Here is a 241,144-nt window from a genome sequence, read left to right on the forward strand (position 1 = left end):
ATAATATAACTGTTTTCCCAGCTTCATTTTCCAAAAATGATAACTTTTTTAAAAAGATTTTTTTCTTTTTGTCAACTTTATGAAACTAAAATTACATTTTTTTTTTGTCGTGATGTGTTGTCGCTCTGCTGCCGCCTGCTGTCTGTCTGTTGTAGCGCACGCTGCCTTGATGAGGCGGGGCTGGCGTCACACGCACACGTTAGCCATCATCCGCTGATGACCTACCTGCTCTCAAGGTGTGTGAAGGCAGCACTCCGGTGCCAGATTGTTCTCTGCTCTACGCCTGCAACCTGCGCCAAACCCGCCTTCCTGTTTCGCTGCTTGCCTTCTGTTTTCGCTCTACTCGTTGGTTGTGAGCAGTTTTGATTTTGTCATTCAGCGTTATCCTCCGCTGGTCGTCCAGTAGGCTGCTAGCCGTTCTCCTGCGTTTGTTTCGGCAGCGTTTTCCGTTCTTTAGTGTACGTTTTTCCCCTGCAGCAGCTTTTTGCTGGCAGTGATTTTTAGTTTGTATTTTTGTGGCTTTGCCTCTGTTGTCTGTTTTTCGGACTCTACTACTTTTGTTGTACTGCACGTTCACACGAAAAAGACAAAAAAAAATAAAGTCGAAAATAAAGAATAAAGTCGTACATTTTTACGAGAAAAATGACGTAAATTTATGAGAAAAAAGTCATAATATGAGAATAAAGTCGTAATATTAAGAGAAAGTCGAAAGTTCACAAGGAAAACAATCTTAAATTTATGAGAAAAAAGTTGTAAATTTACGAGAAAAAATGTAACTTTTTGAGAAAAATGCATGCATTGGAGAGAAAAGTTGTAAATTTACAAGAAAAAAGTCGTAATACGAGAAAAAAGTAATACTTTTACGAGAAAAAAGTTGTAAATTTACGAGAGAAAAAGTCGGAAATTTATGAAAAAAATAAAACACAAGATAAAAAGTCATAAATTTACAAGAAAAAAATTTGTAATATTAACTTTGCCTAAGGCCAAAGGTCACATAAAAAAAGTCGTAATACGAGAAAAAAGTAATACTTTTATGAGAAAAAAGTTGTAAATTTACGAGAGAAAAAGTCGGAAATTTATGAAAAAAATAAAACACAAGGTAAAAAGTCATAAATTTACAAGAAAAAAATTTGTAATATTAACTTTGCCTAAGGCCAAAGGTCACATAAATCCTCTCTTGTCATAGCTGTCCCAGGTAATGCCTGTTACACGGATTATTAAAATCTGAGATTTCGACAAAAAGTCATAATATTATGGAAATAAAGTCGTAAATTTACCCCGCCCCCTCCACACGCCCAACGCAAAGGTCACATAAGTCCCCCCCTTTTCACAGCTGCCTCAGGCAACTTTTTTTCAGTTATGAGTAATATTACGAATTTTTTCTCATAATTTAATGACTTTTTTCTTGTAAATTTTTGACTTTTTCTCTCATAAATTTACAACTTTTTTCTCGTAATATTATGACTTTTTTCTTGTAAATTTACAAATTTATTTTCGTAAATTTGCAACTTTATTCTCATAAATGTACAACTTGTTTTCTCATAAATTTACTTTTTTTTTTGTAAATTTACACGTTTTTTTCTCATAAATTTGCGACTTTTTTTCTCTTAAATGTACAAGTTTTTTCTTGTAAATGTACAACTTTATTCTCAAAATCTCCGATTTTGTTCCCGTGTGTGGCCCCAATACTCCGTCATATTGATTCATCTATGACAGCAGTATGACCAGTGTGTTTTATGAAGTGAGTACTTTCATTTTCTTATTGTTTTTTTCTCACTTTTCTTGGTGTCATGAGCACTTTAAAATGGTTAGCATCGATTCTCGGAACGAGAAGGAGAAGAAGCCTCCATCAGCTGTGAGTGGATCCAAGAAAGCCTTAAAAAAAAATCACATTTGAATGAAATTGCAGTTTTGTGGTTTGCTCTGCTTAAGTTAACATTTGGAGCGGCGGCTTCTTCATCTGCTGGATGCTTTTAATCACAACCAAGCGTTCTGTACTGGAGGCATGACGTCATGCGGCAATCAGCTTTGCAGTGGACGCGCTTGGACACATGCTAACACTTTTGTCCCTGAACATGCTTCGTCAGCGACACCTGCACCAATACAAAATAACAACTCTACACTACTCATCTTTGATTGACACTGCCAGAGAGCAGTCGTTGAACGTATCTTCACCGATCACATGCTTCATAAGGAGCTGTGAAAAGTGACCAAATGTGCCTCCAAAGAGCTTAAGTGACGAAATTCACAGCGTCTACCTTACAGGTCAGAAATATATCTTCCTTGATGGATGCGGCCCCCGGAGTGTGCAGCTCCTCTCAGGTCCCAGCGTCGGACGGCACAGAGGGGGCTCACGTGGACCACATCTGGACCCCATCAAGCCGTGAAGGGGAAGGGGATGGGGGGTGTGGGGGCGTGAAAGAGCCTTGCACGAATCACAAGGAGGAAATGAAGGCAGCGAAGGTGTGACACCTGGATAAGACAGCATCGCTTCGCCTCCCACTTCATTTACTATTTAACCTCATCCAGATGAGAGCTCCGCTAACTGTGGGAAATGACATCCACGGCACGGAAGTCCATTTTCCTGTACTTCATATCATACTAGAACATTTCTTTCGGGGGTCTTCAGACCCCCTGCACGTTTACACTTTAACAAACAGTTGCAGGCAGAAAAAACATGTCCCGTGGGCAGTAGGCAGTAGGAATCAATCACACAATAAATGAAAATGAAGAGGATAATCAATATATTGCTATGTGCGTGCGCGTCTGTTTTCCTCGTCTCTCGCCTCCAAACAGGCAGGAAGAGGGTTCACTCTGTGCATTGCTTTCAGCACCTTGGCACATTTGTTCCATAGAACAACGGCGAGAACGGAGTGAGCCCTTTTGTCAGTCATACAGTCTCCTTGTCTCGGTGGGTGGAGGCGGGGCTAATGGCATGCACACAGAGTGCAGAACAGTGTAACGTTGTAGAAATTAAGTGAGTAGATTGCAATATACTGTATTGTCATATACTGTACTTTGATATTTTTTCATTGCATTTTTCTTTAAAGTTAAAATCTTGTCTCATGGCCCAAAATTGATACACATTTACATAAAATTTGATGTAGTTATTTAAAAAAAAAAATTGTAATGCCTTTTTTAAATCATTGCGCCTGAAAGTTTCCTGCAAACTGCTAGTTGGGGAACTCCGGGCTAGAGTGGGAAAAATAGGCATTTTTAGGGCTTTGTGTGGGTGCGCTCATTATTCCCATTTTTTTTGCCACTTGTGGGGGGTCGTGGAAGATGAGGTGAATACAATATTGAAAAAAAAAAAGTTTTTAGAATGATTTACACAATAATAACATAATATTAACATGAATAAGACTAATCATCCTCATATTACACGCTGCACGAAACACACGCACACACTCATAGAACTTTATTTATTTATTTATTTGTATTAATGTCTCTTCTGTTGTTGTTGCTTAATTTATTGGTATTTATGTTTCTTATGTTCTTATTCTTTCTTGTGTTTTCTTTCTTTCTTGGGAGAATGAACAGAATAAGAATTTCATTGCATGGTATAACTGCTGTTTTACTGTGCACATGACAACAAAACTCTTGAATCTCTTGAATCTTGAATATTAACACTGGCTCCTGTTGTGGCCGAACGACAGCTCCGAATTTGCGTTGTCACTTCCTGTCAACGCGTCTGGATTTTCCGGAAGACATTTATTGAAACACACACGAGCACGAGTCTTGTTTATGTGTTAAATGGCTTATTTTCTCTGCTGATGTCTACTATACTGCGTAGTACACATGTAAAGGTGACTCGACATGAAATAGCAACCCTGATGATAGTAACAACTGTACTTAGAAAGTCATAAACAGGTTTTCTATGACCGTCACTACGACAATATTCTGTTGATTAACCCTGAATCCTACTTGGCAGAAATTCACTTATGGCATCCGGGTGTGGAACCAATTAACCGCCATAAACGAGGGGTGAGTGTACATGTTATGTATGTAATATTTTATAATAATGTAATATATAAAATATATATATATATATATATATATATATATATATATATGGAGGATAATTGCAGTATTACAAGAAGTAAAAGGTACTTTTATTGAGAAAAAAAAGTAAAATTGGAAGAATTAAATTGTACGTTTTTATTTGAAAAAAGATGTGATATTTGTGAATATTGTGAATATTTTTTTAAATCAAGAAATAACTGTAATATTACAAGCATTCAACTATATTTTTTGGAGGGAAATTCATAATATTTTACTTTTTTGAGAAAAAAACTACAAAAATTAAACAAATTAAAAGTCGTAATATTACGAGAATTAAATTGCGCTTTTTTTTAGGAAAAAGTTGCAATCTCACAAAAAATAAAATCGTTTTGTTATTGAGAAAAAATGTTTAATATTGCAAGAATTAAAAGGCATTTTAAAGAAATAAGAGAAAGAAAGCCGAAATATTCAGAATTCAACTGTGCTTTTTTGAGGGAAAACGTAAAACTACGGGATTTCAATTGCACTTTATTTAAAAATATTCTTTTTGAATCGAGGAGCAAAAACTGTAACATGTTCTGTATGTTCCTCATTTTTCAATGTGTCCCTATGATACAAGGAGCCCCCCCGACACACACACAAGAAAAGATGATTGAAAGCAGCCCCCGTCGAGAGCCGTGAGTCCACGTCCAGCCTGACAAAGTCCACAGCTTCTTTCACTTAGTCTCAGGTCATTTAATACTTCCTGCAGTGGAGGCTGAGCTTGTCGGTGGAGGCAAAGGCAAAGGATGCTGTCACCGACACTCAGTGCGCTTCATACATTACATCTCCCCGCTATCATCTCCTTTTCATGTCGCCCTCGCCGCCGTGCTGCGTTGCGTAAGGCCGTTCAGGTCTGCTGGCCGTTAAACCGAAAATTAGCAGCGTGAAATGTTGACGGCCGAGGGCTGCTAGTCAACGATACAAGCACGGACTCTGGAAGGTTAAGCGCGTAAGTCAGGTTGATGCTGCTTCACATTTCATGCAATTACCTGGAAATACATTTCTGCTCTTGCACCTTTAATCGGTTGAAGGAAAGCGCTTCTCTTTTGTTTTCTCTTCCTGTGTAGCTCCAACTTCCTCCCAGCCATAATAGACCTGAGGGCGGAGCATTTTCAACGTTAATGAAGCCAGGCTGGGCTGCAAGGGATCTTTTTTGTAGGGGCCATGTCATGCAACTCTGCAGGAGAGCTGCACTAAGAGGGTCATCATGCTCGTTAAACGTTAAGTCGCTGCAGGAGCCAGGCTGCTGTTAAAGACAAACGCACGGGCCTCACTTACGACCGCCATGTTGATGCAAACGCGGCGGGACGGCACCTCTGCAAACGTCATCTGATTTCGTTCTGTCTGCATTATGACATTCACCCTAACCGTCCACGCAAACTCGCTCTGCTTTTGGTCTCACAATATTGAGCCAAATATAAACCAGTTTAGGGAAAGTATTTTAACGAGTGATGCTCCGATTCCGATCATCATCCAGTAGTGAAATCGACTGATACCGATATCGTGGATGAATTATACATGTCTCAATTTATTCACAATGAGTGCTATTGGCCAGGAGTGCCGTATAAAGGGGAAACGTCTGGGCAATTCCAAGATCAATTGACTGCCATTAGATGCAAAAAATAGGTCATTACTAATAAAAATTTGTAATTAATTAATAAAGGGTGGGGGGGCAAAGTGATTTTTTTTTTCATGGGACACATAATTCCTGGCTGAACCCCTGCTGCTACTATATGATATGAAAAAAAGAACTATAAAATCACCCTCATTTAGACAAAAACATATTCGACTTACTTTCTGAAGAAAACATAAACAGTATCACGGAATATAAAGTGATACTGACACGCCTTCTTTAAAGGGGACCTATTATGCTGCTGAGTTCCATTGACATCAATGCAACCCGAACTTCCTTATATGGGCATGCCCAGCACCACCGCTCTGCTCACAGTGTTAGCACGGCGAGCAATGGCTCCACGTGTTCAGGTGTGCCTAAAGAGGCGAGCATCAGGCAGAAGTGGTTGGAGTTGCTGATTCCCGGCCAGCAAGGGAAAAATCTGCTCATCTGCTCAACGGCACTTGGGATTTTTTTGTGAACATGAGCCAATACGAAGATGGACTATCCGCCAAACTGTGGCTGAAGTCCGATGCCTTTCCAACGTCACTTGGCCGTGTTGAAGAGTCAGAAAAGCAGGCTTAAGTAACAATTTGTCAGTGTCCTAACTGCGTTTATTTTGTGTAAATAATCGGACAAAAGGGGTTCGGCAGCTGTCCGAAAGTCTTCGAGAGCGTAGAGTAAATTACACAGACCGTTTGGGCGGAGGTGGGAAAACCAAGGAAACACTGCAGGAAGAGGTGCAGAGTCTGGAAGATCTAGAAAGCGTTCTGTGCGGGTTATTGTGTGTAGCTGCTCTATAGGAGTCCAGAACTCAATGCAAAAGCCCGAAAATGTGTATAACAGGTCCCCTTTAGGAGACTTTGGATGTCTCGGCACTCGGCAAACTCTGTGTCTTCCACTGCTAAGCAAGGTTGCTCATCTCGTCTGATGAATTAGATTATTTTTGGGGTCATTAGCTTAGCCTTCTGACTGTCACGCACATACGCGCGGGTGTTAGCCACATGGCTGCGTTGGCTGCCATCTGAATGATGATCACACCGTGAACCTCGAAAACTCACCATCCTCCAAAAATGCCGTTTTAAGGCTTTTTCCGTGCTACCCCGCAAGATAGTTTCCGTGGCATGTGTTGGCAGTTCAGGTCCGCACTGCACTGCAATGAGAGAATTCTTTTTATTCATGAAAATGCTTTTTTTTTTAAACAAAACTGTACTTTTATGAGAAAATTTATTACTTTTTTCTAGTAAATTTACGACTTTATTCTCAAAATCTCAGATTATTATTTTTCAATGTGGCCCTAATACTTTGTCGTATCCAAAGAGGTTCAAAACTTTATTTATTTTATTTTATTTATTTATTTTTTGCTGATGTGTTGAAAATCTTACTAGCGCGCCTGCCACTATTTACATCCATTCTCGTCTTCAGCTGTGCTTCTCCAGCAGCCCGGGCTCTCGCTTACCACAGACCCCCGTGGCGTCACACGGCTGCTCGGAGCGTGTGCCCGAATACAGTGCACTTTGCTGGGCCACAGCAGGTGGCTCCCTCCCCTCTATACTCTGGTTCTCCTGATAGTAGTGATGTGGTCGTACATCCAAAAAATCCAATCCAGGCACTAAAAATGCCGACTTTAGACCTTCAGCTGTAGTTGATGTGGTGATGTGAGCTTTCTATGCAATATTTCTTTATCAGACGTGGAAATGAGGTGTCTGTTTGAAATACGGCGCTCTTCTTTCCTGTTATGCTTTCATACAAACATCTCCAGTATTGGCGCAGAAAGCAGGCAGGAAATGAGTGACTGGGAGCCGCATTCACATCTGGAAGTGGGCCGCCTGCCTGATGAGGAGCGCATACAGCTGTCATCGAGAAAAGTCTGCCTGCATTGTTGGACGCGTGTTTAAGAATGTGCGTGTGTGCGTTTGAGCATGTGCACGAACATGCCTGTGTATACACTGTGCAGCCGATGTGTTGATGTAGCAGGAATGCACTGTACTGCATGTTGGTGGTCCTGCACTTTACATGCAGCAACGTCACCTGACGCATTACAAGGCGTTTAATTAGGCTGACAACGTGATTTATGTCACAGCGACACAACTCAACGCCAGGAGAACCACTCACCGTGACTTGTTGACATCAAATTCCACTTTGGGTTGAAAGCAGTTCAGGGTGAAATGGGCCTCGAGGTCATTCAATGTGTTTGAACGGACAACATATCGCACACGCACACACACACACACACACACACGCACACACACACGCGCGCACAGACATTCAATTAAATTTCTTTTTAATAAAAAAATAAAATTGACCACAGACTGAATTTTATTTATTGAGAAAAAAGCTGAAATATTAAGAGAATTCAAGTGTACTTTTTAAAAGGAAAACATACACTTATGCCAATTCCATTGCACTTTTTATTTATTAAAAAAAGTTTAAATATTTAAATATTAACAAAATTGTATTTTATTATTTTTAATTGATAAAAAAAACTGTAACATTACCAGAATTGTTAACTACGTAATTACGTTCAAATTGAGGAAAATTGCAGTATTGCAGTATTGATGTCAAATTGCAGTATTACAAGAATTAAAAAGTACTTTTACTGAGAAAAAAAACTGAAATTTCGCGAATTAAATTGCACTTTTTATTGTAATATTACAAATATTCAATTCAAAAAATTGGGGAGGGAAATTTGTAATATTTTAATTTTTTGAGAAAAAAAACTGTAAACTTAACTGTAAAACTATAAGAATGAAACAGTAATTCTTTTTTTAACAGAAAAATTAAATTGTGCTTTTTTGGAGAAGCGTAGCAATATTACAAAAAATAAAACTACATTGTTATTGAGAATTGTTTTGTAATATTCCGAGGATCAAAAGGCATTTTTACTGAGAAAAAAGCTATAAGATTACGAGAATTCACTGTAAATTTTTTGATGTAAAGTTGTGATATTCTGCGGATTAAAATGTTACTTTTTTAAGAAAAAAAGCTGTAATTTGACGAGAATTCAACTGTACTTTTTGAGATAAAACGTAAAATTACGGGAGTTCAATTGCACTTTTTAAAATATTTAAATAAGTTTAAATATTAACAGATTTTTAAAACATTTTTTAATTGAGATAAAAAAACTGTAACATTACCAGAATTTAACAGTTTTAACTGTTTTGGGGAAAAAAGTAATATTTTAGTTTCTGAGAAAAATGCAACACTCCGAGAATTAAATTGTCCTTTTTTTGGTTGTTTTTTTTTTATAAAAAAAGTTGCAATATTAGAAGCATTAAAATTGTACTGGTATTGAGGAAAATTGCTGTATTACAAGAATTAAAAGGCAAAAAAATGGTAAAATTACAAGAATTAAATTGCATGTTTTTATTTGAAAAAAGATGTGATATTAACTGAATTTTACTTCATTATTTTTTTTAAAATCAAGAAACAACTGTAATAATATTACAAGAATTCAACTATATTTTTAAAATTTTTATATTTTACGTCTTTGAGGAAAAAACCTTGTAAAACTATAAACTGAAATGTTTTACAGAAAAAAAAGTTGTAATATTACAAGAATTAGATTGTGCTTTTTTTAGATTGTGGAAAAATAAGTTGCAATATTAAAAAAATAAAATTGCACTGTTATTGAAGAAAAAAATCAAAAGGCATTTTTGAAAGAAAAAAGCTGTAAGATTCCGAGAATTCGACTGCACTTTTATTGTGGAAAAAGCTGTGATATTCTGAGAATTGAAACCGTACTTTGGCTGAGAAAGAAAGTTACAATTTTACGAGCAGGAAATCACGGTTTGAATATCAGTCCTTCACTCTATTGTGCTTTTTCAAAAAACAATGAATGAATAAATGATTGCTGCTTGGTGGTCTATTATTAGTCCAAATATACTGAAAGACAGGTTGTATGAAGTATTGTGGTCACTAGGTGTCAGTCATGTTACGTTGATGCGACATTAGCTTACATGACATTACCTTCACACTGCATGAAGCCATGAAGTCAGCCATGACATGTCCCACATGATAGAGTGAAAAAGGTCTCTCATTCCGTGTGGAAGTGGTAAGTATTTGTCTTCGTACTTTGTCTTTCTTCCCCACTCTGTTTGAAACACTTTCTTAAGATTAGAATATATAAATTGGAAGCTAATTAGTTAGCTCGGTAGCATGCGACGCTTAAAGCGGCATCCGTCACTTGTGTCCCTGCAGAGATCCTGTAGCCTGCGCAGTAATGTTGGCAATGTGCTAAACAAAGAATAACAGGAGAGTAAAGGTGAATACAGGGGTGTTATTTCATGCCTAGAGGGCTCTAATAATGTTAAAAACCGTATTTAGAAAGTCATAACAAGGTTTTGCTCCGTGAAAATATTCCGTTTAAGAATAATGAATCCCACTTTGTGAAAAAACACTTATCGCGGTCGGGCCTGGAACCAATTAACCGCCATAAACAAGGGACAACTGTAATATTATGAGAATTACCTGATTTATGTTCACAACAAAACAACTCAACGTTATGAAAATGATTTGCTGTGACTTGTTGACATGAAATTCAACTTTGGGTTTGAAGCTTCGAAATGGAAACTAATGTGAGCTGAAATGGGCCTCTCGGCCATTCGATGTGTTTGAAAGACAATATCAAACACACACACACACCTACACACACACACACACACACACACACACACACACAGACACACACACACACACACACACACACACAGTGATCTGATGTCATCAAAGTGACGGGGAGCTGATGTGTTGTTCAGTCAAGTGGCCGTTGACAGCACTTCCATTCATTGTTCCTGTCATGATTGTCATGATTGTGCTGCCGTGATGAGGTCTCAACAATGCCAAGCATGCTCATAAATAATAAACCAAGTACTAGAGTGGCTCCAAACCCTGAGTCAGATGGTTAGGAGAGACCACCGAATGAAGCGAAAAGGCCTCTCAACCACACTAATAGCATCCTGAGCAGGATGCCCCCCTTTAGCTTCAGGCTTTGCATTTGAAATATGTGATCGTTTCTCTTGAGGGGATATCTCTTGTGGCCAAATTCCTCTTCAGTCCTAATCCTCATCTGAAGTGACTCTTCAAGGATCTTAGAACTTCTCGGCTGGACAAGAAAACAGCTTTGAAACCAACTAAAGGGAAATGGCTTTAATTGTGAGAGACCATTCAGTTGCAAGCGACTCCCTAAACGAATTGATCTGAAAAAAATTTTTCCTGAGAAAAAAAAGTCTAAAAACGACAAGGTCATCCAGAGCAGGGGTCCCACACTCCCGACATGACATGGATATTTTCGTAGTTAGCGCTTGTTTATGACTTCCTAAATATGGGTTTTCACATTATTGGATCCCCGTAGACAAGAAATAACACACCTATGGTCACCTTTACACTCTGACTATTCTTTGTTTACACCACATTGCAAGTCGTATGCTGCTGGGGCTCAAGACGGCCACGAGCTGGCAAGCTAGCGAGCTAACAAGCTTGCGAGTTAACCAGTTAGCTTTACATTTATTTCTTCTAAACTTAAGAAGCCAAAAACGTACCACTTCCACAATGGGAATGGGAGAACTTTTTTCACTCTACCTTGTGGGACATGCCATGGCTGACTTCATGACTTCATGCATTGTTAAGGTAATGTCATGTAAGGTAACGTCTCATCAATGTTTTGTGGCATTACCGCCGCCTAGAGACCAGAATACTCCATATCTCTTGTAATTACATATTTTTGGACTAATAATAGACCATAGTCTTCCACCGAACAGCCATCATTTATTAATCAATTCATTTCCGAAAAAATGCAGTATAGCGAGGCAGCGATAATCGAACCTCGATATTGCGAGGGGACGAAGCTTTATGACGGCGACCCTGGAACAGCTGATTTTGAAACGCGTTCGTTGTTTTATTTGACCGGATCAGACACTGACCCGACCCCCAAGAGGGAGTGAAAAACATGCTCTTAATAAAGCCTGCAGTGCTCGCATCTTTACAAACAAGCACATTAACTGGACGTTCACACAAGCACGTCATATCGATCCCCACATGCACGATATGGATGATGGATTCGAGGCAAACTGACATCGCTCAGAGAGGAAGCCAGCTCATCGTTTTCTCAAATGCAACAAGAGCAGAAACCTCAACATGCAACTCAATTAAGCAATTAATAATTCATGCTGGCAGCCGAGGCTCAGGAAAAGTAGAGTGCTCAGGGGTTCGAATTGCTCATATTTTTTTTTAGAATACTACGACAAGCTTTTCAGCTTGCTGAGTATTCTAAAAAATATACTAAAATAAGTAAATATGAGTACTGACATTTTACACCCATTATTATATTATGGAGGAAACATTTGTTCCTCAATTTTAGACGTAAACATTCCTGACACCCGATGGGATTTGTGCAAAATCTTCTGCTCCGCAACCACTGCACACAAAAGAGTGAAAATATGCCAAAACACGCCCCCCTGCTGTGTCGCTCGTACTATTATTTGCATAACAAATAAACCACATGGTGGCGCTGCTACTGAAGCACAAAGTAAGTCGGGTTGATTTTAAATGCGCTCTACAAAGCAACCTCTTGTAACTTTATGGTGTTTAGACGATTCAGCACGAAATTTGGTGCACTCCTTTAGGGGACAGACATTGGTTGGAAAACATGGCTGCCTTTAAGAAAAAGGTCTTTGCTGGGACACGGACGGGACTTAGGAACTAATTGTCCATAAATCATTTACCATTTGTCTAATGATTATAAAACCTTGAGGATATCTGTATTACATGTATGCTAGCATATCTTACAAAGAATGTTTAACCACAATTGTCATAACTGGAAATCAGCTCAGAAAGGGTCTTAATCGGTGAATCCCAGCCCAAGTGGCGTCTCATTACAGCCGCTAAAGGGAACTCCCTGCTCCAAAAGTGTCGTTGATGGTGTCCCCCGAGGCCCTCATTAGCAGAGCAGCAATGAATGAACGCAAATGAAAGCTGTGTGATAGAGGTCCACCCTGGGCCCCCGTGAAGGGTGACCATGCCAGTGGGTTTATCTGGCCAGGAGGACAGGGCAGTGCACTTGAAAGAGCAAAGGAAATGGCGAGCGCAAACAACCTCTCAAGCGGCCCTTTTAGTCCGGATCAGGTGTCAACACCGCATGCCGGAGTTTATATAGCACCAGGCAACAAGTTGTGAGGAAATTCGAGCCTTTCAGAAGCAACGCGTTGGCTTTCCTCGCACTCTGGCTGGAAACCAAGCCCCGGTTTCCCCACTACCCTGGGTGTGTGTTACCTCCTCAATAGTGTTAAACCATCCCTCCGTCACCTCTTGCCCCCCCTGTGATGTCTGTCCAGCTGTTCTCCAGTTTCACAGGCGCCGCCGCAAGAGTCCACTGACGACAGTCCGGTCAGACGAGTTTATGAAGCGCGCCAAAGGATTGCCTAACGCAGACCACTCCCTGGAATCGACGTTTGTGGAATGACCGGGGGGAAAGAGAGGAGGACATTGGCACTTCTAAGAGGACGCCGCCGCTACTTCTGACACTCTGCATGTCTCACAATCCTTGAGGGCTCAAGCAAGAGTAGGGTTCTTTAGTCCGAGCTGATGCCACCCTTCAGACTCCTTCCTACAAGAGGCTGGAAGGTCAGAATTGAATAGAGAATTTGCCTCAAAGAGTTTCCACTAGAGATGTACAATACTGTATCTATTTTTACAACTGATACCAATAACTGTGCTTCTCAAGACTGATATGGTACCGATAACCCATGACTTTTCTACTACATCTATATCTACTTTTTAAATTCAGATTTAAGTGTAGTGTGTGCACACCAGGAGGTAACATACTCCTGGAGGTAAGAAGGACTGGAACAAATTAGGATGTGACCAACCGTACCTGTTGATGTGTCCTAATCCAATATCATGACATTACTACTACCACACCACTACTATCAGTAGAACCAGAGTATAGAGCGGGAGGAGCCACCTGCTGCGGCCCAGCAAGGTGCACTGTATTCGAACACATGCTCTGGGCAGCCAGTGTGATGCCACGGAGGTCTCTGGTAAACCTTTTGCACTTTTCAAATGCCGCATTGCTGGCATTTCAGGTGGCTGATAAGGTTTTTTGTGTGCTTGATGGGTTTTTTCCCCTCACCGCGGAACATTTGGTACAACTACCACGCAAAATATCTGCCCTGGAAAGTGAATGTGTACTTACAAGTGAGCTCAGGTTATGACAGGACGTTAACTTCACAGGCAGGAGAAAAAAAGAGCGCTTGATTTTCTCACCTGCACGGTATGGGTAGTCTTGCCTCATTGGAGCGTTTTTTTTTTTTATTATGGGTTATCTGAGCTATTTTTAGTGTTATCGGATTGATTGGTATGACATCGTAATTCCCTCATATCAGCCTGATAATTATCATGCACCCCTAGTTTCCACTACGCAGGTACATTCAACATTGACATCGACAATACGGCTGGCAGAGGCAACATTGAACCTTCACATTCACCTGCTGGTTATGGCTGCTGGTGAGGCCAGTGACCCAACAGAGCTTGCAGTAGGTTCTGTTCAAGGGTTCTCCCTAGAGAGTGGGACTATTACTGTTGTTGATATGACTGTTGTTAGGTCCGTTGTTTCCTCGTCCCTTCCCTTCCCCGGTTGCTCAACCCCTCCGTCCTGTTTTTCCTTGCCACCGTCGCCAAGTGCATGGTCATGTGGGGTTGAGTTGATTCTCTTTAAAGTTTGAGGAGCTCCATGTGTGAAGTACCTTGAGGTAACGTGTGTTGTGAATTGGCACTATAGAAATAAAATTGACTTGACTTGACTTTACAATGCCACAGTAAGTGTTGGAATTTATGTTTCCACTCGTTGAACCGCAATTCCCTCGGGCCTCAAGGTTCGAGGTCTTCCCTATCGCCACTGTGCTGGACACAAGTATCCTGCTATTCACGCGTGATGCATGCTATTTAGACAATAATGGCTTGACTGATTTTACTGTAGTTTTCCATGACTGTACTGTTTCCCTCAATGAACCGCAGCTCCCTAGCGCCTTGAGCACTCATGCAAACCCAGAACATGATGCTACCACCACTGTGCTGGACTTATGATGCATGCTATTTAGACAATAATGGCTTGACTTATTTTACTGTAGTTTTCCATGACTGTACTGTTTCCCTCAATGAACCGCAGCTCCCTAGCGCCTTGAGCACTCATGCAAACCCAGAACATGATGCTACCACCACTGTGCTGGACTTGTGATGCATGCTATTTAGACAATAATGGCTGTGTGTTGACTTATTTTACTATGGTTTTGTTTCGTTTCCCTCAGTGAACCGCAGCTCCCCAGTGCCTGCAGTATTCAACGCTACCACTACCATGCCAGCCACGATGATCCTGCTACTCACGTTTGTTGCCAGCTATTTAGACAATAAAGCTTGTGTTGACTTATTCCCAGAGCTGTACACTAACGACTGCATTGTAGATTCAAGTTTACTCTCAATAGTATCTCCAGTCCAAATATGGTGATCAAGACTAAAAGGTAATGCAACAAAGGGGATAAACAAGGCATGGAACGTCACCATGGTGACAAACGCAAGAGACACCGCCAAGGTGGGACAAGCGTGACAGCGGCGGGATGATAACCTGCAACGCTAGCGTGTCAGTCTCGTCTCTCTCCGGACAGGTACGTCTTGCGGCTGGATTCCACCCAACTAGCCGGCAGATAAGCAGTCTTGAGCGAATCAAAACAAACCCCAGATCAGATCGTCCTCTTTCGCTTTAACAGAATAGCCGCCGATAAGGACGGTCCATCATGCAAGGAAAGGGCGATGTTGCTGGGCTGTCCTGTCACTTTCTGTCCAACCAGTAAAGACTTAAAGTCTCACTCAGACTATTTGTGCCTCTACTGTCAATAAAAATGAAGTATATTCATGTTACTTAGCAATGCTGACGTCAGAGTGTGAACTTTTCCTCTCAAACTTTCACAAAAATAACAGCCACATCAACATCCCAGCATCCTTAGCATAAAAGGGCGTCGCGTGAAACAAAATCTGGGTGCTTCCAATGCTATCCAGCAGATCTAACTCAAATACCCCCATCACCTCCATGTAACAACAAAGACATGCTCCGCTGATTATCTCTATTCCGTGCAATGGCAGAGGAAGGAAGGACTACGAGCGAGTCAAAAGCAGCCGGAGCATCTTTTTAACAATGTTTTCAGGGGAGGGGGGCAGGCGAGGGGTCTGCCCTGTTGTTTGAAGTGGAAGATAAGGGATGATGAGAAAGAATGAGAGTCCAGCGACACCCCGTGAAGCAAGATAGCGTGCAAAGACAGGCGATGACATCACAAGTGATGGAGGCTGTATCCACAAATGACGACTTGAGATAAAGTCAGCCATATTGTATTGTGTGAGTGTTCTGAGCCAAGGACAGGTGAATAACAAGGTCCTGCTGTCACTGCAACGGAATGGGCATCACTATCAATGCAAGACAGGCCAACACATCGGGGCTGATTCCCTTTTCATAGGTCACGACTGTAAATGAGATTAGTGGCGCCCGCTATGAATTGTGTTCAATATGCTTTGGAAGACATGCTAGCATACATGGACTACAGGCGTCCTCAAAGTTTTAGAATCATTAGACAAATGCTCAGTGACTAAAAGATGATGGGCGACACGGTGGCCTAGTGGTTAGCATGTTGGCCACACAGTCTGGGTTTGTATTACCGCTCGGACATCTGTGTGTGGAGTTTGCATGTTCTGCCCGTGCGTGCGTTGGGTTTTCTCTGGATACTCCGGCTTTCTCCCACATTCCCAAAATATGCAAGTTGGGTTAATTGGAGACTCTAGACTGTGTCCATAGGTATGAATGTGAGTATGAATGGTTGTTTGTCTATATGTGTCCTGCTGGTCGCCAAGGGGGTGCACCCCGCCTCCCACCTGAAGTCAGCTTCACCACACACTCGTTTAAAACGCCGCAGGCCACTAGCGAAAGGTAACGCTACATAGTGGAGCTGCGCAACTGCTGCTGGGTTTTTCTTTTTGAGTTTGGAAAAGTTAACGCTAGGTGTAGCGTTCCTTTCAGCCAGGAAGGAAGGAATTTCCGCTGTTTTTATATCTTTACAACGCACAGAAAAGAGAAAGACGTTCATGCCTCACATAAGGATTGTGGATGATGGGCAACATTCCCAAAAAAAGCGCACTTTTCCTGTGTGTTGTGTTAATGCAGTGCTTCTCAAATAGTGGGGCGGGCCCCCCCGAGGGGAGCGCGGTGAACTGTCAGGGGGGTGTGGGAGGTGGGGAGGACTTTCAATATTAGTGCAGGCCTGCCAACATGTATGAATTTGTTGTAATCAGCATGCAATTTGACTCTTGAATACGCTCGTATGCTTCACTGCTCTCCATTTGGTTGCAGTATGTACAGTACAGATAAATAAATACATATTATCAGTTTCTCAATAGTACTTCAAATTGGGTGGTGTGTTGGGGGGGGGGCATTTTTGTCCACCAGTGGGGGCATGACAGAAAATAATTGAGAATACTGTGTTAATGTTACACTGGCTAAAGTGTCTACAGTGTCTACAGTCACAGCCTTGCTATGATACAAAACCAACATAGCTTCTATGCTAAACTGTCATGACCATATAAGGCACTGAAACCATCCCCTTCTGCATTCAAATACAAACAAAAGTGCAATACTTTCCCTGCAGTCCCTGAGCTAATTGTGTTTTGGCTAAACACATGGATGTCAAACAACTGCAGTCAGTCTTGGCTTGGCTTTGCGGTTTCACAGGCTCAACACACAATCGCATACGAAAACACCGAGCCAGCGAGGAACACATTTAGAATCAGACAGTCATTGTTAGTGTTTCTCATTGTTCAATTTCTTCATGCCGAGAAACACACAAAAGCCAAGGGAAGAACCACGCAAGCGTGCATCAACTAACGCTTTGTGCCCTCTTTGCATTGCATGCCTGGCACTCCAACTATCTGTCTGCTTCGACTGTTGTTTCTCTGCAGGCTCACGCTCGGCAGATAAGGACCAGGAGAGGAATCAAGATAAGGCAGAGGCCCAGACACACCGCCCTGCTAATCCCGAGAGAGCCAACACGGTGATAGACTCATTCCAACCCGGATTTTGTGACTCTGACACTCCATAATTACCCCTGTAATTACACACACAATCACAATCTCTATCACAATCACAATCTACTGTATATCAATGAGCAATGAGTGTGGACTGAACTGAGGGCTCCCCTGAGATGCCAATGCAGAAGATGGCAGTACATTTATTTCCTATATAACAACTTTTTATTGTCTTTTCCTGCTCAAAGTCGCTCTAACCAACCACAAATGTCCCTTTTACACTGCACAGCACCTACTGGCTCTAACTGTTGAAGTGTTCCATTGTAAAAAGTGGGGACTGTAGTAGCATGCTAAATCAATAGCATATGGATGACGTGAACCACTGCTAATCAATACTCTAACATTTGAGGACCCACAGCTAGAAATAACAAAAAATGAACACAAAGCTAACTTGAGCTTACTGTGCCTCGTAGGGGTGTTCCGAGACACCTGCACTTTAATTAATTAATTGGCAATTGTCCATAAGTGTGAGTGTGAATGGTTGTTTGTCCATACGTGCCCTGTCATTGGCTGGCCACCAGTCCAGGGTCTACCCCACCTCTCAACCAAAGCCAGCTGGGATAGGCTCCAGCATACCCTCACAACTCTATTTCTCATATTATGACTTAAAAAAAACCATCCTTCTTTTTAATATTTCAGTTTTATGCTTCCAAAATAATTTTTTGTCCTCATAAAATTATGACTTTATTGTTGTAAAATTATTATTTTTTTTAGGTTACCACCTTTTTTTTGGAATATTATAAATTCATTTTTCAATTTTATTTATTTTTTTATTGTTCTAATATTTCGCCTGTTCTTGTAAAGTTACTATTATTTTCTTCCATGTTTTCTGCTTTTTAACGTTTTCCTCTTTAATTGTATTTTTTGATTGTGCTGAGGGCCATGAAAAAAACGCTGTTTGGTGACAGAGTGAGGCTGGAAGAGATTTATGATCTATATATACAAGTATATACATATATACTGTGTATATACACACACACTACTCTATATTGTTTGGAGCCTCCATCCTTTCATTTACTGCTTCCAGAACCCGTCTGCAAGTTTTAATGACCTTCATAGAGTGTTTTTATGACCTTTGACAGCTGCATTTTTCTTCCAACCATGCATCCCAGTGGAGAAGAAAGGCCTGCGTGTTAGTCTACCACCCGCTGTCCTCCAAGTCCTAGCCTTTCGCTGTCTCGTCAGTGGTGTCCTCTGACCCCAAAAGCCTTCCTTTTCCTCCAACTCGTCCAAGAAACAGACATAATGAAATACAGTAAGTGTGTTTACTGCTGATTTAACATTGCATTGTGTTCTCCCCTCAAGTATCTTCAGCTAAATAGACAGAAGGGTGCTCCAAGATGGCAACTAACATTACTCTTTTAATGCAATTGTCCATAATTTCATTTTGGTAGAGAGGAAAAAGTATGTGGGGGTCTTGTGAACCGGCGTAGATCTCCCACGATTATTTTAGGGGCTCCTGCAGATAACAAACGGGTGAGAGGCCGATCCAGTAGAACATCAAGCTTACTTGGAGGCTGGAAAGTGTTGACATTCCCTGGAATCATCCCCTCTTCCCCCACGAGCAGCGTGCCTGAAAATAAAGTGGTGGTCAAGAGTCTTATGTAATCACACTCCAACGTGGCAAAACAATCATATCTGAGCGCACCAGGGGGGTCAAAGTTCAAAAGAGACATGTTATTCATTTTGAGAGAATACTCCAGGGTCTTCTGAGCGGCTTTGTTGGACATTTGTTTTTTTTTTTGTTTGTTTTTTTAGAGTACAAGTGACCTGACATGACGGATGTTGTGATCCGTCATAGCAGACGTGTGCGTATCCTTTTTGGGGGCTGAGTTGTGTTATTGAGTGACAAATCAGCATCATTTCTGCAAAGTAAATGGTATTAATTGACCTGAATGACTCAATTCAACTTTGAATCTCTGTTGGGCATCTCCGCGTACTCCGCGTCCCTCTCCCACTCCAAAAACACGCATGTTAGGTGAACTGGCGCCTTGAAATTGTCCATCGGTATGAATGTGAATGAGTGTATGAATATGAATGAGTGTGAATGCTTGTTTGTCTACATGTGCCCTGCGATTGACTGGCGACCAGTCCAGGTTGTACCGCGCCTCTCGCCCAAAGTCAGCTGGGATAGGCTCCAGCATACCTGTGACCCTAGTGAGGATAAGCGTCATAGATTGATGGATTCAATTCAACTTTATTTATATAGCACCAAACACAACAGCAATGTCTAGGATCCTTTAAATGTTTACAAAGACCTCAAGAAATCCCCCCAAAAGAGTTCACACTGTAAATTGTTTGTGGAATAAAACAATGGTCCTTATTTCCAAAAATCATACAGTATCTATTTACATAAAATGTGATGCAGTTATGTACAAATTTATTTTTAAAAATGTGTTTTTTCCACCAGTGTAGATTTATTGATGTGAATTGGGCAAAAGGAAATAATGGTGATTGTGTTTTGGCGCAAAAAGCAAAATAAAACTCATGTTCAGGTACTCTTGGCTGAGTTTGACCTTTGACCGGGTGCTGCTGCGTGAGACCATGATGACGCGGCAACAGCTGAGGCTGTTATTCTTCTCAGCTCACAGTCACTGTGTGCGTGAATCAGGCTCGGGGCCGCTGGAGGAAGCACGGACAGTATGCCAAGGGTAAGTGAAGGGCTGTGTAATTAGAGACCCTCGCTGGGGGAGAAGTCATTTACTTGCGTAGTAAACACTTCAGGAGAATACCCCCCACCCTCGCTTCCTTCAGACTCCAGCTAGCGTGTGTTAAAAGTGCTCCAGTAAAGCGCTTAAACTGCACATCCGTTATTCCTGTTTATGCCCAATGTTCCCATTTTAAGGCTCCTACCTCACACATCATCGCTCTCACCCACCAGGACTTACCTTTAAAGCAAAAGCTATTTGTTTGCTTTGGGTGCATGTGCAGATTTATGTGCGCTGGGTCCCGGGTGCGAGTCAGAGAGCTTGATTAATCCTGACACGGGATGACAGTTCTCTTGCAGCCCTGATGTATTTTACCACACATGTTCAGGGGCCTTGGAGAGCATTTAAAGCGGTCACCTTTCTGCTGGGAGAGTATCCTTTTAGCTTGACGGCTGTGAAACACTCCCGTCTCTACCTATTAGCCGCTAGAACGGCTGAACAGATTGGAGCCGTCTGACCAGGCCTCTGATAAATAAATGGCGGCACGAAAGGAGGTGTTCATGTGGAGGCAAGTCACACATTTTATGATACTTTTGGTAAAGGTAAGCATGTGGTAATCAACTCAAACTCTACAAAAACCCACTTTCAGAGTATTAGGACCACTCTGAAAAAACCCACCATACTGACCAGAATATAAGACAACCAAATGTTATTTGATAACTCTACATCATTGATCACCATTATCTGTTATTTGCTAACTTGCTAACAACCTTGGAGACACTTTGTCCCAGCGGGTCTGTGGGTCTCTCCAGGTCCACCGGTGTGTGTGAGTGACAGGAAGAAAGGCTTTGACTCTTTTAGGTAGACGTTTTTTTATGTAGCAGCACCACCTGTTGATTTGCATGTACTGTACACATTTCATGTATACATCGAATATAAGACAACCTGTCCCTTTTCAGGCTTTTTTTCTATGGAAATATACACTCTTATATTTGGATCAATACAGTAATACCACTGGAACAAAAATATGGAATTATGAAAATAAAGTTTAAATATGAATAGAATGAAAACTAAACATTAATAATGATACACATATTTTTTGTAGATATTTTTTCTAGGTACCCGAAGCATGTAGTATAAGTTCAAAGGTTAAAAAATGACGTGTGAAGGAGGTAAAGAAGGCAGAAAGGTGTAAAATGATATTTTTAATATAAATATATAAGGAAAAAACTTCTACGAGAACAAAGTTGCAAAACTAGACTGTTTAGGTTTGTTTATCATAAATTTCCAAACTTTATTCTGGTAACATTACAGCCTTTTTATTTTAGTGTGGCCCTATGTTTTTATGCACAATAATTTTGTGGGATTTTGCACAGAAAGCTGTGAATTTTACTTAGTAAAAAACAACCACTACTATTTTAAGCTGGATTTAAAAAAAAAATAATTCAATAAATAGAGTTTAATATTATAACCCCAACTACTTGGAACTGTGTCGAAATTAGGGCTGCACGATGAATTAATGGGCGGGCTAATATGATGTAATTATGATGTGATACCGATAAATCTGATAAATAAAAATAGCTCAGATAAACGATAATTAAAAAAAAAAAACTCCAATCAGGGGAGATTACAATATAATAGCAAACCCCTCCCGCTCTACACTCTGGTTCTCCTGATAGTAGTGATGTGGTCGTAGTGATGTCATGATATTTGATTAGGACACATCAACAGGTACAGTTGGTCACATCCTAATTTATTCCAGTCCTTCTTACCTGCAGGTGTGCACAAACTACACTTCAATCTAAAATTATAAAGTACATAAAGAAAAGTTACTGGTTATTGGTTCCATGTCGGCGTTGAGAAGCAGAAAGTTTGGTGCAGCTCTAATCAAAGTATGACCCTTTTATGGTCAAATATAGCCGATAGCAGCGTATTGTGTTTGTGGAGTGCCCTGGAAGGACTTTTTGTTTTTTGAGTGGGGCTTTTTCCCCCCCACTTTTTGTACGATTTCTTACTAAATTCTTTTGAGAGCATGCTGATGCAAGTGACAAACAGAGCAAAAAGTGAAACAATCCCTGCGGTGATCTTCTTAAAGACACGAGGCAGCTCAGCACATGTTGATTTATGTTTTTTTTTCTCTCTTTGCAAGGGAGGAGGGTTGCAGATGTGCAGCGACAGCTTCTTTAATGAGTCAACGTGCTGTGTGGCATCTCCAAAGGGCCTCCATGCACTGACTTGGTGGCACGGAGAGGAAAATATATTTTATTTCACCGCATTGTGGAAAAACATGGTGATTTTACTTAAAAATAATCCAAGTAGAAACACTGGTAAACTTGTCTCGTCATCCACACGCACACAATAGTCAACATATTTTTGGAGCAAACACCAGAAAAAGAACGCTGACAAGCTCCAGTATGCATCCCCCCCGTCTGTGTTGACCAATCCGTTGGGATTACGCGATGCGAGGAAGAGCAAATAATACGGCGTCATGTTGACAGCCACGTTAAGCTTCCGACATCTCCTTACGTGGCAGCGGATGGCCGTACATATCACACGTGGGGCAGCAATTGCTCACGCAGAATGGTGAGCATTCGGAAGGAAACTCATACATAAACATGATAATCTGCACTGCTGTAGGTTTTATACTGCACAGCAAATGTAAAATAATTGGGATTATTGTCACGAAAGCGAGTTCATTTCGGCAATTATTTCATCATATCTTCTAAAGGGCCAATACCGTAAACTTGGATATACTTTAGAGTAGTCAGTGTACAGCTTGTACAGCAGCATAGACTTGCTATCAACACACAGCCATTGTTGTGTAAATGTGCAAGATGTCCATATTGTGTGAATATTTAGTGTGGGCACCATTGTTATCAAGCACTGCCTTAATCCTCTTGGACATGGAATTGAGCAGAGCTGCACGGGTTGTTACTGGAATCCTCTTCCACTCCTCCGTGAAGACATCGCTGTTCGACACCTCGCACTCCTCCACCTTCTTTCCTTCATTCTGAATTGGGTTCAGCTGTGGAGGAGACATACTTGGCTACTCCATCAACTCCACCTTCCTCAGCAAGCCACCTGCCATCTTGGAGGTGTGGGCTCGTTATTATATTATATTATTATATAGGTCAACTTCCATGCGGCCCAGTTTCAGTACATGTTTGAATTTATGTTTCCTTCAATGAATCGCAGAGCCCCAGTGCCGGCAGCACTCGTGCAGCCCCAGACCATGGCGCTACTGCATGCTTGACAGTGGACAAGACACAATTATCTTGGTACTCACTTGTGCTGCTAGTGTTTAAACAATAATGTTGGCTGTGATGGAAGGAGCCTGCGACAAAAGTAAGGTGAGTCACAAGCTCTGCAAGCTGAACAGTATACTCTAAAGTAGATCTTAATCTATCTAGTATTGTGCAGAAGATATACTGTAAGAAAATTGGGTTGCTGAAATTTGAGGGGTGGACTCACTTTTCTGAATACTGCATATACAGTAACATACAGTCGTCCCTTTTTATCGCGGTTAATTGGTTCCGGATCCGGCTGTGATAAGTGAATTTCTGCGAAGTAGGATTCAATATTAATAAATGGAATATTTTGGTAGCTAGAGCATAGCAAACTTGTTTATGACTTTCTAAATATAGCCCTGTAGACATGAAATAACACTCTTATAGTCACTTTTACGCTCCTATTATTCATTGTTTACAGCACATTGCTCAACTGCAGGCTGCGGGATCACTGCAGGGACACAAGAGATGGCCGCCGCTTTCAGCGTAGCATGCTACCGAGCTAACTAGTTAGCCTCCAATTTGTTTATCCTAAACTTCAGAAAGGGTTTAAAAACGGAGTGGAAGACAAAGTAAGAAGACAAAAACTTAACCATGAAGTAGGATTTCTTATTTATAAATCAAATATTTTCAAAGTTACAGCACAGAAAACTTGTTTACCACCTTCTAAATACAGTTTTTAATGATCAAAGCCTTTAGGCGGGAAATAACACCCCGAAATAATGGATTTGATTTTATGTAGCGCTTTACAGCGAAGTGAAGCCATTTTTCATTCACTCCTCAGTCACACACTGGTGGTTGTTAACTACATCTGTAGACCAGCTGCCCTGGGGTGCACCGACGGAAATACGCACCTACGAGCTATCCAAACTACCACCAAGTATTCATTCCCATTCATACACCAGTCTGGGCAGCACTGGAGGTGAAGGTGGGTGAAGTGTCTCCCCCAGGGACTCGGTGGAGGGAGCAAGGATCAAACCGCCAACCTTCCAGTTTCTGGATGCCAGCCTTCCAGTTTCTGGACAACCTGCTCTACCTCCTGAGGCGCTGCCACCCCCCCATAGATGCCTTGAACTTGTATTTCCCAACATAGTAGACATAATAAGAGAAAATAAGGCAAAATAAGACATGAATAAGACTTTTTTTAAAAGAATTTTTGAATAACCGTGATAGAGTGAAGCGGCGAAATTCAAAGCACAATTCAAAGTGGCGAGGGTTTACTGTCATACAATACCGAGGCCTGCGGGGTGCATTAGTAACATCCGCATATGTTATCGATATGATTTCACGCTTTTTGTTCTGCTTGATTTTTCCATGCATCCTTCCATTTAATGACAAGTCAAACATCAGATGTAGGTGAGGTCAGCTGACCACTCTTGTGACTCACCTTACTTTTGTCGCAGTCTCCTTCCACCACAGCCAAACAACAACACGTCACACAGAGCGGACGACGGGCCGTTTAGGAGGTGGAAATCTGCGCACAGGCGTCACACTTGAAGCATGCGGAATGCACGCATGCCGCCGGCCTGGAGGCTGCTCCACACTCTCCTCAGCAGATGGACTTCCTTTGAGGTGCAAAAGGCCACAGAGTTTATGGAGCACAAATCCTCTGGGTGTCTAAGGGGGAAGTTGAACACACGCACACACACACACACACACACAAACATGCACGCGCACACATGCACACACATTAATACTAACAGATTTTTTCCAAACAGAACAGTTTTCAGTGATGTTGCATGGATGGGCTGAGTGTCATTCCAGTGTGGTCCTTCACAGATGGCAGAGCTCATGTTGGCCGCAGGACTTCATCTGCTTGGAGGTCTTAGATGACTTGACCTGGTTTCAGCGCTGGAGGAAGGTGTGGAATGGAGAAAACAGCCTCTCTGACAATATGCAGCTGCAAAAAAAGGGCAGAGCAGAGCTAATTAAAATGTGCGACCACACTAATGTGAAACACACTTTGCTGGCCAAAGACTAATCATAACGTGAGCTGTTACTGTTGCAGATGAATTTGAAGATGAAGCAAAGAAAAAAAGACAAAGAATTAAGAATGTTCCACATCTATCTTGACATGTTTCTATTGTAAACTTTGAAAGCAGCTTGAACCTATTCTTTAAAATGAAAGATGTCCTCTAACGCAGTAGTAGTCTACTGACCCTTAGGCTGCATACACACTTGTGGTTCGGTACTATCGGCTGAACGAGGCATGGGCCGGTATGAGATTCTGACGATATGACAACCTTGGGCAAAATATCACGGTTTGATGGTCACAGTACAGCCAACTTTATTTGTATACAATTATGTATGTTTTAAGGCTGTAAAAGCCCTCACAATACACTTTATACACTTTTCTCAGGCAGACATTAACATTTTCTCACATTTCTCTCTTGTTTAAACACATAAAACGGAGCACCGATAGATCGCTCCAATACACCACAAGGATGCAGAACACAATGTGCATTCATACGCTGCACTTTAAAAAATCTGCAAAACAGCGAAGCCGTGAAAGTGAACCGCAATGTAGCGAGGGAACACTGTGCTCTAATGGCAGCTCTAAAATGTTTTGAAAACATGAAATTAGCTTCCACTTCACTTGTCCTCTGTCACGACTTCATGAAGCTGCGCTCTCGGCATCATGGGAAGTGTAGTTTTTAGCCATAATTAGCCGCATCACTGCACAAGCCGCAAGGTTTTAAGCATGCGTTTTTAAAATGTTTGGTTCAGACCAGAGTACGGAACCACAAGTGTGAACGGAGCCTAAAAGTGACCCACTTGCAGACTGTGTACTGTGCGGCTTCAGTGAACCAGTTTGAAAGCAGGTCATCGATCAACACTTCATCACAGTTACTGTCCTCCTTATAGCCTCCAGTCGCAGTTAGGTGAACATCTGTTTGTTGCGTCTTTTTAACACAGCCCTCACGTCAACACTGCTGGGTGGCAAACTGGTGTCCTTGCCCTTGTCACAGCATCAACAATACAATGTGGGATTTACTGCCATGATTACAAAACATGTGACGCAGTTGTTGCCATATGATGTTTCAATGTAGATAATCTGACCAATAAATAATGCCTGTCATGGTGGATGGTAATGTGGTTATTGTCATTTCTCTCTCTCTCTCTATATATATATACAGTATACTGTATATATACCGTATATATATACATACACGTATATGTGTATATATATATATATATATATATATGTGTGTATATATATATATATATATATATATATATATATATATATATATATATATATATATATATATATACCCTATATATCCATGTGGTGACTTCAGTTGTCTGCAGGCTGAAGGCTGCACGTGAAATATATGAATACCTAATTTCTTCTAGATAGATAGATAGATAGATACTATTAATCTCCAAGAGAAATTCACGTTTTGAGCAGCTCTCCAAAAATCATAATAAAGTCATAATAAACAATCAAGGCAAGACATGCAAGATAAGAAGAAAAAATAAGAAAATAGTTAAATAGTTAAAATAATTCTAATAGTGCCATCTACTCTATAGTAGAGACCACGCCTCAATTAATCACTCGTTTCCTCATCCGGGGGAAAGAGGGGGGGCTTGCAAATCCAAGATAATACAAGGTAACGGTCTAGAAGTTGGGGGGGGGACAAAGATGCTTGCAAAGCCAAATGCCACAGCCTCTGAGTGGGAATATTAATAATGAGACAGGTGAGCCTAAAGCAGAGCCTTCGCTGTGACAGTCAGCACTCACTGAGATGTTTGGTCGGCAAAGTAAATACAAACAGAACAATGCAATATGGTGTGCGTTCACAGAAAGTCATGGCAAAAGAAATGCTGCTCTTTAATACAGTTGAAAAGCCCGCAGTCCAAGAAACGCTGCAAACATTTGACAGACTGTACAAATTGCATTTTTCTTATACATTATTATTTACTATCATAGCAGTGGTTTATTTGCTCTCGACAATATAATATCGTTTAGCGTCGATTTGTTGCACAGTAAACATTTCAAAACGCTCCTGTATTGTATTGTGACTCGGTTAAATCAAAGTTTTTTTGTCGAGTCATATTTTTTCATTGTACTTTTCTTAAAATTAATGTAAAAATCTCGACTCTAATGTAAAAATCTCGTGGACCCAATGTCACGCATTGTCTCGTCTTGTGAGTTGGGTGTCTCGTGACACCCCTAATGATAATAACAATGCGATGTGCTTCTTGCTGTCACCTGCACCTCGTTAAAACCTACCCTCACTGTGTGTCAGCACACACATTACCTAATTATTGGTGCTGCGTCTCCATGGAAACACCAAACAGGGTGTTATGACAAGTTACCATGTGCACGTATGGAAGATTAACTTATTTTAGAATTAAACTAAGAAGAAAGTTTCACGTGCACCTTTTTTCAATATTTTATAGCATATTTTTGCAATAGTGGCATGTATAGGAGGCCATATATGAAAAAAGTGCATTTATGGTAAAACATATGAATAGAGAATGTGCACCGAAGAGATGATGTATTTGGGTCATGTTAGTGCAGGATTATCAAAATAACTCAATAAGCATGTTCACACGCACCCTGGGAGCGGATTGGTGACACTCGCTGATGCCACGGAAAAGTGGAAAAGTCAAAGAAGTACCAGTGAAGAGCGCCTGGAAAATCCTACCAATATCATAACACCATAATAAAGACATGCTTGGATGTGAAGGTATGATGAGGCAATCTAAAATGTCCCCCCAGGCATTTCCTCTTGTGCCACAACAGGAGGAATGAATCCCTGTGTGAACGACCTTGTTACCACAACACATTGTGTGTTGTTAGTGCACAAGAGAGGAAACAACCAGAGGGTGGTCTGCGGCGGCTGGAGTGGGTGCAGGGATAACCCCAATTCAGAGCGTGACCACTTTAATATGTAGGGCAGCCTTAATGTCATGCGTATGGTTTGGAGGGGAAAAAGAAGGCATGGCATGCTGACCGACTCATGTGTAGGGAGGGTGGGTTCATAGGTCAACATGCTAGTTGCGTGTGGGAAAGACTGTTGCAAAGCAGCAATGCAGCAAGAGTGTGTGTGGCACCTGCAGGTCTGCAGCAATGAGAAACAATTCAACGTGCCATTTTTTTGTTCAAATCAGGTTTTACCAAGTGGAGAGGTTTAGTGTTTACTTTGGTGGTTGTAGTGGTGGAGACCCGCAATGGTGGAGAACTGGAATGCATCGTATTGACTTTTTGGTTAGCACATGATGGGGTCAAAATATTACACCCAGCTTTCAGTATGATGCAACACAACTGTAATATTAACAATAATAATAATAATAATTAAAGCTCAAGCAGTGTTGAACAGGCATGGTCATTTCCTATTGCCACTGGGTGGTGCTGTGACAAATTCAGGAAGTGACATATATAAAGCTCAAGGGGTCGTCTTCATCATACGTGGCAATTATGATGAAGATCTGACCTTGTGGAACTGAGTTATTAACGTTTACAGTTTAGCAGTGAGTTGTCTAATTGATGATAAAGTTTGTTTCTTATGGAACAGCCTAAAATCCTTTGCAATATAACATCACCCATCTGTCTCCTATTCGTGATTTTAATTTGGGCTCATTTGGTTAAAGTGCCTTGGACTAGCTGGTTGAAATACAACCCGTAGTTGGCGCAGGTGTGCAGTGACATGAACAAGCACAGGTGTATCTAATATAATGGTACACTTACAAAACAAGCATGCCGTAGCGTATTGGAGAGTTTGCATTGCCATGACAACAGAAGTCAGATAGGAGTGATCGTTGACATTAGAGTAGATGAACCCTGCGGTACATGTTAGCACCCATCAGGGCCCACGGGGGCTCCGATGCTGTGACACGCAGGCCTGCTGCTGACACACATGCAGGCTTGATGAGGCTGAAGGATATTAGCGTGTCAGTACACTTCCACGCTCCATGCTGGGCTGCGAGAGCGAGCGTCAGGCTGGAACATGCAGAGGCTTCATTAATATTCACAAATATCTCAGCCCAGCAGCAGGTAGTGAGCTGTGCCTGTGGGGTGTGTGTGTGTTTGTGTGTGGGTGGGTCCATGCAGGGAGCTCCTTCAAAGCATGAGTGGAGAAGAAGAGCTCCTAAGAGGCTGAGAGACCATCTGGAAATCATCCAAAAGGCTAAATATTTAGGTTAAGAATTTAAACGACAATCTAACTGGGATAAATAAAACATATCCCACTGGAGATCACTTACCTAATGATGCACTATATGGGCAAAAGTATTGGGACTTGTGACCTTTACATAAGGGTTGTTTTTGTGTCCCGCTATATAACAAGGTCAAAAGTGAGTACACCCCTCACATTTTAATCCAGAATATCCTGTCAAGGGACAGGACGACAGAAAGTAAACTTGGACATCGGTCAGTCTTCTGAAAGGGTGCCATCACTTGGAGGGCATGACGTTCAGACTACACTGATTTGCAGCTAGAACCAAATAATGAAATAAAAAATAAAAATATACTGCAAACACATTGAATGGTGTGGAATATTTTCTTTGGGTTTCTTGTGTATAAAACACCATCTGATGCCAATTTCAGCAAAAAAAAAGTAAAGGCCATGAAAAAAACTTTATTAATTGTCAATGCATTGTTAGTTAGCACGCTTCACCTTAAAACACCTTGAAACATGATGTAAAACAATAGTTCCCCAAAGTGTACTGTTTAGAAAAAATGGATCAGTAAACAAACGAAACTTAACACATATCATGCACACTATGCTGTATTTCTGATTTTTAATCACTGTCACTTTCATTATTGTCTGAATATTGACAAAAAAAACCCTGGAAATACTGCAAAGTTGACACAAGTCCGATAACGTTAAAATGAGGTCAGATACCCGATAATTAAAAAAAAACGTTCCAGTGGGGCAAGACTAAAATGACAATTATTACAATTTGTTGATCTAGTACATTTTCAAACAGCCAAAATTATGCATAAAGCAAACAATAACCTGCTACCCAAAAACGCAATATGATTCTTCGACAACAAGAGAGAAGTACGACCTGAGAGAAAAATGAAACTTAAAACACTCGTATGCAAGAACAACGCTAAAACCCTTCAGCATTTCAGAATGCAGAATCAAATTATGGAAGTCAAACAATGCACTAAAATGAGGGATTTCAAGAAAGAGTACCAGCAGTTGATGTTGATAATGATGATGATAAAGTACAAGCAAGAAGAGTCCTGAACCACTGCGCACACACAATGCCATGTCCAACCATTATACACTTATTTGAGTACATTGCCTGTACTGACTCATTATCAACCCTTTCATCAGTTATTATTTTATAGTTATTATTATGACTGTTATATAATTTATTTCACAAAAACAAGAACCTTGCCTCCTATTTTATGTACTTAATATATCCGAATATATGTACTTTAACCTAGCAAGAAGTACATTTGGAACACGGGAAGTGAACAAATGTATTGCAATTACAATTACAAATTAATGTTATGTTATTACGAAGTAAGGTATTGCAATTGATGTGGAACGGAGGGGGGTTAGGATTAAATAAGTTGGCTTCTTCCTACTCCTTTTTCAACGTGTACACCTGTGAATTGTACTATGTGATATTATGTGAAACCAGTAAATCATTTTTTCTCCTGCCTGTGACGTAACGGCCTGTCGTAACTTCCCCTGAGCTCACTCGTAGACAAACATTCACTTTTCAAGGAAGACATTTTGTGTTGTAATTGTACCAAATGCTATGCGATGAGGGGGAAAAAAAACCATCCAGCACACAAAAAAACCTTATCAGACACCTGAAACGCCGGTGCTGTGGCATTTGAAAAGTGCAAAAAGTTTGCCACAGACCTCCGTGGCGTCACACCGGCTGCTCGGAGCGTGTGTCACATTATATAGTGTACTTTGCTGGGTCACAGCAGGTGGCTCCTTCCGCTCTATACTCTGGTTCTCCTGATAGTAGTGATGTGGTAGTAGTAATGTCATGATATTTGATTAGGACACATCAACAGGTACAGTTGGTCACATCCTAATTTGTTCCAGTCCTTCTTACCTGCAGGTGTGCACAAACTACGCTTAAATGTAAATGTAAAATAAGTAGATATAAAAAGTTGGACACAATCTGGAGGTGTACCAGCTATTTAGACAATAATGGCTGAGTTGAGCACAGTAAATCTATACTGCTATACGAGCTGTACATTGACGACTCTAAAATAATCAATGTTTCCTTAGTACAGCCTTGTCCCTTGACAGGATATAATAAAATGCTGAAATGTGAGGGCTGTACTCACTTTTGCAATTGACGTCTCACCTGCAGTCTCTGTGCAGTGTTATCATGGTTGACGGGTGGTTGCAGAGCCAAAGACGACTCACAGTGAGTGACAGTCAAGTGCAATTAAGGCAACAACACGAGCGAGATGGGAGCTTAATGACTCGATGGCGGCTGCCTGCTGTCGTCCCAGCAATTCCTAATGAGCAAAAAGACATGCACATATAAAAATTGCAGGCAATTATCATACCATTTCATTTTATAACGCATGCTGGGAGAAAATCATTAAAAAAACGCCTCTCTAGGTATGAGGAGCTATTCATTGACGTATAGCTTTGGGTATTTATTATAGTGTGATATATATATGCACACTATATTTGTGGATGACATTTAAGCAGCTGCACCATTGTGTGGAAAACTTTCATAACATTATATGCACATATCCACGCCTGCACATAAATCAGCATGTAACATGAGCATCACTGCACCTGCGCTGGCTTTCTTTGCAACACAAATGGCAGACACGCTGCAAATAATGTTATATTTTCATAAGAATAGAAAGAATCGGGACACTTTTTGTGCGTTACTGAGGCATGCATGCGTATTTCTAAGCAAAGTGTTTACAGATGGGGGGTTACGCTGTATGTTTTTCCTTGTCGCATCGTGGTGTGCCTCGTGTGGCTCCTCAGGCATCTCAACCACAAATTGTGCAAATAATCCTCTCCTACACAAAAACCATCAAACGTCATGTTCCCGTGCCACTTAACATTTCCCAAACGTATCGCTTTACAAAGCACTGGCATGGCAGCAAAGTAATGTAGAGGTGTGTGTGTGTGTGTGTGTGTGTGTATGGGGCGGGGGTAAGGAAGTCCCACTAAGGCACACTGGGGTAGTTCATGTTGCAAAGACGACAAAAAGTCAGTAAAAGAGGGCAGATATCATGATATCAGTCTTTATGTTTACCCTCTTTATCAACGACATTTCTAAAATGCAAAGGATGTACTAAATAGATTTTGATAGCAAAACAAAAGTGAAATTAACGAAAGTCTTAATGTATGAAAAAAAATAAAAATCAGGAAAATCACAGTAAAGAAAATTTGTGACTTAATAGAAATGTCATAAATAGAATTACAACAATCATTTGAGAAGAATATACTCTATTACGGCCGCATGGTGGCCTAGTGGTTAGCACGTTGGCCAATACAGAACAGCCTGGAGATCGGGAAGATCTGGGTTCGATTCTCCCCTGGGCATTTCTGTGTGGAGTTTGCATGTTCTCCCCGTGTGCGTGTTTTCTCCGGGCACTCCGGTTTCCTCCCACATTCCCAAAAACATGCAGGTGAGGTTAATTGGCGACTCTAAATTGTCCATAGGTATGAATGTGAGTGTGAATGCTTGTTTGTCTATATGTGCCCTGCCATTGGCTGGCGACCAGTCCAGGGTGTACCCCCGCCTGTCGCCCGAAGTCAGCTGGGATAGGCTCCAGCATGCCCCCGCGACCCTAATGAGGATGAAGCGGTATAGAAAATGGATGGATACTCTATTACAAAAATAAAGTTTATCAGTAAAGTTCATGAGGAAACAGTTCTGCTATTATGAGAATAAATTTCTACCATTAAGAGAAAAAAAATATGTAATTTTATGAAAATAGGGCTGTATGAACTTTGGGTTGCGGGATGGGACGTGATGGCAGGTACAAGCGGTGGAAATGAGTTTTCTCCGTAGGGTGGCTGGGCTCTCCCTTCAAGATAAGGTGAGAAGCTCTGTCATCCGGGAGAAACTCGGAGTAGAACCTCTACTCCTCTACATTGAGAGGAGCCAGATGAGGTAGCTCAGGTTTCTGGTCAGGATGCCTCACGGACGCCTCCCTGGGGAGGTGTTCAGGGCACGTCTGACAGGTAGGAGGCCTCGGGGAAGACCCAGGATATGATGGAGAGACAATGTCTCTCAAATGGCCTGGGAACGCCTTGTGATCCGAAGGGAGGAGCTGGACGAATTAGCCGGGGAGAGGGAAGTCTGGGCTTCCCTGCTTAGGCTGCTACCCCCGCGACCCAATCTCGGATAAGCGGTAGAAGATGGACGGATGCAAAAAATATTAATTATTTGTAATTCTTTTCTCAAAACTGTAGGTTTTTTAAATTATAATTGTTTTTATTCACTTGATACAATAATTAACCTTTATAAATCTCATCATAAATCAATAATATTATCATATACGAGAGAATAATAATAAATAACAACTCGGTCAGCAATTCCGATGTCTGGCTTGAACTTGCCTCACTGGTTGGATAGAAAAGAGAAACACAATCCTTGACACAAAGAAAAGGCTGGCTGCCACTCGCATTTCAACCCAGCAGGTGGGCGGGGTAATGGCGATGGGGTTTGGGCAAAGGTGTTCTCGTTTGTTTCCGCCACTGGCCAGCGAGGGAGGTGAGAGGTTGGACTCTGCCCTGAACGCCCCTTTGGTATGGAGGCTGGCTCTCAAGGGGCAGAGCTTCAGTCTGGGCTGATCTCGCTGGCAGATGACTGACGTCTGGCTGTCCATCAAAGCGTGACCTGGGGCGTACTTTTAATGAGATCCATTCCACATGACAGGCGCCACCTCTCCCTGGGCTGTCTAATGCCATTGCGCCAGTCATGTTGCCGTCTACATGTGTTGCTGCTTTGGAGCGTTTCTTCGGCTGGGCGGCATAATGCTGTACAGACCTCCGAGAAAACTACAACTACCATGTCAAACACACATGAGGTCTTGCTTTGTTCACCATTCCTTAGTTAGGAGTATTATGCCATTACATATATGTGGTTTTCATGAAACTTAATTACTTACTCAAATTAAATATGGATACTTTTCATACTTCAGTCATTTGAGGTCATTTTTGTCACAAATGTTTGTCTGCTGAAAGGATGACTGATCGTAAACGGAACCATGTGTGAATTGTAAATGAAGTTTTCATTCTTAAAGTGTTTTTTAATAATTAATCATTTATTTTAATGGTTTTATTATTTTCCTTTTTTTATTGCTTAAAATACTATTTTCAAATACTTTACATGATTTCGCTCTCTCTTTAGCTTGGCTATATCGTAAATCACCCTTCAGGGTTTAAAATAAATGAATAAATAACTTACATTAATTATTAAATTGTAAATGTATTTAATTGAATAATTGATTTAAATTAATAAATGAATAAAAATGTATTGTTATCTTCATACTATAATATGAAATACATTACTTTTGTAAAGTTTACTAGATACATTGAATGTGCACAAAGTATAGATATCGGCTTGGTATCGCGATACCAGCCGTGAACAACCTATGCACAGTCGTCCCTCGTTTGCCGCGGTTAATTGGTTCCAGACCTGACCGCGATAAGTGAATTTCCATAAAGTAGGATTCAATATGAATCAATGGAATATTTTCGTAGAGCATAGAAAACCTGCTTATGACTTTCTAAATACAGATTTTAACATTGTTAGAGCCCTCCGGACATGAAACACCCCTATAGTCACCTACACATTTGTATTACCCAATATAGTAGACATAATAATAGAAAATAAGCCATCTTAGATATAAATAAGATAAAAATAGACTCCAACATTAGCATTGACAGCATACTTCCTGGTGGCTATTGTCTCATCAATATAATGTTACTGACCCCTAGAGACCAGTGTAGAATACTGCTGCTGTTTATGGTTAAGGACTCACGATGAACTTCAATGGCTATATTAACAAGCAGAGAAATTTTTATGCTTGAAAATGCTTAAAAAATACTTCATGCTTTCTTTCTTTACTAGTAATAGACCATATTCAACCACAAAGCAGCGACCCATTTATTGATTATTTACTTTTTGAAAAATTTGAGCGAGGGCGCTATGTTTGAACCGTGATGTGTTGAGGGGACGACTGTATAGCCAAAAATATATGGCCTTCCATCATTTTTTTCCGCACCCCAGAATCAAAACTGGTACAATCCTATTGCCTTACAGTACCTACCAGTACCAGGAAGTGGCCTCCTAGCATAGAAATTTGTTAACAGTTGAATCTGGGTGGAAGTGTGTACTTTACTGAATGCTATCCTAGTTCCTGTTTAAAAGCTTCAGCATGCGATGACAGGTATAGCGCAAACAAACCAAAGATGCTGATCATCTACATTGTGCAACAGTAAGGGAAACGTGGGTCTGCGTTCGTGGCGGCGGCGAGAGTATCTATTTAACAATTCAATCTGTCAAGCTGGCTATGGAGCACGAGTCATGGCGTGGAACATTTTGCGCACGGGCCAACATCCAGCAAGCATCCTGAACAAAACCGCAGTAGCATCCAAGATTTGGCTGTGTTGCCTCGACCGGATGGTTTGCATCAGAAACCGAGCTGGGGCTTGTGCAACCCCTGTCACGCATCTTTAGAAGTCTTCCAAATAAAAGACACTGTTGTAGAAACAATCAGACACGCTAACAGATTAAGGGGATTCTGGTTCCTTTGCTATTGCACAAAAAAATCAGCAGAGGAACCCCCCAAACAGTATTGACTGGCCTCAGTTTAGTAACCATGAGAGAAATTGGCGCACTTTTAGGTACAGCCCAATGAAATGTCTTTAATTTATTGTATATTTTTTTTCCAAATTCTGCTTTTTCTGTTTAAAATTTTTAGTCCAGTCGTTTCTCGCAATATCGCGGTTCCATTATCACTCCCTCGCTATATCGAGGTTTTTCAGAAATGAATGAATGAATAAATGATGGCTGTTTGGTGGTAGAGTATGGTCTATTATTAGTCAAAACATATATAAATACAAATATGTAGTATTCTGTTTACTCTGTGGCAGTGATGACACAAAACATTGATGAGACATAGCTTACATGACATTACCTTAGCACTGAATGACATCATGAAGTTAGCCATGATATGTCCCACATGATAGAGTGAAAAAAAGTTATCCTCCTATTCCGTGTGGAAGTGGTAAGTTTTTGGCTTCTTAAGTTTAGAAGACATAAATTCGAGGCTAACTGGTTAGCTCGCCAGCCCGAGTCCCTGCAGCATAAGAGTTGCAATGTGGTATAAACAAAGAATAATAGGAGTGTAAAGGTGACCGGGGTGGCCGTGGCTCAGGAGGTAGAGCAGGTTCAATCCTCGCTCTCTCCACTCAGTCAAGACACTTCATCTAAAACCAGCTCCAAATTGTAACCCTCCGCATACCATTGGGCCAAGCTGGCGAGGCCGAGAGGAGGGCCATGTTGAATGGGTAGCACACGGTCTCCTTACACTATGCCCAGGCTTGCGCCCTGCCCCAGTGTGCTACCTTTGCCGTTTGCCTACTAAAGGTGACTATAGGGGTGTTAGTTCATGTCTAGAGGGTTGCAATAATGTTAAAAACCATATTTAGAAAGTCACAAACAGGTTTTCTATGCTCTATATACGAAAACATTCCATTTATTAAGAATGAAATTAATTTAAGGGTCTAGAACCAATTAACCACTATAAACGAGGAATTACTGTATTCCATTTTTTATCTTTTACACTTATTTTACCAGCGTATTGCGAGTGTGTACTTTTATGACTGTAAATAAAATATCCATTAATCAAATGCATAAATTCTTACATTTATTGATGCAATACTTCATTGGCCAAGTTTTCCCAGTAATTGAGAAATGGATGTAGCCAGGCTAACTTTTCTAATTGGATGTAAGCCTCTGCTCCCATTGCTACATAATCCTCAACAAACTGTAATACACGTGCTTGTGATTAAGGAAGACGTAGTTACGGATGCAATTCCAATTGCGTTATTAATGTTAAGATATTTTTATGACACCCTTATTTTGTTTACACAATTAGACAGAATGTGGTGAACAGTGCTCTTATTTTGAAGGCCGGAAGTGTGTTGTGTGTGTTGAGAATGTCTGTTGACGGTTAAGGCGAGCTGCGAGCAAGAATAAACCGTGCCTCTCGTCTTTTTTCACTCAGAACTTGCTCGTTTACAATAACAAGCAGTAAAACACAACACAGTGAAATTATACTCATACAGCCTGAGCAACGCACACACAGCTGCACTAGCATGCTCTGCTAAACTAAGCTAACCCAGCAAGCTTCCATTCACGCGCCGTAAAAGATGTTGTCAAGCTGTCAAACTGAAACCATTGAGGTTTTACAGACGAGTGTCGATTCTTGTGGCAATAAGGGACAAAGTGTGCCTCTTGTCAGCTCAATACGGGTGTTGGCAACCCTGCGTGTCACAGCACACAAGTAGGGTTTGCCGCCACACACTGGTCAGTTTTTGTGATCGCCTTTGAAAGGCATTTATCAGCATATGCCGATCACATGTTTTTATGGAAAATTTGCCAATACTAATTGGTGGCGGATCGATCGGAGCTTCCCTAGCTTCCTTCCGCCTTTACCAACTGATGATGCAGCATCAGGCACTCAGTAGGAGTTCAGTATCTTGTTGCATACTTGAAGCATACTTCAACAGGGGAGGGCTGGGGATCAAACCTATCATGTTTTTTTTGGTCAAGTGTGAACACGACCATCCCAACGCTGATGTGCACCAAATTTGGTCCACTTCCAAATGAGCGCTGGTGTGTTCGGTTCATTTGAACCAAGCACTTATCCAATCGAGTCTTTATTTTATGTACACTAGGTCCCCAACTTACGAACACCTGACTAGCGAACATTCGCGGATACAGTACAAACACAAGCCGACTGGTCTATATTTTATTTTATTTTGCCTTGTAGTCGCTCAATCAGTATTTATACTGCTACAGTACATGCTTGACCAGTAGAGGGCACTGTGACACTGCTAATGGGACCAAAAGAGGAAGTGTTAGGGGTGGGGAGATAAAGCTAAATGGAAAGCTAAATTATACAACCCGGACAGAGAGTGTGATTAAAGTTTATGAAGAGTTAATAGGCCTGCTTGATTGTACACCACCCATAGAACACAACCTCTTTTAGAAGAGTCTAACGACGACAACGATTTGTCCTTTTTTTCAATAACTCCTCCTCCTCCACCACGACGTATGCTCGACCACTTCTTTTCAAAGGTAAATAACATTTATCATTACGTATTATTACATCACTTTTATTATTGTTTTTTTCATTAATTATCCTCGTTTAATATTACTACTGCATGCAAACTCATATTTACATACATACACATATACTGTATATGTATACACGTACATGTAATACCTATATCATTGGTAACATTACCTTTTCCCCTACTTAAGAACAATTCGACATAAGAACGGTCGTCTGGAACCAATTGTGTTCGTAAGTTGGGGACCTAGTGTATATGTTCCTTACTGCCCATCCAAAAAAAAGTATTTTTTAAATTTTTTATTTCCGGTCCGGACCAGAGTACCAAACCACAAGTGTGAACACAGCCTTGGTACATTTTTACTGCTGTCATTATGTGCAAACACAGATTCCACCGACTCTTAAGATGCAGATTGGACTTGACATATTTAAACTGTCCACTGCAAGATTACATACCTGTACTCTCTAGTGGTCTTGCAAGGTTAACAGTCCCCGGCGACCAACCATAAACTTGTCAACATGTGAGGTTGTAATGCTTGTAATAGGATACCCACAACATTTTTTTTAACTGCAACCGCTTAACAAGTGACCATGTTGTGGTCAATTTAAAAGGCATCATTGGCCATATATAAAGAACCGACAGTGATACAACAGAAGAGGACAGACTGTACAGAATATTTGCCAAATGTGCAAAAAACAGGGTTTGTTGTCTCATGTTGTGGGCGGGGGGGCGTGGTGGGAAAACAGACGGCAATAAGGCTGAAGGACTGACCACTGGGATTGATGGGGGACAGTTGTGACACCCTTTTAAACACACTTCAAAAAAACGTTAATTCAATTGACAACTAAGCCACAGAGAGAGACACCGACTGCTGGGAATTGTGGGAACAGATGTCCGAGCAGATTTGAGTCTCTTTCTGGCCAGCGTTGGTGTTTAATGAACATTATTTATGTAAGATAGAACGTGTTTTCTTCTTGTCACAATAGCAGCTTTGGCTGTACGGTGAAAAGCCACATTCAAAAGCCGCATGACTACCATCTCTGGATGCTCTGTGCGCGTCATGTGCGTTTCAAGATGGATTTTATTACTTTTAATGTGATTTATTTGTGTGGCTGGCAGCAGATCAGGAGTCTGAGCAGGAGTTGGTAATTGCAGAAAATAACTCTGAGGTAATTCAAAGAGAAACGTGTCAGAGAGCCAATCAAGAAAAGTGACGTTTGTGTTAGTGGTTTTATTGTCGAGGTGGTATTGCCTTTTCTTCTGTTGTCATGCATGCTCAGTTTTCTCTCTCTGTCTGGCACAGACACACACACGCACACACACATGCACACACACGCACACACACCCACACACTGTTATGTGTCTCCTATCTCTCCTATGTCATTTTACATTCTTGAGCCACCTGTTTCACAGCCTCATCAGAGCAAGTGATGACAGGAGGATGAGATGGAGAGGGGAGGGGGAGGGTGAAGGACAAGGTAGACTTCATAGTCCCGTTCAGTTACATTTAAAAAAAAAAAAAAATGGAATATGGATCATTACACTTCCAGGAAAACAACTGTAAACTCTGTAAAGTATGAAAATATTTTTTCGTGATTATGTTATTGCATGGCCATTTGTTGCTAGGTAGAATTATAGGGCTCAATCATGACTGCCCCACAGGCCAATACAAAAATTGTAGGCCACACGCATGAGAGACAGTCAAAGTCAGACTAACACATACTAAGGAAGTGTTTGGGGTCCACAGATTTATACATGGAAACAAACAGTGGGAACACAAGGAGCTCTCACTGAGCGAGTCAGAGCCTTTCTTCCTGTCACTCACACACACACACACACACACACACACATGCCGGATGCCCTTCGAACCTGCGCCCTCTGCCATGAAATTAAAAAATTCCAAAAACAGATCTTAAAGAAAAAGTACTTTTTTTTTTATTTTGTCCACCGTCTATTCTCCTTATGTGAACACACGTCTTTCTCTTTTCTTTCTGTTTTCCAAAGATATAAAAACAGGTCAAAAGAGGCAGGTAATTAAGATTCAAGATTCAAGATCGAAGAGTTTTATTGTCATATGCATAGTAAAACAGGAAGTTATACTATGCATATGAAATTCTTATTCTGTTCATTCTCCCAAGAAAGAAAACACAAGAAAAAGAATAAGAACATAAGAAACATATATACCAATAAATTAAGCAACAACAGAAGAGACATTAATACAGATTAATTCATGCACGTAATGGGACACACCTATTCCACCTAGAAAGGCCACTATTAAAACACCTCCGAAAAGCTCCAACAAGGTTTTATGGTTTTATATCCATGCTGTGAGCATGTAGTAACAAGTACATTCATGATAACATGGAATACTTACAGTATTTTGCTCATTTGAAGCATTAGCGGAACTTCCTTGCTGGGTGCATTGATTTCACATAGCAACATAGAAAGGAACGCTACACCTAGCGTTAACTTTTCCAAACTCAAAAACAAAAACACAGCAGCAGTGGCAGCAGCTCCAATATGTAGCGTTACCTTTCGCTAGCAGCCTGAGGCATTGTGAGCGAGTGTGTGGTGAAGTGAGTCGCCAGCCAGCTAGTAGCTAGCCGGTGTGGTGTGGCGAGGTGTCACTATGCCAGTAACGTAGTTCTTGAGCGTAACAATATTAATAACAATAATAATAACAATGTCGCTGTAGCTTGGTTAATATGCCGGTCACATTATTTAAATGGAGCGTTGTTGGCGCGTTTTGGAGGGTTTTTTTCAAAAAGCTTTATAAACGGATTATAGGTGCGTCCCATTACATGCATTCTCAGCTGCCTCTTTTTAACGGTTTTTAAATCTTTAGAACGCACAGAAAAGAGAAAAACGTGTGTTCATGTCTCACATAAGGATTGCGGATGATGGGCAAAATTCCCCAAAATTTGCACTTTTCCTTTACAAAAAAAAAAAGAGTAGTTGATATTCTGGTATTTGTACTTTGTACTTCTTCACAGAGGTACCCAGTTTTTTCACTTTAGCTTCAACACATGTCCATATAAGAGAAGAGTTCTATACAAAGGTACCCCTTCCTGTCCAGCCAGCCCAGTTTAAACAAAAAGCAAAGCCATTTCCTCTCTCTGTCTTCAGTCAGGAACCTGCGGTCCAACGCTCATGAAGAATGACACTGACAGATCGCTGCCTCAGGAGGCCCCATGTCAACAAGGCTGCATGGGAAAACTGTTAAGCATCATGGCACCTTCAAGCCACAAAGTCATGCACTGCTGTTATTGCTCAAGGAATGTGCAGTAATAAGCGTGTTTCTTTTTCTTTAAAAGAAGCTGATATAACAAGAAACACCGTCTCCCTGTTTTGATCACGGTGGAGAAAATCCAGCCGACGAGCCGAAGGAGGGATCAGACCCTGTGGAGCCTGTTAGGAAAGGCTTTAATTCATACCAACTCATCCCAGCACAGCTGCCATCCTCCCTGAGCTCGCAGGCAGGAGACATGTGAAGCAGATTCAAAGAGACAAACTTGTGTCATTACAAAAAAAAAAAGGAAGAAAGAAAGGGGCGAGAGGCAGCTGTCCCATTTTTAACTATGCAAAGCTCCAGCTGAGTCATAGTCAGCGTCGGTGACAAAAGAGCAAGGAACAAATAGGAACAGAAACATGACGATCTGACAGGGAAGGAAGATGCACAAAGAGCAGCTAGTGTCTGGGGAACGTCTCAATCATGTTTTTCTGCATGGAAACCCTTTCTATGATCTCTGGAAAGCAAAATACACAGTCTACACTGAATATTCCTTACAAATTCACACTCTCTGGGGGGCGTGCCAGGGACACCCAAAATATGGATATTTTCACCAGGATACACATATTCAGAAAATTTGGTGAATATTCAAGTATGTTAGAAAAAAAGTAGATTTGTTTCTGGAATAATGGTAAATAAGAAAACTGTCAGTCATTAAAGAAAACTGCACATTTTTAAAAATGTTGCCCATCATCCACAATCCTTATGTGAGACGTGGACACACGTCTTTCCCTTTTCTGTCCGTTTTAAAAACCAGCTTGCACGAGGCAGCTGACAATGCACGTAATGGGATTCACTTATTACGCCTTTAATTTGGGGAAAAAAAGTGACAGGCATGCAAGTGTCAGAAACGTTTGTCAGTCTCGGGTCATGTCAATCTAGGCCGTAGCTATCGTCGTTACATTGGCATTAGTGCAGTGTTGTTTTCTTTTCATGACGAAAACGAGCTGAACATGGCTCTTTCATGACTAAAACATGCCGAGTTGTGTGTGAGTTTTCGTTGACGAGATGAGACTGGGTGAAAACGTTAGTGGGTGGTTTATCAGAGTGGTCCCCAACCTTTGTTCAACGGTCATGTTCAAACAACTCTCCGACGGAACAGGGGTGGGGTATCTAATGTATCTTATTTATTATGTATTGTGTAAAACTTAGACATGAACAACATCACATTAAAAGCACAAAATGACTGCAGACCCACCATCCACCAGTACCAGCCTGGAATTTGTTTTTCAGAAAGAAGATTATTATGTGGCTGTTTGATGTGTGTGGTAAAAGGCAGTGTGCTAGCATGAATTAACTTGAGGTTGTGCAACAACAAATATGCACATTCGCACTCAAAAAGGTCATCAAATCCTACCGTTATGCAGGGTAAAAAAAAGGGTAAAAATACAGTATAGTAGTCTATCTGTGCAGCGTGGGACAAAGTTATCACACACACAATGGTGCGTTCAAGGACCGTGGAACAAAGTGGGGCGTGTTGCCGCTCGCAAACAAACAACATAAACATGCAAAAACTATGGGATTTCCAACTGTATATTATTCTGTAACTAAAATAATGGCCCAAATTTCCAAAATTGATCAGCATTTACATAAAAATCTATGTAATTGTTTTCAAATTAATTTTTTTAAGTGTATATTTTTTTATTATTGCACCTGAAAGTTTCCCGCGGCCTGGTGGTTAGGGACCACTGGTATCAGAGGGTTAAAATGCATTACATTTCTGCCTATTGTGTGGGTATTATGCTTTTTAAGATATGATATACCTAAATTTGATTTTTTTTCACCTGTAGACTTTGTATACAAAGAGAGTAATTGTATGTAACTGACTAAAACTAGACTAAAACTACGTTTCCGAGTTTGAGTTCCCGTCAGATAATTCTGGACTAAAACTATCACATATTGTATTTGTACTTTATTTATCCCACAGCGGGGAAATTCACTTGTTACACTCGCTCTCCATATAGAAATGACTAAAACTTGCCTCAAACAAGAAGCATTTTCGTCCAAAAGACTAAGACTAAAAATAAAATGTCTGTCAAAAACAACACTACATTAGTGTCGATACACTTGCTCTTTGACAGCAAAATCCAATTTTGTGGCCTTTTGTCATACTATTTTACACTAAATGGCAACATACTGTAAGGGTGTCTTGCCTACAGTCAAGTATGGTGGTGGTAGTGTCATGGCCTTGGGCCGCATGAGTCCTGCCAGCACTATGGGAGCTAAGGTTCACTGAGTGAAACACGAGTGTTAGAGATGGCTAGTATTAAACCACAGAAGCACTGTAGAATTAAACAATAGAGGCACTTTTGCTGGACAACCTTATCTGCTTGCTGCTGCTTGCTTCACTTAGAAGAAACACACACACACACACACCCTAGACTGACTGGAACCAGTTAGAAGCAGACAGAGTGGTACCTCCCCTGCGAGGGTGGAACCAGAGTATAGGATAAAGAGCAGTTAATGCCGAGTTTGAGGCTTGCTCCGCCGACTCTTACAGTGGATGGACTGAAGCCCCAGCGCTGAGCTTTCTTCCAGACAATTGCTCCACTAAAGATTGAAAATACAGAAAAGCGTGTCCGACTGATCTCCTCTCGTGATAAACGAACTTGAATGTTTCATGAGTTCCAACATGTGCTGTGACATTCTGAAGCATAATCCGCTCCCTTGGGAAAGTGGGCCACATGACAGTTTTCCAACATGATTAAAAAGACGATGTCACAACATTTATAACTTTGTCCGCATTTCCGAGTTGCTAAAACTAAAGTTTTCAGAGTCAGACACAAGTTCTCGCCCTCCCCCCAACTCTGTCAGACGTAGGATTACTCAGAAAAGTGCGGCGTTATCTTTTTCCCATTTAAATGCAAATGAGCGAGCTGCCTTCATCGTCAAAGCGCTGCGGAAACAGTGTGAATATTTCATATCTTATCACACCAAAAGGTAACAGCACTCCTGCTGAGGTGGAGGGGAGGAGTGCATGTTCCCTCATTAATTTTCTACAACGTGAGAGCATTGAAGGCCACCGTGTAAAAAGTCACATCATCCGCGTGTGCGACCCACTGTATGAGGATGCCAACGTGTGCATGCGTTTTGATGTACAGGTGCACTTTCAGCTGAAGAGCGGTTAATTGCTTCCTCATCATACTGCGTGTTGGAGACAGTCAACATTGATTGGATTGAATGAAATCACTTGTTTCTTGACATTAGCACCCTTGTGCAACATAACATAGCATTACCTGCGTCCCCAAAAGCATCTTTAAATAGATTTACCACTTGGAGTCTTGCAAGATGTCGTGTCACAAAATTTCGTTCCGAAATTGTTTTTTTCATGGGCACTAGGCCTAGGATGATAATGCATAAATGAATTAATCACACAATAAATGAAAACGAACTCGACAATTTTGCCAGCCTGCCATGTTTGCGTGTCCGTTTTCCTCGTCTCCTGCCTCCAAACAGGAGGAGGTTCACTCTCTGTGCATTGGTTTCAGCCAATGTTTCAGCCAACGTTTCCCTTTGTCAGTCATACCGTCTCTTTGTCTCAGTGGGTGGAGGCGGGGCCGCTAGCATACACACAAAGTGCAGTAGAGTGTAGGCTTGTGAGGATCAGTGCAAGGTAACTTAGTAGAAATTAAGTTACCGGTAGTAGATTGTAATATATTGTCATATTTTTTTCTCATTGTACTTTTCTTAAAAGTAATGTCAAAATCTTGCCTCGGCTTGTTCTCGTAGACCCAATCTCATGTATCGTGTGTCTCGTGACACCCCTATTTACCACTTTAATAATGACATGTTTATCACAATTTTTTTTATTTTTTTTTTGCAGGGAATTCCTTCATAATGCCTTTGTGGCCCCGACATTATCTTTGAAATTTGCTGCAGAAAAAAAAACCTGGAAGGGAAAGAGACAGAAAAGCATGAGGGACTTTTATGAAGGCAGGCGCTCCTCAAAGCCAGGATTCAATAATTGCTTTCCTCTTGTCTCACGCAAGTGACAGATGGTGAGGCCACCAGAGGACCGAAGATGGGAATAATATTTTTGATTAAAAAAAAAATATATAGCGGGGGAAAAAACATGCAGCTGTTGGCAAAGAGAGAAAGGAGGGGAGGAGGAAAATGGGCATGGATAGCGGAACAGGAATAATACCAGTGAACTTGGAGAGACCACTCCCGCTTTGATTGGATGGGTGTTGGGAACTGTGAAGTTTGGGAAGGAGACAGGGCTGTCTGTGATTTATTCCTGCTAAATTCGGAGCGAGTGGAGTGGAGTTACAGATACATGTGTGAAAGTTGCTGTTTGTTTGGGTGATGGGACCACCCTTCAAACGCACACGCCCACCTGCATGTGTTCTGCTCTCTGTGTTGGCGTGCAACACAGTGTGATGACTTTTCAAGATCACCCAAGACTCCAAGAAGGAGAGAATATATCAATATCTTCTCCTGCTGTGCATGTGTGTGTGTGTGTGTTGGAATGATTGTTTCACAAAACTATTTGCTGCTATCAGGGGAAATTTAACACATTTAATGGCAAACATGATGCAGAGCCTTTTCCCGTTTCTGCTGTGAACATCAAAGCAAGTGCTAGATGCCCAAATCACAACCACGCATGAAAAAGTGAAACCAAGAAATAGTTTAGAATACTGTGCAAAAGTCTTAGGCCTCCATTTGGGCAACCATTTTTATTACAATATATCTTGCCAAGGGACAATATTATTAATTCTGAGATAAAGTCGAAATTAGGAGATAAAAAGTCAATATTATGAGACAAAAAGTCATAATAAAGGACAAGTGGCAGAGAAAATGAATGAATGAATGAAAGTCATAGTTATGAGATAAAAAGTCAAAATTATGAGAAAAAAGTCAAAATTATGAGATAAAAAGTTACAATTAAGGACAAACGGCATAGAAAATTAATGAATGAAAGTCACAATTACCAGATAAAAACTTAAAATTATGAGACAAAAAGTCATAGTTATGAGATAAAAAGACAAAATTATGTGATAAAAGGTCATAATTTTGAAATAAGAAAGTCATAAGGACAAGCGGCATAAAAAAATAATTAATAAATGGAAGTCATAGTTATGAAATAAAAAGTCAAAATTCCAAGTTAAAAAGTCAGAATTTTGAGATAAAACGTCAAAATTATGAGATAAAAAAGTCATAATTATAAAAACAGGTAAAAAGAGGCAGGTAATTAATGCACGTAATGGGACACACCTATTCTGTGTAGAAAGGCCGCTATTAAAACACCTCCAAAAAGCTCCAACAAGGTTTTATGGTTTTATATCTATGCTGTGAGCATGTAGTAACAGCTACATTCATGATAACATGGAATACTTACAGTATTTTGCTCATTTGAAGCATTAGCGGAACTTCCTTCCTGGGTGCATTGATTTCACATAGCAACAATGAAAGGAACGCTACACCTAGCGTTAACCTTTCCATACACAATAACAAAAACACAGCAGCAGTGGCGGCAGCTCCAATATGTAGCGTTACCTTTCGCTAGTGGCCTGAGGCATTGTGTGTAGTGAAGCTAGTCACTAGCCGGCTAGTAGCTAGTCGGTATGATGTGGTGAGGTGTCATAACGCCATAACGTAGTTCTTGGGCGTAACAGTGTTAATAACAATGTCGCTGTAGCTTGGGTAATATGCAGGTCACATTATGTAAATGCACCGTTGTTGGCGCTTTTTGGAGGTTTTTTCAGAAGGCCTTGTAGGTAAAAGTGGTGCCTCTTTTTAGCTGGTTTTATATCTTTAGAACGCACAGAAAAGAAAAAGTCATGTGTGGATGATGGGCAAAACTCCAAAAAAAGTGCATTTTTCCTTGAAAGCTCTTCCCATAAATGTTCCATTCTATTAGTCTTATTTTCCACAAGTGTAGGCCGGCTATCATCAGTGTGTCTAGTCTAAATGGTCTCTCCTAAAAAATCATTATACAGTATTTTGCAGCGCATTTTTATTAAAGTATCACTGCAGGGTACAAACAAAGCAAGCCTTTCATCACTGCAAGTGTGTGAAACCCAAGCTACTGTACAGAACATTTATGGAATAATAAGCATGCATCCAGGGCGTCAGCTGCATTGTACGCTGACGAGCTAAGACGCAAAATAAGCCCTTGTGATCAGGGGAGGGATGGAGTGAGATTAAAAGATTTAAGGCTCCATTTGTCCATGAATATCTTAGGCAAGAGCCAGTGGTACTCAGTCAGGTTACTGAGGCATTGGACGAAATCTACCTCATCTGCATCTGGACAATGTCCACTCCTTACAGCATCACGTAACGTCACAATTGACTGTGTATATTTGTAATAAAGATGCTGGCTGCACTGTGTTTAACGTGAGAATATTACATCAGTCAAATGAAACCATTGCAAGAACACAAGCTCCCACGAGCCCCGTGTTAAATGTGTGTTTATCCTACAATGAAGTCATGATAGGAATATTTGAATTGGAAAACGGTATTGTTTGAAACGCTGCATGGAACATTGAAATATCCCGTGTGCCTTCGCTTGCCGCACCTTTAACGCCATCCATCTTCCGCTTGGCATAGCTAATCGCTGATGACAAAGACAAAATGCAGGGGGAAATTAAAACAAATGACTTTTAGCCTCTGGTTTGGTGACGACCTTTCATTTCAACACTCTGCCACCTTGTGGAGTCTACAACAAAATGACTTATTATACACACAGAGGTTGCATTTCAGCAGGTTCCCACACTTTATTGGGCAATCTGAGGCCATGTCCATATGAACATGGGTTGTATTTTCTTCCAATATATTTGAGTAAAAGCATATTAGTTTTTTGTCATACTGTACACTAATTGCATTTTAGGCCAATGAAAGCTGACGGTTAAGGTTGGCAAAGGTCATTCAAATGTGATTTTCAGGAGAAATGCCACTTCACTGTCAGACCACACAATTAATTTTTGTTATTGCGTCTTTTCTGGAAATTACTTTCTCCAGGTTTCTGATGGGTTAAATGTAGGGGTGCTTGATAATTATCGGGCCGATACACGGGAGTTAGCGTCATTAATTCGTTCCAGAAGGTCCGACTGTAACTGAAACAGATGCAAACCGAATCAATATTTCCCATAAGGAATAATGCGCCTGTGTAGGCTCTCAGTCGTACAGGAGTTGTCCATCGAGGGAAAGGCTTCTTGAGACGTCATCTGTACTTCTGTGAAGAATGTGTCGGACGTTTCGCGTTCGCTGACGAAGCACTTCGGATGAGGAGCGAAACGTCCGACACATTCTTCACAGAAGTACAGATGACGTCTCAAGAAGCCTTTCCCTCATAAGGAATAATGTAAATCCAATTCATCCCTTCCAGACAGCCAAAAAATTGAACACAAAACACATTTTTATAGTTTTACAATTATGGCTTTACATGCAGTAAACAATTCCAAATGCACATAAATAATGAATGAAACATTTAAGGTTACTTTTACCTTCATTGAAGACATGTTTCTTGATGTGAGCGTTCCCAAAAACACAATGTTGCAGCGAGACACCACACGGACACCACCTTCCGGTTTTGCCATGAGTTCTTTCTTGAATTCCAATAGTGTGTCTCACCTTAATAACCAAAAAAGGATCCACAAAGTGCCAGCATTCTGATAAAGATGGTGAAAACCAATATTGAATTGAATTGAATTGAAGAAATAACTCATGACAAAACAGGAAGGTGTGTCCATGTTGTGTCTCGCTGCCACATTGCGTCTTTGGGAATGCTCACATCAAGAACCACGTCTTCATTGAAGGTAAAAGTAACCTTAAAAGTTCACTTATACCTTTCATTCCTCATTGTTTTATGGATGTAAAACTATAAGAATGTGTTTTGTGTGGACATTTTTGAGAGTCAACTGTTTTTAACATTAGAGCCATCCAGACATGAAATAACACCCCTATGGTCACCTTTGCAGTTGTATTACCCAATATAGTAGGTATATGTATAATCAGAGAAAATAAGACATATATAAGATAACTCACACGTTAGCAGTTCCTTGTTGTTTTTTTCTGAACAGCGTATTTCCTGCGGTGGCTATTTTCTCATCAATGTATTGTAATGGTGGTTTTAAATGGCCTCATACTGGTATTATCCAATACAGTAGACATTGTAATAGGGTAAATAAGCCATTTGAGACCTAAATAAAACTCCTGCTCATGTTCCCTGAGGGACCTTAGTTGCAGGTGGGCAGGAAATGACATTGGAGGTTCCAAGTTGAGTTTTTGCTTGTTGTGGGTTATGGCCTCAACAGTGGCCTGTGTTATTATTATGATTAATATGTTATTATTATTGTATGAGATAATTCAAACTTACAATAACTGCCTGTTGTGGCGATCACGTCTCATGTTCTAGCGACACTTAGTGGCCAATGCGGAATTCTACATTTACAAGTCGAATGTTTCTTCGCCTTGTACTTGTACTTTAGTTCATTTAGCCATTTTTATGCTTGGAAACTTGATTTAGGCCAAGAATAAGTACAATTCGTTTCAATATGGTTTTTAACTAATAGACCATCTTCAACCACGAAACAGCGATCATTTACTATTTTTGGGAAAAAAAACACGATAACAGGAAGGGACGGCTGTACTTCTATTGTGCCCGTAAAACATGCTGATATGACAGCCATTTTGGTTTTGTTGAATAAACAAATCACATATGACTGGAAAGCTCCAGATGTCCTCTCCACAGCACAGCCGGTTTATTGTAAGAGAGTTTTGCATTTGAAATAATAATGTGACATGCTTGTCCCTTACAGAGGACAAAAATGTATTGCTGGGTCACAGGAGTACAAAATTCATCTTTACCCGATATTAGCGGTCCACTTGAATGATTTCATTTGCCTGCCCTTTATTCTTCTTCTCCGGCAGGATAGGCTCTATTTTGTGCATTGCTGCCTGATTTCCTGTACTCTATCTTCATATTGTTTAGTAAGACCGTTTATTACTTCTCTCTTGTCTGTATTGGTCATTTTTCAACATTTTTCCACGTTGGCTCCTTCCCTTCCTTGTGATCCTCTTCATTCAATGTTCTCCCTGGCTCATAACATATCTTCAGGGGCTACAGCGCCACCTGCCGCTTGGGCATGCGCGTGACAATCTGCAATTCGACAAACTGCCTGGATGTGGGCGGAGTTTTTGATAACGCGGGAGTGGTACAACAATACTTGATCAAAATGGCCGTTCAGGGTGGACATACTGTATTGTCAACAACCACAATAATAGTCTGTCAAGATAATATTCCCCCTGGGGGACAATAAAACACAATGCGGTGTTGTTGTGCTTTTCATTTGGGGGCGGTTACGGTTGCTAAGGTAGGTTCCCTCCGCCCCATGGGTGTGTCCAGGCCGGAGGGAGGGTGGTCCACTGTCCTCTATCCACCTGCAGCACGCCGTTTCTCTGCACTTGAGCGTCGGAAGCTCCTCAGTGTGTTTCAACCTCCCCTGGATCAACTCTTTTCTTCTTGGCATCCTCCTCGTGGAAAAGTACACAACTATCAACGGCAATTTGGAGAGCGCTACAACTTAAATTGAATCAATCCAAGCTTTTGTTCGGCTCCGGAATAACCGCGGGGAGAATCCGTAGAAGACACAAGCCGGGCTCCTGACTGTGTGCGCGGGCATAGACGCTCCGAGGAACCCCTCCTGCCTGCCTGCCTGCCTGCTTGGATGGTTTTAAATGTTTGCATCTATTGCAGTTTGCTGTGGATCCAACTAAAAGGTAACAGGACAAGAGTAAGTGGCTTTTATACATGTGCCCTCATGAATTATTGGCTTTGAGGGACAGATGCGCCTTTAAATCAACAGAAGACGTCTGCCCATGCAGAGAATATGCCTTGCACGCCACACCATAAATCATCATTATATTACAAAGTTGGCTCATTTACTTTGTCAGGGAACCCCTTTGATGTTTATTCTAAGCAACAGGCTGTCAGTTTTTTGTTTTTTTTATACTTGAGCTGGCTGGTACACTGTAGAGGGTAGAGTAAGCACAGTTTAGCACTAATAATCAAAATAAAGACCATTGGGTTAATTATTGGACTGTTTTGTTTTGTTTGTGTCAGACATGCAAGTTGTATTGCATGGTAACACTTGCTGAATTCGACATGTCCGAAAAGGAGTAGGAAGAAGCACAGCTTATTTAATCATAGCAAAGTCTCTGCAGTTACTGATAGTTTGTTCTCTTCCTGTCTTTAAATATGACTCGTTTCAAATAGGTAGAGATAAAAGAATAGGCAAGGCGTAACATTTAGGGGTGTACCGAGACCCTCAGTTCATGAGACGAAACAATACACAAGTTTGGGTCTAAGAGACGAGACACGATTTTAACATTACTTCTAAGAAAAGTACAGTGAAAAAATAGATGACAATATATTGCAGACTACTAATTTAATTTATACTAAAGGGCTCACTCCGTTCATATCATTGTTCTATGGAACAAACGCGCCAAGGTGTTGAAAGCAATGCACAGAGTGCCTGCTTGGAGGTGAGAGACGAGGAAAACAGACACGTATGCACATGGCAATATATTGAGGCCGGCAAAATTGTCCAGTTCATTTTCATTTATTTTGTGATTAATTAATTCATTTATTGTCTCGTCATAGGCCTAGTGCCTACGAAACATTTTTTTTTTCTGAACAAGAAATCTTGTCACATTTAATCTTGCAAAATCTTGTGACACAAGATCTTGTGACACCCCTAGCAACATTAGATAGGTAGCTTATGCAGCGACAGAAAAACAGAAAAAAAGATGTTAAAAAATGAAAATACATAAATAAATAACAATAAAATAGAAGATAAAATGAATAAAAACAAATTACAGATAAAAGATGAATATATAAACACAATGTGTACCTTTTCTCTGCTGTAAATCTGAAATTTGAGGGGTACAAAAGCAAGCCTTGTACCCCTCAGTGTTGTAAAGTACATGGGTTATGTGCATTTATAAGGCAAGGAAATCTGCAGTGGTGTCCATCACCCACACTATTTTCCCCACTTTACAAAACGTCCAAGTTAGTGACACGTGGTTGGGTTGGTGCTTGTCCTCATAACTGAAGCGCCAGGTCACTTTTGTATCCCGGTTAAAGGTCTGCTTTGGAGTTTTGCCTGCGGGGCTCAGCGTGGAACTTGATCTTAAACCCTGACTGACAGTTTGACCTCAGACTCAGACCCGTCTCGGTGTCTCGGTGTTGCGCCAACATAATTACAGCTCCCCAACGCTGAGGTACGCTTGTTTTATTGTTCTCTTCCAATCCTACACAGTGATTTGCCACGCCGCATTTGGAGGCCCTCCACAATCCCTTTATGGTGCAGTCATAATGTGGTAGAGCTTGTGTTGTTGAGCACGCATTTCTTGTTGGCCTTTTTAGGAACAAGTGTAAAGATGAAAATAGAATTGCTTGAAATGTAGTCTAGATTCAGGTTTGTTTCTTTATGCATGGTTGGAGAACTCTTTCCAGGAAGAAGTTCATCCCAAAATGTTACCACAAAGTCCAGTCTTTGACAATCCCCACCTTAGGTTTCTTTCTTCTAGATGTCTTTCACACACTACTGTAAACAAGAGCAACCAAGCCATCATTAGATTGCTGATCATTGCAAACTCACTGATGGTGGTGGTTGGTCTGTGAGATTCCAGGCTTATTGTCTGATGTTCATCCATCTCTGTCCCTCAGCTCCTGGACTCTCCTCCCCCTCTGTTAGCAAACAGAGAGACAATGTTGTGGGACAGCCTGTGCTGTCTGCTGGCCCTGCTGGCCTCAGTGTCCGGGGGACTGCCCCCGGCCCACGAACCGCTGTCTGCCCCCAGGATCTTCCTGTCCTTCAAAGGTGAGTCTCCGGCACAATGTTGAGATACTTCTGTGTGGGATTTTATTGCATGGTAACTAGAATGGATAGATATTGGCAAGCATTTGTGCCCCAGTGGTCTCCGCCTTTGAAGACCACTGAGATGTTGCTGATGGGCCTTTTGAATTCTAAAGAATATGTCCTTTTTATAAAATGGCTTCGCTGCTATTACTTGTCCAAACAGGTCTTTGTGTGGCCTCGGCTCCCTTCTCAACTAAAGTTCGATTTCACACTTGGCCAGGCCCACACTCAGGCCGACATCCAGCATGTTATGAATGTTTGCCAGTGCCACATGAGACCCTCTGTGTATGTGTATGTGTGTGTGTGTGTGTGTGTGTGTGTGTGTGTGTGTGTGTGCAAGTGTCCCATTAAAATAGACTTCAGTGGTGCAAGGCCTCACTCATCCTTCATGTGAGGATCTTACGGTGTACAGTAGAGGTGGGAAATTGGGAGGGGCATTGCACTAAAGCTGCCCAATCAACTTTGGGGAAAGTTAGGAATTAATACATCAGTTGTTATTGTTTAAATATTATTTTGTTCATTTTGAATAACAGAAAAGAAGGAGACAGTTGTCTGTGTGGCTATTCGCATAGGTGGCGTCATGTTCTTCTTGAATCAACAGCGCCTCTGCTGGTTGCAACCATGGACTGCACTCAATTTTACCTCCTTTGCTTCTAGACACATTCCATAAAGTTGACAGATCAATTAATCAATTGTAACACCCACCCTTAGTGGGAATCCTAGACTGTCCATATACTAGTGCTATATTTTGTGACAATAACTCTTATTGGAAGAAAACCATTTATGGTATATATTTACAATATGTATTTAAGTTGAAACAAAAAAGTGCATACAAAAATTATTAATAAAATAAATGAATGAATTAGACATTTCTAAAATAATAATATGAATCTTCATTGATTATATATACATCTACATACACATACAGGTATATATCTATGTGTACACCTATGTGTTTGTGTGTGTGTGTGTGCATTTGTGTGTGTACATATATACACTATATACGGACACCATATACGTGTGTGTGTGTGTGTGTGTGTGTGGGTGTATATTGTGTGTGTGTGTGTGTGTGTATATATATATATATATATATATATATATATATATATATATATATATACAGACCCTTTCCAAAAAATTAGAATGTCATGGAAAAGTTGTTTAATTTCCATAATTGCATTCAAAAAGTTAAACTTTCATAGATTATAGATTCAGGGCCCACAATTTAAACAATTTCAAGTATTTATTTGTTTATTTTTACATAATTTGGGCTTCCAGCTCATAAAACCCACGAAAACAGGAATTCAAAAAATTAGAATACTGTGAAGAAATCAGCCCAAATTTTGCAGGGCATGAATGTTTTAAACGGAGTGTCACACACTAATCATCTACTAAACTCAAATCACCTGCACAGGCTTCCCCAGGTGTCATTAAATTGCTTCAGTTTGGTTCAATTGTCTCAGTTGGGTTCAATATGGGGAAGACTACAGACATGACAACTGGCCAGAAGACCATCATTGATACCCTCCATAGGATGGGTAAGCCACAAAAGTTCATAGCTAAGGAGGCTGGTTGTTCACAGAGTGCTGTGTCCAAGCATATCAATGGAAAGTCTAGAGGAAGGGCAAAATGTGGCAGGAGAAGATGCACCAGCAAAAGAGATGACCGTAGGCTTCAGCGGATTATCAAACAGGGAAGAGTCAAGAATCTGGCAGAGATCCAGAAAGAGTGGAATGAGGCGGGAGTCACAGCTTCAAAAACCACCACATTCAGACGCATCCGGGAGATGGGCTACAACTGTCGGGTTCCTCGGGTCAAGCCACTTCTGAACCTGAGCCAACATAGGAAGCGTCTCCACTGGGCCAAGGAGAAGAAGGACTGGACTGTTGGCCAGTGGTCCAAGGTCCTCTTTTCTGATGAAAGTAAAGTGTGCCTTTCATTTGGGAATCAAGATCCAAGGGTTTGGAGGAAGACGGGTGAGGAACAGAACCCAAGCTGCCTGAGGTCCAGTGTGAAATATCCACAGTCCGTCATGATTTGGGTGCAATGTCCAGTGCAGGTGTTGGTAAACTCTGCTTTCTTAAATCCAAGGTCACCGCAACAGTCTACCAGAATGTTTTAGAGGACTTCATGATTCCTTCTGCTGAGGATCTGTATGGAAATGCAGATTTCATCTTCCAGCAGGACCTGGCCATACCGCCAAAAGCACCAAAACCTGGTTTGATGCCCATGCCATCACAGTGCTTGACTGGCCAGCCAACTCACCAGACCTAAACCCCATTGAGAATCTATGGGGTATTCTCAAGAGGAAAATGAGGGGCACCAGACCCAACAACAAAGAAGAGCTGACAGCAAGCATCAAGGAAATCTGGGCTTCCATAACTCCCAGGCAATGCCACAGGCTGATTGCTTCAATGCCACGTCGCATCGAGGCAGTGATTAAGGCAAAGGGATTCCCAACCAAGTATTGAAGATTGACATATCGTTTTGAAAGTACCATATTTTGATTGATTTGATGTGATCCTAATTTCTTTCTCTTTTTTTTTTTTTTGCAAAAACTGAGAAGTAAATGGTGATTTCTTCACAGTATTCTAATTTTCTGAATTCCTGTTTTCATGGATTTTATGAGCTGGACGCCCAAATTACGTAAAAATAAACAAATAAACACTTGAAATCGTTTAAATTGTGGGCCCTGAATCTATAATCTATGAAAGTTTAACTTTTTGAATGGAATTATGGAAATTAAACAACTTTTCCATGACATTCAAATTTTTTGGAAAGGGTCTGTATATATATACGGTATATCTATCTCACACACACATATAATGAATTATAATGACTATATATATATATATATATATATGATAATGAATTATAGTGAATGTCACACCATAATGTTACTACGCTACATTCCCATTTATATTTTACTTGCAATTCCGAGTTTGATGGCTGATTCACTCACCTAATTTTGACCTGTGTGTCTCAGTCTGGCTCAAAATTATACCTTTTATTCATAAAATGCACAACTTGGACTTGGGCCTGTTCACATATTGTTCTTGTCCTGTATGGGATAACAATGCATTTCCAGCAGACCTATTTTTATTGCAAGTTGGTTTGTTTGCATCTTTTAAAGCCGTTAAACCCTTCAAACGGAAGTCTTTGTCAATTGAGATTTCCCTTTTTTGCTTGCTTGTTTGTTTTTGCCCTCTTTATCCCTCATGTGTTGCTAATCGAGACGGATCTCACACTCCAACGCTCTCACATTTACTTGGTCGGAAAGAGATAATTTATTCTCCCTTTCCTCTAATCAACTTCCATTTTGTTTTTAATTAGTTTGCAGGGTTACTTTATGCATCGCGGCGCAACCTCACATAGATTGAAATGCCCATAAGCTGTGCACGGACTAATTGTGTTGGTTTTGCGGCGCCACGCTGCTGGGAATAGCTCTTAAAGGCTCTTTTATTCATTTTTAATGAGCTAGCATACTTAACCAAATAATGACAATGATGTTTCGTAATAGCTTTTAGTGCCGGCGTCCTTATTTGCTTCGAATAGATATCATATGACAAAGCTCATTATAACAATTATTTATGTTTTGATAGTAAAACAAATGGACAGTCCAATCTGCTTTTCTCTTTGCTTTTGTCTGTGAACCATATCATGCACAGGTTCAACCGTAGTCAGACAAGACCTTTTCCCCTGGTGATTAGCATATTTTAACAATGGTGGATACAAATGTTGCTGCTTTTGGCTGCAACCCAAACTCTAGACTCAAGAGATGCAATGTTTTGTCTTGGCTTTTCATATCTTTGCACTCTATCAAAGCAAAAAAACAAGAGGTTAGACACACGCTTTAGTGTTTTATCTGGTATGTACATACAGTGTCACTAGTGCACCCTGCTTTAAAGGCTTAAATTTCAAAATAGGTCATATATGTCCTGCATTTTCATTAATCTGCGCTGCGCCTGGTGTGTTCACGTGGGTTTTATAGTGTATACATTTTTCCAGAAACTCTCTAAAGCTTAAGGATTTGCTTGCTTAATATCTGACAAAATGAGAATACACGTAGCTGGCAGTAGCTCAGACGGTATAGATGTTGGCTTGGGAACTTCTGACAGTAGCACAAGACTTGTGGCTGGATTTGCACTGCAGGTACGAGGTAGTCTCGTAAAACCCAAAGGTCCTCAGTGTTCTAAATGATAATTTTGTCTTGAGAGAATGTCATACCATAAGGCCATACAAAGGAACAAAGGAATGTCCACTGAAAGCATGCAGGGATAGATCATCAACCAAACCCTGGCAGGCACTAGTGCACCTCTCAGGCTATGTTGAGTAACCTTCACATATAAGTATGGCATAAATGACACAATGACAAGTTAGAGAAGCAATGATGTGCAGTTGTGTCCGTGCTTATACAGTAGTAGATGACAGAGCCTGGCTTAAGTCAGTTGCAGAGAACTCCTCTTATTACCTTGAAACTAGCTCTGTAATCACACACTATTTTAGAGCACGCAGCTCGGCGAGGTTATGACCCTTCCAACAGAAGCCGCTCAGAGTCGAGGTTAACTGCCCTCAAACTATGGGAGAGTGGCGACATATTAACAAGTAATAGCTTGTTACTCTAATCCTCAGGCACATTTGAAAGTGTTTAACCTTGTTTTTTTCACCGGCTGAAGATGGTGAGGGAACACCTGGGTACAAGGGTTGACCTTGGTGAGAAAAAACAGCACAATTGGACACATTCTTAGGGACTTTGACTTTCCACTAGTCTGTTAGTCCTGCATAATACCAAACAAACTATTGGGTAATCATTCCTCCCTGCAAACTTAATAGTAATACAGTGAAACCTTGGTTAGCGTCATTAATCCGTTCCAGAAAGTCCGACTCTAACTGAAACATACGCTAACCTAAACAATTTTTCCCAGAAGACACAGTTTCGGACACCCAAAAATGTTAATACAAAACAGTTTTACAATTATAGTTGCTGAAAAAAAATGTAAATGCGAATGTAATTGGGATAAATGACCATTTAACATCACTTTTACGTTGACTGAAGACTGGATTGTTGACAAAGACGACTATGACGAGCAGCAAGCGAGGAGTAGAATAGATATCCTCATGGATCACACCTTCATACTTTGCTGTGCGATGAGTTCTTTCTTGAATTCAATAGAATTTCTCACCTTCTTTGTCAAAATGCTGGCACTTGCAACTTTCTTTGGCTCCATTGTGCATTTGGGAGGTGGGGGCTTCTGGCTTCGTCCTGGGATCTTGCCTGTGGGCCTGATGTCCCCACCTTTTTGTGATTTGTGTATGTGGCCGCAGAGAGAGAACAAATCTATGACTGAATTAGCGGCTGCTGCGATATGGAGAGGGGGTAGGATTTAATAAGCTCTTGCTTCATGTTGAGCAGTGAATTGTGAATATGTGATGTATTTCAATGTAACATTGTGAGCACATTTGAAATAAACTAAACCAAACGTGTGGGTTATTTCGCAGCCATGCTCATTAAGAAAAGCAGAGACTTGTGACGTAACTGTGTTATATAGCAAACAACTACAGAGTCAACTGCTGATGACGTCATGGGCGGGCGACGGAAATACGTTATGAACACAGTTGGACTTGCGCAGTCCATGGATAACGCAACAACATGCGTGCCATATTTTATGCTAACCAGGAAACTTTAGTGTACATTTTTTTACTTAAACCGAAAAATACAACAACCAGGGCATACAACTAACCGGGCAGTAGCTTTAACACACCCTATACCATATGAGTCAGACCAGTGACTGGGAAGATGCAGCTGCGACGAAGAGACCTGCTGGAAAAAAAGTCTCAAATATTTGCTAACTACAGAGGAGGAGTTATCTGCTAATTTTAAGATAATGTTGATCAATCTGCTTTATTCCCTTTGGTTAGCTTTTCTAAAATGAGGTCTTGAAAAAGATGGTGTTTTATATTCAGGGTCGAGTCAAATTTTGATCCGATACGGAAACATGTTTATTATTATTGCTAGTAGGAAATAAGCTTTTAGAACCACGGTCATGTGTTGTGCATGCGAGCGGCCACTGTGATTTTGTTCATCTTGGAGGAGATGCTAAATGCAGTCATTCCGTCAGTACATTGTTCCCCTAATCCATAAATCCTCATGTCAGTCAGCCCCGATGCCATGTCATTAATTACCCCTGTCACCAGACTACATGGCTGCTTACAAGTGGATTCTACTGGATGCTTGTACAGTTGTTAAACATAATGAGACATGGCAATGAAGCGATAGTGGCACCATGTCAGTGGTAATAAATAGACTGGTGTAGAGAACTTCCTGTAACGTAATGTACTGTGTCGTTTAAAGGGATCTAAATATATCTGCTCTCTGAAACGGTTTAATTGACAATATGATATTTTCCAGTTGATGTATCAGGAACAGTTCTACATGTGTATGCACTTCTGCTAATTTACACACAATTGCATTGACACTTTGCAGCAACTACACTTTCTCCTTACAAACGTGCATCGTGATTATCAGAAGTCAATTCAAGAAGTTGTTCGGTATCTATGTCGTCAATCAATTGTTTGGGGGGTTTAAGGACCCCAAAAGGAGGGAATTATATGGTACAGTGTCTCAGTGTTGAAAAAAGTTGTCTTTCCACAAATTTAGATAAGAAGGGACCAAAACAAGTGTGTCCAAACTACAATTCAAGGGCCATTTGCAGCCCCGCAGCTTTTATTGGCACGCAGAACATTTAAAAAAAAACAACAACAACAACAACAATCGGGGAAAAAAAGAGCAAACATTTTGTAATAATAGGTATTAATAAAGCGCTGTGTCACCTATAACACAAAGCTAACACAAAGTTTATATACATATAAAATAGGGGTGTCACAAGACCTCGCAAGATTAAATATGACAAGATTTCTCGCTCAGGAAAAAAAACTGTCTCATGGGCACTATGCCTGGGACGATAACAAATTAATGTCTTAATCACACAATAAATGAAAATGAACTCAATAATTTTGCCAGCCTCAAAATATTACTATGTGCATGCGAGTCTGTTTTCCTCGTCTCTTGCCTCCGAACAGGCAGGAAGAGGGTTCGCTCTGCGCACTGGTTTCAGCACCTTGGCACATTTGCGCCATAGAACAATGGCATGAACGGAGTCAGCCCTTTTGTCAGTCATACAGTCTCTCTGATATCTAGCATACACACAGAGTGCCTGAGTGTCTCGTGACACCCGTAGAAACAACCAAGTTGTACTGTACCTATGTCAGTAGGTACAGTACAACTTTTCTTTTGGGGGTTTAAAGACCCCCAAAAGGGGGGGGTTATATGGTAGAAACCCCCTCTTTAAACCCCCTTTTGGGGGTCTTTAAACCCCCAAAAGGGAGGGTTATATGGTAGAATGACTCAGTATTGAATAATAGTGTCTTGCAAATTAGGCCACAAAACTGGATAAGCAGGGACTAAACACATAAACTGTGAGCATGTGAGCAAACTGTGAGCAAAGCTCAAGAATGTGCTGTTGGTGGTTAAATGGTATTACATATCATTGTCTGTTCTGAATGGAATGTTCTGTTAGGAAGATAGCCGATGATCCATGTCATTGTTAAGTGGTTGGAGCCTTATATAAATTCATGTACTATAAGGACCACTCCTCTTCTTTCACAACGCATCCGTGTTCACATCAATATGAGACAAGCATCTCCTATTTAGCTGCGATATAAAGCAGTTTTCAGCCTATTTGCTGCATTCATAATGCATCATCAACATGACTCACTCTCGGCATTGTCTAGCTTACATCCTCTCCCTGCCCTTTTACCTGCCAGATACATTTCTATGCTGCCTCCCCAGCGGATAAATAGCATTCATGAGTGCCGCACCGTTGTCAGCCTGTGCATTCTGTGAAACGGTTCAAAGCAACAACACAAAAGGCTTTTAGCAAATTGTTTTCATGTTTGTTTGTGCACATGCACTGCATTGTACCTGTCAGCAGCAGACACAGCCTCCCAGTCCCTTTTTAAATCCCCATTAGTGAATGTCAGGGCCCTGAAACATGCTTCCACAGAGCAACACGGAGCGGCTGTGGCACGCAAGCCTGCAGCAATTATTACAAGACTTTGCTACTTTCTCTCTGGAGATGCTGCCAGAGGAGGTAGAGCAGGAGGAGGCGGAGGCGGAGGGTAGCAGCCGGCTCATTCCGACAACCTCTGCTCTACTCTGCTCTGCTGGATGCACGCTGTCAAACGATGATTATTCAGGAGACAGAAAAAGGAGGCGACAGTGCTAAATATAGTGTCCCTTTCTGTCTGTCTGGTTTATTTTTTTCAACTCCTCATGCCTCGTCGGCAACATGCTCTTCTTACATGTGCATGCTCTTGCTTTGCACCCACACTGCTCGCTCGCTGGCTGGCTGTGCCCCGCCCACAGCATGGATGTTTTGTCATGCTGAGCTGCTAAAGGGGAAATAGGTGGTCGTTAAAGGCTCCTTTTAAAACGGATGGAGGGTGCAAAAATGGCACTCTGCCTGTAGAAGCATGGACACCCTCCAATTTTGTTTTGATAGGAATGAATGAGTCAAACTGTCACCATAATAAATAATATCGGAAGTATAAAGAGCAGCTAGCCACTGTATGATGAAACTAATGCAGGTGGTCCTCAATTGATGACGTTCCATGTTACGACATTTCATTTTATGAGAATAAAGCTGTAATATTACAATGAAAAAGTTGTAATTTCATGAGGAAAGCATCCTAATTTTATGGGAATAAAGTTGCACAAATTCAAGAAAAAATTTTATTTTATGAGAATAAAATAGTAGTACTACATTTTTAATTTCATGAGGAAAATTGTCCAAATTTTATAACAAAAAAGGTGCACAATTTACAAGAAAAAAATATGTAAAATAGTAACAATAAAGTCATAGTATTACCAGAAAAAGTCTTGATTTTGTGAGAGTATAGTGTACATATGGCATGAAAAAAGTCAAGGAAAAGAGCAAGGAGAAAGTCACAATTTTGAGAAAAAAGTTGCACAATTGCAAGAAAAAATATTTAAAATCATAACAATAAAGTCATCATACTACGAGAAAAAATATGTAATTTTCTGAGAATAAACTTGTAAAATTACACACACAGTCATATTTTCATCAAATGAAAATGTCCTCATTTTATAAGAATAATGTTGGGGAAAAAATCAATAAAATTATGACAATAAGGTAATATGACAAAAAATACACAATTTAAGAAAAAGTGCCAATATAACAAGTTGTAAATTGGGCTAGGAAAAAGTCCCAACCTTATGAGAATAAATTTGCACGAGAAAAAAAAAATTCTGACAAAAAAGTCATAGTACAGGTGGTCATCTGTTTACGATGCTCTGTGTTATAATATTTTGAGGTTATTAACGCACTCCCAGAAACTAAATAATAAATAAATAATAACTTTTGTAAACATGAGACTCGCTCCAAAACTAGTCACAACACCGCGGCGGAATAATACAGGATGTGCGTTTTACGAGCAGCTACCCCGAGGAAGGGTAACATCGCTTACCAGTTCAATTTTTGCACTTCATTATCTTTTACTTCAGAAAGCAGGCTCTTCTGGTGGCAGTGTACGCAAAGAAAAGTACAGGCATCACTATGGAAGTGGAAATGAACATCATAAAAAGCTGAGAGAGGAGAAACCCCCGCCAATATTAGCTACAGTTCTGTTCTCAACACTCGACTGTTCTTATTTTGATACAATACGTAATAAATAAGATCAATTAGATGGCTTTAATGTACGTCTGTTTTGCTGATGTGTTGAAAATTTTTCCAGGTGACAAGCTAGTGCGCTGCTAATGCTATTTAGATCCATTCTGGTCTTCAGTCATGCTAAGCTACTGAACTTGCACGACAATCCTTTCGCCGGCAGCCTAGGTTCTCACGTTGTTTAAGAGACGGACCGTCAAGCAGTTGCTAGTCTTGTGATACCCGTTGCATGTCTCTACAATCCATTCATCTGAGGATTTATGGCTGATTCTTATCCATCCAGGAGGCTGATACCCATGCAGCCACATCTCTCGTTTGTCAAACAGGATATCCGGTCACATCGGCTTGTCTTTCACAAAAGTACAAACCATGCTTTTACAATTGCATGTTGACTGATTGCTTTGGCCATATTGTTCTGAGCAGCCAGGACAAACAGATGCATACTGCTTTCATCACTTTGTTGCTTGTTTCTTTCACATGTTTTGCAGTCCCAGTCTTTTTTTTTTAATCAGAAAACTTGCGCATGTGAGTTACCTCTGCATACATTCTTCTGTGTTTGTGTTGTGTAAAGGGGGACGACACACAGCAGGGGGTGAAAGATGCTTGTTGCATTTGATTGGCAGCCCTTTTTATAGATGTATCTATTTAATTTGTGGCAGACATGATTAAAAATAGAGATGACGCTACCAAAAAACCTCCTGCAACCATTAGTGTGGCTTTTGAAATTATTTTGTCTTTGTCCTGTAAAACTATAATTGTAAAATTATAGAAATGTGTTTTGTTTTAACATTTTTGGCTTTCTGGAATGGATTAATTGGATTTAAATGATTTCTTATGGGAGAAATGTATTTCGGTTAATGTCCGTTTTGGTTAGAGTCAGACCTTCTGGAACAAATTAGTGACGCTAACTAAGGTTCCACTGATATCTACAGTGTATATATAGTGTATATCTAAGTGAGATGACTTTGGCTTGGTTGTCAGTCCTCACAAATCATGTGCCAGAGATTCCCTGCACATAAGACATTATTTCCCCTGATGTCCGTTTCTTCACACAGGAAGTCCCGTGGTGGTGCTGGCGAGCGACGTACTCCATCATAACAATTGCCTTTATTACATGGAGGTGATTTGTTGTGGAAGTGCTGTGAAAAGTATTCACGCGAGAAAGTGTGACATTCGTTCCGTTTATTCAACCCAAGTGGACAGGCTGGCCAGATGTTGTTTTTTTTTTTAGAGGTTGGGGGGTCCTTGGGGGAGTCGCAGCTTGGGCTGAAATTAAGTGAACAGCGGGTCAAGGGCACCTCTCTACTTGTTTACTCAGACAGAGATCATTCATTATCATTTGTCTGTCAGTGTTGGGATCTTGTTTCTGCAGTGCCATTGACCTTTGTGAACACTTGGAGAGGAAGCCTACGTTGGCATATGTGTGCTTGTATGTTTGCAGGCAGCATCACTTTAACACGCTTGAGTGAGTTGCAACCACACTAAGCTGTAGCACAGGGGTGGCCATTACGTCCATCGCGAGAAAAGGTAGTGTGGGTCGATCGCATGTGTCACACATATATCATAAACGTCCCTTGGTAGATGCTAAGGACCCCTCCTGATTTGCTGTTGCGCCTCCGTGGCGAAGTAAGTGGTGAACAGACGTCTCAAGTGACACACGGAAATGCAACTTTTATCTTTATTATTCTGATTACGGATAAACTAAGTGAGTGGTGCCCATATCTATAACAAATGTTATCCGTTCACTTGTAGCAGCTAGTTATGTAGAAAGAGAGTACATTGTTTGATGACTTTGCGTCGCGTCCTGAACTCCTCCATAGAAATTCCGCCTGTTAAACTGTTGTTTCATGATGATTTGGAAAATGTGCCCATTCTTGAAAGCTTTTTAATATGTTCACTTGACTTCAGCTGCATTGTCTTTTGCGGAATTATTTTCATTTCTTGTATATCTGTAATTTTTGATAGCAAGGCCTAACTGGACGTAATACATGAAGTGTGTGTCTAATGAAGGCTCCAGCATGCCACCGCGACCCTACTGAGGAGAAGCGGCATAGAAGATGGATGGATGGATGGATGTGTCTAATGAACGCTACCTAGCTATTTTGACTGACACACGAGTCAGGTTATGAACACAACTATTGCAGAATTATTTGTTATTATCTTTATTGCCATATTGAATTGAAAGTACAATGTAAAAAAAATATGACAACTTTTTTTATTCAACCGAGTCACAAAACAATGCAGGTTTGTTTTGAAATTTAAATGGTCCCACAAATTGACGCTAAATGATATTATTTTCAACATATTTGGAGACCAAATAAACCCCTGTTATGATAATATATAAATAATACAAAAATAATAATACTATATCATAATAACGCAATATTTCCTGTAATATGTCATCTTTCACTCTGTAAAGTTGTGGAATTGACGTAATTGAGGTATTTTCTCACAGGCAATCCATACTGTCTGTCAAACGTTTGCAGCATTTCTTGAAATGCTAGCTTTTCAACTACATTAAAGAGCAGCATTCCTTTTGCCATGACTTTCTCTGCACACATACAATTTTGCACTGTTCTGTTTGTATTTACTTTGCTGGCCAAACGTCTCAGTGAGCGTTGACTGTCGGGACGAAGGTGCTGTATCTTCATGTGTATTTTTTTCCCCAGATCAGAAAACTGAGGTGGGCAAGTTTCTTTTGTTGCCTTTTATGTTGCTACCACTCTTGAATAAATTCAGCATACTCGCTCGTTTGTGTTGATTGTTTGTGTTGATTGCCATGACACATTGCTCATTAATATTCCCACACGGGGGCTGTGGCATTTGGCTTTGCAAGCATATTTTTCCTTCCTAACTTTTACATGTTACCTTGCATTGCTCCTCAAGAAGCTCCACTCGCCCCACAGAGACGAAGCGAACGTATGACTGATAGACTTCTCACTGTGTTTGCCGTTATTCTATGAACCAATGCACAGAGTGAATCCTCTTCCTGCCTGTTTGGAGGTGAGAGACGAGGAAAACATATGCGCATGACAATATATGAATGCAGAATGTCTATTTATTGTGTGATTAATTCATACATTTATTATCGAGAGAGGGTTTTTTTTAACAAGAAATCTTGTGTTTTTTTAATCTCGCAAGATCTTGCCACACCCATAGTATATACTGGTTAGATTTTATGTATATGTTATGTTTTATAGTAAGAGGTAGATAATTTTGCCTTGTAACCTGCATGCTGAAAAAGTGAGTGCCACAGATATACATGTACAATGTACATAAATACAGCCATCCAATTTCTATGCCGCTTGTCCTCATTAGGGTCGCAGGGTATGCTGGAGCCTATCCCAGCAATGTAGCGAGGGACGACTGAACGTTGCAGTCCTGTGGGAAACACTGATCACATACAACAACGTAACATTAAGAAGTGGGACAGGAGGACATAAATTGGAAAGTTGAAAAGCAAGTGTTTGAGCGTCTCTTTTCTCAAAAGTGGAGCAAACAGTGAAGGAAGTGAAAGATCTTTCTCACGTTTGATGTTCATAAACTGTTACTGTTACGTCATTAAAAAGTCAATTTTGCAGAATGGGAGACCTAAACCTTAATTCTTTTTCACTTCAAACTCCACTTTCAGCTCTTGTTAGAGTTGTATTCATCATCAAACCCGTTGCTGGACTCAAGCAAAGCATCTGGTCAATGAATCAAATGGGTTTTATGTGTGCATGAGTCAAATAAGTTATGGTTTTCTGGGCTGTTGGTCGGGCAATAAAAGCAGTTTGAAAAGATCATCATGAGCTTTGGGATCTTTTATGGTATCGGTGTAGCAAATGAAAACAAAACATTTTGTGATGACTTGATTTGGAAGTTGCAACCACTTGTTAAGTATTCAGGACATAGTGTGTTTTGGAGAGAGCCCTCAAATACTTTGTCACATTTGAGCTTCTGCTGACATCTTCCTTGGAAAAGTCAGGCTTGATGTCTGCAGACCAAACCTAAAGGTCTGATTAACTAATCAAATAGAAGGTGTTGCTGCTTTTTCCTCCAAGATGAAAAATACAATGTGGTCTGCTGTGGCCTCCTGGAAGCTCACTGGAGGAGAACGTGACAACAGGTGTGCGTGAAGAACGATAACAGCGTTTTCTGCTACTATTGTTGGCATCTGTCAAAGGAGATTTCATTATTTCATTTCAGCTCCTTAACATCTACTCATTATGCACTGTTTTTTTTTCTACATTTTATTTCTATTTTAGGAGGGTTTGGGTTTTTTTTGTTAGCTATCAACTTAAACTTTTGATGAGCTGATGAACAGCCTATTTCACTTTAATATTTTTTTTTCTCTAAAGTTTTTTGTCTCACTCCCATTTCTTTTTATTTTGTTTTTTTGAAGGTCTACTTAGCACCTCCTTAAGATTCATCAGTGCAAAATGTACATTCTTGACATTTTTCAACTGGCCTTAAAATTTTGATCAGGAGTGTATGTTGCAGACCAAACCACTGTATTTGGTTCATTTTGATTTGATCCGTCTAGGGCCTAACTGATTAATCTATTAATCGAAACAACAAGGTTCAGATCAGTCGACTCAGAAACTAATAGTTAGTTGCAGCCGACAACACATTTTGTTATTATTAGTTAGTAGTATTATTAGTATTAACATTTCATCTATTTGTCTTTCCATTGTGCCTTTTTCTTTTTGGTTTCATTTTATACAGTGTGGGCCATGGGCCAATAAAAAATGATTTGAGAAATCTCAAGTCAATCTGGGTAATGGGTCTGATACTCTGAAGTTTGATAACAGGGCCACCATGTGGTGTATTTGTCAGAAAACTAAAAGCACAAGCAACACAGTAAGAGTGGAAAGTTTTGTCAAATGTTGATTTTGTGTACAGCCGTTCAGACATAGAAGAGTTAGCTTATGCAAATAAATACATACAAGTAGAAGGTAAAAGAGCCTCCTGGAATGGATTGTGCTGAACTTCCAATGGTCCACTGAACTGTCGGTGCCATGTTTAGTTCTTTAAAAGCAGCGTGATTGTTGCCAAAGATCTAGCTACATGTCTGAACAAACCAAAGGTGGAACAGCCTCAAGAAGCAGATGGTGTTCAAGTTCCTTGGGCTTGCCATACCCCCCTATGGACAACCACGATGATGAGGAGGCAGATGTCATGCGGGAGGACACCATAAATAGACAGGAGTGGGAGAGAAGAAGTGAAGGCATTCAGAGGACAACCAGAGGAAAATGCAAAGGGAGCTGGCGTCCAACGAGCGCTAATGGACTACAGGGCATCTGTGTCACTTTTGTTATCTCCTCCAGAGAGTAAATAGTTGCAGGGATTTGAGAAAGACTGTGGGTGTACGTGGGAACGCTTAGAACAAATTACATGTCTGTTTCCCATTAGCTGTTTTGGCTTGAGATGGTTTACCTCAGTTTTGACAAGTTGGACTCTTGTCAGAGGCCCTTAGTGGCCCGTCAAAAGCCATGACGACTGTTGTTGACACTATGACACTTTATCTCATGGTAGAGGAAGGTGTTGTAAGGTATTTGGCCAGAAGAGCAGAGCCACATTGAAACCGCAAGTAATATTTTTACACGACCGCGTGTGTTCTGCAGAGTCCCCAAACACGCCCCACCGCATTTCGGTTCCAGTTCAAAAGAAGGCTCGATGCCGACGCACCAAGAGAGTGTGCAATATATGTTTTTGATTATTTGCTTTACAAACTTTTATGGGAAATCCCTCTATCCTAAATGAGATGTCAGAGTTGATTTTTAATGTTCTGGCAGAAGCTGGCGAACCTCAAAGGCTGCATAAAATGTGTCTCAGGTGAGAGATGGTCGAAGTACTGGATAAGGACCAGGATGCTGTGATTATGGGGGAAACGAGGCCTGACCGTGATCCTGTGGGAGGTTGCAGGAGTGTTGTCTCACTATTGGATTCATAAAAAAAAAAAAAGCTGGAACATTCCTCCTGCTGTCAAGCGTTGTATTTCATGATGTAGCTGCGGTTCTCGCCCGCTTTAATACACACAGGATGCTGTAATTGGTGAAAAGTGAGCCATAGCCGTCACATGCTAACATCATTACCTCTACCTAGGGTTGTGAAGGATGAAGCGATGTAATCAGATATCCGGTTTCTCACATAAGGATTGTGGATCATGGGCAAAATGACCAAAAAAGTGCACTTTTCCTTTAACCCATGTATCTAGATGCGTATCGAATCGTCTAGTACAAAGAGATTTACATCCCTACCGCTACCACCTTCAAGGTTTGAGGAGTCCACACTGTTCAGCTGGACTTGGATGATGTTGCTTTGTAAATGCTGTGGTTTCTGGAAAGCGATGCCCGAGTTTCAAGGTCGTGCCTCAGGGTGAGCTCACCGCTGTGTGGGCGGGAAGCCCCTGAACTCTTTTTGGAGTGCAGGAGGAAGGGCAGAATGTGATGAAACTTGAGGTTTCCAGGCTTTGCATGTGGGGTTCATGCACTGATGGGCAGGCACCCTGATAATGTCCTGACTGGGAAGGGGAGGAGATGGCCTCTCATGCCTGGTCATTGTGGCGACTTGCATAGACTCGATGCCAAGATTTTCTTCCTGCCTGCCCCGTTCACGCCCCTTTGCCTCTGAGCTTTGTTAGCCCGTCCTGTTCTCAGGAACCCTCCCTAGGTGTCCCTAATGGCATGTTGGCAACACAGGTCCGTGGCGTCTGTGGCGTATGTGTTTGAGCGCATGCATATGGATGAATGAAAAGCAGGAGGAAGGGCCTCCCGTGTTGCTGTTGTTATTGTTGTTGTTTGTGTCAACGCCTCACTCATCCCCGTGAATGGACTGTATGGTCTCAATAGACGAGGGGAGTTTGTGTCGGCTGAGACCATCATTAATTTACTTCATTCATGCCGCCTGGGAAGCGGAGGAGGAGTGGCCTACAAGGCCGGCATTAGCGCTCACAGCATCTCAGTCTGTCGTTAGCACCCTGCGCTTGCCCACATCTCTCACTTTTCCCCCTAAAAAGTCCTCAGAAAGCTTTACGATGACGCTGGTCTTGCATGCTTCTCTTGACCTTGATGGATGACGACCTACTGCCCTTCTAATGTGAAGCAGGATCACTTTTTAGAACAAGTGTTTGACATATCAGGTTTTAATATCTGCTGAGAACCGGCATCAACATAAAAAATGTCTTCTGACGTGGAGTGACAATGGTCCTTTGTTGACGTGTAATCCCATTTAGCAACGCTCTGGTATTCATTCAGTCGTTGGGCTTTTGATTGTGCCAGCATCAGTCATGTACAGGATCGGTGCAGAGCATGACATGTGGCTTTTCACCAGCGTATCTGGATTACACTGTCCTATTAAAGCATCTATGCATGATTAATTAGTCACAAAGCTTTTGAAATGCATTTTGGCCAATTACGCTGTGAAGCCGAGAGCAACTTTTGGGCATGTCAGTGCAGGCATGTCAGTGCACTCAAGGGTTCAGGTTTTTTCTAAATACACAGTCGTCCCTTGTTTATTGCGGTCGATTGGTTGCAGGCCCGACTGTGATAAGTGAATTTCCGCAAATTAGGACTCAATATTAATAAATGGAATATTTTCATAGTTACATGTAGAGCATGCTGGGAGGAGCTGGATGAAGTAGCCGGGGAGGGGGAAGTCTTTGCTTCCCTGCTGAGGCTGTTGCCCTGCGACCGGACCTCAGTTGTAGAGGTTGGATAGATGGATGGAGTCTCACCTAAGTCATTGTTTTCAGGAAGCTCCCACATTGTATGGCACAGGCTAAAATTATTTGAAAAAATAAATAGTCCCAAATGATATGAACATTTTTTCTATGACATGGGTTGAAATCGGTTGAAATGTGAAATGTGAAAAATACGGGACCTTGTAAATACGGGACCTCCCATTCATTTTCATTGGGAAAAATGTTGTCTGAATTTTGGAAAATCTGACAATGTTTTGATCTGAATAAATAGCAAACTATTGCCGAATGAGCTGAACAATTTGATGTTGGAATTGTTAAAGGGGGGTTAGAGGACAAAAAACAGCAGACTATGAAAGTAGAATTTTATAAGAAGCATTCACACAATGATGGTTAACCGTTCCCATGGTTCTTATTATTTTTCTCATCAAATGACAATTACTAACACAAAAGATGACGGCCGTGTTTTGTTTTGGTGTTGCTATGATGTCAGCCACTGTAATGTGTATGATTTTGGTGGAGGATTGCACTTGTTTCTCGTAACTAGATGATGCAATGTGTGTATGCTTTGCGTGTGAATGCTGAAGAGATGAAGCAAAACTGAAGTGCTTTGAAAAAGTATTGAAAGTTGAAATGTAGAATGAATGTAGCATTAGTTTGGAAGCTGAAGATCTGAAGCTGGACTGAAATGCTGTGGAAATATGCTGAAATGGGTGCACAGTTAAATGTGGAACTGTTGAAATATAGAATTTATATAAGGTCTTTTAAAAGAACAAAAATAAGCAGAATGCTAAACGTAATAAAATTGTATTAAACACGATGAACAATTAGACTGGCCTTGAACCCTCAGTCTTCAGAGTGGGAGATGACTACGCTACCAATTGACCTATGTTAACCTGTAGAATAAGTGGAAAGTTATAGTAATATATATATAATATCAAAATTGTCGGGTCACGTTTCACCAGTAGTGGGTAGGACTGGGCGATACATTGTTATTTTTAAAATATCGATATTTACTTTCAACACGATATCAAAACCAACCATATCCTTGATATCGATGTAGACTGGATTTATGCCCGGCGGCTCCAGTCGATTTGACAGCGTCTGTGGTGGAAGAATTAGTCAGCAAGGAATAAGCGGTAGCTCAGTAATGTGGAGGTGCTTTGATTTCAGAGCATAAAAAATCTTTTTCACCACCTTAAAGCTTGGCACAAACACCAATACGAGGAACGTGTGAAGCTGCGCGCTCCTGTTGTGTTCCTCATGAAAGGAAAAGCAAAGTGGTGTTCTATTATAAAGAGGCATCCTATCACATTGCTAAGATATGCGGCTATTAGGGCTTCAGGATAAGAGCCGACCACTCTACCAATTGAGCTATGTTCACTTGTAGAATAAAGTGGAACGTTATAGTAGCATATATTATAGAAATTGTCAGCTGACTTTTCACCAGTAGTGGGTACCATTTAATTTGTCCATACATTTTTAGCAGACTAAAACCAGCAGAAATTGAAATGTTGGGAAATAAAAATGCCGACAGAATGTTGAAACGTATAAACCAATGGGGCGTGGCTCCTCGGTTCAGTCAATCAGAACTTCCTCTAAATTAGAGGACAGTGACTTCTGTCTGACGTAATATAATTTTATACCTACTCAGAAATTGAACCGGAAACAAACACTCGACCGCGTGAGCCGTGTCTCCTCTGTCGAATCAGCAGAACAAGGGGGCACCGAATAATTTGCCCATTCATTTTCAATGGGAAAATTGTCACAGAAAATATGAAATTACACTAAATGTTGGAATATTTTGAAAAGTCTGAATAGATGTCCACCTTTTCCTGAATGTGCTGAACATTTCGATGTTGGATTGATTTGAATTGGTTGAGAAACGAAGGAGGAGTTAGCAGACAAAAAATGAGGTGGAAGAACAAGAAGCGGAAGAATAAATAGATAAAGAAATATGTGTCACACAATTCTGATTTATACTGTTATTTTCTATTTACCTATAATAATCAGGCATGTAGCGCACACAGTGGCATGGCTGCATGTCCCCATCTATTCTGGTGTGAATGTTGTGAATGAATCACCAAGTGCTACACATGATTGTAACCTGACCACTGGAAAACTGGTCTGACCGACTGCAAACAGACCAGCCCTAAGCAGGGAAACAGATTCTTGCTTTTCACTTGTCATTAATGAAAAACGGGGGGGAAAATGACAAAAAGGGAGTACAGGAGAGGAGCCTGATTTAAGACTGGTGTTGATCATACTGTTTGTCTTATCAGTGCAAAGCGGATGGCGAAGCGCAGACTTATGAGGAGGTATGAAGGTGTAAGATAAGAAGGTTTTAGCCTCTGTATGTCTGCAATCACTGGCCCTCTTTCTTTAAGTGGAACTGTGGCCAAGATCTGCTTCGGATGTTGCTTTTTTTTCTCACCGCCGATAAGACTCCTTTCCTTCCTCCCGTCTCCTTCTTTTTATCTCACTATCTGGCTCTCATTCCTCAATGAAAGCCGTCACTTCCAGCTAATACTTAGTTTTTGTCATACTTACAGTACATGAGCATCCCACAGCTGGGAGTGGGAACGTGTTGCCTAACTGCACAAGAACCTCACCATTTTAAAGGCCACATCACCCTTGCACCTCATTCATGGATTTCATGAATCTGATGGTGGCTAATTGAGTTTGTTTATTGCATGCCCACAGTCAACAAGGGTCATGTGATCGAGGTGCATTGTCTGATTGTGACCCAGCGGACCCGCCCTTATTAATTAGAATTCTCCTCTAACTAGGGCCTTTTGCAAGCCTTTTTTTCTCCACTGGCCTAAAACAGACTGACCCTTGTGGTCATGGGTGAGACAAAGGGCACAGGGTCACAGGGTAGGATGTCCCATCTGTCCGTCAAACTTGAAAGCCAGCAAATCAACAGGCAACTGGGAGGGGTGAGAATGTCACTCAGCAAAGGGGAGCAAAAAGGACCGCGGATTACACAGACAGACAGTAATCTAAAGGTCTGTCAGTCAGCCCGACCTTGGCTGCCTCGGCTCTAATGGACGGGCTGCGATGAGAGCGCGAGGCCCGCTGTTGGGCAGACATTTCCCATTATCCATTAAAGATGTAATGGCTGCCAGCGCTCTTTATCTTGAGTGGCGTTTTTGTCGCTTTCAAAGCAGGCGTTTAGCCTAATGGAATGTGGACGCTTGTTTTAGCCTGTAATTATTTTCTCCTTTCATTTTCAAGCAAATTGAAGCATTGAACTTGCTAGGGGATCAGCTTGTGCAACATTTTTAGAGTCACTCGCTCAATGCTGATGTCACAATGGTGGAGATTACATGTTGCTGTTAAATTTGTCACGCCTGTTGTCTGCATCGTGTTCTTACAAGCGTTTAGCAGGCTTTTGCACACTGTAATTAGAATAACGCATGCCTTTTTGAGGTTGCTTGAGAAAGCTTTTTTCACAAATGAATTGTATAAAGGTAATAAACTGGGGCGCATGATAATTACCATATCGATATGAGGGAATTATGACATCATACCGATGTTACACCTCATTAAAGGTAAACGGCGTATTCCACACACAAAATATTGCTAAAAGTCAGTCAAGCAAGTGTATATGCAAAGGAGCTGACGTCTGCATTGACACCCAATGTCAATTTGAGAGTATTTCCGGGTTATTTCTCTGTTTTGTTTTGTCAGTATTCAGACAGTAACGAAAGTGATGCTGATTCAAAATTAGAAATATTATGATTGATAGTCATTTTTATTTAAGTGCGATTTATATTATAGCAGTCCATTTTATATTCATTGGGTTTTTTGTGTTTTCGTTTATTATGTTGTTATAATTTATTTTGTTTAAAAACTCTTGACATTCCAATTAATCAATCAAATCAAAGGTTATTGCTTTTGATACAGTGTACTCTCGCATTATTATGCCATATATTATCATTACATCAATGGAAAAAGTGGTCTGAAAATAATGTTGACAATAATATTGTTTATTGGCAATATTTTGTAGGACAGTTATCGTCCAGCAAAATTTGTTCTCGGGACAAGCCTGGTACCACGCAATTGTAGTCATATTGGAGCTTATCCTTTCTGTATGATTTCCTACCAAACCCTCAGGAGAAAACATTGTTCAGAAATATCTCTGTGCTAACGGTCAATGGCATTCCAATCCTGTCACCCCCCCTCCCCAAATCCCCAGCTCCATCTCCCCTCACTTCACCTCCCACCACTATTCTCACCATCATCAACTCCATCATCGGCCACTTTCAGAGAAGATGGATGTCTCGGCCACCCCCCACTACTATGTCTCTTGACTCCTCGCCTGTCATTTTTGTGCTGCTGAGACGGATATTAAAATCTGTTTCTCTCGTCATGCACTCAATGCCGGCCTGTGTTGCTTTTCTTCTTACGGTTCCCACCAAAGTTTTCCTGCTTTGGTCCATTGAAATAGTTCAAGTCTCTGTGTGTTGTTGTGCTACGCTGTTTAGAATAAATGCGATGGAGAGACTTGATGATAGCTGGTCAATGTACCGCAGTTTCTGAAAGTGTCCAATCGCAGGGCGACAGGGTGACGTGCTGCTTTGGCAAGGATTCTGTGTGAGCAGTGCAGGGGTCTGGTGTAATGTGGGGGAGAAAAACACACACAAATATAGTGTCGCTCTCACTGAGGCTTTTAACAGCAAACATAATATTGTTCCTCGACTGCTCCCGGAGATCTTGTATGTTTTTCTTTGAGCGGACACTGGAGAGTTGATCGAAGGTTTTGCTGGTTGATTTATTTTTCCTAGCCAAGCTTGTGGTTGTAGAGCTTAACAGGCTGTAAAAAGGTTGCCCGGAGAAACCTCCAAGCCTCATTGATCCACGGGTTGGCCAATGCACTGCTAATGGAATAGATAAAGAGAGGGTTGTTATATTGGATCTGCTTCTCTTGACCTTGTGTGTTCACGTGTCAGCCATGATTTGTTATGGCAGCAAGCGGAACATGTATTGATATTTCATTGGAAACTTTTGCTGCACTGCAGTCCAGGCTGGTTATGCTTGTTTGTGTCTTTTGTTGCTAAGCGTCTTCTCAGCAGTACATCAAACAGAAAGACTGCCAGTGAAATGATCAGCTCCTCCCTGTGGGCTCAGACAAGGATTCTCCATCTGAGCACCATGCCATGCTGCACCCAGCAGCCTAATTGCTGAGCATTATGTGCTTGTCATGTGACATTAGTGTATAAGGCTCGGCTCTGGACCTGTGCTGACAGATACCTGGTCGGGGGGTGACCCTTCTTTTGTTAGGCTGTACCCTAGGGTCAAGTGGGCGTGTGCAGTGATAGGCAGTGGGGGTATTATCTCAACCGCGCTGAGGCAGATGGGCTTCTGGCAGCGGCCCATTAGTGGCTTGTTTGGCGATTACTTCACAGATGCTGGCGACCTCTGAGCTCGATTCGCTGCCCTGGATCTGGCCATTTGGGACCGAGGGTGGGTCTATACGCACATTAAAGACCTCTGAGTGACCTCGGCGCTTCACTTCCAAGACTGAATAAAGCTTATTAAAGGATACAAGCTGAGCCATGCGGTGAGTTTAACAAAAGCCAGCAAGTGAGTTGCATACACTGTATGTGCATATACACTCCCGATCTAATTTTAAGACCACTTCAAAAATAGCAAGAATGTACATTTTGCACTGTTGGATCTTAAGGAGGTTCTAAGTAGAACTTCAAAATGCAAAAAGAAGAAATGGGAGTGAGTGAGTAAGCAATTTATTGCAAACAAGCATTAAAGTGAAATAGGCCGTTCAACAGCTGATCAAACATTTAAGACCATAAAATAGAAATAAAATGTACAAAAGGACTGAGTAATGAGTAGCTGTGCCATTCTTGTTAATGAGGTGAAAAATGGGTTTGGGCATGCTTGATGCCAGTGTTTCCAGTAGGCTAGTGGGAATGTTGCTCCAGGTGGTGAAGATGGCTTCACGGAGGGCATCCACTGCCTGGAACTGATGTCCACTTTTGTAAACTTCCATCCGTCCATCCCCAAATGTTCTCCATTGGATTTATATCAGGGGGACACGCAGGAAGTTTCAAAAGAGTGAGCTTATTCCTCTGGAAGAAGTCCTTTGTGAAGTGCAGCGTTGTCTGGTTGAAAAAGCCAATCATTACCACACAGACGAGGGCCTTCAGTCATGAGGGATGCCCCCTGCAACATCTCCACATAGCAGGCTGCCGTTTGAGGATCAGCCAATGGGATCCTCCCGTGCATTTTTTTGGGTCTACCACTTGACTTTTTTGTTCCATGAACCTCAGGATGTTTGAAGAAGTTTGAAATGACTGTCTAACTGCGTCCAACCCCAGCAGCAATGGCGCGCTGTGAGAGGCCTTGCTTGTGCAGCTCAACAATCCCACCGTGTTCAAAGAGAGAAAGCTTTTTTGCCTTTGCCATCAAGAGATCATGACAGTGTGAATACCTGACGCTAAATGATTTTGGCTATTAAAGGCTTTGGACTTAAACTTTGGTCAGCTGATGAAATAGTGCAAAATGTAAATTTTGATCATGAGTGTACAGTATATACAATAAATGTTCTAATGCTCTGGAGTTATTTGCTTTTATCGACCACGCACCCGGCGACTATTGGAGGCTCAGCAGTTCATTCAATGGAGTTAGTTAAAGCATTACTGCAACATCAGTGCGTTTAGGTACTTTCGCTTCCAATGGACCGTCCCTAATTCATCTCCAACAGGGGACCTTTTGTGCATAACCTCCTTGCTTTTGTCTGCAGGTTGGCTAACACTAAACCATACGGTGTGTGGACACAAGAGTTACTCATTGAACAATCAATGTCATCATAGCTGGGAAGCAGAAGTGAAACATTAAGATGCGTCATAGTTTGTGTGGAAAGCTTTGTGTTGCAGTATTTGGTAATTATCATTTTGTAATTTGATCATTAGATTCCCCTTTTTGGAGCTTCTGCTGTTCTGGGAAGACTTTTGATTTTGGATTTTGTCATCAAGAATGCCTTTATTGACCTTTGTGCACTGGAGCACAGTCATGCTGGAACCCAAAACAGTCTTCCCAACTGTCCATAAGGGAAAAGTGCACTTTAAAAAAATTATTTCCCATCATCCACAATCCTTGGGCGTTCTAAAGATATAAAACCAGGTAAAAACAGTCAGGTAATTCATGCACGTAATGGGACACACCTATTCTGCCTATAAAGGCTGCTATTAAAACATCTCCAAAAAGCTCCAACAAGGTTTTATGGTTTTATATCCATGCTGTGAGCATGTAGTAACAAGTACATTCATGATAACATGGAATACTTACAGTATTTTGCTCATTTGATGCATTAGCGTAACTTCCTTCCTGGGTGCATTGATTTCACATAGCAACATAGAAAGGAACGCTACACCTAGCGTTAACTTTTCCTAACTCAAAAACAAAAATACATCAGCAGTGGTGGCAGCTTCAATACGCAGCGTTATCTTTCGCTAGTGGCCTCAGGCATTGTGAGCAAGTGTGTGGTGACACTAGTCGCTAGCCGGCTAGTAGCTAGCCGGTGTGGTGTGGTTAGGTGTCACTACGCCAGTAACGTAGTTCTTGGGTGTAACAATGTTAAAAACAAAAATAATAACAATGTAACTGTAGCTTGGTTAATATGCAGTGCACATTATGTATATGGAGCGTTGTTGGTGCTTTTTTTTTTTTCAGAAGGCTTTATAGGTGGAATAGGTGCGTCCCATGACGTGCATTCTTAGCTGCCCCTTTTTATCTGTTTTTATATTTTTAGAATGTACAGAAAAGAGAAAGACATGTGCTTTGACATGTCACATAAGGATTGTAGATGATGGGGAAAATTCCCCCCAAAAAGTGCACTTTTCCTTTAAGATGCCTTACAGTTTGTGCGGAAAGCTACGTGTTGCAGTATTTGATAATTATCATTTTGTAATTTGATCATTAGATTTCCCTTTTTGGAGCTTCCGCTGTTGTTCCACTGGAAGACTTTTGATCTTGGATTTTGTCATCAAGAATGCATTTTTGGACCTTTCTTTGTGCACCGTGGCTCAGTCATGCTGGAACCCAAAAGGGTCTTCCCAACTGTTCTCCACTACTTGTTGATTTAAGAGTTGTCTAAGTGCTTTTGTGATTCCTGCCAGGTTTGTCTGTTGGGTTTTTAAAGATATACAGTAACTCTGAACTCCTCAGACTATATGCCAAAATACTGTTCACTCCCCCAAACTCAGCGCAGTAAAATGTCAAATTAGTCATTATTCTTTTCCTGAATATTTCTAATTGACAGTGATTATGTTGTCATGTTGAGTCATTGTTCCCTTTACTTGAAATTGCCTGAATACAAAGGTCCTTACCAATTCTTGGATGCTTTCCTAACTGTTTACCATCATTAAAACGTGTCTTTCTTCACCTTGGAGCTAAATAATCCACTGGTTAAAGTCAGAGTTGGAGGTAAATACATCATCAGTGTGTAATCATTCCCCCCCATCGCCCCGCCTGCTTCTCCCACCTGTGGGGTGCCGGGCACTAAAGAAAGGAGTGAGGGAACCGACAGAAAAAGGCACACGTTATCTCACTGCGCTGGTATGCAGACGGGCTATAAATGATAAGATCGGGCAAGCCAAAAGAGAGGAAGCTCAAGGTAATAAATCAAAACATCATCAGGCATGCAAAGAGAGGGAGAGTGACGAGAGATGACACATGTATTTAATTTTTTATTTTGGAGAAGGGCTGCCATAACAGTTTCAAAGAACTGTGTTGTGGATGGTATGCAAGCCTGGCAGAAATGCTCCAAGCGACTGGAGGCAAGGAAGGAAAAAGATGAACGATGTTCATATATGTACAGTGTTTTCCCCATCACTCATTACTGGGGTTGTGGAGGATAAACCGACGCAACCGGATATCGGGTTTGACAAGTGAGAGATGCATGGGTGTCAGCCTCCTGGATGGATAAGAATCAGCCATAAATCCTCAGATGAATGCATTGTAGAGACATGCACCGGGTATCGCAAGACTAGCAACCGCTTGACAGTCTGTCACCGCGACAACCTGGGCTGCCAGCGAAACGATGGTCACGCATGCTCCGTAGTTTAGCGAGACTGAAGGCCAGAATGGATGTAAATAGCACTAGCAGTGCTAGCATTAGCACCAAGCTAGCTAGTCACCGGGAAAGAGTTTCAACACATCCGCAAAACATATGTACATTATAGCCATCTAATTGATCTTATTTATGATGTTTTGTGTAACACTAAGACAGGAACTACATCAAATTAAAAGCACTAAATGAATACAGAGCCACAATCCACCAGTACCAGCCTGGACTTTGTTTTTCAGAGAACAAATATACACATTAGCACTCAATAAGGTCATCAAATCTTACCTTTATGCATTCCCACATAGTATCAGCATTTGGGAGCAAATATGAGGTGAAAGAAAAAGAGTAAAAATACAGTATAGTAGTCTATCTGTGCAGCATGAAACAAAGTTACATGGTGCGTTCAAGGCCCGTCGAACACAGTGGGGCAATTCGCCACTCGTAACAAACATGCAAAAAATAATTGCCAATCTTTCCAAAATCAATATCCATTTATGTAAAAAAGTTATGTAGTTATGTAGTTATTTTATGCATTTTATTTTTTATTTTTTAAATCATTGCACCTAAATGTTTCCCACAGCCTGGTGGTGGGGAACCCCTACCTTACAGCATGCTTGGGGATATGATGTGCTCTTTTACACATTTGAAAAGTTTCTACCATTTACATCGGCACTGGTGCCATGATGATACAGAGTTCTGGGAAGTATTCATCCTCGACACCCAACTGCTCTAATAACAGTAGATTGAGTAGATTGATAGATTGAAATCAAAACTACTTTTTTAGCTAGCAAACACAGCAAAACACCCCACACCGCTGAGTTAGACTGGACACTTTTTGCAAAGCAGAATTGCTGGAGCATAATCACTTGTGCATTGGTATGCAAGAGTAATTTCAGTTCCGAATCATGCCGGTATCCTGCATATAAACAAATGCAGGCATAAAACAGGCGGTGTTAAGGCCCATTGGCATTTCCTATGTATCTCTTGAACACCACTCCAACTAGCTAAGAATGAAGTCAGTGGGCTGATACAAGAGCTGAGCGGGACACCTCAGTGCTGTCGGTAAATTTTAAATATCCGCCCTGTGTGCCAAAAAGGTTTTACCTCTTTTCTTTCGTTCTAGAAACTGGCAGCTGTGGTCTCAATCAATGTTTTTGTATATCTTGGCACACAATAAGGGTATTTTCCCCTCCCTGTCATTTCATGATTAGAATACATTTCCTTCTCCTTCAGCAGCTGTTGAGGGGCGCTCTACGTCCTGCTATTGGCTGACCAGAGAGGCACTCTCTCAATTTCCATGGCTCTCTCCTGTCTGCTTTGATGAATGGGAGTTCTTAAGTTGGCTGTCAAACCCCTCACCCTGTGGGACTCCTTCCCTCACAATCACGAGCACTATTTGTGTGTTGTGGGTGAGAAATGACCACAGGGAGTTTTGTGGATTCTCTGGTAGAGCGGTTAGTGGTGGCTGTTGTCCCTGGTGAACCTATGCTAAATTTACCTCCTAATTTACCTCCTAATTGCCTCCATCTCATTGCCTCCAGCTAGCGACACACCAACCGTGAACTTGATGGACTAATTGGTTGAGAAATGGATTTATTGACAGCTTAGTGTGGGACTAACTTCACTGAGAAGTGGGCATGAAGAGGTCCATCTTAGGGAGCATTGTGCATCTGGGTGTGTGTTAGCACAGCTGACAGGGAGGAAGAGTATTTGTTGGGAGTGCAAGGGCAGAGGTCAGCTAGGGAGAGGAGGATTTTCAGTCTTTCAAACCAGCTCAGTGTCATCATTCAGCCCGTTCAAATAATCCCCTTAACCTGGAGTTGTCACAACCACGCTCCGCCGCCACGCTCAGCGGCATGGCTGCGAGGGACAGCGCAGCAGCAACAACAAGAACAAACACCGCTTCACCGTTTTTTGTAGCAGTGCACGGCAGCACGTGCAAACGCGGGCCCAGACGGCACCACTGGCTGGAGCATTTTGTGCACAAACTGTGGTGGAGGGGAGGAATAGAGGATTTATTTATACTACAGTTGTATGCAAAAGGTTGGGCACCCCTGACAATTTCCACCATTTTCATTGATAAAACATTGGGTGTTTATCTTTTATTTCATTTTGATATGTCACATAACTGATGGACACAGTAGTATTTCAGGAGTGAAATGAGGTCTGTTTTGTTTGTTTTATTGGATTAACACAAGATGTGCAATATGCATCAAAACAACATTAGGCAGGTGCAGAAATCTGGTCATTTTGTTGATTTAAATACCTCTAGCACTGGTTAGTTGGAACACAAAATGGGTTTTGTGAGCTCAATAAGCCTTGAAATTCATAGATAGATGCATACAATCAAAGGTATTTAAGGTGGACAGTTGCAAGTTGTTTTTCTCTTTGAATCTCTTGTGCATGCAAAGGGTAAAAAAAGCTATCTCAGAGATGTCATGTATTACTTTCCACTGTGAGGAACATCATGAGGAAATAGTAGAGCACAAACACAGTTATTGTTAAGGCCAGAAGTGGTACGCCAGGAAAAATATCAGAGAGGCAGAGGCGAAGGATGGCGAGAAGTGTCAGAGACAACCCACAGACCGCTTCCAAAGAGCTACAACATCAACACAAACTGAGTCGCCTGAGGTATGTAAAGGAACATTTGGACAAGTCAGCTTCATTTTGGAATAAAGTGCTGTGGTGATCAGTGCTCCCTCCAAGCTGCGCACATGCGCAATCGCGCACTGCTCTCGTCTTCTCAGTGCACAGCAAATCCATGCAGCGCACAAAATAAAATCCAACCTGAACTGTAAATGAAATAAGCATCATTTATTCTGTACCATTTTTGAAATGCAACTCAGTGAGTGACAGGGAACAACAAGCGGCAACAACACAATGATGAACATTGCCCAGCTAATGATAAGATCCTGTTTGCGCATATTGACTCCCGCAGCCAATCAATTCATTAACGGCGCGTCACGTAGTACGTGCCGCTGTTTCTCAGGTTAGCATATACCTAATGCTGCAGCGGAGTTAAGAAAGCTAAATGCTGCTTGCTAACCCGGGCAGTGCAGCATCCACTCACCAAGCCAAAGTAAAAAAAAAAAAGTTAAAAAACAGTTCTTTTAAGGTGGACTGGCTGTCAGAGAATGTGCAAACAGGAGAACAAGAGGTGAAACTGGGTGAGATTTTGTCATTTTCAAAATTGATAGAGTATGACAATTTAATATCAGTTTTTGTGTGGGTGTACATTTTAGTCCACAAGGGTGTCCAGAGGATAGTACATTTGAGGGTAGTACAAGGCTTAAGTACAATTTCTCCTTTATAGTATCATCATGACCACCCTGCTTTCTCCATGATGGGGAGATAATCCAGATTATACCGAAGTGTGTTAGAGGTCTAGGATGAGCTTTCACCCTAGACCCCGTGGGACCTTTAACCTTTCACCTGTTGCTCTGGAAGGCAGCTGTCCTTTGCAGCGGGTGCTGGAGGGAAAAGATTTTAGTAGGCGAAGTAATTTTCTCCATGCATTTAATCCTTTCTATCATTTTCATTCCTTTCCATGTAAACTACTGTATTTTTTTTTATCAGATCTAAATGACCTTCCCTCCACCTGACGCGTGCATGAGTCCGTTGAGCTTCTAATTAACCTTTCCTGTCATCTGAAACAGGAGATATAGATTTCTTTTAATCTCCTCTTCTTGCTCATGAAGTCAACTCACTGTTTGAATCAATATATTTTCTCCAGCCGTGTAGGCAGGCAGGCAAGGCAGGTGTCTGTGATTTGATGCGGGGGATCAGAGAACTCTATTTCTATGCACACACACACACGCACGCACACACACATGCACAGTGTATCGGTGTTAGACGAGCGTGAAGAGCATCTGAGCGACAGCATCCGGAAGCTCCGAGATAAGGAGTAATCTGGTTGCAATTATTTCTGCTTGACAGGCGCAGGTAAGCAGCAATCAGCTCCTGTGACGCGTGTTCTGAGTCAATAGAGCCGACCCCGCTGTGGGTGGTGACGGAGTGATTATGAGGCCCAAACACAAAGCCGAGGCAGGTTGGGCTGATAAGGCTGTTGGGCCCTTCGGATAGCCAAAGTCAACGCTCCAACAATACACTCACCCTGGGCCTTGAATGCACAATAGATTTAAGCTTTAAATGGCTTCTTAAATGACCTTCATGAACATTATACACACTACTCTGATCCCCAAAATGGACATTGAGTTAAATATCAGACTAAGACTAATGGCACTGATCATCCCTACTAGGCATGGCCGTGTTACCGGTTTCAAGGTTTCCCACCGTATGAAAAAGTCACGGTTTCAAAACCACTAAAATAGTCCGTTGTACCGTCCTATGGTATGAGAGAAAGTGGAGGTCCAGCGTGGCCACTACGTGGAAATACTTTGTATTCTTCGCAGTTGGATCTGGGCTTCCATGGGCTGAAACCACAGGCATGAGCTGTGTTGCCAAAAGTCGGCAACTGAATTGTTGCAGCATAGATAGCAGTGACGTTAGCTGCCTCGTTAGCATCAGGCGGCGCCGGTGTGTGACAAGACGCGTGTCCTCGTAGAGTTTTGCATCCCTTAGCGTGTGTATTTAGTGTGTATTTCACATGGCTACCGGTACTGCCGCATTGTGTTTTTAATGTTGTCAGATTTATCGGTATGACGTCCTAATTCACCCCTAATAAAGAAGACCCTACACGTGACCTTTAGTGTGAAAATATGTGCCTACTTGGTGATAAATAATATAACTTAGAGCAGGGGTCACCTGCACTTAGAGCTACTTTTCAAAAATAATAATGGCCACGAGCTACTAATTTTTGTAGAAATGATTTTCATACCTTTTTTCAACCCAAACAGATCAAATATGCTTGTTTTACCAAAACATTCACAAAATGCTGGTATCCACAACTCACATTTTATGTTTCAGAATACTTTTCTTTCTAGTGTTCTCACATTATTAACTGAAAACCTGAATGAAAAGCAGGCTTGCGGGCACCTCATGTGGTCGTGGGGGGCTACCTGGTGCCCGCGGGCACCACGTTGGTGACCCCTGACTTAGAGCATTTTATGTTTGCAACAGCTACGACTTGTAAGTCATGGTGGGGGCCCCTTAAATATTATCATGGACGTTTCTTCCTTCGAGATGTTTGTGGTTACTGTAGATTGTGTTGCTGTTTGCTTGATGATTTTATTTAACACATTGTTTATGACTACAGAGGCAACACATACATCAGTTTTGACCAGTTGGCGTCAAAAACAAGACGCATAGCTAGCCTGAGATTCTTTATTTTGGCAGACATTTGTGCAGACAAGCCGTAGCACGGTGGGGCCACGCCTCGACATCGAGCGGGTGAGAAGCCAGCATGCCGCAGATGCTTGGGCGAGTATGTCGGATTTTCTGCAACCTGCATCCTCCCCTAAATCCCCTTTCATCTTTCAGCAGAGACTCACTTAGACTCTGGTGTGCAGGCATAAGAAGGGGGAGATTGGGGAGGCTGTTAGTGGCGTAACAAGAAGAGATTTCTTCACACACTCCATCTCTTATTGGGATAACATTATATTTATAACTACAGGTTTAATAATCACAGGCATAATCATGGTTGGGTGCGTACTTTGGTTGTAAGGTCTTATCCTCTGGTCTTTGTCTGTTTATGTATTTCACCGTGAAGGCCAAGTGTTCCCAGACATGCGGAAGAGGGTTTTCAAGCTCTGGTGTCTCCTTGCACGCAGCAGGTCTACAGTCGTCCCTTTTTTATTGTGGTTAAATGGTCCCAGGCCCATCCGTGATAAGCGAATTTCAATATTAATAAAGGATTCAATATTAATAAAGTATTAGTAGTATTTTTGTAGTAAGAGCATAGGAAACCTGTTTAGGACTTTTTGAATATGGTTTTTATTAGGGGTGCACGATAATGATTGGGCTGATATGCAGTGATTTAACACGTAAAATACCTCCGATAGTCGATAATGAAAGGTTCTCATCAAAAAAAGGTTCTCATCAAATTTTGTGTGGAAGTGGTAAGTTTTTGGCGTCTTTGTCCTTCCCCACAACGTTTGAAACATTTTAAGTTTCGAATAAGTACATTGGAGACTCGCTAGCTTGCTCTGTTAGCACCGGCCGCCTGTTATGTCCCTGCAGTGATCCAGTAGACTGTGCAATGTGGTGTAAACCAAGAATAATAGGAGTCTAAAGGTGACTATAGGGGTGTTATTTCATGTCTACAGGGCTCTAATAATGTTAAAACCCATATTTAGAAATTCCTGAACAGGTTTCCAATGAAAATCTTTGAATCCTACTTAGCGGGAATTCACTTATTGCGATCGAGTCTGGAACCACTTAACGGCAATAAAAGAGGGATGACTAATTAATTTTTGAAAAAATGTGGTAGAGTCAGGGGGCAATGTTCAAATCGCAAAATGGGACAACTGTACTTCCTGTCCCTCACTCAGTGTATTCTGCGTGGGAACCCGGTACACCTTTGTACCATAGCCAATGTTCCGCTATGAATAACTAGATGGGAGGATGACCACATCCAGCAGGTGGACACTGCAGGTCATTCACATTTGTATGAGAGTAATGGGGAACAGATTTTATTTGAACACAATTTGTATTCACCAAGGGCATGAAACAGAACACAAACTTCACAGAAAAAAAATCCATTTGGCTTCAATTTGTCTGGTAATAATTATAAAGTTCTTGCTGGGAAAGACAGTAATATACAACAGACCCTGTGGTTTGTATAGAAACACACTGTCATTGTTCAATTTACCACTGGGTTTGTTTTTCATACAAAATCAAGGCTGTATTGTGTTTTCTAGCATTTTTGGGGGGCTTTTGAACGCAAGCACCACAAGATGAGCAGCAAAACCCCATCATGTCTCTTAGGATTTACAAGGGCGGCAAACTGTTGTCTCACCACGCCACAGGCGTTATTTGTGTTAAGGCATGTCTCCTCTCTATAGTATGCCTCTCACCGATGAGCACATCATCTTAGAAACCTTTTTACAGTCATTGTATTCCACTTAAAGGTGGATAAAGGAGTTCTGAAGATATTATATATATATATATATATATACTGTATACAGTATGTATTCCACAGATATTATAGGCATCTCCGGTATATTGCAATTTTATGTAGTTCAAGCTGAAATGAAGACTGGTGGTACGACGAGGCTTGCGAGCATGTGCAAACGTGCAGGGCGCACTTTTTTTTCACACCCCAGGCAGTGCTCCATCTTTACAAAGCCTTTAGTTATCACAAATATGCACACCTCCATGAGAGCGCCATGCCCTTTTATTGCTTGTCATATGATTTCATATTACACACATGGCCAAACATCATTAACACAATATGCCACAGGGCTCTTTGGGGGAAAATGTGGAAAAGGTTGTATTCTGAAATACAAGCTCTTATTATTTGAATGTAATTTAGCAGCTAGAAGTGTGGTAAGTACAATTTCTAATAATAATAAAATTGGGGAAAATGATACAAACCATCAAACCTACCATGAACTACAAGCTACTACTGTTTTGACCCAAATATAAGACAAACCTGGATGTAGGAAAAGAAGCTGTATCATTTTTGAAAACCATGTAGAAGCCTGGTAGAATTTCTGTTGAAAAGTATATATACATTCCTTAGCTGCTCTTATATGAGGACTGTGCTTCATAGATCACCATTATCCGAAAATTAACATCGCAACTCCTCCTCTGTTTTTTGCTAACTTGCTAACAATCTTCCAGCGGGTCGCTGTGTCACAACTGCATCGGTGTCTGAATGTGTGTGACTGACAGGAAGTTGTTTGGCGCCACCTACTAGTTTGCATGTATAAATCACCAGACCTCACATATAAGAGGACACATTACAAATAGCGTACTATATACAGTACAATTTGGTTTGCTTGTGCTGGGGATGTTATCCAATCCAAGTGGTTCCAATGAACCAATCAGGTTTGACAGGGTTTGATGGGACCTTTGACTTACTGAACAGGGCATAGCATGTTTACGGTTTGTATGTTGCACGCCATTTTTATATTATAAAGTACGTGAAGGAAAGCATTTTCCCTTCAAGTGCACTATGCGATTTGCTTGTGTTCTTTAGACGCAGCTTAGTTTTACTCCTGCAGCTAAGCAGTCACGTGTTGCTCACCGTTTTGCACCACTTTGTTCCCATTTACACTCCTCTGCATGCAGGTGTGCTCAGTGTGAAGTGTCTTGCCATGTGAGAGATGGGTTCTCCTTATTTAGCTGGCAACATCCTGTAATATATCGTTTTACCTCCCGCCACCACAAGCTGAGAAGCCTTCAGACTTTCTGCCGCTGGACGCTGGATTGTCTGTATTTGAACACGTCCTTTGCAAGCGGAGAAGACCATGCATGACTTTTTATTCCAAGTAAAGCAGTCAGATGTTCTGGCATCTCCTCGTGGAGGAGATCAGTGAGTTCCAGGGAACAGCAGGGGTGTTTGTCTGCTCCCACTGAACAGGAACATGAGCAGCTCCTCTGGTTTTCTCTGCAAATAGGCTCAACTTTCTTGAGGTCTACTTTCCCAAGAACACTTTCAATAGGAGCAAGAGATTCTCCTTGTTTGCTGAAAAGCTTGGGAGGTACCGAGCGCAGCAGAAGAAAAGCCTGTTTTTTTTTTTCAGTGCACCATATCCTCAATTATTCCCACTCCCTCCCCAAAAGCCTCCCACCTGACAAGGAGGGGCGGATGTTGCAATGCTGGGGAGCTGCTGTGGAAAGTGAGAATTTGCAGCAGAAGATTATAGCTCGACCTGTCATTGCCATGGCAGCTTTACCGAGCTCAAAAAGAAGCAGAGAAAAGTCAGGATCACAGCCCTATCTGGGGTTTGAAAAGAGGTGATGTTAAATCACAGCAGCCTTGGCTCAACATGGGACGGATGTAGTGCGAAAAACCGGAAGAGAACAAAAGGAATGGTCATTAGGAGTTTTCTTGACTTGTGCATACAGCACAGTGGTTAATGTTGGGTTTCAGTTCTTCCAGCTGCGTGCCCCCTCTAGCTTGTCAAATAAAAAAAAAAGTGGCAGTCATTCACTACAAGAACAGTCCGAGTTGCAGTTTGTTATTAAACCATGCAAGTTTTGAGAATGGAAATCCGTCTTGCCAAACAAAGTATGTATGTAAAGTAGAGATGCTACGATCGATCGGCCATCAGTCAATATCGGCTGATTTCCGTAAAAAAAACACGTGATCGGCATATGCCAATAAATACCTTTCAAAGCTGATCACAAAAAACGTGCGATGGCAAAACCCTACATGTGTGTTGCGTCATGTAGGGTTGCTAACATCCGTATTGAGCCAACAAGGGACGCACTGTGTCCCATATTTCCGCGAGAATCAACACTAGTCTGTAAAACCTCAAGGGCTTCAGTTTGACAGCTTGACACAGACGACACCAATCCATGCCAGCGTGTTTGATCACTCCCTGATCAAACCTATTGTTTTTCCACTTTAATTAAATCTTTGTTTAGACGCTTTGCCTGTCTGTAAGTTATCCGTCTAACATTCGCCGGACGCCTCACATGTGCCTTACAGGCTGCCATAGTAAAGTATCGATTTCGTCTTGGGGCGTGACCCAAGATGGCTGTGTAAACAAACCACAAATACAACAGTTTGTGACGCACCCCATATTGCCTGCTAACCAAGCAGGCGAACGCAAACTAAGGCAAAATTTTATTTAAAAAATTTGGGTGTTAACCGAAAAAACGCTCTAACTGGGGCGGACATTAACCGAGTTACCACTGTACTGGGTTACTTCAAAGGCCCCTAGTGTTTGGCTTAAAATTGAGTGCTGTTTTTCCTCTGTCATATTTACAAATAATAAAATATCTCTATAAATAATGCACATTGGATGCAAAGTTGTGTTTGTGTGATCATTTGTGGGGAAGAGGGTCCGTAGATTTCATGGCATTTTTTAAATGGGACTCAAAAATGGTTAATAACTTCTGATGTTTTAAGTAAATATAGTTATTTAGAAGAAAGAAGAAGAAAGACAAATCATTTAACATTAAACTAGTTTATTCATGTCTGAGCATGTTTATTGTTCAAATTGTTGAATTGCAATGTGTGTTTAGTACAGTAGAAATGCACAATGTTGTTTGCAAGCACCAGAGAAGCAGCAAGTCATTGCATTGCCTTATAAAAAATAAAAAAAATAATAATAAGGAATTTCACTTTGGGGATTCTGAGGGTTTCCTGCTCCATTAAAAATGACCATGTGGCCATCACTGTGTGTATCTTTGAGCACAAGTGCGTGCATGTGGGTGGTTTAGCATTGTAAAGATAACCTTATTGCCCATGCAAACGAGGATATATACAGAATTTGGCGCCACAATGGAGCGGCCTCTCATGTGACCACGTCTGTGATTTGTGTTTCCCAATTTTACGGTATGTTTTCCTACCACCGCAGCTTGAACAAAACCATTTATTTTCTTCCCCTTCTTTTTTTTCCCGTCTTGACAGAGTTAAAGTCGACCGGCACCGCTCACCACTTCTCCTTCTTGCTAAACTCCACCGACTATCGAATTCTTCGCATGGACGAGGACCACGACCGCATGTATGTGGGCAGCAAAGATTATATACTGTCTCTGGATCTGCACGACATCAACAAGGAGCCACTCATTGTAAGGGTTGTCATGCAAAAGCAATAAACTCCAGGGGGTTCCACTAAAGTTCTGTAGCTCAGCCTGTCTTTCTTTTTTTTTGTTTAATTTTTTTAAAGATCCACTGGCCTGTTGCCCCTCAGAGGAAGTCTGAATGTGTACAGTCTGGAAAAGACACCAATGTGAGTATTGCAAGCACACAGTTTTATGAATATAACTGCATATTTACTTAGACACTTTGATATAACTCAAGATCAGGACTTTTCAAAGTGTGGCTCTCCCCTCAGAGAATATACCTGTAATACAGCTACAAATTTTTTGTATGCACATATTTGGGTCTTTGGACCGTCTTTCCAACCAAAAAGTATGACATTTTTAACATTAGTTGCCTATGTTAGAAAATGTGTTTCAGCGATTCAGGCTCATTGATGTAGCAATCCAGCGAAATTATGTAAGGCCATCCTCACACCAAATTGAAAGCTCCCCGGGCGAAGATGTACCTTTTGTCTTTACTCACAAGCAACTACATGGAACCACTATCCTGTCTAAACCCAAACCAAAGCGGGGCTGCAGTGTTGTTGGATGCATCTCATTACATCACCTTCCAGGCACAGAGGACATCGGAGCAAAGTTGATTCATTAGATTTAGAGTTCCTGTTGGGGCTCCAGACCTTGATTTGGGAGCACAGGGGCGCTCTCTCTGCTTCTCCAAAGCTGTAATACTATATTGACTTCAGGGCTGTTTTACAGAGTAAAACTTTTATTACAGCTTACTGCAAGCTGCTTTGACTAAACTCTCCCCTTGTTTTTGCCCCTTAAAGGGCCAGCACATCATGTCTTATACTGTAGCTGCTGTCGTAAGAATGGGCACCAGCTTATTTACATTAGACAGGACGGCCCCTCCAAAACTGGCTGCTCTGAACAGGACTGTTTACAAGGGGTTATAATGTATGGGTGCTCTATTTCATCATCCTTGGGTTGTTTTGACACAGACATGTGATTAAGACACCTGTTTAATCTATGAAAACATGAATATATCTCATTCATTGATAGTTTAGTTTCTACCCATGTAATAACAGAAACACATTACGGCAGGCCTTTTGGATGAAAAGTCTAGGACACCTCATCATTCATTCAGGTCATTCCTGCTTACTGTACTGCGGTCATCAACGGGCACGCTGCTGTCACACTCAGCTGCCTTGATTGCTGATTGCAAATAGCTGCTATCAATTGTGCACAAAGGAGCAGCTGCTTGGAATGTGCCATGTAGTATAGTCAACATCGGACGCTGGGAATACAGTATTGTATGCATGTATCTACATCTTAAAGTAAGGATGCTACAATTGATCATCCACTGATTAGTATCATCTGATTTCCATGAAAAACACATGTGCTGATAAATGCCTTTCAAAGCTGATCACCAATCACCAACCCTACATGTGTGCTGTGTCACGTAGGGTTGCCAGCTAGCTAGCTAGATAGATACAGTAGATGTGGCAACACCAGCTCCCATCACACTCGTGTTGCCATTACTTCGGACTCCAAATGTAACTTTTTAGCACAGTTACATTTTTTATTTAAAACAAAAAAGCAATGCGGTTAGTTCGGAGCTCGCTTTTGTCCCACAGGTACGTGGATATCACGTTCATACTGAAGTTTTCAAGTGTCACTGAGCAATTTAGCTGTCTTGTTGTCATGATACTAATGATGTCTCATCCTCCAAACACTATTTGTGTGTGGTTGTTTAATGAACATAAAGCCTTATGATGGTGATACTGTCACATGGGTCTCTCAGCTGGCAAGCTGATCTTGAGTAGCTCACCAAAGGCTCAAAGAATATTTGCTTCAAGCCTTAGTAGTTTTGTATTAGTAGTATTTATTAGTAGTAGTGTTGAATTCAGACTTTATGCCTTTATATAACGACAAATGAGCATAAAATAAATTAGCATAAAAACAATGGCCACACTGTTTGAGTGGAAATGATTTTGGTAAATAAAGTAGTGTACTATTGAAATGTTGCCAGTCATAAATGAAAGAGAAATAGTTGAAGTGTGGACAACCCTGCAACCTGGACACTCGATTTATTCTCTTTTAACTCAAGCACCACACATTTCTACTTCATAAACATATTTATTTCTATTATTTTACTCTCTTCATGTTGTTGTCTTAAACTAAAAAATTAATTATTCAACAATTTATTTCCCACATATTTGTATTACTCCAAAACCAGGTTTGTGTCAAATAGTACAAAAATCCTTTCACAAAAATAAAGGCAAAAAAACCCCTCCAAAAAAACGTATCCTCCCAAAAGTTGACTTTTTAGTAATTACGCATTTGCCAGGGCCCCTTGGAATTGTCTAACAGCGGCCCTGACCAATACAATTAATCATAAATACACTGAAAAATGTACACTTAAATCCATGGATCGGTATTGGTATCGGCCGATTTCATTCATGGATGATCGGTATCTGAATCGGTGGCATAAAACCCTGATTAGAGCATCCCTATTTAAAAGTGATGTTTATGGGATAATGTGGTGGGTCATTCTGGGTGTGGTACTGATTTAATGCAATTGGCAGTTCCTTGTTAAATCTCATCAAATAAGTTTTCCCATTTCGATAAGTTTACCATTTGTTGTGCTCTTCTATAGCACATTTTGTTCTCTTGGATCCAGAATACACTGTCCAGATAAAATCTTGCTCTAAGGCGCTTTGACTTGCACAGGAAGCCAATTAATTATCTTGTAATCATTTCACATTTTGCTGTCAAAAGTAGCAAAAAAAAAAGGAGCTAGCCTTTAAAAGCTTACAGACTCCTTTAAAGTGTTAATATGATCCACACGTGCAAACACACTAATCCTGCCCCCCTCCCACCCCAATCGCTCTCCAGTGTAGCATGGAAGTTAATCATTGAAATGCATACAAAAAGCAGATCCTTGGCTTTGAGGTAGTCCACACACACACACACACACTTCATCAGAAGAAGCGAGGTGGATGCTGGTGGTGGTGGTGGGGGTGTGTGTGTGACAAGGCCGTGGCTAATAACTCCTCCCTGCTCGTAGAGAGTGCAGGCTGCTGTTTATCCAACTGGAATGTTCATTTGTGCGCGCTCAGTGACCCGTTGCCTCTCTGCCTCGGGCTACTTCGTATGGGCCTCTATCTGTGTGATCACATGGACTCGTACGAGTGCAGGTCTCAGTGTGTGGGTTTGAAATTTCATCAGTGAACAGAGAAGCAGCACCGGCTTTTGGGCAGACAACTTGGCCATCCTCACCTGCTCTCTAGCGGGAGACAGACGATGACAGTTCAGAGGCAATTCAGAGGGGACGTCGGTTCAGGCGGTGAGGTCAAAGGCAATCATCCCCGTTGTGCTCTCAGTGGGGGAGCACAACTGTGAGCTGAATAATGCAACACATGCGTTACCACACACGCTTCTGAAGAATCGTCTAACTCGTGCATCTGTTGTGTCTCTATGATGCGCCAAAATGTCTCATCCCCCGTCCTGTGTACAATCTTTGTTTGTGAAGCCCCCTTTCTTTTTCACCACCTGTCACTTGCAGGCGACATTAATCTAAACAGACATATTGCCTGTCAGAAACTCTAATATGGCTTTTTTGGGCGGCAGTGGCTCAGGAGGGGAGAGCAGGTTGTCCAGAAACCGGATGCTTGGTGGTTCGATCCTCGTTCGATCCTTGCTCCTTTCACCCGGTTGCGTCCCTGGGCAAGACACTTCACCCACCCTGCCTCCAGTGCTGCCCACACTGGTGTATGAATGGAAATGAATGTTTGGTGGTGGTCGGAGAGGCCGTAGGCACCAATAGACAGCCATGTTTCCGTCAGACAACCCCAGGGCAGCTGTGGATGCATCAGTTTGTGACTGAGGATTGAATGAGTAATGAGTTCACTTCACTGTGAACCACTTTGGGTACCTTGAAAAGCGCTACATCAAATCTAAACCATTGTTATATTGTTATTGTCATTATCATGATTATTATTATTATTATTATTTCCACAGGCAATACAGTGTAGGACCTTGTTGCTTTGTCTATTGTATGCCACAGTCCCAACTAGTCATGGACCGGTTACTGGTTTCAAGCTATACCACGGTATGAAAAGTCACAGTTCCAAAACCACAAACATTTTGCATCACACCGTTTCTACTAGAGATGCACGGTATATTTTTTTTCAAACCGATGCTGATAACTTTCTGCTTCTCAAGACCGATATAGTAAATTCATATATGGTATGTACTTTTTAAATTTGTTTCATTTTTGGGTAGGTGGAAAAAAGTTTCTATGACTGGAGGGTTTGTTAGCACTAACAATTCTTGGAGCAATGTCGTCCTCGCCATACAAACCAAGCCTTTCCATCCATGGTAACACTGGATGCCACTCAGTACAGCAGAAACACTCCATTTTTACTTCAGCATGGCTTGGCAAGCTCCACATTTTCACCAACAAGTCATGCTGGTCTTTCTGCTCCCACGTTTCACTCTCTCTTCTTGTCCGCTCATCTTCTAAAACCTGTAGCTCATCTTCCGTATATTCAGGCTCACAAAGACAAGGTTCTACATCCTCGTTTGTCCAAAGTAGTCATCGGCGGTGGCTCTCACAAAGTCTGCCATGATTAGTAGTTGCAAACAGACACGCGCTTTCTATGCTGCTGTTGTTGACGGAAGTAGCAGTAGTTCCTTGAGAAATCAATGCACCCAAAGCCTGTTTGTCCAGTCATATTTTTTCACTGTACTTTTCTTTAAAATTTAAATCTGTTAAAATTTTGTTTCATCTTGTGAGTTGGGTGTCTTGTCACACCCCGAGTACTGTGACATTGTGAAGTAGAGCGTCATCCCTTTCCTTGGGAAACTGGGCCGTTTTCCATCATAATAACAAGCCCAAACACACAAGCGATAAACCACTCATTTTCCAGTGAAAAAAGGCAACATGTCATTTTGATGCATTTCTTTAATTGTGCAGCATAAATACACATACGTACACAGGAAGTGGGTCTCTGTGAAGGTGTATTATTTGGTGCTGATTTGAATTTGTTCAGCCTCTGCAGAGGTCTGCACTCCCCGGGGTGCCATTCTGTGATGTTTGTTTTTCATCTGGAGAGAATTTCTCCTGAATCCCATTTGATCGTGCTTCCCTCAGGGCGAATGCGGCAACTTCATTCGTCTGATCGAGCCGTGGAACCGCACTCACCTGTACGTCTGCGGGACGGGAGCGTACAACCCCATCTGCACATATGTGGATCGAGGACGCCGGTCACAGGTAGCAAAAGAACTTTTTTCTGACCTTTTACCCTGCTCTCCTTCTTTAACAGCATTATCTGTCAATCTAGCTCAGGTCACAGAGGCTCCCATGGCTCTCGCTCTTCAATTTCATGCACTCCGCCTTTGTCCTATCTTTTCCTGTCGCTATCGATTTGCACGCTGACACTAGCTCCAAGGACAAATCAGCTTCTATAGAGAGTCCCATTATAGCCAAGATTTGACCAAGCAGTACAATTCGATACGCGCATTGTTGACTTTCCATGGTCAAAGGTTGGGAAGCATAGCAAGAAAAGTGGCAGGAGAAGACTACTTTAGAGCACTTTTGGGCAAGAACCTCAAGGGTGGTCCACATAGCAAACACTGAGAATTGCATAATTTTACATCCTTCACTTAAAATGAGGCTACAAATCTTCCCCATTCCAATCAATTCTTTCCTTGTAATTCCACCCCCTCCACCTGTTTATACAGGGCTAAGACTGTAGCGCTGTCTTTCTGTCTAGTTAAGAGCCTCTGAAAAGCCATCACTGCTGATGGAGACTCTCATCCATCATCTGCCTCATTGGTCCGCTCCCCTCCTTACTCCCGCCCCCCCTGGCCAATGCTGCCCTGCACACTCCTCCTGTTTAGTGTCAAACCTCACATGGGGAAGGGTTCAGATTGCTTTGTAGAAGGCATTCAGCCTGCTTTCATTTAGCGTGTTGCCCCTTAAAGTAGTGGTTCTCAACGGGTGGGTCGGGACCCAAAGGTCAAAAAGTCAAAAATTACATGAAAATATGCTACATACATCCAGTGTCTTACTTGTTTGTTTTTTTTTTAATTTGAAGTAAAATTGTGCGCAATTTTAGTTATCTTCCTCTTTGGTATAAGTCAAATATCTGATTTTGTGGTCTTAACTGGTGCAATTTCTTTATTTATGCATTATTTGCATGCCGTTATCATGTCCTTCATTGACAAAATGCCTTAATAAATTCCTCTAAAAAGCACAAAGGGCATGTCATTGTCAGTATTTATGTTTCAATAGATGACATAGCTGATTTCATTGAACAAATACACTTGCTTGGTTTGACTTAAAAGTATTAAATAACATAAAAAATAAATCAATCAATCCATGAAAATATAAAATATAGAATGTAAAAGTGACTTAAAGAAAAGTGTAAAAAATAATAAGAAACAAATAAAAATGACTTACAAAAGTGGGTTGCGACTTAATGACCGTTGGAAAATGTGGGTCCCACTTTGAGGCCATTTGAGAGCCCCTGCCTTAAAGGCCTAAAAGCTCCTTGGACCGCAGATTTACACTCAGTGGCCACAATATTAGGCACATCTTCAAATCCAAAATCTGTGTCACACATTCTGCTTTTACAAAAAAAAATTGCTAAATTTCAATTGCCGCTCATGGGTACCGGTATTAATTTAACACTGTCTTGTTCTTTTACAGTATTGGCTTTGTGCTTTGCATACTTCTCATTAGCTCGTGCTGGTGTACCTAATGTTTGTCCCTTGTGTGTATGGCAGCTGTACAGCATATGGAAGAATGGTCCGAAGTTGTAACATATTCATGTCCGTCGACCTCTTTTTAACTTTTCTCGAGCTGCTTGTCTTCTGCATGATGTTCGCATGACATCCAAAACATCACCAACATCACCACTTTTTGCTCTTTCTTTTCACACTTCTCTGTTTGTGTCGTTATCGTCCGCCATCGGACAAAATCCCCTTTTTGTTCTGGCCTGTCACATGTTAGTAATGGGATGGCCAAATGTGCCATATCTGTGTTTTAGGGCTCCTTCCTACAGGCCCCCAAATCTGGAGGGAGAACCAATCGGGCAGCAGACCCCAGCGCTACGTCAGATCTTATGGAGGCCAAGGTGGGCTGAAGGGGTTGCCCTTTGTCTAAATCATAAGTCTGGTGCCCACCTGGAGAACTCAGTGGAGTAGTGCTTGTTTGCAATAAATTGCTTACGCTTAAAGTGTTTTTGTTACTGCGTTTAAAGTTAAAGACAAGAACGCAAGGTGCATTCAAGGACGTTGGGTCATTACATCTTTTTTTTCCCCCCAAAGGTACAGACCCGTGGCCCACTATTGGGTCACCACCCACCAGTTAAAATCACTGATTTAGAGGACTAAAAGGATTTTGAGAAAAAAAAATAATACTGTGGGAATGAAGTAAAAATATGATGACAGTAAATTGTATTTACAGTATGTAAAAGAAGAACCTCGTCTTATGTTATATTACGAAAATAAATGTTAAAAGATTTGCAATAATAAAGTCGTACTAACATTTGCTTGTTGTGTGGCGAATTTTGACATTCACTTCTTAAAATGACTATTTTGACATTTTTTTCTGAAAAATATACAATTTCAACATTTTTTAAGACCACTGTTTTTCCTATTTTGCAAAAGGGCCTTTTAATGATGTTCCAGCAATAATGCCTTTTTATGAGCAACAAACGTGACAAAAAATGATCATCTCCCTCGCTTGTTTGCTCCACTTTTGAGAGAAGAGGCGCTCAAACACTCACCTACATCAGCCCGCCCCCGACTACTTTGTAAAAAAAAAAGAAAAAAAGGCAGGCTTCGCTACATGGCTTAAAATGCAGCCAGGAGCACTGGCAACTATTTAGCTACAGACGTGGAAGCTGGAAGTTTGATTATTTAGGTTTTCTTTAGCGAATAGCCTAGCCTAGCATGTTAGCCTTTAACACTTAGATACTTTTATTGTAATTTTTGTTCAATGTGGTACTTCATAGTGTCCTTACAATTTTACTAATCAACATACAGTCATCCCTCGTTTATCACGGGTAATTGGTTCCAGATTTGACTGCGATAAGTGAATGTCCATGAAGTAAGATTCAATATTAATAAATAGAATATTTTCATATTTATGGCATAGAAAACTGGGATATGCTCCAGCATGCACCCGCGAGTAGACGCGGTATAGAAAATGGATGGATGGATGGCATAGAAAACCTGTTTACAGTCTTCTAAATATGATTTCTAAAATTATTAGAGCCCTCTAGACATGAAATGACAGCCCTGAGGTCACCTTCACACTTGCATGACCCAATATAGTAGATATAATCAGAGAAAATGAGACATATTAGACATAAATAAGATAACATAGACTCACACGTTAGCAGTTCCTTTTTTTTTCTGGACAGCGTACTTCCTGCGGTGGCTATTGTCTCATCAATATATTGTAATGGTGGCTTTAAACTCGTATTACCTAATATAGTAGACATAATAAGAGGAAATAAGCCATTTAAGACGAAAATATAGCTCCTGTTTGTGTGTGTCACAGTAAATGTGTTCCCTAGGGGACCTTAGTTGTGGGCGGACAGATGTGTAGAGGACAGGAAGTGACATCGGCGGTTCAGAGTTGAGTTTTAGCTTGTCATGGGTTATGGCTCCAACAGTTTATTATCAAAACATATTATTATTATTATTGTGCCTGTTGTGAGATCATTTAAACCTGCAATAAATGCCTGTTTTGGCGATCACGTCTGGCGCTTGTCTCCCTGAACAATTACTGACACCTCGTGGCCAATGTAGAATACTACATTCACAATTAGAATGCTTTCTCTGCCTTGTATTTGTGTTCGAGTTCATTTAGTTAGTTTAGTTATTCAACCACGTAACAGCGATCATTTATGAATTCCTTACTTTGTGAAAAACCTCGATAGAGTGAGGGCTCGATGTTCTAACCGCGATGTAGCGGAGGACGACTGTATTGTGCAAGGAAGCATGCATGTTTTGTGTGAAAATAACACTAAAAAGGAAGTAGTGTATTTGGGAATGTAGTGTATTGGTATGGACTGTGTGGGTTGCTACGTATGACAAAATAACGCCAAAATGGCGCCATCGTACACTCAAGCTGTTGATAAAAATCACGAGAATGAGCAAATTGTGTCTCGCGGTTATAGTCAATCTTTCAGTCAAATACGTATCTGTGGCACTTGACGTGTTTTTTCACATCTTAGCAGCCAAAGGTGGCAGGGTCGCAGGTTTGAAACGTTTGGCCGTTAATCCACAATGGCTGCCGTATTTTCCAGCCTGTCAGCAAGCCGGCTTTGAAGGCCCGAGCAAGCTTCTGGTGGAGTCGTATCCAGTGTTGACACAGATGTTACAGATGTCCTCTTTTCACTGTGGGATAATCAGTTCTTGTTTGAGCCACTAACATCACAGGCGGCGCGAAAGAAGTTTCTCAGCATTTTCATCCGGCTCTTCATCTTGCCAATAAAGCGGCCTTGTCTGCTTTTTTTTTCCTCGCCCGCAGCACATCCAATAGTGTCGTGTTCAGCAGCTGCAGGCTCGCGGCTTATCATTTTTAACAATGTTAATTAGACACTCATATTGCTTTTAGAAGCACCCATTTTGACTTGACATAATAACCCCTTCCACTGTCAAGAAGGCATTCTGTAATCACGATAAATCTATTACACATGACAGGATAAACGAGGGAGATAATTAATTATGCTTTCTCATCCCCCCAACAGGAATATATTTTCCGTCTGGAGCCGGGGAAGGTGGATTCTGGGAAGGGAAAATGTCCTTTTGACCCCAAGTTGAACAGCGTCTCTGCTTTGATCAGTAAGTAAATGTTGATTTTGCTTCATTAGAGCATGTGCAGACAACTTTAAAGGAAAAGTGCACTTTTAGGGGGAATTTTGCCCATCATCCACAATCCTAATGTGAGACATGAACACACACGTCTTTCTCTTTTCTGTGCGTTCTAAAGATATAAAAACAGCTAAAACAGGCAGCTAAGAAGGCACTTAATGGGATGCATCTATTCCGCCTACAAAGCAGTGTTGTCGTTAACGATGACGAAATTATTTCCTTGATGAACCTTTTTTTCACATCTCTAATAGTGTTATGTTGGGTAATAGGAGTGTAAAGGTGACTGTAGGGGTGTTATTTATTGTTTAGAGGGCTTTAATAGTGTTAAAACCCATTTAGAAGCAAAACTTTTTTTTTAATCTATTTTTTTGTTTTGTTTTTGTTGTCTAAATCTGGAATAAAACTATCACAGATAGAAATGACTAAAATGTGACTAAAGCAAGAAGCATTTTTGTCCAAAAGACTTAAGGCTAAATATAAAATGGCTGCCAAAAACAACACTGCTATACAGCCTTTACAAAAAAAAAACTCCAAAAAGCGTCAATAATGCTGCATTTACATAATGTGACCTGCATATTGACCAAGCTACAGCAACATTGGTATTATTATTGGTAACATTGTTACGCCCAAAAACTATGTTACTGGGGCAGTGACACCTCGCACACCAGCTAGCTACTAGCCAGCTAGCGACTAGCTTCACCACACACAATGCCTCAGGCCACTAGCGAAAAGGTAACGCTACATATTGGAGCTGCCGCCACAGCTACTTTTGTTTTTGAGTTTGGAAAAGTTAACGCTAGATGTAGCATTCCTTTCTATGTTGCTATGTGAAATCAAGAGGAGGAAGTTAGGACAGTTCCAAGATCCCCCACAAAAGGGGGGGGCAACATGATTTTTTTTTTTCATGGGGCCCAGAATCCCCGGCTGCTGCCCTATTGGCTATATGATATGAAAAAAGGAAGCATAAAATCACCTTCACTTAGACAAAAACATATTTGACTTAGTTTTTCAAGAGAACATATATCACTGGTGAAACTTCTAGAGGATGAGACGCCTTCTTTAAGGAGACTTTGGATGTGAGAGTACATTGGTGGAGCTCTAGCAGCTAGCACGTAGGTGGGCTCCAAGTCAGAGAGCAGTCGTTGAACCGTCTGTCTTCCGCCACTGACAAAGGCTGGCCGTCTCACCCGATGAATTCTGTTATTTTTGGGGTTATTAGCTTAGCCTTCTGATTGTCACGCACATACGGGCGGGTGTTGTCCAGCGTTATGGCTGCGTTAGCTGCCGTTTGACTGGCGGTCACACTGTGAGCCTGGAAAAGTCACCATACTCCGTCAAGTGTTTGTTCTTCAACTGGCGTATTAAATAAAAGCTTTTTACCGTGCCATTTTTCATGGCATGTGTTGGCAGGTACGTGATTATTTTTGTTTTGGCACGCCTGCACAGTGTGAAGGAAAGTGGTAGTGGGACGCTACCCAAGACACTACACTGCACGCAGGGATCGCTACAGGCTGCAAAAGTACGAGACACAGGTGATCGGCGTTGAGAGGCATTTATCGGAATATGCCGTGCTTTTTCACTGAAATCGTCCCATACTGAACGGTGGCCGATTGATCGCCTAAAATCATAAAATACTTTGCCGTTTTGACCTGAAAACGTATCCGTGTGGATAGCCCCTAAGAAAATAATGGTTAGTTGCAGCCGTGGTTTGTGTAGAAGTGCATTATAGCTGCAATTTCCACTGTGTGTTGTGCGTTGTCTCCTGTCTGTGTGTGGTCTTTTGTTGTCAGCGGCCTACAGGTGGTCAGACATGACCCGTGACCTCTTGCCCCCTGTATGTTCATGTGTGTGTGAGAGAGAGAGAGAGAGAGAGAGTGTGTGTGTGTTTCTGGGTGTGTGTTCTCAAAGCCAGCTGAAGCAGGAAAAACTGTAAATCACAGAAAATCAGCTGCGCGTCATCCTTTATAACTGGCAGGGCGGAGAAGCAAGGAGTTCCCCTGTTTTAGACATCAGGATATCTTTGGGTTTGTTTTTAAATAGTTGCATCTCTTGCTTGCATTCATCAAGAATGAAGCGAGTGGATAGACAATGTTTTGCACTTAGCTGCCTCCCTGTATGTGATTAGTCAGCTTTGAGTTGTGTTGCGGCTGAACAGCAATTCAAAAGTCCAAAGTAAACATTTTATGTTTGGATTTTCACAACACTAGCAGCCTGAAGCACTTTGCAGAATACAAGGGGGAAATAAAAGATGAAAATGATGTAAAAATGGCGAAAAAGATGTCAGTCATCTTTTTGACTTCGTCGCCTTTCAAGCCAGCTGATTGGAATAGATTGTGCGTATCCTGGCTGCTCTTCCAGATTACACTGATTGCCCTCAGGGGGGTGATGGACGTGAATAAGGTTGAACTGTAGTCAGGTCAACAGGTTTGACCTAAAGGTGGCGTCCCAAGCGGCTCATCATACAGTTTGGCCGTGTGCGTGAGGTTTGAGGGGAAATCAACATCATCACACACCAGGGAGCGTGCAAATAAAGCTGCCGTGCGTGCTGTGACGCCACTTTTGAGCGATTAGCCATGTGCGGCATGTGGATCGCACGATAAGTTATTAACTTTTGTGACTTCACCTTGGAGACGCCCTCAACTCGCTGTCTGTGTGGGACAGATGGAGAGCTGTATGCGGGAGTCTACATCGACTTCATGGGAACCGACTCGGCCATCTTCCGTACGCTGGGGAAGCAGACGGCCATGAGGACCGATCAGTACAACTCCAGATGGTTGAACGGTAATGTCTCAACACTCATTCCATCACTTCTTTCTCAACTTCAGGGGTGCGCACACTTTTTCAGCCTGCAAGCTACTTTTAAAAAGTCCCAAAGGTCTGCCTCCTATTATAAACATATAAAATATATACAGTGTATTTACTGTATTTATGAATATGAGTAATCAGGGGTGCACACATTTTTTCAGCATGCAAGTTACAGGTCAAAATGATCAACCTATAAAAACATATAACATATATAAAACCTAACCAGTCAACTTTGAACTACTATACTAAATACTAATGATTAGTATTTCACATGCACAGTTTCAAAATTTAGAGGTCATCAAAGTCGTTGATATCATTCAATAATTCACAATTCAATTCAATATGGCAATAAAGATAATTACGCATAATTCCTCAATAGTACATAACCTGAGAAGTATGTCAATCAAAATAGCTACGTAGCGTTCATTATACGCACAAGTCATGTATTACGTCCAGTTAGCATTTGCTATCAGACATTACACATATACAAGAAATGAAAACGATTATGCAGCCGAAGTCAGGGCAACATATTGAAAAGCTTTCAGCAATGGACACATTTTCCAATTCATCATGAAATCATAGTTTAATAAAGGGAAGTGTAGAAAACACAAAGTTCTATAGTGGAGTTCAGGGTGTGAAGCAAAAACATCAAACAATTGACTTTTTTTCTACATAACTAGCTGCTACAAGTGAACGCATAACTTTTGTTAGAGATATAGACATCTTACCTCTCACTCCCTTTATCCATAATCACAATAATAAAGATGAATGTTGCATCTTCGTGTGCCGCTTGAGACCACTTAATCTTTGCCCCGGGGGAACACCAGTGAATCAGGAGGGAAGCTTAATGTCCGCTGACTGATTTCATATGACATCTACCAAGTGACGTTTATGCGATCCACCCTCACTACCTTTGCGATCGACATAATGGGCACCCCTGCTCTACATGCAGCTCCCAAAATGACCTGCAACAAAAGGAACATTTTGCTTTATTATTATTATATTATATATTATTATCATGATATATTAATATGTATTGTTATAATTTAGCTTTATTTATTGGAATTTCTCTGGGAGATAAAGTATCTATCTACCTATCTATCTATTCGGGGCGAGTGTGGCAGTTCCCCGCCATATCCAGCAGATGGTGGTGTGGTGAAAAAAGTGTATGAATTAAACTTCGTCTCTGTAGAAATGCTGTTCCTACTGCAACGTAAGTTGGGTTTTAGCGTACAGTTGTCTCTTGCCACTTTGCTCTTTGAATTTGGCAGCTTCACGTCACCATTTTTAAAAATATTAATTAATATCATGCTGTTTTGTGGGTGAATATGGCCTATTATTAATCAATATGGACATTTAAACAAATTCTTCATGTTTTTTGCCTAAATTAAGCATTTTCAAGCATAAAATTGACTAAATGAACGAAAATACACATACAATGCATTCAGAAAACGCATTGAAAGACATTGGTTACTAGGTGTCAGTAATGGAAGTAAAAGTAAAGGAAGTAAAAAAAAACACACACACACAGGGAACTTTCCCAATGCTAACGTGCAAGTCTATATTATGTCTTATTTACTCTCATTAAATATACAGGGGTGTTATTTCATGTCTAGTGGGCTCTAATCGTGTTAAAAAGCATATTTAGAAGGTTGCAAACAGGTTGTCTATGCTCTAACTACGAGAATATTCCATTTATAAATAAGGAATCCTACTTTGCGGGATTTCACTTATCTCCATAGTGTCTGAAACCAATTAGCCTCAATAAAAAAGGAATCACTGTACACCTAAACACCTAAGTCACTCACAAAGTACACAGGACACATGAAGGACATACCAAGTACAGTAATAAATACATTGAATATGAGAATTAAATGAAACTGTAATAACTTTTAGTTATCTTTTACACTGGAAGTAGGTGCTGCAAAGGCTTATTGGGAGGAGGACATCTCAATAGAGAGACCACTAGGCTGCTTAGTTATCACTGTCCATTTCATAGGAGCAGGTCCTTTTCACTAATGATAATGCTTTATGGGCTCCAACCACGGGAGGCGACGTCGCCTCTAATCCGTTCATTTTCAAAGGAACCTGAGCGATTATCGCGATTCTCCGTCCAGCCAAACTACAAGCAAAATTCGTGCATGTTAAATTTTGTACACTTGTAAAAGTCTACAGGTGAATACAAAATCAATTATTGGTATATCATATCTTAAAAAACATAATACCCCCACAATAGGCAGAAATGTCATGCATTTTAAACGTCTGATACCAGGGATACCTAAGTGGTTCATGGCGTCTTCTTGGTATTCGATGGTTGCAAACTCATCCACTTAGTGGCTCTAATTTTTAACACGTGGTGTAAAAAATGTACAGCCAAATCTTCGCTAATTGCTGAGCGCACGTCTGCAGAAGCGGAGAATAAGGTCAGTGGTGATGGTGGGAACTGACTGCATGTCAATAGATTGAGTCATGGAGCTGATGAGCCATGATTGGGATCATAAACGCTGGCTGGATGCTCTCAAATCAACCGCAGCCTCTGTGTTGCTCTCCCTGATTTCCCTCTTGTGCCCTGACAGCAGTCCCTTGATGCCTGTTGACGGAATCGGGGACACCTGAGTCCTGCTAATCAGCCGTGTAGGTTTTTAACGGGGGCCGGCATGGGATACGTTCCAATAAGTGGATTGTCAGCCTCCTACTGGTTCCAATCTTTTTATTACTCTATGTCAGAGCAAGAACCACATTAAGTATGACCTCCAACCCAAGATGCTTATGGTATCAAACTCACTGATTTCCCACCACTAATCACTGTTTATTCCGTCCTGTTAAATGTGCAGGCCTCCACCAAGGAATGTCTACCTGACTCGTTAAATTAGTCCTGTAGGTGGCAGATATTGATCTGATATCGCCAGGAATCCTACATACTTTTAGGACTCTTTTCGTTATGTGGAATGTTATAAAAAGGCTTGATCAAGTGATACAGTATTACTCAAACAGAGTCCACAACTGTAGGTATAGCCTAGGTCACAAACGGGCGCAAAGGAGAAAAGCAAGGAGGGCGCGCCTGTGATGTGCTGATTTTTGAGCCGTAGACCGGACACGGAGGTTGTTTTTATCGTGTCAAACAAACTAGACAAACTTACACACTTTGTACTGTGTGTCGTCCGTCCGGCCATTGTGTGTCTTTTGTAAGTTTTTCTGGTGTCAGGTTTGGGCAAAATGTCGATTTTTTTTGCACGTTGCACTTGCGAACTCCTATGTGTGTTGCGCGCCACACGTGCACCCCACATACGTAATTAGTGCCGCCAACGCACGTTCAGATATTTCTTGCATGCTCCATGCATGTAAAGATCTTACTTCTTCATGGTCGCCACAACTACGGTCTCCATGGACAAAAAAAAAAACACAGCTATTTGGGAAAAACCAAGAATCGCACAGCCATAACATCGTACGTCCGGTTGTGACAACATAAGCTTGTGAGAAAAACAGACCCATTTACTTCTTATATAGTATTGGTAGTAGTACAGTATATATAGTTGCTATATTGTTGTTTGTATAGATAGTATAGGTGCTTAACGAAGCATTTAGACCAGACATAGCTCACCATCGACAGGGGCTAGCTCTTTTCTGCTCTACCTAATGACTTTTTGCCGTCCTGTGGGAGTTTCTTGTGTGATGCCGCGTCAAATGCGCAATGAGGTTGGTCGTATTCAACTTCCCCAGTTTTGTACCACCACGGGAAACTTGTGCATGACAATTTTTACACTCAGCTGCAATGTCTTTTCTCTGTCACACGGCTGACATCACTCGTGCTCCTTGCAACTTTGTTTGCACGCTAGCAAACACTGTTGTTGTGATCACTTGGGCCGGATAGATGTGCTGCGGCAGAGTCTGGAATCGACTGTTTGAATCGTAATGTCAGTGTCGGAGACTTGTATCGGGACCGGTATAAACTTCTTTCACCGTTCCTCCTCAGTGAGTTGAGTCACCATTTTAGATCCAGGGTTGTGGCCCTCCCGTAATGTTTTCTGTTTGGGTACGCCTCTGGACCGTACCGCATGTTTTGCATTGAAACATCTGATTATAAATATATGTGCCATTAACACTACCCCAATTCTTTCTCCAGACCCCACATTTGTCCACGCACACCTCATCCCAGACAGCGCCGAGAAGAACGACGACAAGCTCTACTTCTTCTTCCGAGAGAAAGCCTCCGAGATGGGCCAGAGTCCCATGACCCAGTCCAGGATCGGGCGCATATGCCTGGTGAGCAGGGGTGCTTAGTTTTTCAGCCTGCAAGCTACTTCAGGGGTGCACAAGCAAGTTACAAGTCAACATGATCTATCTCTTACTATAAAACATATAACATACAGTATGTATCTATCTAGTATTTCACATTCACAGTTTCAATGTTTACAGGTAATCAAAGTAGCTGATATCATTCGCAAATAATTCACAATTCAATTCATGGTAGCAATAAAGATAATTACACATAATTCCTCAATAGTTGTGTACATAACCTGAGTAATGTGTCAGCGTTCATTAGACACACAATGTATTACGTCCAGTGAGCATTTGCTATCAAACATTACAGATATACAAGAAATGAAAATGATTATGCAAAAGACAATGCAACCCAAGTCGAGGCAACATTTGAAAAAGCTTACAGCAATAGGCCCATTTTCCAATTCATCATGAAATAATAGTTTAACAAAGGTAAAGGTACAGAGAAATTCATGATATCAATCTACAAAGTGACGTTTATGCGATCGACCCATGCTACCTTTGCGATCGACCGTTAGCTCATGATCGGCATCATGGGCCCCCCTGCTGGTGAGTCAGTGCATCACGTTCACGTCTCCACCTCATCAATGTTGACAAGTCAGCAATAACGGTTACTGTTTGCTTTAACAGTTAAGGTTGGAAAGCGTTATGTTATTTTTGTTCCCTTTGAAGGCGTTGGAGTTGACTTCAGTGCACATCTGTGTTCTCGCATCCAAAGGCGATAACTAAGTGACGTGATGGTTTGTGTTTGTCCAAAGACAGCCAATTAAGGATGTTGTTGGCCCCATGTTCAAAAAGGCTGCTGGTGGACTCTTGTCAAGTTTGTGCACAATTCATGAGGCAAAGCAATGCAGTGAAATACGACTTCAGTATCAGCGTGAGAAGTCTTTTAAAGCGCACTGGCCTTTTAAGGCAATGTGGTCGTAAAACTGTAATTCTCTGCCTGCGGACTCGCAGGAGACACTTGTACTTCATCCAGCGCAAATCACTTGGACGGGCGAAAGGCGTGAACAAAGTTCACAATTTCCAGCCCGTGAATCATTTTGATTTTCTACCTCAGTAGTAAAAGTTGGCTGACCTCCCGCGCAGATGGGGAGCGCTTGTAGCACAGAGCTGTTTTTATTCCAGCCAGGTCCAACGACGGCAACACAGCCAGCGCCAGTTAGCTTGGACTGTTTTCTCACACAGCTGCGAGTCAGACATCAGTCAAGAAGCTGATGGATAACCGTTTGCCTTGCTGTGCTTTCAGAATGACGACGGAGGCCACTGCTGTCTGGTCAACAAGTGGAGCACCTTTCTGAAGGCACGTCTCATCTGTTCGGTGGCTGGAGCCGACGGTGTCGAGACGCACTTTGATGAGCTCAGTGAGTCTGCACACGTGCACACACAAAAGCCTTACAAGCAGTGTACACAACAGAGCTAATACACCACGGAACTGTTTCATGTAAAAAAACAATTTGTGACCGCTTAATAACCCGCCATGGGGGCAAAGAAAGTTGCAAGTGACAGCATGTATGGGAAGTTTGCCTCAGCAGTAAGCTCCCTCCATTTGTCATTTATAATTAGTTCACACTGTCCTGTCTTCTGCATAATTATTCTCTATAAAATCTATTTTTTGTTAATATTTTGGGTGTCTGGAACGGATTCATTGTTTACATTATTTCCTACAGGAAAAATTGCCTCAGTTTTTGTACATTTCGGCTTTTGTCAAAACCCAAATACAATCAACACAATACAGTCCAAAGATGCTAACCCTTTCCATAGCGATGAAGATCAGTACAGCACTCCCGATATTGTGGTCTTCGCAACTCTGAAACTCATCTTGCTTGGTTCGTACTTGGTGTTTATGTGTTGCCTTCTTATAATAAAGTATTTCTTCCTTTGCTGGCTTTATCAGGCATCCAAACCCTGACAGAGAATTTAGGGGGGAAAGGCACCAAGGGACGTGATGGGGAGGTTATCATGTCATTTTTCAAATATACCTTTTCTCCAACCCCACATAATGATCAGCCTGGTGGCTGGGGACCACCAGTATACAAAATTTACACCCTCATGCATCTGCTAAGCGTTAACGTCTGGCACCTAAAAGGAAAACCGTCATTCCGAAGTGAGAATTCCTCCATGACTTGTAACCACAACAATGAGCAAACAAAGACACATTCACTGTCAGTCATGAGGGTTTGCCCTGCACGTCTCAGATTGAGCAATCAGCAGAGAACTTCAAGAAAAACACCAGCTAGGCATGGAATACAAGTACTCCAAGTACTGAGTAATGAAAATAATGAGCAGCTGGGAGCTGCCCGACCCCCTGTGGATCATCCCGGCCTGTCCGTTATCACATGACGGACAGGATTAGGGAGGGATTTGTGCTATCCTTCAAGCTCACTGGTATTGTGAGCAAGCAAATAATGCTGTCGATGCTAACATATGAGTCTATCTTATCTTATTTATGTCTAAGATGGCTTATTATGTCTACTATATTGGGTAATGGGGTGTAAAGGTGACTATGGGGGTGTTATATCATGCCTAGAGGGTTGTAGTAATGGTTTCAAAAAAAACGTATTAAAAGGTCATGAACAGGTTTTCTATGCTCTAACTATGAAAATATTCCATTTATTAATATTGAATCCTACTTCGCGGTCCTCCCTTATCCCTCAGTGGTTCTTTCTATGCTCCTCAGTGATGTTTCTCCCCTAACGTGACACCGTGCGTAAACACCGAGACATCGGAACGTTGGAAACTTCTGATCTTGCACATCAGAAGCAAAAAGTCAGACTGATGCAACTTGTTCCCGGTCGTTGCAGATTTATTCCTCCTCCTCCTGCACTCCTTCTGCAGCCAGCAGCTGCTGTCAGAAGAAAAGTTCCACTTTCCTTTGCCAGAAGTTAATTTTTGCTTTACTGCGCTGTCATTACCTGTCATTTTCATACCTCTGTGGCCTCATGATCAAAGCGGGTGTGTTTTATTATTTAACCTCAATTCAATTAGCGCCACTCGCCTCTTTCTTCTTCTTTATGTTATTGAGTGGTAAATCTATGCACAGATCAAACCGTTGTCAGATTAACACCTCACTGTGTTCACAGGTCAGAGGAGAGCACAGGATGTCTTATTTATTGATTTTCAATGTGTTTTGCTCAAAGCAATTACTGTCTTTCACTGTTCCAAACAAGTGATCTTTCCCACTGATGCTGAACATTGTTACATGAACCTACAGTATACGCAATGTTCAACCCTTACTCCACTCCACCTGTCAAGCTTTATGTATTTTTCCTTTTTTTTTTCTTTATTTTGGCTTGCACTTTTCTCTCATTAAATCCATCAGTGGTTATGTAGGGTTGGTGACTGCCTGCAGCGTATGTGGATGCATATGGCTCCTATTAAAGGCATGTTTCACCACCGATATCTGTTTTACTTTTATTCCCTGATGACACAAAACAACTGTAGTTTTAGTGTCCAATGCCTTTTTGGATTCTATAAAGCCGTCAAGGTTCTGGTGACCTCTGACTCTTAAAAAAAAAAAAAAAAAAAGTCTCTATGTGACACAGTTGTGATTAAACTGGAGGGATCCAGGTGGAACGAAACAGGCCACAATAATGCATCAAAGAAGAAAAACATTACCATATAGACCTCAACCGAAAACAGACGGGATTGTCAGCTTTTATGTGATGACACTGACAATAGTTTCACGTGCTTACATTTAGCCATTTATGGAAAGGAAGGTGTTAAAATAATAAATAAGTACGGGAGTTTTCATTTTAGGGAAAAACTTCCTACCAATATCATGCGATATTACATACATTGTTATCGGACATCCCCAGTGATAATCATTCAAATATACTGTATTTGTCCAAAAACGGGTCATCTTATTTTCAGGGTCTTATATGTGGGTGAATGCAGTACTCGTCCACTGCTGTTTCAAACTTAATCTTTAATTATTAGTCTTTAATTATTTATACCCACCCTGTAATGCAATGAAGACATATTTTCTTTATACCTCAAATGAAAAAATATAGATATATAATTGATTTCTAATTGTATTTCAATGCAAATGCCGGTACTAAACTGCCCGTTTCAAAGGTTCAAAGAGCAAGTTTGTGGGCCAAAAGCAGTACTTAGGTACATCCTCCTTACATCCGGGTTACCATCGTATTTTAGAGGACTGGTATGATATGCTGTGATGTCTTAACCAGCTTTTTTTTTTGTATGGCATTTTAGCTTAGTGACAGAGCTATGTCTTTTCTACTTTTTAATCCCATCATGTTTTTTGTTTGCCATTGTTGGAAATAATGATAAAAAAAATGTCGACTTGTCTTTTTTAGGGGACGTTTATATCCAGCCGACGCATGACACCAAGAATCCTGTCATCTATGGGGTTTTCTCAGTCTCAGGGTGAGTGTCATGACTGCTTTTTGCAAACCAATATGCCGTTTTTTTCCCTCATTTTCATATTAGTCTTCTGCGGTTTGAAGCTGTCGACTCTCTGATGTTGAATTGAAATGTTGCATGAAGACACAACAGGAGGGATGCTCCTCCTTCCCCGTGCTGTCAGTCACAGTAGTTTCAGTGTGGAAAAGGAGCGTGTATTTATTCATATGTGGTTACTTTGCTCTGCTGCGATGGTAATGATGGAGGCTCATCACACTAGACGCAAACACGGTACACCCACCCCACAGCACAGAGAGCCGGCGCTGTGACCACTCTCGGCAGTGTGTGGGCGTTTCTATGTCAGTGTGTCAGACAGCTCGTTGGTCTGAGAGTATGTTTGTGTTTCCCGGTAGAGAGAGAGAGAGAGAGAGAGACTGTGAGCGCGTAGGCAGGAAGTAGATATCCACCAGCCGCTTGGAGCACCCACTGTAATTATCTCAGCGCTGGCTCGTCTTTGTGCTCACACTCATTGCTTCTCCTGCTTTGATTCTCTGTCCAGATCCGTGTTTAAAGGCTCAGCGGTGTGCGTCTACTCCATGGCTGACATCCGCATGGTCTTTAACGGGCCTTTTGCGCATAAAGAGGGACCCAACTACCAGTGGGTGGCCTACACTGGAAAGATCCCATACCCTCGACCTGGCACTGTGAGTCATAAACATCATACATCATTTTGGTACATTGTACAACAGGGGGGGTCCAAAGTGCGGCCCGTGGCTGTTTTTAATTGGCCTATTCTAAAAATACATTTTAACCAGAAAACACACACACACACAGCAAAAATGAAAAAAATCAACAGTCATTTTACAAGAATAAAGTCAAAATATTATGGGAATAAAGTCATCATATTACGAGAAGAAATTATATGAAAATTGTTTAAGAACAAAGTTGAAATATTTAGATTTTGTTTTTTAAAGAGCAGTAAAAGTTGGGGTAAAAGTTATAATGCTGTGAGAATAAAGTCCAAATATTCTGGGAAGAAAGTCATAATTACTGGAAAGAAAATTACTGGAATTACTGGAAAGAACAAAGTTTGGAAAAAAAAATAACAGCAGAAATGGAAAAAAGTAGAATAAAGTTAATAATAAAAACTAGAAGAATAAAGTCTAAATATTAAGTGAAAAAGTCTGGCGAGAAAAATAATGTCATTTTGGGAGCATAGACTGAAATATTGAAGAAAAAATACATCACTTTTTAGAAGTCGTAATGCTTTGAGAAAAAAACAAAACAACATTTTTTGAATATTAGGTTGGGTGAAAAGTTATAATATTATGGGAATAAAGTCCAAATATTACGGGAATAAAGTCATAATTTTACAAGAAGAAAATTTAAGAAGATTATTTAAGAAAAAAGTTCTAATATATGGAAAAAAAGTTTGAAAAACTGCAGAAAATGGAGGTGAAAAGTGTAAAGAGCAAAGCTGATACTAATAGGCTTGTTCACCGATATGGCAAAGTTGAAACCCAGTTTCTTCTTGAAATATATCTAGAACTTCTTAGCATATCTACATGTGCTGCTTTTGTTTGGAAGCCCTGTAGTACAGGAATGCTTTGATTAGCTTAGTTACACAGCAAACACCTCTCAGAATGGTGCCAACTACAACCAAACTAAAAAAGAACCGTCATAGGGACATTATGTGACATTTTGGCTGTGTTGAATGACTAAAATGGCAAAGTGACACATTTGTTGCTAATGACAAAACATGTGTAGTTGAAAACCAATGAAATGACGTTCCAATCTAATCTAATGCAATCCATGAGTTTCACATTTTTATATTTGTCCACCAGATGGCGCCACTTTTTCCCATTCAAAGCATGTAGCAGAATTTGTCCACTTTTTATGTTTTCTGTAAGGATAATGAAAACAAAAGTGTGCATGTATGTTGTTATTTGTGTGTGTGTGTGTGTGTGGGGGGGGGGGGGGGGGGGGGCTTTCTTTAATTCAACTTAGATGGGGGGGCTATGGAGGTGCGTTAAGTATTCCACAAAAAAGGGTTTCAAATGTTCCAAAGAAAATATAAAACATAAATATTTAATATTGCCATATATATAAATATTTTATAGACTAAAGTTGCATGCTTAAAGTTAACACTGATGTTTATTTTTTTCCCGTAGTAGTGGTTGCCCTATGTGTGTTTACTTCCCTGCTCCATGTTGCGCTGTCATTTCTGGTTTTGCACTGTGATTGTAGTAAGTGTTCTGTCTACTGACACACAAACACACACACCTCATACCTCATACATTGCACTGCGCGATAAGCTCACTGAGAGTGTCGTGTTGGCTGTTGCTTGCCCAATTAAAGAAGAAGAAGAAGAGGAAGTAATATATGCCAACATTAATATGAACTCGATGTCTGAGGTCGGAGAGCACAGCAGTTTTTGGGAAGCTGCCATTTTTTTCATTAGGGACAAATCAGGGAGGAGTGAGTAATCCTTGTGAAGACAGACCTTTTGTATTTTAATGTTCAGTGAGTGTGTTAAGTTGCGTAGCTCCCCCTGCAGTTGTCAAGTCTAAATGACTTCTAAGTTAGTGTTCAAATATTGTATAGAGTCACTCTCACTTTTGCTTTGGTGTTTCATCCATGAATGCATGAATGGTATCAACATGTTAGGTTGGTGATGCTGGGTTACCATGGCAATGATTCTCCTTTCTACAAGGCTTTTATTGTTAAAGCTTGTATTTAGCGGTAAAATGACTGCACGCTGCTTTAGATTGATCTCATCTGTCGTCTACTAACAGTGTCCGGGAGGAACGTTCACCCCCAACATGAAATCCACAAAGGATTACCCGGATGAGGTGATCAACTTCATGAGAAATCACCCCACCATGCACAACGCCGTGTACCCGGTGCACAAGCACCCCCTGGTGGTCAGAACCAACGTGGACTATGAGTTCACCACAATCGCCGTGGACCAAGTGACGGCCGCAGACGGGAACTACGAGGTTCTCTTCCTGGGCACAGGTGCAGATGATGTCAACAATAATTATTTCTATCTGAGATTAGACATGTCAGCCAGTCAGAGAAGGTACACTGATGCCCTCGTCTCGTGTGTCTCAGATCGAGGGACAGTTCAGAAGGTGATTGTGTTGCCTCGAGATGACCTGCAGACTGAGGAGCTGGTTTTAGAGGAAGTGGAAGTTTTCAAGGTTGGTCACTGCGTATTTGCTTCATTTGACACCAAAATGTGCATTTTCTAATACTTTCCTGATTGGTTGTCGGCAGGTTCCCACTCCGATCACCACCATGAAGATCTCATCCAAACGTGTAAGTTACGAGAGACGCCCATCACGCGACAAAATTGCACTGAGACACGCGTGTATTTGGGTTTGTTCAACAGCAACAACTGTATGTGGCATCCGTATTGGGCGTGACCCACCTGGCTCTGCACCGCTGTGACGTGTACGGGGAGGTTTGTGCTGACTGCTGTCTGGCCAGAGACCCTTACTGCGCTTGGGATGGAAAGTCCTGCTCCCGATACTCAGCATCACAGAAGAGGTCAGTTCATGAAGACGACAACGGCGTGCATATGATTGGAACGTGTGCTTCCACAAGACGAACCTAAGCTTGCAACCCTTTTAGACGCAGCCGTCGTCAGGATGTCAAGTACGGCAACCCCATCCGTCAGTGCAGAGGCTACAACTCTAATGGTGAGCATCTGTCTGGAGGTACACACGTACATACTGCACACCTCTGCATGATCTCTCCTTACACGTATGTATACCTTTGCATTGTTAACACCCCTTCCTAATATACCTTCATGTATAATCCCCCCCACATGCACCCCCTAATGTACCATTATGTACAATACATCTGCACGTACCCGTTGTAATATACAGTACCTATATGTCCAATATATATTTGCTACACTAATGCATACCTGGGCACAAACTTCCCTAATGCACATTTTTGTACACTTACACATACTATACACATTCATATACTTTGCAATACACTAACACATACTTATACACCTTTGTATACACTACGCCTACACATACTGTACACATTCATACATTACATTCATGTAATACTCCTATACATACTTGTACATACACTTCCTAATGCACGTGAATACGCCTTCTCGTACACCAGATAATACGCATGCACACACACTTGCTAATGCACCTGCACATACTACACACCTCCACATACACTAGCTACTATCTACAGTATGTACCAAACCCAGCAACACCTGCACATGCTATTAACGATAGCTGACGTTATTCTTTAGATTGTATAAATGTATGTCTACTGTAGTAAATGTTTGGGTGTTTTATAGCCAATAAGAATACTGTGGAGACAGTTCAGTACGGCGTAGAGGGCAGCACAGCGTTTTTGGAGTGCCAGGCCAGGTCCCCCCATGTTTCTCTCAAGTGGCATCTTCAGAAAGAGAACAGCGACAGGAGGAAGGAGGTGAGCCAAGACGCTGACAGCTTTCCCCGGTAGAGGTTTATTACAACTTGTAAAAAAGACGCTCCATGAGGTACACCTCATAGTCAACACCATAAAGCAGATGTTAGCTGAAAAACTGTTCAGTCTGGCTCAAGATTACATTTTTGTCAACGAAAAGAAAAAGAAAATTTGCGTAAATTGCTGTTTGGCCCAAATAGTGTGAAGTGGTACATATATGCATGTATCGACAGTACGTACTTTTTAAATGTAGATTTAAGTGTAGTTTGTGCACACCTGGAAGTAAGAAGGATTGGAACAAATTAGGATTTGACCAACTGTACTTGTTGATGTGTCCTAATCAAATATCATGACATTACTACTACCACATCACTACTATCAGGAGAACCAGAGTGTGGAGCGGAGGGAGCCACCTGCTGTGGCCCAGCAAGGTGCACTGTATTCGGGCACACGCTCCAAGCAGCCGGTGTGACGCCATGGAGGTCTCTGGCAAACCTTTTGCACTTTTCTAACGCCACAGCGCTGCCGTTTCAGGTGGCTGATAAGATTTTTTGTGTGCTCAATGGGTTTTTTTCACCCTCATCGCGGCGCATTTGGTACAGCTAGCACACGAAATGTCTTCCTCAGACAGTGAATGTTTGTTTACAAGTGAGCTCAGGGGAAGTTACGACAGATCGTTAACATCGCAGGCAGGGAAAAAAGGAGCACTTTTTTAAATTATTAAAATTATCTGAGCTATTTTTAATGTTATTGGATTTATCGGTATGACGTCATAATTATTTGTAATTATTGTGCACCCCTACTTAATATATATTCTTATATATACATACATCATTTTTTAATCACCACATTGACATACAAAGACTTAAGATATGTTCATCATATTTCTAATTATATGAATTTTGAAAATTAGTCATTTAATAGTTTTAATATTTTTCTACTTTTGTGACTTTCTCAAAAAAATTGAAATGATTTAACATTGTACGTTATTTTTGTTAGCAGAATAAGAGCAAATCTTATTATAGCATCATCATGCAGAGTTAACAAAGGAGATTTTGTAGTCGACTGTGGCCGTTAAAATGATGAACTGAGTGTGTCCTCCTCGCAGATTCGCTGCGAGGGCCGCATCCTGAAGACAGACCAAGGCCTCCTGATCCGCTCCCTGCAGCCGTCCGACAGCGGCATCTACCAGTGCACCTCCACGGAGAAGAACTTCAAGCACACGCTGGTCAAACTGCAGCTGGTGGTCCTCTCCAGCCGCACCGTCAACAATGTCCTGGTGGACACGGGTGTCCCCGGCCTGGCCCCGCTGCAGTCCAGCGCCTGGACGCCGAGCGCCGGCCAGTACAAAGACCTGCTGACCATCCTGAGCCAGCCGGAGATGGGCCTCATCAACCAGTACTGCCAGGACTACTGGCAGCTCGGCGACGGCAGCCTGGCGGATGTCAAAGCCAAAAGCTTGAAGGAGCTGAAGGAGCAGAAGAAGCCTCGCAACCGCCGACATCACGACGAGGAGACGACCCCGGCGGAGACATGAGGCGCTGGAGCAACCAACTTGTGGAACACCTCCCCCGACACAGCACCAAGACAGTTCCTGTGTTGCAAGAAACACAATATTTATTGTAGCTTGTAAAAAGTACTTCTTTGTACCTCTCTAGAAAAGGTTTTTTGTGAATAGCTAAATCTGTGCAAATATTAGCGTTACTGTTTATGTGCATTATGTTGAGAATATCTTTTTATTCTGTTTGGTGTTTCAAACAAAGACTGGTGGGAGCCTCCACACACGGACCAGGACTCGGACCGTGTTGGATTATTGGACTCCAAGCTAGAAGCTGTTGAAAGACGGCAGACGAGACTGCCTTCCCATGCCTATGTCCTTCCACAAACATCGGCTGCCAACTGTTTTTCTATGTGAATAACGTATCAATCTACATGGTGTCTTTATTAACAACGTGTCATCCTTGTTTTATTGAGGGGGAATTTAGGAACACAAAGGCAGATTCCAGCAGGCAGCTATATTTGAAAACATTACATGCAAAGCACCTTCTCTTGCCATAATGCTCCTTTTCATTGAGGAAATAGGCCCGCCTCTTTTATTCGTTTAGCCCTGGGGTAAACAAGACCTGTCATCTGACAGGGCCCCTTTTTTCTTATGACGGTTTGTATTTGTTTGTGTAAACTCTTCTACTCCTGAACCGCTGCACATATAAGGGTGAACATTTGCCAAAGCACGCACCCCTGCTGTGCTGCCTGTGCTATTATTTTCCTGACAAATACACCACACGGTGGCGCTGTTATTAAACCACATAATAATTCAGTTGGATTTGAAATTTCTCACAGCAAAACAGCGTTTTATAACTTTGGGGTTGTTTAGATGATTCACCACGAAATTCAGTACACACTAGGGGAATTATGACGTCTGATAAATCCAATAACATTAAAAAATAGCTCAGATAACATCATTTGGAAAGATAATTTAAAAAAAACGCTCCAATGAGGCGAGATTACCCGTACTGTGCATGTGAGCAAATCCAGCGTTCCTTTTTTCTCCTGCCTGTGAAGTTTACGGCCTGTCGTAACTTCCCCTGAGCTTACTTGTAAACATACATTCACTCTTCGAGGAAGACATTTTGCGTGCTATCTGTACCAAATGCCCTGCAAAGAGGGCGGGAAACATCCAGCACACAAAACACCTTATCAGCCACCTGAAACGGTATGGGTTTAAAAAAAAAAAAAAAAAAAAGATATCTATCGCTAGTACACACCTTACGGACTGTCAAAGACGTGTGGAAAATGATTGGTTGAAAAACATGGCCGCCACCATGCAAAATGTGGGTGAGGACTTTTCCAATAATTGTCCATAAGTCATTGAGCATGTGTCTAATGTTTATAAAACTTTGAGGATATCAGTATTACATGTATGGTAGCATGTCTTCCAAACCATTTTGAACACAACCCCTAGGGGGAGCCACTGACGTTATCAAATGACACTCGTGCTGCAGATTTTAGTACTTTGATTTTCCTCTTCCATTAGGTCCAGTACTTTTGTCCATGCAATATGTTCACCAAAGTGAGGGTGGTACATTTTTATACTCATTGCTCACACACTTTTTACCTTCAACTCTGCATTCCTGCAAGTTTGACACTTTGCTTTCATCAGGTCAACATAGTTTGCTCATGGACACTGACAATTATCATCATCTGCAGGAATTCATTCATGTACCTTCAAGTACAAACTATACAAAGCTACAACCACTTGTTACAACCCTGCTAACCACGTATGACAGCCACTAGTTACAACCAGACTTACTACTAGTAACAGCCACCAGTCAGAAACGCAGGTTACAACCCTGGTAATACTTGTAACAAGTAATTACAAGCACAAGTTAGAAACACAAATTGCAACCACTTTTAACGGCCATTAGTTAAAAATACTAGCTACAAACACAACCACTATTTGATGCGCAGCAACAGGTCTGTGGTGTCTCTTTATGGTGCATGGCATGTACAATGTATGTACAGTGCATGTACACTGTATATACAAAGCATGTACAGTGTATATATGGTGTATGTACAGTATGTATACAGTGTTCCCTTGCTCTATCGTGGTTCACCTTTGGCGGATTCGCTGTTTCACTGATTTTTTAGTACTTTTACTGTATTACAGCATATGAACGCTGTTACAGGCCGAGTCTGGCCCTTTAAGAAATTGCATTGTGGGGAGTTGAATGTCTATTGCTTCCCTCTCTCATCCGTCTGCGCCGCCCACTGTTTTCTGCGTCCTGATTGGCTGTAGACCTTTTGTCAAACAATGTACTTTGTGCAATCCTGCCCTGTCTCCTGTGTTATCTGTGTCATCGTTAGCTTGCTTGCTAGCTTGTAAATGAATCTTCGGTTGGTCTGCAGCAATATGTTTTAACAAGGATACAAAAACGCTACGGTACAGCAAAGCGGCGCCAGGACGAAAAGGCATAGACACAGGAGTGAAATATGCGTGAGTGACTTATCAATTTCTTGTGTTGATCATTACGGTTAATCATTCAATTTCAAACAAAGGTTTGAACTTTTTTTTGTGTTTATACAAGAGAGAAATGTGAGAAAATGTTATTGCCTGTCTGAGAAAAGTGTAGAAAGTGTATTGTGAGGGCTTTACAGCCTTAAAGCATATATATTCATTGTAAAAAAATGAAGTTGGCCACTTGGCGGATTTCACTTATTGCGGGCTATTTTGGGAACCTATCCCCCACGATAAACGAGGGAACACTGTGTACAGTGTATGTACAATATATACATATATATATGTATGTATGTATATATATGTATATGTATATACATATATATGTATATGTATATACATATATATGTATATGTATATACATATATATGTATATATATACATATATATGTATATGTATATACATATATATGTATATATATACATATATATGTATATATATACATATATATGTATATTTAAACATATATATGTATATATAAACATATATATGTGTATATATATACATATGTGTGTGTATATATATATGTATATATATACATATATATATATATGTATATATATACATATACATACAGTGTATGTATATGTGTATACAGTGCATATACAATGCATGTACAGTATGTACAGGTATATACAGTGCATGTACAGTCTGTGTGTACAGTGTATATACAGTGCATGTACAGTACTGTATATGTACGCACTGCATATACAATGCATGTACAGTATGTACAGGTATATACAGTGTATGTACAGTATGTATGTACAGTGTATGTACAGTATGTATATACAGTGCATGTACAGTATGTATATACAGTGCATTTACAGTATGTATATACTGTGTATGTATAGTATGTACAGGTATATACAGTGTATGTATAGTATGTATATACAGTGCATGTACAGTATGTATATACAGTGCATTTACAGTATGTATATACCGTGTATGTACAGTATGTATATACAGTGCATTTACAGTATGTATATACCGTGTATGTACAGTATGTATATACAGTGCATGTACAGTATGTATATACAGTGCATTTACAGTCTGTATATACAGTGTATGTACTGTATGTATATACAGTGCATGTACAGTATGTACAGGTATATACAGTGTATGTACAGTATGTACTGTATATACAGTGTATGTACTGTATGTATATACAGTGCATGTACAGTATGTACAGGTATATACAGTGTATGTACAGTATGTATATACAGTGCATGTACAGTATGTATATACAGTGCATGTACAGTATGTACAGGTATATACAGTGTATGTACAGTATGTATATACAGTGCATGTACAGTATATATATAAAGTGCATGTACAGTATGTATATACTGTGTATGTATAGTATGTATATACAGTGCATGTACAGTATGTATATACAGTGCATTTACAGTCTGTATATACAGTGTATGTACAGTATGTATATACAGTGTATGTACTGTATGTATATACAGTGCATGTACAGTATGTATATACAGTGCATGTACAGTATGTACAGGTATATACAGTGTATGTACAGTATGTATATACAGTGTATGTACAGTATGTATATACAGTGCATGTACAGTATGTACAGGTATATACAGTGTATGTACAGTATGTATATACAGTGTATGTACAGTCTGTGTGTGGTAATTGTCTAGAAGCGGCTTTGTTCCTGTGGATGTCAGTGAATGTCTTTCTCATTGTGGGAATATAGTAAGAAATAAGAAAAGTAAAAGAAAAAAAAAAAGAACTATGAGCTAAGTTTTTTTTAAAGAGGGCAGGTTGTCGCCCAGATTGTATTTTGAAAATATTTCCTCGGGCTTTTATTTCCTGTGTTTGTCAGACTTGCCTGTGGATTGTTGTTGAAAAGTCAAGAATGATGATGATGATGATGACACTTTCTTCCCCATCAATGTTGCTGACTAATAAATGAAAGTTTATATTTTATAAGAACAAAAACTTGCTTTCTTTGATATTTTGCTAAATTTAAGGTTAGGATTTGTCTGTGCAAGAGTTAGGTTAGGGTGAGGGTCAAGTTAGGGTTAAGGTTTTAAATGTGGGTTTTAGTTGAGGGTTTCACATCAGGATTTGAAATTGGGGGTTATTGTTGCCAATTTGAGTTTCAAATTAGGTTTAGACTATCAAAATAGGGTTTCAAATTAGGATGACGGTCCGGTATAGCGACCACGTTACTGCAGACGCTGCGCTGATCCACCTATCGACCTCACGCTCCAACCTTCCCTCACTCGTGAACAAGACCGAGATACTTGAACTCCCCCACCTGGGGTGGGACCTCATTCCCAACTCGGCAGGAGCAGTCCAACCTTTTCCGACTGAGAACCTTGGCCTCAGATTTGGAGGTGCTGAGTCTCATCCCAGAAGCTTCACACTCAGATGTAAACCGCCCCGGTAAACGCTGAAGGTCACGCTGATGAGACCATCGAAACGAGATCCTAAGGTCCCCGCACTGGACTCCCTCGACCCCTTGGCTGCACCGAGAAATTCTGTCCATGAAAATTATGAACAGCCTTGGAGGAGGCCAACGTTCACCGGAAACAGGCTGGACTTACTGCTGACAATGCCAACCAGGCCCCTGCTCCGGTCGTACAAGCACCGAATGGCACGTAGTAGCCCGCCACCAATCCCGTACTCCCGGAGCACCCCCAACAGGACACCACAAGGGACACGGTTGAATGCCTTTTCCAAGTCCACAAAGCACATGTAGACCGTTTGGGCAAACTCCCAAGTACCCTCCAGTACCCTCACAAGGGTGTAGAGCTGGTCCAGTGTTTCGCGGCCAGGACGAAAACCACATCGCACCTCCTGTAGGCGAGGTTCGACTAACGGCCGTACCCTTCTATCCAGCCCGAAGAAGCCACACGGGATCTCCGTAGACCTAAGCATAAGGGTCGGGTGCCATGTGTTTTGGGTGGCGGTTGAGGGCGGTTTATTACGGTTTCAAATTGTGGGTTAGGGTTTTATGTTAGGGTTACGGTTTCTAACTAGGGGTTCCAATTGGGCTTTCAAATTAGTGCCAGGGTTTTAAATTGTAGTTGGTTTTCTTTTTAGGGCTCGACAATATGGCTGGTGTTTCTACAACATGTGCGAAGTCAGCTGGGATGGGCTCCAGCATGCCCCCGCGACCCTAAAGAGGAGAAGCGGTATAGAAAATGGATGGATGGAAGGGTGTGAGTATGAAAGTTAGGTCTCCTGGTAACACTCACGCACACGCACGTGCACACCCACCCACACAAGCAGCAACACATAATTGAAAGTGAGTAGATTAGAATACTTAACCATCTTCAGATTAGGGTCAATGAGATCTGTGAGGTGAAACTGCAAAGCTCTTTAGGTACTTGTGTCTGGAGTACTACACATCACATGTACTACACATTTATTGACATTTTCATGCAATGTAAATTGAAATCTTGTTTTTCCTGACAGCTTCATTTGGTTGCTGTTGATGTGCTGATGATTTAGTGTGCATGAAGATGCACTAAAATAAGTTCTTCAGCAAATGTTGTCAGTACTTCTATGGTGTGCATGAGGACCAATGCAAGGAATATTTGGGTTAGCAGGTTCAGCAATGAAGCTGTCATAGCTCTGCTTGGAGATAAGCACTTGAGCCGATGTTCATCTTCCGCTGAGCACAGCAAAGTTTCCCTAAAGGTTAGATCAGCCATGTAGACGCTCATGTCGACGCTCATGTAGACCCTCTTGCCCCAAAACACTCCTGTCCTTGCACCTCATTGGTCATCCCTGGTCAGGTGGGCAGCGGATGCCCCGAAATCCTCTCCTAAGTCAGGAAAATACTGCCAACCTTCTCCCCAGTGAGGACTGCAGGCGCCTCATACGTCGGAGGCCATCAGCTGCAGGACCTTCTTCTGACCACTTGGCTTTTCAAGCGACAGAAGGGCCCAAAGCGGGACAAGCGGGATGGGGGCTGGAGCCAGCGCCGAGGAGAAGCGCTCCAGGGAGCTGGAGAAGAAACTGAAGGAGGACGCTGACAAGGACGCCAGGACTGTCAAGCTGCTGCTCTTAGGTAAAAGTCACATTCATATCATCGTATACGTATATCATTTTTACTGTTGACTGTAGCCTGAGTAGAAATGTACCCCACGGAAAAAGGTCTAACTATATACCATAATACAAAAACTACCATTATACTCCACTGGTATACTGTAAATACCCTGCTGATATTTGTAATAATAAACAATAGTAACAAACTACTATCGTTTCCTGGCCTTAACATTTTCTCTCCAAAAAAATGACATGAACTAGACGATTTTATGCAACAACTAGCACGCAAAATGTCTTCCTCGAAAAGTGAATGCAATGGATTATTGCCATGTCCAATAATAGGGTTATGGCCCTAACTGTAACCTGTTTTTTTTTTTCATTTTTGAAATAAAAAATAGGAGGAAAAAAGGAATACAATGTTTGGAAAATAAATAAATAAAGTTGTATTTTTATGTGTTCATTTATTGAAAACAATTTGTGTTAACATAAAAAAATAAATTATGAAATTGATTTATGTCAACTCAATTTAAGTCTTTTTTTTCCAATATGCTTTGTTTCAGCTCAACTTCATTTTTTTGTGTTTAACTAAAAGGACGGCAGTAAAATATGAAGTCAATTCTTCAAACGTAACATGAATTATACATTGAACAAATGAATGACTTATTTTGATTTTTCTGAACATTAAATAATATTGAATAATTGAATTCCATCCATTTCATTCAATGTCCACAATCGTTGCACGGTTTATTACATGACAAGGCTTTTTTTAAATAATACATAATTCTGTGGAGTCACACTAGTACAGTCATGAGGCATAGATCATAACAATGATTACCACAAATGTTTGTTTGACTGACAGTAGAAGTACAAAATCCTTTATGCCGTCAATTTGGTGAGAGTTTATCTTAGGGTCAGAGCATGCTGTATTATTATATATCATTAGGGCTGTCAAATGATTACAGATTTTAATCAAATTAATCACAGTTTTTTAATTGATTAATCAGGATTAATCACCATTTGCAACTTTGTGTGAAATATGCCCATTTTTACAGTATTTTATGAACAGAAAGATAAATGACAGGACACTATATATATATATATATATATATATATAAATAATTTTATATATAAATATATAAATATATATACAGTATATATATATATATATATATATATATATATATATATATATATATATATAAATTTATATGTAATTTTATATCTAAATATATAAATATATATTTATATATTTATTTATTTGTGTATTAAGAGCTCCAAATGAAGTTTGGAGTAGTAGTAGTAGTAGTTTCTTTCATAGTAGTAAACCATTTGAGTCACACTTTCAGCAATGATGGGTTGCATTCAAAGACACAACATAATTTAAGTAGAATTGAAATGTTTTGAGTGTCGATGTACTTTCTGCGATTTCCGAGCATACTTAAATGCATAAAAGTGTACTTTTGCAGTAAGAGTTACGTTAGTGAGTGATGAGAATATCTACTTACTGGGATTTTTTGTATTTCTGTTTATTTAGACCACACATAGGCGCATATTAAAGACTTCGTTAGGATTTTCGGCGTGTCCCTGAATGCATCTCGTGGTAGTCTAGCGACAACAAGGAAGTGTGGTTCCGAGGAGGACTCGAGATGTGTTTGTGAGATAAATATATGGTGTTGGAATGGCACTGCTGTTGATGTGTTCAGGTCAGAAATTCTGACTGCCGCTCTTTAATAACTATATTCTGACTCAGAGTATAGTTATTAAAGAGTCATAGGTATAGTCATAGGCATGGCTTGACATGATGCTTATGCGGTAATAACGCTAAACATTGTCACGTGCCTTTCAAGCAGCTCTGTGTATCTATTTAATTCATGAAATAAATGAGTTATTAGTTAATTACTTTTGCTATTTTTGACAGCCCCAATGATGTGATTAGGTATTGTTATGCCTTGTCAGTCTGATCCTGAAGACAATGTAGGTCATCTTTGGAGCAGATTAGAACTTCTATAAGAAGCATTAGGACTCATCATGGGGGGATCCTGCATAGATGAATGTCATCGGGTCGTTATTAAACACTCATTTAGACATGTTTTCATCTTTTGTTGTATTTATCTTTGGTCATTTAGGTGCTGGCGAATCAGGGAAAAGCACAATTGTCAAACAGATGAAGTAAGAACTTTTCATTTTTACATAAAGTCGCTTCATGAGGTACACCGAGGCAAACTAAAGCCATGAGGCCGTCAGAGAAGACGTCTTAATGCTATAATGTGTTTACTGTTTGCTTGTAGTGTTTGAGTGGCCTTATTTGGCCTCGTCATGTGTTATTAGAAACATCCGTCAGTGTGATGCACCCCCATACACAAACACAAGAAAGCTTTCCCTGGAAATGTTCTAGTATGTTACCTCCAAAGAGCCTTTTAGTTTAAATGTCATTTTATATATAAGAATTATTTTTTTAATTACATTATTCTTATTCTTATTGTTATTCTTATTGTTATTCTTCTTCTTCTTCTTCTTATTATTATTATTATTATTATTATTATTATTATTATTCACCTTTGAGTCTTTTTCCACATGAATTATTTAAGCTTGACTTCAGTACTATTATTATTAGTATATTTTATTGTAATATATTATGTAGAATTTGTGTAGGTCAGCATGCAATTAATATTGCATATTTTCAAGTTGTACTTTATCATTATTATTATTTGTATTATTAAATTGTACTTTATCATTTTTTATTATTATTTTCATTCTGATTATTATCGTTATATCTTTATTGTCATTAAAATCATTATCATTTTATTTTATTTATTTATTAATTATTATTATTATTATTATTACTACTTTTTTGATTGGCTGAAAGAAAACACGCGGGGGTTTTTTGCATTCCCTATTTAAATTGTACAAATAGTATAACAGTAATTTATTTAATAATAATAATAATAATAGATAAATGTGCATTTACTCAGCTACTATTAAGCATATAACATAAAATGTTTTATGCTATCAAAGATGGATGAAATGAAAAATAAAGAGAGGTTTAGAGGCCGGCAAATGTAATGAATGTGTTTCTTTTTAAAATGATCTAAAAGTTCTTTCCAATAGTAGAATATAATAAAATATGTTGTGGAAGTGACAGTTTTGTTATTGCCTTATATGGTGTGTACTTCCTGTCTGCCAGTGACAGCAGAGCCGGTGTACCTTTTGAACAAACTTAATGAAAGCTTGGCTGTCGGGACAAAGACGCAAACATTCTATTTCTTTCCTGGCACAGAATTATCCACAAAGACGGTTACTCGCTTGAAGAATGCTTGGAGTTCATCACCATCATCTACAGCAACACTCTGCAGTCCATCATGGCCATCGTGAAGGCCATGACCACGCTCAATATCAACTATGGACACCCGGATCAGCAGGTAACACGCGCACGCACGCACACACACACACACACGCACGCACACGTGTTGTGACGGTAGCATGCCGACATTGACAGGATGACGCCAGGAAGCTGATGCACCTTGCAGACACCATCGAGGAAGGCACCATGCCCAAAGAGCTGTCAGACATCATCCTGCGTCTCTGGAAGGACTCGGGCATCCAGGCGTGTTTCGACCGGGCCTCCGAGTACCAGCTCAACGACTCGGCCGGATAGTAAGAACGCTTCCACGCGTGAAGAAGAGCGGCGAAGAGCACCTCTTGAGTGTTGTGTTGTGGTCTCAGCTACCTGAACGACCTGGAGCGTCTCATCCTGCCGGGTTACGTCCCCACCGAGCAGGACGTCCTGCGATCCAGGGTGAAGACCACCGGCATCATCGAGACGCAGTTCTCCTTCAAAGACCTCAACTTCAGGTGACGGGAGCGTTTATCAGCCGCGCTTTTTTCTTCCGTCTTCTGACTTTCGGCCTCCGTGCAGGATGTTCGACGTGGGGGGTCAGAGGTCGGAGAGGAAGAAGTGGATCCACTGTTTCGAGGGCGTGACCTGCATCATCTTCATCGCCGCTTTGAGCGCCTACGACATGGTGCTGGTGGAGGATGACGAAGTGGTACGAGGCAGACAAATGATCACATTAGGAAAGATGCAGGAGGGGGCGGGGCTTGTGCACAGAAAGGATCCATGCAGCCAATCAATTACCACCTAAAAAAATATATACCTGCGCTCATTGTGTTACTTCTACTGCCGACATGTTGTGCTGAGCAGCCAGGACTAACTTCTATGGTTATCATCACTTTTTTCTGTTGTCATCACCTTCTTGCGCCATTTTAGACTTTAAGTGAATTTTTTGGTGAGTAAATTTGTATTTGTACAATTATTTCATATGTACTGTATATGTCTCTAATATTATTTATATTATAGAATTACAATATATTTTTTTTAGTTTAGAAAATATGTAAAATTATTATTATATTATGTTAAAATTGTAATTATTTTTTAAAAAATCTCCAGAGTAGCAGCCTTGTAAGCAGTTTGAGAATCAACGCTTTTATATCATAGAAATCTTACCGTTTCCCAAATGTAAACCCAGAAAATTATTGCAATTTAATTCATTTATTTTATTTTATTTAAGGTTTTTCATTTTTTATTTTTATTTTACTTTTGCTTAGATGTTTTGCTTTTTTAAAATCATAATCCTAATAAAAATAATATGTTATATAAATACTTAATATATAAATAAATAGATGATTAATATAAACTCTTCCTTTGTTGTAACGTATATAAGACATGTTTGTTATGTTTTATATTTCATGATGTTAAAGGTTTGTTCAACATTATTATTACGTTTCTATGACCTTATGAGGCTTTTGGTGTCCATTGCAGAGTTGAATTGAAAAATATTCTAGAAAAGATTTTAAAATATTTAAATATGCAATATATTTTTTAACATTTAAAAATAACAAAAAATTTGAAGTTGATTTAAGTGAATTTTTGATTTGTATTTGCCATTATTTATTGATATATTATGTATAGATCTCTAATTGCATTTTCATTTATTTTTATTTTTAAAAATATTTAGAATTAAATGATTAGATTATATTAACATTTTAATTATTTAGTTTTTATTTTTATTTTATGTATTATTATTTATTAATATAAATTCTATAATATAAATAAATAAATATAACAGTATGTATACATACATGATTAATATAGACTATATATAATATAGATATATAATATATTATAATATTACATTATATATATTATAATATAGACATATTTGTTATTTTTATATTTTATTATGTTTACATTTTTTTCAATATTATCATGACATTTCTATGACCTTAGCGAGGCTTTTGGTGTCCATTGTGAAGTTGCTAATGATATTAATTCTAACTATATAACAATAAATCAATATAACAATATTTCAATATGTAAAATATTTACAAAAAATGTAAAAATGCTAGGTATCTAATGTACAATGAAAGAATCAGAGCAAGGGTCGAACTGTGGCCACCCTAAAAACGTGACAAACTGTACTGGTGACGTTTTAAGGCACATTTATGGAAGTGGGACGAGAGTCCGCCTGTTTGGGGTTTTGTGCTCGTACGTTCCATGCAAAGAAAAAGCAAATATGGCGTTGATCCTTGAGATGTTAGCACGTCTCGGTGCGTCCTACGATGAAACAAGAGCATTCTGTGCTCTTTCAGAACCGAATGCACGAGAGTCTGCACTTGTTCAACAGCATCTGCAACCATCGCTACTTTGCCACCACCTCCATCGTCCTCTTCCTCAACAAGAAGGACGTCTTCGTGGAGAAGATCAAGAAGGCACACCTGAGCATGTGCTTCCCTGATTACGACGGTGAGGTGCTTCCCTCCTGCGCGGCGTCCCCCGGCGTGTGATGGAGTTCTTTTCCTTCTCCCTTCAGGCCCCAACACCTACGAGGATGCGGGGAACTACATCAAAGTGCAGTTCTTGGACCTGAACATGCGCCGAGACGTCAAGGAGATCTACTCGCACATGACCTGCGCCACCGACACGGAGAACGTCAAGTTTGTGTTTGACGCCGTCACCGACATCATCATCAAGGAAAACCTGAAAGACTGCGGCCTCTTCTGAAGGCTGCCGCACGTGAGTGGACTTCACCACAAGTCAACGCACCCGTTACGCCGTCAACGGCACATTTATGAAACGTGCATTTTCTAGCATCCTCACCGTGCAAAAAGAAGTTAGCCGCTGTCTAATAACTTTGAAAAACAATAAAAACTCCATACTCTGCCTTGGTAGTCATGTGACGGCCGTGCGGTAGCCCCGAATGAAGACATCATCACACGTTCACGCAAGTGGAAAATGCAAAATTGGCATAAAAACTAAAACCTTAAAAATAAGCTGAGATACCAACCTGTAAGCACCGCTTTCCTACATCACAATAGGTTTCCTGTTCTATGGTTATCATCACACTTTTCCTGGCGCTGACATCACAAAAAAACGTTTTACATGACTTTAGCCTTCTCGTGTAAAAAAAAAAAAAAAAAAAAAAAAAAAAGCTTTAAAAACCCAAACAAATTGTTAGAGTTATTTTCGGAGGTGGGATACGAATTTAAGTAACACTTTGTTATTTTCATGTATTTATTTATTTAGTTAAAAAAAAATAAATAAATAAACATTTTAAATAATTAAATATTACATTTTATTTAAAAAATAAATTATTCAAAAAATAAAATACTTAAAAAAACAAAAATAAGTAATACAAATAAAATTAAATGAAAAAAGAAAAGAAAATAATTTAGAAATAATAATACAATTTAAAAATTATTTAGACAAGAAAATGAAATGATTGAAAAAAATCAAACAAATAATAAAATATAAAAAAAATAAATTCAAATAAAATAAAAAAAAATTCTTTGACTTGATTCTCATATTTTGCCTTTTGTTTTTGTAATATTAGAGTGTTTTTTCCAACTTTATTTTCCAAAAAAATGCAACGTTATTATTTTTTTGTTGTTTCTAATATTATGACTCTAAAATGTGTTCATAAATGTAACGTTGTTGTCATACTATTACAACTTTATGCACTTTTGTTCTCTTAATATTGTGACTTTATTTTAATATTTCGTACAATTACTGTTCTTTTTCCATTTCTGTTGGTTTTTTTTGTGTTTGTTTTCTTGTTTAATAGTATTTTTTAAATACAAAAATCAGCCACGAGTCACAAACAGCCCCCGGGCTGCACTTCGGACACCCCTGCTTTAGACATATTGTACTGAGCAGCCAGGACAGAGACATGTGTTCCACTTTCTTACATTGCAGTAGCTTCAGTTTCCTGTTCTATGGTTATCATCACATTTTTCCTCTGTTCCCATCGCTGGGGAAAAAAAAAATTGGGTGACTTTCGTCATATAAGCGTAAAAAGAAGTTCAAAGTTTAAAAAAATAAAAATAAAGGTCAAAACCAAAAATGTACGGTACTCCCCCGTCACTTTGTTGATTGTGGTGCTCGGGAGGCAAGTCTCTTCACATAAAGAGCTTCTTCTCATATTCTTATGTTAGGTACGTTACACTGAGCAGCCAGGACAGACACGCTTGTACCGCCTTGTCATAATATGGCCTGTGTCCTGTTCTATGGTTATCATCACATGTTTCCTCCTTATAAGGTGTTGAACATGATCAGTGTGCTTTCCTGTTTTTGCAGGGTCGTGTGATGACACCCGCCTGTTTCTGTGTGAGCTAACATCTAGCGAGGACTCCCATCAATCATTTGCAACAACTTGTAGCGCTGACCCTGAAGACCGAGGGTCAACAGAGACTAAACAGCACAATTCACACGCGAGTTTGTTTTGTTTTTTAGTCCAGCTATGAATTGTTTCTACTGTGTTTGGAGGGCTATGCAACAATACAAGCTGGTCGTGTCTTTCTTAGATGATATTACTAATTATGATGATTATGAACCAAGAAAGTATTCAGTGTATAAACTCAACATTCAACCATTAAAGCTTCTGTAGACAACACACCACTTTTCCTTGATTATTATTTGTTTTTATTTTTTTTTATAAACAATACAAAAAGGCTTCCTTGCATCACCTGCAAGAGTGTGTATCAAAACTGCCTTTGACACAATTAAATGACAATTTAGGAGCTAAAAATGTATTGGAATAAAATTCCATTCAATGCAACTTTAGAACATTTCATGACATTAAATAATTACTTTTAGAGGTGGGATACAAATTTCAATTACTTTTTTTTTTATTTATTACACGTAATTATTTATTACACGTAATTGTTATGTCAAATAAAAAATATAAATAATATAAAAAATAAAATACAAATATTTAAAAATAAAAATTAATGACATTCAATTAAATGTACATTTTTTTACATGAAATTAAATAAATAAATACTTAAAAATGAAATCATAATTTTTACTTTTACATTTGGGGGTAGGATACAAGTTTAAGTAACACTTTTTATTTGTATTTATTTGTTTCACTTAACTGAGACATAAATTAAAAGTAAAATTAAAGACATTGAATTAAATGCAATTATTTTTAACAATTTTTAATAAAATACAATTCAATAATTTTGGGCTAGGAGGCGCTGTAGCTTTCAGCGTGATAGATACTAGAGCTGTCGCCAGGAATTCTGGGCCCAATGAAAAAAAAAAAAATCACATTATTGTTTTGCTTTTGCTTTTGGAGGTGGGATACAAATGTAAGTAACACTTTTTATTTATTTTTTTACACTTGACTTACTCTTTATTATAAATAGAACTGCATTCAATGTAATTTAATTGCGTTTTTTTTCTGAAAAGCGCTATGTAAAATTTAATTTGTTATTGTTATTATAAAATGCACACATCATTTGACATTTAAACTATGGATGTCCCGATGATATCTGATATGATTTTTTATAGTCTTGCCGATCCGGTCCGGTACCGATCACTTTTTAAAAAAAATGTGGTTATGAAAATAGCTCTTCAACGCATTACAAAAAAGGCTGAATTTACTTTTTTTGTTCCACAGGATGACCAACAATATTGGTTGGCTTTTGTAACAAACCTCTGTGAGCCAGGTACCTAATCAATAAAAGAGAAAATTGGAATAAAATGAGCGTGCAAAATAGCTTGAGGGTAGGACTAATCATTTGACATGAGCACAGATCAATTTGTGGTGTGATTTTGAATATATGCGATTTTATTTTTTTTCTACAAACTCTCTTCACCGCAATAGTAATTTACTGATGGTCCCTAGTGGAAACAACCAGCGGCTAGAGCAGCATTTCCCATGCAAGCAGTGGCGGAGTCCGAAACTTTCATTGGGGTGGCCAAGGTGAGACCATTGCTCACACAGAGAAGGTGGTGGGGAGCAAGAATGGTCAAGAGTGCGCAGAGACGTTTAATCATCAAATAAACACACAAGCTTTGCAATTAAAAAAAGACCTTCTGGCATTGCAGGCAATCACTATTCTAAACACATTAGTTCTTGTCTGCTCTTTCATTTGTTTTTGCTTTAAACCCTGAGATGATTAGCAGGTGTGAAGATGCAATGTGCAATTGCGTCAAGTAAAACACAACATCAGTCCATTCATTCATCGGGGGGAAAAAACATCCGGAAGAAATTAAAAAAACAACATGGGTGGCTTGAATCAGTTGTAAACAAGTGTGCATACACAAGGACGGACTCGAGCAATAAAGCGTAAGACCTACTGACGTGATGCTAAAAAAGGCACTTTAAAAGAGCGAGAGTGACCGCTCTCTTTCTCTTGTGACGAGCTGTGCGTTTGCTGGTGGACGTGCCGAAACACGCTTTCCAACTTACACACGGTGCACTGGTGTCCTTCCCATAACACCCGTGCCATAAAAGCACAAGGCACTAAACGCCACATACGGGACAACACGGGTGTCCTCATTTACTCACACACACACACACACACACACACACACACACACACACACACACACACACACACACACTTACACACTTCCAAACACAGCGACATAACAATGTCACCCAGTGAAATAGATGGTCCATGTGTCGTAAGTCAGTCTGGATCCTCAGTGAATGCACTCACAGTGCGTGCGTGCGTGCGTGCGTGCATAACGTCAGCACGCTATCAGAGCAGCCCGACCATGTGATCAATCTGCCTCATGTAGATGCTCTTCAGGGGCAGAGTGTAGCGCCGCGCCTCTGGGATCCTGATGCACTGTCAGCAAAGAAAGAATTTTTATATTATTTTTTTTAAAAAGGAAGAAATGATGTTTGTCTTTAATACTGACATTTGTGTTCAATGATGCAGTTAAGTGCACGCGATCTTGGAGATGTTTCATGCTCTTTTTCCTTTCCTGCATACATTTCAATCAAGATGGGGGGGAGGCTTTACTTAAACGAGCCAGCAACTATGCAGAACTACGTTCCTCGTCACGGGAATCCCACCAGAATGAAATTAATTATTCATTTTAAAGTTTTAATTCAAATATATTTTATTTGAAGATGCATATCCATTACATCATGTCATCAAATAATTATTTTGTTCTATTAATTGATTTTTTTAGCAACTATCATTATTATTAATAATTATTATTTATAATATTTATCTTTAATCTAGGGCTGTCATGATAGCAAATTTTGCTGAGTCGATAATTGTCCTACAAATTTTGGATAATCTATTATTGACATTTTTGAGACCATTTTTTCATGAATTATGTGGCATAATAATGAGAGTACATCGTATATTAAACAACATAAATTTTAAAAAAAACCTCAATGAAAATAAAATATGAAATATAATGTTTCTGATGGCCTTCTTTCACTGGGTTATACAGTTGAGGAGTGCTGCCTGTGCCATGTTGTGCGTGTTATACACTACTTTCTCCCAGGCAATTTGTGCTGTCTGTCAAACATTTGTAACATTTCCCGAAGAGTTGCATTTCTTTCGCAATTGTAGCGAGCGACATTGACTGACTGTCGGGGCGAAGGCTCCTTTTACCTCCATTTTAGATGTGCATGCACGTTGGTCGTATTCCCCAGCTTCCTCGTCGCAACTTTCCAACAAATGCGGCATCTCAGTTGGCCGGCGTTCATGCGCTCATCGGTTTAAAACTGAAATATTCCCACACTGGGCATCTGTCATTTGCCTTAGAAAAATTGCTTTTGTGCCGCCATTCATGTTAACATATGCTGGCTCGCAAGGACAATTCGCTGCTAGCCAAAGAGGGGAGGACACGACAGGAGGGTTCACTCTCTCTTCGTTCATTCCAGTGCAGCACCAACGTGCACAGACAGCTGCAGAGCGAACCCTCTTGTCATCCAGCCTGAAAGAGAAACGAGGTATACAAACACGAACGCGTGCTCATGTCAGTTTATCGAGGGCGGTGAAAAAGATCGACATCATTTTTTATATTTTTTTACCGTTCGATTAATCGATTATTGTGACAGACCTACTTTAATCATATAATACTGTACGTATATCCATATCCTTATTATACTTATTATCTCCTTTGAAAATGTACAAACGTTTGTTAAAAAATATATTAAAAAAAACAACACACATATATATACACACATATATATATATATATATATATATACATACATACATATATATGTGTGTGTGTGTGTGTGTGTGTGTGTGTGTACCCTGGCTGGCAACCAGTCCAGGGTGTACCCCACCTCTCACCCAAAGTCAGCTGGGGTAGGCTCCAGTGTAGCCCCGTGACTAAGCAGATTAAGCGGCATAGAAAACGGATGAATTAATGATTTAAATTCCATTCATTTTTAAAAATGGACGTGTTAAGCTCTTTAAAATGTTTTGTTGGTTTGTTGCAAAGTGAGAAAAGTGAGTGACACTGGGGGGGTGTTTTTTATGAAAAGCCAGTCACCGTCCAAATACTTATGTCCTTACATTGCTGGTGTTCCGGGCGGGCTGCCCCTCGCTGATCGGCGTCTCCACGGGCGCTTTTTTGTCTTGGTACGGACCCCTGTCCTCCCATCGTTTCTCCCGGAAGCGCTTGTCGACGGGTATAAGGTGCCCCTCCGTGGTGAAGATGTACTTGTTGCCCGATTTGTGAAGCGGGTTGTTCTCGTCAAAGAGCTGCAACGGAAAAAAAAAAACAAAAAAAAGAAGTCAAGACGTAAAAGTGGCTTTATTATGTCCCCGTGAGATGTGATGCAGATCCTACCAGGAAAAGGTACTTGCAGGTCTCGCTGAGGAAGAAACTCTCCATGCGATCCTCTTTGGATTTGTGCACGACGTGATGGAGGGTGGCGTACCCGCATCTGGAAATAGCACAGCTCACGTCAACGCTACGGCACGAGAAGGGCGGAAACACAGCCACGGCCAACAAATACGGGCTTTTACCTGACTTTGGTGTTTTTTTCAAGGCTCTGGATAATATCCATACCAACGTGCAAGTAGAAAGGATTCTTGGTTGCCTGTAGAAGTAAACAAATGAAGGGGAGGTTAGGAGTGAGGCCTTTACCTTAAAAAATAGATTTTTATAGATAAATAGATTTAAATAGATTTAAATAGATTTTTAGACTAATTTTAAACATTTTTTAAATAATCCCTCCCCCCAAATGAATATTAGTAATAACATTATATATTTTTATAATTTTTTTATTACAACAGAGGTTGAGAGAAATTCATTTTTATAATTTTGTTAAATATATTTTGTTTTTTGCAATTTCTTACTGGAAATAAAGAATGGTAGCTTATTAAAGTGATATATTGCAGTAGACAGAGAGACTATTTAACTGTTTAGTCCTTCTATGACTTGGGATGGCTTATTGCAAGTATCAGTATTAAAAGTATGGAAATGACCATCTATTTATTGTCATGGAGGCAAGAAAATGAGGCATCTGTTTGGGTTGAGACACGACATCTACAGTATTTGAGTGGGGACCACATTTATTGAGTATATATTGATGACGTATTGGCACGTGGAATCAGTGGAAACCAGTGGGGTGTCCTAAATGACAGAAGTGGTCAAATATGGCTTCCACCTGAGAGAGGTGACTTGTCGTACCTGGTAGAGCAGATAGGTGGACTCGGCCAGCTCAGGTCTCAGCGGGTAAAAAAGGACATCCGGCGCCTTCCGCTGCCAGTTGTACCTCTCTGGTAAAGCTCCGAAGCGCTTCCAGATGGCGTAGTAGAAGGCGTGAAGGCAAATGGCATTCTCTACGTCGCCGTTTAAAACCTTCAAACACCAAACAAAAGAGACAGGGGTGATGAACGGATTTTGCACGCTTTTTTTTTTTTTTTTAGCCGGTGCGGGCGCTCGAGCTGACCTGCAGCCCAGGAAAGAAAGCCTGCAGGGAATCTATCCAAGTGTTCATGATCTCGCCGCTCATCATGTTCACGTTGACGTACATGGGCGGGTCGCCTTCTCCTTCGTTGCACGACTCCCGCCTGAAACATCGCCAAAGTTCAAGTTGCAAGTGAATGCTCGTTTAGGGGGCGTCACTTGGACTGACCCTCTTCTCAGGTGGTTCTGTATGCTGGCGTAAGCAGCCTGGAACATCACGTAGTCGTCCTTCTCTCCGAAAAGGATGTACGACTTGAGGAGATACTCGTAGAAGGAGTCCATGCCGGCGCCGAGGCCGCTCTGCTGGCCCACCCACTGGCCGGTTTGGATGTTGACGATGTTGCCTGGTGAGTGAAAACGTCAGAATGAAAGCTGTTTTGTTTCAGTGTTGTTTTTATGAGCGTGAACTTTGAAGCTTCCAAAGCTTGTTGCCATGGAAACAAGCCATGACAGCACTCTTGCGTCAATCAACACAACGGGTTGACACCATTTGACGGCGCTGTAAAAAAGGACAAAATGACTTTACCCAGCAGTCCCGTCTGATTGCTCCTCAGCTTCCAAAGCGATCTGACAGCTCGCCGAGCGACCAACTCGAAAGTGAAATCTCCAGTCAAGCGGCTCAGGATCCCAAACTCCACAAGCAGAGACCCCGCTCCTGCGGTGCACGTCTCGTTGATGCTCCCGGACGGGACTCCGGTCTTTAGGTTCACCTTCAACAAAAAAAAAATATGGAAGACCCATAAATCAGCAACGCTTTGGATCCTGACCAGTCCAGCAACCGATGCCCAACGCTGCCTCGCTGGGGGGTGTATCCAAATCGTGTCTTCATTTCACTCCGATTTCACAGTTTACTTATCAGTGACAGCAGTAAGACAACAAATGTTTTATTAAGTGAGTGCTTTCATTTTGTTTTTTGCAAACTTCCTTTGGTGTCATGAGCACTTGAAATTGAACTCACCCTGGGGTAAGGGATGCCTGTGCTGGTGTTCTCAAAGGCCGGCAGCAGACGCACGGCCAGGTCGTGAGCCAAGTGAAGCAGCTGGTTGTCGTAGCCCTCCAAGCCCACCCTCCCGAAAGGATGTTTGGTGTCCGTGAGCAGAATGTGAGCTGAGATAAGGCTTCCTAAGATCCTTCATCAAACATAACCAACAACAATCACCATTGCCATTAGCTGGTAAGGACTGACAGGGCTTGGTAATATGAGCGTAACGGTGACTATAGGGTTATTTTATATCTAGAGGGCTCTAATTATCTTAAAAACTGTATTAAGAAGGTATACCGTGCTCTAACCGCAAAAATATTCCATTTATAAATAAGGAATCCTATTTGACGGAAATTCACTCATCACAGTCGGGTCAGGAACCAATTAACCGCCATAAACGATGGATTAATGTATTTGGTTTCGCCCCTTGGAGCGGTTACCTGATGTTTGCCTCAAAAACCTGCACAGTGGAGTCCTTGTCAAAGGACACAGTGTCAATCACCAATTTGACAGCACTCTGGAACTCTGTCACGTTGCCAAGCACCTAGGAAGTAATGAGGTCTGGAAGTCAGAAAGTATCACTGAAGGTCCTGTTTTGGAGTCTAGCGTGTACTTTTATGACTTACCAGCAGGGTGTCTAAGGAGTCGATGAGCGTTAAAGAGTAGTTCCCCAGGACGTCATTTATGTTCACGTTTGATCTGAAAGTCAAGCGCAAGGACGTTGCACAAGAAGCACAAATAAGGACAAGCAAGAATTGGATACGGGTACGGGATGTCATTGTCTAATTTGCGTAATTGGCCATGACGCATGACGATTTTCAAAAATACTCTGACTAGGCCCGGAACGATAATCAATAAATCAATTAACCGCACAATAAATAAAAACAAACTCAATAATTTTGCAGGCCTCGATATATTGACATGTGCATCCATGTTTGTGTTCCTCCTCTTTGTCTACCAAACAGGCTGGATGACAAGATGGTTCAGTCACACCTTAGCGCGTTGGTTCTATAGCAGAATGAACGGCGTGAGTGAATCAGTCATTCAGTCATTCAGTCTCTTTGTCCCAGTGGGGAGAGGCGGGGCGTGCACTCGCTAGCTGTGTGTCATGTGCTACATGTTGGATTACTTTCTTGGTGCCTGTTTTGTATCAAACACCATCCGATGTCAATTTCAGCTCGTTTGTGCATCGTCAGTTTGTCACATGAAAAGTTTGTGACAAAGACAATGAAATAAATAACACACAACAGTGGAACTTAGTTTCAAATGTCGTGATTCCCGAAGTATGACGCCTCATTATGCACCAAACGCATTTTTCTGCATCCAAAACATGTACTTTAACCCAACTCCCACAAAACGTTACGCCTCATTAAACGTAAACACACAAGTCAATCAAGGAAGTGTATATGCAATCTGCATTGACTCATAATGTCAACTTCAGAGTATTTTTGGTCAATATTCAGACAATACCAAGTCTGTAAAGAGGATTCCTTGAACAACCAGCACAGAGCTCTGGTCAATTCCATGCCCAAGAAGATTAAGGCAGTGCAACTTTCCAAAACACCATGCGACTTGTTCCACGCATTTTGACATGCTCTACGTCAGAATGTCACGTCGAGATTCATGTAACCCTCGGTGAACCTGAGCTCACCCAGTGCCAGCAGCACTCATGCAGCCCCAGGCCATGACGCTACCACCACCATGTTTGACTGTAGGCACTTGTGTTGCCAGCTATTTAGACAATAATGGTTGTGTGTTGACACATTTTCAGTGGATAGTAAATCTGGACTGCTATACAAGCTGGACACGGACTACTCTCAAGTATGCCCAAGGTTACTTTCTGTAGTATTGTCCCTTTAGAAGATATACGGGAATAAAATGGTTGACTAATTTGTGATTTATTTCTAATGTAAAAGAAAATGTGACATGTGAGAGCCACTGTGGTTGCAGTTAGGTTGTATTTTCGATTCTTTCCAAGAAGTACTTCTCAGTTTCTTGTTCAGATACAAGTATTAGTTATACAGTTATTAAATCACTTACGGGTTCTGCACGTCCGGACCCCTCCCTTCACAGTCAATTGGGTTGAGCTCGTCCTTGGGGAAAGCATATTTCATGTAATTATCATAACCGAAGTAGAACATGCCTTTGGCCTTTTCTTTCATTGCTTCTTTAAGCGCGTCCGAGAAGGAGCTGTATCTCCGGACGTAGTCGTCCTTGTGGCCGTCAAAGAAGCTCAGGTAGGATCTTTTGGGGGGCTCTCCTTTGACCCTCGCACATGTGTTGCCGGTGGTCCCCTCATCCCCGGACAGGCGCTCTGCTTTCGGGCGGATGACGTCCAAGCTAACGCTCTGCTCCAGCCCGACGGCGAGCCACAGCACACAGCTAACAGATAGCCGCAGCACCACCAGACCGACTACTAGTGACCGCCATTGCATCTTTGCCTTGCCTCGGTCTTAAAACGCATACTTTGAGTCCACACACAGCCGGAGAAGACTTATTTTTCAGGATCAACTGTTATCTGAAAGGCTGTACTGCTTCTGCTCCACACACTTCCTGTCAACAAACCGGCCCCTCCCAAGATCGCGGCCTGTGATTGGGTTTCGTCGCTTTGCGTCACGCCTATAGGGAATGAGTCCAAGCACTGATTGGCCAAACGGCTGTCAATCACTTGGAGGACTTCGGCTATACTGGTGACGTGTTAACGTGAGCCAAGAGGGAGCCGCCAGCCGCTGGACTGCAATGAAAGGCACAGTACTTTCCTTTTTCTTAAATCAGGGAGTAAAGTACATCCATCTTAGAATCATAACATTTAAGATTAAGAGTTATCTGGTTGATAATCATAATTGATTTAATTATTAAGTTATCCCAGAAATTGACGAATACTATTACCTTTTTGCCCATTTACCCAACATAAATAACAGGGTTATTAGCCCCCAAAATACTTTTAATTTCAACATTATGCTACTAAAATTCATACTACTTTTTTCTTAAATTATTATTTTTAATGATTAAAAAAATAAAAATAAATCATTCAAAAAATCAAATATTTTTATCTTTGACTAGATCTCCTTGTCCTCATTAGGGTCACAGGTGTGACTCACTTTAGCAGCGAGAAGGCTGGGGTATACCCTGTACTGATCACCAGTTAATCGCAGGACACACATATACAAACATTCACACCTATGGACAAGTTAGTGTCTCCAATTAATCTAACATACATGTTTTTGGGCTGCGGGAGGAAACCCAAACAAGCACAGAGAAAACATGTTCCACAGCGATTTGAACCCGGATCTCCTGACTGTGAGGCATGCTAACCACTTTTTCACCGTGCTGCCCAGATGACAATGACATGAGAAAAGAAAAGTGCATATATAAAAAGCAAGCCTTTATTTGAATCAAGTGAAGTGATTGGCGTCTTTTCCTGTCCCAGATAGGCACACCAAGCATGCCGCGTTTTGCTTCAGAGAGGAGAGACATTGCACAAGGCACTTTAAATTCTGCCACTCTCACAGCATGGGAGGCAGCACAAAGGATCATGGAGGCTACTTCCTTTTTGATCATTCAGACCTTAAATAGAATCACATATTCATACGTGCACTGCTGTACTGTAAAAAAATCAAACAAGCTCGGTATTTGTACACACCTGCTTAGCTGCATAATTACAAACTAAAACAATATACATAGTTTGACTGAAAAAGAAAACACTTTGCTAAAGAATGCATAATTAGCCCGACTTAGCATCCCAAGCCACATAAGTACATACAGAGTTTCAAAAGCTATAGTACAACTTTACAATGACATCTCATTGGTTTGGTATCAGAATGACATTTTGGGTAGTGCATTCCCATAAGAGTTTGTGGGTGAATCACAGGGTGGGGGAGGGGGGGAAATAAAAAGGCGAAGAGTGCATTGTGTGTGAGTTAAGGACACGTCTGATGTGGCATGACAGTTACATGGCAAACAGCTGGCATCGACATCACCGCTCCCTCGTTTTCAGCTCCTCCGCGTCTTTGAGTGCTGAATCAGCCACTGAAGAGTGATATCTGGGAGGAACGACACCGTATCGATCCGCCCATTACTAGCTTGCAGGACAGAACTCAGCAACATTAAAAGGAAAAGTGCACTTTTTTTGGAACTTTGGCCATCATCCACAATCCTTATGTGAGACATGAACACGCATGTCTTTCTCTTTAGTGTGCGTTCTAAAGATAGGCATTGTGAGTGTGGTGTGGCGAGGTGTCACCACGCCAGTAACGTAGTTCTTAGGCGTAACAATGTTAACAACAATAATAACAATGTCGCTCTAGCTTGTTTAATATGCAGGTCACATTAAGTAAATAAAGCGTTGTTGGGCTTTTTGGAGTTTTTTTCCAGAAGTCTTTATAGGCAGAATAGTCCCACTTTTCCTTTAAATGCAACTCCAACTCACCAATGTTGTCCTTTTCTTTGCAAGAAATGGAGTAGCAGCATATCTCTCTGTCCTGAATATTTGCCAGATTCCTATGAAGGAAAATGTTCACTTAAGCAAAAAATTCTGAACACAAATGAAATGAAAGCAACATTAGTAAGTAGTTGTATGGCACTGGATGAGCGCAGTGGCTTTATTAAGACCACTAAATCACTCTTAGTGGTTGATAGCAGAGGGAGCCCATGCTAAAATGCATTGTCTTGCATTGTTCACACCATTTAATTAGCTATACAGTCGTCCCTCACGATATCGCAGTTTTTGAAAAAATAATTTTAAAATGATCGCTGTTTTGTGGTTGAATGCGACCTATTAGTAAAAAAAAAAAAAAATGCATATTTAAGAAAATTGTACATATTCTTGGCCTAAATTAGCATAAAATGGCTAAATGAACTAACTAAATGAACTAAAATACAAATACAAAGCAAAAGAAACAATCTACTTGTGAATGTAGTATTCTACATTGGCCACTAGGTGTGGCTAGACTGTGAGATATGATTGCCATTGTAGCTGTAACTCATCTCACACAATAATAATATAACTATCATAATAACCCATGACAAGCTAAAACTCACTTTCTGTCCGCCTGGCATTAACAGGGAACACGGGCAGGAGTTTTATTTACGTCTTCAATGGCTTATTATGTCTACCATATTTGGTATTACGAGTGTAATGCCATTTAAAGCCGCCATTACAATACATTGATGAGACAATAGCCACCGCAGGAAGTACGCTGTCCAGAAAAAAAAAAAGGAACTGCTAACGTATGAGTTGTAAACAGGTTTTCTATGCCATAACTACAAAAATATTCTATTATCAATATTGAATCCTACTTTGAGGAAATTCACTTATCACGGCCGTGTCTGCCACCAATTAACCGACATAAACGAGGGATTAATGTTCATTGCAGTGTTCAAATAAAGTGGAAATATGTGGAGGTATTTTCTGACCAGAACAAATGTATGGCGAGAGGTAGCACACCAAAGCACATTCACAAGTCATACAAACATACTTACATTTTCTCAATGAGCTGCTTTTCGTCTAAAGCCGTGGGGAGGTCTCTTTTGTTTCCAAGCACCAAAACCTACAGACATAGAATGCATGATGAATACACTGTATGCTGCTGGAGGAAGTAAGCAGTCAGACGTGAAAAGGACACTCACGGGAATTCCTTGCAACTGAGGTTTGTCTAATAAATTGTGAAGCTCATTTCTCGATGCCTCCACTTTGTCTCGATCTGCGGCGTCAACCATGTATCTGAAAATGAGCACCACAAAGGGGCCACAGTTTAGTACGGCTCTCTAGGCTTCGATGTGGAAATGTTCGCCCTAATCTGGCTTGCATTTTCATTGCAAATTATGGCACGACATCACAGCAGTGCAGCACAGTGCTACAAGCAGCAAAACATGATGTATGGTTCGCTTTTTCTTTGGCGTTTAGACAAAACGCTCGACGATATGCCATCATGAATGACGTCACGCATGGTTGCAAAGTACATGACCGCAGCTGACTTGTGTGATGCAAATAACCTCAGTTTACAGGGAAAGGGCACTTTTTGAGGGGAATTTTGCCCATCATCCACAATCCTTATGTGAGACATGAACACACGTCATTCTCTTTTCTGTGCAGACAGCTAAGAATGCACATAATGGGACACACCTATTCTGCCTATAAAGCTTTCTGAAAAAACCTCCAAAAAGTGCCAACAACACTCCGTTTACACAATGTGACCTGTATATTAACCAAGCTACAGCAACATTGTATTATTATTATTATTATTATTATTATTATTATTATTAACATTGTTATGCCCAGGAACATTGTGGCTCCACAGCCACATGCGGCTCTTTTATCTTTCTGATGTGGCTCCAACTGGCTTATGCTTCTCTGTAGTCACTACGCCGTCCCTTCATCGGCCTTTCAAAGTTCTGGGTCATAGTTGAATGTGCTGTGCAATCCTCTGCCGAAGTGCTAGGGGGCAGTGTTTTCTGGTGAGTCAAGTCGGTGAGAAACCATGATGCTGGTCAACTTCCTCGGAACAATGGCAAATAAAGCGACACGGAGAGTGGTGCTGGAACTGGAACTAGTCGATGTGTTACAACACTTTTATTGCAAATGCTGATACGAAATCGGTGGAGAAGGTTTACGAAAAAGCTTAAGAAACATAACTAATTGCCAGGTGGCAACAGGTGTTGCCTCGTCAGTCTGCCAGGAAGACCAAAAAGGAACATGACAATGCGCTTAAAGAAACTATATATGTGGCGTTACCTACAATTTTGTGGTCAAATAGGTTTTAATTTGGTGGAAATGGGCCCAAATGGCTCTTTTGATGCTAGAGGTTGCCGACTCCTGGTATAATTCATTGTGTCAACTACAGCCCTGAAATATAACCAGAGTACTTACACAATGGCGTTAACCCCCCGACAGTAGCGCTCCCACATGCTTCGAAAGCGTGGCTGACCGCCAATGTCCCAGATCTGCAGAATGAAATACAGCACCATGGTACGACTTATTAAAAAAATATAAAATACCACACACTTGCAAGTTTTATCTAAGAGACTAATGTCTGGATAGCAAAAGCAGGAAGATTAAAACAAAACAAAAAAACACCTTGATGGTGACGTTTCCTTTGGTAACCTTCCTCATGTTAAATCCAACGGTAGGGATCATGTCTTCACTGAAATGGCCCGACTGAAAGAAAGACACGTCAAGAGATTTCACTTCAGATTTTGTGTCAAAATTTCAAATAAAGTTTAGAAATGAAGGACTTGATTGATTGATTGACCGTATATATCACCGTTGACTCAAATATATGATATTTAATATGATCACTCCCTCTTTTTCAAAAACTTGTTTTTGAGAGAATATTTTTAAGACAAAATCAAAGAGTTTTTTGATCATGCTTTCAATGAGTAAAATCATATTTGAATTATTCATTGTATTTCTTAGGTGCTGGACAGTTTCATTGATCACCATTATCTTAAAATAAACATCATAACTCCACCTCTCTTGTTAACTAAAAACCTTCATCACTACATGACCCCTCCCTCCCTTGTGTGTGTGTGTTTTGTTTGTATTATTTAAGCCTGGCGGACAAGTCCAACACAGCACAAGCATGGAAACGGAGAAGGAAAAGAAAAGAAAAGAAAAGGAACAATAATAATGTACGCCGTCGTCTGGAAGAGTGTCTAAACTCTTCCAGACGACTGCATCTCTCCAAGGCACTGCAGTGTGTGTGTGTGTATGACAGGAAGAAAAGCTCTGGCTCGTTTGGCGCCACCTGTTTGTTTGCATGTAATAAAACTATAGAACTTTCCCCCCCCCAACCTCATTTTCCAAAGATTACAACTATATATTGTTTCTCATAATATTACCACTTTAAAAAATATTATTATTTCTTTAATATTTCAAAAAGCCATTATTTTTCCTCACAAACGTATGCGTTTATTCTGGTAAAATTGCAACTGTTTGACTTTTTTTTCTCTTTACTGTATTCTAGTAAATTTACATCTGGGTTCCCCCTACCCCCATTTCTGGGGATGTTTTTTTTTTCTTCTAGTTTTCCAAGTTAAACTTGCTTTTTTTTTCTCATATTTACTTAATTGCTATAATATTTTGACTTTATTCTTGTAAAACTTTTTCCGCAAGCTAATTTTCCAAAAATTCCAACTTTATTAGAATTTTGCTTTGTTTTTCATAATATTCTGCCATTTAAAACAATTGTTTCTATATTTCAATATTATGCTACTAAAATTCATATTACTTTTAAATAAATAACATCTTTTATCTTTAACATTTCAACATTATGCTACTAAAATTACATTATCCTTGTAAAATGACAAACTTTTCTCGTGAAATGACAACTTTTTCTCTCTTAATATTTTGACTTTATTCTTGTAAAATTACTGCAGATTTTTCCATTTTTGCTGTTATTTTTTTATTTAGTTTTCTTGTTAAATTATATTTTGAGAATGTGCCACAGGCCGCACTTTGGACACCCCTATCTTAAAGGGTTTATAAAGTGATTGGATTATTGACATGTAAAGCATAAACAAATAATACTTAATAATGGGGTATGAGAATATTATAGAAAAATAAATACAAATGGTAAAACAATGTATTATTTAGAAAAACAGGATTGGGACCTACAGCATTCATATGGAAACTTTTATGGTAGACCTGTGAGCACGTCATCTACTGTTTACAGACACAAACACACACACACACACACGCACACATACACACACACACGCACACACGCAGAGCCAGCACACATGACTTGACAGAGTCACCTGACAAAGCTAAGTGGAAATGAATGCGGTCTTATGACTGCAGGAAGTCCCACTGCAAGCCACCCACTCCATGAAAACTCTGAAAGCACTTGCTGGCATGGGCCGTGGACCTTACCTGACACAAACAGGTTCTGAAAATATGATGCTTTTCCAGCAGAAAAGTGCTTCACTTTTCAAAATTGGATTTGTTGTGAATTTTGATGCTCTCACTGAATACAAGTGATGCTTATATTTTCTTCATCTTTGATCGCCATCAAACTGAACACTTGTCCTGGTGCTACAAAATCAGCACGGCCAGCTACAGATTGCCCCATCAAAAACTGCTGCGAAGTTGCAACAGGGGAAATGAGCAGAACTGCCAGCAAGTACATGCATGTCAGCTTCACTGGATAGAGGTCACAACCAAGGACAATTTTACTTCTGCATCCCTACATTAGATGGCATTTGTGAGGCTGCAGCACTTGGTTTTGGTATCAAGGGTCTGTATTGTTTTAATGTGTGCACAAGAAAGACCACAACACCCACTTAATCTGTATAATAATACATGTTACATTTCTTATACAATGTTAGCAAGTTCACTGTTGTATCACGCTAGCCGGAGAAATGTTGTTTTAAAGTAAAAAAAAAATGCATCTTGTGCAGCCATCTTGTTATCGTAAACAATATTGGTACAGATGACAGCCTTAATCTGAAGTTTGCAGGCTTTAGCTTTAGCATGCAAACCATTACAACTCACTCAACTGCTCTCTGGTCAGGCACACTGAAATAATCATCAAGTGTTTTCAGTGACTAAACGACAACAGGGTATAAAGATAATATTGTGTTTGACGCGCAAAAGTGAGAGAAAAGTAAACACTTAGTCATCATTGTCATTAGCGCTAATGATGTTAGCCGGGTAGCTAGCAAGCTAGCGGATGACACTTACAGCAATCACGTTGACAAAAGTGGTTTTTCCGGAGTATTGGAGGCCGACCAGCGTCAGCTCCATCTCCTCCTTCCAAAACAGAGACTTGAACCAGTCTAGAAGCCGGTTTATTAGCGCCAGCATCTTGGAGTCGTGCGGTGTTCTCACCTCTCCCTCCCTGTCAGCTGTTTAGTTGGGCTTTTCCAAGTGGGACGCAGACAGGGGTCATGTGATCACCAGCCTGGTGCAGTGGGGCAGACAGCGCCCCTACTGGAGGATGGAGGACGGGCAGCATCAAGGCCTTGCAGTAAAACTAATGAAGCTGTCACGTGCCAATGTATACATTTTTAAAAAAGCACAATATCACATTAAAACACTGTACAAAATACACAACATGAATACCGTTTGTTTTCCAGAGAGAAGGCAATAATAGCAAGGTTTGGTGATGCTTGAGTGACAGGTGGAATGTGTAAATACCAACCATTTTGGTCAGCCACAGGCCAAGATAGTCATATACGAATGATGGTGAGTTATAAAGCACCCACATAAACAAGCATAGCACACAATACTAACAGGATTTCAGTCACTGGAGGTACTACATTTTCATTTATTGACTTCTATGACAAGGTGGTGACTATTTCCTGGAGTTGGCCCTTGTTAGAATCCGTCTGGAGTTGGAGTCTACTTTCCTCCTCTGACAGGTGATATTCACGCTGGCTGGCCAGTTCTACTGGCATGGAGTCAGTGGCTCTCTCTGAAGCACAGATAACATAAACATAAACACCTTCCCATATTCTGCAGTACATATCTTGTTTTTTTATCAGCTTACCTGTTTTACATTTCCTTGCCACGTTTATACAGGCTATAGACAGGATCACAAGAACAATGAGGGACAGCAAAGCACATCCCATGCTAAGGGTCACATAAAGGGCGTCATTGTCTGGTGAGGAATCAAGTCAGAGGTAAACTGAAACATACACATATTGTTGCAAACATCAAAAAAAATAATTACATCACAGGCTATCAAACGTTTTGGGACCACGGACCCCTTACAGCGGGGGTTCTCAAATGGTCTCAACCTGGGACCCACATTTTCCAATGGTCATGAAGTCGTGACTCACTCTTATTTACCGGTAAGTCATTTAACATTTTTTGTTGGGTTTTTGTTTGTACACTTTATTTAAGTCATTTTTAATTTTATTTATTTTTACATTTTTATTTAAGTCATTGTCATTTTTACATTTATTTGATTATTTTATTATTTTATTTATATTTTGTATACCTTTATTTAAGTCAAACCAAGCAAATATATTTGTTTTTTAAAATTACTTGTCATCTTTTGAATGACTAATACACATAGTTACATGTCCAAAGTGCATTTTAGAGGAATTTATTAGGCATTTTGTCAAGGAAATGAGGAAGAACATGATATCTGCATTACAGAGCACAATATATATTTTTTCAAACCAATATCAATAACTTTCTGCTTCTCAAGACCGATATGATACCGATAACCGAATCGATAACCAAACTTTTTTATATCTACTTTTTAAATTTAGATTTAAGTCTAGTTTGTGCACACCTGGAGGTAACAAATTGGGATTTCACCAACTGTAACTGTTGATTTTTCCTAATCAATATCTTGACATGACTACTATCACATCACTACTATCAGGAGTATAGAGCGGAGGGAGCCCCCTGCTGTGGCATAACAAGGTGCACTGTATTCGTGCACATGCTATGAGCAGCCGGTGTGACGCCACAGAGGTCTCTGGCAAACCTTTTGCACTTTTCATAAGGTGTATTGAACTGCTGTTCTCACAGTTTTCGTCTTTACAGGTCTTGAGAAAAATAAGGCAAACAAATAAACTCCCAAAGTGGTCTGAAGAGCAAGACTGATCTTGAGTGCGACTTTAGTACACTACTAAATGCATTGTAATCACTTTTCATGTACATACCGTGTCTACGGCAGACTGAGTTATGGGTTCTATTCCCTGGAAATTGCTCCACGAGTCCTTCCATTCTGCACCTGTAGACCGAGAGTCAGCATTTTCGTTCTGTGGTTCATATTGGCATAGCTTTGGAAAAAAGGAAAATGTTTCTACTGTGTCCGCGCTCTGCAGATGTTCATTTTCACATCCCAATATTGATGATCAGGACATGCTGGTTTGCACTCATACTGCATCAAGCCTGCAGCAGATAATGTTCAATCATTAGATTAGTTTGTTTTTTAGATTTGATTTGTGGAAACATTTACCTGTCTTCATGGCTTTTTCACCGACACCGCAGTTATTTTTCTGGCATTCTGAACACACCTCGTCAGTGCACAGGAAACCGGGGCTGCATGCGCACTTTGCGTTTGCAGTTGAAGAGCACATCTCTATTTGTTCTGTAGATAGACAATAAAGCTAACTGCCACTTCCTGCAGGTCTATCTGTCTCTGATTGTCAAATGTGCTTTAATCTTCTTGTCATTCTTTATTCTGGATAAACACATACCAAACAGTCCAGTAATTAAATTCTCCTTTGGTTCTTACCTTGGTGAACACCTTGGCACGGCTGACACTGCGTACATTTGTTAAAGATGTTATATTGTTGGGAGAAGAAGCCGTCAGGACATGGGCTACAGACAGTTTGTTGTGTGTCTGTGCAGAGTTCTGTCAGATATGTTCCTTTAAAGCCCAAATATATCAGTCAGACCCTTGTGTATTATCTTCTGATACAGATAGATCAAATGAAACACCATTTGTTACCTGGGCGGCACATGTGGCAGCATCTCCCGTTGATCAAAGTCTGAAAAATATCACAGCCCACAGCGTATTCTAAAATCCAATTGCACAAGAAAATATACAGAGCTGCTATGGACGGGTGAAGAGAAATCATTATGGACAGCACTCTGCTTATGCGCATAGTTTTTATGTTGGCTGTGGGAGGAGTCTTGGCAGCTCTCTGCAACCTGACCAAAATAATAAAATAATTTAATAACTATGACCAGTGCATTCATGAATAAACACATCCTGGGCTCAATTTTGAATGCGAGTGTCCGATGGGAAAATGTTGAGTTTTCCATATGAAATTATTTGATTCCATCCTGGCTGGGTCATGGACAGCAAATCTTTAAATATTAAAATATTTAAAGGTTCCCTAATGTGATTGATCAACTTTGCTATATTGTTTGTAATTCTGGTCTGCATTGTTCATTTTTAGCGAAAAGACGCATAAGATGCTGGCAGGGAGGGCATACATGGAGCGGCACAAGCAGATATAGTGTACCAGAACATCCGTGGACTCCCAGAATCAAGATGGCAGACACCACTGGCGATAGTTGTGAACAGCCAAGCCATGATCCTGTGGGACTTCCGGTTCCAGACGGACAAACTGGTGTTGGCCAACCAGCCTGACATTAGCGGTGGTGCAGTGGTAGTAACCCCCAAGCTGGGTGGATGGCTCCAACAGATACCATGAAAAACATCTGCCATCTCTGCCCAGAAGAGCACAATACTGGGAACAGCTAAGATCTTGCTCAGGACCCTCAGCGCTTCATCCACACGGAAACGGCGTTCTGGGTGTCCCGAAACTGTGTTTTTTGAAAACAGCTTCCAGAGTGGGAAAATCTGAAAACGCCGGCTTGTGGTTTCCATGAAGACAAGCTTCTTTTGGAAAGCGATGACTTCAGCGACCTTTTGCCGTCACGTGACCAGAAGTGAGGTTTGACGACAAGCCAAAATAATATTTGAATATTTGGACTGGCATGACTCACCCCAGTCGACATTTTCCTGCTATTTTGTTGTCTTATTCTCCAAAAAGACTCGTAGAAGTAATTCCGCTTTGTTGTAAGTCTTGATGAGCGTGGGGGATGGACGACGGACTTATGCGCATGTGTTTATTTTTCTTCTATAGTTTGGTGTGTCACGAGGTTCCATCTGCGTGTCTGTTTACAGCACCACATGCAGGTGTCCTTTGTGTATTACATCCTTTTCACCCAGTCATCCGTTCTTGTCTCGATGCAACTATTTACTAATCCCGCACAGTGTGGACGCCAATTTTTTTCAAACCGCCAGGTTATATATATGAAAACCCCAGGAACGTTTCTGTGTTGACAGGGCCTCAAGGCCCCGAGCTTGGAGAAGATACTGCCACAGGTAGACAAGAAAACTTATATATGTATATTAAGTTAGCTATAGTTTTACTCATCCCTTCTTAATATTAGTCTTAATTCATAATATATACTTTGAAATGCATTTTGTATGTGCTGTTTTTTGAAGGTTATTTTTAAATCAAAATAAATCTGTCTTGCCTTCTATAAAAGTGGAACTTAACAGCATGATCATGGGACACTGTAGTCCCAAGATATACATTATAGACTCACTGAAATCACAAGTAACTGTATTGTATTGTTGGTAAAAAAAAAAATAATAATAAAAAAATAAAAAAAAACAGGCATGGTGTTGTGTCAGTGAGGTTGGTGTACTTTACACACGCTACACTACTTCTCAGAAGCCAAACCCCACAAGCATATTTCTTTGAAGCCCAGTGGCTTCCACCGTGTCTGACAAGTAGAACGAAAAGACACATTAAACATGCAACCGACTGCTTGCTGCACCATTTATGCATGATGAAATAAATATCTGAGCTTGACAAAAGAGACAGTTAATGTAGTTATCATTTGCAATCCATTGAAATACCGCTAGCGTCCTTCATTGCTTTTAGATTGTTTTTGTGTGTGCAGAATACTACTACTATAAAAAGTCATTTTTAAACATTTTGTGTGTGTTTTAGAAGAAGATGAGCTCTTAACATACGTAAGTGGGTACACACCCTTGACATTTCACAGAATTTGTTTTACAGTATATCTTCTGAAGGGAACAATACTGAAGAAAGTAGCAGGACAGCTTTACTATTCACTGAAAATGACACAGCACACAGCTGTTATTGTGGCACTTTGTGGTTGTTTTAATCTTTTTTAGGAGTAAAAAAAAGAAAATGTTAATACTGTTGACTTCCTGGGTTTCACTAGAAGGTGACTGAACACGTGTTGAGCTAAAATACAGTAAATAAGGATGTAATGTAGCATTTTGCTGACGTCCGGTAAATTACTTTGCTAAATAGATAATGTTCATTATTCTGATATTAGAATGTTAAATGACTTTCCAGATATTTCACTAAGATCATGAAACTCTGCATGAAAGCATGGGAGAAACTTTGACGTCACTCGTGGGAAAACCCCCGACCACACAAACACACACACACACACCTCCGACAACATGTTTGTCACGTTGTTGTCTGCTGAAGACACCTGCACAGCTAGAGGACAGAAAAAAAAGCTTAACATTAACATTTTCTTTTAAAGATTAAAAAAATGATGTCAACAACCAATATGTGAGCAGTTAAGTGAGGTAGGATACACCTTTTGAATCATCCACACAGTAAAGTAAACAACACCACAACAAATCATAGTGAAAGGTCAACAAGAACATTTGACCAATTTCTGCAAAATACTGTATACATCCACATCTAAATGAGATGGGAGGGATTAGGGCTCCTCTGGATTTAGTTTGAGAGCGGAGCAACTGCCATCACCGCTTTCTTCTACGGGCCTCCGACACACTGAGTCGCCTGCAGGAAAGAAAGAAACAGAATTCATAGACAGATCAAGTCATCTTTTAGCACTGCAATTAAACACCTTAAAATGGACATTTGTAATAATGAAAGTAAAAGGCATACATGTTACAAATGTGAAATTAGTAGGGATGTCACGAGGTCTCGTGTCTCAAGAGGTTAAAACATGACAAGATTTCTTGTTCAGATAAAAAAGTCTTTTGGGTGCTAGGCCTGGGACAATAATAAATGTATTAATTCATGGCGAGCAACTATCTTTCCCCCAGAGATTGCAACCACCACCCTCAGGCCAGACTTGGTGCTATGGTCCCATTCACTAAAGGTGGTCTGCATCATCGAGCTCACGGTGCCATGAGAGGATTCCACCGGAGAGGCCTACGAATGAAAGAAACTGCGCTACACAGATCTGGCAGCAGATGCACAACAGCAAGGATGGAAGGCCAAGGTCAAGTAGGATGCAGAGGTTTTGTGGCTTCTTCTACCATCAGGCTTATGAAAGACCTTGGCAGGCTCTGCGGCATACAACAAGATCAGTCTCTGAAGTGGCCGAAAGAAGCAGCCAGTGGCTATGCATCAAGCGCAAGGACCCTTGCTGGGCTCAAAGCAGAGGGGGGCACACACCTGGGACGCCAGGTGTTGCTGATGAGCTCTCTGGAGGTGTCATGGGCCTATCAGTGGGCCTATCATCGAAACACCAATGAAGGAGGGTACCCATCTGACGACCCTAAAGAAGTTTTAAACCCCCTCCCTGTTATTGATGAGGGTGTCTAGTGTTGAAAGGCCGAAACGCCCACTGATTTAAAGGTAACCTACTGATGATGTGTCTCAAAATGTACATCCTTCCCATGTTCCCACACCACTCTCAACATCCACACCTCATGTGATTACCATCTATTGGCACGAAGGATATTTCCATCAAGTCCTGTGTATTTACAAACATCACACAATAAATGAAAATGAAGTGGATAATCAATATATTGCCACGTGCATTCGTGTCTTTCTTTTTTACTTGTCTCTCGCCTCCAAACAGGCAGGAATAGAGTTCACTCTGAGCATTGGTTTCAGGACCTTGGAGCGTTTGTTCCATAGAACGACATGAATGGAGTGAGCCCTTTTGTCAGTCATACAGTCTCTTTGTCTTGGTGGATGGAGGTGGGGCTGCTAGCATACACACAGAGGGCAGAAGAGTGTAGTCTCGTGAGGAGTAATACAAGGTAACGTAGTAGAAATTATATTAGTAGATTGCAATATATTGTCATATATTTTTTTTATATTTTTTCTGACTGACAAAAAGGCTCACTCCGTTCATGTAATTGTTCTATGGCACAAACGCGCCACGGTGCTGAAAGCAATGCACAGAGTGAACTCTCTTCCTGCCTGTTTGGAGGCGAGAGTCGAGGAAACAGACACGCATGTACATGACAATATATTGATTATGCAGTTCATTTTCATTTTTTGATGAATTCATTTATTTATGGCAGTCCCAGACCTAGTGCCCACGAGACAGTTCATCTCGCAAGATCTTGTGACAGGCCTAGCGTATACAGTGTTTGAGGCTAACGGTACTCACACCAGAGACTGACTGGGATTCGGACCTCAGTGGCAGAGCTACGTGCCAAAATCTGGGACAGTCTTCCAGAAGACGTGCGACAATCCTCAACTTTGGCAATGTTCAAATCCAAACTGAAAGCACTTCTATTCAACTGTGCATTTCACAACTGAACGTATTTTATCTGCGCTCTTCATTTTTAGTTTTATTTTTAGTTTTATGGAATGATTCATGGGATGTTATGTAATGATTTTAAATCGATTCTATGTTTTGATGGACTGATTTTATGAAGTGATTTTACCCTTCTTTTCTGTAAAGCAATTTGAATTACCTTGTGTATGAAGTGCGCTCTATGAATATACTTGCCTTGCCTTGCCTAGAGGGGCGTGGTCACATGGGCACAAGTGGGTGTGCATGCTTATGCACACAGAAGCCATAAACGGCGCACGCTTGCTTGCGCCAGGGGAAAGGTGGAGAGAGGAAAGGCTGGGAAGCCCTAATTTTTGGTGATTGTTTTGTTGTACATTTTTCATTGGCATTACAACATTTCCTTACATTGCTGCACGTCATCTTCCAAAGTATCTGTTTGTATATACAGCATGCTGTATATACCACGGGTGTCAAACTCAAGGCCAGATTCGGGTCACCATATGGTTTTATGTGCCCTGTGAAAGCCTGGAAATAATGCATAAAAAAATATTTTTTTATGATTTCATAATTTTTAACATATATATGTATATATATTTTACTATTATTCTTATTACTCTATCATGTGGGACATGCCATGGCTGACTTCATGCAGCATTAAGTTAATGTCATGTAAGCTAATGTCTCATCAGTGTTTTGTGTCATTACTGCCGCCTAGTGACCACAATACTACACATCACTTGTATTTATACATACAGTATGACTACTAATAGACTATAGTTTATCACCAAACAGTCGTCATTTATTCATTAATTCATTTCTGAAAAACTGCGATATAGCGAGGGAGCGATAATTGAACCGCGATATTGCGAGGGGCGACTGCATTTTTTTTTTTATTGTTTATAATACCATTTTCACATATTTTATATGATTTTGTTTTTTCTGTTGTTGTATATTAGCCTGGTGATAATAAATCAACATGCTACCTCGATATACTTAAGGGTTTGAAATAAATAACAATTCATAAAATTATTTAAATTAATATTTTATTTAGTAAATTAATTCATTACCGATTATTAATTTACCAGGCACATTAAGTGAATTAGCACAAGGTATTGGTATTAAATCAGTATCGACGAAACCAGTCTGAATATTACTCAGTATCAGATCGGAAACAAAAGCAGTGGTATCACACATCACTTAGCTTCAATGTCAGTCAGCGTTTTTTTAGGGATTTTTAAAAAAAGTTTTTCTAAGTGTGCGTCTCTGTGACCGTGTCTGACTGTGTTCCTACCGACCCTCCTTGTCCTTTTTACACAGCCGTTTTCTGCCCTAAGCTGCCAAGGGAAATGGCGTTGTGACCACCAGTGATTGTGCTCCTGCAACCCTGCCCAGCAACAAGTGAACGTGCAGGCAGTCTTTCAAGCCATGATTGTGTGATGCGATGAGAGCTTTCTTTAAAAAAACCCCACTGGGAACAGACTTTTTTTTTTGTCATTTGCCTTGTTAGACATACAGGTAAGCGATGAAATGACAGAAAAGAAACATGAACTACGTACGTAGCACTGCCGGCTGTCCTTTCACACATGTAGTAACGTGCATTTTACACGTCACCGCAGTAAGAACCAGCAGTCCAACAATTCCAAAGATGAGAAAGGGAATGCCTGTGGAAGACAATTATAATTATATATTTACTGGGGTTGTGAAGTATAAACCGATGCAACTGCAAGTGAGAGATGTGGCTGCATGGGTATCAGCCTCCTGGATGGATAAGAATCAGCCATAAATCCTTAGATGAATGGATTATAGAGACATGCACCGGGTATCGCAAGACTAGCAACCGCTTGACAGCCCATCTCTTAAACAACGTTGTGCATGCGCCGTAGCTTAGCATTACTGAAGACAAGAGTCGGTGCAGATAGCAAGCAGCAAGCAGTGCTAGCATTAGTGGCAGGCTAGCTAGTCACCAGTAAAAATTTTCAACACATCAGCAAAACATATGTACATGGCCATCTAATTGATCTTATTGATTATATGTTGTGTAAAACTAAGACAGGAACAACATCAAATTAAAAGTACTAAATGAATACAGAGCCACCATCCACCAGTACCAGCCTGGACTCTGTTTTTCAGAGAACAAATCTACACATTAGCACTCAATAAGGTCATCAAATCTTACCTTTATGCATTCCCACATGGTATCAGCATTTGGGTGCAAATATGAAGTGAAAAAATTGTTAAAAATACACTATTGTAATCTCTCTGTGTAGTGTGGGACCAAGTTAGATGGTGTGTTCAACGACCGTCCAACAAGTTGGGACAGGTCGATGCTCACGTTACACAATGCAAAAAATGTATATTGCAAAAAATTGTATATTATTTTTGGGATAAAATAATTACCCATATTTCCAAAATTGATGTCCCTTTTCATAAACTTTGATGTAGTTATTTACAACTTATTCTATTATTATTTTTTAAGTGTTTAGTCGTTTTTTTTAATCGCTGCGCTTGAAAGTTTCCTGCGGCCCAGTGGGTTGGGGACCCCTGCCTTGCAGCATGCTTGGGGATATGATCTGCTCTTTAACATACTTGAAAACACTGCAAGAAGGACACTTTTATATTGTCTACATCAACAAATGTATAAACGATATATTTGAATCGTACTGAATCAAATGTATCGTTTATACACTTTCGAATCGTGTTTTTTTAAAATATGTTTTTTGAATCATATCTTAACTTATGTATCTAGATGCGTATGGAATCGTCTAACCACAAAGAGATTTACATCCCTAATACTTAGATAATGTACAATATATAGCAAAAAAAGTGTCATACCAATGTGTTGGCTGGTGTTGTTTGAAGGTGGGGCAGGCTGTACTTTGTCCTTGGGGAGCACGTGATGCTCTGTGGTGGCGGTGGTGGTATTAAGATGCGTGTTGTCAGGACTTTGAGTCCCTTCATGTGGACGGTGGGGTTTTAAATTTGTGTTGAGAGACACTGTTGTGTTTGAAGTCTTTGGCTCGCCGTTGCAGAGGACGTCAGACGTGCTGCTGCCGCTAACGTTCACGCCAGACGTACACCTTGGATGCAAGGAAAGGAGAGGCCGCTTGTGATATGATACTGCTGTCGTTTTATATACAACTGCATGTTGCCACATACTCTTTCCATTTAAAACAACGGGAGTTGGGACTTCGATTGAAAAATCCATGCTCACATTTTGAGCATTCTAGTAAGAAAGAAAAAAAAGAAATCAGCACAGTAGTCACTCGTGTATTTTACACAAAGGTTGCATTTGGTTCTGTGTGGCTGTGTTTACCTCCATGCCTTAACCCAAAGCCAACGGCACACTCGCAAGTAGCAGAATCAAGCTCCAAACGACGAAATCCTCCTCTGCACTGACATTTCGTGTTTGTCTCTTTTGTGCATTTCTCTTTCACCTCGCTTCCCGACTCTGGAAAGAAAACACATTGCTTTAATTCAGGTTGAAAACTCCCCCATAAAAGAGTCTATCAGAAAGCACAAGTAGTGTTTTACCTTCATTACACTTTGTGCACGGTGTGCACTGTTTGGAATGATTCTCCACAGGCTGGTGATACCCATCAGGACAAACCTGACATTTTTTATTTCCACCATACACTTTTATCAGGTGACCTTGGGTTTCATTAGAAGAAAAAGACAATTGTTGAGATGCAAGTGTCATCGCCACGCAGAATGCACAAGAAAGCAACATATTTACCTTTTGGACACGAGAACGCGCCCAAATCCGCAACGAATTGATGAAAAGTCAGACTCAATAGGAGCACTTTGAGAGGAAGCATGTTTTCTATTTGGGTGATAAAACACGAGAAGAGTAAAGAAACCCCACAGAGAGGGAATCACCACTTATATAAATGACATCCTCCAACCACATGCTTCTCAAACCATAAACACTTCCTGTTTGCACACATGCATTATTTTTTTATGATGTGGAAGACAAACATTCATATTGACTCTATAAAACATAAATACAATTTTTGAGTCAAACAAATGACGATTGAACACGCTCTCTTTATGATTACTTCATGTTATTATATTATTCACCAAGTGACTAATCAATATTCTATTTGAATTAAGCATTTTATTGTGTTTAAACTAGTATTTAAAGTGTAAAAAAAGACAATGTAATTGTCCATCATAATATAATAATAATAAATATAGAACAATAAAATAGTTAAATAAAGCTTCACAAAAATAATAAAATAAATTGTGTTTACAATCATTTTTAAAGATGTAAAAAAATGTAATTGTAATAAATATAGTAATAAATATAGAACAATAAAAGAAGAACGCTTCACAAAATGAATTTTTGCGTTTAAAATCATTTTAAAAATGTTTTTAAAAAAATATGTAATTGATCATAATAAATATAGGGCAATAAAATAATTAAATAATGCGTCACAAAAATTATATATTTTAATTATTTTTAAAAAATGTAAAAAACTGCAATGTAATTGATAACAATAATATGGATCAATAAAATAATTCAATAAAGGTTCACAAAAATGTAAAAAAAATATTTTTGTGTTTAAAATCATTTTTAAAATGTAAAAAAGCAGTGTAATAGATCATAATGGCAAATATAGAACAAAAATATAATTCAATAATGCTTCTCAAAATGAAATTGTTTCTATTGTGTTTCAAATCATTTTCAAAACGTAAAAAACATAATGTAATTGACAATAAAATCATTCAGTAATGCATCACAAAATTTATATATTTTAATCATTTGAAATGAAAAAAATACAGAAATGTAATTGATAATAATAATATAGAACAACAAAAATAATTCAATAAAGTTTCAGAAAAATGTTTAAAATATATTTTTTGTGTTTAAAATCATTTTAAAAATGTAAAAAAAACAGTGTAATACATCATAAGGATAAATATAGAACAATAAAATAATTCAATAATGCTTCACAAAAATTATAATTTTTTATTGTGTCTAAAATAATGTTTAAAATGTAAAAAATAACAATGTAATTGATCAGAATGATAAATATAGAACAATAAAATAATTCACAAAAATGAAAAATATTTATTTTACATCTCTGAAGCCGCCACCTGACACAGGAAAATGTGTTAAAAAAACAACAACTAAAGTTTGGGCAAATTAATTGTTTTTAACCTTTATGTGTTTTTGTCACTCTGTGGTCATGGATAGGAAACTGTGCCACTTTAAGTGTTTTCTGCCGGTAAGAACATGCCAGTACTTTGCATATGGCTTCATGGAAACCACCACGCACACTTTCTTGATTAATCTGTACTCTTCAACCACATACTGTAGGTTGTGTTGACAAGACACCCGTGCTGTTCTTCTGTAAAGTCTAAATGTCTTTCGTGCTTCTATTTAACTGAGGTTAAAGGGACGGTTGGATTGTTCGTTTTTCTTGTGTTCATAAGATTTTCATATTACATTTTACATTTCCATATTAAGACGTAAATGACATTAGGCCTAAAAGTCACACTAATTATTCTTTTATACCAGCTATTACACATGAATTTTCTTATTTATTAAAGTAGTAGAGTACAACAATATTGCTCCATTTCAACCACGTGACCCAGAAGCATTTCTGGTGAGCTGGGAGGGGGGCAAGCATAAGTTACGGCCACATACACACTCAGTATGAGGAAAAACAGAAAAGAGGAAACAGTTTTAACTAGGCTACGGTTTGAGCACACTGGGTTAATGGTTTTGAAATATAGGGAAGAGCATGTGAAGCTAAGGTCGGAAAGGAATGGAGCATTGAGGGTATTTTAGGAACAATTGGAGAGGGGGTCAGAGAGGCAAAGAGGGCGGTGTGATAGAGTATTTGAACAACACGGGATTATGTAATAGAATCTAGATTGTTATTATAATTTTTTCATTATCTGAATTAATATAAAATAACATGGCCCATGTTGCATACTCCGGTACAGTAGGTGGCGGTATGCACCTTTGAAGTCATGGTTGCAACCCGCCATTAAACCAGAAGAAGAACACTCTGCGTGTTTGTGTAATATTTTGGAGATTAAAGCAAAAAACGGTGCATGTGGTTGAAATGATTTGCTCCAATTGTGTGAGTGTACATGGGGTGATGCATGGAGACATAAAATAGTTGAAAACAAGACGATGGAAAAACAGTGAAAGATTATCCAGCATCAGACAGTTTGACAGACAGTTAGTTTGCCATCTTACACCCAGTCAGTGTGCATGAATACATTCTTGTACAGTGGTATGAAAAAGTATGTGAACCTTTTGGAATTTCTCACATTTCTGCATAAAATCACCATCAAATGTGATCTGATCTTTGTCAAAATCACACAGATGAAAAACCAGTGTCTGCTTTAACTAAAACCACCCAAACATTTATAGGTTTTCATATTTTAATGAGGATATCATGCAAACAATGACAGAAGGGGGAGGAATAAGTAACTGAACCATCACATTTAATATTTTGTGGCCCCCCCTTTGGCAGCAATAACTTCAACCAGATGCTTCCTGTAGCTGCAGATCAGTCTGGCACATCGATCAGGACTAATCTTGGCCTATTCTTCTCTACAAAACTGCTGTAGTTTTCAGTCAGATTCCTGGGATGTCTGGCATGAATCGCTGTCTTGAGGTCATGCCACAGCATCTCAATGGGGTTCAAGTTTGCGAACATTAAACGAGCAACAATGTTTTTTTTAGACAACAGTGGCTTCCTCCGTGGAGTCCTCCCATTAACACCATTCTTGGCCATTGTTTTACATATAGTTGATGTGTGCACAGAGATATTGGACTGTGCCAGTGATTTTTGTAAGTCTTTAGCAGACACTCTAGGGTTCTTTTTTACCTCTCTGAGTGTTCTGCACTGAACTCTTGGCGTCATCTTTGGTGGACGGCCACTCCTTGGGAGAGAAGCAACAGTGCCAAACTCTCTTCATTTGTAGACAACCATGGTGCAAAATATATAAATTATAAGCCCTCTTTTCCTGGTTCCATATTAAGTTTTTTTCGCCACTGAAAAAATACAGACAAAAGCATTTGCTAGAAAGAAATGTTTGGATGAATGGTATTTCTCTGTTTATAAAACAAAACTCTAGCTGAATCATCTACATTAATCCATCATTGCACTCTGCTTTTGGTTGTTTACAATCAAATATAACTGCATTTTATGGGTTTTATTTAGTTTATTTACGTTTGTTTTACTTAACCGGATATGACGTTTACGTCTGAGCTACGTGCATTGCGGAACTTTTTAGTAACTCCGTCTTGGTGGAGGTCATAAGATGATATAAACGTCCACATGCTAACAAACTATTTTAATAATAATCACTAATAAAACAACCCATAAAATATTACTTGACCATTTATGGACAATTTATCTTCATACATTAAAAAAATAATAACTTCCAGACCATGTGACGTCGCAGAAGCGCTGTCGTAAAAAGTGACGTATATCGCGCATGCGTACAACCGATTGCATTTCCGGGACGGATTGCTCAGTGACAGCAAGCTTTCACGACTACAACTTCCGTCATACGGCATGTCGTAAAACCAGCAGGGCGGAGTACGGCATTGTTGAGCAATACGAGCAATTCTTGGTGTTGACTTTTTGATTTACTGTAACACCATACGCCTACTAGTAAGTTGTGAATTATCTGCGGTGAAAGCCAAAGTATTTCAATTGACGGATTAGTGTAGTTAAATACGCCTAAATAGTGGGTCTGGTCCAAATGAGTCGTCGGGGTTCGCCTCTGTGAAGAAAGGGAGAGATATAACTGCACTCTGTCACAACGGTTTTATCCACTCATTCTGAGCCAAATAAGCGATGCTGGTCACCGTTTTCTGCGCACCGAGGGATCGGCCAGAAAGCACATTTGCCCTCGATGTATCCCCGGAGCTGGAGCTGAGAGACTTTGTAGCACTTTGTGAACTCGAATCAGGAATCCCTGCCGGGGAAATTCTGGTAAGCTGCTGGAGAGCTAACGTAGCTAGCAGCTAGTTAGCTTGCTTTGCTAGCATGAATCATAGTTTTTTTTACTTTTAATTTCGGAAACAGGGCACAGGAACGGGGAAATTCCGCTAAGCAGTTACTACTTGGATTAAGTCTGTTGTTATTTAATTGACTTTTTTGGGGACATTAATAATCGTAATTGTAATTAAAGTGTGTTCTTTTTCTGGTCAAACAGGCGCAGGCAGAAGCAGCTAGACAAACAATACACATTTTTGCCATCATTGATGTTATTAATTTTTGTAGCGAGCCAACGAACACAACATAATTTATTTCTGAAAGCCTGGAGGTTGTTTTCATTGTAAGTGTAGTGTTTTTAGTCGTTGTATTATTTTGTGAGTAACCCTTGTTATGGCTGAAGAGTACAATTCATGTTTTTTGTGCCCACCATTCTCTCTATATTTTCACCCATGTTTAGATCTCCTATGTAGAGCAGCCCCTAAAAGACCCGACTCGTGCCTTGGGGACCTACGGCGTAAAGGATGGAGATGTGGTGGTTCTCAGGCAAGCGGATAGAAGGCCACCGCCAACCCAGCCAGCCTTCCCAGGTAAGAACATTTCATGTAAACAAACAATAACAAGAGCCCTTAAAGAGTGTGTAAGACATTTTTATATTATTAATTTAGTGGGATTGAAGGTGTTCTGAACTCCTGCTTCAATGCCAGTGTGGTATTGAGCAGAATAATCAGCTTCTCATAGCTGACATGTTGTCACATCTTTATACTAATGATTATTTATATGTGACAAATATGGGTGCCATAGAATAGTCGACTATTCAACAGTTCGCTTCGAAGGAGTCTGATTCAGCTATCAATCTCGCCGTTTTAATTGTCATTTATACAGTGGTACATTGGCATGAGTGTTCCACTGCGTGATTTTGTTTTTTGGGCTTTGAGCTGGGAGCTAAAATTTTGGTTACGAGCTGCTAGTTACCGGCAGGCCTAATCCGAGGACAGCTATTTGGGGGATTGTGTCAATGTGACCATGACTGAAAGTGAGACCAGTCACTACTCGCAACAGACAACATAAACATGCAAAAACTGGGTGATTTCTTACTCTATATTATTTTTTGAATACAATAATGGTCCTTTTTTCCAAAATTTATATCCCTTTACATAAAATTTGATGTAGTTACTTACAATTTTTTTTTTTTTAAGTTGTTTTTTTTAAGTGTCTCTTTGTTGTCATTGTACCTGAACGTTTCCAGTGTCCCCGTGGTTGGTGACCCCTGCTTTACAGCATGCTTGGGGAGCTGATGTGCTCTTTTACACATTTGAAAATACTGTAAGAATGACACTTTAATACAATTGGCTTCTTTATTTTATAATGTAAGATTCATGTCTACATCAACAAATGTAATCATTGGATTGTATTGAATCGAATCGTATTGAATCGTTCTGTTTTTAAAATATATGGTTTTTGAATGGTATCTTAGCCCATGTATCTAGATGCGTATCGAATCATCTACCACAAACAGATTTACATCCCTAGTTATATCCCCACTAAATTTCCTTCCCTATCCCCTTCCGCTTGAGCTGGACAAAGTCGCCCATAAACATGGCACAGACGCGGTTGCGGTTTAGCAAGTGAATAGCACCGACAAGAACTTGAGGTGCATGCACCAGTTGAGAATCACGGTTTTACAGCTTAGCTATTTTACAGGCAATGTTAAGACATTTTTGGAGATAACCCAAAACCTTTGCAAAAGTTTGTCTTTTTTGTCACCCATCAAAACTGTTTCCCCTTGTGTCCCTTAGAGAGCTCTGTAGAAGACAGCCCTAATGACAAATATTGTGGTTTTGTTTACAGTATCTATGGCAGCAATGCGTAGTGACAGGCAAAACAATGAAATACTCTTCCACTAGATGGCAGGAGGTACATAAGTAACCTGTGTAACCACCTGTTGCCATTTGCAAGCAGCAGCTGCTGTCTGTACCTTTCAGCAGGCACTGTTGTTAGATTTCTTATTATTATATTAGATCCAAACGCCGAAAGTTCATGTGATTCCTTCTTCAGCACAGACGCAAACACTTTACTTCAAACAAAAAGTCTTCATCTGAACACAACAAATTGCATTTCCAAAATCTTTGATTTATGAAATGATTCTGAAAATATAACCACCTTTTTGTCATAGAACAAAAAACCCTCCCAGATCCACTTTTGTGTGATTGAGAGATCCCAGCAAGTGTTTGTGCATGGATAATGCTAACTTCCCTACCTTTCCTCTTCACTCTGCAGGTCTGCCCCATATCGACTTTCGCTCCATCACAGTCCCTGGCGCCTCTTCTTCCACCGCTCCTCTTAGTACCGTCAGGGCACCACAACAGGCTCCACAGCAGACGCAACAACAGCCGCCACCACCACAACAACAGCAGCAGCAGCAGCCGCTGCAGCGTAACGCACAACCTTCCACACCAACGACCAGTCGCGGGTCCACCTCGACCCAGGGGCTGGATGACCCTGCCTTACTCCAGCAGATGCTCCTGGCCAATCCACACGAGCTGTCTCTCCTGAAAGAGCGAAACCCGCCTCTTGCCGAGGCCCTGCTGAGCGGTGATTTAGGTGGATGAAGACATTTTTTGATTTTTTGATGTCAGACTTACAGTGTTCTACAGGCTGTAACTGTCTGTTTTGCTTTCAGAGCGTTTCACCAAAGTGCTGCTGGAGCAACAGCAGGATCGAGCCAAGAGGGAGCAGGAGCGAATCCGGCTGCTGACTGCAGATCCTTTTGATTTGGAGGCTCAGGCGAAAATCGAGGAGGATATCAGGTTTGCTTGAGAGTTTTTTTTTTCAGTATAACTTGAAAATCCGCCATTTTGGTTGAATCCCATTTTGGAATGGGAATTCTCTGATCTTTGTATCTGTACATATTCCAGGCAGCACAACGTCGAAGAAAACATGACCATTGCCATGGAGGAGGCTCCAGAAAGCTTCGGGCAGGTGGTTATGCTCTACATTAACTGCAAAGTCAACGGACACCCCGTGAAAGCTTTTGTTGACTCAGGTAAAATAGATGGTGCAATGCATTTATTAGCTTGTAATGTTGCTGTGAAACACTGGATATTGGTTTAGTTCGTCCACATAGGAACACTTTAAGTATCATTCAGTGAGACTCATGTTCCTGATCTTATCCATGCACTCACCACTGTAGCATAATAATAAATATTACATCAATAAAACCATTACTGAATCTGTATCCGCCTCTCCAATGCCGTGACCGTGTACTGTATGTAGCATTTACCATTTCAAGGCATCTCTGTCTTTGCTCTCTGACCCATGGCCCATGTATTCAGGGGCTCAGATGACCATTATGAGCCAAGCGTGTGCCGAGCGATGTAACATCATGCGCCTGGTGGACCGCCGTTGGGCCGGCATTGCCAAGGGAGTGGGCACACAGAAGATCATTGGCAGAGTTCATTTGGGTGGGTGTTTTTTTGTTTTTTTAAAAACTTTTTAAACTACCGTAAGCTCCAATGGCTGTAGCTGACTGATGGCTGGTTGGTACAGCTCCAGGCTTTGTTTTAACATGTGCAGCGAAGCCTGCTGTTTTACAAAACTGTCTCCTATGAAGTGGTGGCTGTATACATGGGGCGTGCTCACCTAGCTTGGGGCTAATCAGAGGTGATATCATGTACACGAGGAAGGAGGTTTTCCCTCATGATGTCAGAATAGAATAGAACACGTGTCATACTCTAGGCTTTGGGTCCAGATGTGATTCGCAAAAGCCTAGGAATAACGTCCTTTTTCCTTCTAAATGCATTTGTTCTTTCATTTTGACAGGAAAATTGTACTGCGTGCGGTTTTCTAAACTTTAATATTGTGTGATCATGCAACAACGTATTCCAAGCATTTTTTTTTATCAAAACTAAATACTTGAATGTGTGCTTGTCACCTTCATATTGTCATGTCACTTCTCATTGCACTGCATGTTATCCATCAGTTTGTTTGTATAAATATAATAATCAAATGCCTGGGCATCACAAGGGTATATTCATATTAGATGTATTATTTTTATATTATATTATTTTTTTAAACCGATACTGCTAACTTTAGCATTTGGTACAACGAGCACGAGAAATGTCTTCCCCAGAAAGTGGCTGTATACAAGTGAGCTGAATTATTGGTTACCAGAGCTATTTTTAATGTTATAGGATTTATCGGTATGACGTCATAATTCCCTTATATCAGCCTGATAATTACCGTGCACCCCTAATTCATATACTGTATAATGACAATTACAAGTGGCCCACTGAGTCCAGACATAACTGCAATGTGGCTCTCCATGAAAACGTGTTTGACACCCCTAGAATAGAACTTTATTATCACTGTTACAGAAGCAATGAAAATCAGAACTTCAAACCTGGAACTTCAAAAGCGAGTGTTTGAGTGAGAGATAAGATTTTTCTCACTTTTGGTGCTCAAAAACAGGCCTTTATTGCACATACTACTGTTAGAACATCATGAAAAAGTTAATTTTGCCATTTTTAGGGGACCTTGAAAAGCTAGCTTTACACCAAGTTGCAAAAATGTTTTGTCTGTGTAGCTCAGGTCCAGATTGAAGGGGATTTTCTTCCCTGTTCTTTCTCCATCTTGGAGGACCAGCCCATGGACATGCTGCTTGGCCTGGACATGCTCAAGAGACACCAGGTACAATCCCTGATTCCATCCACTTCATTATCATCCACACTGAAAGATGGACATGATGTTTTTTTTTTGTTTTTTTTTTTAAATTTTGCTCTTATAGTGTTCAATCGACCTAAAGAGAAACGTGCTTCTCATTGGCACAACGGGCACAGAGACTCGCTTCCTGTCCGAGGCCGAGCTGCCCGAATGCGCCCGGCTGGCATATGGGCCCGAGGGGCGCGAAGACGGTCGTCCAGAAGAGATAGCGGACAGAGAGCTAGCAGAGGCGCTTCAGAGGTCCATACAGGAAAGCGGTAAGAAAATTCTCCACTTGGCAGTGGGTTGTTTTTTTTTTTGTTTGTATGTTTGTTTGTTTTTTTACCCTTCCCACCATTACAACTACAAACGCATGGGCCACTTTTCAACTCCATTCACGCTGTTGTATGATCACTTCATGCAATCACGACTTACTTTAAATATGAACAGGCTCCTACAAATGTACATTAAGTACATGTGAAGCAAAAAGCATACACGAAAAACGTTATTCTTCAACACGGATACACTAGACATTACTATGCAGATAGAAGTTGCAGTGTAGTTAAATTGTATAGTCCTGTGGTAGTGGTGGTGGTTACAATCATGAGGCGAGAAAAAAGGCCAAAATGTGATTTGTGTTGCTGCATGTGTGTGTGTGTGTGTGTGTGTGTGTGTGTGACTGCTAACTCTCTCCATCCCTCTGCATGACGTGTGCTGTGTGTTAACCTCTGAGCAGGGCAGCACTGATGCAAATGGAGACAGCTGGAGAGGGTCCAAACAATCAGGTACTGCAATCTCACTTCACGCTAGCCATCGTTTGTGCTAAATCCATTGCTTTTTCTTTTTTTTTTTTTAAATTACTATTATTTTTATGGTTTGATTTATGTTGCAAGATCTGGTAATTCAGTTGTCTGCGTTGTATTTTCTATGCATCTTATGTTTATTGTACAGGGAAAAAAACAATTACGTGCAACTAACTATAGTAAATGTTAGGGATGGGGCTGATGTGATCCAATATCTGCATCTAGTTCTGATACCAGTGCAATTCAAGTAACAGAAATATCAGAACACCACCAGTGTAAAATGTGACAATATTTTTCTTTCAGAAAAAAAACTTGTGGGCACTAGGCCTGGGACGATAATAAATTAATCACACAAAGAAAATGAACTCGATAATTTTGCCAGGCTGGATATATTGCCTTGTGCATGCGTGTCTCCAATAAGGCAGGAATAGGGTTCACTTTGCATTGGTTTCAGCACCTGGACGGGTTTGTTCCATAGAACAACAGCATGAACGGAGTGAACCCTTTTGTCAGTCTTACAGTCTTGGTGGGTGGAGGCGGGGCCGCTAGCATACACACAGAGTGCAATATTGTAATTATTTTTTCGTTGTTCTTTTCTTAAAAGTAATGTTAAAATCTCATACTGTAGACCCGATCTCATGCATTGTCTCGTCTTGTGAACTGAGTGTCTCGTCACACTCCTAGTGGATGCATATTAAAGCAAACGGAGCTCTGGTATCGGATATCCAAATTCACGTATTAAATCGGAAGTGAAAAAATGTGCATCTGCACATCCCTCTAAAATGTGCAAGCATTTTCGATTGACAGTGGAATCTCTGAAGGTGGACAGCTTTTTTTTTTTTTTAAACAAATTTGCTCTTAGAAAATAATCTCTTCCAACCTGAAAATGTCACCATCATTAAGCTGCACAGGCAATGTTTTTAACATTTTTAACTGATGATGTGAGTCACACATCCACCCATCCATCTCCTGTGCCGCTTAGCCTCACTAGGCTCACGGATATGCTGGAGCCTATCCCAGCTGACTTCAGGTGAGAGGTGGGGTACACCCTGGACTGGTCGCCAGCCAATCACAGGGCACAAAGAGATAAACAACCATTCACTCTCACATTCATACCTATGGACAATTTAGAGTCGCCAATTAACCTAACATGCATGTTTTTGGAATGTGGGAGGAAACCGGAGTAGCCGGAGAAAACCCACACACACACGGGGAGAACATGCAAACTCAAACCCAGTCGCCTGACTGTGTGGGCCACCATGTGGTCCTGACTCACACATCAAAAATAATAATTTTTGTTAAACATTCTTACTTTCAGTGTAAAAATAAGTTAACACCACTAAGAAGTAGGGGTGTCATAAGATTGACATGTGACGTAACCAGATTTCTCTTTCTCTTTTGTGGGCACTAAGCCTGGGATGATAAAATCAATCACATAGTAAATGAAAATGAAGGGGATAATCAATATATTGCCATGTGCATGCGTGTCTCTTTTCCTTGTCTCTCGCCTTCAAACAGGCAGGAAGAGGGTTCACTTTGTGCCTTGGTTTCAGCACATTTGTTCCATAGAACAACGGCATGAACGGAGTGAGCCCTTTTGCCAGTCATACAGGCGCTTTGTCTCAGTGGGTGGAGATGGGCTCAGTCGCATACACACAGAGTGGTACGTTGTAGAAATTTAATTACTAGATTGCAGTATATTGTCATATTTTTTATTTTTTCACAGTACTTTTAAAAAAAGTAATGGTAAAATCTCATCTCGTTCTTGTAGACCCAATCTTGTGTGTTGTCTCGTCTCGTGACACCCCTACTAAGAAGTGGTGACCGCACTAAAGTGACATCTTGTACGATGTCATCCAAGGTGGCAGTCCATCTTTTGAAATAAGTGTTGCGAAACAGCCAAAGAAAAATGTAAACATGGCAGGAATTGATGTCTTGTAAGATCACATTTGTCATGTAGCTTCATGCATGACGGCAGTTTTGAACTCCAAAGTTTTGTTTGACTTTATAAAAAGAGTATTTTTCACCCCCTTATGACTTCTGGGATGTTTGGCTTCAGGGCTTCCATTGTATGATAAACTTAGGTTGTCCATAACAAAGCTCCTCAAACACGTCCACATGTTTATTTGTCCAATGTGTTCTCTTCCCAAAAGACACTGCAGATGGACAGACTACCTCACCGCAGCCATCGTCATTACCCACAATCTCAGACCAGATGTCCTCACCAACCATTGATCCCTCCCTCAGCCCGTCCCCAAGCCAGCAGAACCAAATCCTGGATTCACAGTCCACCAAGGTCCCTCTTGATCAGGCCTCAGGACCTGGACTTTGCCAGGACCAACATGGCCCCCAGGAGGTTCCTCTGCCTACAGAGGATGATGGTTCTACAGCACAGGAGGTGCCCAGTCCCCATCTGCCAGACAATAGCATCTCTGTTGAAGCACCTGAGCCCAGTCAGTCACCAGATGCCCTCCAGTGTCCAAAGCGTGGCGCTGGCCCTGGAGAATTAACAGAGGGAGAGGACAGCTCCCCGCACCCAGAGCAGCTGCCCATGGAGCAGGAGGTGACTGGGTCCGTTCCATCTGAAGTCAAAGAAACATGTCCCAGTAATCCCAACCAGTCAGTTGAAATGAACTCCCCCCACAGTGTGACCAGCTCATGTCGGGACCAGGCCGAGGGTGAGCGCTGCCCCAGCATCCCCTCTCTGGCTGCCGCCCTCATGGAGCTCCATGAACTGCTGCTCTCCAACAGCACTTCCCTCCCGCTGACACATCCAGTCACACATGACCCGGAGCAAGTGACACCTGATATCACCCCGCCGACGCAAGCCAGAGCAGAACCAAGCAATACCAAAGCCAAACCAGCTGCTACAGCTGCTTGTGAGGGACATTCTGAGTGTCTTGTGCTGGATGGAGGAGGAGCAGACTCTGTTGAGGGATCTCTGGAGCCTCCAGAAGGCTCTACAGGCCAAGATGAAGCCAGTGACCTCAGCATTTATCATCCTAAGGTGGAGAGTTGTAATTCTGCGGGGGACTTCAGGGAACCCCCTGACGGGCAGCAGGGGAGCGGGACTGCAGATGGAGGAGCCTCTGACACGAACACCCCAGACATTCTCAGCTCCCATCTCGGTTCTCTATCCGCCGAGGAAGTCTCTAGCGCCTCCTCCGCCCCTCCTCCCGCTCAGGCCATACCTCTAGCTCCCTTTACAGAACAATTTCCGGCGGAACACATCCAGAGAATCCAGGCTGCAGGTTTTTCTGCCCACGATGCTGCAGAGGCTCTGGAGCAGGCGCACGGGGTCGTGGAGCTGGCGCTGCTGGCACTCCTGGCCCGCAGCATCACCGTGCCCACATAAACTCTGAGCCGCAAACGTCTGTCTTATTTTAACTTTGGTTCTGATCCAGATGTCTCATCCCTTCCCAGAAGGGAGAATGTCATAGCAGGGATATGCTGTCACAAGTACTGATCATACTTTTCTTGACTTGGTGTGTATTGCATGCTGATGTTGTCGGCCTAGCACCCATCTCAATGGTTTGAAGGTATTTTCTACACTAGACTGGTTTGGGTTTTTCTAGTGTGTTCCATATTGTTCAATGCAGAATATGTCATTTATTGTTGAACCATTAAATATATAAATTGCTTTCTTTAAATCTTTGTACTGTTAAGAGTTTACATCGGTAGAGCAATACATTTTCTCCATAATACATCAAATTGAACGCTCTGCCATCCTCAGTAATCAAATCATGAAATCCTCATATGTACATCAAATATATAACACACCAATATCACAGTTTATTTTGCCTTTTGTTTTTGAAGGCTGTATGTATATTTGCTGTCTGTTTTATATGTCAAAGACCGGGTGCTCATTCCGATTTAAGTGTTTTTCATCTTGTCTACGGCTTACGATTTCAACGTCATCGTACACCACGGCTTTATCCAAGTCATCCTATGGCAAATTGATTTACTTTTAATCTTGTATCAGATTTTAAATGGCAAATAAAGCTGATTTAGTATTTGTATAGTGTGTGACAAATGAGTTGACAAATGACTTTTTTGCTTTTTTATGATGTATTATTTTATTTGTATTTTAAATTGGGTAAATGCATTGTGTGTGTTTTTTGTGTGGCTTGTGTTCTTTTTAAATTTTATTTTCAGGCTTAAAAAAAGGATCCTGAGCACCTGTTTTGCGTTTTGTGATTGCATTTAATCAAGAGTAACTCGGGACCGGCTGAAGACCATGGCTCAGTCTGACGGCACAGATGAAGCTAGCAGTGCAAACATGATCGCAAAGCTTATCGCCTACTTTGAAGACCCCCACTCAGGGGATAGCCACACACTTCTGGAGTGCTCTGACACAGTGGGACCGGGAAGTGACCCTTTGAACCTCAGCATGAATCACAAGTAAGAATACGGCATTGCAATCCTTTCAAGATGTTACTTTGAATTTGTTTTCCTCTAGTCCTCCTCTAGACATCTCATCAGCCATCAGATCAGTCACTGCAATGGGGACGTGGAATTTTGGGAAAATGCATGCTCTGCCAAAATTGTTCTCAGTTCCTGCACGCAGCGAAGATGACTCGCATTCAACTCTGCTGACGGATCATGATACAAGAGAAGAAGGGTAAGATGTTTCGAAAGGTGGTTTGATCTTTTCCTTATTTAAACAACCTTTGTGATGGCATCCAGGCCCGAATATACGGAGGAGGAGGAAGTGCCGAGTGTGTCCTTCCGATCGAAGTACATTCACGTCTGTAAGTTTCGTCACTTTACGGCGGTAATTCTCAATTAGGTTTTTGGTGTAAGTATTTAATTAAAATCACGTTATTTATTCTCTATGCTGCAGTCCCCCTCTATCAGGACTACTGTCTGCAGGAGGTCAAAGAGGACCTCCAGCGACTCAACACAAAGACCTCCCTGTCTGAGCTGGTCTCCCCCCAGTACCTGCAGGGTCTGCAGTCCCGTCTGAGCCCTCAGCAGAGCTCACCCAAGCAGTCGTCGTCGTCGTCTCCTGATCGCCATTTGATCCGAGTGGTCCCGTGCACCTTGTGGCAGGACCTGGAGGAGGTGAAGGAAGCTGGTCTGCTGGGCCGCCTGACCCCTGGACAGATTCGCCTTCAAGAGGTGTGACACTCTTACTGCTATTAGGGGTCATACGGGGGGGGCATGATCACGTCAAAGTATCCAGTTGCTACTGATGCTGCGTCGTCAGTAGGTAAATGTGTCAACAGTGCTTTGAGTGCAATGGAGGTGGAAAAGCAAATCCCTCGTTATATTGCGTTTTTTCTGAAATGTAATCAATTATGGCTTATTAGTCAAAACATGTAAATACATGTCACATGTAGTATTCAGGTCACTAGGCGGCAGTAATGGCACAAAACGGACATTACATCAGATTTAATGTAATTTACATTTAATGTAATGCTAACTTACTAGCTAGCGGCCGTCACGAGTCCCTGCAGCATAAGAGCTGAGCAATGGGATGTAAACAATTAATAATAATAATAATAATAATGAAGCATAATCACCTTGAGTGTAAAAGTGACTTTAGGGGTGTTATTTCATGCTTCGAGGGCTCTAATGTTAAAAACTGTATTTAGAAAGTCAAACAGGTCTTATCCTATATCCTGGAAATTCATTTAACGAGGTCTGGAACCAATTGTATATGTTGTCCAGCTCCAAGCATTTAATCGAAGCAATTGCATGTTTTTTGTTTATATGATTGTATATATTTTTCTAAATTTGTATGTATTTTTTAATTTTAAATTTTTTGCTTCAGTGCATGTTTGAGTTGATCGGTTCGGAGGCATCTTACCTGAGGAGCCTGCGCGTCGCTGTGGATCATTTCTGCGCTTCCAAGGCCCTCAAAGGCACCTTGTCTCAAATGGAGCATCACATTTTGTTCTCCAACATCCGTCACGTGAAGGCAGCCAGTGAGACGTAAGATCATCACGATGTTGTACCTTGCATACTGTATGTTATTTTTAATGTTTTATATGCTAGGTTTCTCATGGACCTGGAGATGCGCCTGGGGGAGAGTGTGTTCATGTCTCAGCTGGGGGACATCGTGCTGGAGCACAGCCCAGCCTTTCGTACGCACTATGTGCCCTACGTGACCAACATGATGTACCAGGAGGCTCTAGTCAACCGGCTGCTGTGAGTCCACATCAACATGCTCCTCTTTCTGCTGCTCCCATGTACGCTCATCCCGGTCGGTCCTCTGGTTCCAGGCAGCACAACCGAGACTTTGTGTCGTCTCTCAAGCAGCTCGAAGGCGAGCCAGTGTGCCAAAGACAAAGTCTGAAGTCTTTCCTCGTCCTTCCCTTCCAAAGAATCACTCGCATTAAACTCATTCTGGAGGTAACGCCCAGCATTTCACTTGAATGCATTCACATGCGCCTGCCCTCACAAACATTTTATTATTGTGGTTGTAGACTGGAAGCTGTTTCTGTTTTGACACTTGTGCAGCCAAGGAAAGCCACCAAGACATTAGAGACACTTGGAACCACAATGAAACATTTTAGTCAATCAAAACTGAAATATCAATATGGCTTGTTGAGGCAATTTAAGACCTCAATAAAAGTTCATTTTTAAGGTGAAACAGATAATGAAGTAACTGTAACCCTACTTTTGGCCCACTAATCACCGGGCTACTGTTGGCTTGCCTTAACACAAGGCAAGCTAAAACTCAACTTGCAACCTCCATCACTTACTGTCCGCCTGGCACCAATGTCCCTCAAGGAACACGAACAGGAGTTTTATTGGGGTCTTAAATGGGGTTATTTACTCATATCTACTATATTGGGTAATGTGAGTGTAAAGCCACCATTACAATAAATTGTTCAGACTATAGCCACCGCAGGAAGTACGCAGTCTGGGGGGGGGAGGAACTGCTAGCATGTGAGTCTTATCATAGTTGTCTTATTTTCTCAGTTTACCATATTGGGTAATAGGAGTGATTTGTGTGGATGTTATTAGAGCCATCTAGGCATGAAATAATGTTTAAAAAAACGTATTTAGAAGATTGTAAACAGGTTTTCTGTGCCGTAACTACGAAAATATTTAATTTATTTTATTAATATTAAATCCTACTGTTGTGGAAATGCACTTACGCCATAAACGGGAGATTATTGTATTCATTATTTCTTTTTTTTATTATTTTAAATTGTTTTTCTCTCTAGAGTATCCTTAAACTGACTGAAGCAGAGTCCGAAAGTGTGTCCTATCTTGAAAAAGCAAAGGAGGTCATCCATGAGGTAATGTTGTGATATAATAAATGGAAATAAAGATAACACCCAAACAGGGTGAGGAGCTCAGTCATCCGGGCAGGGCTCACAGTAGAGCCACTGCTCCTTCACATGGACAAGAGCCAGCTGAGGTGGCTCGGAAATCTAGTCTGGATGCCTCCCGGACGCCTCCCTTGTGAGGTGTTCTGGGCATGTCCAGCCGGGAGAAGGCCCCACGGCAGACCTAGGACACGCTGGAGGGATTATGTCTCACAGCTGGCCTTGGGAATGTCTTGGTGTCCTCCGGGTGGAACTGGAAGGAGGTGGCCAGGGACTGGGAAGTCTGAGCTTCCCTGCTGGGACTACTGGCCCCGTGACCCATACCTGGATAAGCAGAAGAAAATGGAATGGAATGGATGGATAAACATAAGAAATTGCATCATGTTTTTTTTTTTTTCTTCTTTTTCCCATAGATAGTGAGGGAGTGCAACGAGGGTGTCCACAAAATGAAGCTAATCGAGGAACTGGTCGTCTTGGAGATGCAGCTGGATTTTGGCAAACTGAAGGTTGCTGGTTTAGTCTTTTGAAGAGCCTTTCTTGTCTGATGGAACCTAAGCAGATTGTCTCCTTCCTTGTAGGCGGTTCCTTTGGTGGTAAGCGGACGTTTTTTGGTGCATGAGGGTCCCTTGAGCCGGCTGACTGTGGAGAGTGGCTACAGCACGAGAACATATCTCACTCGTGTCCACCTGCATCTCTTCAATGACCTTTTGATCATCTCCTCCAAAAAGTACTTGCACTCTTTCCTACAGCCTAATGCAGGGGTGGGCATTTAATATAAAGAAAAATAATTCATGCCACAAATGTTAAGAATTTTTACCTCATTCTTTGTCTACTTCTGCTCAGGGACCAGCACTTCCTGGTGGAGTACCACGCAGACTTCCCAACACACGTGCACGTCGCACAGTTGAAGACGGAAGCTCTAGGTTTCCCACCAGAGTCGTTCCTGCTGCGTCTCTCGCAGACACACACCGGACGTCCTACAGCCATGATACTGGTGGCACACAGCAGGTATAACTGGTATTCGGTAATGCAGCCATTCGTGGTTAAACCGCCATCTGCTTTGGGTCACAGGTCAGACAAGGAGCAGTGGATGAAGGTGCTGCTGCCGTCCATCCAATGACAAACATTTTTTAAAATCATAATTTTGCTTTTAAAATTGTAGATTTGCTATTCACTTGTCATCTTCCACGTGCACTGTGGTGGCACTTTATCACACTTAGCAATTCTCACATGTTCATGACACTTATCACAATCACTAGTGAAATTAACCCTTGAGAATTTTTTATTAAAGCGCATTTCTTAATAGCAGTTGGCTTTTTTCCCCCCCCACCCCAACTATAAAATATTTAGAAGTGATTATTAGCAATGACCCGTGGCTCCAATGTAGCTTGTGGTTAAATACACTCCTGATCAAAATGTTGAAACATGTCAAGACTACATTTTGCACTGTTGGATCTTAAGGAGGTTCTAAGTAGAGATTCAACATGCAAAAAGTGGGATTGAGACACAAGCAATTTATTGCAAATACGCAGTGAAATGAAAATAGGCTGTTGATCAGCTGATGAAAAGTTTAAGAGCACATTCTTCTTTTAAATATGCAACAATCTGTGACCATTTTGATCTTTGCCCAATCAACAAGTTCTGAAATGATTTCTGACAAGTTGAGCTGCCTAACTGATGACAAAGAAAATTTCCAGATCCAGTCTTTGACCCCTGTGATTTACTGTCAGATGACATAAACAGGTAAATACGTCAAAGGTAACATGAGGGATATAACCCCAGTTTAATACTGTATGTCGTTGCAATCGCTAGATACTGTAGCATAGAAATATGCCCCATTGTGGTTGAGTGCAAAACAGTTTACTGGGCCCAGAGATGCCTTTTTGGTCCTGATGTCATCTTGTGGAATAGTCAGTCATTCTGAACCAAACCACCCAGTTCTTCAGACTGCACTGCTATGTGAGCACCCACGCAGGACAGAGGTCTGCACGCCTCAAGTGAGACCTCGTGCCCCCAGCTGCGGCTGGTGTCTGGCTATGACGCAGTCCTGATGCCACAGGTTCTCAGCCAGGCAATCCAGGAGGGGCGCTACATCCTCCAGCCCGTCGCTGGCTTCCCCGCCTGTACGTATCAGCGGCAACCTCCACGTGTCCTGGAAGACCTTCAGGTCTTTCTCTGTGACGTCACAGTGCATGAAAAGATCAAATCTGAGCAACACGACAATCAAGGAAATAGCGGCTTGTCTGACGTCATCCTTTCCAGGGTCAAACTGTCACCATAATAAACCTGATCTAACGGTACACACAATGCTTGTGAATAGTGTTCCCTTGTTTGTCACGGGGAATAGGTTCCCAAAATAGCCCGCAGTAAGTGAAATCCAGAAGGAGCCAACTTTGTTTGCAAATATATTTTACCCCTCACCATACACTTCTCTCAGACAGGTATTAACATTTTCTCACATTGCTCTCGTTTAAACACTCTCAAAGTTCAAATTTAGTTTGAATTTTAATGATCAATCTCTTGGACGCAAGAATTGTTCCAAATGAAGACATTTTGCGTGTGACGAGGGGGGGAAACAAAAACACAAAGCACACAAAAAAAACCTTGGCCACCTGAAACGCCAGCACCGCAGCGTTTGAAATGTGAAAAAGGTTTGCCAGAGACCTCCGTGAGGTCACAAGGGCTGCTCAGACCATGTGCCCGAATATAGTGCACTTTGCTGGGCCACAGCAGGTGGCTCCCTCCCCTCTATGCTCTGGTTCTCCTGATCGTGATGTGGTAGTAGTAGTAATGTCATATTTGATGAGGACAAATCAACAGGTACAGTTGGTCAAATCCTAATTTGTTCCAGTCCTCCTTTCCGCCAGGTGTGCACAAACCAGTTAAATCTACATTTAAAAAAAAAAAAAAAAGTAACTATAACTCTGTACCGTATCGGTCTTGAGAAGCAGAAAGTTATCTATCGTTCGCAAAAAAACAATATCGTGCATCTCTAATAAGGATACTTTGTACCAACTACTAAAGTTACCACTCGGCCTCCAGATGGTTCGGTCCACTTGGCAATCTGGTTGGCTAGATCATCAAAGGACATCCTGTCTGTGAAGGAGAACAGGAAGAGAACTGCGTCCACCCGCTCCTTACAAGACTGGGAAGAAAATATATATATATATATATATATATATAAAGTTTTCAAAGAGATCTTTTGTGTGTGGAGGTCATACACACTGGAAGCAGATGGTCGAATCGACGCAAGGCGTTCTCTCCACAGTCCCACAGCTGGAAGCGAAAGAAAAGGACTCTGTTGGTTTCTCTCAGCTTCACTGGCCAATAAACCACCGTTGTTTCGATCCCTTTTGGACCCAGAAAATGCATCAAAAATCTCAACTTCAACAAAGCAAGATGCTTCAGTGTGTGCAGGATCCTCCTACCTGTGGTTTCATAATGCATGTTGGGTATTTTCAGACCAGCAAGACGGGCGGCAAGGGCACTTTTACCAACGCCACTCTTGCCAGACAGGAAGATCTTGTAGTGTACTGTGTCTACAGCTACATGTGGGGGCATCAATGGAGACTCCAGTAAACCTAGAAAACAATTTACAAAGCCGTGCAGGGTTTTTTTGTTCTTTTTTTTTACTTTGGGCCACTAAATGCAATTCCACAACATTATGGATTATTAGTGGAATTATGGGCTGCACTGTGTCCGAGTGGTTAGCAAGTTGGCCACACAGTCAGAAGATGGGAAGATGTTGGTTCGAATCTCTGCTTGGGCATCTGTTTGGGTTTCCTCCCCCATTCCAAAAACATGCATGTTAGGTTAATTGGCGACACTAAATTGTCCATAGCTGAGTGTGAATGGTTGGATGTCTACGTATATGTGCCCTGCGATTGGCTGGTATAAAGGTGCCCCCTCGCGCCCTATCCACACATCCTTCAGTGTTTCTGTATGCATCCCTTGCTGGAAAAAGTTAAGACACCCCTCTATTATGCGATCCAGGGGACGTTTTGTTCTCTGTTTCCCCAGAGCCTATACTAAAACTACCCATAACAATAACACACCCATGTGTGTATTTTTCGACATACCAAAAATCTTCCGTTTCTTCTTATGCAATATTTTGCTGAAATATTCTTTACTGTCTTTGCATCGATGCCAGTCTCTTACAACGAGAGATCCACATTTGGGAACTGCAGTCATCTTGTTGAAGATAGCGTCACACAAGCTAGCCAGCTCGCTAACGTATCCGTAAAATTGACTGCTTCAGAAACCCTACGTATTATATTAACTTTAAAGTAATTAATACACCCTTATGGCGATACGATGAAATACTAAGACACTTTTAGGCGTTACTAGACATGATAGAAACATTGGTATCCCCTGACAACCCCCTTGTTTGCCATCTCTTCCGGTCGGGAACAGGAAGTACCTTTGTCTATTGCGGAGTTTCACGTGACATCACATCCGTTTGTTTTCAGCCCTTTCCCAAAGAGATGGGGCGGCAAACAAGTACTCACAGAATCACAGAAATCGTAGAGAACGTCATGTTGTATGTGTAGGAAAACGCTATTAGTTCTGTTGCACTAGATGACAGCTCAGCACTTTGGAAAATGTACTTTGGCGACATCTAGCGGCTCGTTAGCATTATGACAAACGGTCATACAATCGAATGATTAAGGTGCATGTTTATTACAAAAATAGTGATCAAACGTTTTTTTCTTCATGTACTTAACGCCTGTTAATGTTGATTAAATTGATCGGATTCACTGTAGATGTTGACAAAAAGATAAAAAGCAACAAAAATACCCATTTTACAGATGTGTAACACGAACAGACAGAAGTATTACACAGTATTAGGGAGGTTAGAGCGTTTGCATAGACAGTTTTTGCATAATTCCCTACTAAATACTGTACAATTTTATCCAGAACAAACTTTTTTTTCATGCTGCTTAAGAAAAAATTGCCTTTGCCCAGTGAAGCTACAGTATAAGTGCTTTACCAATCTGACTTCATTGTCAAAATCCAAGTATTTTGTAGTGTTTACTGCAACAGGTCTGCAGGTGGAGATATCAGTCCCCTGGGATTCAGACTTGCCACTAAGCAAACGTCATAGTTGTCATGCATCAAAGCGCGCCGAGCCACCACCGTCCATCGTTTCTCCCAGGGGTCCAGTTCCAAGATGTCCTTAGTAATGTCGTCATGACGATCTGTGAATGACATAATAGAACGCTGAGAATGTTTTGCATCCATGCAGTATTTGTGGATATAAAATCAGAAACAAAAAATTCACCTGCTCCTTTGTAGTACCCACACACGTAAATCTTTCCTCCCACCACACCAGCATTTGATGCATTAGTGCGCAGTGACAGTTGAGGGCATGGTAGACGAGGTCCTTCCCTCCAAAAATCTCCATCTGCGTTGTAGATCTCCACAGCGTCAAGACAGCGCCGGGACTGCCCACGGTCCACACCCTCACAGCCGATACCTCCTACGGATGCCGCATCACAATAAACTTTGGGAAATAGTTGTTGTCAACATTTCGCTTGAAATCTTACCTATGACAAAAATTTCCCCATTGAGCACAACAGCGCTGCATCTGTATTTTGAGTACTTCATTGGACCCAGTTCTGTCCACTTGTTTGTGTTTGGATCGTACTCGAGAAGGCGGTTACTGAGACTGTCTGGTTCGTCATCCATTCGGTATGTCTGGACGGTCAAGAAGGGGGGAGAGAGGGCATGATGAAGGAAAGCAGGTGCAATCACAGACGAGAGGCCTAATTTCAAGACTCCTGTTCGTTTAAAGTACTGGTTTTCTAAACGAGACACTGCAATAGTGGAAGACTGGACCTTTGGAACTTGACCCTAGAGGCGGTATGCGTCACCTCCGGTGTTTGGATGGGGCGAGGGGACATTTCAATATGGCCACATACACTCTCAGTATCTCTGGACAATATTAGTTTGCAGATTAGAGTGAATAATCGTGCACATCGTTGAAATTACAGTATATGCTCCACTTGTGTGAGTGTGCATGGTGTGTTGCATAAAGACTAGGGATTAACCGATCAGGGTTTTTATCCTGTGGATTCTGATGCCGATCGTCCTTGCGTGAGATCTTCCGATACCGATCACATGGATTAACTGTAGATTTTTCATTGTATTTATGATGAGTGGCAACCCTCGAAGTAAACGCATTGCTTGTTTGTTTTAAATACAAAATGTCACTGTGCTAAAAAGTCACATTTGGAGTCCGAAGACCAGGAGCGAGGGGGATAGCTCTAGCTAGCTAGCTGCCGCCAGTGACACAGCTAGGCAAAGCGTTTAAATAAAGATGCAAGAGAAGTCAAGCAGCAATCGGTTTGATAAGGGAGTGATCAAATACGCTGGCATGGATTGGTGTGGTCCGTGTCAAGCTGCCAAACTGAAACCACTGAGGTTTCACGGACTACGTGACACAGCACACGTGCAGTGTTTGCCGATGCATGCCGATCGTTTTTTGCGCTGATCACGTGTGTTTTACGGAAATCGAAGCATCCTTAATAAAGACATGAAATAGTTTAGAATAGAAAACAAGGCGATCAAACAGCAGTGAAATCGTATGTTCAGCGTATGACATAATAAATGTTCCAGATGAAAGTAGAACTTCTGAAGGTTTATCTGCGTTCTTCCACCAAATAATTCTGCATGGATACATTCTTGCATGTGTTCGTTTCATGGGGGGTCGTAAACTAATGCAATCATGCCCCGGCTTAGAATATGGCTGGTGCAGATATTTTCCCCTCTTTTGAGCTGAAATTGTTTGAATAATTATTCCAAGGGTCCCCACACTGGATATTGTCTAGCCAAGCCATTGTTCCTACCTGGGGGGTTTTACCACCAATCACATAAAGGCGATCCTTCAGCGTGACCACGCTATGATAAGCCAGTGGGATTGGTAGAGGTGCTGCACTCCGCCAGGGTCCTCCCTGCAGAGACCATCGCTCCACACAGTTCGTGATGAGGAACTGGTTCTTCAGCTTCATCAGCCCGCCCAGCAGGTACAGGGTGTCACCCAGGGAACCGAGACCATAGGAATCACGGTACTCTGCTGATGTGAGGTGCTCCCAACTACCTTGGGCCTCCACTTTGTACCTGGCAAGGCAAAACGGCAATAAGCGCCATATGTTTTTTTTCAACGCTATTCTGATACCTGTGATCCCTCTCACCTGAAGAGCTCCACATTCATCTCCTTTTGTCGGGACATCCTTCGGGCACCGGCCTCTCCTGACACTATGATGTTGTTTTCTTCAGTAACAACCCCAGCACACACGTACCCGAGAGCCTCTCCGTATCGAGGTGAAGTGATGTAGTAAACCCGGCTTGTTGACGGGGCGAAACAAAAGCTGCGCTCGCTATAGTTGCCGTATCTCGACCTGATCCCGCCGCCGTCGTTGCCGATGCAGAGCAGCAAATCCGTGGTTTCCATCCCAAAGCGCAGCTTCAGTTTGCGCGGTGCAGCTGAGGGATGCATGGCTACGGCCTCCAAGGCTTGATTCAACATCTCCAGACACTCGGCGTCAGCTAGCAAGGCTGTATTCCTCTTCATCGTCTCTCGTAAATAGTCAGGACTTATCAAGGGTAGGCGAACTTTCCTGAGGAGCTCTGGGAGGTGCTTGCCACGCACTTCTCCTTCCATCAGGGAGCTGTGTTTCACCCAGCGAAGAACCACATCTAGAATGGTTTCTTCTCTTGAAACATTAAGATCATCTGAGCTGAGCAACTTCCCCAGCTGATGGGCCTCGAGGTCCAGCACCTCTTCTTGCTGGCACACTTGGACAAAGTGCTGCCTCAGGAAGCGCTGAGCGTGATCGGTCAGTTCCTCTGCACCCAGGTCTCGGGCAAAGTAGAAGACACCGAGGCAGTTGGAGGCGTCCATGTTCTCCATCATGTGCTGCTGGCAGTGAGAGAATACCTCGTCCATCTGCAGTAGGAAAGCTGCGATGGAGATGCCTTGCACGTTGCTGTTGTCCAGAGGAAGTTCTGACGTATACATATAGTTTAAGAGGAGAGCCAAGCTGTCTGCAGGGGTGTCCCGCAGGAATACTTCTCTGTTGCTGCACTCACGGAGGCCACATGTAAACATAACGCGGAAGTAGGGGCTGAAGGCGGACAGAACAAGGCGGTGACAGGGAAAGCTGACGCCTTCGGCAACCAGCACGACGTCCGTCAGGTGCTCGGCCTCCCTCATCTTCCTCAGCTGCTCAAGCAGCACCACGCCGTGTTTGGCAGTGAAATCCATTTTGCTTCCTGTAATAATACTGCAGCACGCAGGCTTTCACTGGGAAACACAAACACATCAGACAATTGTTTAAGCTTTACTGTGGACTTTGCTAAGTTGTTGACGCCAAGATATAGTTTTCTTTGAGGATCTCACATTTGAGCGTTTTATTTCAACACCTGATCAAGAGCAGTTGAAAAATGTCAACAATGTACATTTTGCACCGTTGGATCTTAAGGACGGCTGTGGTTTGACTCAATTCCAGTGGATAGTACATTTGTACCGCTATACACTCGAGGTGTCATAAGATCTCGCGAGATTAAAACGTGACAGGATTTCTTGTTCAGAAAAAAAAATCTCTCGTGGGCACTCGGCCTGGGATGATAATAATTAATCACAATAAATGAAAATGAAAATGAATTTTGCCGGCCTTAATATCTTGCCATGTGCGTGCGCGTCTGTTTTCCTCCAAACAGGCAGGAAGAGAGTTCACTCTGTGCATTGGTTTCAGGACCTTGGCACGTTTGTTCCTTAGAACAATGGCATGAACAGAGTGAGCCCTTTTGTCAGCCATACAGTCTCTTTTCTCGGTGGGCGGAGGCGGGGCCGCGTACACACAGTGCAGAGGAGTGTAACGTAGTAGAAATTATAATAGATTGCAATATATTGTCATATATTTTTCATTGTACTTTTCTTAAAAGTAATATTAAAATCTCGCCTGGTCAGCACAATCCCGTGTATCGTCTCGTCGCGAACTGAGCGTCGCGTGACCCCCCTACTATACACTCTGAAGTATATTCAAGTTTAGTTTTTAGAGTATTGTACATGAAACGATACACGGTAAAACGGTTGCTTAAGTGTTATTTTTGTGAGATACCGCATGCAACCGGGTTCTGTGACCTGCACATTTGCAGAGCGACGCTAAGAATACCCACCATGTGGACTGTTCCGTTAGCGCTGTCAAAAGAAATCGGTTCCATTTGATTTCTACGGTGCCAAATCACAACGAAAGTGCATTTTACGCATGAAATGAAATCAAGCGCCTTACCAAGCACATCAGCTCCTCTCGCTCGCTGCCATGGAAAAGGAACATGAAATATCCTTGTTGTTCATCTGACCACATGTTATTGTCGTCATTTGGGAGAGGGTCTGAGTCATTGCAGCCGACAAAGATATGTAAACTCCCACCCCCCACCCCCGACACACTTTACTGCTCTGGCCCTCTGAGCAACTGACCCAAAAATAGACTTGTGTTTTGGTGGCAAACATTGACTGAGGGTTGGAGGGGTTTGAGTGGCGAGGGGGGAGAAGAGCCTTTTAAATTCCATTATTTGCAATTGAACCAGCACACATTATGTTTGATTGCTAATGAAATCATCACCTTAACATGTGATGTCTCAGTCACATGCACGCAGCTTTGGAATGACGGCAATGACGGCTCTCTGTTAGCTCAGGTTTCACGAGTGCACTTTGTTAAAGGTCCAGTACACAGTATTCCCTCAAGTGTACCAAAACACAGCTTGCATTATTAGTTTCTCACAGGACCGCAATGTACCTGTGGTGGTGGTGGGTTGTGGGGCGAGGCGTCTTGATGATGTCAATGACAAGCAAATTTTTCAACTCAAACTTCTCAAATATCTGACTTTTAAAGGGACTGTTACACGCAACTGCGGCGGTTACGCGGCTGACTAGGCACGCACCTCGTGGTGGCCTAGCAAGCAAAGAGCACAGGACAGGAAAGCGAGGTGCAATCACGGACATTGGGGTGTCATGAGACAATACACGAGGTTGGGTCTACGAGGACACGACATGATGAGATTTTAACATTGCTTTTGAGAAAAGTACAAATTATTATTTTGTACTTATTTTGTGCTAATGTAATTTATACTATGTTACACTCTTCTGCACTCTGTGTGTATGCTAGGAGCCCCGCCTCCACCCACCGAGACAAAGAGACAGTATCACTGACAAAATGGACACGCATGCACATGGCAATATATTCCCTTTTTATAATAATTTCCATTCATTGTGTGATCAATGAATGAATTCATTATCGTCCCAGGCCGAGCGCTCACGTTTTAGTCCGGCAAGATCGTGTCACACCCCTAGTCAGTACATCATTCTTTTTTGCCCACCAGTTGAGAATCACTCGTCTAATTTGCATAATTGGCCGTGACGCATTTGCATGTCATTTTTCTGGGCGCCGTGGGAGGCGAAAAGCGAGCAAAAGACACGATATGTTTAGAAATACAAATGAACTTTCTTCTGTCGCTTCTTTTTGTAAATCCCCACCCCACCCCCGCCCCACCCAGTTATGGCATATCAAGATGCTGATTAGACAGCATGTTGTTGGAGACTAACTGCCTGTCCTTCCTGGAGGGGGCCCTGTATGAATCCTTGACCACTGTAGTTTGAACTTGAAGAGGACATTGCACGCTTCATTAGCTTTACTTTTGCTTTTGCATGGAAAACGATAATTACATCCTTTGTTGATTAATAGTCTAACCAGTCACTGTTCTACCGACAGCATCCTGGTCAAGGTTAACCATTAGGCAACCTGATGTACACGCACAGATAAAGACTGCTAACTGCAACATCGGCTTTTCATCTGACAGTTTAGGAGTGCTAAGGAACAATTTCGAGTCATTTTAGGTAATCTTGTGAATGCGACCAAATGGACTCCAGATACAGACGTGGGACATTCAGCATTGACAGGGAAGTACTGGATGAGCAGAGATTGGAGGAGCTGACACAGAGAAAACCACATGCTGACACTCAGCCATCTCTGTTGGACCAACTTAAAGATTTCTTGAGGTGATGTATCATTGTATTGATCAAACACATCTACTAGAGATGCATGATATTTTTTTATTTCAAACCGATACCGATAAATTTGTGTTTCTCAAGATCGATATGTTACCGATAACTTTTTTATATATACCTTTTTAAAATTTAGATCGAAGTGTAGTTTGTGCACAACTGGACATAAAAAGACCTGCAACAAATTAGGGTTTGACCAACTGTACCTGTTGATTTGATTTGTCAAATATCAGGACTTTACTACTTACTACCACATCACTACTATCAGGAGAACCAGAGTATGGAGCGGGAGGGAGCCACCTGCTGTGGTCCAGCAAGGTGTACTGTATTCGGGCACACGCTCCAAGCAGCCATTGTGACGCCACGGAGGTCTGCGGCAAACCTTTTTGCGCTTTTCCAACATAATGTTATATTCATTGCAGGTGTACTGTGCCCAGATTGAAAGGAGGTGTGTTGAGCACGTTTCCTATTTTATATTGGCTGCCTAAATACTCAATCTGGGACTATGGCATGCCGGATCTCATCTCTGGTATTAGTGTGGGAATCATGCACCTGCCACAAGGTGGGTCAGATAATGCTCAACATTTTTGTCTCATTCTTGATTTTGAACTTGGATAACTGTGTCTTTGACCCATAGGTATGGCGTACGCATTATTGGCTTCCCTGCCGCCTGTATTTGGCCTCTACACGTCCCTCTATCCAGCTCTCATTTATTTCTTTTTTGGAACATCACGTCATATTTCCATAGGTGAGTAGACAAGATTGATAAATGTGTTGTTGGTGTGTTAGTGAGCCGAGATAATATATCAAGATGCTGATTAGACAGCGTAATTATTGTACAGCTGTGCCTCAGGATGGCCACAATAGAAGGCCATTCAGGATTTATTAAGGGGAGAAACTCAACTAGCAATGTACGCCGTCTAATCAATCTGATTGATTACTCTATCATCCATAATTTAGAAACCACAATTGTCTCATTGGATGCTGAAAAAGCATTTGACAGAGTAAACTGGAAATTTCTCTTTGCAACACTACATAAATTTGGCTTTGGAGACTCATTCAGAACATGGATTAAAATACTATACAACACCCCGAAGGCCTCTGTTCGGACCAACAATCACATCTCTCCAGAATTTACTTTACAAAGAGGTACTAGGCAAGGGTGTCCACTCTCTCCCTCACTATTTGCTATCTTTATCGAACCTCTTGCAGCTGCAATTCGACAACATATAAATATTAAAGGGATCCACACCACAAATGTTCATCATAAGATAAGTCTTTATGCTGATGATGTATTACTCTTCCTGGATAATTCACATTCTTCACTTCACGAATCTATCTCACTCATTAACAATTATAGCACCTTCTCAGATTACTCCATTAACTGGTCTAAATCCACAGTACTGCCCATTAACTTTGGTTTCCAGAGCACCCCCTCTATACCACTGTGTTCAGGGAACATTAAGTATTTGGGTATTAACATTTCCTCCAACCTGTCAGACCTGATCCGCTTGAATTATACTCCACTATTGAAGTCAATAGAGGATGATCTTGCACGTTGGAGAACCTTGCCCATCTCACTTACAGGCAGAGTATCCACCGTGAAAATGATGATTTTACCAAAGGTTAATTATCTATTTTCCATGATCCCCACTAAACCATCTATAATTTGGTTCAAGTCATTAGACTCATATATAAATAAATTTCTTTGGAAAAATAAGCCAGCACGAATAAGTCTCAAAACATTACAAAAATCTAAAGAATATGGGGGCTTAGAACTCCCAAACTTCTCCAACTACTTCCTTGCAAACAGGTTACAGTATATCTTAAAATGGATCAACCCTAACCCATTGGATTATTTATGGCTAGACATAGAACAATCACTTAGCCACGAAATCCCAATTTGTAACCTGCCCTTCATTAGCCAAATCCTCCGAAAAAATAATTGTTTTAAAAGTATAAATATAAGCAACACTCTGACAGCTTGGTGGGAATTTTTAAAAATAACAAAATTCTCGCTCACTCCTTGCCAATACACTCCCGTCTGGAATAATCCTGACATCTTGCTTAAAAAGAAACCATTAAATTTCCCAACATGGCACGAAAAAGGAATAAGTTGTATGAAAAATATAATTATAGGAAACAACTTTATCTCATTTAACGACCTTGTTACACAGTATGGAATAAATCATAACAAATTTCTTGAATACATACAAATTAAATCCATAATTAAAGCAAGTTTCAGGACCATATCATGGGAAAGCAATACCACTATTGACCAATTTTTAAAAATATCTGCCCCTAAAACATTATCTAAATTATATATTCTACTTTCAAAAAATGACAACACAATTGGAGTACCAATCTCCAAATGGAGCTCAGATTTATCTACAAGCTGTGACCCTGAATTTTGGAAGCAAATATGTCTTAATGCTTCCCGGTTAATCAATAATCCCAACCTACAGCTGATTCAGTTTAAAATCCTTCATAGAGTACACTACACAGGACATAGAATGTTTAGAATGGGCTTAACTGACTCTAACATCTGTACACACTGCTCAGACCATAGAATAGATGACTACTTACACTCCATGTGGACCTGTGCTCCCATTAAAAATTTTTGGCACGGAGTGTGTGAGTACCTATCTTTGGCACTTGGGTTCTCCATTCCTACCTCTCCTTTACTATGCCTGCTGGGCGATCTCTCCACAATTGATGTAGAAACAAATCAAACACAGCTTCTCATCACTGCATTAAGCATCGCCAAGAAAACCATTCTCATCAATTGGAAATCAAGGAAGAAACTGAACATAGCTCTTTACAAAAATCTTTTGTTAGATCATATAGCTATGGAGAGAATGTCTGCTGAATCTAAAGAACAAATGTCAGAATTTCAGTCTATATGGGCACCAATAATTAATTCCCTGACCTGACTCTCAGGGGGGTGAGGGCATCTGTCTCTGCCCCTGGGGGTCTCGTTCATCTGGCGTGGGGTGTGGTCCTGGTCGCTGGGTGGGCCTGGTACCTCGGGGGCGGACGGTGGCGGGCTTGGTGTCCCGGGTCTTCTTTGCTGGGCTGCCTGCCTGGGGGGGCTGGTGGGTGGGGGTGGGGAGGGGTCCGGGTCGGGTGATGGGGCGGGGGCGGGGTCGGGGGGGTCGCCCAGGGGGCGGCGTTGGTTGGCCTCCGGGGTGGTGGGTGGATGGGGTGCTGCATCCTGCGGGTGCCGGGCGCCTACTGCTGCTGGGGGGGCCCGTGTGCGGCTGGTGGCGCTGGCTCTCCCTCGCCTCCTTTGCCTCTGGGGGTGGGGCGGGGACTGCCCTGGGCCCTCCTGCTCGGCTGCCGCGTGGGGCCGTCCGGTGTGGGGTGTGGGGGCCGGCCTCTCCCCCTGGTGGGGGCGCGGGTGCCTGAGCCCAGCTGCCCCCGCGGAGCCATCTCCCCTGGGTGGGAGGGTGGTTTGGGTTGCCCCTTTTTATTTATTTATTTTTATTTTATTTATTTTTTTTTAATTATTTTATTTTATTTTATTTTATTTCACTGATTTATGTGTGTGGTGTATGTGTGATAGGTGGGAGCTGCCTGTTATCCTCCGGCGCCTGTGGCTGTCCCCCGGGTGACGGGGGGCGCGGAGGTGGGGGTCGCGGATGTGCGGTTTGGGCTCGGGGTGGGGGGTGCGTGGTGCTGGGGTGGGGGGGATCCCTTGCTTTCTCCCCTCAGGGACGGGGCCGCTGTGGCTCGGTGGGTGGGGCGTGTGGGGGCCGTGGGCGGGTTGCGCGTGGGGGCGGGCGGCGTGGTGTCCATCTGCGTGGTGCTTCCCGGGATCGGCGGGAGGATGCTTGCTCCGGGGTGGGGCGGTCGGGGGGTGGCTTTGGCCGGGGGCTTGGGGGTCGGGCTGGCGGGGGGCTGGCGGGCGGTCCCTGCTGCCTGCTGGTGTCAGGCTGGTCCTTGCTTCCGGGCCGGCGGTTGTCTCCCTCCCTCCGGGGTTTCCCCCTTGGCGTGTTGGTGGATGGGCGGGGGGTGGGGCGGTGGCCGGTCTGTGGCGTGGCGGGGGGCGGGGCGGGCGGGGGCATCTGCTTGGGCGCCGGGCGGGGGGCCGCTCCTCTCGCGGGCCCGGTCGTGCGGTGCTTGCTTCTCTGTCCCTCCCTGGCGCCTCTGGCCTGCGTGCTTCGTGGGTGCGGCCGTGCTCCGCTCTATGTGGGGTCCGGTGCTCTTGTGGTCGTCGTGGTGTTGCTCCCTTGCCGGCCGTGGTGGTATGCGGGGGGCGCGTGGGCGCGGCTCCCGCTGTCCTGGTGGCGGTCGGATCTGCCTTGGGGGCGTGTGGCTTGTCCGTGGTGTTTGGCGGTTTGGGGGTGGCGCTGTGAACGCTACCTCCGGTGGGGCTCCGGTGTTGGGGGGCGCTGGGGGTATCGCCTCTGGGGGGTTGGGTGGGCCGGACTGGGCATCCTGGCGGGCCGGGTAGGGCCTGTGGTGTGTCCTGCGGCACGCCCGAGCCTGGGCTGTGGTGGGTGGCCGGTCGGTCATGTGTCCTTGGTCCCCCCCCTGCTCGGTTTGGGCGGCGTTGGGGTGTGGGGCCCCCGTCCTTCCTGTGCCACTGCACCACCTCACATATATATAGGACATTGGGGGGTGGCCTACGGTCGGGCGTGATTGGGGAGGGGAGCTGCCTTGCGGGGCTCCTTTGCTCCTGCTGTGCCACTGACCTGTTGCCCCCCAATTTTAATCGCAGAGTAGACACTTAGGGTTTGGGGGGGCTGGCCAGGTGAGGGGCCCTCCGAGCGGCAGCTGTCCCCCGATTTTAATTGCATCATTAGCTATCATCCACACTACACTACACACTACACACTACACACTACACACTCCATATACATGCACACAGATACACCATCCTCTTTTATTTTATTTTATTTATTTATTTATTTATTTATTTTTAATTGCATCATAGACACTATCACACCTTATCACATACACGGGTGGGGCGGGCTGGATTGGGGTGCCTTGTGCACCTCGGCGTCTGCCCGCCAGGGTCGGCGGTGTGGCCGGGGGCCTGGCCGTCGCGGTGGCTCGCCCGGGGCGGCCTGGCCTGTGGGGTGCCCTTGTCTGGTTCGCCTGCCCTTCCCTGGGGTGGCCCTCTGGGGCCTGTTGATGCCGGGGCTTGCGCCGGGGGGGGGCGGCTTGCGGTGCCCCCCCTGGACTGACACGTGCCGCGGGCGCCTCTGCGCTCTTGGGGCGGGTTCGGCGGTCTCCGGGGGGCGGTGCTGGTGCTTCGGGTGGCCCGTGTGCTGTCGCGGCGGCCGGTGGTTGCTGCGCTGTGGCGGCTGCTGGGGCGCCGGGCCAGCTGGTGGGTTGGGCTTGGTCATGCTTGCGGGTACTGTGGGCCTGGGTGGCGGGGTGGGGGTGGGGGGGCGGGTGCCCTGGGGCCGGGCTCGCTGGGGGGGGTCGTGCTCTGCCGGGCGCTTGGGCGTCTGTCGCCGTTGCGCTTTGTGCGCTGCCGGGCCGCTGTCTGTGTCCTCGCCTCCCCCGGTCTGTCTGTGGGCTTGTCGGGGGTGGGGCTCCGGTGCGCGGGTGGTGCGCTGTCGGCTCTGGTGGCATGTGGCTGGTCTGGCTTCTGGTGGTTTGTGGGGGCCGTCGGCTGGTCGGCTGCTGGTCTTGCCTTCTCGGCTCTGGTGCTTGGCCTCCCTGCGGCTTGGGGTGTGGTGCTCCCGCTCTCTCTTCGGGGTTTGCTGGCCCGCGGGTGTCGGTTGGCGCTGTGTGGTGGTTCGCCTGGCTGCTCGCCCGTTTTCCCGCCTGCCTGCTCGGTTTCCCGCTCTCCTCCTCGCTGACTCCCCTGTCTGCCTCGCTGGCGGCGTCCTACCGCTGGGGGGGTGTGGCCGGGTGTCTTCCTGCTCCCCGGCGGTCTGCGCTCTCCGCCCCTGGGTTCTGAGTCGTATGTCTGGGACCCCGGGGTCCCCGGCTCCGCTGCTCCTTGGGTTACCAACGGGGGATAGGGTGGGGCTTCCGGGTGTCGGGCAGTCGACCACTGTGTGTGTGTGTGTGTGTGTGTGTGTGTGTGTGTGCGCGCTTGAGTAAGTAAGAGGGTGTATGAGCGTGCGCATAGGGGTGTGTTTGTGCGTAGGAGTGTTTATGTGCGTGTGTGTGGGTGCGTAGGAGTGTGTATGTGCGTGCGTGTGTGTATTTTTATTTATTTATTTATTTTAGTTATTTATTTTGGGGGGGGGCATACAGGGGTTTGCTCCGTGGGGTCAGGTGCTGGGCGATACATCTCTGCCGCCCGTGCCTCCGCCGGGTGGGTGGAGGGTGTGCCTCCTGCATCCCTTGGCGGGGCGGCCCTGTGTCGGGGGTCGGGCGGGGGTTGGCCCGGGGCGGGCCGGGCTCCGCTCCCTGGGGGTGGGGGTGGCGGTGGGCGGGAATTGGCGCTTCCGGCGCGGGCGGGCTTCTTTCCGGCTGTGGAGGCGTCTCTGGGCCTGCCGGTTTGTGGCCCCCGGTACCCGTCTGCCTTTGTGGGGTGTGATCTCTCGCTGGTCTCAGGGGTTGGCAGTCCTCCGGCCCGCTGGCGCCCTGTCCTTGGCTGGGATTACCTCTCTTCGGCCCCTTACTGGTCTTCCCGGGGGGGGGGCTCTCTGGGCTGGCTCTTGGGGCACTGATCTTTGTGCTGCCTGCCCCTATGGGCCTGGTGGCCTTCTGGCGGCCGGGGCCCGGCCTTGCTATTTGGGGCGGGACTCTCTGGGAGGTGGAAGGCGGCCCCTTTCCTTTCATGCACTCTCAGTGACAATCACACGCCCACACATTCCTGCACCTTTATATATATATGAAGTCTTCCTTACATACAGAGATACCTGTACATATGCACACTCACAGTACATACGTACTTCCCCACATTACTCACTGAGTTATCCAGGGTGTTATTATGTTGTTGGTTTTATTACAGCGACGGTGATATCAGCAGTATGACTATATATATATATATGTGTGTATGTGCGGTATGTGTGTGTATATATATATATATATGTATATATATATATATATGTATATATATATGTGTATGTATGTGTATGTATGTATATATGTGTGTATATGTATTTTTTTTTTTTTTACAATGATGTGCATTACAGTAACTTTGATTCTATTCAGTATCATGGATAACCATTTCATTACTACAGTTATGTGTGACTGTTTCAATGCGGTATTATCATGGTGATCACTATCATAATTCATCATTTCATGACTGCTATTGTGTGCGACTGTTTCAATGCAGTATTGTCATTGTGATCACTGTCATAGTTCATCATTTCATGACTGCTATTATGTCTGATTGTCATTGACAGCTTTGTCATTGTGGTTGTTGATATTGATTTGTCCTTTATCCTTGTTCGTCTTTATAGTTGTCACGGACATTTATTTGCTGATGTCGTTCTGTATGTTTCTGTTGTTCTGTCACAATTGTTGTTGTTGCTGCTGTTGTCCTTGTCTCTTGTCTCTCTTTTTTTTGTTTTTGTCCCCTCTCGCCCCCCCCCCCCCTTTTTCCTTTTCTCTTCTTCTCTGTCCTCTCCTGCTCCGGTCCGGTCGCTCCAAATTTGCTTTATAACAAGCATCAAGGTAAAAAGAAGAAAAAAAGAGAAGAAAAAAAAAAAAAAAAAAAAAAATTCCATATAACGTAAAGCGTCAAGTCGGTGCAAGTTCAGAAATTCGATTTGTTTAGCGCTTGGTGACGCCTTCTGACGCTTCACGCTCTCATTGGCTGATTATTGGGGCACCGCCTCCGCTCTCATCTCATTGGCTGAGTTATACAGCACGTACGTGAGTTTGTGTGAGAGACAGGCTTGTCCCTTCAACCTCCTCCCTCTTCGTAGTCCCCCTGAAACTAACTTAAACAATTAAGTTGTTACAAATTAAAATTTTGCACACAGCAAAAAAAAAAAAAAAAAAAAAAAAAAAAAAAAAAAGGCCATTCCAAAATGTGCCGATGAGTTTATAGCAGGGGTGTCCAAACTTTTCCCTTCCAATGAGGACCACTCAGTAAAAAATGAAAGGATGCAACTTCGCAGTTTTGATATTTTGTAAAGCAACACATGTACCGTAGATATGCTAAGAACTTATATATATTTCAGGAAAAGAACAACATCTCAGTTAGTTAGTACTCAGACAGTCAGTCTTTGCTCTTTTTTTCCACATTTTTGATGTTTTTTTCTTTTTTTTTTTTTAATATTCCAAATATTTCTATTTTCTTGTTAAATAATCTTCATCAGGCTTCTTTTCGGAATATTTTGATTTTATTCCCGTAATATTATAACTTTTCCCCAACCAAATTTTCCAAAAATTACATCTTTATTTTGTTTTGTTCCTCATAATGTTATGACTTTTAAACATTTTTTAATATTTTAACTCTACGCTAGTAAAATGACATTATTTTTCCTGATAATATTTTGAGTTTATTCTCATAAATTTGCAACTTTTAACTCCTCGTTAACTTGACTTTTTCCTCTTAATATTTTGACTTTATTCTCTTACATTTTTTCCATTTCCATTTTTTTTTCCATTTTTTAAATATTTTCCAACTATTTCAACTTTCTTCTTGTCAATTTTCCTGTCATAATTATGATTTTATTCCAATAATATTATAACTTTTCCCCAACCTAATTTTCCAAAAATTACAACTTTATTTTTGTTTTCTTTGTTTTTCATAATATTATGACTTTTAAAAAATAACATATGTTCATATTTTAACTCTATAACATTTTTTTCTTGATAAAATTCAGAGTTTATTCTCAACTTTTTTGTTGTTAGAATAGGAATTTTTCCTCTTAATATTTTGGCTTTATTCTTTATATATTTTTCCATTTTTCATGTTTTTTTTGTTTTTTTTTTACATTTCCCAACTCTTTCAACTTTCTTTTCATAAATGTTCTTCTTGTAATTATGACTTCATTGCCATAATATTTTGACTTTATTCCTGTATCATTATAACTTTTAGAACAAACGTCTTGTTTGTTTCTCATAACATCACGACTTAAAAAAAAATATTTCCACTTTATGCCACGAAAATGATGTCTTTTTTTTTTCTCATAATATTACAACCTTATTCTCCTAAAATTGCGACTTTTTCATGTTAGATGACAACTTTTTTCTCTTAATATTTTGGCTTTATTCTTGTAAAATTACTACACCTCTTTACTGTTGGGGCCAATTAAAAAAACATCCGTGGGACGCACTTTTGACGCCCCTGGTTTATATTTTTGTTGAGCATATATTAGCATCAATGAAAATGTTAAAGTGCGGTCACCACACTCTTGGGTTTTACTCCTTCCTGGTTTGTTGTGTTCAGGTACGTTTGCCGTGCTCAGCATCATGGTGGGCAGTGTGACCGAGAGACTCGCTCCAGATATTGATTTCCTTAAAACGAATGGGACAAATGTCACCGAAGAGGTGGACATATCTGCACGGGACTCATACAGGGTGCAGGTGGCGGCTGCTACCACTGTTCTGGCCGGACTTATTCAGGTATGACAACAGATTTGACGACTCCCATTGTTGTTGGACACGAATGTTGTTGTGCTCAGGTTGTGCTGGGTTTCGTCAAGTTCGGTTTCGTGGGAACGTACTTGTCCGAGCCTCTGGTGAGGGCGTACACGACAGCGGCTGCAGCCCATGCAGTGGTTGCTCAGCTGAAATACATCTTTGGAGTGTCGCCAGCGCGCTTTAATGGGCCGTTGACGCTGGTGTATGTAAGTAGCAGCAAAACACGGTTTCTTCCCTTTTGGTTCAATAATAAAGAAGGCCCGTAGTGACTACACTGGCTTCCAGAGGGCCATGCATACTTTTATTTGACATTGCCACTCTTCCGTCTGTAAAAGAGTAACTACTCAAGCAAAATTAATACAATAATCCCTCGTTAATACCGTTTAATTGGTTCCAGACACGACTGTGACAGATTAATTTCCGCAAAGTAGGATTCCTTATTTATAAATACAATATTTTTGTAGTTAGAGCACAAAAATCTTGTTTACAACCTTCTAAATACGTTTTTTAACATTATTAAAGCTCTCTAGACATGAAATAACACCCCTATCGTCACCTTTACACTCCTATTACTCAATATAGTAGCCCTTATAAGAGAAAATAAGACATAAAGAAGACTCATGCTCATGTGTGTTGCTGTAAATGTGTTTGGGTGCTAGGGGAGCAGAGTGGGGGGCAGACAGGAAGTGACGTCAGAGGTTCAGAGTTGAGTTTTATCTTGCCTTGCTGTGGATTACCTCCTCAACAGCAGGCTGTGTCAGGGATTACTGAGCTGTGTCGTGTGGCAGTGACTGAAGAGGTCACAGGTCGGCTGTCGGCAGGTCATCCAGAAGGTTGCCGGTTCGATCCCGGCTCCCTCCAACCAGTCACTCTTATTGTGGGCTAGACACTTCACCCAGCTTGCCTCCAGTGCTGTCCACACTGGTGTACGAATGGGAATGAGAGGTTCTAGGCGTGAATTGGCAGTTACGTTTCCGTCAGTCTACCCCACGGCAGATGTATTGCCTCCAGCACTACCAGTGTGTGAATGAATGATGGCTTCACTTGAGGTAACTTGAAAGGCACTACAGTATATAAAATGTAATAATAAATAATGGAAATGTAATTATTTATTATTTTAGGCTATTTGCCTGTTGCTCTGGCGATCAAGTCTGGTGCTTGTGTGTCTCACCTGACATTACAGTAAAATTACTGACACCTAGTGGCCAGTGTCCAATGCTACATATCATCACAACGTCTTTCAATGCATCTTCTGATTGCCTTATATTTGCATTTTACTACATTTTGCCATTTTTATGCTTGAAAATGCTTAATTTAAGCAGAAAATATGTAAAATTAGCTTAAATATGCATTTTTTTTCTAATAATAGGCTGTATTCAACCACAAAACAGCTTGATGGAGATAGATAGATGGAGTGAAGCCGTGAAGTGGCGAGGCATTGCTGTACAATGATGGATACATTCAATATTAGGGATGCTCCAATCAGGGTTATATGCTGCCGATTCCGATACCGATCATCCAATGCTGACTGATCGGAGAATCCCTATTAAATATATTAAATGGTTTTCAAAAAATAATTAACAATGTACTAAAAATGGGGAAAAATGCCAAAAATTCATGCCTTCATGTGGAGTAATCCCATCTTTTTTTTATATATATTCAGACCCTGAAGGACGTTTGCCTCTTGCTGCCGCAGACCCATCTCCCCACGCTGGCCGTCAGCGTGGTGTCCGTGGTGTTTCTGATTGCGGCAAAGGAGCTCAACTCCTTCCTGAGCCCCAAGCTGCCAGTTCCCATCCCAGTGGAGCTCATCACAGTCAGTTGACACGCTTTCTGCAGTCTTCATGTTAGCGCATCAGCGCTTTTAGGCCCGCGCTGATGGTGCAGCCCTGAGAAGGCGCACCCACACACACGCGGTGGAAACAAGCAGCTGAGTCGGCAGGATGTGACACAAGCTTCGCTGTTTGTGCACTCGGCAGCAAAAAAAAGACTTAATAATTAACTCCTCATTGAGAATATGATTTACCGAGCTGAAAATAAGTAATGCTTGTGAAATGTATTTCATTTGTGGTTGCAGATTATGGCAGCAACTCTGATATCAAACTATGGTCACTTAAACAGAAACTACACCGTCCCAGTGGTTGGGGAAATACCGAGTGGGTAAGCGTCTCCATTTCAGTTTTCATCCTGTTTAGTCATGATTCCATCTACTGATTCATTCTTCCCGCCAGCCTGAGTTCTCCCAGAGTGCCAGACGTCAGCCTTTTTAATGAAGTTATCGGTGATGCGTTTGCGCTGGCCCTCGTTGCCTACGCCATCTCCATTTCACTCGGAAAAACATTTGCACTCAAGCACGGATACAAAGTAGACAGCAACCAGGTGAACCGTTTTCTCCCGTTAGTGATTTCTGCAGGTGTCATCTACTTTTAATGCCCTGCTGGCTGTTAATATCTCTCCTCTTCCGCAGGAGCTGGTGGCCCTGGGTCTCAGCAATACAGTGGGGGGCTTCTTCCAGTGCTACGCTGTGTGCGCCTCCATGTCTCGGAGTCTCATTCAGGAGAGCACTGGCGGGAAAACACAAGTGAGTGCTGGAAAGCAGTCGTATATTTATACTCTCCTGAACAAAATCTTAAAGGGTCGCTGACATGATTCATCAACTTTGCTTCAATATGTTTTATATTGTTTGTAATTATGTTCTACATTGTTCATTTTTTGAAAACGGACGGGCATTTCCGGAAGTGACATCAGCAGAGTAACACCTGTCAGCTGAAAGCCGAGTAAACAAACGTTTGTCGAGGTATCTTGTCGACTTGGTTCTGTGTATTTTTCATCCAAATGTTGTGTTGCTGCTGGATGTTTATAGTATCCAAGCGGTACTATAAGGTTTAAGACAACAGTGAACAAAGAAACAAGTGCAGAGACTGAGAGACAGGTGGACGCGCACCTCGAGTTCTGTTCTTTGCAGTGATCATTTCACAGATGACTGCTATGAAGGAACACCTTCACAAGAAGCATTTGGCTCGAAAGTACGGTATAAACACAGTTTGAAAAAGGATGCTATTCCTATAAGCAATTGCTATAAGAGGAATGACATCAAAGTTACCACAGAACAGAGTAATTCATGTCTTGTGTACATAACATCTTCTAAACACTATTCCACGATAGCGACAAGGCTGTGAAGCATTATACATGTTATATAAACATCTCTTCACAACCAAATGTTGACGGTGGGGGGCAGGGGCGGCAACGGTGGCGAAATACGCAATTAAAAAGGCTACGAAGACCCCTTTGCGCTCATTAAAGGGATAGTTCGGATTCTTTGACATGAAGTTATATGACATCTCCATCAGCAGTGGAGTCCACCAACAGCGACTCACCACTCACTTGGTCTCCGAAGTCCAGCTCTGGTCTGATTTCGGTGATGAAGAACGCAGTTCCAGGTTTTCTGGAAGAAGAGGGTTTTTTGGCTTCCGATCCGATCAAATTTTTTTATAGTCTTGCCGATCCGGTACGTTGTTACAAACATGATTTTGTGGAATTGAACATGGTTATGAAAATAGTTCTTCAAAGCATTAAAATAATGCAACCAAAGTATTGCTGAATTTACTTTATTACACAGCGTGGCCAACAATATTGTTTGGCTTCTGTCAGTCAGGTCCCTAATCCAATAAAAGATCCAATAAAAGTCCGTCCAATAAAAGATAAAATTGGGAAAAATGGGCTTGCAAAATTTAAGGGTAGGACTAATTATTTGACATGATTATAGATGAATTTGTGGTGTGATTTAGAATATATTGCTTTTTTTTTTTTAACAAACTCTCTTCAACGCAATAGTAATTTATTGATGTTCCCTAGTATAAACAACCACTTCCCGTGTAAGCTCCCCGCACCATGACACGGCTGTCCGTGTAGCTATGTGAAATGTGAAACGTGAAACTAACTTCACCGCGGACATGTCTGCATGGTGGTGTTGCGTTTTCTTCTTCTTGCGGGAAGCGGGAGTCAAGTGTCAACCAGCTTTGAGGCGCATTACCGCACCTGCCATGTTGGAGTGTGGCCCAGAGTTACGAACGTTATACAGCAACTGGATCGGCGGAGGCCGATTTTATCCTATCTTCAAAATACAGCGGGTCGGCAGCCCATCCCGATTCTGAAGATCGGATCGGGACATCTCTACTACTGACTACTGTAAAGTACAGTATGTCCAAGTTTGATTTCTATAGTATTGCCCATTGAGGAGATGTATATTTGTACATGTTATCAGTGTGTATGTTGCACACCACCATACAGTATCTTCTTGCAGATGGCTGGGATAGCATCGGCTGTAATTGTGTTGGTGACGATACTGAAACTTGGTCCCCTTTTCCAGGAGCTTCCAAAGGTTCCGTAGTGAACACGATTAATCTTCCATTGTTTTCTCCGCCCTTTGTGTGCAGTTCATCAGGGTTTATCGTGTGTTGCAGGCTGTCCTGGCATCGATTGTCTTTGTGAATCTGAAGGGTATGTTCAAACAGTACTCGGACATCATTACTCTGTGGAGGAGCAACAAGACCGATTTGGTGGGAGGATTCCGACACAATTTACTGTGACGTTGAATCTGGAGGCATTTGATGAAATCTTGACTGTGTCCCTCAGGTGTTGTGGCTGGTCACATGGGTGTCCACTCTGCTCTTCAACCTGGATCTGGGCCTTGCAGCGTCCCTTATGTTTGCTTTGCTTACTGTTATCTTCAGGACACAACTGTAAGACTTTGGAGACTGTAGCTTCTCGCAAATACGCTCTCTGCACACAGAAGTGGCGTTCTAGGCGAGATTTTATATGGCGCCCGCCTCCGTCGGCGGTTTGCACAGGGTTACAAAATCCAAACCATTCCATCTTTATTTGTAAAGCACTTTGAAACAACCACAAAAGCACAGAAACTCACAAAAGGCCACAAAGTATACAATGGTCCTTGGCTCTCATAATGTTAAAAAACATATTTAGAAGATTGGAGAGAGGTTTTCTATGCCATAACTACGAAAATATTTCATTTAATCTTATCCATCCATCTTCTTTGTCTTTTTTTTTGCCCCTTAGCCCTTAGCATCTGCCTGTATTGCCTAATGGGCCAGCCGGCTCTGCTCTGCACACATTGTTGGGAACACCTTCCAGATGTGACCGTGTCAATGAAAAATAGCATTATTATCTTTGTCACTGCAGATTTTCCTGTATCTCTTTGGATTGCGTAGGTGTGCCTAATGTTGTTTTTCCTCCCATTTCCAGGCCCACATACTCTCTTCTGGGAAACGTTGACGGTTCAGAGCTGTATGTGGACATGGAGACTCACCGAGAGGTAGAGCAATCAAAGCCTCGCCAGACGAGCAAACGCACCACAACTTCAACACAATCCTATTTCTCTGTTTTGCAGGTGAGAGAGATTCCAGGCATTACAATATTCCGCTCATCTGCTACGGTGTATTTTGCTAATGCCGAGCTCTACCTTGAGGCCTTGAAAGAAAAGGTTTGCTCACTTTATTAATAGACTAGACCGGAGGTTTTCAAAGCGCAGTGGAACTTTGGTTAGCATCATTAGTTTGCCCCAGACGGTCCGACTCTAACCGAAACAGACGCTAACCGAATCAGTTTTCTCTTAAAGGAAAACTGCCCACTTTTTTTTTAAATTATCCACAATCCGTATGTGAGATATGAACACATATGTCTTTCTCTTTTCTGTGCGTTTTAAAGATATAAAAACAGCAAAAAAGAGCCAGCTCATTACTGCACCTATGTGACGTACTTATTCCTCCTAAAAAAGTCTCCAAAAAGCGCCAACAATGCTCCATTTACATAATGTGACCTGCATATTAACCAAGCTACAGCGACATTGTTATTATTATTATTAACATTGTTACGCTGATCGAACTACTTTACTGGCGCATTGACACTTAGCCAGCCAGCTTGATACACCAGCTAGCTACTAGCGGGTTAGCAACTAACTTCACCACACACTCGCCCGTAGCGCATCAGCGTCGCACTCGCAATGCCTCAGACACTACCAAAAGGTAAGACTACATATTCGAGATGCCGCCACTGCTGCTGTGTTTTTATTTCTGAGTTTGGAAAAGTTAACGCTAGGTGTAGGCGTTCGTTTCTACGACGTTGCTAGGTGAAATCAAAGCGCCGCGCAAGGAAGCTTAGAGTGGCCAATACGCAAAATACTGTAAGCATTACAGTACATCAAGGGTGTCCAAAGTGCGGCCCGGGGGCCATTTACGGCCTGCGACTGCTTTTTTTTATTGGCCCTCAGCACATTCTAAAAATACAATTAAACAATAAAATAAAAAAAAAAAACAACAGCAAAAATGGAAGAAAAAAACAGTAATTTTACAAGAATAAAGACAAAATATTAAGTGAGTAAAGTCATTATATTAACAAAAAAATAGTAGAACTATTATAGGAAAAAAGGCAACATAAGAAACAAACCGAACAAAGAATTAAGTTGAAAATTAGGTTGGGTAAATGCTATTATGTTATGTTCATAAAGTCAAAATATTATGAGTATTAATAATAATAAAAGTCATATTAATATGAGGAAAAAAATGTACAAGTAAAACGTAAAAATAATTTGTAAAAATAAAAAAACAGCCAAAAAGTAATGTAAGGAGAAACAGTCCATAATAATAATAATACGCTTTGCCATTGATAAATTAATAAATCTATTTTATATGTGTAAATATATATATATATACATTATATTAAATATTTTGTTTGGGTTGATTTAAAAAAAAAAATATGTAAAAGAGGCCCCCGCATCTTTTGATTTTTCCGTATGCGGCCCTTAGTGGAAATAGTTTGGACACCCCTGCAGTACATGTTATCATGAATGTGCCTGCTACTACATGCTCACAGCATGGATATAAAACCATACAACCTTGTTGGAGGGCTTTGTAGGCGGCATAGGTGTATCCCATTACGTGCACTACTGAGCTGTCACTTTTTATCTGTTTTTATATCTTTAAAACACACAGAAACACATATGTGTTAATGTCTCGTATAAGGATTGTGGCTGATGGGCAACATTTTTTTTTAAAAGTGCAGTTTTCCTTTAAGAAATCATGTAAATCCAATTAATCCGCTGCAGAAAGCCCAAAATGTTAACACAAAACACGTTTTTATAGTTTTACCATTAAAGTTTTACATGCAGAAAACAATTCCAACTGCATACAAATTTCGCAGGGTTCTAAGCGTGAGAAAAAAGTGGCGGCTTATACTGTTCTGCAGAAATTACGCTACTTATTGATGTTTCTTCTTCTCTGTGTTTTCAGAGTGGCCTTGACATCAGTAAAATGATTATCTACAAGAGGAGACAGGAGGCCAAAGAGAAGCGGCGACAAAAGAGAGCAGAGAGACGAGCAAAGAGAAAAGCCAAGAGAGAGGTATGGCTTGCTCGCTGGGAAATGATGGCATTATTTCTAATGACGGGATGTACTTCGCTGCTCAGAGACGTGCCGAGCAAGCAGCAGTGTTCTCCGTGGAGGAAGAGGCCAAGAACTGGAGGGACACAAGCGCGGAGAAGGATGAACAGAACCGGGCCGGGAGGGAAAACGGCACGGTGTTTGTAAAACCCACCACACCAGAGGGTCAGTGTCGATGGGAATACTTAAAAGGATGCAATCCGGACAGCGCCAGCTTGGGGTGGATGTCTGAGCGGATGGACGGGGACACCACCACTCTGGGCTCCAGCACTGAGGACACGCTGAGTCGGGACCTGGAGCGGATCTCTCTGGGGTCTCTGGGCAAATGGAGCTGGGACATCCACTCCATCATTCTTGACCTCTCCACGGCCAACTTCATCGACACGGTGGCCATCAAGACCATGAAAAATGTAAGCTTTTTTGACTATTTTCACCGTCGGCTACCAAACCCCATCCATCACTGACTTCGCTCAAATGTGCATTACAGATTTTTCAAGACTTCAGTGAGATTGATGTTGACGTCTACATGGCGGGTTGCCAAGGTAAGGGGTAGGACGCCACATGTAATCCCTCCTTTATAAAAGTTCATTGGTTCCAAACCTGACCCTGATGACTGAATTTCCGCAAAATAGGATTCTTTATTTATAAATCGCATATTTTTGTAGCTATAGCATAGAAAATATATAACAAGATTTCAATTAAAATATTTTGGGCTAAAGTCATATTATTATGGGGAAGAAGATTCATATGAATATAGTTGAAAATGTGTAAAAAAAAATAAAAATTTGAATGCCAAAATGATCAGAAAAAAGTTAAATGTAAGAAGAAAAAGTTCATAATAATATGCTTTGTCACGTATAACACAAAGCTTCAGATGGAGGCTGTTTTGTCTTTAAATATGCAGGGTGTCCCAAAAAACTGTATACACCCTTGAGCATCTGATAACTCAGTTGTTTGGAAATTCATTGAAAGAAAAAAAAAGCGTGAATGCACGCCAATACCAAGGAAATTGTTTGGTGATGTGTGCGATTTCATTGCTCGTCAGCAGAGTCTGGACCAGAACGGACGTCAGCTGGAGAACAGGCGGTGACAAAACAATAAAATGTTTGTAAATTCTATTACATTTTGAAAATGGAACAAATTAGAATAAACACCTAGTTTACAATTATTCAAAGCGTGTACTGTGAACGTTTTTTTGGGACACCCTGTGTATAACACGGCTTGCTTTACAAAATGTCAAATATCAAAGTGGTCCCCGCATCTTTTGATGTTTTTGTAGGCGACCTTCGGTGGGAAAAGTTTGTGCACCCCTGCTGTATTTGGATTTTTTGATACAATACACATACAGTACACAGGCGGACAGAGTTCCTACACGGTAGGGAGGTACAGGAAGTGGGAAATACTGTTAAACTGCACATTTTGGAGTGGCCTTTTATTGTAGCCAACCTAAGGATTTTTTTTTTTTTTACGGTTACCCGCGAGCAGTTTTCTATTTTCCATTTTGTTCCCCTGTTGTACCAAAAATGAGTAGCGTGACATGTCTCTAACAGCTTTTGTATCTCACTGCTGTTCTCTCTTCTCTTCAGCTTCTGTGGTCCAGCAGCTGGAGCTTGGCCACTTTTTCTCAGAGAGGATCACAAAGAGACATCTGTTTGCATCCGTCCATGACGCCGTACTCTTCTGCCTGGACCACCGCGGAGCCTCGTCGTTCCCCAAATACGAGCGTTTCACAGTGTGTATGACGATGATTAGGCGGCTGCTGTTTACACGATGACATTCACTATTGCTGACTTTCATCCACGTGCACCAGACTTGTTCACGTCACAATTATTGCACATTTGAATTATCTCACAACAGGCACGATAAAAACAATAATCATCATCATAATCAAAATAATAACACGCGGTAGTATGGCCGTACTCCAGCTAAAACACAACCCTGAATCCTCAACGTCACACGAGTACAAGTCTTATTTATGTCTTAAATTACTTATTTTCTCTGATTATGTCCATTACATTGGGTAATAGGAGGGTAAAGGTGACTGTAGGTGTGTTGTTCTATGTCTAGAGGGCTGTAATAGTATTACAAACTTTATGGAGAAGGTCGTAAACTAATGGACTGCAAAAGACGAGGGATTGCTGTATCAAAAGAAGACTCCTTACTCCGAACTCGCAGTGCTTTACCGTCTTTGCAAATTGCATATTTACAATCCAAAGGCTAAACTTGGAAATATTTCCAGACTGCGGACATACTGAGCTGGTAAGCTTGTTGCTGTGTGGCGCATGACGTCGTCACTCACACGCCAAATCATTTTTGTTATGAACCAGTATGTCATTTTTATGTCACTCCCTTTTTAAAACATTAGACCCAGTCACTAACCTGACCTGATAATAAACTCTTTGCTTTCAGGATGGGGATGGAAGCACCAAACTTTAGGACCTCAAGCCACACAGGACATGCAGCTCCATCATCTGAAGGTGGGGAAAGACCTCCCAACATCTAATGGAACATTTAGCACACACGTATTCAACTAATAATGCAACGGGAAAAGTATGGAACAAACATCTACTGTATGTGTATTATTTAATAGTGTGTATTATTTAATAATGATACCGCTGGTAAATTCAAAACCCAAACAAGACACTGAAGTTTGATTGAACTTTATTATTCCATGTGGGAAATAAATAGAGCACGTTAGAAAAAGAAAATAGAATATCTCAACCATACTTTGTGTATTACAATCAAAAATAAAGGATTCAAGGAACAAAGACAAGGCAAACATGCGTCACACGGACTGTGTGAGTCTTTTTTTTTGGTCATGGCAGCAAGAACCAAGTGAACAAGTTCTACTAAAAGACTTCATGAGCAATCTCAGTCAAGTGCAATTTTTAGAGCAACAGCAAAACATGTATTGCTACTTCATGCAAAGGGATTTTTGGATGCGTTTTTCTTAGTGCAACATTCCAAAAACGGGAAGAGAAAAACTAGGGATGCTCCGATCGACAGGCCAACGATCAGTATCGGCCGTTTTCCATGAAAAGTCATGTGATCGGCATATGCCGATAAATGCCTTTCAACGCCGATCACCTGTGGCTCATACGGCAGACGACAGCTAACGCAGCCAAAACGCTGGACGGCACTTGGCCGTATGTGCGTGACAGTCTGGAGGTTGAGCAAATAACCCGAAAAATGACTGAATTCATTGGACGACACGAGCAGCCTTTGTCAGCGGTGGAAGACACCGGGTCCTCTCACTTGGAGCCCACCTATGTGCTACCTGGAAGTCCTGCTAGAGCTCCACCAATGTACTCTCACGTCCAAAGTCTCCTTAAAGAAGGTGTCTCATCCTCTGGATCACCAGTGGTGATATATGGCCTCTTGAAAAAGTAAAAGTCAAATATGTTTTTGTCTAAATGAAGGTGATTTTATGCTTCTTTTTTCATATCATATAGCCAATAGCAGGGCTGCAGCCTAAAAGGATAGACTGTCACGTGGGAACCGGAGTAGATGTGTATGCATGGATGTGTGCGCGCCGCAGCCGATGACGGAGCCACTCCCGTCACATCACATTGACAATTTTGGCAGCATAAAACTCTGATCGGAGCATCCTTAAGAAAAACTATAGACGCTAGATGGATCAACGCACAGGATAACAATATCCAAACAGAAGGTGACAAAAGTGCCTCGGAAGTTGCATATAAACCCACAGTGAGCTCATTCCCTGAAGAAACCGTGCCTGCTGCCTCAAACGGGGTCACCAAACGTGTCGTGCACAGGACAGAGAGGCAGGGGTGTGTGTGTGTGTGTGTGTGTGTGTGTGTGTGTGTGAGGGGGGATGCGCTACAATTCTTGATGGATATCGGAATGCAATGTCAGACCATCGTCATCCTCGTCCTCTGGCTGTTGGGACACCAGCTGCTGGTAGCGAGCCTGGCGCTGGTAATCCGGATCAATATTGATCCATTTATTGGCCACCCACTTTGTCCCACGGGTGACCACGCAGCCCCCGTGCAGCGCATACTCATCCTGCTCTCCAACCCATCCTGCAGGGGACACAAATATACAACTTTTTTTTTTTTTTTTTTACACTAGCCAAATCAATTAGGTACGCCTGCTCACAGCTAAAATGTCAGCGCCTCTGTTTGTCTACAGGAACACATTTTGGTTTTGGATTGGAAGAAAAAGGCCAGTTTTTCCCGCAAGTGCTGCAAGGCAATCGTACCTCTTCCATCAGAAAGGTAGTTGTACCAGAAAACAGCTTTTCCTTTGGTAGGTTTCACCCTGAGGTTACTCTTGTCGCAGTTCCTCCTTGTGTCCATGAGATCGATGCCGTCCTGAATGAGTGACTGAAAAGACACACAAAAAAAAAACACACTAAAGCCTCGGTGACGCCGCTTTCCTAACCTGAGCCACATGCTAACAAACATGCAAGCTAACAGCGATATGAAAGACGTTGACACGTTTCCACAGCGACACACGCTTACGCACCACTTCATCAAAGGTCCTGTTGTCTGCCACAGGGAATGCGGTCTCCCCGCCCCCGTCAACAGAGTTCAGGTAGAAGAGAACAGTGATGTACCTGAGTGTGCAACACACAGGTTTCAATTGACACACACATGGATGGTGCAAACAAACACTTAGCAGACCATGTGCGAGGGGGGACGGGGTAGGGGATGAATACCAAAACAAAAAACAAAAACACTCAGATGAATACAAAAAAAACACTCGGGCATGAGAATCCAGCGGTCTCACCTGCAGGACGTCTCGAAAGGGGTGGAGGCGTTGGCAGCCAGACGCGTGTGGGTACAGGCGGTTTCGGGGTAGACGGGGCCGCTGTCGTGATGGGCGTGGTAGTGGCCGCCCTCTTCGTAGCGGACCACCTGCAGTGGCTCGCTCAGGTCCACCAATGTGGACGGCAGCCGCGTGAGACGAGTCACTCTTTGACATAACAAAAGCGACGTAATAAATACAGTGGTGTGAAAAAGTGTTTGCCCCCTCCCTGATTTAAAGAGCAACTTTAAGTATTAGTCAATGACAACAAAACTGAACACAAAATGCAGTTTTGAAATGAAACTTTTTATTATTAAGGGGGAAAACATAACCTAAGTGACATTAATTGAGAACTATCAGTCTGGAAAATGTTATAAACCCATTTCTAAAGCTTTGGGACTCTAGCAAACCACAGTGAGAGCCACAAATGGCGACTACATGGAACGGTGGTGAACCTTCCCAGGGGTGGCCGGTCAACCAACATGACCCCAAGAGCGCAGTGACGACTCATCCAAGAGGTCACAGAAGAATATTCAAAACATCCAAAGAAATCCAGGCCTCACTTGCCTCAGTTAAGGTCAGTGTTCATGACTCCAGCATAAGAAAGACTCTGGGCAAAAACGGCCTACATGGCAGAGTTCCAAGATGAAAACCACTGCTGAACAAAAAGAACATTAAGGCTTGTCTGAATTTTGCCAGAAAACATCTTGATGATCCCCAAGACTTTTGGGAAAATACTGTGGAACTTTTTGGAAGGTGTGTCCCATTACATCTGGCGTAAAAGTAACGGCACATTTCAGAAAAAGAACATCATACCAACAGTAAAATATGGTGGTGGTAGTGTGATGGTCTGTGGCTGTTTTGCTGCTTCAGAAACTGGAAAAACACACCAGCAAGTTCACCACTGAATGCCAGAAGAAAAACAAAATGAAGACTTTGGAGTGGCCTAGTCAAATCCTATTGAATCCTATTGAGATGCTGTGGCATGACCTTAAAAGGCGCTTCGTGCTGGAAAACCTTCCAATGTGGCTGAATTACAACAATTCTGCAAAGATGAGCGAGCCAAAATTCCTCCACAGCGCTGTAAGAGACTCATTGCAAGTTATCACAAACGCCTGATTGCAGTTGCTGCTGCTAAGGGTGGCCCAACCAGTTATTAGGTTTGAGGGCAATCACTTTTTCACACGGGGCCATGTAGGTTTGGATTTTTTTTCTCTCTTAATAATAAAAAGTTTAATTGAAACATTTGTGTGATAATCTGAAACATTTAAGTGTGACAAAGATGCAACAAAAAAAAAAGAAATCAGAAAGGGGGCACACTTTTTCACACCACTGTACATGACATTGGAATAGTGAGGGACAGGAAGTGTGAATGAACCACAGCTCCCCCAGTCAGGCAGCACTCATGCACCCCCAGACCATGATGCTGCCACCACCATGCTTGACAGTTATCTTGCTAACTTGTGTTGCCGGCGCTTGAGACAACAATGGTTGTGTGTTGACTCATTTAGGAGTCATGAGCTTTGGGTAGTGATCGAAAGGACAAGATGGCGGGTACAAGCAGTCAAAATGCATTTTCTTCGTAATGTGGCTGTGCTCTCCTTTAGAGATCAGAAGGACTGTCATCCGGGAGAAACTCAGAGTAAAAGCGCTGCTCCTCCACATTGAGAGGAGCCATATGAGGTGGCTCGGTTATCTGATCAGGATGCTTCCCGGACGCCTCCCTGGGGAGGTGTTCAGGGAAGACCCAGTACATGTTGGAGAGACTATGTCTCTCAACTGGCCTGGGAACACCTCGGGATCCGCCGGGAGGAGCTGGATGAAGTGGGAGAGGGAAGTCTGGTACCCCATACTCCCGGATTACTCCCCACTGGATTCCTTGAGGAAAAGGGTCGAATGCCTTCTCCAAGTCCACAAAACACAAGTGGACTTGTTGGGTAAACTCCCATGCACCCTCAAGGACCCTGCCAGCGGCTTTCTATCGTACGATATATGGAATGACAACAGAAGGAAGTCATACTGCGTTTCCTTCCTCACCTTTTCTTGATTTCTTGAAGGACCCGATGCGCTCCTCTGCCCTGGTACAGCCAAGTGTGCTGACTGTTCCTCACCAGCTGACTCCTTTTCACGCCTCGCTGTAGCAGAAAGCGCTGGAAGGCATCCGCGCTCAGAAGCCGAAACTCTTCCAAACTCAGCAAACCTTCAGCACATGAAAGACACGCATCATCCGAGGCGAGCATCACTGAGGGGAAAACAATAAAAAACAATCTAAATTTGCCAAGTCACGTTACCATTCCCGTCTTTGTCCACTTTGAGCCCGGCGTATATCTCTTGCAAATTTTCCGGTGTGAGCCAGATGCCGTCTCTCACGCGGGAATGCGTCAGTATCTGTTGGAGGTGCAGTGAATCCATCAATCCTGAACTGCCGTATGCCAGCCTCACCATCCACACACAGCGACATACACCTCATGCAGCTGCAGCTGTCCATCCTGGTTGATATCTAGAAGGTTGAAGATCTCCTCCGGGCTGAGGTTGAGCTCCTTAGCCAGCTCCTCTTGGCCATCCTGCACCATCAGCTGACTCTCCATCAGACCCTTTAGCTGGGCCAGCTGCATTACCACGCGACACTCGTCCTCGGACAAGAACCCGGGGATCTCTGCACAAAGAGACGGCATGCATCTTTATTGACCTGCATCGTCATTAATGAAGACTTGCCCCTGTCGGCCAGTGTTGGAAACCCTGTAGCTGACGGGTTCTTTTCCAGCTAAAGCTGCGCTGGACCGTCTTTGCTGCAAGACACTTGAGCCAGCAATGCTCAACAATTAGTTCAGTCATGCATTGCTGCTTCTGTTCCTCCCAACAGATGCACTCATGTCAATGCCACCTCTTCCTAAGCCTAAATTGGGTCAGATGCAGGGACGTCACTAGGATTGAAGGATGGGGGGAGGACTTGGGACTTGTTATTTGGTTAACTGTCTTTTCCTTCCCCATCTTCTATGGACAGCTCCCTGCCTTTCCTCTCCTTAGATGTCAGAATATTTTATTTAGATCAAAAATGAGTTCTTTAAATGTATTGCCAACTACAAGATTGTATTTTCTTTCCCTAGTAAACATGTATAAACAATTAAAGTTTCATATAGAAGCAATGACATGCAGGTAAAGACATCCATGCTTTTATGTTGAAGGGTGCAAGCCCTCCTAAATAGACCTAGTGTCATCCATGGTGAGATGTGCACATTTATTGAAGTACGTTCCTGATCAAAATTTTAAGACCAGTTGAAAAATGTCAAGAATGCACATTTTGCACTGTTGGATCCTAAGGAGGTTCTTGCCATCCATCCCCAAATGTTCTCCATTGGATTTATATAAGGGGAACACGCAGGATGGTCCAAAAGAGTGAGTTTATTCCTCTGGAAGAAGTCCTTTGTGAAGTGCAGCGTTGTCCTGTTGAAAAAACAGTCATTACCACACAGACGAGGGCCTTCAGTCATGAGGGATGCACCCTGCAACATCTCCACAGAACCGGCTGCCATTGGACACCCCTGCACAACCTGAAGCTCCATTGTTTCATAATGGCGCCCCTTCCACGGTGGAAAATATCTCAGGTGGGATCTCCTTGTCATGCCAGTAACGTTGGAAGCCATCAGGACCGTCAAGGGAGAATAAAACTTTCTTACACCTCTCAATGTCCCATGTTGGCTGCAAATTCCAAATGCCCAATTTTGTGGCTTTGAAGAAGTTTGAAGATATATACTTTGAAGAGCGTGGCAGATGGCGTCTGATGGTTATTGGACTGCACTCGGCACCAGTAACAACCTTCATTTGGGCCGAGGATGGGCCCGTGTCTTGATGGACAGCCAATGGGATCCTCCGGCTCATTTTTTGGGAGTCTAGCACTTGACTTTTTTGTTCCATGAGCCTGAAGATGTTTGAAGAAGTTTGAGATGACTGTCCTACTGTGTCCAACTTCACCTGCAATGGCGCGCTGCTAGAGGCCTTGTGCTCTTAAACTTTTGATCAACTGATGAACAGCCTAGTTCACGTTAATCCTTCTTTGCAATAAATAGCTTTTTTGTCTCACTCCCATTTCTTCTTTTTCCATTTTGAAGCTCTACTTAGAACCTCTTTAAGATCCAACAGTGCAAAATGTACATTCTGGTAATTTTTCAATTGTCTTAACATTTTGATGAGGAGTGTACATCCACTTGATTAGGTACCTTTCACAATCTAATGGGGTCCATTAGAAGAGCTGCCTTTGCAAAGATAGCAATGCCAGTGTCAGGCATTGATGTCTTATTGTGGTTTGTATGTTTACAAAACTTTTTACAATTAATAAAATGTAGCAAACGGAGGTGAACAAAATAATTGAAACAGCTCTGTGTGATTCAGTGCGATTGTACATCCCATGAACCACAATAAGACACTTTTGTTTGTAATGACATACTTATGTGTGATATAACAGTGCTTACCAAATAGCAGAGGTTTCATACTCAAAGTTGTCATTTCGTGGACTTTATTAGGAACTAATGACACCTTCTGAACATGTCCCACCTGGCAGATAAAGATGAGGAAGTGATTATTGAAAGTGCACGTGTTTGCAGGACAATGCTAAAGAAATGTGGTACATTTTTGCAGTACTCACTCGGATGCCCTCCATGCGTGGGAGAGAAATGTCACGCAGGGACGGTGCGGTCGATGGCGTACGCGGGGACAATCCGTGCTGCTCGCCGCTCGGTGCAGCGTCACGACCCGGCCTGCTGGCGTCCTCCTGCCCGCTGCTGTAGTGCACGTACAAGAGCAGGGCGATCACGTTGACGATGTAGACGTGGAAGAACACCATCACCACCACGAAGTACGAGCGGGAGCACACGCTGCTCTTCGGCCCGGGGAGGCGCTCGCTGCCGCTGGCGGTCGGCCGAGGGGGCGTGCTGCCGTACGCGGTCCTGCTGGTTGAGGTGGTGGTCGTCGCGTCCTTCGCCTCTGCACTCCCTTGCTTGTCAGACATGGTGGGGCGCGACTGCTACGAGGTCCATTTGACAAATCAAAATGACATTTTACCCCAAAACAGATCGCGCGAAGCCCATGTTTACCAAAGTAGTTCATACAGCAGTCTGTTTACACTGCACCAATTCCTCTTTGGCACCAATGCGCATCTGCGATTAAAACGCACTCCTAAAAACGGCTTCTGACACGCCCGATCCAGTGTCGACTGACACCTCCAATCATAATTTACCACTAGCAAAGATATCCCAGTAGTCTTGTTTGTGTGCCAATATTTGCGCACTGGAAATGAGGCGGGTCGATTCAAATATCGATGTTATTGTTAGCAGGTATAGTATCAGCCTGGGGTCGATACCAGCCTGTCGAAGTCAGTGTTTTTCAGTTATCTTCTATGTCTTTTCACCATATATCTGCGTATAGATTGTTGTGTTGTTCACGGATATGATGTATTTTCATATTGTTTAGAAACTCAGGAAATACGTTTTGGACACAATAGGGCTGTACTTATTTGTTTATTTTACTTATTTTGCAGTATTTTCTTTCAGACAATTTTACGTAATAAAAGCGACTAATTGTATTACTTTGTTGGTACTTTGTATATAATATTGTTGTACTTAAATACTGTTAAATTGTTCACAAATATGTGGTGATACAAATATTCTTTTGTTTGCCTAAAATCCTTTCGTGTGTTCTGATCATAATCATGCTAAAAAAATTGAAGCCAAACTCAAAAAAATCATTCAATGGTCTTGAAAAATGTACCGTGAGTGAAAAGTATCGGTATTGGCGACACTGGCTGTACGTGTAGTTGGTATCGAATCAACACCAAAATCGGCAGTATCGCCCACCTCCACAAGCAATATACAAAAGCGGTAATGCAATGGGGACCTCTGGTGACTTAAAGTAATAACACAATAACATACGTTTGTAATGTGAGAGCCCAAGTAAAAAAAATGGCACAATCTTGATATGACTTAAATTCCCGGTCGATCCAGGTGGTTTTCAGGTAGAAATCTTTGCTTACTGTGGGCGAAAACAATTTTCCGTGTTGATACCAATATCCTTCACTTGGTATGAGTTTGCTGTGATTGGTTCTGTAATCATCAGTACAAGTACCGTACGGTTTGTTTTACAGTCCTGTAAAACGTAGTTTAGCATTGTATTGGTAGCTAATTAGCCAGATGCCTTTTAAAGTTAAAAATTCAAGGCTTCATTAGGTTTTGTAAGCACGACCACAAAAATAAATTTACATTTTTGACACCTGAAATGGTGGCAAATACTCAACTGTCACGACTTCGGAGCTCATGTAAACAGTAAGTAGCATACAGAGCTAACGTCACTGAGCGCTTGAGCTGTTGTGCGCATGCGCATTTGCTAGCTAAACCAAGAAGTACAATACAGAAATTCACCTGCTAACAACTGACTTAATTATAAGCAGCACGAGCACAAAGTTAAATTTACATGTTATACGCACATGTTAAATGTTAGAAAACGGCGAAAGCTACAAAGTTTTTACAACTTTGGGGCTCATGTAAACAGGACGTAGCGCATGGTGCTAACGGCGTCTGATTGGTTGTTTTACTGCACATGCTTAATTTGCTTATTCAGGAAGTACAGTAAGTAGGCACACCTGCTAGCTTGTACTTCATCATAAACAAGACGTTTATCTGCCTAAAATTCTATACATATATAAATACATTAAAAAATATGTATTTTAATGTAATGATTAAAATACACACCGATACATGTCATTTACAACTCTTTCGTCCAAAGCTAATTTCCGATGTTGTCCTATGTTTTGCTTTAGGAACCTAATGGAGGATTACACTGGAAGATGCTTTTTGGATGGAAAACATGACATGTCTCTGGGAATTTAGTTAAAACTGCTTTAGGATAAATAAAAAAAAAAAAACAGGACCTTATGGTACCATAACCATGCCAGCGATAAGTGCAATGATGTGCTTTTTTAAGGAATAAATAATAAAATATTAGCGAGGGCAAGTTTATTGGAAAGTATCTCAAATTGTTTGAGGTGATTTATTCAATGGTTGTAACTCGTGAGGCAAAATTGAAGAGCCATACCAAAGAGATGCTGCTGCAAACTATCTACCTTTTATTGATTCAGGAAGTCACAACACAGTGAACAGACAACAAGATAATCATATTATATGTGTCTGTTGCTGCACCACGCTGATCCCCCTGCTTACTCTTCTGCTTCCTTGGTCTGCATTGACAGGGAAAAAGATACACAGGTCAGATGATGAGATCGTGAGTATGTTTAAATTTGACAAACTCATCATCATCGTCATACCTTAACAATTTCACGGCTTTTGACCCTCAGCTTGTTGACCTGAGATTCGGCGATGTCGGCCCGCTCCTGAGCCTCCTCCATCTCATGCTGAACCTTCCTGTACCTGGTCAGGTGAGTGTTGGCCTGCTCCTCCTGTATTCCAATCCACAGTCCAGTCAGTCATGCCACTTTGCAAACTGAAGTGGGTTTGCATATTTTATTTAAGGCAGTGGTCACCAACCTTTTTGAGACCAGGATCCCTGGTTTTGGCCGTGAACATACAGTATATGCCGAAAAATTATATACACAATATATATTTACATTTTATATATTATTTATTTATTTTGCAGAAAGGTTTTTAAAGTGAATCATACATATTTAAAGCTTTGTCTTTAAATACAAAGCTTTTTGTTATTGTTGGTTGTCGGTGTCAACATTTCCGCTTTTTTTCCGTGTGCCTTTTGCTCTATTTTTACCATTTTTGCTGTTTTTTAAAATTGTATTTAATTTCTGCAGTGATGCAATGACAAATGAGCCACAGGCCGCAGATGGCCCCTGAGCCCCACTTTGGGCACTGCTACTTTTGTGGATTGTGGTCAGGGTCGGGCCTGTGGCCACAACTCTATTTATCTTGTTGTTGTGGGCCAACGATAGTGGTTACAACAGTCAGCCCAAATGAGCCACGTCACCGCAGCTCGAAGATTTTTTTGGAGTTGCACATCTATGGAGTTATGCGGTATTTGTGCCTTCATTTTGAGGTAGCAAAGGCAATAATTTCAGGCACATTGCTACACTCTGTCACTCCCTCTCTCGTTCTCTCTCAACCTCTGCACATTTGGCGCTAATGCTTGTTGCTTTCACGGCGAGGTGTGTGTGCGCTGATATCTCAGGCCGGGTTTCGGGGACTGGGCTTCTGGCTGGGGCTTGCGTGTTGCGTGCCTGGTGAGCGGCGAGCCGTACGGGCGTGTTCAGTCGACAAAATGCGTGCCTGTTGGTAACTCTCCGAAAGGGGAGGGCACTGATGTGATCAGAGTTTTTTTCCCCTAATATTCTCACAATTGACCGGCAAAGTCCTAAAGATCAACTGGTGGATTGTGATCATCGGGTTGGCGACTCCTCATTTAAGGGATACTCACAGCCTCCTCGGACTGCCTCTTGTAGGCCTTAACCTTCATCTGGAGTTTGTCCACCAGATCCTGCAGTCTGTGGATGTTCTTCCTGTCCTCCTCAGTCTGTTGGAAAATTGAGCTAATATAAAACCACTGTTTTTATCCCTCTCCATGACCATTATTTGCATTTCTTAGGCGATGTTGACGTTACCTGATAGGTAAGCTCCTTTACTCTTCTCTCATATTTGCGCACTCCCTTAACGGCTTCAGCACCACGCCTCTGCTCGGCATCAACCTCACCCTCCAATTCACGGACCTTTGGGTGGGCGAAAGAGTATTTCATCTTGTCAAAGCAAAAAATCTTGTGGCCAGCATGGTTTTATTCTTCCTGAAAACCTACCCGGGCCTCCAGTTTCTGGAGCTGCTTCTTGCCTCCTTTCAGAGCCAGACTCTCAGCCTCATCCAGGCGGTGCTGCAGGTCTTTGACTGTCACCTCCAGGTTCTTCTTCATCCTCTCTAAATGAGCGCTGGTGTCCTGCTCCTTCTTCAGCTCCTCTGCCATCATGGCAGCCTGCAACACAGCAACCATGAGTGTAATGATGTCTCTGACAAAGAGGCCTGTGACAGTACGAGGTAGGACTCACATCAGTGATGGCCTTCTTGGCCTTATCTTCAGCATTTCTTGATTCCTGCACAGCATCCTCCACTTCACCCTGGATCTGGACGAGGTCAGCCTCCAGTTTCTTCTTGGTGTTGATAAGGCTGGTGTTCTAAATCCAGTTTCATTGCAAAACAGTCAGTTTCCAGGTATGTCACACGCCATAGTTTGAACAGTGGTTGTCCTACCTGAGAGTGCAGCAGTGTCACACGCTCACTGGCATCAACCAGCTCAGCTTCAGCCACTTTGCGGCTTCTCTCGGTCTGCTCCAGAGAAGCTCTCAGCTCCTCAATCTCTGCCAGCATCAGGGTGTTCCTGCGCTCCACCATGGCAACCTGCTCTCTCATTTCATCCTGTCCTCTTAATGCATCATCAAGGTGCAGTTGAGCATCCTAAGTGAGTTCATAAATCCAGTCAAGACAGACATGAAAAATTCTATTAATCTACTTATGATCAGAAAAAGGATGCCGGTACCTTGAGTTGTCCCTGAACGTTCCTCAGTTGCTTCTGTGCTTCAGCGGCCTGGCGGTTGGCATGGCTTAGCTGAATCTCCATCTCATTCAGATCTCCCTCCATCTTCTTCTTGATTCTCAGGGCATCGTTCCTGCTCCTGATCTCAGCATCCAAGGTGCTCTGCATGGACTCGATCACTCGCTGACTGTTCCTCTTGATCTGCTCCATCTCCTCATCCTTCTCTGCAAGCTTTCTGTCGATCTCACTCTTGACTTGGGTCAGTTCCAGCTGAACACGAAGAATCTTGGACTCCTCGTGCTCCAGGGTTGCCTTGAGGAAAAACATCCAAGCAAGGCATGTTTTTGTCGTGTCCCTGCTGCGTTTTTTTGACATTTTATTCTGAATGCTCTTGTGGAACCTTACCTCTGCCTCCTCAAGGGAAGACTGCAGTTCAGACTTCTCTGACTCCACCGTCTTTTTGCCTTTCTCCAGCTCATGAATGGTCTTTCCAGTCTCACCAATTTGCTCAGTTAGGTCAGAGATCTCCTCTGTAATAAAACATTTCAATGTGGGACGCTGAAATCTATTCCGCTTCAAAGCATACTACAAAAGATGCTAATGCATCCACAAGGGGGCACACCCTCTCAACCTTATCAGCTCGCTGCTTTGTCTGTGAAATGCTAGTTTCAGTTCTTATAAGAGCATTTCTACTCACGTTGCAGGTTCTTGTTCTCCCTCTTCAGGGTCTCCAGGTGGTCCAGAGCTTCTTCATAGGAGTTCTTCATCTTGAACATCTCCGTGCTGAGTGAGCGAGCCTCCTTCTGAGCTCCTTCCAGCTCTGCCTGGCTCTCCTCAAACTTCTGCTTCCACTCAGCAAGAACCTGAAGACATAAAAAAGCCGAGTTCAGTAACAATTGTTAGTTATTTAATTTGGTTGTCACGAGACCCCCAATGCACAAGACAAGACAATGCGCGAGATTGGGTCAAACCACAAATCTCCTCACATTTTAATCTTGCTAAGATCTTGCCACCCCTAATAATCTAACAAGCTGACCTTGTCAAAGTTCCTCTGCTTCTTGTCAAGGTTGGCGGCCAGAGCGTTGGCTCTCTCCACATCGATCATCAGATCCTCCACTTCACTGTGGAGTCTCTGCTTGGTCTTTTCCAGAGAGGCACACTTGGCGTTCACTGCCTCGATGGACTCCTCCGCATCCTGGAGACGCTGGGCAAGCTTTTTCCTGTGAAGATGTTTTTTTGATGTAAACGTTGGAGCATTTGGTGTTGTGTGAACGATGATGATGATTATGATGTCGTCATGGCTTACTTTGCCTCCTCAAGCTCTTCAGTGCGCTGAATGGCATCGGTCTCATATTTGGTTCTCCACTGAGCCACCTCGCTGTTGGCCTTGGACAGTGCCCTCTGCAGCTCAGCCTTGGCCTCCTGCTCCTCCTCATACTGCTCCCTGAGCAGGTCACAGTCGTGGCGGGAGGACTGGACAGCGTGGGCCAGGGCGTTCTTGGACTTTAAAGAGGAGACAGTTATTGCAGCATTCAGCAAAAAACCTTCAATTCAAAAGGTTGACATACTTTAACTTCCTCTTCAAGATGCCTCTTAAACTCTTCAATCTGCTGGATGTTCGCCTGCTTGCTCCTTGTCAGCTGAGAGATCAGGGCCTCTTTCTCCTCCAGCTGGCGGCTGATTTCACCTAAAAAGAAAAATAGTTCCATCAATATCTGATATCCTAGAGCATGGGTAGGCAACCTGCGGCTCCAGCTTCAGCCTCCTTGTCGTGGCTCTATCGGTCATAACAAAAAAAAAAAATGGAATTAGCCAGCAGCTATCTTCTTGTGTGTGCAATCTCCACGGTGAGCTAACCTGAATACAGTCATCCTTCGCTACATCGCGGTTCCAACATCGCAGCCTCGCTCTATCACGGTTTGTCACAAAATAATTAATTACTAAATGATGGCTGTTTTGTGGTTGAATACGGCCTATTATTAGTGAAAAAATGCATATTTAAGCAAATTGTATTTATTCTTGGCCTAAATAAAGCATTTTAAAGCATAAAATTGGCTAAACGAACTAACTAAATGAACTAAAATACAAATATAAGGCAGAAGAAGCGTTCTAATTGTGACTGTAGTATTCTAAAGTCTTCCTCAGAAAGTGAATGTTTGTTTAGAAGTGAGCTCAGGGGAAGTTACGACAGGCAGATCACAGGGAGGAGGAAAAAGGAGCGCTTGATTTGCTCACCCGCACAGTACGGGTAACCTCGTCACATTTGAGCGTTTTTTAAAAATGATCAGTTATTTATCGGTATGATGTCATAATTCCCTCACATCGGTCCAATAATTATCGTGCAGGCCTAGATTTTAGACAATTACGGGAAGGAAAGCAAAATGTTTCTTTTAATAGTAAAGGTTGCCAACCCCTGTCCTAAAAGAAAACAAACAAAAAAAGTAGGCGAAGGCTCTCACCATGTTCAGTTTGCAGTCTTGCCCTATGGATGCCCACATCATTGAGCTGCCGCACATGTTCTTCATTTTTGGACTTAAACTCACTCAGTTGATCCTCAAGTGTGCGGCACATTTTCTCCAGGTTAGTCTAAGATAATGTAAGGACAAAAATGTCAATTTCATGCAATCATGGCCCGTCCAAATATTAGCACTAAGCTGCTACATGACGGTTGTGATGAACCTTTGATTTGGAGATGTTCTCCATGTTGCTGCTGAGGTCGTCGATCTCCATCTTGTATTCGCTCTTCTCCTTCTCCAGCTTCTGTTTGACGCGCTGAAGGTTGTCGATCTGCTCCCCAAGTTCTGCCACGCTGTCAGCCTGCTTCTTGCGGAGCGCCGCAGCAGTGGCCTCGTGCTGCAGGGTGGACTCCTCCAGGTCGCGACGCAGCTTCTGGAACTCGGCCTCGCGCTTCTTGCTCATCTCGATCTGAACAGCGGTGGCACCGCCGGCCTCTTCCAGACGCTCACTGATCTCCTCAAGTTCCCTGGAGAGATCAGACCTCTGCTTCTCCACTTTGGCTCGAGCAGCACGCTCAGCTTCAATCTCCTCCTCCAGCTCCTCAATACGAGCCTGATATTTGCAAATAATACAAAGTGAACAGGTAGTAGATGGAAGTCAGATAGTTAGGTGACAGTCCATGAACCAACCTGAAGTTCTTTGATCTTCTTTTGATGCTGAGCACTGAGGGACTGTTCATCCTCAATCTTGCCAAGCAGCTGACTCGACTCAAAGTCTTTCCTGTGTGAAGATACAGCTTGGTCTCATATGCTTTTGTCTATTAATGCTGAACTGGATCAAGAAAGAACTGCTGGCTTGATAGAAATTGTCATAATCATTGACTCTATTACCGTATACGTCTACTTTTAATATTTGTTTTATTATGTTGACTTACTTCTTGAGCTTCTCATCAGACTGCTGCTTGTCGTTCTCCAGATCCATGATGGTTTCATGGGCCAGCTTGAGATCGCCCTCCAGCTTCCTCTTTGATCGCTCCAGATCCATACGAAGCTTCTTTTCTTGCTCCAGGGATCCTTCAAGCTGTTTTCAACAATGCGTACAGTGATTACAATAATTGTTGTTTTCTTGGGGAGTAAAATGTACAGTCGTCCCTCGCTACATCACTCTATCACAGTTTTCAAAATGTAATTAATAAATGATCGCTGTTTCATGTTTGAATACGGCCTATCATTATTATTCTCTGCCTAAATGAAGCATTTTCAAACATAAAAATGGTTAAATGAACTAATTAAATAAATACCGCACGGTGGCCGATTGGTTAGCATGTTGGCCACACAGCCACGAGATCGGGAAGATCTGGGTGGGCATTTCTGTGTGGAGTTTGCATGTTCTCCCCGTGTGTGGGTTTTCTCCGGGTACTCCGGTTTCCTCCCACATTCCAAAAACATGCATGTTAGGTTAATTGGCAACTCTAAATTGTCCATAGGTATGAATGTGAGTGTGAATGGTTGTTTGTCTATATGTGCCCTGCCATTGGCTGGCGACCAGTCCAGGGTGTACCTCCAGCATGCCCGCGACCCTAGTGAGGATAAGATGGAAGTAACTACTAGTAACTACGAGATGGAAGTAACTAGTGTTACTACTACTACTGTTGGGGTCATAACCCACGACAACCTAAAACTCAAATCTGAACCTCTGACGTCACTTTCTGTCCTTCCCACATCAGTCCACCTGCCACTAAGGTCCCCTAGGGAACACAATTACTGTGACACACACGAGCAGGAATTTTATTTAGGTCTTAAATGGCTTATTTGCTCTTACTATGTCTACTTTATTGAGTAATACAAGTGGAAAGCCATTTAAAGCTGCCGTTACCATACTTTGATGAGACATTACAGGAAGCATGTTGGCCAGAAATAAACAAGGAACTGCTAACGTGTGAGTCTACGTTATCTTATCTATGTTCGATATGTCTTATTTTCTCTGATTAAATCTACTCTATTGGTTAACGCAAATGTAAAGGTGACTATAGGGGTGTTATTTCATGTCTAGAGGGCACTAATAATGTTAAAAAGCAGATTTAGATGATCGTAAACAGGTTTTCTATGCTATAACTACGAAAATATTCCATAATATAATATAACATTATATTAATATTGAATCCTAATTGGTGGAAATTTGGTCAAGTCTGGAACCAATTAACCAGTATAAATGAGGGATTACTTTACAGTCTGTCATGACATACATCATCCACTTGCTGCTCCAGCTTGGTCTTGGCCTTGGTCAGAGTGTTGACTTTGTCTTCCTCTGCCTGAAGGTCATCCAGGGTCTGCTGATGGGCCTCTTGGAGGGCTTTCTTCTCTTTGGACAACTTGGCAATGGACTCGTCCAGAGTGGCCATCTCCTCTGTCAGGTTTTTGACCTGCACACCAGGACGTTTATTTCAATGAACACCACAGCATTTTCAATCAATACTTTAGTATCAATCAGCCCCAGAGAGCACATCCGTTCACCTTGTTCTCAGTGGCGTGTTTCTCCTTCTCTACTTTAGCCAGGGTGAGCTCCAAGTCATCAATGTCTTTCTTCAGCTCAGAGCACTCGTCCTCCAGCTTCCTTTTCTTGGCCGTCAGCTCAGCGTTCACCTCCTCTTCATCCTCCAGCCTCTCAGACGCCTCCTTGACTTTGGCCTCCAGCTGGATTTTGGCTTTGATGAGCCCCTCACACCTTTCCTCAGCATCAGCAAGGGTTTCACCCTCCTGGAGTTACAACGCCATACAGTCAATGCAAACAGATATATATATATATATATATATATATATATATATATATATATATATATATATATATATATATATATAAATAGACATATCTTTCTTTTCAACATACAGACTGAATCTGCAGCTGCAAGTCATTCTTCTCCTGCAGGAGAGAAACCATTTTCTCCTCCAGTTCCTTCTTCTTGGCCAAAGCCTTAGCGAGATCCTCCTTGGTTTTTTCAAACTCCTCTTTCATGTTGGCCATCTCCTTTTCAGTCTCTGCACTCTTCAGCAGAGGCTTGATCTTGAAGTACAGCTTCATCCATGGCCATGTTTTGACATTCATGAATGAGCGGATGTTGTACTGGATGGAGTAAATGGCCTCCCTGAAAACAGCCAGCAAGCGCCAGACCATAAAGGGAAATGCATTTTACCTATTCATGCCATCATTAGTTGGAAGATCTCGTACCTCCTCTCCATCATTTTAACAAACTCCTTCCTCATGACGTAACCTCTGCAGAGAGCCTGAGTCATGGTCACCAGGATAGCCAGTTTTTCATCTCGCATCTCCTCCAGTGTACCCAGCAGGCCAGCTTTGAAGAACACCTAAAGGAGAAGGAAGTGGTCAAGCGGGAATTGAGGTCTTGAGGTTCAGCTTTTATCTTCAACAAACAAATTACCTTGGTGTGTCCAAATTTGTACTGAGTGTGGTCAACATCGATGGAGCCCAAGAGTTTCTCCGAAGCCTTTTTGTTGTCAATGAACTGTCCCTCAGGAATGACACTGGCATTCAATACTTTGTATCTACGGGGAAGGAGCTTGATTAGTAATTGAGCCCATCAATGTGTCAGAATTGTGTTACAGTTGTCCCACGCCACATCGCAGTTCAAATTTCACATCTTTACGCTATCACTGTTTTTCAAAAATATATTAATGAATAAATCGTACTGTTTAGTGGTTGAATATGGCTTATTATTAGTAAAAAAATATGCATGTTTTAAGTAAATTGTATGTATTTTTGGCCTAAGTTCAGCATTTTCAAGCATAAAAATTACTTAATCAGGGGTGTCCATAGTGCGGCCCGGGGGCCTTTTTTATTGACCCGCAGCACATTCTAAAAACATGATTTAACAAGAAAACTTTTTAAAAAATGTGCCCTGCGACTAGCTGGCGACCAGTACAGGGTGCACCCCGCCTCTCACCCGAAGTCATCTGGGATAGGCTCCAGCATACCCCCGCGACCATAGTGAGGAAAAGCAGCATAGAAAAATGTGGATTTTTTTTTTTTTTTTTTAAACAGAACAGCAAAAATGGGAAAAAGGTCTCAATTTACATACTCGTAATATCAGGAGGAAAAATAATATCATTTTAGTAGCAAAGGGCTGAAATATTAAAGAAAAAAAAGTATAAAAAAAGTTGTAATATTATGAGAAACAAACAAAAACAAAATCAAGTCATTTAAAAAAAAATAGTTTGGGGAAAAATATGGGAATAAAGTCATAATGTTATAAAACAAAGATTGAAGATTGTTGAGAAGAAGAAAGTTGAAATATTTGTAAAAGTAAAAAATAACAGAAAAAATGGGGAAAAGATATCTAAATGTGTTGATTTACATAACATTTACATGTAATATCAAAGTGGAAAAGTTGCATCCTTTCATTTTTCAATACAGAAAAAATTATAAGACCACCATTGTTTCTTCAGTTTCTTGTTCATTTTAATGCCTGCTACAACTAAAGGTACATTTGTTTGGACGAATATAACAATGACAACAAAAATAGCTCATAAGCGTTCATTTTTTTGGCAGTTCAGTGCTATAGCTATTCATGTAAGAACTTAAGTGATTTTGGTTATTATGAAGAAAACCATGGAAGTTGCTACATATCAGCTCTTACATTAAACTCTTATGAGCTATATTTGTTATCGTCATTATATTTGTCCAAACAAATGTACCTTGAGTTGTACCAGGCATTCAAATGGATCGGATCAATAAACTGAAGAAACAAGGGTGGTCTAATCATTTTTTCCACGACTGTATGTGGCCCTCGCAGGAAAATGTTTGGACACCCCTTGGACTAAATGAACTAAAATAGAAAAATAAAGACATTGAAAGACATGTTGATATGTAGTATTCCATGCTGGTCACTAGGTGTCGGTATTGTATTGCTGTTGTTCTAGATTATGATGTTGGTGAATGCACCTCAATCTGAATGTTCTTGGTGGATAAAGAGGAAGTGTTGTGGGAGAGGGAGCGAGGAAGAGACAAGTCTGCGAGCTGAACTGTGTTCTGTGGTGGAATTGGAATTGAGCCCTTCTATTGGCAATAGAATTTTCAAAGAACATCAGATTAATTAATAAATGGCCGGCCGCTGTTTCGTGGTTATTATATAAAAAATGCATATTAAGCAAAGGTCAACGTATTCTTGGCCTAAATTAAGCATTTTGAAGCATACATTGACTAAATGAACTAAAATACAAATACAGCTTAAGGGATTAAAGGACGATGATGAAATGTAGTCTACACTGGCCACATGCTAATGTGTGAGTCTATGTCTTATTTTCTATTATTATGTCTACTACTGTGTATTGGGAACTACTATACCACTATAGTGTGAAGATGACTAGATGTCTAGAGAGCCCTAATAATAACCGTACGGAGAAGTTCATAAACAGGTTTTCTGTGCTCTAACTGCGAAAATATTCCATTTTTGAATAAGGAATCCTATTTCATAGAAATTCACTTGTCATGGCCGGGCCTGGAACCAATTAACTGCGGGATGACTGCATAACTTTTACTGTATCATAGTCGTTACCTCTGCTTGAAGTCACCATAGAGGATTCTGCTGGGAAATCCCTTCCTGCAAATTCTGATACCCTCCAGCACACCATTACATCTCAGCTGGTGGATGACCAGGAAGTTCTCCATCAAACCTTGAAAGAAAATTACATTCCATTGAATACAGGATTTATTGTACTGCTTTTAAAGGAAAAGTGCACTTTTTGAATATATTTTGCCCATTATCCACAATCCTTTTGTGCGACATGAACACACGTCTTTTTCTTTTTTGTGTGTTCTAAAGATATAACAGCAGATAAAAAGAGGCAGCTAAGAATGCATGTAATTGGACACACCTATTCCGCCTATAAGAACTTGTGAAAAAACCTCCAAAAAGCGCCAACAATGCTCCATTTACATACTGTCACCTGCTTATTAACCAAGCTACAACGACATTGTTATTATTACTGTTATTAACATTGTTACACCCGAGAACTACCTTACTGGTGTACTGACCAGTGTACCTGTTACTACATGCTTACAGCATGGATATAAAACCATAAAACCTTGTTGGAGGTGTTTTAATAGCGGCCTTTCTAGGCAGAATACGTGTGTCCCATTATGTGCATTATTAGTTGCCACTTTTTAAAAATCTGTTTTTATATCTTTAGAATGCACAGAAAAGAGAAAGACGTGTTCATGTTTCACATAAGGATTGTTGGATGATGGGCAAAATTCCAAAAAAAGGTGCGCTTTTTCTTTAGAATATTTGATGTACCTGGGGTCTTGGATTCATTTGGAATCAAACAACGCACAAAATGAGGATGGGTGCTTCTTAAGTTGGTCATCAGCTTGCCCAAATTCTCCTGAAATGTGAAAAAAAGCCATTTTCATCCAGCTTTTCCCAATCAAAAAATACTAAGAATTTTGAGGCTTACCCTAAAAAGAGCAGATACAGTCTGAAATGAGCCACCCTTCTTCTTGCCACCCTTTTTGCCGCCACCACTCTCGGCTGCAATGTGTCCCAAGATGTTTTCATTCAAGTTTCACTCAATCAACCAGCACACTGTGAAAAATACTCATTCAAATAGGACCTCACCTTCGGCTCCGGCATGTGCGGCATAGAGGTGAGCCAACAGCTTGACTGAGGACTTCTGGTAGAGCTGAACAACAGAGTCGTTCAGGGGGTCCTTGTTCTTGTCCAGCCAGCCGTTGACATTGTAGTCCACAGTGCCAGCGTAGTGAACAAGGGCAAAGTGGGCCTCGGCCTTGCCTTTGGCTGGCTTTGGCTTCTGGAAGGGGGCGCTTTTGCCAAGATGCTGGTCATACAGTTTGTTCTTGAAGGTTGTGTCTGAAGCCTTGGGGAACATGCACTCCTCTTCAAGGATGGAGAAGATGCCCATTGGCTGTAATTACATGTCAGTGTCATATCATTTATTGTACTTGTACTTTCAAAGCAGACAAGGTTTTCCTGTATACCTTCTCAATAAGCTCAATGCAGGCAGCCAAGTCCATGCCAAAGTCAATGAACTCCCATTCGATTCCTTCTTTCTTGTACTCCTCTTGCTCCAGGACAAACATGTGGTGGTTGAAAAACTGTTGCAGTTTCTCGTTGGTGAAGTTGATGCACAGCTGCTCCAAGCTGTTGAACTGACAAAGGAAGAAAACCTCAGCAACAATTTGAAAATGAATCTAATTGTTAGGGGTCACCCGATACAACTTTTACATTTCCAATCGGATCCCGATTAGCCGATAGCAATATCAATCTGATATCAGCACGCATCATACATACTTTTATTACATGTTTAGTAGCGTGGAACGTTATAAAAGGCTTGATCAAGTGACAGAAAATAATAGTCAAGGACCACTAGGCTGAAGAACAGTTTTTTTCCCAAAGCCATAACCACAGTGAACTCCAACATGCACTGACTCCACCAACTACGTACCCCCACCGGGCCCATTGTTCCCTCTGAAATATGATTGAAATACTGTGCAATCAATGTTATACTGTGCAATATCATACCATTACTCATATTCATTAACATAGAACTTCATTCTTAAACTGATATTTTATACTATGCTGTAAATGGGTATGTATTTTGTACTGTGTATATATGTTTTTACATATTTACATACGTGTCTGCATAGAGAAGGAGCTGCTTTAAATCTGATTGTACGTGTGTATAGTGACTAGGGATGTAAATCTCTTTGTTGTAGACCCTAGGTCCCCAAAGTACCCCCAGGGGTACGCCAAATGTCATTGGGGCTACGTGAATAAAAATGCTAAACAATTACCACCTAACACTCACAATTACGAGCGCGCATCAACACCTCATAGCACAGAGCGCACGGTCATAACAGAAAGCAGGAAGGAGACACGGCATGAAGCTCTTCATTGCTCTGTGTGAGTTATATGAATAAGTAAGTAAGTTTGATAATTGTGTATTAAGAGTGTTTAATCTAAGCTTTAATTTATATTGGTGTTCCAATCCACGCACTGTGAAAACCTGTCAATGTGTGGGTTAGGATTGAGTGCTAATGTGTATATTTGTTCCCTGAAAAACAAAGTCCAGGCTGGTACAGGTGGATGGTGGCTCTGTATTTATTCATTTAGTGCTTTTAATTTGATGTAGTTCCTGTTTTAGTTTTACAAAATAAGACCAATTTGATGGCTGTAATGTACGTATGTTTTGCTGATGTGTTGAAAAATGTTCCCAGTGACTAGCTAGCGTGCTGCTAATACGAGTGCTGCTAATGCTATTTACATCCATTCTGGCCTTCAGTCATGCTAAGCTACGGAGCATGTGTGACAGTCCTTTCACCGGCAGCCCAGGCTCTTGCATTGTTTACGAGACGGACTGTCAAGTGGTTGCTAGTCTTGCAATACCCGGTGCATGTCTCTTCAATCTATTCTTTTTTTTTTGGGCTGATATCAGACCGATATCTGATATCAATATCGGACGAGGACATTCCTAGCAATTGTGGTTATGTTGGATGTACTTTACACCTTCAATTCAAGCTATTGTTTCTTTTCTAATATGTACATTGAGCAAAGTGTACTGTACTTACATCAAATATTTCAAATCCAGCAATGTCCAGCACACCAATGAAGAAGCTTCTGGGCTGCTTGGTGTCCAGCATCTCATTGATTCTGATGACCATCCACAAGAACATTTTCTCATAGACGGATTTGCTGAGAGCCATGACGGAATTGTGAACCTTAAAGGATAAGGACCATAAAAAGGATTAAGTGTGAAACTGTTTATAGAATACATCTATATTTTTTCCAAGTTTTGGTCCACATTTCATACCTGAGGCACAGTTTGGCCTTTAGTCACATATTCATTCCCAACCTTCACTCTGGGATAGCACAGGGCTTTGAGCAAGTCAGCAGAGTTCAGACCCATGAGGTAAGAGATTTTATCAGCCACTGAAAGAGAAAAGCGATAATATTTTAAACATGTGTTGTAGAAAAGAAATTGTGCTTCTTTTCAACGGCTTAAATTTCTCACCCTCAGTGCCGTCAGGCTCAGCCTGCTCCTCTCTTTGCTTCTGCTTGAACTTCATGTTGCCGTGATGCATCACAGCTCCAGTCAGCTTGTACATGCCTTGCTTTTCTTCTGCATTGAATCCCAGGATGTCAATGGCAGTCTGCAATGTACAACGTGGGTTTCAAATATGAAACTACACTATTGGCCTCACATCAGGTAACTACCGTATACCCTTCCCACAGAGCTCATGAGCAGGATTGCTGATTGTACACTTTATAAAACACAAATTTTGTTTATGTTGCTATACTTACATCAGTTGCGATGAATTCTTCAACGTCATTGATACTTTTCACTGTGATTTCACCTTGACTGATCATTGGATAGTCATATGGATTTGTGGTGATCAGGAGTGCCTCTGAAAGAATTGTGTATATACATAAATACATACATATACCATACATAAATATATATACATAAATACTGTATATATTAGGGATGTAAAGCCCTTTGTGGTAGGCGAGTCAATATGCATCGAGTCAATATGCATCGAGTCAATATGCATTCAAAAACGATATACGTATTTTAAAAACAGAACGATTCGACTCAATAGTTACATTTGTTGACATAGACATGAATCTTACATTGTAAAATAAAGAAGCCAATTGTATAAAAGTGTTATTCTTAAAGTATTTTCAAATGTGTAAAAGAGCACATCATATCCCCAAGCATGCTGGAATGCAGGGGTCCCCAACCACCGGGCCAAGGGAAACGTTCAGGCGCAATGATGGAAAAAAAACTTTGAAAAAAAACAATAATTTGGAAATAACTACATCACATTTTATGTAAAATGATATCAATTTTGGAAATATGGGTCATTATTTTATTAATAAAATAATATACAGTTAGAAATCCAACAGTTTGTGCATGCTTAACGCGAGCGGCGACTTGTCCCACTTTGTTGGACGATCCTTGAACGCACTATGTAACTTTGTCCCATGCTGCACAGATAGACTACTATACTGTATTTTTACCCTTTTTCTTTCACCTCATATTTGCTACCACATACTGATACTATGTGGGAATGCATAAAGGTAAGATTTTATGAACCTATTGAGTGCTAATGTGTATACTTGTTCTGAAAAAGGCTGGTACTGGTGGCTTTGTATTCATTTAGTGCTTTTAATTTTATGTTGTTACTGTCTTAGTTTTACACAATACATCATAAATAAGATAATTTAGATGGCTACAATGTACCTATGGTTTGCTGTTGTGTTGAAAATCTTTCCTGGTGACTAGCTAGCGCACTGCTAATGCTAAATGGTCTTTCCCTTGTATAGCGCTTTGCCACAGTTATTTACCTACTGATGACACAGCATCAGGAGCAACTTGGGGTTCAGTGTCATGATCACGGGAGGACGGAGGATTGAATCCGCAACCTCCAGGTTGGGAGACAACCACTCTACCACCTGAGCCATGCCGCCCCAATGCCAGTGCTGCTAATGCTATTTACATCCATTCTTGTCTTCCGTCATGCTAAGCTACAGAGCATGTGTGACAATCCTTTGTGAGAGCCTAAGCGAAGAGACGGACTGTCAACCGTTTGCTAGTCTTGCGATACAATCCATTCATGTAAGGATTTATGGCTGATTCTTATCCATCCAGGAGGCTGATACCCATGCAGCCGCGTCTCTCGCTTGTCAAAGCGGATATCCGGTCGCATCGGTTCATCGTTCACAACCTTAGTATATACTGTATGTATATGCAGGAACAGGCTGAACATCAATAATTTTTATATCAATATTATCTGCCATTCCACACCAATTAGGTCAGGTTTGTGTCCTGTCATGAGCTGATAGAAGATGTGGTAGCTCCTCTCAGCAGACAGCTGGAAGGTCACACGAGACTTCTCCAGCAGATCTATATGGGTTCATGTAGAAGAGAATGATTCCCTGCAGCACATGAATCAACCTGATACCGCAGAACGACTTTGAAAACGAGCTTACATGTTTCAATATCGGCTGAAGCCAGCTTTCCAGTGGATCCAAAATGAATTCTAATGAATTTACCCTAAGCAGAAGCAAATTGATATCATATAATTAGTCATTTAGAATTGTCCTCAGATATGATCATCAGCAAGGCTACAAATAAGAAAACAACTTACAAATCGCGAGGAATTGTCATTCCTCACAGTCTTGGCGTTACCATAAGCTTCTAGCAGTGGGTTAGCTGCAATGATCTGATCTTCCAGTGATCCCTAGAGAATACGTTGTCAGTCCCACAAAGTCCATATTGCCTCCTGAATGCATGTGATTGTAACTTTTATTCTGTCACTTTTTACCTGCATTTTGCCAGGAACTGGTTCTGCTTTCTTTCCTCCAGCTACTGCAATTGTTGCAAAGTACTGGATGACACGCTTGGTGTTGACAGTCTTTCCTGCACCGGATTCTCCACTGGTTTATGAAACGTAGTCATAGGCATTTGATCAAAAATAAATAAGACATCGATACAAACATACACAGTGGAACCTCGGCTGGCGTCATTAATCACTTCCAGAAGGTTCAACTCAAGCTTTGAATCCGTTCCCGACACCCAAAAGCTAGTTATTTTTTTATTTAAAAAAATTATAATTTTACAACTATAGTTTTACATGCAGAAAACAATTAGAAATGCATATAAATGAGGAAACAAAGTCACTTTTTCCTTGATTGAAGACTTGATTGTTGACAAAAACAGAGTTACCCTAATTTTCGGTGTGGAAGTCGCTAATTTTTTCTCATGCTTTGAACCCTGCGGCTTGTACAGTGATGCAGCTAATGTATGGCTAAAAACTACATTTTCCATGATGCTTAAAGTGCAGCTTTAGGAAGTAGCGACATGGACGAGTGAAGTGGAAGCTAATAATCACCTTTTGAAGTCTTATGCAACGATCTCTGACACATCTTAAGTAAATTTGATCAATTGTAGAATTACTACAGCTTCTGTTCGGATTACTCCGACCTTCAACCGTTCATTATCACCAATGAGTTTTCGAGTTTTGACTACTGCATGATGAAGAGTTTTAGCTCAAGCTAAATGGCTAATGGCTCGAGACAAAAGTGACACTGACAGCGACAACGAAATAGAGAGACTGACAAAGTGTGTGACGAAGGAACTATGAGGTTGTTCAATTGTGATGCTGAAGCAGACGACTTGAGTGGTTTTAGTTCCCAGGAGGAGGAGGAGGACAGCGATGAATTACTTTTCTGGTAGGCTGCTGTTTAACTAGCCAAATTACACGCACTGTTCTGTTTATTATTATATAAAAATCTTTCTGTGTCACATCCTTTTGTGTAATAGCCCATGTTATGTCGCCTATCCAGTATATGTACAAATCTTTTTTTCTCTTTAAATTTAGCGTGTGCGGTGTACATGCCGGTGTGCTCTATAGTCCAGAAATGTATTATTTCTTGAATGTTGTTTCTTGCCATCTTCATCAAAGTGCTGGCACTTGTAGTACTGGCAACTTTCTTTGGCTCCATTGTGGGTTCTTTTGCAGCCATGACCAGTAAGAGACTTGTGGCGTGACTGTGTTAGTTAGCAAAGAACTATAGAGTCAACCAGAGGTGTGGACTCGATTTGGATTTTGACATCAAAGACTCGAGAAAGACTTGAGGTTTTCAGTGTATTGATAAAAATGCGTCCCCATTCAAATTATTAACGTGATCGTTATTATGTAATTTCCAGCAAGACAACACATTTTCCCACAGAATCTGCCTCATGAATGCATCTATTTACGTCCAATCAGGTTTAAGAACAAACAACAAATGTTAAATATATCACGAATGTTAAGTCAGCAATCTGATGTGGTCACACTGGTCTTTTAAAAAAAATACACACTAAATAGTGCTTATGACTAGTAAGGACTCGGAAAACTTCAAGCTTACAACTCAAGACCTGACTCGACCTGTCTTGTCATGACTTGTGACTTGATTTGGACTTACTCATCTTTACTTGAGACAGGAGATTAAAGACTTGAGACTTGCAAAAACACTGACTTTCTCCCACCTCTGGGGTCAACCACTGATGACATCATAGCTGGGGGACAGTGACTTCCACTTCTGGTTTTCATGCTAACGTGTTGCTAACAGGGACACTTTGTGATTAAAAATACGTTACGTACCATATACATTGGATTCACACATTGTATGAAGAGCACGACAAGACGTGCGCCAAATTGAACACTAACTGAAATGTACACAAACGGAGACTAAATGTTAGGGTACATTTTTGACGTAGACTGAAAAATACGCTAACCGAGGTTCCACTATATATTTGTTTGCACTTACGTAATCAGGATGGACTGGTTTTCTCTATCTGTAAGACATCAAAAAGGTATACAACAGTTTGTACAGCTGATATGTTCTTGGACTCGTAAAGAAAATGTAATCTGTGTTATCTTTGTAACGCTGTCTTGACATAACAACCGTCTGATGACTTTAGTTTTGCCCATGCCATATGGGGGCGTATCTGCAATGCGAGATACCTTGGAGCATGAACTGATAGCCGTTGTCAGAGATGGAGAAGATGTGGGGTGGCGCCTCAATCCTCTTTTTGCCTCTGTATCCTGATACCACCACTGCGTCGTACACTGGGAGCCACTTGTAGGGGTTCACAGTGACGCAGAACAAACCGGAGTAGGTCTGGGAAAAGTTGTGATCTGTTAGGCATGCAGTTTATTAATGCTTATGTTTGTTTTGAGCGGGACTCACGTAGATCATCCACGCTGCATAGCGCTCTTTGAGGTTATACAGCACAGAAGGCTCACTGAGGTGGGTCATCATGGCCATGTCCTCAATCTTGTCAAACTTTGGTGGATTCATGGGGAAGATTTCATCTTCTTTGACAGTGAGAGACTGACAGAGAGACACAAATGGCAGCCGTCATTTCGTTCCTACAGTGTAGATTTTCATGTCATATCATATCATAATTAGCCTCTATGACTATTATTTTTTTTTTATGATACAATTTCACTCCTACCTTTCCATTGAGTGTTTCCACCGTGGCTTTCCCACCTTCTTTCTTTACCAGTTTACCTTTCAGGTACATCTCGGTGGGCTCACTCACAAAGTACGCGGTCTTTGCGTCAAAGGGAGTGTTTTGGGCCTCAATTCTCTCCTTTTCTGGCTTCCGGAGGTACAGGGCCGCCGGGCCAAAACACTCCATTTCTGGGTCGGTCCTGCTCATGATGACCCTTTACTGCGAAAAAAAAACCAAACCCAATCATAGCCATTTATTTGTGTCAACTAAGGAGTTGAGATATATTCAATCTTCTATTACTGTAGTTAAACAAACATTGCCGGAAACATAGCTAGGGCTTGGCATAATTAGGAGAAAACGATGGTAACTGGATGATGATGTTACCTTTGAGGACACCAGCTATGCAGAAATTCAGGACAGTTCAGAGCAGACTGAACACTAAAAAAAATGGAGCAACAAATACACAGTGAGGTTCACAAAGCCATTTTTGTACACTTGATGATACTCAAGTGAGTGAAAAATGCAACTGACTCCTATTTAAAATATCTTATTTTTAATAACTACTTAACTGAATTATGCATTTGACACAAATGACAAATGGAAGTTTTACAGCCTCCTGAAGCATAATGACGTAGCTTAGCTTTTGAGAAACCTACCTTTGTTGGGTGTCTGTCGTAGACGGATGCTTGCGCTGCCTTTTTATACGGTGTGATCGGATCCCATTGCATGTGTCTTGCTCTGTTTGGGCATGTTGCTTGGCATGCTACTTGAGCAGTACTTCTTCAATCTTGCTTGCATGTGAAATACTTATATCTTTCTTGTTGGATCCTCAAAAGGAGTTTTTGATTTGTTTCAGTGGATGAACAATTTGCAGAGTGTGTTGTGTATTGTTTTTCCCATGTCTGATAAAGATGAGACATCAATGTAACATATCAAAATGTGCGCTTTTTATTGGAAATACATGTATGTAAATTGTATAGCAGATGTAAAGGTAGCATTGTGGGTGGAAACTGTTGTGTCTGCCACTTAACTACAAGAATATGACGTGGCTGCAGCTCTTGCTTAAGGTTAAATCAGCAGTTGCAGACAGGTCAAAGGTGTGAGTGATGACTCTGTTTAATACTCCTCTGGCACAACAGTGGTCCCTCGGTATGCATTGGAGGAGCTTGGAAATATCACAGATATACTGTTTCAGAGTCCTTACAGGTCAGAAATTATTAAAAAATGAAATCAGGGCTGTTGAGCTTTGAAGAAAAGGGGTGTTTGCCAAGGGCTTATTTCTCACAACAGTGCCAGCATCTATTCTTGTTTCTTCCTCTTCGGGGGTGCACAAGGCAGTCTGAGACCATCCCTAATGTGCCTCACTGAGTGATGCCTTGCAGCTGCACTTTCTTGAAGAGAGGGGGTATTTGGTGTGTTTCTGTCTGCGTGGCACACGTGTGATCAGAGAGAGAAGAGATGCTGTCAAAGGTGGTCCAAGTAAGCCCAGGGTTTTTGTCAAGAATGTGGCACACGGCCAGCACAATTGAAACGCGTCTGCACACACTAGGGACCGCTGCCATTGGAAAGCAGATCAACTTACAGCAGTGAAAAGGAAGAAGAAATTCTAAAGGGGTTACCCAGAAGATATACTGAGCTTCTGTCTCCAATAAATATGTGTCACACGATAGCCACTCTGAAATCTTGCGTCTTATTAGGGCAAAACTCAAATATAGCAGCAGGCTAGTGTTGACGTTCAAGCCAAAGCCTCATGCCCAAGAGGCTTATTGTGTTTTTATGGCCTTGTGATCTTCCCTCGTCAGTTTCTTCATTTGTCAAGGACCAACAACTGCATTAAGGCATATAAGCCGCAGGGTTCAAAGTGTGAGAAAAAAGTAGCAGCTCATACACCGGAAATTATAGTAATTGTCAAATTAAATGGATAAATGAACAGTTAACGTTGACGTTTACCTTTATTGAAGACTTCTTGGTGAACACGTTGATAAGTTGGCAGGAGGAGGTGGGACGGAAGAGCCACTCTAGTCCAATACAAACTTTAAATTTTAAAGGATCCCAACATGATTCATCAACTTTGCTTAAATATGTTATATATTATTTGTAATTATGTTCTACATTGTTGGATTTTTGAACGCAAACAGTACAGTCGCATAATGGCACCAGCCATGATGAACCAACTCTCACAGCTCAGCCTCATTTCCGGAAGAAAAACAATCATTGAAGGATAAGCAACTCCAGAGTAAGTTACACTTACCATTCTGTGTTTTGAAGGCAACCAATCTTCATCTCCACGTCTTAAGGCTTAAGTCCATGTTGTGCAAGTTTTCTATTTCATCTCCAAATGTTTCTTCCTCCTTGAAAACTGTTGACACATCGCTCACATCTTTGCTATAATCACTGTAAACATCCTATGTCTCATACACCGCCATTTTTATTTACCTGAGCGATATTACCCTGATTACGTCACTTCCGGAAATGAGGCTGAGCTGCGAGAGCTAGCTTGTCATGGCTGGTGCCATCAACTGTAAATGTCATTTTTGTGAATTTACTGTTCACTTTAAAAAATTGAACAACGTAAAACATAATTACAAACAGTGCTGTCAAAGTTAACGCATTATTGTAAGTTTCCTTTAACGGCACTATTTTTTTGACGTGCAAATAAACTTGCACACATCCTGTTTTACCCTCGGCCCACACCGTAGTTTGAGGAAACGCAGCAGCGTGGCAGTTGATGTAGAGCCAGAAGCAAGAACAAATATTGATGACAAATGGACAAAGAAAACGGTATTTTGAAATGTAAGTTTAGCTGGTTAGCTGGTTTAACTGGTTCACTGCAGGTATTTGTTATTGTCACTTATACAGTGGTACCTTGGCATACGAGTGCCCCATCTAACGAGTGTTTTTTAAGATGCGAGCCAAATCTCGGCTGTTTTTTTTTTTTTGCTTTGAACTGCTGGCTAAAATTCGGGCTAGGAGCAGCTTGTTACTGGCAGGCGTAGCCGAGGGCAGCTATTTGGTGGCTTATGTCAATGAGATTGAATCTAGCATTAGCAGACCATCATACTACCACCACCATGTTTTACTGTGGTATGATGTTTTTTTTCTGAAATGCGGCATTACTTTTACGCCACATGTAATGGGACACACACCTTCCAAAAAGTTCAACTTTTGTCTTGTCAGACCACAGAGTATTTTCCCAAAGGTCTTGGGGATCATCAAGATGTTTTCTGGCAAATTTGAGACGAGACTTAATGTTCTTTTTGTTCAGCAGTGGTTTTGGTCTTGGACTTTTGCCCAGTGTCTTTCTTATGCTGGAGTCATGAACACTGACCTTAACTGAGGCAAGTGAGGCCTGCAGTTCTCTGAATGTGGGGTCTTTTGTGACCTCTTGGACGAGTCATCGCTGAGCTCTTGGGGTAATTTTGGTTGAGCGGCCAATCCTGGGGAGGTTCACCACTGTTCCAAGTTTTTGCCATTTGTGGATATTGGCTCTCATTGTGGTTCGCTGGTGTCCCAAAGCTTTAGAAATGGCTAAATAATATTTTCCACACTGATAGATCTCAATTACTATCTTTTGCACTTGTTCCTGAATGTCTTTAGATGATGTCTAGCTTTTGAGGATCTTTTTTTTTTCTCCCTCAATAATAACAAGTTTAATCTAAAACAAACGTGCAAAAAAATAAGAACTCAGGAACGGGGCAAACGCTTTTTCACACCACTGTATATAAAAACCTGTCCTGTCATTTAACTTTCTTTTCATAAAATACAGCAAAAATGGGCATATTTCACACATAGTCTCAAGTGGTGATGAATTCATTTGAAAACTGTTAGTTTGATTAAAACTGTTAATTTGATTAAAATTTTTAATCATTTGACGGTCCTAGAATAAATATCTCTTGTTGCTTTTCCATAGTGTGTTCTTAATTCATGTTTGTGTTGTTTTTGCCATTAGCGCTACAATACATCACCAACATGTCACAATGAATGTGCCAATTTTTTAAACAATATCTCCTATTTTAAAGGAGTTTATTGTTAGATGTTGACCCTGGCTAGATGATGTCCGTCTTGCGGTGGAACCCTTGGGATTAGGGTGTGAAAAGACGGGAGCTTAAGGGGTGAGGAGGTGTGGTCTTACTGGATACTTTGGAAGCTGCTGGCTTGATTTAGATGACAACTGGCCTCACAGTGCGACTGGTCTTGTGTTAAAATTACACACATTGTCCCGTATGTACAGTTTGATAATACAATCCAGTTGGTTCTGTTCATTCTGGAGAATGTGTGTGTGTGTGTGTTTGTGTGTATGACTTTTGATTGCGGGTCAGCGGCGTCTTTATAAACACCAGTGGGGGCATCAAATGGCAGAAGTGCAAACACAGTTCTAATGTTACCAGCTTCTGTTATCAAAATGCTGTGGTGCCATAACATGGCACCTTAACACTCAAGTGTGACTGTGTACTTAGCAGACACACGCGTTCATTTATTACCTCTTAAAAGCTCTAACATTTTAAGATCCTTGCATCATGTATGTTTTTCTTTTCTATTTTCTTTCTAGTGAGGTGGTAAGGGGCTGCTGGAGTCCATCCTGGAAAACCTTTCAGTCCAAAGACAGTGAGCTTGAGCATCACTACTCTGTCCAGAGATGATATTTGATGATTAGGATTTTCTAAACGTGAAGAAAAAAAAACTGTCCCGTGGACACTAGGCCTGGGACGATAATAACAAACTAATTGCATTGATGCTATTGTTAGGCACACTGTTTGGATTTACGATAACCGAGACATATTTGTGGCAATCATTTTCATCAAAAACTAGGGCATATGAAAACAGAGGTTCAACTGTATTTACTCTGGAATTCTCTGTGCTGCACACAGCAGTGCTGAACATTCCACCTTAAACATCAGCTTTACAGATACCATGCCTGCTCTGGTATTGGTGTCGATTAGTGTGGACGCCACCATTTTAGGAAATGGTCTTTCATTTCTAATTTACTAGGGGTGCATGGTAATTATTGGACCGATAATTATCAAGCCGATGTGATGGAATTATGACGTCATACCGATAAATATGATAACATTAAAAATAGCTCCGATAACCGAAAACATACTCCAGTGAGGCCAGATTACCCGTAATGTGCAGGTGAGCATATCAAGTGTGCCTTTTTTCTCCAGCCTGTGACCTGTCGTAACTTCCCCTGAGCTCACTTTCACTTTCTAAGGAAGACATTTCGCGTGTTAATTGTACCAA

The 241,144-nt window shown here is 41.6% G+C and overlaps 12 protein-coding genes across 16 annotated transcripts; 4 read left to right on the plus strand and 8 right to left on the minus strand.

Moving 5' to 3' along the window:
* The first annotated feature begins 51,659 nt into the window (after positions 1-51,659).
* sema3fa (sema domain, immunoglobulin domain (Ig), short basic domain, secreted, (semaphorin) 3Fa) lies at positions 51,660-118,843 on the plus strand. 2 transcript variants are annotated; one of them, XM_054783621.1, is made up of 19 exons: positions 51,660-52,009; positions 53,947-54,100; positions 91,144-91,304; positions 91,403-91,465; positions 96,433-96,552; positions 98,333-98,419; positions 101,048-101,141; positions 103,833-103,952; positions 108,100-108,239; positions 109,507-109,621; positions 112,577-112,646; positions 113,182-113,326; positions 115,418-115,640; positions 115,737-115,825; positions 115,902-115,943; positions 116,017-116,174; positions 116,259-116,326; positions 116,959-117,092; positions 118,198-118,843. In XM_054783621.1, the coding sequence occupies exons 1-19, from the start codon at positions 51,944-51,946 to the stop codon at positions 118,624-118,626; spliced, it is 2,478 nt and encodes an 825-aa protein (XP_054639596.1). In that variant the 5' UTR covers positions 51,660-51,943; the 3' UTR covers positions 118,627-118,843. The 2 variants fall into 2 exon arrangements, with proteins under 2 accessions (XP_054639596.1, XP_054639597.1); XM_054783622.1 differs by lacking the exon at positions 98,333-98,419.
* Positions 118,844-124,870: 6,027 nt separating this feature from the next.
* Positions 124,871-133,074, plus strand: gnat1 (guanine nucleotide binding protein (G protein), alpha transducing activity polypeptide 1). Its single transcript, XM_054783624.1, has 9 exons — positions 124,871-125,147; positions 127,252-127,294; positions 128,403-128,544; positions 128,622-128,779; positions 128,849-128,977; positions 129,042-129,171; positions 130,775-130,928; positions 130,996-131,198; positions 132,759-133,074. Exons 1-8 carry the CDS (start codon positions 125,042-125,044, stop codon positions 131,184-131,186), a joined length of 1,053 nt encoding a protein of 350 aa, XP_054639599.1. The 5' UTR covers positions 124,871-125,041; the 3' UTR covers positions 131,187-131,198; positions 132,759-133,074.
* Positions 133,075-133,466: 392 nt separating this feature from the next.
* Positions 133,467-141,909, minus strand: edem1 (ER degradation enhancer, mannosidase alpha-like 1). The gene is made up of 12 exons (XM_054783623.1): positions 141,388-141,909; positions 139,974-140,046; positions 139,788-139,891; positions 139,324-139,495; positions 138,892-139,075; positions 138,535-138,709; positions 138,349-138,469; positions 138,087-138,257; positions 137,420-137,493; positions 137,241-137,337; positions 136,964-137,152; positions 133,467-135,265 (listed from the first exon to the last, which is right to left on the minus strand). The coding sequence occupies exons 1-12, from the start codon at positions 141,780-141,782 to the stop codon at positions 135,176-135,178; spliced, it is 1,845 nt and encodes a 614-aa protein (XP_054639598.1). The 5' UTR covers positions 141,783-141,909; the 3' UTR covers positions 133,467-135,175.
* Positions 141,910-142,717: 808 nt separating this feature from the next.
* arl8ba (ADP-ribosylation factor-like 8Ba) lies at positions 142,718-149,288 on the minus strand. Its single transcript, XM_054783905.1, has 7 exons — positions 149,030-149,288; positions 146,423-146,503; positions 146,216-146,289; positions 144,976-145,069; positions 144,829-144,896; positions 143,777-143,847; positions 142,718-143,390 (listed from the first exon to the last, which is right to left on the minus strand). The coding sequence occupies exons 1-7, from the start codon at positions 149,150-149,152 to the stop codon at positions 143,341-143,343; spliced, it is 561 nt and encodes a 186-aa protein (XP_054639880.1). The 5' UTR covers positions 149,153-149,288; the 3' UTR covers positions 142,718-143,340.
* A 50-nt stretch (positions 149,289-149,338) lies between these two features.
* LOC129186068 (tumor necrosis factor receptor superfamily member 3-like) lies at positions 149,339-154,347 on the minus strand. The gene is made up of 8 exons (XM_054783903.1): positions 154,262-154,347; positions 151,761-151,800; positions 151,545-151,679; positions 151,266-151,397; positions 151,114-151,198; positions 150,967-151,037; positions 149,838-149,948; positions 149,339-149,762 (listed from the first exon to the last, which is right to left on the minus strand). Exons 1-8 carry the CDS (start codon positions 154,343-154,345, stop codon positions 149,626-149,628), a joined length of 795 nt encoding a protein of 264 aa, XP_054639878.1. The 5' UTR covers positions 154,346-154,347; the 3' UTR covers positions 149,339-149,625.
* Positions 154,348-154,493: 146 nt separating this feature from the next.
* Positions 154,494-167,808, minus strand: si:ch73-361p23.3 (tumor necrosis factor receptor superfamily member 4). The gene is made up of 8 exons (XM_054783902.1): positions 166,553-167,808; positions 160,059-160,145; positions 159,857-159,973; positions 159,639-159,773; positions 159,482-159,548; positions 159,158-159,402; positions 157,882-157,986; positions 154,494-154,623 (listed from the first exon to the last, which is right to left on the minus strand). The coding sequence occupies exons 1-8, from the start codon at positions 166,581-166,583 to the stop codon at positions 154,541-154,543; spliced, it is 870 nt and encodes a 289-aa protein (XP_054639877.1). The 5' UTR covers positions 166,584-167,808; the 3' UTR covers positions 154,494-154,540.
* On the plus strand, positions 163,877-173,822 carry ddi2 (DNA-damage inducible protein 2). Its single transcript, XM_054783897.1, has 9 exons — positions 163,877-164,289; positions 164,753-164,882; positions 166,573-166,896; positions 166,976-167,102; positions 167,211-167,338; positions 167,628-167,756; positions 168,878-168,981; positions 169,079-169,271; positions 171,950-173,822. The coding sequence occupies exons 1-9, from the start codon at positions 164,152-164,154 to the stop codon at positions 173,149-173,151; spliced, it is 2,475 nt and encodes an 824-aa protein (XP_054639872.1). The 5' UTR covers positions 163,877-164,151; the 3' UTR covers positions 173,152-173,822.
* Positions 173,823-174,012: 190 nt separating this feature from the next.
* LOC129186062 (solute carrier family 26 member 6-like) lies at positions 174,013-208,432 on the plus strand. Of its 3 annotated transcripts, XM_054783894.1 has the most exons (29): positions 174,013-174,197; positions 174,256-174,417; positions 174,483-174,547; positions 174,640-174,917; positions 175,573-175,733; positions 175,797-175,949; positions 176,024-176,153; positions 176,975-177,049; positions 177,493-177,585; positions 177,658-177,806; positions 177,923-178,087; positions 188,567-188,706; positions 188,782-188,892; positions 197,461-197,636; positions 197,696-197,860; positions 199,318-199,470; positions 199,732-199,814; positions 199,886-200,033; positions 200,122-200,235; positions 201,958-202,035; positions 202,118-202,213; positions 202,290-202,396; positions 202,917-202,986; positions 203,062-203,154; positions 204,959-205,069; positions 205,135-205,518; positions 205,596-205,650; positions 206,695-206,840; positions 207,518-208,432. In XM_054783894.1, exons 1-29 carry the CDS (start codon positions 174,034-174,036, stop codon positions 207,542-207,544), a joined length of 3,852 nt encoding a protein of 1,283 aa, XP_054639869.1. In that variant the 5' UTR covers positions 174,013-174,033; the 3' UTR covers positions 207,545-208,432. The 3 variants fall into 3 exon arrangements, with proteins under 3 accessions (XP_054639869.1, XP_054639871.1, XP_054639870.1); XM_054783896.1 differs by lacking the exon at positions 199,318-199,470; XM_054783895.1 differs by lacking the exon at positions 188,782-188,892.
* Positions 178,574-181,609, minus strand: cplane2 (ciliogenesis and planar polarity effector 2). The gene is made up of 5 exons (XM_054783904.1): positions 181,159-181,609; positions 180,508-180,660; positions 180,305-180,429; positions 180,085-180,224; positions 178,574-179,286 (listed from the first exon to the last, which is right to left on the minus strand). Exons 1-5 carry the CDS (start codon positions 181,268-181,270, stop codon positions 179,073-179,075), a joined length of 744 nt encoding a protein of 247 aa, XP_054639879.1. The 5' UTR covers positions 181,271-181,609; the 3' UTR covers positions 178,574-179,072.
* Positions 181,778-186,479, minus strand: kbtbd12 (kelch repeat and BTB (POZ) domain containing 12). 2 transcript variants are annotated; one of them, XM_054783898.1, is made up of 6 exons: positions 186,373-186,479; positions 184,273-185,384; positions 183,928-184,198; positions 182,626-182,776; positions 182,361-182,558; positions 181,778-182,277 (listed from the first exon to the last, which is right to left on the minus strand). In XM_054783898.1, the coding sequence occupies exons 2-6, from the start codon at positions 185,343-185,345 to the stop codon at positions 182,111-182,113; spliced, it is 1,860 nt and encodes a 619-aa protein (XP_054639873.1). In that variant the 5' UTR covers positions 185,346-185,384; positions 186,373-186,479; the 3' UTR covers positions 181,778-182,110. The 2 variants fall into 2 exon arrangements, with proteins under 2 accessions (XP_054639873.1, XP_054639874.1); XM_054783899.1 differs by having other exon boundaries at positions 186,260-186,401.
* On the minus strand, positions 207,753-215,337 carry p4htmb (prolyl 4-hydroxylase, transmembrane b). Its single transcript, XM_054783901.1, has 9 exons — positions 214,521-215,337; positions 214,348-214,429; positions 212,344-212,534; positions 212,170-212,266; positions 211,916-212,078; positions 209,861-210,046; positions 209,597-209,687; positions 209,331-209,454; positions 207,753-209,151 (listed from the first exon to the last, which is right to left on the minus strand). Exons 1-9 carry the CDS (start codon positions 214,881-214,883, stop codon positions 208,949-208,951), a joined length of 1,500 nt encoding a protein of 499 aa, XP_054639876.1. The 5' UTR covers positions 214,884-215,337; the 3' UTR covers positions 207,753-208,948.
* A 1,632-nt stretch (positions 215,338-216,969) lies between these two features.
* Positions 216,970-236,353, minus strand: LOC129186059 (myosin heavy chain, fast skeletal muscle-like). Its single transcript, XM_054783891.1, has 40 exons — positions 236,288-236,353; positions 235,904-236,122; positions 235,636-235,779; positions 235,410-235,566; positions 235,213-235,240; positions 233,226-233,337; positions 233,049-233,141; positions 232,891-232,954; positions 232,706-232,804; positions 231,199-231,302; positions 230,909-231,047; positions 230,708-230,826; positions 230,466-230,615; positions 228,876-229,046; positions 228,496-228,802; positions 228,335-228,408; positions 228,175-228,262; positions 227,434-227,551; positions 225,301-225,424; positions 225,090-225,226; positions 224,751-225,006; positions 224,378-224,620; positions 224,110-224,286; positions 222,799-222,944; positions 222,554-222,644; positions 222,087-222,476; positions 221,867-221,993; positions 220,976-221,094; positions 220,714-220,910; positions 220,444-220,627; positions 220,105-220,270; positions 219,813-219,937; positions 219,411-219,719; positions 219,125-219,328; positions 218,923-219,048; positions 218,679-218,849; positions 218,490-218,594; positions 218,306-218,401; positions 217,191-217,322; positions 216,970-217,103 (listed from the first exon to the last, which is right to left on the minus strand). Exons 2-40 carry the CDS (start codon positions 236,108-236,110, stop codon positions 217,083-217,085), a joined length of 5,820 nt encoding a protein of 1,939 aa, XP_054639866.1. The 5' UTR covers positions 236,111-236,122; positions 236,288-236,353; the 3' UTR covers positions 216,970-217,082.
* Positions 236,354-241,144: the final 4,791 nt, after the last annotated feature.

This window comes from Dunckerocampus dactyliophorus, chromosome 8 (genome assembly GCF_027744805.1).
Source record: "Dunckerocampus dactyliophorus isolate RoL2022-P2 chromosome 8, RoL_Ddac_1.1, whole genome shotgun sequence".
In the NCBI taxonomy this organism is placed as follows: domain Eukaryota; kingdom Metazoa; phylum Chordata; class Actinopteri; order Syngnathiformes; family Syngnathidae; genus Dunckerocampus; species Dunckerocampus dactyliophorus.

Excerpts from the sequence above, each read along its gene's own strand:
- sema3fa (XM_054783621.1), top strand. The coding sequence starts at position 51,944 with ATGGTTTTAAATGTTTGCATCTATTGCAGTTTGCTGTGGATCCAACTA. Across the intron at positions 54,101-91,143 it reads GATCTTCCTGTCCTTCAAAG|AGTTAAAGTCGACCGGCACC; the intron begins GTGAGTCTCCGG and ends CCGTCTTGACAG. Across the intron at positions 112,647-113,181 it reads GGGGTTTTCTCAGTCTCAGG|ATCCGTGTTTAAAGGCTCAG; the intron begins GTGAGTGTCATG and ends TTCTCTGTCCAG.
- gnat1 (XM_054783624.1), top strand. The coding sequence starts at position 125,042 with ATGGGGGCTGGAGCCAGCGCCGAGGAGAAGCGCTCCAGGGAGCTGGAG. Across the intron at positions 127,295-128,402 it reads ACAATTGTCAAACAGATGAA|AATTATCCACAAAGACGGTT; the intron begins GTAAGAACTTTT and ends TTCCTGGCACAG. Across the intron at positions 128,545-128,621 it reads ATGGACACCCGGATCAGCAG|GATGACGCCAGGAAGCTGAT; the intron begins GTAACACGCGCA and ends CGACATTGACAG.
- edem1 (XM_054783623.1), bottom strand. The coding sequence starts at position 141,782 with ATGCAATGGCGGTCACTAGTAGTCGGTCTGGTGGTGCTGCGGCTATCT. Across the intron at positions 138,470-138,534 it reads CAGAACCACCTGAGAAGAGG|GCGGGAGTCGTGCAACGAAG; the intron begins GTCAGTCCAAGT and ends GCGATGTTTCAG. Across the intron at positions 137,338-137,419 it reads GAAAAAAACACCAAAGTCAG|ATGCGGGTACGCCACCCTCC; the intron begins GTAAAAGCCCGT and ends TGCTATTTCCAG.
- arl8ba (XM_054783905.1), bottom strand. The coding sequence starts at position 149,152 with ATGCTGGCGCTAATAAACCGGCTTCTAGACTGGTTCAAGTCTCTGTTT. Across the intron at positions 143,848-144,828 it reads AAGCAGCTCATTGAGAAAAT|GAATCTGGCAAATATTCAGG; the intron begins GTAAGTATGTTT and ends TTTCCTTCATAG. Across the intron at positions 143,391-143,776 it reads CAAAGAAAAGGACAACATTG|ATATCACTCTTCAGTGGCTG; the intron begins GTGAGTTGGAGT and ends CGTTCCTCCCAG.
- LOC129186068 (XM_054783903.1), bottom strand. The coding sequence starts at position 154,345 with ATGTTAATGTTAAGCTTTTTTTTCTGTCCTCTAGCTGTGCAGGTGTCT. Across the intron at positions 151,680-151,760 it reads CTGCCACATGTGCCGCCCAG|GAACATATCTGACAGAACTC; the intron begins GTAACAAATGGT and ends TGGGCTTTAAAG. Across the intron at positions 149,763-149,837 it reads GGCAAGGAAATGTAAAACAG|AGAGAGCCACTGACTCCATG; the intron begins GTAAGCTGATAA and ends TCTGTGCTTCAG.
- ddi2 (XM_054783897.1), top strand. The coding sequence starts at position 164,152 with ATGCTGGTCACCGTTTTCTGCGCACCGAGGGATCGGCCAGAAAGCACA. Across the intron at positions 164,290-164,752 it reads TCCCTGCCGGGGAAATTCTG|ATCTCCTATGTAGAGCAGCC; the intron begins GTAAGCTGCTGG and ends ACCCATGTTTAG. Across the intron at positions 167,757-168,877 it reads CATTGGCAGAGTTCATTTGG|CTCAGGTCCAGATTGAAGGG; the intron begins GTGGGTGTTTTT and ends TTGTCTGTGTAG.
- si:ch73-361p23.3 (XM_054783902.1), bottom strand. The coding sequence starts at position 166,583 with ATGGGGCAGACCTGCAGAGTGAAGAGGAAAG. Across the intron at positions 159,974-160,058 it reads CGCGTTCTCGTGTCCAAAAG|GTCACCTGATAAAAGTGTAT; the intron begins GTAAATATGTTG and ends ATGAAACCCAAG. Across the intron at positions 159,549-159,638 it reads CTTTGGGTTAAGGCATGGAG|AATGCTCAAAATGTGAGCAT; the intron begins GTAAACACAGCC and ends CTTTCTTACTAG.
- LOC129186062 (XM_054783894.1), top strand. The coding sequence starts at position 174,034 with ATGGCTCAGTCTGACGGCACAGATGAAGCTAGCAGTGCAAACATGATC. Across the intron at positions 174,198-174,255 it reads AACCTCAGCATGAATCACAA|TCCTCCTCTAGACATCTCAT; the intron begins GTAAGAATACGG and ends GTTTTCCTCTAG. Across the intron at positions 178,088-188,566 it reads ATACTGGTGGCACACAGCAG|GTGTACTGTGCCCAGATTGA; the intron begins GTATAACTGGTA and ends TATTCATTGCAG.
- cplane2 (XM_054783904.1), bottom strand. The coding sequence starts at position 181,270 with ATGACTGCAGTTCCCAAATGTGGATCTCTCGTTGTAAGAGACTGGCAT. Across the intron at positions 180,661-181,158 it reads GAAGAAACGGAAGATTTTTG|GTTTACTGGAGTCTCCATTG; the intron begins GTATGTCGAAAA and ends ATTGTTTTCTAG. Across the intron at positions 180,430-180,507 it reads CATGCATTATGAAACCACAG|GGATCGAAACAACGGTGGTT; the intron begins GTAGGAGGATCC and ends TGGGTCCAAAAG.
- kbtbd12 (XM_054783898.1), bottom strand. The coding sequence starts at position 185,345 with ATGGATTTCACTGCCAAACACGGCGTGGTGCTGCTTGAGCAGCTGAGG. Across the intron at positions 182,559-182,625 it reads TGGGGAAATTTTTGTCATAG|GAGGTATCGGCTGTGAGGGT; the intron begins GTAAGATTTCAA and ends CGGCATCCGTAG. Across the intron at positions 182,278-182,360 it reads TGGGTACTACAAAGGAGCAG|ATCGTCATGACGACATTACT; the intron begins GTGAATTTTTTG and ends TGTCATTCACAG.
- p4htmb (XM_054783901.1), bottom strand. The coding sequence starts at position 214,883 with ATGTCTGACAAGCAAGGGAGTGCAGAGGCGAAGGACGCGACGACCACC. Across the intron at positions 212,079-212,169 it reads AGTGGACAAAGACGGGAATG|GTTTGCTGAGTTTGGAAGAG; the intron begins GTAACGTGACTT and ends CATGTGCTGAAG. Across the intron at positions 209,152-209,330 it reads CTACCTTTCTGATGGAAGAG|GATGGGTTGGAGAGCAGGAT; the intron begins GTACGATTGCCT and ends TGTCCCCTGCAG.
- LOC129186059 (XM_054783891.1), bottom strand. The coding sequence starts at position 236,110 with ATGAGCAGGACCGACCCAGAAATGGAGTGTTTTGGCCCGGCGGCCCTG. Across the intron at positions 233,142-233,225 it reads CAGTTCCTGGCAAAATGCAG|GGATCACTGGAAGATCAGAT; the intron begins GTAAAAAGTGAC and ends CGTATTCTCTAG. Across the intron at positions 220,271-220,443 it reads AGCAGAGGAACTTTGACAAG|GTTCTTGCTGAGTGGAAGCA; the intron begins GTCAGCTTGTTA and ends TTATGTCTTCAG.